Genomic DNA, 252376 nt, shown 5'->3' on the forward strand with positions numbered 1-252376 from the left:
ATCTGTAGATCACTTTTGGAAGGATGGCCATTTTGATGATACTTATTCTACCTATCCAAGAGTGTGGGATATTCTTCTGCCTTCTTACATCTTCTTAAATTTCTTTCTTTTTTTTTCAGGTCTAGGGATGGAACCCAGGGGCATTCGACCTCCGAGCTACAGCCCCTGCTTTATTTTTTATTCTTTGTTTTGAAACCAGGTCTCACTGAGTTGCAAAGGGCCTCACTAAGTAGCTGAGGCTGTCCACAAACCGCGATCCTCAGGTCTCAGCCTCCCAAATGCTGGGATTACAAGGTGTGCCATCAGAGTTCCTTTACCTGCTTGGTTACATTTATTTCCTAAGTATTTTGTTGTTTTTGAGGTTATTGTGAATAATGTTTTCTGGATTTCTTTTTCAATGGATTTATGGTTGGCATATAAAACAGCTTCTGATTTTTTTTTAGATAGATTTTATTTTCAGACACTTTGATGAACTGGCTATCCATATGCAGAAAATGTAAATAAATCCCACTTTCTCAACCTGCACAAGAGTCAAGATGGATCAAAGGCCTGAAAAATTATACCAGGGACTTTGAAGAACTAGGACCAAATCTTCAACATATAGGAATGGGTAAAAACTTTCTAAACAGGACCACAAAGGCACAAAAAATTAAAATAAGTTAAAACAAGGATTAGTATGTGGGATTTCATTAAGCTGAAGAGCTTCTGTAGAGCAAAAGAAACTATCAAAAACCTTGAAAGAGCCTACAGAATGAGATAAGATCTTTGCTAGATACTCCTCTGATAGAACTCAAGAAACTCACTGCCAGAAAAACCAAAATAACCCAATCAAAAAATGGACAAGCAAACTAAATAGACACTTCACAAAAGAAGAGATGGAGCACCGGGCTTGGTGGCGCACGCTTGTAATCCCCACGCTTGGGAGGCAGAGACATGAGGATCGTGCAGGTTCGAAGCCAGACGCGCTGGCTTAAGAGACCCTGTATCCAAATAGAAAAGAAGTATAAAATAGGTCTGGGAGTGTAGCCCAGAGGTGGAAGGACTTCCAGGAACCCCAGTACCACCAAAAGAAAAAAAAAATGAAGAGATGCAAATGGTCAATAAATACATAAAAATATTCAATATCATTAGTAATCAGAAAGATGCAAGTCAAAATTATCCTGAGATTTCACCTAACCCCAATTAGAATGGCAATCATTAAAAATACAAACATTAATAAATACTGGTGAGGATGTAGAAAAGTAGGAACTCTGATACATTGTTTATGGGATTTAATCACTTTGGAAAACAGTATAAGGATCCTCAGAAGAATAGGAATGAACTTATTATATAACCCAGCTATACGACACCTGGGTATCTACCCTAAAAAAATTGAACCAGACTACCATAAGTAAGGCATGCATATCTATGTTTATAGCCACACAATTCGTGATTGGCAAACTATGAAACCAGCCAAGATGTCCATCAACAGATGAATGAATTACAAAACTATGATATATATATATACAATGAAATTCTACTCAGCCATTAAAAAAGAACAAAATTATGTCATTTGCAGAGAAATGGATGTAACTGGAGAATATTTTGCTAAGTGAGATTAGTCATTCAAAAGAAGTGAAGGGTTGGATGTTCTCTCTTAAATGCAGAAGCTAAAGAAGAAATCAAACATAGGAGGTACTCCAAACAAAGGAGGAGAAACTTAGCGGAGTGAATGAGGGACCTGAGGGAGATGGGAAGGGAAAAGAAGACTTGAAGAAGAAAATGCTTAATGTTTGTGTATGCTGTTCATACACAGACATCAAAACTATGTGTTGAGCACAGGGACATGGGGAAGGAGAGGGAGTGGGGTAGAATCTGAAAGAGGCTCAAAAATTACTGTGTGCATATAATCTTCTTATCACCCTGAACTTCATCAAGATGTATGGTTATGGTGCACCAGTAAAAAAAGAAAAGAAATAAGTCCTACGACATATTTCATTGCCCCAAGTTATTTTATATCAAAAATTTAATCTCCCCAAGAAACATAAGCTAGAAGAAAATTTTAAAATAAAGAAAGCTGAGGGTGTAGCATAATGATAGAATGTCCCTGGACTCACATTGCCAGCACCACAAAGAAAAGAAAGAAGTGGCCAACAAATATATGGGGAATTGTTGAACATTCTTAGCAATCAGGGAAATGCAAGACAAAACTATACCAAGATTTCTTCTCTAGTTAGAATGACAATCATTGAGAATAAAAACAATAATAAATTCTGAAGAGGATGTGGGGAAAACAAAATGCGTACACATTGTTGGTGAAAATATATATAAGTACAACCACTGTGTATTCCAGTCAACTCTGAACACTACTGTACTCTGTGAACCTCCATAATGGAGGTTCTTTAAAAGATTAGGAATGGCTTACCATACAACCCAGCTCTACCATTCCTCTGTATCTTTCCAAAATAAAGTCAGAATATTATAGTGATACATGCAAGTTAAGGAAAGAAACCTAGATGTCCATCAGTAGATGAACGGATAAAGAAAATGTGCCATATACATACACATAATGGAGTTTTACTCCGCCATAAGAAAGAAAATCATCTCATTTGCAAAAAAATGAGCATCATACTAAGTGAGATCAGTCAGGTTCAGAAATACAAGAGCAGCAGGTTTTCTCTCCTATTTGGAAGCTAGAGAGAAAATAGGGGAAAAAAAAAAAAAGAACGAGGAGACCAGTAAAATAGTGAATGGGGGTTGGGGAAAGAAGGAGGGGAAGGAAAAGAGAGGTTTAGGGAAGGAAATGGACCAAATAATGTTATATAAATATAGAAATGTATCAGTACGAATGTCACAATCATGGACAGAGAAGGAAGAGATGGAGAAGAGGGAGACTGGAGAGACACACACCAAGTGATGGTGTGCACGTGTATTACTGTATCATTGTGAATCTCACTATCACGTGAGATCCATCACAATATACCAATAAAAATTAATCGAAACATCAAGGGTAAAGACATGTCCAAAGAATACTGTGGGGATCTGATCCTTTTGTAAGTCTTGTGATGGATGAATGTGTAGATGACGGCGTGCAACAGAACAGTATTGGAATGGTGTTAATATTTTAAAAGGCTGATGCCTCCTAAGATCAGACCCAAAATCCTTTGACCTACATAAAAAGTCCTTTAGCATTTGCTTCCAATCTATACTTCTAGCCACTTGTGTTGTTCCTGAGGTCCCAAGAAGCCCTTCGCTGTTTTCCTCGATACTCTTACACTTTCTCAGCTCAGTGTCTTTGTCCAGCAACACCCTGCCCTGTGAGGCCTTTCTTTTTCCTCTCCATCCAGCACATTCTTTCTTACCCTTAGAGACTTGGTTAAAAAGCCACTTGCGCTTATGAAAATTTCATTACTCACTTAACCAGAGTGACAGTTTATCTTCCATTCTGTTGTGCTTTGCCACTGCATTACATCCTAGTCATTGGTTTGTATGTCTGTTTCTGTGATGAGGCAGGGAGCTCTTTGGAAGCTACTTTTAATATTCTGGTGCTTAAAGAAGAATTGGCAAAAATACAAATCATCTCTGATGCTACGTTTAAAGCAATTCCAACAGTATTTTGACCTGCATTCTCTCTTGCCACACTAATATTTTCCTCCCCAACTTTTCCCTTCATGACTAATTTCCCTAATTTGATACTCTACAATCCAAGCACAAGAGAAAACATCTCTATGCAAGGTTGATAAGCTTATCTCTAAGAAGGGCCCCAAAATTGTATATGCAAACCCACAAAGGAACTTTAACAAACCCATTTGCATTTTCAAGTGAATATAGCCAGTATTTTGTATTAGTTAATATGCAGTTCACTTACCAGCATAATGTATATTCCATTTCACACTACAAATCTGATGAACTTTATTAAGAAACAAACCAATCGATTTTTCTCTATTAACAGAGTATTTTGACAACTGAAATTTGTCATATAATACTATTAGTTTTATCTGATTTTATTTCCTTCAAAATAAAGCTCTCAGATGAACTCAAAACTGTTCAGAATCTCTGGTTAGAGAACTCAACAGAGGACTATAAAACAATCTAAACTCCCTTCTATTTTTTATTTTTTATTTTTTATTTTTTATTTATGTGTGTGTGTGTGTGTGTGTGTGTGTGTGTGTGTTATTGTGTGTGTTACTGGGGGATTTAACCCAGGGGCATTCTACCTCTGAGCTACATCCCCAGTCCTATTCACTAAGTTGCAGAGGGCCTCACTAAGTTGCTGAGACTGCTTACAAACCTGTGATCCTACTGTCTCAGCTTCTCAAGTACTGGGATTAACAAATGTGCAACACTATGCCCAGCTTTTATTTTCTTTTCCTTTCTTTTCTATGTCATTCCTTATGACTATGAAGCAGTTTCATAGCATAATTTAAAAACATTTTTTAATTTTTTTTTCAGAAACAAAGACAGAGGTTTATTTAGGGAAATGGGGGATACACATTCAAGGGAGAATGCAGGCAGGCCATCTAAAAAAGGATAAAGCACCTTTGGGATCGCTTCATGGGAGAGCCCCTCATGTGGAGTGATAGGGGTGCACAGCAGGGATGGAGTCTGAACTTCCTCAGAGTCTTCAGCTTCCTGACATAAATCATTGGGTGGTAGCTCTCTGTGACTGGCTGGGTGGCACCTGAACTTGACCTTTCTTATGGATCCTTTGTTTACTAAGCATCTCAGGAATCTCAGATGGGGAGAGGCACCATTACGATTAAGGGTGTATGTGGTTACATGGAACACACCCAAAAGTTATTAACACCAAAATGAAATAGTTTGAACATTTCCATTAAATAAATAATCTTCTGATCTTGAACTTTTTATATTTTTATGGTACATTGTAATCTCACATCATAATAAAGTTCAGGGTGATAGGGACATACATACACACAACACTTTTCCCCCATCTCACTACTTACCCCCTCCCCTTCCCTATGATAATATTGAGATTCTATTGATAATTTTAAATAAATTAACATATATATTATATATACATTGATCATTTTATATATGTTATACATATATAACATCAATGGAAGTATTTCCTTCATAAAATCTCTCACCCACCCTAGATCCCCTTCCTCATTATCTAAAGTCCCTCTTGTATTCCAGTTTCTTTCACATATGAAAAAAATTCATGACCCTTTACTTTCTTTTTTTTTTTTGCAGGTTTGAGGATGGAACCCAGGGGCGCTCTACCTTCGAGTTATACCCCCTGCCCTATTTTTTATTCTTTATTTTGAAACTGGGTCTTACTGAGTTGCAGAGGGCCTCACTAAGTAGATGAGGCTGTCCACAAACCACAATCCTCCTGTCTCAGCCTCCCGAATGCTAGGATTACAAGTGTGAGCCAGCATGCCTGGCTTGACCCTTTACTTTCTTTGATTTACTAATCTCACATCTCAGTATACTATTGTCTAGTTTGAACTTCAACTTTGGATGCTATATTTCATGATACATTTTGAAGAAGTGGGCTCATTCTTTCCAAGTTATTTTTTACTAAAAACATTTATCAAGGTACAAGCTTTCATTTTGTGTACCAGTCTGACCTCCCCTCCATACACACAGCATAAAATAACAACTGGGATAAGCAATACAAAATTTCAAATAAAAATGCTTATTAAAAAGCTATCTTCAGAACGAGATACTAAGTTGGACATGGGCAAAAATAATGAAAAGTTGGTTTCATATATCTTAAGAATCTACCAGATGTGCCCCAGTTCACAGCAGTGGGGATGGGTGGTAGGTTCTGATCATAGGCTCATCCATGGGTTTGGGGCAGACTTTCCAGTTCTACTCAGCCACAGATTCTGGGGGAAAAAAACCAGGAGAGGGCAATACTCAGTATCTGGAATACTCTATCAAATAATAGAGAGTAGCCCAGGAAAGTCATCTCTCAGGTGCCCTTTACAAGGAAACAAGATTACAGACTATAGTCCAGTCTCCCAGGGGCTCACAGAAAAGTGAAGACACTCAATGTATCAGGTCAATAGTGCCAATTGATGCAGTCACAGTCTAGTGCTAGGAATAAGGCAATGTGTCAGATTTCTAGGAACAAATAGTCAAGTTTCATGCAGTGACTCATGTTCCAGCTATTAAAGTAAATGGCCCACTGTTAGAACTGAACCAAGAAGTCAGAAATCAACTTAGAAGTAAAACCCATGAAAATTCATCACACTTTTTTCTTGGGGTACTAGAGATTGAACCCATGGGAATTCTACCTCCAAGCTACATACCCAATCCTTTTTTTTTTTTTTTTTGAAACAGTGTCTTACCAGGTTGCTGAGAGTCTTGCTACATTGATGAGGTTTGTCTCAAACCTGCAATACTCTTGTCTCAGCCTTTCAAGTACTGAGATTACAGGTGTGCACCAACAGAATTTTTTAAATTACTCTTGTGTCTCCTCAATAATGGCCCTGAAGGCAAGGGTGAAGTTAAGAAGTTTGGAGTTCAAGAGCAAATTAGCAGTGGGAAGAAAAATACTGCAAAAGCCAATAAATGGTATTGAGAATTGGTCCCTATCTTCATGACTTACACTGCAAGACGGAGAGGGGGAAGAAGTAGGTTGTTTCCAAAAGGAAATAAGTTATTGGTTTATAAGAGGAAGATTTTTTGGGTATTGAGTTGGAAAAAACAAAAGCTATCTCCTACTGTGAGTTTCAACACATTGCTAGTATCTAATGAATGATGAGTTTTAAAATGATGGTAAGTATTTTAAGATGTAAGCAATAGATTCATTCAAAATCATTAACTTTTGTGGGATTCATATGAACTTTAATGCATTGGACATGATTAAAGCCTTCATAGTTCATTGAAGGTTCTAAGTGAACTTTAAATGAATGATTGAGTCTCATGCATAAATGCAGTAATCAGCTTTGCTATCTTTTATTTTTCCCCCTCTCTGGCTACTAAAACCTAGAATTACAAAGCTACAAGCATATGTTTATATAAATATAAAGCAAGTTCTTCAAGAACTTGTGACTATTCTTTTTAGTATTGCAAGATCAATTAAGCTAATTAGTGACAGAAGAAATAATGACATCAGAGAAAACAAATTATATGTGTAGTCAAACTCAATGATAGATAGATATGGTTATTTATACCAGGAAGAGAGAATGGATTCATTATAGGGTTGTAACCCCCTGGCCAAAATACCCTTTATCACCATTATGACTTAAGTTTTAGTCCTTGGGGAAAAAATTTTCTGAAAAAGATAAAGAATATCTTTTCCAAAATTTCTTTTCTATGAGTTTTGACCTATAAATGGACTGTAAAACTATTTCAGTGGGTTTTGGTAAAAAATTTTAAACAAAGAAAATTGAATAATACTGAAGAATAGAAAAAAGAAAACCTTTGTTTTAGTTGTGTGCATGTGTATGTGTGCTGAGTCCCAATATTAAATATAATTATTTTTGTCAATTACAACTTTATAAAATAAGTGAGACCTAAATATAGACATAAATATGTGAAGGAAATGGCTGGCCCATTTTCCTCAAAATACTATGACCAACCCCGGAGGAGACATCCTCCCTATTACATTAATGGGAAGCTACCCAAATACAACAATTAAATAAGTGATTGCCTTTAACAACAGGATAACTAAAAGTTAAAAGAGAAAATAGGTTACCTAAATTGTCATGTAAAGTTTGGAAGACAAACTTCAAACTTGAGCTAAACTACTCTACCCCCAGAAAAATTCCTAATGTTAAAAAAAAATCAAGGACAATTTTTAAAAGTGTTCAAGTTCTCAAAGTGCTTAATTCTGTTTTGGTCTATTCCATTTTCCTCTTTTGCCAATGACAAATCAAAGTAAAGTCATTCACTTTTATCTAACTCTAATATCTGTTTGTTTTCATACAGAATATTTATGATGGCTTATTATTTAATTGCGGATTAAACCCAGGGCATTCATTCTACCTCTGAAATATACCCCGGCCCAATTTTATTTTTTATTTTGAAACAGGGTCTCACTAAGCTGTGGAGAGCCTCACTAATTTGCTGAGATCCTCCAGTCTCAACCTCCCAAGTAGTGGGATTACAAATATGCATCACCATGCTTGGCTATGACAGCTTATTTTAAGTATTTTTTTTTTTTCATGATAGAATGAATTCCCATTCAAGAAAATGTAAAAGGAAGAGAAAACACTGCAAAGGTCACCATTTAAAATAGTGAATATTCTCTAAGCAGAGTAAATGATCTAGTACTTTCAGAAAAATCAATTTATAGGAACCAGTTTAGATATTACACCATACAGTGTCTTTTGTTTGACTTATTTTCTATCTTTAAGTAATCCAAAAACTTTCCGTTAAAATAAAGAGCAAATCAGAGTTAGCACTTCAGTGTCGGCCTTTGTGTCAGCAAAAACACTCCCTGATATTTTGGAGTAGGAGTGAATGCTGGAATTCCTTTTAAACAGAGTATCAGCTGCATATTTCTCTGATCTCACACCCACTGGTGTCGACCTTCCATTTTCTCTGCCCAGGCACAAAGTGGAAGGGGATCAGAAGAGAAGTCTTCTAGGGAGGCAGTTTGACCCTCCAGTTCAAAGACAGAAATGAAATGCAAGCCGGGCGTGGCTGCACTGTGGATCGTGAGTTTGGCCAGAGCCTAAGCATTGTTATCTCATCTGTGTTACCCACTCACTCCCTGAGCTCTCAAGTCCTATCTCTGATTTCATTCTTTCTCAGCCCTCTGAACCTTGAACAGAAAAAGCTGGCACTTGAGAACCAGAGCAGAATGACACCTATATCCAGCGTCCCAACAAAGAACTGTAAGGTCCTCATCTCCAGGCCTCTGGCCCTGTGACCTCCTCTCCTGCAAGCCTATTTTTGTAGCCCTCCTGTGGGCCTCAGTGCATCCAACATGCTCCTGCTGCACATGCTGTTCCCTCTGTCTGCAGAGCTTGTCCCTTAGGCTGTTACACAGCCTAATTCAGATCCTTATTCTTCTTCTGGACCTAAAACTTTCCTCTATCACATGTATCCCGCTCTATTTTTAGAGCAGGATAATACTCATAATACTTATTTCTACTCGTTTCTTTGTCATCTCCCTCTATCACAATACAAGCTCCGTGGAGACTGCAGGGTTTTGTTTTTTGTTTTGTTTCAATCTCCAGTAGGAGATTGAACCCAGGGGCATTCTACCTCCAAGCTATAACCCCAGCCTATTTATTGTTATTTTTATTTTTATTTTGGAACAGGATCTCACTAAGTTGATAAGAGTCTCACTACTTGTTGAATCTGTCCTCAAACCTGTGATCCTCCTATCTCAGCCTTCCAAGTACTGGAATTACAGGCGTGCACCGCCATACCTCGCAGGGCAGTAATTTTGTTTTGTCCACTGCTGTGTCTCCAATGCCTAACACAATGCTTAATAGGTTACCCAAAAATATTTCTTGACTAAATGGATGTATCTCACCAGGAAGGAAAACCAGGCAAAGGCTACATGGAGGTAAAACGTATCAAGCAGAGCAAATTTTAGAAGCAAATCCTAAAATCCTCAAAGTCAGAGACGAAACACCCAGGTATCAGCAATTCTGTCTCTTCTCTCATTGATTTGGTGCATACTGCTGGCGACCACAGGAATGACATAAGAAAACTCCCTGCCCTTCGTCTGTGGAGTATTTCCAAGCATCACTTACCATTACGTAATTGGAACTCTTTCTTTAGGTGCGCCTTCTCCATTTTATTTGGCTTTGAATCCAGACTCCATCTCTTTGCCTTAGTGACTCAGCTTGGACCACAACAGAATGTGGCAAATCCTACCAGGATGATCTAGGCAGTTACTTCTGCTCTAAGATCCTGTGAGCAAACAGCCTGGCCCCACCTCAACCAGTGCAGGTCTCCAGGATTCTGCTGGCCCCGTCCCCACTTCCCAAACCCAGATCCCACCTTTTCTACTTCCAGGTTCTCTAGAGAGAGCGTTTCACACTGGCTACCACCACACCTGAAAATTTACCTACTCCACCTGAGTTATATGAACCAATAATGACCTATTAAAAGTCAAACAATTTTAATTACGTCAGCTGTAACCAATGAATCCTGATTAGTATAGTCACAAACTTGGTGGTTATAGGGAATAAAGTTATAAGCAGTGCAGAGATCTAGGCGTAACTGCAAAGCTAGAATATGAACTAGGACTTGGAAGAAATACAATCTAGACCAAGTCTACTTGGTAATTAATGACTGGGACAGTATAGCTGGAGCTTCTGGGCAGACCAACAGTGATCAAGAAGTGTTAAAAGGTGTGATCCATTCCAGAACCTACCACGGGTTGTGAATTAGCACCAACAAACTTTCTCTGGTTCAAGACTAATGTTCAAGATAAATATATTGAGTTTGTGGAGCCACATTGGACTGAGAAAACTGAATAAAGGCAGTAAGTAACAATCTGACAGAATTATTTTAAGTGTAGCCATAAATCAAAAGCAGAAACCCACAGGATGGCTTCCCAAATCTTGCAAGGTATGAAAATAATTAGAAAAGATCCTGGAAAAGACAGATTGCAATATACCAACCCTAGGTTTCTTGATTCATAAATTTGAGTGAGGCATAAGAATTGCCTAGGTTTTCCAATAAGTATTCTTGGGCTTCTTGAGAAAGAAGCACTTAGTGTAATTAACTCCTTCTGGATTTTACAAAAGTAAGTTATAGGCAGCCTGTATAAATTGATTCTTTTGACTTTTTGCTTATGAGAAGACATGAACTAGTCTTCTTATAACAATTTTTTTTTTTTTTGGTGGTACTAGGGGTGGAATCCAGAGGCTTTCTACCTCCAGGCTATACTCCCAGACCTATTTTATATTTTATTTGGAAACGTTCTCGCTAAGTTGCCTCATTAAGTTGCTGAGGCTGGCTTCAAACCTGTGCCATCCACCTGTCTCAGCCTCCCAAGTGCAGGGATTACAAGCGTGTACCACCACGCCTGGCTTAGAACTGTATTTTTGATGCACGCTTGTAATCCCAGCTTTTGGGAGACTGAGGGAGGAGGATCACAGTACAAGGACAGCCACAGCTACTTAGTGAGGCCCTTTGAAACTCAATGATACCGTTTTGAAATAAAGAATAAAAAATAAAGCTGGGTGTGTAGTTCAGAGGTAGAATGCCCCTGGGTTTAATCTCCAGTATCTCAAAAAAATTTTCCCCAGAATATCATTTTGACATTAAATTAAAACTCCAAACTTTATCTCACATACAAACTGTTCTAGATTCTTTTCATGGTCTCTAGCACTCTATTCCAGAATCTATTCAACTTGTATTTAAAGTATTATCGACTAAATGTCACTCTGTGGTTCATTCTCAGTGCTACATAGCCCTAACTTAGCTTGAACTCCTCTGCTATTACAGTGGGATTTAAACTTGGACACACCTGGGTTAGGATCTTGTCTTTGCCCTTAGCCTGCTCTTGAGCAAGTTACATAAATATGCATCTTAATCTTGATCTCCCTATTGGTGTAAATGAACTATGTATTTTAAATGAAATTACATGTAAAGGTTCTGAACTCATTCCCTTGTTCAATTAGAAAACAAGTCTCATGGGGCAAGAATTTTGTAGGTTTAAAGCTGCACTTCAACCCATAAAGCAATACCAATAGTTTTTTAGTAAATATATTTTAGGTGAGGAAAGGGAGAAAGAAAAGGAGAAAGGGAAAAAGAGAGGGAAGGAAGAAGAAAAGATGATTATAAACTGGGCGTGGTGACACATGCTTAAAATCACAGTATTTGGGAGGCTGAGATAAAAGGATTTCAGGTTCAAGGATAGCCTCAGCAAGTAGTGAGAATCTCATCAATCTAGTGAGACCCTGTTTCAAAATAAAAATAAAGTCCGGGTATGGTGGCACATGTTTGTAATCCCAGTATTTAGGAGGCCAACAGTTCAGGAGGATCACAGGTTTGCAGCTACTTAGTGAGGTCCTCCACAATTTCACAATAAAGAAAAAAAAAATAGGGCTGGGGGTGTAGCTCTGAGATAGAATGCCCCTGGGTTACATCCCCAGTACCACAAAAAATAAATAAATAAAAATTAAAATGGGCTGGGGGTATAACTTAGAAGTAGAATGCCACTGGGTTCAATCCCCAGTATCACTCTGCCCCCAAAAATGATAATTATAGTCAGGACATGGTGGCATGTGCCTGTAATCAATCTCAGTACTTAGGAGGCTAGATAGGAGAATCATAGGTTAGAGGCCAGCCTCAGCAACATAGGGAGAACTTATTTCAAAGACAGATCAAAAATGGCTAGAGGAATAGCTCATAAGTAGCATGCCCCTGGGTACCAAAAAAGATGATTATGTGCTCAATATTAGTTTATTATCATTCATTCCTTTTTCATCAAACTGGATCTGAAATGCTTCTATGAGTGAATGCATGTATAATAAATGAATATCCACCTAATGTTTTTTCCTAACTTTCATCTTCTCTCTCTCTCTCTCTCTCTCTCTCTCTCTCTCTCTCTCTCTCTCACACACACACACACACACACACACACACACATACATATATACTATATATACATATGTATTACACCCAATCCTGCTCCTTATCTAATCAATCACCCAATCTCGCCTATTATATTCCCTAAATACTACCTGGCTCCATTCACTTCCCTCAAACTGTTATCCCAGCTGGGCGTGGTGGCGCACACTTGTAATCCTCGTGCTTGGGAGGCAGAGACAGGAAGATCGCGCAGGTTCAAAGCCAAGAGACACTGTTTCCATATTTAAAAAAAGAAGTATAAAATAGATCTGGGAGTGTAGCCCAGAAGTAGAAGGGTTTTCAGGAACCCCAGTACCACCAAAAACAAAAAACAAAAAACAAAACAAAACAAAAAAACTGTTATCCCAATCCAGGACCTCAACATCCTTTTTGTAGAGTACTTCAATTGCCCTCTATGAATTCCCTACTTAGAGATACACTACAAAATCCATGGTCCATACAGTCCTGTGTTCCTATAGAATTCTGTTCCTGCTTCCTAATTAAATGTGTAAGTACCATATTTCAATTATAGGTTTATATGTCTGTCCCACTAACTAAATACTGACCAAATCACTCAGTGTGTATACTTAAAAGCAAGATAGGATCAATAAATATTTTCAGTTTTCTGCTAATCATATGCCTGTACACTAAACTTCATTATTAGTGCCTTGAATTAAAACCATTATGTGAACAGATTTACCTTGGCACTTACAGTGCAATAGATCCGACGTTTTCTGAATTAAAAGTAAATTCAAAATTGAGAAAAGTACATCAATAAATTAGAATAGAGAAAATTCTACTACTTTATTGCAATCTTTTGCTGAGGTGACATGATATACTTTCATCAGCAATTTGCAGATGAATGGCCTGCAGTTCTGTAATATGCATATTATATTTGTGAAGATGAAAGAAAACATTCCAAGGTTGGGCGGTCTCTCTCAAGTATAATTATAGAGGGCCTACTTCTCACCAGCATTCTGGAGAAGATCCAGAGGATCTTTGTACTTCAATTGAAAACTCTAACATAAAAGTCTAACCTCATATAAGTAATCAATCAGAAACTCTAGGTAGACAGAGTAGCATTATTAGCATGTGCAATGAACTTGCTCCTAAATTTATGGATTAGCAGATCTAGTTATATGTAATCGGTTTAGCTCACCTACTTAAATGGTTTGATTATGTAATATAATCATGTTTCTAGGTTACTGCCTATGTTTATCATTGTTTTGATTGTGATATATGACCTGCTTTAACTATTTAGACAAGAGACATTACACAATGTGACTGTAGATATATGCTTGATAGTAAAATTGCTTATATGGATCTATTATTGGCTCTAATAAGATTTTTAAATATAATTTTGTGTGTATAGTGCTAGGGATTAAATGCAGGGTTTCGTGCACGCTAGGCAACCACTGTACCACTGAGCTATATCCTCAGCCATATGAGAGATTTATTTATTTATTTTATTTTTTTTTTTTTTTTGGTGGTGTTGGGGTTCCTGGAAGCCCTTCTACCTCCGGGCTACACTCCCAGACCTATTTTTACATTTTCATTTTTGGAAACAGGGTCTCCTAAGCCAGCGCGCGCGGCTGGCTTCGAACCTGCGCGATCCTCCTGTCTCCGCCTCCCAAGCGCGGGGATTACAAGCGTGCGCCACCACGCCCGGCCATATGAGAGATTTTGACGTGCCACCTTTTATTCTTCTCTGCAAGAAAGTTATTTTGAAATGTAGAAATGTTTTCATTTTTAAAAAGTAAAACTATCATTATTGTTTATACATTTTAGATACTTTGACTAATGTCCCCTTTTAAATAATCTTTTCATCCTTCTTTTCAAAAAGTATATTAGAAAGTATTTACCATATAATTCCAATGTATAACTTGGAAATAATAATGATAAATTTGCTCAGATACATCCTGAGTCTCATGTGATGAAAAGACTATAGGTGACAGATTATAGAAATATGATCTAAAGTTTAGCCATAGATGGGGGCAAAAAACTGAAATAAATTAAAAAAACACACAGGTTAGAGATAATATTATTTTCAGAGGTATATTCCAGAAGTCATTAAGTATGCAAATATTGAAAAACAATCAAATTGTCATTTCAGAAGACTTTAATTAAGGCTTGGCTTTTTAAAAGTAATGCACAAAACCAGGTGTGGTGGCTCATGCTTGTAAGCCCAGTACTTGGGAGCCTGAGACAGGATTGAAGGTTTGCAGCCAGCCTCAGCTACTTAGTAAGGCCCTCCACAACTTAGTGAGATCCTGTTTCAAAATAAAGAATAAAAAATAGGGCTGGAGGTGTAGCTCTGACATAGAATGCCCCTGGATTCAATCCCCAGTACTGCAAAAATAATAATAATTATGATGATGCACAGCCCTATATTTTCATAGTAAAGATTCATTAAGCTGTTCAGTAACATATGCATTTTGATGAATGTATGTTATACTTAAATTTAAAGAAAGCTTATTTTTAAAAATGCACAAACTTGCCGGGCGTGGTGGCACACTCTTGTAATCCCCGTGCTTGGGAGGTGGAGACAGGAGGATCGCGCTGGTTCGGAGCCAGCCTCGCTGGCTTAAGAGACCCTGTTTCCAAATTTAAAAAAAAAAAAATGTATATATATATATATATATATATATATATATATATATATATATATATATACTAGGTCTGGGAGTGTAGCCCGGAGGGAGAAGGGCTTCCAAGAACCCCAGTACCACAAAAATAAATAAATAAATAAATAAATATGCACAAACTCTAGCCAGGCATGGTGACTCACGCCTCTAATCCCAGTCCTTGGGAAGCTGAGACAGAAGAATTGCACGTTCAAGCAGCCTCAGCACCTCAGTGAGACCCTGTTTCAAAAAAGGTGGTGGGGCCAGGGGTATAGTTCAGAGATAGAACTATATGCCCTCGCCTCAATCCCTAGTACAAAAAAAAAAAAAAAGAAAAGTGTAACTTCTAACACAGTTAATAGGTACCTGAAATTATGTCAATTGTAAACTATCAATAGAGAAAAATAAAGCTTACTATTTTTGTTTCCCCGACATGAATCTCTTTAATTCATTAAAACAAGTTCATTTTATTCACAGCAAGGATTGCCCATTTCTACTGACAATCTATATTAATCTGCATGTGTTAGAAGTTATATGAAGATAAGTATTATACAGGTACTATCCCTGTCACATGCAAGTGGCATGTTCTAGTAAGTCTTGGAAACCATTTAGTGTTTACACATACTTTACTAGACACCTAACACTAGGTCAAAGATATATTACAGCTTAATCTGTAAAGATATGGACCCTGGACTTTCAGATATGCAATTGTATAATGACTTCTACTGACACATATGACGGTACTCAGTATGTGTGTGTGTGTGTGTGTGTGTGTGTGTGTGTGTGTGTGTGTGTTTGTGTGTGTGTGAAAGAGAGAGACAGAGATAGATATAGAGACCAGCTTTTTTTCCCCAATGAATCAATTATGTTGGGTCAATAAAATTAACATTCCTATTTCACTCATTCTGTGGAAACATGTGGTTCACATGCCTATGGGTGTGTGTGTGATATTGGTGAAGCCTCGCACACACACACACACACACACACACACACACACACACACACACTCAAATTTTAATAGTTTTCCCATTAATGGATTCACCAATTATGAAATAGTAGTGAGTCCTTTCATCTTTTTTTTTAACAATAGCATTTTTAACCTAGTATCTACGTGTTTTAAATGCCCCAGAAAGATGAAAATACTACAATGGCAGTTAAGATGAAGAGTCACAAACTGGTAGATCTTAAGACAAATCATATCCAGTGGGTACATATTATTTGATAAACACAATGTTTTTAAGAATTACTTAATTACCAGCATTAAAATGATTTAAAGATTTTGTTTTAAAAATCTAGGTTTAGAAATTATCTTGACAATCAAAAGATCTGGCAGTATTAGACTCATATAACTTTATGGCCTAGAGTCAATGCCACTTCCTTTAGGTTCGATGTGAACTCCTGGATTGTCTTCATATGATACACAATGACTTCATTTCTATCACCTGCCTGGCTCCTACACACACTTCAGGTTACAATATTTGGTTTTCACAGAATATAATTTAATTACCTGGTAAACTAGCTGAATAAAATTTTATTTTTTCTCCTTATCTTCCTATTGTAGAGGATACTGATACCTTAACTAAGATACTCTTTTGCCTTCAAGATAATTCTTTGTAAGTGCCTTATGATGCTTCAAACAAAAAGACAACAACCCCCTTTTCATTGGTTGTTTTAAAACTGAAAATGAAGTCATTCTAATTCTACTCAATAGAGTATTTAAATACATTTTTTAATTCAGATTTCCACCTAATCATTTATCCCGGTATCAGAAAAGCAATCTTAATGATAGCTGATAAATAACACTGTCCTCATATATGAAGTATTGCTTACTTCCATGAAGGCAGTCCAGGATCAAGGTAATTGGCCATAAATTTATGAAATTATTTATGTGAATATGGATTTCTTGTCTTTTATTTTTTTTATTTTTTATTGGTCCCTTATAGTCATACATCTTAATGGGATAAAAGACTTGTAGAGACAGACATTCATGCACACATCACCCAATTAGCCCTTACCGGATCCCCACCCCATTCTCTCCCACCCCTCCATCCCATGCGTCTTTTATTTTTAAAGGAATTTTTTTTTTTTTTTTTTTGCGGTACTGAGGATGGAACGCTGGGGCATTCTTACCTCTACCTCTGAGAGACACCCCCAGCCCTCTTTTTTATTCTTTATTTTGAAACAGGGTCTCACTGAGCTGCAAAGGGCCTCACCAAGTACCTAAGGCTGTCCTCAAATAGCAGTCCTCCTGTCTCAGCCTCCCAAATGCTGGGATTACAAGTGTGCACCACCATGCTCGGCTTTAAAGGGATATTTATTTATTTATGTTTATTTATTTGGTGGTACTGGGGTTCCTGGAAGCCCTTCTACCTCCGGGCTACACTCCCAGACCTATTTTACACTTTTTTTTTTATTTAGAAACAGGGTCTCTTAAGCCTGCACGGCTGGCTTCGGATCCTCCTGTCTCTGCCTTCCAAGCACGAGGATTACAAGCGTGCACCACCATGCCCGGCTTAAAGGGATATTTAAAGCAATCTTTTGGAGTTCTTTTTGAAGCATGTAGAAGGTCTTGTTAAAATATATTTTTTAAAGTTTTCCTTTTTTGGTACTGGGTATTGAACCCAGGGTCATTCTATATCTGAACTAAACCCCTAGCCTATTTTTTTTATTATTATTTTGAAATAGGGTCTCACTAAGTTGCTGAGAGGCTCACTCATTGCTGAGGCTGGCCTCAAACCTGCAATCTTCCTGCCTCAGACTCCCAGGTACTAGGAATTACAGGCTTGTGCTGCCACACCTGGCTCTTTTTTCTTGTTTGATTTTTGTTTGTTTGTTTAACAGACATTCAGTATTTATTCTGCCCATTACCTTTTCCTATTTATTCAAATATTTGATACGGAAGGAAACTGGGCACATGAGTATTTTATTAGATGTCCATCTTTTATGATAACAACACTCAGAAACTTTATAAAACTATCTTCTTAAAAACTGAATAGGTTGTTCAAGCTTTATCTTCAGGCAATTCCCCACAGCTGAGTCAGGAACATGGTTTTTATTTGGAGGCACTGAGGCACCCTTGCTAATGTTAGTGAATGCAGCCTGCTCTATTTAAAAGTGGGGGTTTAATTTGTATCTCCTTAAAACAACGCAAGAGATTAACCTCCAATTTAAAAAAATCCTTACGATCTATGTAATGTGCTTAAAAGAAGAGATATTCGCTTATGTGTTGGTATAAATATTTAAACGAATTAATTTTACTAAATGAAACATTTTACAAGTTATATACCAATATTACCATAGTTATACAAGCTATACACTTCTAAGAACCTTGTCATTAGCAGCAAAAGGTTCTTTCCACTCTTCTTTTTGGCTTAATAGTGTTCCTTGTGTATTTGTACCACATTTTCTGTATCCATTCATCTGTTGATATCAATCACTCTTACCTACAAACCTTAACCCAGTACACACAGAAGTAGGGAAAACAGATTACCAGAAGTGCCTGCTGATAGCTCTCTGTGCAAACTCTCTTCTCCCTGTGTACTGTATTGCCACCCTAAATGGCAAATATTTATTTATGAACAAACAAACAAATATATTGTACTATACTATGCTAAAATATTTCTTTATGGATCATAGTACACAAAGGTGGTTACACATGTTCACATGTTTGCTGAATTAATAAAGGAACTTAGGAAATCCTTTGGCTAAGAGTGGTTCCCAAATTTTAGTGTGTAAAAGAAACCACCTGGACAGGTTTTTGTTGTTGGTTTGTTTTGTACTGGGAGTTGACCTAAGGGTGTTCTTTCTCCAAGCTATACCCCCACCCTATTTTATATTTTTTATTTTGAAACAGGGTTTCACTAAGTTGCTGAAGCTGGCATCAAATTTGTGACCCTCCTGTCTCAGCCTCCCAGCTACTGAAATTACAGGCATGTGCCACCATACCAGCTAGCTGGACAATTTTAAGACAGGTTTATGGGTTGCATGTCCAATTTTTTTTTTTTGGTGGTGGTACTGGGGTTCCTGGAAGCCCTTCTACCTCCAGGCTACACTCCCAGACCTATTTTATACTTTTTTTATTTTTTGGAAACAGGGTCTCTTAAGCCAGCACAGCTGTCTTCGAACCTGCGTGATCCTCCTGTCTCCGCCACCCAAGCGCGGGGATTACAAGCGTGCGCCACCACGCCTGGCCATGTCCAAATTTTATTTGGAAAGTTGGTTGGCACCTGAAAATATGCATTTTTAACCAGTTTCAGGTAGTGCTGTGTTACAAACTGCTACACATTGAGAACCTACTGGCTTAGACCAAAAGGGCAAATGACTGTAAGTAAGACTGTAAAATACTCTATTTATTCATGTAAGAAACTAACCATTTTCTCCTACTTGTATACTAGTTCTTGTGTCCAGTGTCTAAGATTTAACATGAATCTAGCAAGATACAAAATAAGTGAATGTCTTCAAACTATACCGGAAAATATATTTAACTATTGCTTAACAATAATGATTGTGGCAAGCAGTAGGGGAGGAAAATGATACCGTCTGAAAGGAGGGGAAACTGGAAGGTGTTTCTGGGAGCAGCAAGGGTGGAGTTGCTAGTAGCAAAAACAGGGCAGTTCTGCTCCTAAGCAATGCTGTCTGGCAGCTCCAAAAGGGTGAGCCCAAATTTTCTGCTCTTTCAAAAACAGGACACAGCTGCTCTGCCATCTTTCTGATTCTCTCCTTTCCAAACCCAGGCATGGTATTAGCTGAAGCTCTCTCCATTCTGTAGAGAATAAATGAAGTACATGTTTCTCTGCTATTTTACCTAAACTTACCTATAATTTAAGAAAGGCGATTTTAATGCCATCTCTAAGTCCGAAATGCCATAGCAGATAGTAGCATCAACAAAGAAATAATCCAGTTAGAAGTCTAAAAAAGAACATTTTAAAAATCATAATGTTAAGCCAGGCATGGTGGCACACTATTGTAATCTCCATGCTTGGGAGGCAAAGACAGGAGGATCGCACAGGTTTGAAGCCAGACTCGCTGACTTAAGAGATCCTGTTTCCAAATAAAAATATAAAAATAGGTCTGGGAGTGTAGCCCGGAGGTAGAAGGGCTTCCAGGAACCACAGTACCACCACCAACAACAAAAAAAAATCATATGTTAGAGATTAGTTGAGTTTCACTACAAAGAAGGTAAATGCACATCTAATGAGATTTTAATGTAGAGAACATTGCAAGAGGATCTGGGGAATTAAGCAATCAAAATGTCCGTATTTAGACAAGAACAGTTTCCACTGTTGTTTAGGAAAACCGTCTCCAGTGCTAGGTAGAGCTCGATGATTCTCAAACTTCAATTGCTTTTTCAAGTTAAAATTGGAGTTGTTGTCCTTCTGTATAGCATAAGAACATTCCTTTGAAGTTGTAAATAATGCCCATACCAGCAGCATCAGTATATTATCCTGATGAAGAAAAAAAGTTATCAGTAAAAGCTGAGGGCAGCAAACCTGTCCTGCGTACCCACCTTCAAAACTGATGGCCACTCAGGCTCTTCTCATTAAATTCTTTGCGAGGTACATATAAAAACTGCCTTTGGCAATTTGACATGTTTCTTCCTGGTATCATTTAACTTGTATTCCTTTTTCCTGTAAACATGGAGTTAGGTTTGAGAGTTTAATTGGATTTAGGTTAAACATGTCACTGACCACACCAGGAGCCATGTGATTTCAACTAGTGACAGTAGGTTTGAACACTGTGTTAAGTGATAAGATACCTTCCTTGTAAAAGTAAGACTTTTTTTTCCTTTTGCAATTAACAGGTAACCTCTGGGGTGACATTGGAAATTGCTATTGAGATATACATTATTTTTGCCTGAATTAATGATTTCATTAGTGGTTCTAAAATGACTGATTTTTCTAATTTCTTTCTTTCAAGGTTGTTTGTTTGTTTGTTTGTTTGTTTGTTGTACTCAGGATGGAACCCAGAGGCATTCTATCTTCAATATATACCTTACACCTGATTTTATTTCTTATTTGGAAACAGGGTCTTATTAGGTTACTGAGAGCCTCACTAAGTTGCCAAGGCTGGCTTTGAACCTGTCCTCCTGACTCAGCCTCCCAAGTACTGGGAGTGTACACCACCATGCCTGGCTCTAATTTCTAATTTTACTACACCTTCCATATTAATTAACTGACACTAAAAAAAAAAAAAGGAATTGGGCATGGTAGTGCACAATACTAGTACTTGGGAGGCTGAGACAAGAGGATTGCAGACTCACTTCCAGCCTCAGCTACTTAGTGAAGCCCTCCACAACTTAGTGTTTTAAAATAAATAATAAAATAGGACTGGGGGCGTAGCTTGGTGGTAGAATGCCCCTGGGTTCAACCCTCTGGTACCATAAAAAATGGAGCTTTTACACATTAACTGTTTTTTAACAGTTCCTTTAAAAATGGCATAACGTTTTCTTTTCTATTTCTAGAATAAAATGCTGTTATGAAATGTCACTTTCATTGGTAGCAAATGGGTTTCTCTGTCTCCCAATCTCTCTCTTCTTTCTTCCCTCCCCTCAGGACTCATAGATTTTTTTTAATTTATTCTGTATTTTATGATTACCTATGCTTTTGAGATGCTTAATTTGTTTCAAACATTGTAGATGAAAACTGCTTGAAGCTGGCTCCTGTGTTAAAGGATTTTCTTGATTTCTGGTACAAGATATTGCTTTCTGGCACTATTTTTACCTAACTGCCTCATTCTTGGAAACAGCTATTCTTTAAGAAAACTTAGAGCCGGGCATAGTGGATCACGCTTGTAATCCCCGCACTTGGGAGGCTGAGACATGAGGATCGCGCAGGTTCGAAGCCAGCCTCAGCTACTTAGGCTCTCAGCAACTTAGTGAGACCCTGTTTCTAAAAAAAAAAAAAAAAAAAATATATATATATATATATATATATATATATATATATATATATAAATGGGCCTGGGAGTATAGCCCGGAGGTAGAAAGCCTCTGGGTTCCACCCCCAGTACCACAAAAAAAAAGAAAAGAAAACTTAGTTCCTTTAGAGAAGAGAGAGAGAGAGAGAGAGAGAGAGAGAGAGAGAGAGAGAGAGAGATTGAACCCATGGGCATTCTACCTCTGAACTATACCCTCAACGCTATTTTTATTTTTTATTTTTTGGAAACAGGGTCTCACTAAGTTACTGAGGCTGGCCAGGAACCTGCAACCCTCCTGTCTCAGCCTCCCAGGTACTGAGATTACAGACATGTGCCACCATCCTGGCTTAGAGGGAATTTTTTTTTTTTTTCCGGTACTGGGGATGAAAGCCAGGGGCATTCTACCTCCAAGCTATATCCCAGCCCTATTTTTTATTCTCTATTTTGAAACAGAGTCTCACTGAGTTAGTTGCAAAAGGCCTCACTAAGTAGCTGAGGCTGTCCACAAACTATGATCCTCCTGTCTCAGCCTCCCAAATGCTGGGATTACAAGTGTGCACCACCATGCCCAGCAGAGGAGAATATAATAATCAGGATTTTTGCCACATAGAAGTGTCTTGACTTCTTGACTGTTAGAACCTTTCAAGAAAGAAATGCATGACATTATATTTTTTATACTTATCTAATATATGAGTTCATATGGACATTTCCAATTCAAATTTAATAGTACCTGAATTTTTTTCTTTAAAAATTTTTTATGGTCCTAGGGATTGAACCCAGGGGCATTCTGCCTCTGAACTACACCCATAGCTCTATTTTATTCTCTATTTTGAAACAGTGTCTCACTAAGTTGTAGAGAGTCCCTAAGTTGCTGAGGCTGATAGTGAACCTGTGATTCTCCTGTTTCAGCCTCCCAAGTACTAGGATTATACCCACACAGCTTCTTAATTTTTTTATTCCATATTTTGAGTCCCTTTTTATTACACTGAAAATTTTTTCTCCTTAAACATTTTTCCCACAAATATGCCGTAACAGTTTAAAAATTATAACCGTAATATTATAGTAAAAATGATATTACCAAGTGATGTTTGTTTTCTTTGTAATTCTTAGGTTATATTTTACTCAGGATACACAGAGTATTATTCAAAATTCACTGGAAATAATTATTTGTCTCTGTGTAGTTATGTTTATAATTTTTATACAGCAAGGTTTTTTATTTTAAAGCTGTTAAAATTAATATTGCCAAGCATGGTGGCACATGCTTGTAATCCCAGTACTTGGGAGGCTGAGACAGGAAGATCACAGGTTTAAAGCCAGCCTCCCAACACAGCGGGGCCTCAGACACTTAGTGATAACCTGTTTCAAAATAAATAAAATCGGATGAAGGGGGAAGGGTAAAAACTTGGAGATAGAATGCCTCTACATGCAATCTCCAGGACATCATCATCATCATCATCATCATCATCATCATCATCATCATCATCTTAAATGGGTTAATATGTAAAATATTTTCGTGACTTAAATTTAAAACTATATAAAAAGACATTTGGATTTCAAAGTCACATATCACTCCAGAAAGTGCTGGAAAGAGGTCATTTGCTCCTGGATTGCCCCTGTCTCCCTGTTATATCAGCTCTAAAGCTGTGGCTTGTACTTACTGCCTTCCTCTTGGCCAATCTCCCTCATTTATTTTATCCACGTGGTGTGATAGGCGCTGAGGTTCACCATTCCTCATTTGCCTTGGGTACAAAATGAAGATAACAGCTGTATCCCGATCACTGAATTGTTGTGAGGAACCATTTCGTTCATCTAGAAGATTTAGAGTAGGCTCCCACAAATGTGATGCTCACTGGAATCAGGTTGCAGAGCCTATTGAAACCCTGAAATTGATCATTTGGAGGTCTTAGTCTGTCAATATAGCATAACGAGACCCTCAAATATAAATACAATGTTAATCTTATTATTATTATTATTATTGGTGGTACTCGGGGTGGAACCCAGAGGCTTTCTACCTCCGGACTATACTCCCAGGCCTTTTTTATATTTTGTTTGGAAACAGGGTTTCACTAAATTGCTGAGAGCCTCACTAAGTGGCTGAGGCTGCCTTTGAACCTGCGCGATCCTCCTGTCTCAGCCTCCCAAGAGCGGAGATTACAAGCATACGCCACCACGCCTGGCTCATACAATGTCAATCTTAATGCTGCATACATAAACACTTAGGAAAGCCTTTTCTAGATGAAGGCCTGAATACCACGAATACAATGACCCAGTTAATATCTATTAGTATTGATATTAATATCTACATTAATATCTACTCTCTGTATTCATAGAATGTTGCATCTGCATATGTCACACCATTTGATCCACCCACTTCTTCCCACAAAACCATGTTTGTTCAAGTCTCTGTTTGCTCGATTATCACATTCCTGCTTTCTCTTCATCTTACACAATTTCTGGACCCCTCTCTCTCATAAGCTTGAAATCATTCTCACGGAAGCTCTTCTTGACAATTCATGCATCCCTGTGTATCCACCAACCAAGGTCTCGATCTGAAGTAGGAGACACTCTATAAATGTTGTTCAAAGTGAGTTGAATTCACTTCAGCATAACCAACTAGAAATTTGGTAGCAAATTTCTTCTAGCCTCAACTTCCACAAAGTTAGAACTTCTGGTGGCATCTTTATGCAGTTTATATGAAGTTAAGTCACTATGATATGGTAGCTCAATTGCAAGATATAGCAAATAAAAGTCAAAAGACACTTAGTAGTATAAGCATATCCCATGAATTACTTAGCATAATGAGACTCTTTAGTCTACTTTTCAGTCTTTTATCTAAAGACTTTTTAGTCTAAAGACTAATGACATTTTGCTTTCGTCTACTTTTCAGTCACCATGACAAAAACATATGAAAGAGGATGAAAGGTTTATTTGGGCTCAAGGTTTCAGGGGTACAGTCCATAGTTGACCAACCCCAAGGTGAACATCCTGGTGGCATGGTGTGGCAGAGGAAAGCTGACCTCAACTCAATGGTGACCAGAAGCAGAGAGACAGGAAATGACCAGCAATATATTTTATTTTGTTTTATAGTTTATTTTATAGTTTATTTTGTTTTATTTTATTTTATAGTCCCCAAGGTCATGTTCTAGTAACTTACCTTCTCCAGCCATGTCCCATCTGCCTAAGTTATAGCCAATAAAGCCCACTCACACTATTAATCCTTCAATGAATTTATTCACTTTTGAGATTAAAGCCTCTTGACAATTATTTTACCTCTCAGCAGTTTTGCTTTGGCAATACAGGAGCTTTACCAGGGGACAACCTATATTGAAACTATAACACTTGGGAAATATTTTCACCAAAAATTTTATTTGTTTTTCATCTAAAAGTTAAGTTTAATAAAGTATCCTGTATTATATCTGACAATTCTATTCATAAGGCATTCTATCTTTGCTAAAATTATTTTTTGCTAATTTGTGTCATTAATGCATGTTCACTATTGTTTCAAGTGTCTTCAGGAATTTTCAATACATGCCTTTTTGTATATAATCATTTGGCTTTCCTCTTTATAATACATAATACTGTATAAAGGAAGATAATAAATTCTTGTAGTGTAATATTTGTACTTATAAATAGTAATATGAAATTTTAATAATAATTTTTACCTCAACATTTTTAGTAAAGATTATTAATTGGCTGTGAAGATTTTAGTTCTTAGAATATATTCTAGCCGGGCATGGTGGTGCACTCTTGTAATCCCAGCATCTGGGAGACTGAGACAGGAGGATCATAGTTTGTGGACACTCTCAGTACCACTAAAAACAAGAACAGGTTCTGTATCTCTTTAATATGAATTTTTATTTCCTGCTGATATAAAGAAGCAGGGGATTTCTGGGAAGATGGTGGCCACAGCAACAATACCTGACAGCGGCCAAATAGGACAGGTATTCCTCTGAGAAACCCCGGACATCAGATTTTGGTTTAATATCTGATTGGGACAATATAGAGAGACATTTATAGCCATGACTTCCTAACTAAAATATAAGAAAGAAGAGACGGACCAAGATGGTGGAGACGGTGGCAGCAGCGGAGGCCAGTATTCAGGAGAGGTAGATAAAACCAATCCAACCCACCTTGAACTGTTGGAGAAATTTCCCCAGAAAAAGACTGCTCCTGTCCCACATGCTCAGGAATACTGGACAACATACTATGTAAGAAAAATGCTCGGGAGGAGGGCCAAGATGGCAGCAGTGGCAATGGCCAGTATCAGGGAGAGGCAAGTAAATTTGTTTTAATCCACCCTGAATTTTTGAGAAAATCTCCCCAAAAGTAGACTATACCTGCCCCATATGCTAAGGAATTCTGGACAATATACTATGTAAGGAAAATGTTCGGGGCACGTAAGATGGAGTCCCACATAGTCGGAAGGCACCATGAGTCCCGAGAGCCAAAGGTGCTCCTGGCAGCCATGCTCCTCTGCGCAGCGCTGGGGCTGGGTGCGCTCGAAGCAGCAGAACCCGCTCTCTGTGGTGAAGCTGTGGGTCTCCGCTCTTGGCAGGGAGAGAAAACACATTGCTACTAAGTACTTGAGCCCCCAACTCCTGCATAAAACCATATACTGTTTTCTTTTATTAAAAAAATAGTCAAGAGGGAGGAAGATGGCAGTGGCTGCAGTTGCAGCTGCAGCAGCGACCATGACCACAGCGGTGATGGTTAGCAGTGGCCGAATAGGACATGCATCCACCTGAGAAACCCTGGACAACAGATTTTGATTTAATAGCTGACTGGGACAACACACAGAAACATTTCCAGTCATCACATTCTATCTGAAATATAGGAGAGAGAGTGGAAAATGGTGGAATTAGAGACAAGACTGCAGCACGGTGCCCGCCACTGCGAGAAAAGTGATTTTTGGAGGGATATCCCAGAAGAAATCAGAAAGCAGAATGCTCATGCCATCCATGCACAGGAATACTTAACAACAACATACTCTAGGAGAGACCAAGAAGGTGGCGGCAGCGCCCAGTATTCAGGAGAGGCAGACAGATCCAACCAAATCGACCTTGAATTTTTGAAGAAATCTCTCCAAAAGTAGACTGTTCCTGCCCCACATGCTCCAGAACTCTGAACGACATACTAGGTAAGAAAAAGTTTTGCAGAGATGGACCAAAATGGCGTTTGCAGTGGTGGCCAGTATTCTGGAGAGGCAGACAGATTCAATCCAATCCACCTTGAATTTTTGAAAATATCTCCCCAAAAGTAGACTGCTCTTGCCACACATGTACAGGAATTCTGGACAACATACTATGTAAGAAAAATGTCTGGGGCAATTCGGAGGGAGCCCTGCCCGTATTGCTGGGCCGATTCACTGCACTGGGGGTCCCGGGAGACCTCAGCTCATGGCTGCCATACTCCTCTGTGCTGTGCTGGGGGTCTGGGTGTGCTTGAAGCAGCGAATGCCACTCTCCATGGTGAGGCTGTGAGCCTCCACTTTCAGTGGGAAGATAAAATTGGAGCCAGTGAGGCTAGGCCCGGAGCCTGCCACGGGGTGAGGCCAGGTTTGGAGCCAGAGGGCCAGGCCCGGAGCCTGTTGTGCAGCAGGCCTGGAACTGGGGCCTGCTTCACAGAAAAGGGCCAGCAGGTTTCTTCAACTGTGTGGCCAGGAAGCAATAGAAGCTGCCTCTGTCTCATCTAATCTCTCAGCAGATTTCCAGACCCAAGTGACCCCTATTTAAAAAAGAAAATTGGCACCACTCTCATTATGTTCCACTTATAAAAATAAATAAATTTAAAAAGAAAATAAAAAAGAAAATTGGTTGTGAGTGGATCATCTTGTCAAAATTACTTACCTTTTGGCTTTCAGGTTTTCAGTAAGTGGGAGTCAGTGAGGAGAAATAGAAGCTCTAGTACATTGTTAGTGGGATTGCAACTTGGTGCAACCACTTTGGAGAACAGTATAGAAGATCCTCAGAAGAAGGAAAATGAACTTACCATATGATCCAGCAATACCACCTCCGGTTATCTACCAAAAAGAATGAAAACAAAAATACCAAACTAATGCATGAACAACCATGTTCATAGCTGCACAGTTCATCATAGCCAAACTGTGAAATCCGCCAAGATGTCCTTCAACAAATGAGTGGATTTTAAAACTATGGATTTTGTACACAGTGGAATTTTGCTCACCCATAAGGAGAACAAAATTATGGCATTTACAGTGAAATGTCACATAAAAAAGAAATCAGATGCTTTTCTTAATGTGCAAAATATTAGGGAGAAATGGGTAACAGGAGGAACTCTAGATGAAGAAGGGACCCTATAGAGAAGCAATGAAGGTGACATATCTGAGGGGATGAGAGAGAGGATAAGGGAAACATGATGTACTTAAACATATCAAAGTCAATCAGGAAGCCAAGCATGGATAGGTGGGAGGGGGAGAGAGAGAAGGGGTTGGAGATTAGGTAGGGACTGACTGGGTGATGTGTGCATGTACTTCACCACAAATTTTTTTCCCCATTGAGATGTATGACTACAATGCACCAATAAAAATTTATTTAAAAAATAGGAAAATAGAAAAAAACATTTTACTAATAAAAAATAAAATAAAATAAAGAAGCAATTCTATACTAGGATACACTGGGAGATTCAATCTCCCAGTTGTACCAGTGTGTTTCTAGAACAGAGCAGAGCAAGAGACAGTGGTAAATATGCTCCTGGATATCCTGGGAATATAGTGCCTTTTTTTTTTTTTTTTTTTTTTTTGGTGGTACTGGGTTCCTGGAAGCCCTTCTACCTCCAGGCTACACTCCCAGACCTATTTTTACATTTTTATTTGGAAACAGGGTCTCCTAAGCCAGCACGCGCAGCTGGCTTCGAACCTATGCAATTCTCCTGTCTCTGCCTCCCAAGCGTGGGGATTACAAGTGTGCGCCACCATGCCCAGCTTAGTGCCATTTCTTTCACACAAATAATTTGGCTCCTGGCTACTTCATGAACTAGCACTATGCGAATGGACACTTATTTTCAGGCTTTGAAGAAAGAGATAAATTTATGGCTGTATCTTCAGAATCCATTGAATTAGACATTTTCACATATTTTGAAAAAAAAAGAATAAAAGCATTTTATCCATAAAATATAAGGTACTATTTTACTCTTTGTCATGATTAGCATTCTCAGAATGGTAATTGTGAATTAGTGAATACCATTTAGATCATTTGGACAACAAACTCAGTCCTTTCAAGCTCAGTATCCTGATTACAAGTCAGGCCTCTACCATGTTTCACAGTTTGTTGACATTATATAGTGGATACCTCTGCCCAATCCTTTGTGTTTTTTTGTAGCACCCTGATTTTCCTTGGGGGATCATCAGTCTATGTACTCCCACCAAGCTATCAGTTCTAGGGATAGACAAGTCACTCAGAATTGGTCAAAGCCCAGAATCTTCCAGTACACTATGACCTGTGTATGGAAAAGCACATGACCCAAGTCTGCCAGTGATGTATAAAGTACTACAAAAAGACTCAATCCTTGCCGGGCGTGGTGGCGCACACTTGTAATTCCTGCGCTTGGGAGGCGAGACAGGAAGATCGCACAGGTTCGAAGCCGATAGGTATCTGGGAGTGTAGCCCGGAGGTAGAAGGGTTTCCAGAAACCCCAGTACCACCAAAAAAAAAAAAAAAGACTCAATCCAATGAACAACCACTAAGGTACAATCTCCTCAAACTTCATAACACTAAGGAAAAGATAAAGATTTTATGCAGAGGGGTGGAATCTGGTCAGAAACAAAGAATTAACAAAAAGAATGACTTTGGGTTCTCTACAGCAAATAAAAAATTAGAAGACATTGTGGTTACACCTTCACTATTCTAAAAATTATAATTTCCAACATAAAATAATGTATAATGCCAAACTAAAAATCTGTGAGGACAGAATAAAGGTATTCTACTTTTATTTTTTTCTGTAGTACTAGGGATGAAATCCAGGGTCATTATACCTCTCAGCTGCACTCCCAGCCTATTTTATTTTGAAACAGTGACCTACTAAGTTTCAGAGGGCCTCACCAAGTTGCTGAGGCTGTCTGTGAACCTGTTATCCTCCTGTCTCAGCCTCCCAAGTACTGGGATTACAAGTCTGTGCCACCTAAAGGTATTTTAAATAGACAATGTCTTATAACTGTCCCTTTTGTGTACCCTTTCTCATGAAGCTATAAGAGATGTGATCCACTAAAATAAAGGAATAAAGATAGAAATAGAACACCATAAGATACTAGAAACAGATCTTCAGGATGCTAGTGAAGAGAAATTCTAGGATGACATCTGTGCTTCTTCGTTCAGTTGGCAATCAGTCCAGAGTAGAGAAGTAGACAGACTTCTTCAAGAAAATGAAAATAAGAAGAATACTTGATTCATTAGAAGGTATAGAGAAGTTGAGAATGATTGAACATTCATCTGAAAGTAATGAGATACTTGCGTAATTAGAAGTTTTTAATCAATATAGTTAGTTTTTAATCAATATAGTTTTTTAATCAATATAAGAAACATGCTAGTCTAAGGCACATAAAGCCAATATTCAATGATTTTGTCCTATAAAAGTATCAATATAATATAGTTAAATTCTGTAGATAACTGAGAAATAAAACATTCATAAAAATTATCTTCAGGTGCCGGGCGTGGTGGCGCACGCTTGTAATCCCCGCACTTGGGAGGCAAAGACAGGAGGATCGCGCTGGTTCGGAGCCAGTCTCGCTGGCTTAAGAGACCGTTTCCAAATAAAAAAATATAAAATAGGTCTGGAAGTGTAGCCCGGAGGTAGAAGGGCTTCCAGGAACCCCAGTATCACACATATATATATATATATATATATATATATATATATATATATATATCTTCAGGGAAAAGTATCTTAGAAGATGAAAGTAAATATATTTTTTCTTGGAAAAGATAGTTCCAAGAAGAAAGAAGAATATAACCATATAGAATAATAAAGAATAAATAAGTAAGAGTAGTACTGCAAAGAAAGCATTAGGCTTGACAGGAAATCACTAGTGAAGTTTGTCAGAGAAGTTTCAGTGGACGATGGAAATCAAATAATAGCCACCATAGAAATAATAGTGGTACACATTCTTCTATCAAAGGACTTGATAGAGGGGGGAAAGGGTTTTGAAGTAAGCGATAAGTTTTTATTTTTTATTTTTTATTTTTTTATTTTTTTATTTTTTGGTGGTACTGGGGTTCCTGGAAGCCCTTCTACCTCCGGGCTACACTCCCAGACCTATTTTTACATTTTTATTTGGAAACAGGGTCTCCTAAACCAGCGCGTGCGGCTGGCTTTGAACCTGTGCGATCCTGTCTCTGCCTCCCAAGCGCTGGGATTACACGCGTGCGCCACCACGCCCGGCTGATAAGTTTTTAATTTCATTGTTAAGATGAGAGACTTTTAAGGATATCTGAGTGCAAAGAAGAGAAAGCCAAAAGGAAAGATTAGAATACAATATGGGGAAAGAAAAAAAAATCACTGCTGAAGTAAATTCCCTGAGGAAGAGAAATTGTGTAATCCAGGCCACAGGTGGATGTGTCTAAACTTTGACCCAGTGGCCAGGACCTCTTCATAGGAAATACTGGAGGTGAGAGCAGGAAGTTGAGGTAATTCATATGAGAGAAATGGCTCTCTCTCTCTGTGAAAAAGGAAAGAAGGTGATACACTGGAAGTGATAAGGGTAAAGAGCATGGGGAGAAGAAACACAGGAATACGGCTGAGTGTCAAGAAGCACCAAGGGCAGCTGAAATTGGATGCCATTTTGTATCGGCAACAATCCGAATATCTCAAGCTGTTTTTCTCCTGCTCTTTTTTCTACTGGGGATTGAACCCAGAGGCATTCTACCTCCAAGTTACACTCCCAGCCCCATTTTATTTTTTTAAGTTTTTAAACAGGGTCTTGATTAAGTTGTAGGGCTGGTATCACAGGCATGTGCCAGGCCTACTGCTGCTCTTTTGTAGAGGAAAACATACACCTCCATCTGTCTCCCTTTAGCACTATAGTCCTTTGCACTAAACTCCTATCGCTCCTATAACATTTGTCAACATGCCATTAAGTCCATCTAGTCTACCCCCTGTTGAATACTGTCAGTTACCAGATAGCAGGAAGTGTGTTTTCCATATCTTCATATTTCTAGCTCCTGCCATGGGACCTGACACACACTAAGCACACAATCAGTTTGTGTGGAAATTGAACTGAGTACCTAAATCAAATGATTAACTTTCCTGCTATTGCAATTCGGGGAAAAAAAAATCTAATTTAATACACATTTTCATGGGACAATAAAAGTGTTTCTACAAAACCATCATTTTGTGTGAGATTTGACACATAAACAATTTATGAGTACCATGTCAAATGTTAAAGAAAACAAACAACTTAAGCTGGGTGTGATGGTGCATGCTTGTAATCCCAGCATTTGGGAGGACTGAGATAGGAGGACAACCTCAGCTCTTTAATGAGGCCCTTTGTGACTCAGTGAGACCCTGTTTCAAAATAAAGAATAGCCGGGCTTGGTGGCGCATGCTTGTAATCCCAGCATTTGAGAGGCTGAGGCCGGAGGATCGCGGTTCGCAGACAGCCTCAGCTACTTAGTGAGGCTCTCTGCAACTTAGTGAGACCCTGTTTAAAATAAAGAATAAAAAAAAATAGGGCAGGGAATGTAGCTTTTAGGTCAAATGCCCCTGGGTTCCATCCCCAGTACTGCAAAAAGAAGAAGAAGAAGGAGGAGGAGGAGGAGGAGGAGGAGGAGGAGGAGGAGAAAGCAAACACCTTGTATTATAGGCTGCTCAGATTATATTTATGGAAAAATAAGATTAAACATGAAACTTATATTAAGACCAAAGTTGCCGGGCGTGGTGGCGCACGCTTGTAATCCCCGCGCTTGGGAGGCGGAGACAGGAGGATCGCGCAGGTTCGAAGCCAGCCGCGCTGGCATAAGAGACCCTGTTTCAAAAATATAAAATAGGTCTGGGAGTGTAGCCCGGAGGTAGAAGGGCTTCCAGGAACCCCAGTACCACCAAAAAAAAAAAAAAAAAAAAAAGACCAAAGTTGCCATGTTGCTGCTTTCTTTCTGTACGAAGCTATACCTTCTCATGAGATAATCATCAGATTCTGTCAGAAGGTCTATGCTTTGTGTTATACCAAGGTTGACTTGGCAAATGAGCTTAAAAATAAAAGTGGGCTCATGATGGAATTAAAGAGCTGTAATCATCTAAGATATATGTTCCATTTCTCATGGTATATTTAAACATACTCTAAGTTTTATATGGATGGATGGTACCTTTAGTGACTCAAGAAAACAAATTAAGAATAAACATTAGCCGGGCGTGGTGGCACACGCTTGTAATTCCAGCATTTGGGAGGCTGAGACCTGGAGGATGGCGGTTCGCAGATAGCTTCAGCTACTTAGTGAGGCCCTTTGCAACTCAGTGAGACCCGGTTTCAAAAATAAAATAATAAAAAAAAATAGGGCAGGGGGTGTAGCTCGGAGGTCAAATGCCCCTGGGTTCCACCCCTAGACCCGCAAAAAAAAAAAAAAAAAGAATAAACATTTCTTTATACTGCACTTCATAGTTGGCTACTTAATGCTTAAGTTGGACATAATACGTAGTAGGATTGATACTCAAAATAATGATTTACATCATTTTTGAAAAGGATTAATCCAAATCTGCTAATATTAAAAAAGAAAAATCATATAAATAGAATTACGGTGGAATTTTCAAGGATATTATCTGGCCCAAAGAAGAAAAAGAACAGTTCAAGAAGAAAATATAATGTCTAATGCAAGGGTACCAAACTGTCAAAATAGAGTGGAAGAGCTGTATAAATTTAAGGTCACTGATTAGGCCCTGTTCCGGAGGTTAGAATTTCCAAGTGTTACAAATATCAGAGAAAGAGAGGTTCTCTTTGCTTCTCTTCTTTCCAGAACCAAGACTGGAGTTGATCCGGAATTTCAGAGGCCTAATCAATTAGCCTACCCTCTCTCCCAAATGTATTTTTCTTCCACGTGACCAGATCTAAAGTTCTACGATGCGAGTTTGGTGTTAGATGGAGGTCTGGATGTGGGTCGTGTAAACCCATTTAAATAGAGACATGACTGCTCCCCTAAAACTACAGTTGAATATACCTACTCCTCTGCATTGGGGTTTGGAGTCAAAGCACCAGTGCCATCTTGCTTTGCCGTCATTTCTTTTACACATTTCTGCCACAGAGACTTCTTGGAAGAGTGTTAAAGTAGTATTTGAATGTTTATGCCCTGACCCAAACATTCTCAATCTAATAAAATTTTAACAAATAATAATTTTTTTTAAGATACAAGAAAATTAGAATGCATTTTCCCAGGCATTGGTTTGGGCTTCGTAATGTTACCGACATTCTCTCTACAGGTTCATTTTTCTCCACGGGACTGTTAGTTTCTAAAGGAGAAAGACTGTTTGGGGTCTACTTTATATTCTTAGGGTATAACACACAGCCAGGCACATAGCAAGCACTCCATGTTTGTTGAGAGGGACTTTTTGTCCAGTGCCAGTTGTATAATTAGAATTTCTTTCATTCTTCCAGAGTTAGGAACAAAGCTACAGTGACCGGCTGCTATTTTGAGATGCTGACTATCATGGAAATTTTCCCGACCTGCTTTGTTGGAGTAGCCCAGGCTCAAGAGCTCTAGCCAATGTAAAAACTGTATCTTTTGTCAAACCTTGGAGTGGTGAGTGTGAGGCTATGCAAGGAATACAAAATTGGAAATGAACTAATCTTGGCTCTCCTACTTATCTACTAACTGTGGGAAAGCCACTTCATCTCTCAGGAGTCTTAATTTCCTTTTCTGTCTACTCAGAAGCTTGTATTAAATTATCTAGCCCTGCCCCCCAGTATTAACATCACATTAAATTCATCTTTGTATTCCCAACACAATACTAGACTCATAATATGTACTTAATATTTATTGTTTGAATTAGATTGAAGTTGCCCCAGGGTCTTTAAAATATTGCTTTACAATGTTTCATCTCAACCTAACATTGCTTTCAATGTTAAGTTCAAAATTAAAATTTAAATGGCCTCCAGGAAAAGGATGTTTTTTTTCCCCTTCATCTACCCTAACGACATCCACAGAAAGAAACTCAAAATAAGTCAAACTCTACTTTTTAAATTCAGAGTTGACAAAGTTTGTCTTTGAGAGTATAAAAATAAAAAGAATGAGATAAGATACTTGGGCAGATTGCATAGGAATCTAGAGGAGTTTTAGATGCGCATAGTACTACTTACTAGCAATTGATAGGTGAAAAGGCACCAGTTTTACTTATATAATAAAAATGTATTGAAAATTCTCCTTTTAATTTACTTATAATTTTTAGATGTACTTATCATTGCAGCTATCTTTACTTTTCAAACAAAATCTAGAATTCATACTTTTCAGTGACTTGGCTTTTTTTTTTTTTTTTTTTTGGTGGTACTGGGGTTCCTGGAAACCCTTCTACCTCTGGGCTACACTCCCAGACCTACACTCCCAGACCTATTTTATAGTTTTATTTGGAAATAGGGTCTCATAAACCAGAGAGGCTGGCTTCGAACCTGATCGATCCTCCTGTCTTTGCCTCCCAAGAGCGGGGATTACAAGCGTGCGCCACCATACCTGGCGTTTTGACATGGCTTTTCTTACAACAATAAGAAAAATTAGTGTGTATGTATTTATATAACTACCTATAAAATTATACAGAACTCTATTTCACTGTGGAATAAGGTTTAGTGGTTAACAAGGTTGAACACTCCAGTATCTCCACAGCATTAATGAATACCTGTTGAGAGTAGGTGTCTTTATAGTTTCTAAGAAAGGCTTTTTTTTTGCCTGCTTACTATTGTCAGACACCCAACTTGACTTACTCAATTCTCTCAACAACTCAGATATCTCCTCCATTTTTAAAATAGGAAAACTAATATTTTAAGAAGTTATTACTTACTCCAGAGAAAACAGTGATATTCATCCAATTGTTAAATACCAAAAACCATCTTTCCTCTGAACCACCATCCATATTAAATGTATTATATTAACTTCCTCATAATAATTTCAAGAATTCATAAACTTGTCTGAACATAAGTCCACCAAAAAGCTTCTCTGAAATTCAACTAGCCAGACAGCACTTAAGGGTAAAAGATTAATACCTGCTCAAGATTCTTGAGTTACCAAAAAAAAAAAAGAGGTTTTCATTTCTAGTATGAATTTACCACTTCCTCTGATATGTGACCAAACTACAGCTATATTAATGTTCAACATTGCTGCTAATATCAACCACAAAAACAATCGTGGTTTGGTATTTCCCTGTGGCAGATATGGATATCAAAACTTTGATAATTGACAGTATCTTGAGTTTATCCAAAACTCTTTATACCAAAAGATTTTCTAGCCAGTATGGTGGTACATGCCTATAAACCTAGTAGTTAACAGGCTGAGACAGGAGCATTGATGGTTTGCAGCCAGCATCAGTAACTTAGCAAGACCCTCTACTACCTATTGAGACCCTGTTTCAAAATGGAAAACTAAAATAGAGCTGGGGATAGAACTCAAAGCAAGCTCAGTCCCAATACCACTTACACACAAAAAATATTCTCAGAAGGTTCTTTGCTGATTAACCGTTACAAAATACTCTTCAACAGAACAATCTGAAGAAAATTATGTTAAGTGAGATTAGCCAAGTACAGAGAGTGAAGGGTCATATGTTTTCTCTAACATATGTGAGCTAGGGAGTATTTGGGATACCAGAGGGACTCCAGATAATGGAAGAGAACCTCAGTGGAGCCAGGAAGGAAGGAGAGAAGAGGAGGAAGACTGAGGTTCATTAATAAAAATATTACCATCAATTATGTGTATACATGTGAATATACCATTGCCAGTCTGAGTACTTGGTACTGGGAGAGAGGGAAGTGGGGAGGTGGGGGATAGGGGACACCAAGTACTGTATGTATGTATGTCATTGTCAATATGATTTATATTATGGGTGAGATTATAATACACCAATAAAAGCAAAAAAAATACTCTTCGATGAAGCTATTTATCTTTTTATTTATTTATTTATTTATTTATTTATTTTGCAATACTGGGAATGGAACCCAGGGGCATTCTATCTCCAAGCTGCACCCCCTATGCAGCTTGGAGATAGAATGTTTTAAAACATTCTGTGTTGAAACATCCTGTTTTGAAACAGGGTCTCACTGAGTTGCAAAGGGCTTCACTAAGTAGTAGCTGAGGCTGTCCTCAAACCGCGATCCTCCTGTCTCAGGCTCCCAAATGGTGGGATTACAAGTGTGTGCCACCATGCCCGGCTCCAATGAAGCTATTTAGAAAGACTTCAGAAATATACTTTTAGGGGTGGGGACAGTCATTTCCCTAGCATGTGGAAGGCCTTGGATTCAATCAACACACACACACACACACACACACACACACACACACACACACACAATTTGGTTATAGAATTTCACCCAGAGAAGCTTATGTGTTGGTAATGCAGCAATGGTCAGAAGTGAAAATATTGAATCATGAGGGCTCTAACCTCATCAGTAGATAAATCAAATGATAGATTAACTATCTAAATATATTTATTAATTATTTGATTCATTTTATTTTAATTATATTTCTTATGGTATTCATCATAAGTAATGTATAACTTATTGATTTATAGTTATTAGTGGTATGAAAAATACATTAACTGATCAAACAAAAAGAAAATATGTTCAATTAATGCAAGAAAAGTTATTTTTAATGGGCAGTGTGATAAATGAGGATTTTTAGCAAAATGGACCCTGTCGTCTATAATCCACTCAGAAACTATTCTATATCCCTTATAACTTCTAAAGCTTTATTTATTTCTGGCCTCTCTTCTCCATCCATCCATTCTACTCTAGTGAAGGCTGTCATGAATTGATACCTAAGTACTGCCACAGTCTTACTTCCTCTTATCCATCCAGTAGTGTAGGAGGGTAAATGGTATCTTGATCAATGTGAGGTGTTTGATCTCCCCATCTAAGCACAGTCCACTCTTGCTATAGAATTCGCCAGTTCATTTCTTTATGACACCTCTTCTCTATGCCCCAGAATATGACCTTTATTTTTCTTCCAAAATAATTGTTCTGACCCAAATATCTGCTGATTATTAGTCTACTGTTAGATGTTTTTAAATGACTCCCCATAAGCTGAGGCACAAGTAACAACCGCCCAAGCCCACAGTGGCTGAACAGGTGGCATAAGTGATCCATAAATAAAGCAGATCAGATGGAGATTGTTGCAGTGGTGAAAGTAGTGAGAATAGAGCCTGCCAAGTGTGGGAAAAGGTGACCAGAATTCCAAGTTCAAGAGATGCTAGAAATTCTGACTTTTATGTAGACTCTTTCAATTCTAAATGTTGACAATGAATTCAGTAATTTATTTTTTATTTTCATTCATTTATTTTTTGTGGTACTGGGGATGGAACCCAGGGACTTTCTACTTTCAGGCTATAATCCCAGACCTATTTTATACTTTATTTGGAAACAGGGACTCACTAAGTTGCTGAGAGCCTCACTAAGTAGCTGAGGCTGGCTTCGAGCCTGCGCGATCCTCCTGTCTCATCCTCCCAAGCGCAGGGATTACAAGCGTGTGCCACCATGCTCGGCTCAGTAATTTTTTAATCATACTCTTAGCCAAACAAAATGTTCTTGTAGCCTGTGAGCAATCAATCTCTGAACTCTGATCTGAAGGGATAAATTCCAAATTCCTTAGTATGGCAAAAAAGGCTCTTCGTGTTCTGTTTCCTGCCTACCTTTCCAACCCTGTCTCTTATGAGTTCTTCCCACCCAAAAGCCTTCATGCTTTGATTCTGAATTTCTTTCACTTTCAAAAGTGTGGTTTTCCTTGCTTTTGTGCTCTTTGTTCTTCTTCATGGAGCATCTTCCCCAACTCACACTGCCTCACTCCCAAACACCTAGGCCAATCCCCATAATAGGTTACCTAGCTTAAGTATCACTTTCTTCCCAAAGCCACTCCTTTCCTTGCCATCTGGAACAGATGTATCTTCAATAGATTCCCAAAGCATTAAGAAGATCTCAGTTGGGCTGGGGATGCGGCTCAGTGTAGTGCTGGCTTAAGGAGAAAAAAAAAAAAAAAAAAGGGAAAAAGGTGGGGGGAGGGGAAAGAATATCCCAGCAATTAACTGAAATAAAGACTGAAGGAGGAGAAGCAATTATATGTAGAAAGATTTTAAGTTTCACTTCATGTGTATTAATTAGGCTTGTCAATACACACTGTATAGATAGGTATATAACTTAAATAAACCTGGCTTTGAGGTGGGTATCTGAGAAAAACTAGGTAGAGAAATGAAGGTTGGGGGAAGACTGCTGAAGATACAATCTTGTAAAATAAGATGTAGGCAAAGAAAAAGGGAGTTTATAAGAGGAGTCTGAAAAGCAATTAAAGACTTAAAAGAAAGTGGTTTCATCAAAGACAAAAAAAGATCATAGTCAAATACTGCAAAATGTTTCTTGGAGTTAGTAATAACATTGGTGCTCTTCCTGTTAAGATTAAGTCTTAAGTTTTTAAGAAATGGTGATTGTGGAATCAAACTTGAGTAGAGGAATAAATAGAAAGAATTAGAGTACTCCATTGTGTGGATTAGAGAACAGACACTAGAGTCAGATGTGGAGCCAATGGAATATTTTGGTAAGATTTATTGGCTTATGTCTAAAAATGGGAGATACTGTCATTTTGAGAAAGGTAATTCATAGTTGTTTAGTGAATTCCCACACATTGCAAGTTATTAAGCATTCCTACTACCCTTCTTCCCACTAAATCACAGTAGTGCTCCCCAATCATTCTGATACCCCAAAATACCTCTGCTCACATTTCCAAATGCCTCTAGGGTACTATTAAAAAACCAACACACAGCCTGGTGTGGTGGCACACCCTTGTAATCCCAGCACTTGGGAGGCTGAGACAGGAGGGCTGCAGTTCTCTTACAGCCTCCGCTATTTAGTGAGGCCCTTTGCAACTCAGTGAGATCCTGTTTCAAAATAACAAAAAATTGGGCTGAAGGTGTAGCTCGGAGGTAGAATGCCCCGGGGTTCCATCCCCAGTACAGGAAAGAAAGAAAGAAAGAAAGAAAGAAAGAAAGAAAGAAAGAAAGAAAGTCAATACACAGTTTCTTAATCATAGGTTCTTTTTCTCTCTTAACATTTTATTATAAAAAATTTCAAACAAAGAAGTTGAAAGAATTAGAATACTTGAATACCAATTACGTAAATTCATAAACTAAAATTTTGCTAAATTTACTTTATCTACTCATTTGTATTTATTTACCTTTAATATTTCTGAAATATTTGAAAAAAGATGTCAACATCATAACATTCCATACATGCATCTACTTAAATTCCCACACAATTACATTATTACTACATCTTAGAGCACAAATAACAAAAAATTCCTTCACATCATCTTAAAATACCATTCATATTCAAAAAATACCAACAATCTATTATAACTTTCTTCATACCATAAGCAAATAGAAATTTCAATATTTAATTTTGTTATTATTTTAATAATACTATCTCAATGTAGAATACCATCATTTTTTAAAATTTCATATTTATTTTTTGGGGGGGACACCAAGCCATTTTCCCTATAAATTTTTATATTTTTATATTGTCTGATTAAATCCTTCTGCTACTATTTAATATGTTCTTCTATCTCTCATATTTCTTATAAAGTGATATTTGGTCTGAAAGTCTAGGTTGGACTCAAGCTACTCATTTTTGGCAAATGTATATATCATAGATAATGTAGAGGCACTTAATGGAGGTTGCTCTATTATTAATGGTGCTACATTGATCACAGAAGTGCGTTGTCCACTTTATGTTGTTGATTACAAAAAAATTGTTTACATTGTTATAACTTAGCACTGACACAAGGCTATGAGAGAGCTCACAAATATTTGCTGAATGAATGAATTATACATTAATTAACAGCTAACAAAATAGAGTTGGGTTTTGAAACACAAGTTTTAAAACACTTGGTTATAGAGCTATAGAGCTAGCTAAGGATACGTTTTGTGAATTTATTATTTATAGTCTCTCTCTCTCTCTCTCTCTCTCTCTCTCTCTCTCTCTCTCTCTCTCTCTCTCTCTCTCTCTTTTGTAGGTCTAGGGATGGAACCCAGGGGCATTCGACCTCCAAGCTATACTCCCTGCCCTATTTTTTATTCTTTATTTTGAAACCGGGTCTCACTAAGTTGCGGAGGGCCTCACTAAGTAGCTGAGGCTGTCCGAGAAACGTGATCCTCTGGTCTCGGCCTCCTGAATGCTGGGATTACATGTGTGCACCACCATGCCTGGCTCTTATTATTTATAGTTTTAAGTTATATGTTTTATAAGGAGTATATGGTTTTCTGTTTATCCTTGTTATTATGCCAGGCTTCATATCCTGATGTCATCTGCTTGTGAAAAGTAAAATGTTTAATGAAATACATCCTATAAAGGAAAGCAATTTGTGAAACAAACTATTTTGGTGGAAGAAAATATCTTGGAGAAATAAAATGGCATTCTTCTCAAACAATTTTCACACAATAGCAATAATATTGTTAATGGGTAAAGTTCTTTTGCTCCATGCATTGAAACTGTCTCTGGTTATAAGCAAAAATGAATGTGTTGGAAGAATATGGAGTAGCTCCAAAAATTGAAAAAGTTAAAAAACCAAGCAATAGAGGAACCAAAGTAGGTAATGACTGGCACACTACTCTTTTTAGGTCTCTGTTAACTAGATAAATCAACTTTGTTTAAGGGGAAGGAGAGCTAATTTGACTGTTTTACGTGGAGCTATGCCCCTTTTTTCTTTGTTGTTGGTTATCTGGCATTTGAAGATCCTTTAATTTGGCAGAAATTACTACATTTTGAAATGTGGGAATGTCTTTTTGGAAGGGCCAGGCCACATATTATAGAAGCTGAACAGAGCTAGGCATTCTCTCTCCTGGACCTTCAGCATCCAGGGCTTGGGTAGTTAGGCTTGACCAACTGGGCATTATGCCAAAGGTTTTAAATTGGAGAAAATATTGGAAAGATAAAGGAAGAGTTCATGATTATTAACAGCAGTAATGATGGAAGGGTCACCAAACTTCATCTGTGAAGGAACAGGCGCTAAGTAGTTCAGATTCTACAAGCCACATCTAGTCTCTGTGCCTTGTTCATCTTTGTTTACTTAAAATATTTAAAGACATAAAAAGTATTCTTAACTGGCAGCCAGAGCAGCAGTCATTTATCTAATGACACTACTGGGGCTGGAGGATCTGCTCCCAAGAAGGCTCCCTCACTTAGCTGGACACTTCCATTCCTTACTTGTGGCCTCTCCATAGAGACTTGGTAGCACAATTCCCCTGGGGTGAGTGATTCATCAGTGACTAGAAACCAAGACTGCAGTCAGTGTCTTTTATTACCTAATCTTGGAAGTGACAGATTATGACTAGTGCTTCTGTATGTTATTGGTTTCACAGTAACACAGAGACAATTCCAGAGAGCACTACACAAGAGTGTTGAAGACCAGGAAGTAAAGACCATTTGGAGCCTTCTTGAAGGCTAGCTGCTATGTTGCTAAGAAAACTACTAATGCTGTGTGTGGTGGCCCACGCTTATAATCCCAGTATTTGGGAGTCTGAGACAGGAGGATCGCAGTTTTCAGACAGCCTTAGCTACTGAGTGTGGCCCTTTGCAACTCCGTGAGACCCTGTTTCAAAATAAAAAATAAAAAATAGGGCTGGGGATGTAGCTCAGAGGTAAAACGCCCCTAGGTTCCATCCCCAGTACCGAAAAAAAAAAAAAAAAAAAAAAAAAAAGTAAAAGAAAAAGAAAAAGAAAAAGAAAAAAGAGGGAAAAGAGAAAACTGCTACTACTTTTGGCAGTGGTGCCAACAATATCATTCTATCAGAGTTTTCATATAGTGTGATCTGTTTATTATTGTCTGCCTTACATTTTTCCCCTGGGGTTCATTCTCCAGCCTTTCCACTAATTCTGAAACCATTCATTATCATCATTTCACAAATGTCTTTTACGCTTATGATAGTATAGTAGGCAGGATTCTAAGTTGGTCTCCCAAATTCTTGTCCCTGGTATGTATATCATGTAAAATCCCTTCCTCTTGAGTGTGTGAAGAACTGTGAATATGGTAATTTTCAATCCATGATTATGCATGAGACAAAGATAAAAGAACCTTGAAGATGTTATTAATATCTCAACTCAATTTTGAATTATTCAAAAGCAGATTTTTCTGCTGGTGGTACTGTAGAATGGTGCTGACCCTGCAGAAAACAGTATGGTGTTTCCTCAAAATTTACAACGAGAATCACCATCTGCTCCAGAAATCCAAATTTTTGGATATATATCCCAAAGAAGTAAGAACAAGGACTCAGATCTGTATTTGTTTAATCATATTTATAGCAAAATTATTCACAATGGCCTAAAGGTAAAGGCAACCTAAGTGCTCATCAATGGACAAAAGAATAAACAAAATATGAGGCATACATACATGCAGGTAGGAGGAAACTCTGACCTAAGATGCTATATGATGAAACTTAAAGACATTATGCTAAGTGAAATAAGCTATTCATATAAGGATGAATACTATGTGATTCCAGTCAGAAACCTATAGTAGTAAAATTAATTAAAGAGGAAATAGAATCAATCATAGTTGCTAGGACTGGAGGGAGTGGAAATGGGGTATTACTGTTTAATGAGTTCAGCTTACATTTTGCAAAACAAAAACGTTTTATGAATGGATGTTGTCAATGATGGCACAAAAATGTGACTGTGCTTAGTGTCACTGAGTTGCACACCTAAAGATGGCTAAAATCACAGATTTGATGTCATGTATATACATTTTCCCACAATTATAAAAATAATTAATTAAAAGAAAAAAGTAGCTCTAAGGCATGGTGACACATATCTATAGTCCCAGTACTTGGGAGGGTGAGACAGGGGGATTGCAAGGTTGAGGTCAGCCCCAGTGACTTCATGCAACCTTATTTCAAAATTGAAAAAATTTAGAAAGGGTAGCAGTATAGCTCAGAGGTAGAATGTCCCTATGTTTTTTTGTTTTGTTTTGTTTTGTTTTTAAAAAGGAAGCCAGGTGTGGTGGCACACGCTTATAATCTCCACACTTGCAAGGCAGAGACAAGAGGATTGCGCAGGTTTGAAGCCAGCCGCGCTGGCTTAAGAGACCCTGCTTCCAAATAAAAATATATTAAAAAAAAAATAGGTCTGGGAGTGTAGCCTGGAAGTAGAAGGGCTTCCAGGAACCCCAGTACCACCAAAAAAAAAAAAAAAAAAAAAAAAAAAGGAAAGAAAAGAAAGCTGGAGATTATTCTTTACCCTGAATGGGCCTGAGTGAATAAGGGAAAAACTATTAAAAGAAATACTTGGGCCCTTCCTGAAGGGAGATTTTCATGCTGGACTGGAAGAACAAAGGACTCAGCTAAAGCATGCTGGATTCCTGGATCAGGAAAACTATGAGTTAAATTTTGGGGGTGTTTTAAGAACAAGTTTGTGCTTAAGTTTCTAGTATTTTTTTATATAGCAAGAGAAAACAAATATGAATAGTGAAGTGTCAATGTCTGTTATTTTCAATCAGGAACCCTGATTCGTACATGTATCTGTTGGCCAGGGAAATTAAATAGTCACAGGGTTCTGGGCAGTGAAAGGAATATTACTCCCCTCAATTCCCCAGGAAAACCTATATACTACTATTGTTCAAAAATGGAAGGGATGCCAGACAGGTGAAATCCAGTATCAGCTACCATTTACACTAACCATTTCCCAATAGAAAGAAAAGCATCATCTTTCAGGTTTATAAATATGAGAATGTTAGTGGAATATCACTGCAGGGAAGAGTTCTCAGTCCTCATAAATTTTCTTTTAAAAATGACATAGATCCTATTTTAAGCCTTATTAACTAATATCTTAATTCTCAGTTTATGACAATGATTAATTAAGTCCGCTAATAACAAGAATGAGTCATAGGATAAATGCTAGGGAAACAATTCATAGATAAATTAAGCTTTCTTTATATTTTACCCAAGGCTGTCTGAGCTACTTAAAATAATTTTGTGTGACACTTTTTAAAGTCCTTCAATCAGTTCCATCATTTTTATGATAAACATGTCACCTGGAGGCACTTTCAGGTATTAGGGAGCAAATTCCAATAGTTTGAGATATCCATAGACTTCTCTCTCACCCTTTTGTGTCTAGGCATCAATTTTTATTTTCAGCAAAATCCTTTTTAACCCATGACAGAACTCAAAGATGGCTTGGGTGGACCTCTCTACTTGGTCACCTCATTTCTACCTTAAATATCACTCCACGGTATGATGAACCAACATTTTTTTAAATTTAAATTTCTATTTCTTTTGGTGTGTGGTATGAAGGATTGAACCCAGAGCATTCTACCTCTGAGCTACACTCCCATCCGTTTTCATTTTTTTGTTGTTGTTTACAAAACAGGGCCTCATGCCAGGCTTGGTGGTGCAGGCTTGTAATCCCTGCGCTTGGGAGGCAGAGGATCCTACAGGTTCGAAGCCAGCCTTGCTGGTTTAAGAGACCCTGTTTCCAAATAAAAATATAAAAAATAGGTCTGGGAGTGTAGCCCGGAGGTAGAGGGTTTCCAAGAACCCCAGTACCACACACACATACAGACACACACACACACACACACACACAAACACACACACACACACACACAGTCTTGCTAGGTTGCTGAAAGCCTGGCTACATTGCTGAAGCTGTCCTCAAACCTACAATCTTCCTGTCTCAGCCTCCCATGCACTGGGATTCCAAGTGTGTGCCACCACACCTGGCTTAAATCATCACTTTTGTAAAAAAGTAAGAAAAGCAACTTTAGAAAATACACACTAAATAATTTATGTTAATATATGAAGGTATCAGTAACATATTCAGGGAAGAGGAGTGGGTAGCAGGATGAGGTTGGGAGAGAACCATGACAAGAGATGTTGTGGACATACATGAATGTACCACTTTGAATTTCACTCTTATATACAATTGCAGTGCAGCATCACAAAATAAAAAATATATTGCTATTCTTATTGATTTCTAATAGTGTGCAAATTAATTTCAGTAAGTTCTTTGCTGTCTCATACACTAATTCCAACCAGATTACTAGCCCTAACATTTTATTAAATGAAAATGGGGGGGGGGAGTAGTCATTTCAAGAAAGAAAGAAGAGTGTTTTGAAAGCAACTTCTGCTTTCTTTCCCCGACACAAATATGTGCTGAGGCAAGGAAATAAGAGTTGTATCAGTTTAAACGAAGGAAATAAAAGGGGCAAAGAAAATAGACACAAATTTAAATTTTTCTTTCTCATGTACATTTTCTATTTAATATTTAAGTCAATCACATGAAGCTGATATATTATCCCCACCTGCCAAAACTGAGCATAGTCCACAAAATTCCAAGTGATGTTGTATCTGTTATTAGGACACAGTTCTGTTCTGACTAGTAGCTTACTCTGTCCGTTTTTTACATTCTGGCCTACAGGGGAATTTAGAAGTTTTTCCTAAGATTTAATTTGAAGAACAATTTAATGGACCCCCCAACTAAATACTAAATACTTGTTATGAGTCTTACACAGTGGTGAGAATGACAGGTCACACCTAATGTCTTTCACGAATACTCGGTTTATTTTATAATGCTCATACCACTCCCATCCTTCTCTAACTAAGCCACTGGCTAGATAGCATTTGTTACCTGAGACAAATGGGTCTCTGCGGGGAACCTAGGTTCAGGATCACTGTCACAGCCATCGTCGATGGTCGAGGTGCAGATGCTCGATGTCCGGGGAGTCAGACGGAGATGAGCCCAACTGTCATCTAGAGGAATTGTCCAGCAGCTACCAGAGGAATGTTTCCTTCTGGCCAGGCTAACTTTCAGCCTCTCAGCGACAGTTGGGTCAGAACCGCCGATTGAGCCATTTGCTAGGTCTTATATACCCTAAGTTGATGTCACTAATTGTGTAGGCTCATTACTTCGACCATCATCTTATTTTCTCAGCAGTGTCATCTTATGGACATATGTCCGGGATGTGTGTCGTTATTACTTCGTCCTTGTCTTCCAGTCGTCTAATCCTACAGATGTGTGCCGGGGAGTGTGTCCATTAATTTGTCTTGGGCATGTCAGTTACATTCTTCTTCTGCCTCATCTTCTTTGCATATCTGGCCAGCCCACCTGTCCCTATGCTATACCTATATCCTGACATATATTTCATATACTCACAATACTTTTGACATATATTTTGTGTGCTCACAACAATACTTGTGTCCCAAGTGCAAATACTCATGCACTTACCTCTATTTCCAGATGTTGGAGATGCCTTCAATTGTACCTGTAATTTCACTCCTATGAAACATGACTCTTAGTTCTGAAGTTCCTTTTAGGTTTTCTCCCAAAGCATATACTTTCAAGTAAACTGGTCTTCCAATAGCTTGCCTTAATCCCTGAAGGAGCTGTGCCACTAAGGTCCTTCTTGTAACCTTCACTAATCATTATTATTATATACAGTAATTAAGGCCAACCAGTTTCCCAAAGTACAGGACATGTAAACTTGTGGTACATGAAGTAATTTTAGGTGGATGTATCATTAAATAATAGTGAAACCCCTAGCAAAAGGAGTTACTATCTTTTCATTATCCTTTAATCTTTCTGATTATGCTAAGTAGGAAAGTTTTAAGTTGATGCTAGTATGTCCAAATTGTACCAATCTTCCTTTTTTATGTAAATGGAGAATAGGTCTTGAACCCAGATCCTTGCTAGGCAACCTAATTAAAATAATATTGTTTTGTTTTCAGGTTTTTATGGTCTTTTTTATGTTCACTGGATGTTTTTGGTTTTCAAAAAAAAAAATGTTTCCTTTTTTTTTTTTTTTTTGAGTACTGGGGATGGAGGATGGAACCCAAGGGCATTCTAGCTCCAAGCTACACTCCCAGACCTATTTTGTAGTCTGTCTGTTTCTTTCTTTCTTTCTTTCTTTCTTTCTTTCTTTCTTTCTTTCTTTCTTTCTTTCTTTCTTTCTTTCAACAGGGTCTCACTGAGTTGCGAAGGGCCTTGTTAAGGAGCTGAGCCTCCATGAACCCAGACTCTCTGATCTCAGCATCCCAATTTGCTGGGATTACAAGCTTGGGCCGCCATGCCCGGCTACAATGTTTCCTTTAATTCTACTTAAGTCTTTAAAAGGTTAGGGGGAAAAAAGCAAATAATAATAATGGTTTTTGAATCTGGCCAAAATATGTGATAACATTTGTGAGACACTAGGTTGTATAAATGGCCATGTGTTTTTTTTGTTTTTTTTTTTTTTTTTGGCGGGTCTGGGGATGGAACCCAGGGGCATTTGACCTCCGGGCTACACCCCCTGCCCTATTTTTTATTCTTTATTTTGAAACCAGGTCTCACTGAGTTGCAGAGGGCCTAAGTAGCTGAAGCTGCCCGTGAACCGAGATCCTCTGGTCTCAGCCTCTCGAATGCTGGGATTACAAGTGTGAGCCACCACGCCCGGCTCCATGTGATGTTCTGACACTGAACATGTACAGCCTGGAGTCATGTGCAATAGAGGTAAATTACCATCTCTCAAGGTATCTGAACTTTGGGTTGTTGCCACTCATCTGATTTCTAGTTTTGGGGGAACAGTATAGTAGCTCCACCTGTACTATGCTAAGAGTAGGTTCTTGGGATGAAGCCAGATGTGGAAGAACATTTACCCTGAAGAATTAATAGAAAACTGTCAGAATTGTAAAAGAAATTACTGGAGAAGGGAGTGAGACTGGCCTTGTAACCCAGAGGCAAGGCAAAGGGTTAGATGTTGTGAGCCAGAAGTTGGAATTGATTTAGAAATGGAGTCCAAAGTGAATTGACAGTTCATTGTTGGTTCGGAAAAACTCCATGGTGGCATTGAATAGTGATGCTAGACATCTATAAACTTTTCCTCGGGTTCTTAAATAAAACATTGGAAAAAAATAATTAAATAGTGGGAGAGAGCTTTGCCTAGGTCAAGAGTACAGAAGATAAAATTGTCTTGTCATTACTTATTAGGGTTTTCATTTAGAATATCCCTCCGATGTGCATGTGTTGAGAGGGATGTCTCCAATATCAGAAAGTTCAGTGGGGCAGGGCTGGAAGGTGGTGGGGACTATGTAAGTCCCTGGATTCCCCCACCCCTCTTTCTTGCTGCCATGAGCTAATGGTGGCTTTCTCTGCCATGCAACCTGCTTCTACAGTTTCTATCTTTGAGCCCCCAGACCCTGGACTGAAACCTCTAAAATCATGAGCCAAATAAACCTTTCTTCCCCTAAGTTATACTTGTCAGATATTTTGGTCACAGCAATGGAAAACTGACTAAACCAGTATTCTAATGTCGATGTGGTGGCACATGCTTGTAATCCCAGTGTTTGGGAGGCTGAGACAGGGGGATCCCACAGCTTCAAAGCCAGCCTCAGCTACTTAGTGAGGCTCTCAGCAACTTAGTGAGACCCTGTTTCCAAATAAAGTATAAAATAGGTCTGGGAGTATAGTCCAGAGGTAGAAAAGCCCCTGGGTTCCACCCCCAGTACCACAAAAAATAAAATTAAAAAAATAAAACAGTATTCTACTCTCAGGCATATAAATATAAGTTAGAATCTTAGCTTTAAACCAGGGATAATGAAAAAAAAATACATGAATTTAAAGTACTCATTAATATCTTATTTATTTATTTTTGCGGTACCAGGGATGGAACCCAGGGGCATTCCTACCTCTGAGCTACACCCCCAGCCCCAGTTTTTTAGTCTTTTTATATTTGAAACAGGGTCTGAGTTGCGAAGGGCCTTGCTAAGTTGCTGAGGCTGTCCCCAACCACCATCCTCCCATCTCCACCTCTCAAATGCTGTGTTATGTTTGCTTTTGTATGAAAATATAGTTCTAATTGTATGGTAGATGCTAATGGCAAAAAATTTCACTAAACAGAAAGTTGACTTATAGAAAATATTAGTATGCTACATTATATTCGTGATGTATATGTTCACTGTTATTTTATAATATAGAAGTTGGCAAAGCAGTGTGCTATCAACTAAATAGCAAAGAAACAACTTAGAACCCGAGTGTTCTTAAGCTTTCTTTTTGGTGGTACTGGGGTTTCTGGAAGCCCTTCTACCTCCGGGCTACACTCCCAGACCTATTTTTTCTATTTTTTTATTTGGAAACAGGGTCTCTAAATCCAGCACGGCTGGCTTCGAACCTGTGCGATCCTCCTGTCTCCGCCTCCCAAGCGCGGGGATTACAAGCTGCCACCACGCCCGGCTTAAACTTTCTTTTTGACACTGGAGATTGAACCCAGGGGCATTCTACTTATGCCCCATACACTCACCTTATTTTATTTTGAAACAGGTCTCACTAAATTATGGAGGGCCTCGCTATAAATTGCTGAGGCTAGTCTCAGCCTCCAAAGTAGTAGAATTATAGAGGTGTGCCACCATGCCAGGCTGACTTTATACATGTAAATTTTTTATCAAATGGCAATTAATCTTAAGCTGAACAGCAAATTCTGATATTTTTATTTACTTTAGATTGACTTTAAAACCCAAATATGATTTTTTCTTTTCTTGTCCTGTGTTTGCATATTATATTGTAATCAAATATATTTTCAGATTTAGGTTTTTAATATTTTAATTTTAATTTTATAGTAATAATTCTCTACATTGCATAGATTGATACGAACCTAAGCCGCCCCCTTTGCATTTTTGTGCGTATATTATCTTGTTGGCAAGTGTAGTATATTATATTGGATTCTTTCTTATGACGATGATAAATTAGTCTTTAAGCACAGGAATTCAAGAGGTGGTTCGGATAAGTGTTATTTTTAATTGTATTTTCAATGCCTAGTAAGTCATGGCTTACTAGGTAGGTATTTAATAAATTGGTTGAATTAATTGCCTTTATTAACATCTCTTTTGATTCTAGCCGCAGCTGTGCCATTACTCCTTAGAAAGCAATGAAGCTGTAACCAGAAATCCCTTAAAAGGTCAGGACCAACTCACAAGGCTGAGTTCAGCTCACGGGTAGTGCCACACTGGCTTACAGCCTTGAAGGAAGGGGAAAAGGGATCACAATAAGCCTACGAGAACGAAAAAGACCCAAACAACAATCACAAACAAGCCTAAAAGGAAAGACGTTTCTCCAGTGGGTGTTGACAGGAAGCGACCGCAATTACCGCAGGTCAACCCCTGGTGAATAAGGTGGCCGCCACCAGAGCCGTCGGCTACACACACTCCACTTTTAAAACGCTCTCAATCAATACTGGATGCCCAAGTTCATCCTGGAAAGGGCACCCACTAGCACCTAATTCACGACCTCTGTTCCACTCCATTCAAAGACGGCAGCCAATAGGACAATCCCCCGCCCTGAGCAAACGCCTCGGCCCCGCGGGCACGACCCGGGAGGCAGGGCCGCCCTTTGGAGCCTCGCGGCCCCACACACGGCGGCTTCCGGAACCCGGGGAGCCCGCAGCCCGGCAGGACAACCTTCCTTCCCGGCCTCCTCCCTTCCAGGTTGGTCCCCGCCGGGGCCACACCCGCTTCCCTCCGGCCGCCGGCCCGCCCCGCCGCTGACCGCGGGCGCGCTCTTCCTGGGGCGGGGCCGGGGGCGGGGCCAGCGCGGCGCGCGTGCGCACAAGCCGCGGGCGCCTCCCTGCGCGGATCTCGCGAAGTTACGTTAGATTGGCCGGCGGTGACGGGCGGCCGCGCCGGGGGCGGGAGGGCTTCCGCGGTGGGAAGGGAGGTCCGCTCGGCCGGCGCCCGCCCCAGTGCTCTGTGGGATACTGGAAGTCTCGAGCGTCTCCTCCCGGTTCCCAGCCCTCCTCGGGCCCGCGCTCCTGGGCTCGGCCACACACCCCCTGCCTCCCCGCTCTTCCCTCCCCGCCTCCCCTTCCCCCCCTCGCGATAAGAAGACCCGGCGGCAGGAGAGGGGATGAAGATGGCGGACGCGAAGCAGAAGCGGAACGAGCAGCTGAAGCGCTGGATCGGCTCCGAGACGGACCTCGAGCCTCCCGTGGTCAAGCGCCAGAAGACCAAGGTGAAGTTCGACGATGGCGCCGTCTTCCTGGCTGCCTGCTCCAGCGGCGACACGGACGAGGTCCTCAAGCTGCTGCACCGCGGCGCCGACATCAATTACGCCAATGTGGACGGACTCACCGCCCTGCACCAGGTCTGTGCGCCCCGCCGCGGCTGTCCCGGCCCCGGGGTCCCCGTGGGCCCGGCCGAGGCCTCCCCGCGCCTCGGGTCCTTCCCGGGGGCCGCGGGAGCCTCCCTGCCGCCGCGGTGAGGGGGCGGCTGCCCGCGGAGGCCCCCGCAGCCCCGCCGCCGCTGGAGCGGGAGCCGGCTGGCTTCCGGGACGCGGTCGGCTCGGGGCCCCCGGCCAGCCCTGGACATAGGTCTGGTGTGCGGGGTCGAGACAGGGAGGGGTGCAGTGGGTTGTGCCGGGGCCCCGGTGTCAGTGATACATGGGCGGGGGGTGGGGGGAGCGAAGAAAATGACAACAAGGGACATTTGGGACGTTGGAGCAGATGGATGTCTTCGGCTTGTAGGTGGGCATTGGATTTGTTGTACTTTTTAGGACTTGATTACAAATGATGATGATAATAATAGTAATCAAGAGTTCTAAGCCGAGTGCCCTGAGCGAACGATTTCCTGTTTTCTCCTTTATTACTCTTGGCCACTGGGGAGGGGAAAACGGGTTGTAATTAGCTGATCTGCCCTGGCTAAAAGAGAGGGAGTGGGACTGTGGAGGGTCAGAGGAGTGTTGCCAAAGAGCTTGCCCGGTGCACCACTGGACCGAAACGTTTTGAGTCGGTACTAGAAGAGTTTGCCGCAGTATCTGAGATCCTTGAGCCCTAGGTGCTGGGGTGTGCGCTGGGGCTAGGTAGAGGAGAATAAACACCGTGCATTCTTCAGGCCCCTTACCAAGCTCTGATTTTTTTCTTTTGGGAGTGGAAAAGAAACAGAAAGCTGGTTACAAACTTTTCTCAAAATGGATCCTTTGTACATGTTAAAGTTTTATAGTAGTCTGATTGGGATCTCTCAATGTTAGCCAAATAAGGAGAAACTATTGGCAATCCAGAGATAATGTTGCTTTGCCTTTAACAGGCCAAAAGCAACACAACCCGTGGAGTTCTGGATAAAAAGCAATTTTTAAGTGATGGTAATAGGTGACAGGACATAAACTCCATTTTCTTATTGGGCAACTGGAATTACTAGAAAATCCCTTACAATGAAAAGAGTTTGGGGTTATCTCAAACTTGATTGTAACAGTGGTAGATTGTAGCTTTATTTTGAGTAATCTTGTAGTAAAAACTTGTTTGAGAGTTTGAAACTTAAGGCATTATATTTCATGAATATTAACTCGATGCCTTTTAAGAGAGGTGTGTAGTGGCATTTTTTTCCTTTTACTGCTTCCTGTTTGAGTGAATGATGACCATTTACGTTTTATTTAATCAAATTCTCATATCAGACTTGGCATGTAGCCTTTGTTTACAAAGGTGACTGCATGGATTGAAGTGACTGACAAATTGCAAGACAAATCTGGGATTTAGAACGTGGCACCCAGAGAAATGTAGCATGGTCTTTACCTCTTTCTATATTCCATCAATTTAGGTTCTGTAATGTATAGCAAACTTTTTATGACGCTGTAGTTTATTTTAGGGCACAGTGTTGCTCTAGATTCTAAAAGCAAGGTTTTGAGAAGGAAAGCAACTGTGGCTTTAAAATACTAATGTAATTAAATAAGATAGGAGAGTTTATCAGATTTCTTTCAAGTGTAATCCCCATGGTTTAGTATGAAATTCATTCTGAAAGAATTATTGTATGTTTGAGGTTAGGAAATTGTTTAAGGGTTCATGTCAGTGTATCTTATTAAAATTGTCAAGTCGAAATTTGAAGTTAACTACAGTGTGGAGGAATTCAGTTGTATTGGTGTAGAGGAAGAGACTTTCTAATACTTCAATATTTATGTGACACTGGTTGGAATAGTAAGAGAAAATACATGTAACGGGCTTCTTAACATCTTTTTTTTTATTCTTCAAATTTGTACATGTTACAAGAATTATCAGACTTTCCAGTATCTTCCTGATTAACTGGATTCAGTGGTTAGTTTGGTATTACATAGTTACTCTTGATGGGTGTTTTGTTGTAGTTGACAAGGGCTTAAGCAGAAGTTTCTAAGTTTATGTCATTCACATAAAACATATAATTTATCTTCACATTCTGTAAATCAGTGAAGCTAACATTTTTAAAAGATCAAGCATTACAAATTTTGTTATTTTTCTCTGATTTCTCATTTACTTTACATTTTTTCTCCATTATGACATGTGGGGACAAGGAGTTCACTTTATGCAAATTTAGGACACCAGATAGTGAAAGGTGATAAGACCTTTTTAAAGAACCACAAGAAGATTTTTAGCTTTTAAGAAATCTTCTGAATTTGGCTTATTTTAAATACTTAATACTAAAATAATCTATTGATCTGTTAAATAGTTCTTGAGTAGTTTATTTTAAATTAATTTCTCGAAAGATCATAGAATACCTAAAACGTTTTTACCAAATTAATTATTGGCTACTCTTTGGAAATTCACTTTTTTAGTTGTGAATGCGTATCCTACATTTTGTTGTCAGGAGAAAACTTTGGAAACTTTATAATCTCAAAATTTACTAAGATATACTTCTTGATCTCATGTTCTTGAATTTTGAAATAAAGTTTATATTTAAGAATGTATTGTTTTAATGAGCTTTCTCATTAGAAATTTAAAAGATTCTCATTTATAGTTATTCTTATAAAGAAATGTCATCTATATAGTATAAAAAGTAGTGGTTTTCTTATCAAATTTTTATCTTGGTCTTTAGAATATCCTTCCTCTGCTCTCAGCTGGAAAATGGCACCAACCAAGCATATCATATAAATTTTAGATTTTTCTAGAACAGAGGTCTAGAGTACAATTGCAGTTTTACAGTAGACAAAAGTGATTTTATAGCTCTCTGGTAGAGTTTTACTGTATATGAGTATACTTATATTTTAGCATACTTTATAAAATGTTGGGAGATTAATAGTGTACATATAGAATGCCTTTTGCTAATTAACTGGTGTATGTAAAATGCAGGACTGAGATTTCTTCTGACAGTTGAGTTTAGCTTTTTTAATTTTAACTCTAAAATCCTATCTTTCTCTGTGCTTTCAAGTCAATTTCCAGTTCCCATGTTTCTTCAAACTTCAATCCCTCATTTTAATTGTTCTTCTTTTGTATTGATTTAAAGTATTATGTCATGATTTTCTACTTAAAAATTTATCTTTAAGTAGCAGTATAGTAAATACAGATCTACCTTCTTTGCCACAGAACAAGAACTACTGTATTTACATTAATCTTTGAGATTCAGAAGATTTTTATTATTTAAATATAGATTTTTCAGTTATAATTTTGTTTTAACCTATTTTTATAAGTTAACATTAGTATAAGGATACACACCACACACGTACACATGTGAAGCTGATGTTTTTAAAAGATCAAGTATTACAAATTTTGTTATTATTCTGAAATTTCTTGTGTGTGGGTGTGGGGGAAGTGCTGGGTATGCCGGGGGCATTCTACCTCTGAGCTACACCCCAGCCCTATTTTATTTTGTATTTGAAAACAGGATCTCGCTAAGTTTCTGAGAGCTTTACTAAGTTTCTGGCTTTGAAGATGCCATCTGTCTGTCTCAGCCTCCCAAATATTGGGATTACAAGCGTGTGCTACTACTATGCCTGGCTAAAGATAGATATCTTTATAGACTTTACCAGCATTCTTTTTCCTGTCTTGAGTTTGGTTGCTAGACAGCTTTACATTGTTAGGAATTTCTTTAAATTTGTCTAAAACAAAGCATCTTTCCTCAGCAAGACTGTTCTTTTCATTAGTGCCCTGTTTCTTGTTATGATCTCATTAATCTGTAGGATAAGTTAAATATTTTAGTTATTATCACTCTTTTTCTTGTCTGTATTATATCCAATCATCTGATTCAGTCTTTTCTTCACAATTACCTTTACATTAATTCTTTTCCTTGCCATCAATATTATCAACTTACTTCGTGTGTGTGTGTGTGTGTGTGTGTGTGTGTGTGTGTGTGTGTATGTGTGTGTCTGAGCATTGAACCGAAGAGCATTCTACCTCTGAGCTACACTCTCACTTTTTAAAATTTTTTTCTTTTGAAACAGGTCTCACTAAGTTGCTGAGGTCCTCCCTAAATTGCTGAGACTGGCCTTGAACTGGCCTTTTGCAACTTAGTGAGACCTTGTGTCAAAATAAAGACATACCATGCCAGGCATGGTAGCACAGGTTTGTAATCCCAACATTTGGGAGTTTGAGACAGGAGGATTGCAGTTCATGGACAGCCTCAGCTACTTAGTGAGGCCCTTTGCAACTCAGTGAGACCCTGTTTCAAAATAAAGAATAAAAAAATAGGGTTGGAGGTGTAGCTCCGAGGTGGTATGCCCCTGGGTTCCATCCATAGTAACACACACACCAAAAAAAGTTGAATTAGGTCCGTGTTTTATTATTATTTTATAGTAAATGTTTTTCTTTTACTTTTCAATACATACTTGCAGATAAATTTTGTATTAAAAGCCTCTACTTAAAAGATAATTTTTATTAACTTCCAAATAAGCCATTTGAAACGTTTTTATAAAACATGTGACTGTCAGTAAAAGAAATACTGTACTGTAGTCTTTTCTTAAAATGTAGTGTTAAAGATGCTGGAAGCAGTTAAATTTGAGTAGCTTGTTAGAGAATAGTTTAATTGCTATAGATGAGCAATCTATTTAAAACAATATAGAGTTTGTAGTTTATAACATACCTGTCTTGGGTGGGAAACGTTATGGTCTTGGAAGAACTTATGGATCACTTATAAATAATAACAAAAATTTGTGTTTAAAAGAATGTGTGAAATTATTTTCTCTATACCATTTTCTTAGGAAAAGCTGTGACACTATGCTGATGGCTCTTAAAACTTTTTATTGAAATCATCCTAAGTCCATTTTTAAAAACCCATGTAAACAAATTTACAACCCCAAATTGGCCTCTCACTTCTGACAAATAAATGGACAGCCCTAGCCATATATGGGATGTGGGTAGAGCACCAGTGCCCACACTGCTGCTGTTATAATGCTTTCTCTGCAGTTGCTGCCTCTGTGTTTCCTGGCAACAGTTTTGTGGTCTGACTTTGAAGTGTCATAACCAAGACCATCTTTCAAGTGCTTCAGCTCCAGTGTGACTATGAGCTGTGATGGGACATTTTCTAGTATAGCTACGTAAGACTGGAAGGAACAGAGGAAATTTTTTCATCATCTGTTCTTTAGCATGTTTTACAAACTCTTCATGCGATAAGAGTTCCTGTACTTAAAATCTAATTAGATGACTTTTAATAGATTGCTCTTTAGAAACCTCAAAGGGGGGCATTTTATGTCACTGCTGTAACATGTTACTTCTTGACACTCCTGAGGTTGCTATTTTCATTACCTGCCAAAAAAAAAAAAAGCCATTCTTTTGAAAGTTGTAGGGTTCTACAGTCATGTTGAAAAGATAGAATATTAGCATTTTGGTATACCTTTGAAGAATTGAAGACCTCAACCAGTTGTTTTGAGTTTATTGTAGTTGGTGTTGAATATGTAATAGCCATTGCTTTTCAGAATTTTTACTAAGAAGAGATGCTTTTATAAACAATATCATTTAATTCTCACAGTGTCCTTTTTCTCTTGCTCAAGGTTGTCAACATAATAAATGGCAGCTGAGATTCTGTTTCAGGCGAAGTCCAGAAGCCGCATTTTGTTCTAGGTGCCTTCTTTTAAGTTTGAAGAAGAAAGCAGTCTTAAATCTTTCAATTATGGTAGTGATTTGTGGCTGAGAGTTTCCTTATAAGCAGAAATTCAGGTGAAAAACACACACAGGTATAAATTTTTTCTTCATCTACTTTTATTTTAGCTAGCTAACACTTAAAACCTTTAGATGGTAATTGAAATACAGTAGTTGGGGTCAGGTGTGGTGGCACCTGCCTATAATCCCAGTACTTGGGAGACTGAAACAGGAGGATCACAGGTTTGAGACATGCTTTAGCAACTTAGTGAAATCCTTTTTCAAAAAAAGAAAAAAAAATATGACTGGGATTGTAGCTTGGAGATAGAATACCTCTGGTTTAAATCTCCAGTACTTGAAAAAAAAAAAGAATTAAAGTAGTATCGTATTTAAAGTAATCTTAAAATTCAAAATAGCCTAATTTAGGAATTGTCAAGACTGTTTTGACTGACTATTATGTCAAGAATACTTAATAAAGTGCTTTGGGAAGTTGCAAAGGAAGTTACTACAAAAATAAAAATTCGCCTTTTTTCAGGATGTAGAGTTTAGTTTTTCAACTAGTTGGGAGTGGTGGCACAAGCTTCTAATCCTAGTACTTAGGAGGCTGAGACAAGAGGATCCAGCCTCAGCTACTTAGGCTTTCTGCAATTTAGTGAGACTTTGTTTCAAAATAAAGAATAAAAAATAGGGCTGGAGGTGCTGGGAAGTAGAATGTCCCTGGGTTCTAGCCCCAGTATCCCCTCCCTCACACAAAAAGAGTTTAGTTTTTCAATATGTTTATTTTGCTGTTTTAGGAGGTTTTTCATACTCATTACCGTGTGTGTGTGTGTGTGTGTGTGTGTGTGTGTGTGTGTGTACATATTTGACTCTTTAGAAATAAAGGCAAGTTTGTATCAGGGATATTAAAAAATCTGTCTCTAGGCTAGGCATGGTGGTGCATGCTTGTAATCCCAGTGCTTGGGAGTCTGAGACAGGAGGATCTAGGTTAATGGCCAGTCTCAGCTACTCAGTGAGGCCCTCTGCAACTTAGTGAGATCCTGTTTCATAATAAAGAATAAAAAATAGGGCTAGGAGGCCGGGCGTGGCACACGCTTGTAGTCCCCGCGCTTGGGAGGCTGAGACAGGAGGATCGCACAGGTTCGAAGCCAGCCTCAGCTACTTAGTGAGGCTCTCAGCAACTTAGTGAGACCCTGTTTCCAAATAAAATATAAAAAAGGTCTGGGAGTATAGCCTGGAGGTAGAAAGCCTCTGGGTTCCACCCCCATGTACCACCAAAAAAAAAAAAATAGGACTGGGGGTATAGCTCAGAGATAGAATGCTTCTGGGTTCCATCCCCAGTGCCTGAAAGAAAAAAAAAAAAAAAATAGGGCTAGGGATATAGCAAGGAGGTACAATTACCCTGTGTTCAATCCTCAGTACTTCAGAAAAAAAAAATCATTCTCCAACTTGTCACCACTACTTGACTTAATCTCTTTCTGTACAGTGACTACTGATATTTGTAATTAGAATTTGGCACATTGTATGAAATACCAGTAAAGTTATCTAAAGTGATTACTGAGCTAGTAAAATGAACTTTTTTTGTGTGGTACTGGGGGTGGAACCCAGGGACTTTTCTATCTCTGGGCTGTATTCCCAGACCTATTTTTATAATTTTTTTGGAAACAGGGTCTCGCTAAGTTGCTGAGAGCCTCACTAAGTAGCTGAGGCTGGCTTTGAACCTGTGTGATCCTCCTGTCTCAGCTTCCCAAGCTCTGGGATTACAAGCATGCGCCATCATGCCTGGCTTAAAATTAACTTTTAAAGTTTGATTTTAATTAGGAGGCTTTTTGTTAGTAAGGATGCCAAGTTATAAGAATAGTACATTCATAGTTTGCAGAATTTAGTGAAGTTAGATAATGGGGTCCTAATTTGGAAAAGGCAGGTAAAAAATGTGTAATATGATTTAATTATTGCCCATCAAGTCCCTGGATCTTGTGTTTCACAGACCAGTACATTTAAAAAAAAAAGTTTAGTCACTGAAAGAACAGCATTGCCTTTTCATTTTGGCAATGGCCTTTTCATTTGTTTTAAATGGACATTAAAAACAAAACGGTTTGCAAGGCATGGTGGTGCATGCCCAGTAACCCAGTACTTAGGAGGCTGAGAGAGGAGGATTGAAGACCCAGCCTTAACACTTTAGTGAGACCCTGTTTCAAAACAAAGAATTTAAAAATAGAGCCGGGCATGGTGGTAAATGTTTCCAATCCCTGTACTTGGGAGGTTGAGACAAGAGGATCGCAGGTTTGCCAGTCTCAGCTACTTAGTGAAGCCCTCCACAACTTAGTGAGACCCTATTTCAAAATAAAAAATAAAATAGGGCTGGGAATATAGCCCAGACGTAGAATGCCTCTGGGTTCAATCCCCAGGACTAGGGGAAAAAAAAGAAAACAAAAGAAAAATAAAGCAATAAAAAAAATAGTGATGAGGGTGTAGCTTGGAGATAGAATACCCCTGGGTTCAATCCTCAGTGCTGCAAAATAAATAAATAAGTTTGGTCACTGATAGTGTCATCATCATTTCATAAAAAGAATATTTTAACAACAAAAGGATGTAGTATCCAAATAGAGGTCAGTTGAGACTCATACTTTAACTTATAAAATTACTGATAGTTTAACAACAATTTTTTTATGCTCTTTCAGGAAAGTTGAGAGTACTTAAGAGTGAACGTTCAAACTATTATCTGTGTCCTGATTTTTGGTAGGGTATGATAGAGTACAGGTGGTGGCAGGCTAGATCATCAGAGTTCGTGCACTGGGGTCACTTAATGAGTAAAGAGTTTATCTGAAGGGATTCAGGAGATTAGTGAAAGCTTTCTTTGAAAACCATTGGTTTAATATTTAAAATCAGTCAGTTTGTGCATGTTACTTACCTTCCTCTGGAATTTATTCCCAGCTTATTTTTTTTAAGGACCACCTCAAAGCACTAAGTGTAAACTTGCTTGACCACTATATCACACAATGAGAATCATTGTGAATTTGGCAATTATGCACTGCCTGTAATTATTAGTATATTTTATTTCTAGACTTTCGATTCCCAGTATGAGTGATACTGCTTCCCGTGAAGGTATAGGAATGAAATATAGATACATAAAATAATGCAAATTGTTCAATGTATCTTTCAGTTTATTTGCTTAATGGAGGCAGATTTCTGGGAGCTGAGGTGCTGAGTAATTTTTCTGAAAAGGAGGTTGGCAAGCCAACTCAATTGGAACCTATGCTCTAGATAAAGTAATAATCCCTTCAAATAGGATCTTTGCTTTATTTTTGTTTAAATCCCTTTGGTATCGGCATTTGATTTTAGCAGGTGTACTGTTGATTTTTTTTTTTAATGTGATCTTTTGAAAAGTGAGTTCATAGAAAATAAAATGATGGCAATTTGTATGGGTAAATATAACAGCCTTAAAAGAATTAAAGGCATTCTCACAAAAAAGTACATACCAACAACTTAAATTTTGGGGGAAGCATTTTGCCTCTAGCCCTTTGTATTTTTTGTTTTGAAACAAGGTCTTGCTAGGTTGCTGATAGTCTTGCTAAGTTGCTGAGGTTGGTCTTGAACCTGCGTTCCTCTTGTTTCAGCCTCCAAGTACTAGGATTTCAGGCAAGCGCCACCACATTGGCTCCAACAATTTAATTTTAAGTAGCCATTGTTACGGTAAAAATTTTATCAGGATTTTAGATTTATTTTTGAAAGAGGATGTATTACTGATTACCAACCTAAGTAAAAATTTGCTTAGTATAATTTACTTTAAAAGTGAATTTAATTTTGTTTTAAATCTATCGGTACTAGGGATTGAACCTAGGTGCATTTTACCTCCAAGCTGTACCCCCAGCCTGAATTTTTTTATACTTTATTTTGAAATAGGGTCTCACTAAGTAGTCTCAACTATATAGCTGAGGCTGGCTGCAAATCTGCAACCCTCCTGTCTCAGCCTCCCAAATACTGGGATGACAAGCATGTGCCACCACTTTTGGTTAAAAGTGAATTTCTTTAGGCCGGGAGTGGTGGTGCATGCTTGTAATCCCTGCGCTTGGGAGGCGGAGACAGGAGGATCACGCAGGTTCGAAGCCAGCCACGCTGGCTTAAGAGACACTGTTTCCAAAAATAAAATAGGTCTGGGAGTGTAGCCCGGAGGTAGAAGGGCTTCCAGGAACCCCAGTACCACCAAAAAAAAAAGTGAATTTCTTTAAACAAATCCTTGGATGTTCCTTTAGAAAATAAATTCCTACTATAATAGCTTTGGAAGCATTACATAGATCAAGCTTTTTTGGCACTGAGGATTGAACCCAGGAGCATTCTTCCTTTGAGCTATACTCCAGCTCGCTTGCTCTCGCTTTCCCTTTCTCCTCCCTCCCTCCCCCCCCCCTCTCTCTCTCTCTCTCTCTCTCTCTTCCTTTTTCCTCCTCTCTCTCATCAAAGTCTTCCTCGGTTGTTGAGGGTCCTGCTAAGTTGCTGAGGCTAGCCTTGAACCTGCCTCAGCCTCTCAAGTACTGGTTTATAGGAATGTGCCAGCTCTTCTAGCAATTTTTTCCCCCTGCAGTTCTGGGGATGGAACCCAGGGGCATTCAACCTCCGAGCTACCCTCCCTGCCCTTTTTTATTCTTTATTTTGAAACCAAGTTTCACTGAGTTGCAGATGGCCTCACTAAGGAGCTGAAGCTGTCCTTGAACTGCGATCCTCTGGTCTCAGCCTCCTGAAGGCTGGAATTACAAGTGTGCACCACCACGCCCCGGCTCTTCTAGCAATTTTAATCAGAGTCTAAGTAACATTTTCACTGTGTATCCTTGTATGCCACTGTTTTCTGACTTCATTAGTATTTCTGCTGTTTATATTTTTGTTGTTGTGATGACCAACCATAAAAGATAAACGATTCTGTGTTACTTCCCTAAGTGCTTACTCAACTCAAATGCTCTTTCATGGGTGGTGACATTCCATGTTGTCATGTGTTGTATAGGCATTTCTGAAATGACAGTCACTAGAAACCATGGAAAGAAGTGAACGCATTCCTCAGCTGTCACCTTTTAGTGATCTATTTAAGTACATATGTGCATTAAGTGAGAGATTCTACAAGGAAAGCATCACTTTAAAAAATACTTGATTTTTTTTTTATCCCATACTGAGCTGAAGTTATGTGTGTGTGTGGTTTAAATGATCTCTAACAACAACAACAAAAACCGTAGGGCCATAGAAAGTGTGTGTGTGTGTGTGTGTGTGTGTGTGTGTGTGCGCGCGCGCGCGCACCCGTGCATCCCCATTCTCATGCCTGTGTGCATAGGCAAAGTTTGTTGTATTTTACTCAGAGAAGTTAGTTGGGGAAGAGAATGGTAAAAATTCTTCTTTTATTCCCTTTAAGATTTAGTTCATATGTTCTAAGATTTTGAAGTATATATGTTATTGAAACATTTATATTTAACTTTCATATACTACTGTTTTTCATTTAAATTGATTAACTGAGCCAGGCGTGGTGGCACACACTTGTAATCCCTGCACTTGGGAGGAAGAGACAGGAAGATCGCGCAGGTTCAAAGCCAGCCTCGCTGGCTTAAAAGACCCTGTTTCCAAATAAAATAGTATAAAACTAGGTCTAGGAGTGTAGCCTGGAGGTAGAAGGGTTTCCAGGAACCCCAGTATCACCAAAAAATAAAAATAAAAATAAAAATAAATTGATTAACTGAACTCATTCATGCCACAAATATATAGATCATAATTTACCACATAACCAGCCCTGTACTAAACTCTAAAAACAGTAGTTCCTCCTTGCAAATAGTGTACAGTCTAGTTGAGGTGGTCCTGTGAACAAATTATTAAAATTTTAATAAGTGCTAGCGTAAAGATAAAGGATAAGATACTTAAACCTAGAATGTTGGGAAAGGCAACCTGAGAAAAGCTGTTTTAGATCCCTTACCTACAGATGTCTTGAGCCTTTTATAAGCCTGTTTCTTCTTGGTTTATTTCTGAATGCTTCTGTTCAATTTCTTGTTCTAATCTGTTTCTTAAAGATGAATGTTTCTAAGGTTCTCATATGTCTGTTTTTTTCTTTTCTGTCATTCAGTTCTGTAGTTTCAACTGTTTTCCTTTTATACAATCTGTTCTTTTCATATTATATCTTATTTTAAACATCAGTCTTCCATTTACTAAGCTAAAATTTTAGGGTCATCTCATTTTCTCACTTTTTTATACAGTCAGTCTCCCCTATTACACTTATACCTGAAAAGCAAATAATTTCAAATCTACAATATAGTTACATGTTTATTTAACAAATACTAAAGGCTTACTCTGTGCCTGACTCTATTAAGGCCTGGGGAGAGGATACATTTTTTACTAAAGCAGATCCCAACAGTACTATTCCGGAATCTGTAGTAAAATGAAATTACTTTAGCTACAGGAAAATGCAAATCAAAACCACAATAAGATACCATTTCTATGAACACACAATTCTATGAACACACATCTACTAGGATAGCTATAATAAAACATGATAAATAACAAGTATTGGCTAGGATTTGGACAAATTGGAACCCTCATACACTGTTGGTGGTAGTGTAAAATGTGCAGCCACTTTTCAAAATAATTTCTTCAAAATATTGAATGTAAAGTTACAATGTGACTCAGTGAGACCCTGTTTCAAAAAATATAAAAAAGACTAAAAAAATAGGGCTTGGGGTGTAACTCAGAGGTACAGTGTTCCTAGGTTCCATCCTTAGTACTGCAAAAAAGAGAGAGAGAGGCCATGTTATAGTATTTAACTTACATGAAATGTCCAGAGAAGACAAATCTATGAAGATGGGTAAATGGTTGCCAGAGACTGAAGGTGTTGAGGTTGAGGGAAATTGGAAGATTACTGCTTAATAGGTGCAGTGTTTCTTTTTAGGGTGATGAAAATGTTCTGAAATTATGTTAATGATTGGACAATTCTATGAATACACCAAACTCCATTTAATTATACTTTCTTAAGTGGGTTATTCTATGGCTAATGAATTGTTTCTCAGAAGCTGTTATAGTTTCTAAAAAGTGAAATTGTTACATATTTATCAGTGTTCATTAAAAGTTGAGGCATTAGCAGACCCCTTAAGGTTGGTGTTAGTCCCTGTAGTTAAGATTGGGAACAAGATAGCCAGACATTGTCCTTCTCTTAACAAAGCTTGTATTTTACTAGAATATATAGCTAAATATACAGGCAATTATAAATTTCCATCAGTTATGTGTAATGACATGTAATGGGAGTAGTATATAGTACTTGGATGCTCCTGAAGTCATACCTCACCTAGGTTTAGGAGTGGGAGAGCCTTTCTGGATCAAGTTGATGTTTGAGCTGCTGAGTGATCTGTAGAAGTTAACCCAAGTTTGTGAGGATGGGAAGAGTATGAGAGATTATTTCAGAAACAAAATAGCATATGCAAAGATCTGGAGGTGAACAGAAGTATTGTCAATTTAAATTAGACATCGGAAGCCGGGCGTGGTGGCGCACGCTTGTAATCCCAGCATTCGGGAGGCTGAGACCTGAGGATCACGGTTCCCAGACAGCCTCAGCTACTTAGTGAGGCCCTTCGCCACTCAGTGAGACCCTATTTCAAAATAAAGAATAAAAAATTGGGCAGGGGGTGTAGCTCGGAAGTCAAATGCCTCTGGGTTCTATCTGCAGACACGAAAAAAAAAAAATGGGTATACCTGGTTTGTGGTGTGAACACTAGGTAATTGGAGGTGCTTTTCACAGCACACAGGAAGTATTTATTGTGTGCTTACTATTTTAAGTCAGGATCAGGATATATAAGAATGATATTGGGGAAGATGGACAAGTAAACAAATTAAGAGCCATGAATGAAATGTCCACTAAGAATATACAGGATATTGTACAAAAGGGAGAGTAGCCTAACTAAAAATAATATATTTAAAGCCTTGCCTGGACTTTTTGTTTTGTTTTGAACTTAGTTTGTTCTCTTAGTTCTCTTGTTCCTTGGAAATATGAAGACCAAATAAAACAATATATGAAGCTATAAAAAAAATACCCCACAGAATAAAAACCCATGATGAAGTTTTTTGGGGGTTTTAGTGAACTATTTTAAAATGCAAAGTTTTATGTTAATTTTTTTACCTTTCAGTTCAGAAGAATTAGTTTGGAACTGAGTAAAGCCATATTTATTTTTATGATATTGTATGTGTGGTGAGGAGTGTTAGGAGTATGTGGCTTAAAGGGGTATAGAGAGGAAAGGAGCACAGAATTGTTGGAGAGGAATGAAGGACGTGATAGTAGCAACAGTCTGCATGTTCCTTGTTGTATAAAACAATGTACTGCGAAGAGTAGTTTCTCAGAGCATGTTGGATTTTTCCAAGAATTGTATATTCTTTAATTCTAAAAGTAAAGAATACATTCAACAATCTCTTGACTTCCCTCAGTTTCTAAATTTACTCAGTAGAGCCAGGTGTGGTGACGCACATGCCTGTAATCTCTGTACTTGGGAGGCTAAGACAGAGGAGCACAAGTTCGAGGACAGCCTCAGCAAGTAGTGAGACTCTCATCAACCTAGTGAACCCGTTTCCAGTAAGAAATAAAATTGGGCATGGGTGTAGCTCAAGGGTAGAATGCCTCTGGGGTCAACCCCAGTACCACACACACACATAAATTTACTCAGTGAAAAATAAGTGTAAAAAATATTTGCTGTATTGCCGGGCGTGGTGGCGCACACGTGTAATCCCAGCATTTGGGAGGCTGAGACAGGAAGATCCGGGTACGAGGACAGTCTAAGCTACTTAGTGAGGCCCTTTGCAACTCAGATCCTGTTTCAAAATAGAGAATAAAAAGTAAGGCTAGGGGTGTAGCTTGGAGGTAGAATTCCCCTGGGTTCCATTCCCAGTACCACCCCCCACACACATACACAAAATTTGCTATAGCAAAGGAACTTACACCTTAATACACACTTCTTATTCCTTAGTGTATTTTTTTCTGGTTTGCTTAAAATATTAGTGGGCTTACTTTGACTATTTGTAAAGTTTCTCTTTTGGGCATATTTTAATGGTTTTTAAGTTTTACAGTTACTAAGGATACTAGCTCTTATTCAAAAGTTGTAGTTACTTTGACTTGGAGCAAGCATCTTTAGTCTTGTTTCAGCTTAAATGATTCAAGATGGTTATTATACATTAAACTCTAAATAACATGACATCTTTTTCAACCTACCCTTGACATTTAAAGATGATCTTACGTTGGAGTATGTGTGTGTGTGTGTGTTTTATGTGTGAAATGAACTGATAATATGTAAATTTTTCTCCTTCCAAAACCATTTTAATGTAAAAAAGTTAATTACAAGAAAGCATGTATGGTATTATTCCATTTTGGGGGACAATTGATTTCATAGGGCAAAAATTCTGGAAATTAGCTGTTAACATTGTTTTTTGGAGGGAAATACAGATTTTGAAATATGTCACCTTGAATTTTTTACAACAAGCAGAAAAAATGATGAGTTTTCACAGGAGAAGAATGCCTGAATGACTACTTCCAGGAATGTCTTATGAATTAAATATAGTCATGTTGACATAATTAATGAATTTTAGTCTTAGTCCAATTATGGAGGCTGGTATTGTTGTTTAGATATTTATATGTTTTATGCTTCTATTTTCTTTTAGACTTTTTTTGTGTGTGAGTAGTACTGGGGATGGAACCCAGGGGCCTTCTACCTCCAGGCTACAGCCCCGGCCTATTTTATATTTTATTTGGAAACAGGGTCTTACTAAGTTGCCGAGAGCCCACTAAGTAGCTGAGGCTGGCTTTGAACCTGCACGATCCTCCTGTCTCAGCTTCCCACTTTAATAAGAAATGCCATTGTGATAGACACCTTGGGATAGTTTTTAGAACAAGTAATTAAAATTATTCTGGGTAAGCCGGGCGTGGTGGTGCATGCTTGTAATCCCCGTGCTTAGGAGCCTGAGACAGGAGGATAGTGCAGGTTCAAAGCCAGCCTCAGCTATTTAGTGAGGCTCTTAGAAACTTGTTGAGACCCTGTTTCCAAATAAAATATAAAATAGGTCTGGGAGTGTAGCCGGGAGGTAGGAGGCCACTGGGTTCCATCCCCAGTACCACCAAAAAAACCCAAAAAACAAAAAAAAAACATTCTGGGTATAGTTGGTTATATTCTGTAGCTTTTGGCAAGTGGACTACAGAAAGTTCTGATAAAAGATAATTACCAAAGGCAAGTCATTTTTTTGAGCACAAAAGGGCCATTTTAAAAGACACAATTTAGATGTACGAATTTTAAACAATTTCACTGGGAGAGATATAGAGGAAAGATGTACAAAAGCAATTTTTGTACACTGAGCTCTTGTGTTTTATGAATAAAAAAATTTGATGATGAATATCAACTTCAAGAACAAATTGTAAAAAATGGCCACAAACTTCTTAGGATCAGGAAATGTTACAGTTTAGAATTATATATATTTTGAGAAAATATTTTTAAAAACAGTGAAAGAAGACTTTAAAAAGTTAGAATAATAGAAAGAAGGCAACTGATGGAATGATGTTTGCATATACTTTTTTGGTAGTACTGGGTTTTTTTGGGTTTTTTTGTTTTGTTTTGTTTTTTGTTTTGCAGGTCTGGGGATGGAACCCAGGTGCATTCGACCTCTGAGCTACACCCCCTGCCCAATTTTTTATTCTTTATTTTGAAACAGGGTCTCACTAAGTTGCAGAGGGCCTCACTAGTAGTAGCTAGTGAGGCTGTCAGTGAGCCGTGATCCTCTGGTCTCAGCCCCCCAATCCTGGGATTACAAGCGTGCGCCACCAGGCCTGGCTGGTACTGGTTTTGTGTATGTATGTTGGCATAAAATAATCTACCTTTGATTAACAAAATCCAATATCCATCATGTAATGTAATTTTGGAGGATATTGAGTTGATCACTAGATGCTATTTTGAATTGTTTGCAAACAGGTTATGTTGATCATTTCACTTTCTTTTTTGACAAGTTTTGTATATTTAAATAAGGAAAATGTTACAAACTTGAGTATGGCTTGAATTTTAGTAAAGCTTTTGGAATGGCTCTTTTTACTTTTCTGATTAATATAACAATATCTGGCATGTATATTAGCCAAGATAATATGGGAGATGACAGTAGAGTTTTTCAGAGCATGTTGGATTTTTCTCAGAATTGCACAGGTAAAGAATGCCTTCAACAATGCATCCAGACTAACAGTTGGATGAACCATTATACATATGCACATCAATCAGCCTGCTCTGATTGGTGATTCAGTGTCAACCCAGAGGAAAAGCAGTGGTCCTTGGTCCTTAATTTTGACCTTATCAGATTTAACATTTTAGTAGATACAGCTGTAGAAGCTAAGTAAGACTTTCAAAAAGCATAAAATAGGAGGCTTTAATAAGATGAAAAGATAATGGGTACTAATATAAAATTCTGAATTTAAAAATTGGTAAGTGTGGATTGATAAGAGATCATCTTTATCAGGCTTATGAGAAACAAGTCACTGAGTTTCAGGAGCAAACTCTGCCTGACAACAGTCTAATAATAATAATTTTTAAATATATTAATTCAATATAAAGCAAATTTAGTATTTATATATTTATTTATTTATATTTTGTGGGTCTGGGGATGGAATCCAGGGGCATTTTACCTCCGAGCTACAGCCGCTGCCCTGTTTTTTATTCTTTATTTTGAAACCGGGTCTCACTGAGTTGCAGAGGGCCTCACTAAGTAGCTGAGGCTGTACACGAACCGCGGTCCTCAGGTCTCAGCCTCCTGAATGCTGGGATTACCAGCGTGTGCCACCACACCCGGCTAGTATCTAGTATTTATTTTAGATCTAAGCAAAATGTATTTTTTTACATTGTGAGATCAAGTCTCACAATGTAATGTATCTAGTTATGTACTTTAGAGTTTATCTACTGTTAAAACAGTTTTCACCAGTTAGCCCACCAAGGGAATGGCTTTGTACAACTAAAGTCGTTCTGTAGAAAAAGCAAACCTGAACTTCAAATTCTTTTTCTAGAATTGTTAAACACATTTATGTATAAATATACATGTTCTCACACAAATGCAAGTACACATACTTGCAGCTCTTGAAATGCCCTAAGATCCCTAGAACAATTATCTCAGCTATTTTTTTCAGCCCCTCAACAAAAGTGGGAAAAAAAAGTATATTTTGAAAGACACAGTGACCCACAGTGTTAGACCAACCACTAGTAGGAAAATGGTAAAAAGATTTTATGCACACATTAGTTAGGTGTCTTTATTTTACGGAAGAAAAGTTCATTTGAATAAACCTAAATAAAGTAATTTATTTTAAGATTATAGAGGTATCTCACAGAGCCAGAGCTTCTGGAATGAATAAGAACCAGAAGCTATATGCATCCCCAGAGGTTCTCTTATGTTAGTCATCATTGTTTCTAATGATCTACTTTTGTTATTTTTTATAGCAAACTAGATTTTCTTTTTCCAGTTCAGAAGGCAAAAAAATAAGGTTACCAACAATTTCAGAACTTACATTCTTGTTTAAATATCTATAGAGAGATGGATACCCTTCTTAGTTCTAATTCTAGATTCCCAGGAAAGAGATCGTTTGATCATCTTAGATTATTCATGTATCATCTCGGGTCATGTATATCGTTATCAGTGTTGGTTGGTGGGTCTAAATCCCTCTGAACAAACTTTACTAAAATCATGAATTTTGAGGAGATGAAGGAGACACAAACTGGAAATCAAGTTCCTAAGGGTATAAATATCAGTTGTATAAATGCGCAGTGTATAAAACAAATACCCAACATATAAACATAAAAAATCACAAACGTTAAATCTTAAATCAGTAGTTCTTAGACTTTCTGGCTTCCATCTGTGTGTGTGTGTGTGTGTGTGTGTGTGTGTGTGTGTGTGTGTGTGTGTATAATTTATTTATTTATTTATTTTGCAGTACTGGGGCTAGAACCCAGGGGCATTTTACCTCCCAGCTACACCCCCAGCCCTATTTTTTGTTCTTTATTTTGAAGCAGCGTCTCACTGAGTTGCAGCAGAGCAGAACTGTATACTCTTTAAAATTGAGGACACAATATACAAATGAGTACAAGTGATATTGGGGAAGTCTGAATAAGTGGACTGTGTCAGTGTCAGTGAATGGTTGTCATATTATACCATAGTATTTTAAAATTTCATCATGAGAACCTAGACAAAGGGCTATTTCTATTATTTCTTAGAACTGCATGTGAATTTACAGTTACCTCAGTAAAATAATATTTTATTTCTATCCATTATTATTTAATGTTAAGATATTGAGGAATCCCAAGAACACTGGTTTATATTGGCTGTCTATAAGTACTTTAAAAATTAGAAAATAAAACTGAAAAGACTTTAAAATTTTATTTTATTTATTCTGTAATACTGGGGCTTGAACCCACGGGCATTCTACCTCTTAGCTGCACACTAGTTCAATTTTTTTTTTTTTCATTTTAAATTTGAAACAAGCTCGCACTAAGTTGTGGAGGGGCTAAGTTGGTAAGGCTAGTTGCAAACCTGCCATCCTCCTCTCTCAGCCCTGTAAGTACTGAGATTATATGCATGTGCCACCATGCCCACCCAGCTAAAATAATTATTTTGAATAACAGTAACCAGTTATGTTCCAATATAAATAACATGTTTGTGAAAAATACATGTATTTTGCAAAACAAAATCTTTCAGGAAAAGAGTAGCACTGTTTACATTTTTGTAGATTTCTTTAATATTTTGCTTAAGACAATGAAACTCTTGTTTCTTTTCTACATCTAACTTATTGTGATGTCACATTTGTACTACCTGGAAAACTCCACTATACACTTGTGAGAAAATGAGAGTACTAACTTTTCTGTCTGTAGACCTGTAAGATGTAAGAGAACTACTGCACTTAGAGATGTACTATGTTCATGGCATGTAAGACTGATGTTTTAAAGATGTTAGTTCTCCTCAGACTAATTAGAGATTCAACAGATATTCAGCTAAAATCCCAACTTATGTCTTTATTGTGTGTTGTATTTGTGTGTGGAAAAAACAGCAACACTGTTATATAAATGCAAAAGATCAGGCATACCTAATTCAATCTTTCAGAACAAGAATCATTGTGAGAGTACTTATTTCATGGCCATGAAGACTACCATAAAGCCAGAGTACCTAAGACAGTGTACGTTATAGTCAGCATTCTTGCAGTTGTAATATAAAGACTGAGCACATAACTTTATTTTCTTATAATTTTGAGTTCAGTCCATATGAGGCCAGTGACCATGAATCTTAGCGCATGGCAACAGGAAAAGGAGAAAGGGAAAGCACATGGACTATGCTCACATCACGGAGACCCGAAGCAAAAGAAAGCTAACAGGGAAATGAGGATTCATATATAATCTCCAAGGTGCACCTTTAGGTATTACCTCCTCCTGCTACACCCTAACAGCCTACTGGGTACCACCCAGGTAAATCTGTTATAATGAATTTATCCACTTCTGAGATTAAAATCCTCACGACTCAATTACATCAGCTCCAAACACCAATTTATGAGTTCTTCAAGGAGCCATTCTGTATCTAACCATAGCAATGTGTTACTAGTGTAAAGTTAGGCAACAAACTGATGGATCAGAGCAGAGTCCAGAAAAAGATCTGGACAGATATGAACACCTGGTTTATGATAAACGTAACGCATCAGAGGTGTAGGAGAAAAATCTTACCATTAAATGGACATCAGCCAACCTATCTATATGAGGGAAAGGTAAATCTTGACCTTTCATACACATACACCATACACCAATTAATTCCAAATGGATTATAGATCAAAATGTGGAAAATATAAATAGGTATTTTATTTTATTATTTATTTATTTATTTATTTATTTATTTATGTGGTGCTGAGGATGGAACCCAGGGGCCTATACTACCTCCGGGTTAACCCCCAGAACTATTTTATATTTTATTTGGAAACAGGATCTCACTAAGTGGCTTAGAGCCTCACTAAGTAGCTGAGGCTGGCTTCAAACCTGTGTGATACTCCTGTCCAAGCCTCCCAAGTACTGGGATTACAAGTGTGCACCACCATGCCCAGCTAAAATAGGTATTTTAGAATGTAACATATGATAATATCTTTAAAATCTTGGGGTAGGGAAAAATGCTTAAATCTGGGCACAGAAATACCCATAAAGGAAAAGATATATGTCAGTGTATTTGTACACATGTGTATATTAAACTACAAATTAATAAAAATACCCAAGCACATCTCAAAAGTATTCAAATGGTGATAAATATACAAAAAGTTATTCAATCTTATCCATTAGGAAAATGCAAATAAACCTAAGTATCAGTACACCTCCACTGGAATGGCTAAAATTACAAAGATGTAATACCAAATGCTAGAAAAGATGAGAAACTAGAGTTCTCAGACATTGCTGGTTTAAGAAGCAAGATTTTAAATGCTTATAAATATGTTAGAAATTTGTCCATTTCTTACTGGGTTGGATATATGTAGTAGAAATGGAAATATTTACCTTATGGAAAATAGGCATACATGTAATAGTGCAAATATTTATTGTATACAACACATACAGACATATGTTTATATATATGTGGGTACTGGGGATTGAATTCAGAGGCATTTTACCTCTGAATTACAGCCCCAGCCCTATTTTTTATTTGGTAACGGGGTCTCACTAAGTTGCAGAGGGCCTTGCTAAGTTGCTGAGGCTGGCCTTGAACTTGCTATCTTCCTGTCTCAGCCTCCCAAGTACTGGGATTACAGGTGTAAACTACCACACCCAACAGGATTTTATAGTAAAGCCAAAATTTCACAGTAAATGGTTATGGTTCCTTGTTAAACTGAGTCACTTCAAAATATTAAAATGTATATTTGTAGGGATTCTCTTACACTGATTAACTGGTGATTTTATTATCAGTGATTAATTTAACAAATGTTTGCTGAAATTCTTTTATGTGCTAGATATGCCAGAAGCTAGGTAATACAGAGATTAGCAAAACAAGACAATATTCTCATTAGCCAAATATATCAATGCAAGTATTGTATTCAGTATTTTGAAGGAAAGTATAAAATGTTATAAGGGAGCAAAAGGTTTTGAGACTAAGGGAATTTCTGTGGAAATGATAGTTGAAGGGAGAACAGAAAGGTAAATAGGTTTGACGTGAAGAGTTGGTGGCAGAAAGTAATGATGTAGATTCTTGACAGAAAGGAGAGAAGTAGGTTCTAGGATATATAAGATCCTTTCAGAGGAAGGAAGGAAAGGAGCAGGATTTACTGGGAAAACTAGAAGAAGGCTGGCCTGTGTGAGGAAGGATGGTGTAAAAGGAAATATGTGGAGGTGGGTTGAGGCTAGATTCAGTGGGGACACTAAGAGCTCTAGAAATGCAGTGACGTGTTTTAACTGATTTAGTGTGATCAGATTTGCACTGTTACGAGACAGCTGTTCTGCACAAAACTATGTAGAATAGATTGGGGTTTGGGGGATTTTGCCAGGAGGGCATTTGAGAGGCAGTTGGAGAATTAAGACAAGAGATCTGTTCCTCAGATGGCATTGCAGTCAAGCACTGCTCTTTTGCAATATGTTAAAGAGCAAACTAAGGATAATTTTTTTGGCTAGTAGGTTTGAGAGATCTTATATTAAACAAGGTTAAAAACATTTGGCTAACATTTTTATAGTTTTAAAAATACACTGAAGGAGAGCCGGGAGTGGTGGCTCACGCTTGTAATCCCTGCGCTTGGGAGGCTGATGCAGGAGGATCACACAGGTTCGAAGCCAGCCTCCGCTAGTTAGTGAGGCTCTCAGCAACTCAGTGAGACCCTGTCTCCAAATAAAATATAAAATAGATCTGGGAGTATAGTCCAGAGGTAGAAAGCCTCTGGGTTCCACTCCCAGTACCATCAAATAAATAAATAAATAAATAAAAATACACCGAAGTAAAGCCAGGCATGGAAGCAAACTTCTGTAATCCCAGCATTTGGGAGGCTGAGACAGTAGGATTGTGGTTCGCAGACAGCCTCAGCTACTTGGTGAGGCCCTTCACAACTCAAACCTTGATTTAAAATAAAGAATAAAACATAAGGCTGGGGGTTTAGCTTAGAGGTAGAATGCTCCTGGGTTCCATCCCTAGTACCGGAAAGAAAAAAAAAAAATACACCGAAGGAGTAAAACTGAGGAAGGAACTGAACTAAAATGATGGAAATGGAATCAGAATGTTGTGCTTGGAGGAGGTTTGGTTTTTGAAAAGATAGGATTTGAAAAAGACTGGAAGTATAAATCATAGCAAGCCCTGGTAGTATAGATTTAATTTATAAATTAATGGGTTTATTATAGATTGAGGGAACTGAAGTTTACTGCAGGAGGATTAATTTGCTGGTTGTGGAAAATAGAAAGGCACACAACAGGGAAGCCATCTCATAATTAGTTTACCTCAGAGATGAAAATACTTCATTTTATTTGATAGTATTAGTTTTCTTTTATTAAAAACGTTAGGTTTTAAATCAGTATGTTTTAATTTTAATCTGGAATTGAGACCTTTTTTTAAGAACAAAGTAATTGAAAGAGATTATTATTTTTTTTTTTTCTTTTTGCACTACTGGGGATGGAATGCAGGGGCATTCTACCTCCAAGCTGTATTCCCAGCCCTATTTTTTTTATTTTTTATTTTCATTTTATTTATTTATTTATTTATTTAGTGGTATTGAGGGTGGAACCCACGGGGTTTTCTATCCTGGGCTATACTGCCAGACCTTTTTTATACTTTATTTGGAAACAGGGTCTCACTAAGTTGCTGAGAGCCTCACTAAGTAGCTGAGGCTGGCTTTGAACCTGTGCGATCCTCCTGTCTCAGCCTCCCAAGCACAGGGATTACAAGTATGCACCACCACGCCCAACATTTTTTATTATTTTGAAATAGGATCTCACTGAGTTGCAAAGTGCCTCACTAAAGTAGTTGAGGCTGTCCTGAACTGTGATCCTCCTGTCTCAGCCTTCCAAATACTAGGATTACAAGCATGCAACACCACACCTGGCTACGGAGATTATATCTATATATTGGTGGTACTGGGATTTCTGGAAACCCTTCTACCTCCGGGCTACACTCCCAGACCTATGTTTATATTTTTATTTGGAAACAGGGTCTCTTAAGCCAGCAAGGCTGGCTTCGAACCAGCAGCGATCCTCCTGTCTTCGCCTCCCAAGTGCGGGATTACAAGCATGCGTCACCACACCTGGCCAGAGATTATATTTTAAAGTATATTTTTTAAGGTACATTTCAATAACATGTCATAGTTATCCCGTCTTATTCTGTTTCAGCAGGATATTTTAGACTAGCTTCTATAGACTCTTTCCTCATCGAATAAACTTCTTTCTCTTCATCCCCTCATGATAAAAATTATGTTTCATCTTACAAAATGATTCTTTTATTGTGAAATCAGTATGACATTAAAGATGGGCTGTGGTTGGGTGTAGAACTTTTACTTTATATCAGGTCCTTATAACAAGTGTGGGGATTAATGTATTTTTTAAAGGGTCCTATTTGATTGAAATAATAGAGAATAAGTGTTCACTATAATAGTATGTGAAACAGACACTGTTTCAGGTGTTATATTGTCTCATACAGTCATACAAGGAAAGTATTGTTTTTATTATTTCATCTTTACCAGGGAAGAAAATGAGCTAGGGAGCTGACCTTGGTGGTTTCACGGACACTCTGCTATAATACTCTTGACTACATGAATCTCTTGTTCCCATAGCGTCCTCAAGAAAACCTAGGGCTTACTAATAGGACAGTCTCTAGGCTAGATCAGGTATCTTAATTATCTCTTACAGCTGCACCAATGGATGTCCCAAGAATCTTGCTGGATGTAGCCCGGGAACTCCAAGGTTTAGCTTTTGCTTGCTAACATGTTCTACTTTTTCAGGGTTTACTGTTATGATTGCAGGTGGTATTATACAAGAAATCAAGGACCCTATTGGAGTACATCTAGTTTTTATATCATCAGCCTTTTATTCTGAATGCCTTTACTTGAAAAATGTTAACTGAACATACAGTGATTAAAGTATAATATAGGATTAGTAGGTCACAAGTCAATTACATGTTTTCATTAAGTTATTTAAAATGTCACCTTATCAGAAGATATTATATAAAAGTGTTACTTAAATGCTTGTTTCATTTTCATTTGAAGTATATGAGATCATATACTTGCTTCTCTGCTGTCTTCTAAGTCATTTTTATCCATTATTAAAACATTGTTTTAGAACTTTTGTGTTTTACAGGACTGTGGATGCCAGGGAAATTAAAAAAAAAAAAACTACAAGAAAACCACTTTTTCATTTTAGAAAAAAATTCAAAGGCATTTTTTCTGTTATTAACCACTCTATTTTAGAATAAAGCAAAGATTGAGCTTAGTTTATGTGTGGTGGTTGTCATACTTAAAATGCTATGAAATAATTATGTATATTGCTTTGAGTCATCATCCTGTTTTAAATAGAAATTAAATTTTAGGAAAGATTTACTCTTTAATCAATAAGAGTATAAACAGTTTTAATATTGTTTAAAGAAAGCTTTATATCAGAAAAATTGAATACGAGTTAGCATCCTAATGAAACATTTTCAATTCTACATAGAAACCCATTTGTATGAAGAAGAAATTTTTGTTTCAGAAATTTGCTGTAGCAAGCAGTATGATTTCTTTTCTTTCTTTTTTTTTTTACAGGTCAATAATGGAGCTCACTTCATTAAAAATACCATGCATAACTATTAATTCTTATACCCTAGAATATAGCTGTTTAATTTTTAAAGAAAGATTTATTTTCATTTACAGTAGCTAAACTAGGTTAAACCTATCATTATGAAAGTAAATGGTGGTAGAATGAATGAGCTTTCATTTCTAGGTACTTGCTCTTTTTGTCAAATTCTTATTTTAATTTTCTCTCAAGGAAATATACCACTCAGTTTTAAAATTTTTGTTCTATTTTGTTTAACTTTTTTTTTTAACCTTAATGACCTTTTTTTTAGTGTCAGCTAAATATCTGTGCACACTCAAAATTTTCCCCCTAATGTTTAAGGTAGTTTTAGAGTTGTTTTATTATGTTAGTTGTCTTTGAAGATAGAATATGTTTATTATAAATTGAAAATCACAAGCAAATCCGTTCTACCACAATTAAGAAAAATAAATGGTCTGATATTAGTTATCTAAGGATTATTGGAAAATTTATGTGGATATGTGTTAATTTTCTTCTTAATCTTTTCACAAGATTTTCTAGGTGATATCTTTGCTTCTTTCCAACCTGTCTTTGATACTAATATATCTAAAAGACCTCTGAATGAGGAGAGCCAGAGAGTTATTTTAACTTTTACTCACATATTAATGAAATAAATTTAAATTTTACTTATGCATGATTGTGAACAAACTTACTGAGATGGTTTGTGAAGTATAATCAATCGTAAATATAATCAGCAATGAAAAGCAAGCTGATTTTTTCTTTTTATCTGCTAAATATTTGAGATTTTTTAGCCTTTTTTCTTTTTGATATTAAAGGTTATACATATGTCTGGCCTACAGAAAACTTGGGGAAAAAATAAAAAAGAATGACCATGAGTCTTTTACCCTATATTAACATATTGGTATTTTTTTCTTACAGTTCCTTTTTCTGTGTGTGTATGTTATTTACTTTATGTATTATATATTTTTACTTGTGATCATAGTATGTAATTTCTTAATTCTCACCATATAGGTGGTTTTCTAATATTATTAAAATATTAATTTGAATATTTATAGCTTTATTAACCATTCCATTTCCGTTGCTAGGTTTTGTTTTGTTTTTTTTTTTGTTTTTTGTTTTGGTTGTACTGGGGTTCCTGGAAACCCTTCTACCTCCGGGCTACACTCCCAGACCTATTTTATATATTTTTTGGAAACAGGGTCTCTTTAAGCCAGCAAGGCTGGCTTCAAACCAGCAGTGATCCTCCTGTCTTCACCTCCCAAGCGTTGGGGATTGCAAGTGTGCGCCACCACGCCCAGCCCGTTGCTAGTTTTTAGTATTTCTAGCTTATTTGTTCATTCATTCATTCATTCATTCATTCAGCCAGCAAATATTTATTACATTCTTGCTTTTGGATTTTTTAATGAGTATTTTGATACATAAGATTTTTTCAGTGAAAGTAGGATAGTTTCCTTAGTTTAAATTCTCAGAACTGAATTTTCTGGGTTAAAGTGAAGGCATATTTTTAACCACTTAATATAAACATTGCCAAGTTGCTCCCAAAGAGTTGCACCAACCTAACTGCCTGCTAGGAATGGAATTTGTTTTACTCTTCTCTTAACTTGCACTGTGCACATATTATTAGCTTCAAAGTTGAGTGCGGAAATACGGATCATTTTAACATTTAATTACAGGTAGATTATATAAATTGTTGAAATTTTGTGTTTGTTCTACAGTTGATTCTAGTAATTTTTTTTCTGCAGAAAATGTTCGATCGAGAATTATACTTAAAAGACATACATGGATTAAGAGTGAAGCTAAAACTTTAGCAAATTCAAACATTTCTATTTGGTAAGATAATAGTGTTTAACAACTAATAAACCAGATCTACACCTGCAAGCAGAGAAGATAGGTGGAAAGAACACTGGTTACATGTCTAGGTTTAAATCCTTCCTGCGAGTGATGCATCATGCTGCACACCTGTAATCCCAGTACTTGGGAAGCTTCCGAGATCAGACGAGATTGGGCGCGTTCAGGGTGGTATGGCCGTAGACCCTTGGGAAGCTGAGACAGGAAGATCTCGTGTTTGAAGCCAGCCTCAGCAATTTAGACATACCGTGTTTCAAACAAAGAAATAAAATAGGGCTGAGAGTATTACTCGGAGGTAGAATGTCCCTGGGTTAAATACCCAGGATAACAAATAACTAAATTAAAATAAATTTTTCCCGTGCCACATAGCTTTTTTTTATGTAACCTCATTGAGTTTGTATTCCTTTTTGTGAAATATAGATGATATAGGCCTGTAAAATGATTGTTAGGAATAACAGCGAAGATTTGGTGGAATGCACAGGTACTATGAGAGTCTCTTTCAAAAAAAAAAAGAAAAGGAAGAAAAAAAAATTCCAGAATTTGATATTTGTACAATTTTTCTTTATGTAGCACAAGCTTTCAATTACTTTCAGAGTGTTATTAAGCTCTAGGGGGCTATCTTTAAGATTTGTGGACTGTCCAATTTTATTTTGCTAGGATGTTTATATATAATTTTGCAGAATAGCCTTTAACTGTTTGAATGCTTTCTTATAAAATATGCCAAGCAAGAAAATAATAGTTATAATAAAACATGAATAGAATTACTGAAGAAAAAATATGTTAGTGACATAGAAGTTGGAAGAAAGTTTATCCAAGTTGTGTTTGAATTGAATAATTATGTAAGATATAAAAATGGATTTTCAAACGTGTATTTCAGTATCTTTTGAAAATGTTTTTATATATAAGCTTTGTGTAGTCTTGTGTGGTATTTCCTTCAAGCACAGTGAAGAGGGTTCAGTGTGTTTTGAAGAATTGAATATCAGTTCTTTGCTCAGCTTGTTCTTTGCTTAATTTCTGTACCTCATACTTGAAGAGAATAGATCACCTTTTGGTCATTGTATACTAATAACAATACAATAACCTGGGGTTCTTGATTTTCAAAGAGTTGAATACAGAAAAATGACACCTGCAGATTCTTCTAGATTTTAAAATAGCCATTTGCTTAGTAAAACATATAAGGTGGTTTGTCTAAGAGAGCTAGCAAAATGTAGAAGGATGAAACTTCTTCTGTTAAAATGAGCTACTTCATTTTTCTGAGACATTTTCTAATCAGTTTGCTAAAGTATGGTAATATTCTGCAGCCCGGTTTGCAGGAAGATGAAATGAGATGGTATATGTCAGTTACCCAGCACAGCATTTCTCACTGGTGGAGAAAGGGAGCTAATATTTGAATAACTACTTTGTTCTAGACCTTTTATTAGATGTTGGGGCACATAACATCTTTTGAAATTTTAGTCTCTTTAGGAATGCAGAATGGATAGGTCTAAAATGACTGGTCATTTCAAATATTTTTCTGTACAATAAAGCACTGCATGCAAATTCCATTTTTTATTCTAATCCAGTAGAATTGGGAAGAAAAGAGGAGAACTTTTACACAAAAATAATTACTTTTTTGCTTGTATATGATGTGAACAGATTTTCAGGAGAAAAAATCTAATGTGTTATGGAGAAGAGGCACTGTTACTGTACAGAGTGAAAAATAGGTCAACTAGACAGTAACAGTTATGTCATGTGGTTTTACATTCATTTTCATTTTTGATGAGCAGTGAAATTATGATTGTGTTTACTTGCCTTTTATTTCTTAGAGAATTGTAATATAATAGTTAAAAAAGAGTATATAGGTAGGATATACACTTATAGACCAGTTCTAAATTAAGATATTTAGAATAATACAAAAATTTACGTTCTACTTGATTGATATTTTAGGTAGAAACTGTGAAAATGTCTTTATAAGGCAAACATCTTGAAAGCAGGACTTTTTAAATAAAGAATAAATTTGAAGCCAGGTGTGGTGGTACACACCTGTAATCCTAGTACTTAGGAAGCTGAGACAGGGGGATTGCAGGTTCCAGGCCAGTTGGTAATTTAGGGAGATCCTATTTCAAAATTTTGTAAAAAGGGCTGAGGAAGTAGCTCAGATGTAGAATTTTCCTGGGTTCAATCTCCAATACCACTAACAAAAAAAGAATAAAATTGAAAGTTCAATCTTCATTTTTTTAATTCCTCTGAAAACTGATAACTTTTGTGTTTTTGGTAAATGAGTGCTTATTAAGCTGAATTTTATTAATTTTAAAACAAAAATCTTACAGATTTTTTTAAATTTGGAGTATCAAATTTTTAAGAATCTTAACAAATTTGCTAGAAAAAGCTGACTGCTATGTTGAGGATTAGTTGAAATTTAAAATATAAAAATGTATAATGCAGTAGTTTTGATTAAAAAAAAAGTTCAAGAAGTATTGTCAACAATTTCAAGCATTGCTACTAATAAAGTTGAAGATCAGAGGAAATAGTGTTTTTGTTATAAACAACTTTTGTGTGTGTGTATGTGGGGGAGTGTTGGGGATTGAACCCAAGGGCTTTCTACCTCTGAGCTACACTCCTAGTCTTTATTAAATTAAAGCATAGTCTCACTAGATTACTGAGAGTCTCATCAAGTTGTTGAAACTGATCTCAAACCTGTGATCCTCCTGTCCTAGCCTACCAAGTACTAGTATTACAGGCTATATACCTGGCTATATAAACACTTACTATGGATTTGATAATGAAATCTGCTTTGAATTTTTATATCTCTCATAAAAGAACTTTTAAGTGTATGAAGTTCTGTCAAGTTGAACAAAGTTTTTAGGGAGTAAAATCTTGAATCTTTAACAAGATCTGTCAAGATCTTCTGACTATAGTAGTCTCTTCTTCCATAGTAAGCTCTTTTAAGTATAAATAATAAATAGTTTTATTAAAACTACTGCATTATACATTTTTATACTTTTCATACTTTTTAGCCTTTATATGTTTTCCCTGGAATGGTCTCTCCACCTCTTACCCTCATCTTGAGTTGATTAGCTCCTCTTTGTCCTCTAGGTTTTATAACTTGAAATAATCCTTGACTGGCTCATCTTACTCTCCCCAAACCTGTCTCTCCCTACTAGCACCCTGTTCTTTCATGTTTCTTCTCTTAGTATATAATTAAATATTTGTCCAGCCATGAAGCCCAAGCATATATTCTAATGGCTGGATCATAGTGAATTATTACTAAACAATTGTTAAATGGCTTTAAAAAATCAGTAGCTTTTATGATCCAATCTTTTTGGATCTCAATCTAATTTTTACTTTGCTCTTACTTCCTTTCTCATTTCCCCCTTCCTCCCTTCTTTGCTTTTTTCCACCCAACTGCCCTACCTTCTTTCCTTTTGCCTATTCAGATAATAAATAATTGTTATTAACTGCATGGTAATATTTGGTAATGTTTGCCTTTAAGAAAGCTATGCAGTTGTCCTATATACACCTCTTTCTTTGTAATCACATTGTTACAAAAGTAAGGAGCAGGTTAAGTTGAAGTAAGCTTTTTTATTCCTCTTTGAGAGAATGCTCACACAAATTTTCCTAGAGACTTATTTAGCCCTAGAACTGAATACATCTCAAATGTCTTCCAGCTGTCATGTCAGTGACCAAAATATTCATCAGCTTTTCTTCAGTAATGAGGAGCCCTCCTGAAAGGATCAGTTAAAAGCTGGATCTTTTTTTAAATTTTTTTAAAATTTTTTATGTGGAACATATTGAAAATAGCATACATTCAGACTGTGCTTGGTGCCTTCTCTCCCTTTCCCCTCCCCTGAACATATTGTGTCAAGGTTAACCATGCTACGTTCATATTTTACACATATTTGAATGTAGGTCCTCCGTTGATCAACTTCAGCCTTCTTCCTCTCCTATACTTCATTCTAGCTTTGCTGAGGTTTCCCCTCCATTTTCTGGAGTCCCTCTGGTATTCCTACTAGTCCCTAGTTTGGGCATATTAGAGAAAACATATGTCCCTTCTCTTTCTGTGCTTGGCTGATCTCACTTAACAATGTTCTCCAGGTCTTTCCATTGTATTGCAAATGACATGATTTTGTTCTTCTTTATAGCTGAGTAGAATTCCTTTGTGTGTATTTCCCATGATTTTGCAATACATTCATCAGTTGATGGAGACATAAAAGCTGGCTCTTAAGCATAATTACTACTAAATTTTTTTTCTAGCTCAGGTGATCAAATATCTTAAGCAGTTACTTTGCCAAGAAGCTTATCCTGATTTGTTGCTAGAGTTGTCTTCTGCATGTAACGCTTATATAGTCTTTTTTTAATTTACTGTCTTTTTCACTAACATGTAAGTTTTTAAATTTTGTCTTTGTAGAGTTAATACCTAGTACAGTGCCTAGACTATTGAGCACAAGAGGTTCAGGAACTGTTTAATGATATAGAGAATTTTCCTCATAATGACCTGCTTTTTCGTAATGCCGTCTTTCATCTTAGGACTTTGAGTAAAATTGGACATTTAGAAATGATGCTCCTTAATTAATTCAGTGCATAGATAGCTATATGGGTAGATTAAGATTTTTAATCAGTATTGGAACACTCATTGTTGGTAGAGATATAAATTAGTGCAATTACTTGGGGATAATGTTTGTCAGTTTCTTATAAAAATCAACATATAACTGCACAGAAATTTCTCATTATGTTTAACCAAAACAAAAGTCAAGTTCAAAAAAACAGATATATAGACCAATGGAGCAGAATAGAAGACCCAGAAACAAGTCCACACACTTTCAGCCAATTGATTTTTGACAAAGAGGCCAAAAACATACACTGGAAAAAAGATAGCCTCTTCAACAAATGGTGTTGGCAAAACTGGTTAACCATATGCAGAAAATTGGATGTTAATCCCACTTTTTCACCCTGTACAAAAGTCAACTCACGATGGATCAAAGACTTGGAAATTAAACCAGAGACTTTGAAGCTCCTTGAAGAGGGCATAGGTCCAACACTACAACATATAGGCACAGACAAACATTTCCTCAACAAGACCCCAAAGGCACAACAAATTAAAAGGAGAATCAATACATGGGATTGCATGAAACTGAAGAGCTTCTGTTCAGCAAAGGAAACTATCAAGAATCTCAATCGAGAGTCAACAGAATGGGAGAAGATTTTTGCCACCTACACCACTGATAGAGGACTAATATCTAGAATATACAGAGAACTCAAGAAACTCAACACTAAGAAAACAAAGCATCCAATAACAAAATGGGCAAATGAACTAAATAGACACTTCACAAAAGAAGAAATTCAAATGGCCAATAAATGCATGAAAAAATGCTCAACATCACTGGAAATCAGAGAGATGCAAATCAAAACTACCCTGAGATTTCACCTAACTCCAACTAGAATGGCCATCATTCAAAACACAAACAACAACAGATGCTGGCGAGGATGTGGAGAAGTGGGAACTCTAAGACATTGTTGGTGGGATTGCAAATTAGTGCAACCACTTTGGAAAACAGTATGGAGAATCCTCAGAAGAATGGGAACAAATCTACCATTTGATCCAGCAATACCACTGTTGGGTATCTACCCAAAAGAAAAGAAACCAAACTACCAAACTAATGCATGTATATCTATGTTCATAGCTGCACAATTCACCATAGCCAAACTATGGAACCAGCCAAGATGTCCATCAACAGATGAATGGATTACAAAACTATGGGATATGTACACAATGGAATTTTACTCAGCCATCAAAAAAAACTCAATTACATCATTTTCAGGGAAATGGATGGAACTGGAGGACATTATGCTAAGTGAGATTAGTCAGGCACAAAAAATAAGAAATCAGATGCTTTCCCTAATATGTGAGAGTTAGGGAGAAAAGAGGAGCAAACAAGACAACCTAAAGGAGGAGAAATGAGGGGGGAAGAGGAAAATCTCTAAAGCTCACAATGTACTTAAAACATATCGAAGTCAATCACTAAGCCAAGCAAGGGAGGGAGGGACGGGGAGGGAATGGGGTGGGATTTGGGTAGGGTTTAAATCAGTGATGAGTACATGTTTGTACACACAAGTTTTTTACCCCAATAAGTTGTATGAATATAATGCACCAATAAAAAAAAATTAAAAAAAATTACGTGTACCAGAAGGTTCATAGCAACTACTTTTTTTTTTTTTTTTTTTTTTTTGGTGGTACTGGGGTTCCTAGAAGCCCTTCTACCTCCGGGCTACACTCCCAGACCTATTTTTACATTTTTATTTGGAAACAGGATCTCCTAAGCCAGCGCGAGTGGCTGGCTTCGAACCTGCGTGATCCTCCTGTCTCTGCCTCCCAAGCTCTGGGATTAAAAGCGTGCGCCACTACGCCCGGCTGCAACTACATTTTTACTATTTGAAAACTATAAGCCTAGCATGGTGACACTACTATAGTAGTGGGAGGCTGAGACAGGGGGATCTCAGACTTGAGGCTAGCCTCAACAATGTAATGCTACAACAAAAAAGGAAAGAAGGAAGGGAAGGGAGAGAAGGAGGGAGGGAGGGAGGGGAAAGCAAAGCAAAGCTAGGACCAGTCTAGATATTTATCAGTAGGGGAATAAGTAAGCTATAGTATAGTCATATAAGGAATAAAGGAATGAACTATTGATATCCACAGCTACAAGAACAAATTTCATAAACATTTTGCTTAAGCCTTTCACAAAATAATGATAAGCTCTAAAATTATATATATGTGAAACTTAGAATGACCATGTCGGTAGTGGGGGAAAAATCAGATGAATAGTTGTGCTGTAAGTGGTAAAGATTGATTAGAGTGGGATATGGCAAAAGTTTCTGTAATGATAGTATTTTTTAGTTTTATAAATAAAGGTTTAGGGTTATACAGGGTACAGGGCTATGCATTGGTGAAACACAGTGAATGAATATTTAAGATCTCTGCATTTTATTCGATCTAAATTCACATAACATTTACATTCTTTGTATTAGGTATTATACGTAATTGAGAGATGATTTAAAGTATACTGGAGGATGTGAACATGTTCTGTGTTTAATACTATTCCATTTTATATAGGGAACTTGAGCATCCCTCAAATAGATTTGCATATCCACAGGGATCCTAGAACCAATCCTCCATAGATACTAATATCACTTTGAAATAGTGATATTACTTTTTGTGACTGACTAATCTCACTTAACATAATGTTCTCCAGTTCCATCCATTACCCTGTTAATGACTTAATTGTGTTCTTTATGGCTGAGTAAAATTCCATTGTGTACATATCCCATAGTTTTGTAATCCACTCATCTGTTGATGGGCATCTTGGCTTGTTCCATAGTTTGGCAATTGTGAATTGTGGGGCTATGAACACAGATATGCATTAGTTTGGTAGTTTGGTTTCCGTTATTTTGGGTAGTTACCCAGAAGTGGTATTGTTGGATAATGTGGTAGGTTCATTCCCATTCTTCTGAGGATCCTCCATACTGTTTTCCAAAGTGGTTGCACTAATTTGCAAGCCTGCCAACAATGTATTAGAGTTCCCACTTCTCCACATCCTTACCAGCATTTGTTGTGTTTTGAATGATTGCCATTCTAGAGGAGTTAAGTGAAATCAAGGTAGTTTCAATTTGCATCTCTCTGATTCTTAATGATGCTGAGCATTTTTTCATACATTTATTGGCCATCTAAATTTCTGCTTTTGTGAAGTGTCTATTTAGTTCATTTGCCCATTTTTTGATTGGGTTGTTTTCTTAGTGCTGAGTTTCTGGAGTTCTCTGTATATTCTAGACAATTAGTCCTCTATCGGAGGAATAGTTGGCAAAAAACTTCTCCCATTCTATTGGCTCTCTGTTGAGGTTCTTGATAGTTTCCTTTGCTGTACAGAAGCTTTTCAGTTTAATGCCATCCCATATATTGATCCACCTTTTAGTTTCTTGTGCCCTTAGGGTCTTGTTGAGAAAGTTTTTACCTGTGCCTACGTGTTGCAGTGTTGGACATATGCCCTCTTCAAGGAGCTTCAAGGTCTCTGGTCTAATTTCTAAGTTTTTGATCCGTCTTGAATTGACTTTTCTGCAGAGTGAGAAAGTGGGATTTATTCCCATTTTTCTGCATATGGTTAACCAGTTTTGTCAGCACCATTTGTTGGAGAGGCTTTTTTTCCAGAGTATGTTTTAGCCCCCCTTTTTTTAATTTTATTTTTTGGTACTGGGGATTGAACCCAGGAGTATTCTACCTCTGAGCTATACCCCTAGCCCAATTTTTTTTTTCTTTATTTTGAAGTAGGGCCTCACTGAGTTGCAAGGGACCTCCCTAAGTAGCTGAGGCTGTGTGTGAACTGCAGTCCTCCTGTCTCAGCCTTCCAAATGCTGGAATTACAAGTGTGTGCCACCATGCCGGGCTTTTCGCCCCTTCATCAAAAATCAATTGGCAGTGGGCAGATTTGTTTCTGCATTTTCTATTCTGCCCCATTGATCTATGTATCTGTCTTTGTGCCAGTACCATGCTGTTTTTATTATTATAGCTTTGTAGTTTAATTTAAAGTCAGGTGTTGTGATGCCTCCTGCATAGTTCTTGTTGCTGAGAGCTTTGGCTATTCTAGATTTTTTGATGTTCAAAATGAATTTAAGGACTGATTTTTCTGTGTCTGTAAGGAGTGACCTTGGTAATTCTGTGGAATTACCAAGATTCTGTGTTGAATCTGTAGATCACTTTTGGAAGTATGGCCATTTTGATGATATTTATTCTGCATATTCATGAATATTGGAAGATCTTTCCATATTCTAAGGTCTTCTATTTCTTTTTTTAATGTTTTATAATTTTCTTTGTGGAGGTTTTTTACCTCGTTGATTAATTTTATTCCTAAGCATTTTATTTTTTGTGGGATATCCTGAGTGGAAGTGTTTTCTGGATTTCTTTTTCAGTGGATTTATGGTTGACATACAGAAAAGCTTCTGATTTTTTAAGACTAATTTTTTACTCCAGACACCATACTGAATTGTTGATCAGTTCTTATAAGCCTTTTGGTTGAGTTTGTTGGGTCTTCTAAGTAGTATCATGTCATCTGCAAATAGTGAAAATTTTAGTTCTTATCTTCTTACTTCTACTTCTTTGATTTAGTTTTCTTGCCTTGTTGCTCTGGCTAAAGTCTTAAGTACTATATATTGAAAAAAAGTGGTGATCATGGACATCCTTGTCTTCTTTCCATTTAATATGATGTTGGCTATGGACCTATTGTATACTGCCTTTATGATGTTGGAAGTATGTTCCTTCTCTTCTGATTCTCTGCAGTGCTTTTAGCAAAAATGGATATTGGATTTTGTCAAATGCTTTTTCAGCATCTATTAAAATGATATGATTTTTTGGTTTTGGTTCTGTTTATGTGATGAATTACATGGATTGATTTTTGTACGTTGAGGCAGCCTTGCATCCCTGGGAGGAACCCTATTTGATCATGTTTTTTTTTTTACTTTCTTGATATGGAAGCTAGGGAAAAAATGGGTCATAGGAGGAATTCTAGATGTAGAAGAATAAACCAAAGATGAGCAAATAAGGAGACCCAACTGAGACGGGGATGGGAAGGGGAAAGAGGGAAATTCCCTAATGTACATGATGTACACTCATAACCATATCAAAGTCAATCTTACTAAGCCAAACGTGAGAATGAGGGAGGGAGGAGGGAATTGGGTCAGGCTAATTGAATGATGTGTGCATGTATGCCTTTATCATCTTGTACTCCATTAAGATGCAAGACTACAATGCACCAATAAAAAATTTAAAAAGAAGAAAGAAAAGAAAAAGAAATAGGTGATATTAATGGACTTGTAAAGAAACAAGGTGGTTAGATACATACTAACCCATGTAGTAACATGTTTATAGGAAAATCTAGGTGATAAGTACATAGGTTTTCACTGAAAGTTCTTTTATCTTTGCTGTATGCTTGCTATTTACATAATAAATTGTTAGGGAAATGGATGAATTTAGGAAGTAGAGTAAGAAAAATATTTTAGGTCATTACTTATAGCTTTTAGGATATAAAAGGAATAAGGAATTTTCCTTGGGATGAGGGTAGGGATTGGTCTAGGCAGACATGTAGGGAAAGCAAGAGTGAGCCACATTAGAAGAACTACTAGATGAAGAATTGCACTAGTTACATTGTTCAATATGGCTGAAGCACAGATTAAAAATTGGAACACATGAAAAAGTAGAAGGCATTTGTGAAAGAAGTAATTAGGAATTTAGTTTGTTAGAGGTAGGACATTTCTTCCTCTAAACCAGAGAGAAATAGGCGAGAGTGAAAATAAAAGAACTTTTAATGTGGAAGGAATGAGAACCTTAGAGAATTGCCATTGACGGCTTCGGTTTTCTTGATAATATAAGGATATAGCTTTTGCAATATTCTCAAAAGTGAGATTGTGCAGCAAAGGGAGATCTTGAGATTAGAAGAGATTTGGCGGGGTAAATAGAATGTGATAGGATTTCAAGCATAGATCAGTATTTTAAAAATGTATAATATTAGTACAATATTCAGCGAAGTCAGGATGAATTTAGAGTAGACCAAATTAACATAATGTTTTGATTTTCCTAGGATTCCTCCATATTGTCTGTGAAGGAGCACAAAGAGCCAGTGGATGGTATTATTCAGTCCTAGACATTGGCAAGAGTTATAAGGAATTCTGAGGTAGTGAATGTGTATTTGAAATAGGAGCAAAATAAGCCAGTTAACTGTGAAGAATTACAGTGGGCTCACTGGATATGTTGACCTGTGCTTGTAATCCTAGCATTTGGGAGGCTGAGACAGGAGGATCCGGGTTAGTGGACAGCCTGAGCTACTTAGTGAGGCCTTTTGCAAATTAGTGAGATCCTGTTTCAAAATAAAGAATAAAAAATAGGGCTGGAGGTGTAGCTTGGAGGTAGAATTCCCCTGGGTTTCATCCCTAGTACTACCCCCAAAAAAACAATCAGAAGCTCAGTGTGTGTGGGAGGAGGAAGGGAAGAATGGGAAAGAGATTTATTTAAAATAGGGTGAGAGGGATGGAGGATGGGATACATGTTATTTTCTGCAGAATTTCACAGTTTTGTCTTCTAGTTGAAACATTTGAGAGTAGAGGCAACATCCTTCACCTGGTCATAAAAACCTGAAACTTAAGAAGCATTCTTGAAGCCACTATTTCTTTAAATTTCCATTTCAGCCGGGCATGGTGGCACACGCTTGTAATCCCCGCGCTTGGGAGGCGGAGACAGGAGGATCGCGCTGGTTCGGAGCCAGCCCCGCTGGCTTAGGAGACCCTGTTTCCAAATAAAAAATATAAAATAGGTCTGGGAGTGTAGCCCGTGGGAGTGTATCCCGGAGGTAGAAGAGCTTCCAGGAACCCCAGTACCACCAAAAAAAAAAAAAAAAAAAAAATTTCCATTTCAGTGTTCAATTTTTGAGTTTTCATTGTAAAAAAATAATATAAAATAGATGAACATGACTGGCTAGATGAACAGATATGGCTATCTTATGACTCAATACTGCTTCTTAATTTTAGTTGCATGCATTTGCATTTATGTTGGAACTGGTACCAAATAGAATAGTTTTGCTTTTGCAGGCAAATGAGGAAAGACCAAGATGGATTTAGTGAAAATGTTATGCTTGCCATGAGTGGGAGCCAGTTCCAGTGAGATAACATCACCGACCAAGGTCTTAACAAATGTAAAAAAGAGAAAAGTGAGAAAAATTCATGTTTTTGCTTTGTATTTGCACTAAAGCATACCCAAAGCCCTAGGTTTGTGTTGGTTGTTAAATAACATTATAATACAGCTAATTTCAGTTAATATTAGAGAGCTCTGAGGTATATTTTTTCATGTAGAAAGATTCCCTTGTTTTCTTTCTTTATTGTGGTTTATTTTACTGGGGCCGGGGTGGGGGTGGGGGGCGTTGGAGACCTAACCCAGAGCTTCTTGCACTCTACCACTGAGTAAGTCCCCAACCCCAACACCCCCTTCTTAGATCCACTTAATTCTCCCTAATCATACATCATCTTGTCGTGCTCTTTAATGGTCTTTTCTGCCATAGTAAATGTTCTCTGCCTGATGTGCTGCTCTTTTCTTTCCCTTTTTAATTAATTTTTTTAACCTTCGCCATTTCTTTATCCTAAAAGATATAGATGAGGTGTGTTTTCTTTCTAGAACCTTTGTTCCTACTTAGACTATTGCCTATTTTTTGAGCACCCACAACAAAATACGGCACCTACCATATTGAACAAAGATCATCTTGTTTTCTTTTTGGCTTTCTGTTAAAATTGTATTTCATAAGGATCTGTATCATTATGATTTGTTTTTGTATGCCTAACACATGATACCTAACAAATGATAGATGGTTAATAATCATTGGAGAGATTCCAACAATGTAGCAATACTGGTGAAGGATAATAAAGTCAAGAAATGTTGGTCTTCTGAATGGTATTTTCTGGAATAAAAAATTTAACTTTGAGGTTACCTGCTTGTCTTATTGACACAGTTTGTTCTCTTAATAACATGGAATAGCTGTATCAGTTAAGACTGGCTTATTTGTATCAGACATGAATATTCCATTGAGCTTTACACATTAGTAAGTTTTTTATTGTTGGTGGTGGTGTTGTTTGCAGGTCTGGGGCTGGAACCCAGGGGCATTCGACTTCCAAGCTACACCCCTGCCTTATTTTTTATTCTTTATTTTGAAACAGGGTCTCACTAAGTTGCTGAGAGTCTCACTAAGTAGCTGAGGCTGGCTTACCTGTGCGATCCTCCCATCTCAGCCTCCCAAGCGCTGGGATTACAAGCGTGCACCATCACACCCAGCTATTTCCCTATTTTTTGTTTTAGAATACTTAAAAATTACTAGTGTATTTTATTAAAGTTATGCATATGTAAAGTGCTGAGCTATAAATGCAAAAGTGACCTGTTATCTCTTGGTCTTCCCACATATTCTTAATGTTTTCATAGGGTTTTTTTTCCCCCTAGAAGTTCTGAAATGATCTTCAGGAGTTGCTTCATGTGATTGTTCTTAGTCACTAGTCACCTCCATCCTAGAAGAAAATGCCAATAAGTTTTATTGGTATTCTTATTTTAAAAAAAAAATAGCACTCAAGCCGGGTGTCGTGGCGCACGCTCATAATCCCCGCACTTGGGAGGCTGAGACAGGAGGATCGTGTGGGTTTGAAGCCAGCCTTGGTTGGTTTAAGAGACCCTGTTTCCAAATAAAATATAGAATAGGTCTGAGAGTGTAGCCTGGAGGTAGAAGGCCCCTGGGTTCCATACCCAGTACCACACACACACACACACAAAAACCCCACTCAATTCAATCCTCTACATGTTATAGGGTTTAATTTCTTTAATAATTCCCTTTCATGGTTAGAAATTTTAATCTAAAAATAACTAAGAAATAAACATTACTTACAGATCTGAAACAAGTTGCAGAATCTAAGCACAAGTATTTTAACTTTACTCAGAAAACTTCACCTAATTTCTATGTATTAGTATTTTAGGCTTAATTAAAAATATATTTGGTAATATGAATGGAAAGTAGGCTGTTAGAGTTTTAAGAGGTGAGAGCTGAAAGCAGGTTAGAATACAGAAAATGTATTAAAAACAAATGTAATTCTGAAGAAGCAAGTTAGGTATCATCTTAACAGCATAATCTAATATAAATTATTGGCTACAAGGACATTATAATTTCAGAATCAATCACTGATGCCAAAATGAGTTAATAGAGAGAAGTTAATTTAAGTTTTTGTACTTGTTTAAAATGATAAATGTATAATAGACTTTAGGAAGATTCTCCTTAAAAGTTTTAAGGAAATTGCAATGAGTTTATGCTTGATCTGTTTTAAACTGAATTTGATCATAATGCGTATGGGAGCATTTTTAGAATATTTTTCTAAAGAAATCTGAACCTACACATGGTTGTTTAGTACCTGTATTCATGTATTTTTAGGTTTCACTTTTTCCCTCTGCCTTTCTATCCATGGGAATCCTAAAGCCTTATATGGTCAAGACTTAGCTTTTAGACTTTCAGTAAAATGCAAGGCACCAATCCAAAAAAAAAAAAAAAACCAACTAGCTGACTTTTAGTTTGTCTTCAGGGCTCTCTTCTTGGCTGCCTTTATTACCACAGTAGCAGAATTACTAAGAACCTTATGTGCATTGGTAATCTGTCTTACTGAGGGAAGGAATTCCTTTTTTGTGGGGGTAGCTTTCTGCTAGAATGCTAAAGTTATTTTTAATAAGTGGCACATAGTATTGGTTGTATAATTTGATTTTTTTTTTTTTTTTTTTTTTTTTTTTTTTTTTGGTGGTGGTGGTGGTGGGACTGGGGGTAGAACACAAGAGGCTTTCTACCTCCAGGCTATACTCCCAGATCTATCTTATATTTTATTTGGAAACAGGGTCTCACTAAGTTTCTGAGGCTGGCTTTGAACCTATGCGATCCTCCTGTCTCAGCCTCCCAAGCGCAGGGATTACAAGCGTGCACCACCACGCCTGGCCTAATTTGATTTTTTTAAAAATGAAACTTATAAGCAGTTCTTTGTTTTTAATCTCACTGGAAGGGAGAGACTTACAGTCTACACGTGATACAACTAAAAAGTATAGAATTCCTTGATGGTAGTAAATACTAGGGAAGGTGAAAGAAATTATTCTTATAAATCATTAATATTAATAATAATTATTTTAGCTGTAACTTGTTTGGAGCCTTTCAGCCCTAGAATTACTGCTTTCTGAATAGAGGACATAAGTGGAAAAGGTCTGAACATTAAAAAGCAGTAGTGATAGCCAACATAGAGATGCTAGGATATTAACTTCTTTTTACCTAGCATTTTCTTAGTCATCACTAATAATCTTCTTGCCTTAATGAATGCTTTTCTGAGTGATCAAAGTATTATTCAACTACACATATAACTTCAAGTTAATTTAATATTTTTCATTTAAGAAACAAGAAAGTATTATTCTCCCATTTGACATAAAAATTGCAAAGGGCTTTAGAGCTAATCCATTTTTCTGTAGCAAGTCAAATATGACAAAGAAAAATAATTTCTCTGATCATAGTGATTTATGGGTGGCTGGCAAAGAACCACTAGCATATTTCTTAGTCTGTTGATGAAGTTACGTCATACTTGTAGATTCCTTCTATTCAATACTTGATTACTACCTCGTATACTCTAGATGTATGAGTACAGTTGCTATTTAGATATAGATATGGCTTTTGCCCTTCAGAGCCCATAGCATAGTAGAGACTGAAGGGGTAGAAAAAAGTATGCAGAAATAGTACATGTGTAGCTAATTTAATCAGTGTTGTAAGTATGTTAGGACAGATATGTTCACAATGTTATAGAAAATGGAGGGAGTTACTCAAACCTAGGTACATTCATATGGGCTGGAGAAGAAGTAGTACGGGCTGTCATGTAAATAGACTAAATTGAGGAGGACTCTGTTGGGTCTAGCAGTGCCTCAGTCATCGCTTAGCAAAAAGCTGAACAATGTGTACCCTTTCTCTTCCTCCAGAAAAGTCAATCAGGTTTTATTTATTTTTATTGTTTTGCGGTACTGGGGATAGAACCCAGGGGCATTCTGCCTCCAAGCTACAACCCCAGTCCCCTCCCTCCCTCCCTCCCTCCTTTCTTTCTGCCTCTGATCTACAACTCCAGCCCTCCCCCTCCCTCCCTCCCTCCCTCCCTCCCTCCCCTCCTTCTTTCTTTCTTTCTTTCTTTCTTTCTTTCTTTCTTTCTTTCTTTCTTTCTTTCTTTCTTTCTTTCTTTCTTTCTTTCTGTGGTACTGGGGTTCCTGGAAATCATCTACCTCCAGTATACATTTCCAGACACCTATTTTTTGTATTTTTTTTTTTAATTTGGAAACAGGGTCTTTTAAGCCAGCAAGGCTGGCTTCATACCTGCGCAATCCTCCTGTGTCCACCTCCCAAGCGCAGGGATTATGAGCGTGCGCCACCACGCCAGGCTTATTTTTTACATTTGAAACAGAGTCTCACAAAGTTGCAGAGGGTCTCACTAAGTAGCTGAGGCTGTCGGCAAACCTCGATCCTCTGGTCTCAGCCTCCCGAACTCTGGGACTACAAGCGTGCCCCACCACGCCTGGCCAATCAGGTTTTAAAATTACCTTAATTAATTCTTAAAATCACAAAGATATGAAATTACATTACCGGGTTATTTTTTCCTGGCAACTAGACTCAACTACTTCCTCTCTTTAACCTGCTTTTTTATGATAGAACCTGTATTATTCCTTTTCCATTGGTATAACACAATTCCCAAAGTTGGGTGCTTTATAGAAAAAAATAAATTTATTTAGTTTACAGTTTTGAAGGCCAAAATTCCAAAATCAGACAGTCCTACCAAACTGACCTTTGAAGAGGGCCCCTTGGTAAGTAGCATGATGGTGGGGTGCATGTGTGAGGGAGCCATTACATGGCAAGACAGGAAGCCAGAGACAGCTAGAGGAGAGGCTAGTCTTTTTCTTAAAAAAAAAAAAAAAAATCCCCCCCCCCCAGGGGAACTAACCATGGTTCCATAACTACCTTAATCTCCAGAGAGGAGTACCTCCAATGACCTCTCATTAGGCTCCTCCTCTTAAAGAGGATAAATTACAATTTATCCTATGTAGTTAGTAGGTGTAAAATCTTCATGCATAGTTTTTCTTTCAAAGATTGAAAAATGGTATATTATCAATTCATTGTTAAATTTTTATATCTGGAAGGGACTTTGAATTGATAGTGCACTGTTATGCTCATTTTATATATAATAAAATTATAAGTAGGTAGATCTAGAGAATGTTTTGAAGTTTATGTTTATGAATGATAAACTAAATTTATTGCAAACAAGGCTTGACTCAGCTTTGATGTCAACATTATGCTTGATGCTAAACCAGTAATAGTCTCAGTAGTATTGGTTATCTATAATTATTATTCAATTAGGAAATAATTTTGCAATCTATAGAAATACTTTCATATACTTTTGTTTAAAAAGAATGTGTATCACATATCAAAAGTTTTTTTTTTTTTTTTTTTACTTTTTGTGGTATTGGGGATGGAACCCAGGGACCCTCTGCCTCTGGGCTACACCCCCAGACTTATACTTTATTTAGAAACAGGGTCTCACTAAGTTGCTGAGAGCCTCACTAAATAGCCGAGGCTGGCTTCGAACCTGTGCAATCCTCCTGTCTCAGCCTCCCAAGCACTGAGATTACAAGCATGCGTCACCACACCTGGTCATAACAAAAGTTTTAAATTTGCTTTAATTTGCCAAAAGAAGCTGAAGGCTGAAATGATTAAATTTGAGATTTTTTTTACATGTAAAATATTTCCAAATTCTAAGAGCACAGGCTATGAAAACATTGCGGTGGGGTAATTTTTAACCCCATTTCAATTATAGAAGCGTTCAATTGGCTGCACTCTAGTGAAGATAAGGAAAATAGCACTCATCTCATTTTTTAAATTCATGTTAGCATTTCTATCTTAAGATTTGTAATATTTACATTCTTTTTTTATTATCCTCTTGTGAAATTTTTTACTTGTTTTGAATTCTGATTTTCTTTTGTTCTTTTAAGTGGCTAGATTTTATTGTCAGGTAATGTTATAATAATGGTATCTTCGATCTCTTGTTTTATTCAATGTATGTTATTACGTAGCACCAAAATGTAGAGTATTCCCTTTGGCTTGTTTTACTTTCTTCCACTCTTCTTTTTCTGAGTTGATTTTTTATGTGTAGTCTGAATGTTCATGTACCATCTGAAGTCTCTGAATGTGAGCAATGTTCATTTGGAAGGGACCCAAGGGTGTGTGCCCTTACATACTGTAAGGGCACAGCTAGAAGACTCTATTAGCCAGGAGACAGGCCCTCAGTAGGTACTCCGCCTGTGCCTTGATCTTGGGCTTCTCAGACTCCAGAGAGTGAAATGTAAATACTTGTTTATAAGTCACCTAGCTTATGGCATATTTTATAGCAGCCCAGTTCGATTATAACACATACACTCCCCCATTCCAGTTCATTTTATTTCATTTTTTCTTCATGTAGCATGTGTTTATAATTGGTGAGTTAGGCCAAACTGCAAAGCTCTGATTCGAATATTGGCAAGAATGGCTTGATTCAGTACAGAATCATACTAAGATGGCAAGCAAATAGTTGAGAGGATATAAGTTAAAAAAAAAGTATAGATTTGGGTGTATATAGCCTCCCAGTGTCTCCCTAGTTCTTTAACATATTGGTTGGACACTTTACTCATGTTTTATACTTGTTCTTTTCACTTGGAAAAATATCAAGAAATTTATTCTATATTATTCCTTATTGGTTCACAAATTAGTTGATGGACACTTAAGTTAGTCCATTTTGTAAAATTTAAGGACATTTAAATTTTTTCCACCCTTACACCTATCAGGTTTTAGTGAGTGATTTTGTACATGTCATTTTGTATATGTTTGGGTACATCTGCAAAGTAAATTCCTAGAATTCATTCTAGGCAATTTCAAAGAGGCCCGAATTGTTTGGGGTTGTAATTTTACCATGCTCTCTAGCTGCTGTGTTTTTGTACAGCCTCTTTGTTGGGAAATATAGATGACAGGCTGCTGGATTAAAATTTCAGTCTTGTCAGTTATCACTTGTTAAGTAATAATTTTTTACTTACTGAGTTGTGAAGATTAAATGAGTTAAGATATGTATACCCCCTAGATCAGTTCTCTGGCATTCACATAAGTGCTACAGAATGATTTATTTGGGATCAAAGTTCTGTGAAGTCTGGCTTTATTCTATCATTTTTTTACTATGAAGTGCTTACATTCTTAAACTCCTATTTTCATTTTCCCTGTTGCTTCCAAAGAACTATCCTTGTTTTATTTCTTCCTCTCCTATTCCTTCAGGCTGCTGCTTCTCAATCTTTGTCATTTCCTTTTTGCAGAGACTCCTTGCTCTGTGTGTTCTAACATTGGCTTTTCTGATCACACTTTATATATGCTGCTTGTGCTTTGTCATTTATTGTTCTAGATCATGGCCATCCAGTGGTTTGTAATCTAGTGGCTTTTTTACATATTAGATGAGAAACTTCTTTAAAATGAAAATTCTTGGATACCTCTCAAATTTTTTTTCTGTTTCTTTCAAATTTAGTTTAAATATTTTAGTTAAGTTCATAGCATTTATGATAGCTTTTTATGTTATGTTTCTTCCCTGCTGGATTATAAACTGTATGGATGCAAAAATCTGATCTATATCCTTCATTATTCCTGGCAACCAACATAGTGTCCGGTTATAGTGTAGTGGGTTCTTAATATTTGTTAATTAATGGGGACTCTGTACTCTTCATTAACCACCTGTGTTTTTGTTTGTTTGTTTTGTTTTTTGCGGTAATGGGGATGGAACCCAGGGTCGTTCTACCTCCAAGCTACACCCCCAGCCCTATTTTTTATTCTTTATTTTGAAACAGGTTCTCACTGAGCTATGAAGGGCTTTACTAAGTAGATGAGGGTATCCTCCCTCCCAAATGCTGGGATTACAAGCGTGTGCTACCACACCCGGCTTCATTGACCACCTGTTTTGATGGGCACTAAAGAAATTCATCAAGAAACAATTCGTTTAAAACTAAGTGGGTGTTTTGTTTTGTTTTGTTTTGTTTTAGAAAACAGTAAAATTTTATGTCCTTGGGCTGGGCATGTGGTTCAGTGGTAGAGGGCTTGCCTAGTATGTGCAAGGAAGGCTCTGGGTTCAATCTCTAGTACTGAGGGTGGGGGGAAGGGTTCATGTCCTCACTGTAGAAAAGGTTTTGGAAAATAACTTCCTGACTTAAAGATGTCTGTTAACTTGGCATGCATACTTCTGGATTTTTCATTAGGCATATCAGTAACATGAATTATATCATATGCCTATTCTTTTATAACCTGCTTTTTAAATTTATTTTAATAGAATAGTAAGTAGAAGCTTTATTTCTTTGCCTGAAACTAAAATTGTTTTTCCCTTAGGGTATTCATTGATCAAATCCCTGTAGCTGAGCCTGTGACGAACCACAGCTGATAAAAAGATAGGATTCAGTGAGAAGACCTGCCTTCCTACCTATCTCCATCTAGTTGGGAATAAAGACTGGAAACACATGAAACAGTAATAAAGGTGTCATGACTCAGACAGTACTTAACAGTTTTATGTATACACACTGGGTCATAAATGCCCACTCATTAAAGAGAACTTAGTATTTTATTGTGATTCTCTCCATGTGTATTTATTACATACTTGCTAACTGCCAGACACTAAAAACAAGGAGAATATGCCCTCTAGTGCTGGTCTTTGTATCTGCCAACTGAATGGCTTTATGCATTGTATGTAGTAGGCATTCAGTAAAAATTATTCACCAGAGAATGATGCTGAAGTTCAATTTGTTTTATATTGTAAGCAGTTTAAATGGTAAAAAGCAGTTCTAGGTAAAATGGTGTTCCCTTACTAAGTTTCAAAAGAAAGTTCTGGGCTCTAAAAATCTAGGTTCAAATGACTACGTTGTGGATCTTTATCAATAAGAAAAAGAACTAACCAGTCATGGGTCTGCAATCCCAGTACTTGAAAGGCTGAAGCAGGAGGATCCCAGGTTTGAGGACAGCCTCAGCAACTTAGCGAGGTCCATCACAGTAGGGCTACCTGTATACTGTTGAGGTAGAATGCTCCTCAGTTCAATTCCCAGTACCACCAAAAATAAGCGAGTGTGGAGGGGGAAGGAACAGAACTGTGTAACATTAATAAAGGACATTTTTACGTCTTGTAATACATATATGGTTTTCAATTTTTTGTGTGTGTGTGGTACTGGGGGTGGAACCCAGAACTCTGGGCTGTACTCCCAGACCTATTTTATATTTTATTTGGAAACAGGGTCTCACTAACTTGCTGAGAGCCTCACTAAGTAGCTGCGGCTGGCTTCAAACCTGTGCGATCCTCCTGTCTCAGCCTCCCAAAGGCGGGGATTACAAGCGTGCGCCACCACGCCTGGCTTGGTTTTCAGCTTTTAGTTCTCATTAAAATAGTGTTTGTTGAGTAAATAAGCATGCTTACTTTTCCCTTAGAAACTTTTTTTTTTTTTTTTTGGTCTCAAAATGTTTTTGTCAGATTTGTTTTTTATAGCCTGTATTTGCCATCTCTAGTTCATTTAATCCACAAACATATATTGTGTCTTTTTTTGGTCAGGTAGTCTTGTCTCCTATAATCTCTCTAGGGCAGAAAACTTGTTCTTTTCTTTGCCTAAATTAAGACTTTCTTATGGCTTAACTATTGTGTTTAATCTGTGCTTTAATCATTTGAATATGTTACTTTTTAAGTGGAGAGATTTTAATTTTGAATGCTTATATGATGACTGAAAAGGTGGGAAAACTTAAAAGCAATGCTGAACTCTTGTTTTAACAACTAAGTATAATAGAAGAGTTGACCCCCTAAAACTTTACATGCTTATTTACCAGTCTTTTATTTTTTTTATTTCCCTGATTTGCTAACAGTGTTGGATATTTTTTCATATATTTGTTGTTCATTTGTATTTCTTCTTTTGAGAAATCTATTTAGTTTAATTGCCTATTTATTTATTGGGTTATTTGTGGAGGGGTGTGGGGTTTTGCTTTTTGAGTTTTTTAATACATTTTGGATATTACTTCTCTGCTAGAGAAGTAGCTGGCAGATTTTTTCCTATACTTTAGGCTGTCTTCTCCTCCTCCTCCTCCTCCTCCTCCTCCTCCTCCTCCTCCTCCTCCTCCTCCTCCTCCTTCTCTTTTCTCTCTTTCTTTCTTTCTTTCTTTCTTTCTTTCTTTCTTTCTTTCTTTCTTTCTTTCTTTCTTTCTTTCTTTCTTGGTACTGGGGATGAAACCCAGGGACATTCTACCTCTGTGCTACACCTCTAGCCCTACTTTTATTCTTTATTTTGAAACAGGGTCTCACTGAGTTGCAGTGGGCTTCACTAAGTGCCTGGGGCTGTCTAAAAACCGTGATCCTCCTGTCTCAGCCTCCCAAATGCTTCGATTACAAGTGTGTGCCACCAGGCCCGGCATTTTTACTAGTCTTTTAATGCAAGACTAAGTGCTTGTTTTTATTACTTAGTATTGAAGTACTGGCTGGAAGTCTTAGTTGACTTTATTGTATAAACTGCATCCATAATTCCTCCTTTGAAATCTCCAAATTAAAAAAAAAATCAAGTAAAACCATTGCTTGAATGTCCAGTTTAGTTCCTCTTAAAACATATTCACTGACATTTGTGTTGCATTGAATGTTTTAGGACATGGACTATTTCCTAGTGTACCCTCCTATTTCCATTCCTACCAATTGCTCTTTGTCTTGAGAGACATAAAATGTTTTTGTGGAGATTGACTAAGATAATTTATGTATTTGAGTTAATTTGTCTTTTACCTATCAGTAATTTTTTGTTACTAATGATAAGACACAAGCATTCCAGTTATTGACTATAATTATGTTTTTACCCTAAATTGCTATAATTACATTTATATACAAGTAAATCTTTTTACTGCTTTACTCTTTTACATTATATACATTTTGTATGAATGGTTTTGTTTGAAGGAGGTTTGATTGCCCGATGATGATGATGATGATGATGATGATGATTGATTGGTAGTACTGGAGTTCCTGGAAACCCTTCTACCTCCGGGCTACACTCCCAGACCTATTTTTATACTTTTTATTTGGAGACAGGGTCTCAAGCCAGAGCAGCTGGCTTCGAACCTGCAGGATCCCCTTGTCTCCACCTTCCAAGCGCAGGGATTACAAGCGTGCACCACCACACCCGGCTATATCCCTAAGATTATTTTAGTGCATTCTTTAATACCTAATCACAAGCTGGGTATGGTGGTATACACCTGTAAGCCAAGTACTTTGGGAAACTTAAAAGGATTGTAGGTTTTCTCAGCAATTTAGCAAGGTCCTTCAACAAGTTAGTGAGACCGTGTGTTAAAAGAAAAAAGTAGCATAGGGATAGGGGTGTGGCTTTGAGGTAGAATGCCCCTGGGTTTTATGCGCGTGCGTGCGCGCGCGCGCGCGCACACACACACACACACACCACCTTAGAAGTCATTGATGGAGGAGACTTTTACCAAACCTCTGGTACTAAAAAGAATATTTATGTGATTATAATTGGTTCTTCACCATTTAGCTTTAAAAGTTTATAAAGGGATAAAAATCCATTTTTAGATAAGAATATCAAAAAGGAAAGAATTAAGTGATATTTATGGCATGCACTATTTATAGAAGCATACACTTAACTGTTTAATAGGTACTACTCTGTGCTGTGTATTAATTCATATACTTCTCATAGTAAATTTTTGAGGTAGATATTATTAGTATCCTAATTTTTCTGAGACAGCTGTGGCACACAGGAAAAGCAGTATCTCCAAGGACACCCAACCAGTAAGTGACAGAATTGGATTAACCTCAGGTAATCTGGCTCTAAAGTCTTTATTTTTAACAAAATAATTTCATGAAAAGGAATATAATTTATAATTGATTTCAAATACTATTAGTTTTTGTTGTGATTTTACTCAATTAAATTACATTAGTTTTCAAATACATTGTTTTATTCTGTTTTAGAGCCGAGATATAAATGCCTTTGTTTTCTATTTTAGGAGTGGAATGTAGATTTTTTCAAGCTATACAGACTCCACCTAAAAATCTTATCTTTAGCCAGGAGTGGTGGCGCATGCTTGTAATCCCAGCATTCAGTAGGCTGAGATAGGAGTCTCATGGTTCACAAACAGCCTCAGCTACTTAGTGAAGTCCCTTGCAACTCAGACTGTTTCAAAATAAAGAATAAAAAATAGGGGTGGGAGTATAGCCCGGAGGTAGAATGCCCCTGGGTTCAATCCTCAGTAACACACACACACACACACACACACACACACACACACACACACACACAGTCTTTAATCCTTGGACTCAGCTGTGAGCATTGTGTACCCCTCTTTTACTCAACTCTTTGTTGTATCAGGCTTTTCAACTTATTTCTTGTAAAAGTGTATAGAACAATAAAAACAAAAATTTGTATGTACTTTTTTTTGGTACTGGTTTGTTGCTGTAAAGTTCAAGTTCACATTGCTATCTATACCTAGAATTAAAGGATGAAAATGTCTTTACCCAGCCATTTATTGTTGGTAATTGCTCTTGATATGCAATTTTGAAAGTATATTTGATTGGTTCTGCTTCTTTCCTTTTATGGCTTAATAAACTGACCAAATTTAGTCAAATATTTTAAGTCAGTCATGTGTCTCATAATGTGCTGCATGTGTTAGCTTTTGATTCTCTTAGCCACAATATTTATATGGGCATGCCTTGCCAGTTTTGTGTGTATACTTTATAAATGTTCAGGAGAACATTGTGAACAGTATACACTATGAATTTGAGATTCATATGTAAATGTATATTTGTGACAGTGTGTTTAGCACTTAACTAATGCTAAAACATTCTTAAAATATAATACATTTACAAACAAAAGAACAAGCAGTTTAACAAAACTGCTTTGTTGGCTTTTTTGCTGCTATTTTTACATTTTGAGCTAATAGTATAAAAATTTTAAATCAAAATTAGCATTCCACTTATAGGAGAATAGCCCTTTCTAATGCCAAGTTTGTAAAGCAGCCCCAGTAGTTATCTTCTCCCCAACATGGAGAAACATTATTTATTTATTTATTTATTTATTTATTTATTTATTTATTTATTTTGCAGTACTAGGGATGGAACCCAGGGGAATTCTGCCTCTGAGCTGCATCCTTAGCCCCATTTATTTAGTTACTTAGTTATTTATTTAGAGGGACTAGGGATGGAACCCAGGGGCATTCTACCCCTGATCTATACCCCTAGCCATATTGTTTATTCTTTATTTTGAAACATGGTCTCACTGAGTTGCAAAGGGCCTCACTAAGCAGTAGCTGATGCTGTCTGTAAACCGAGATCCTCCTGTCTCAGCCTACCAAATGCTAGGATTACAAGAGCCCGTGCGCCACCACACTGGACCCTATTTTGAAACCAGGTCTCACTAAATTGCAGAAGGCCTCACTAAGTAACAGAGGCTGCCTTTGAACCTGCCATTCAGCTTCACATGTACTGGAATTACAAGCATGTACCACCACACCCTGCAAAACTTTTAAAATTACTCTTTTTTCTTAAAATCCTTTACCTTCAATGCCAAATAAGTCTTTATTCTGAATCCTGTTTATATTCATCCTTATATTCTGCTTTGTGTATATATACTCAGGTGTTGAATCTCTTCTGACTGCCACCATTCCTCCTTAGTTCTCTTTTTTTGTATTCCATTTGACATAATCATCTATTTGCTTGCCTGCCTGCCTGCCTGCCTCCCTTCCTCCCTTCCTTCCTTCATACTTGGGATGCTTATAAATATTCTAATATTATTTCAAGTCACTGTGAGTCATTAGCTCATTTCAAATATACATTATAAATTTACTTCCTAATACAATATAATTTTTACTTTTTGTTGTCTTATATGGCTATAGTTCTCAAGTGTCTTATAACTTTTTAAAATTACCAGTTGAAAAGATGAATTTTTAATATTTATTTTTACATATATGTATGTATATATACATATACACACATTTATATGTTTACATAAATGTCATTTATGTATTAATTTATCATCTCCCATGTGCTGAGCATTTAGGGACCTTATCTTCAGGTTGTTTATACTTTGTTACAATAGGAAGAATCATTGGTACATAAGAATTTTAGTGCTGTAGGGAATTTAATATATGATGAGGATCTTTTCTCCACTTAAATAACAAAGACACAAAAGACCAAGATCATTAAGTTACTTGTGCACAGCCAGAAAATTTGTGGTAGACCTAAAATAAGAATTCTAATTAGAATTAGAATTTTTAGCCAGAACTAAAAACTTTGATTCTTTCTTAATTCTTTTCCATTTTTGGTTTATGGTGCTTTATATGACAAACTTTGTTATTTACTTCCTTAGGGAAATTCTATTGAAAACATTTGTTCTCCTTCTGTGGTAGGTTAAACAAAATTGGTTTTATTTAAACAATTATTAAGTTGCTAGGATTGTGATATCCTGTTATTGAGACTGCAGAGGGGTGAGAAATATGTTGATGAACTATGAATATCTGTGGGAAAGCAGTGCATTAAGTGTTAAGGAGGTGTTTTTTCTTTTTGGAATTTGAGGTATGTGTTAGACTCTCAGCTTTAGCTGGGTTTGGTGGTGCACTCTTGTAATCCCGTTACTTGGGAGGCTGAGACAGGAAGATCACGGGTTCACAAATTGAACTAGGGGAATAGCTTGGAGTCAGAATGCCCCTGAGTTCAATCCCCAGTACCACAAAGATTTAAAAAATTAAACTCTCACTTCTCTTATTTTTTAGTTATGTGACTTTTTCAAGCTTAAAAAGTATGTGACTTAATCTCTTTGAATCTTTGCATTCTCCTGCATTCATTCAAGAGTCCCCACCATTTACCAAGCAAAATTCCTGTTCTTATCAAGTCTTTATGCTAGGTATTGGGTAAGTATATGCTATGCAAGCAAACAAAAATATGTAGTATGTTGTGATAATAAATAGTGTGGAGGAAAATGAAGCAGGTACTCAGTATAAATGCAAATTAGTGGGGCAAGATTTTGTAATTTTTATATGGTAGCCAGGACCGTCCTTGCCAAAAAGCTGATGTTTAGGCAAAGACTTTATTGGCAAAGTGGAGGTGCAGAATAACCCATTTATGTATTGCTTCTAAGTAGTACTGATTCCTTTCATCTAATCAGCCAGCTTTTTCTTAAATAGAAAATGTCCCTTTAAGTTTTTTATGTGTTTTGCGCATCAGTTATGCTCTCTTTCTGCCATTTATATCTTTTACTGTTTATGTGTTTTTGTTCCTGAAAATAGTTTTCTTTCCTGACTATAAACAGAGACTTTGGTAGTTAAAACTGGCCAGGATTATAATCCAGTTTTAAACCTCTTTTAAAGGGATGGGTAGGTGAAGATAATGCTCTATGGATAGCAAAATTTTTTAGAATCATTTTATTATGATTCACACATCTTTAATATTTTCAGTAACTATATAAAATGTCAGGAATCTTAATTAACTTCATATTTTAAGGATGTCTAAATAATATTAGTAGCACATTTGTTTTCCCACAATGCTCTCAAAAGAATTTAAAGCTAGGTATGGTGGCACACACCTGTACTCCAGATACTTGGGCGACTGAGACCAGAGGATCACAAGTTTGAGTCCAGTCTCAGCAACTGAGACCCTGTTCAAAAATGAAGAGATGGGGGCTTGGATGTATTTCAGAGGTACAATACCCCTAGTTTCAATCTCTAGATTGCCCCCCCCAAAGAAAACAGTACAGTTAACTGCCCAAATTCCCTTAATTGCATGTCAGTTTTATATTTATTATAGATAAGAAACAAAATCTGATACGCTTATATATTCCATTTTGCCTAATTTAGGACAAAAGCCATTTACCACTCTGAGCAAATAGTGACTGTATCATTTAGGGGGGGAGGGAAGTCTCCTTAAGTGGACTTCATGCCACTTTTCCAGTCCCTAAAATTAAATACCTTTGTTTATGGCAGAGACCTCAGACTCTTAGGCAGAGGTCCTAGTAATACATGAAGGTTTTTTTCTGCATATATTCTGAGTAGTGCCAATTCCAGAAAACCTTCCAAGAGTATATCTATAAATATAGCCTATCCCATAAAATATGTATGAAGTACTTTTAATACACATATAATATATATAGTATATATACATGTATATGCATTATTTAAAAGTATGTTGTATTTATATATGTATTATGTGTTATATAACATATACACATGTGGTAATAGTTTGTAAAAGGTTTTGTATATCTACATATATACCATAATATATGTATATATACATATATATTAATATATGTATATCTACATGTGTGTATTGTGCATAATATATTTTCCATAAATGGTTCCATTTAGAGAACTGCTTTTAAATAAAAAGTTATGATTTAGGGCTAGAGGTATATAGCTCAGTGGTAGAATACTTGCTTAGCATGTATGAGTCCTTGAGTTTGATTCCTAGCACAGCAAAAAACTAAGAGTTAAGATGTTGTATATCAGTAACCATATATGTAAATAGCCATAATATAATGGAATATATTGGTATTAGAGATAATTCTTCCGGTTGGCTAGATAGCTTCTTAGATAAAGTAACATTTAAGGTAGGCCTTAAAAGATGGGATGAATTTGTGTAAGCTTCGTCTTGTAGGGTAGACATTTCATGAGTGAAAATAAGTAAAGGAACCAAAGCTTAAAAATCACAGAACAGCAAGGAAATTTAGTTGTGACTGGATAGAGCATGCATAAATAAGAATAGTCAAAACACATTTGAAAATAACATCATATTTATTGAGTACTTTTCTGTGTGCCAAGCCCTATTTTAAGTGTTATGTCTTACTGATGAGCTAGAATGGGTAAGGTTCCTTTTCTATGGCATTTATATTCTAGTAAAGGTAGAAAATAAATTTAATTGTGGATGTTTATGTTATTGGCAATGATACAGTAGTACAAAGTACTTTAAAAGGATGGGCTGAGAAAAACATCTACATTGAGACTTGTGTGATTAAAAAAAAATCAGCATGCTTACATTTGGAACAGTGCATTCCTGACAAAACAACAAATGTATTCATGTGTACTGATATTTATAGTATTACAGATAAAAAGCCAAGGATTTAAAATATTAATTTTCTGAAAATAAAACTTTCCATGTTACAGAGTAACACTGTAAAATTATAAGACTCAACATTGTTTCCCATTTACATTAAAACAATATACTCTCCGGGTGTGGTGGCACACGCTTGTAATCCCTGCGCTTGGGAGGCAGAGACAGGAGGATCGCACCGGTTCGAAGTCAGCTGAGTGTCCTGGCTTAGGAGACCCTGTTTCCAAAATAAAATTTAAAAAAATGTAAAAATAGGTCTGGGAGTGTAGCCCGAAGGTAGAAGGGCTTCCAGGAACCCCAGTACCACCAAAAAAAAAAAAAACCCCAAAAAAATATACTCTGGAAAAGTTGCTAGGTTAGCTTGCAGCTCTTTTGTGTAGGTGAGGTACTTTTCTTCAAGACTGCCGCTGCCTTGATTTGTGCTGAAACACATTCAGTGTTACTACTATTGCTTTTGTATGTGTCAACAAAGTGAAAAGGTGAAATAATATTTTAGAGTATTAGTTTGAAAGTTGTTTTGATCTTGTTCATTTTCTGGAAGGAACTTGCACCCCCACCCCCAATTCTCAACAGATTGTATTTTGGGAATGACTGCTATAGAGGATATTATTTTTGGTACTTAATTATATTATTTTGATTGTTTTTATATCAATATTTTATCATAATTATGTTTTCCTAGTTGGGTTTCTATAAAGAGAATAGTCACAATACTGTTGTATGTGTATCTAAGCAAAGATTCTCACAGTGTTGTTACTATCAATCTCTTTATTGCTAGCTGTAGAATCAAGATAGCTACAGAAGAATTACAATAATTATAAAATCTATAAAGTAGAAATTTTATTTGATTAATATTTTATTTGGAGTGTTGATTCAATTTTTTTTTTTTGTTTTTTTACCAGTCATCTTTTCTATTTTGTGTTTAGGCTTGCATTGATGACAATGTTGACATGGTGAAGTTTCTGGTAGAAAATGGAGCAAATATTAATCAACCTGATAATGAAGGCTGGATACCACTACATGCAGCTGCTTCCTGTGGATATCTCGATATTGCAGAGTAAGCCAGTTCTGTGTTTTAGTTCTATCCCAATATTAATTTTAAAATTTGAGATTTTATAGAAATCATTGTTAATGGTTAATGAGTAAACCCTTTTTTATCTTAATTTATGTAAATTATTTTTTCTAGGATAAAAATAGTTCTTGGGTATTCAAATGTTTAATTTCTTAGTGTCTTGTCTTGTTTTCCATTGTCTTTGCCTTTGGTATTTTGCATTAATATCAGTAATTGCACACTTTCTCCATCCCCATCTTTTCTTTCCTTTTTTTTTTTGTTTTTTTTTTGTTTTTTGTTTTTTGTTTTTTGTTTTTGTTTTTGTGGTACTGAGGGTGGAACTCAGTGGCTTTTCTACCTCTGGGCTATACTCCCAGACCTGTTTTATATTTTATTTAGAAACAGGGTCTCATTGAGTTGCTGAGATCCTCACTAATTAGCTGAGGCTGGCTCTGAACCTGTGTGATCCTCCTGTCTCAGCCTCCCAAGCGCTGGGATTACAAGCGTGCAGCACCACTCTTGGCCCCATCTTTCCTTATGAGCATATCTATATTATTGAAGAATGATTCAGGGTTAATATTTAGTCTAGTCCTTCACTATATGATCATGAATCGTTAGAAGTCAACAATAATTCTCATTTGTGTTATTCTGGTAAAGGGAGAATATGATACATAGTTCTCTAAAGCACCTTCTTGGCTTAGTTTTTCATGATTGTTTTCTAAACTATGTTTTTTAGAACATTTAGTGAGAAATAGTATATTCTAAACATGTTGGTATATTCCAAGAAAATCTAATTCTTCAAACATTTTACATGGAGAAATAGATAATGTGGGTTTTTTTATCAAATTATTTTTTTTACTATTTATACCATAAAGTTTATCTCTTTGTTTATATCAAAGCTTATCAACTAATAAATATTGAATGTGTCAGCTCTGCCCTGTACAGTAATAACTGCTTATCTTTACTAAATACCTCCCAAGACATCCAGTGGATGCCTGAAACTGCAATACCACTGTACTCTATATATACTTTGTTTTTCCTATTTATATATATCCATGATAAAGTCTTAATTTATAATATGCATACACCAAGAGATTAACAACAATAATAAAGTAGGATAATAAAAGTAATGTGAATATGGTCTCTCTTGAAAGAACCAAGCAAATATCTGCTTATTGCATTCCAGTAAATTTGTAAGTATAAGGAATGGTAAGCAGTTTAATTGTCTGTAGGGTAACTACTAATTTTCTGAAAGATGGAGTATTGGAATTTTGAGTTTTTAGCAACCTACCCACTTTTCTGTAGGCAGTTTCAGAGGTCAGTCATGGTCTGCTGGCCTGCAGTGACAGAATGGCTTGACAGTGGGGCTTTAGGGCATGGAAGAGAAGGAAAGGATATGCAGTTTGTAGCAGTGGGAGCAGAAGTGAGGATGGGATCACAGCTAGGATAGATGCAGTTCCCAGGGCTGTCAGGGATCTACCCCCTCAAGCCATGTCCCACCTGCAAACCTAGGTGCATTACCAACACGTGAGCTTTTGGGGGGCATTTTAAATCTAAACCATAACATAGAATGAGCATCCTTAATCTTAAAATCTTAGAGCTGAAATGCTGTAAAACCCCAAATTTTTTGAGCACTAACATGACACTCAAATCATTCTGATTGAGTTTGGCATATTTTAAATTTTGGATTAGAGAGGTTCAACTGGTAAAAATCTATACAAATATTCCAAAATCCAAAAAATTCTTAAATATTTTCTATCGCAGTCATTTCAGAAAGGTAAGGAATACAAAACCTATATTTTGAATAGATAAATTATTATAAAGCCCAGTAAACTATGTAAGTTATTATTCCATTCAACAGCAATTAATTATAGCTGTATATCCATAAGTTAACTGAATTATTATAATTATTATTTTTTGTGTGTGTGTGGTGGTAGTGGGGTTCCTGGAAGGCCTTCTACCTCTGGGCTACACTCCCAGACCTATGTTTACATTTTTATTTGGAAACAGGGTCTCCTAAGCCAGCACGCAGGGCTGGTTTCGAACCTGCGTGATCCTCCTGTCTCTGCCTCCCAAGCGCGGGGATTACAAGCGTGCGCCACCACGCCCGGTGGATTTTTTTTTTTTTTTTTTAATGAAAGAAACTTTATATCTACTTTTTGGTTACCTCCATCACAATTTTTATAGGAACTATAAGATATATTCTTCTTTATCTTTTTCTTTTCCTTTTTTTCTTTTTATTTTATTTATTTTTTTGATACTAGGGTTCCTGGAAACCCTTCTACCTCCGGGCTACACTCCCAGACCTATTTTATACTTTTTTTTTTATTTGGAAACAGGGTCTCTTAAGCCAGCAAGATTGGCTTCGAACCTGCACGATCCTCCTGTCTCCACCTCCCAAGCGTGGGGATTACAAGCGTGCGCCACCAGCCCGGCTATAAGATATATTTTTTATTCCTCATCTTTATGTACTGGATTTTAAAATAATAAGGTGGTTCACTAAACAAGGTACTTCAGGGAGTAATTTTTTTCAATTTAAATAACATTAGGAACACATACATTTGGACATACTTGATGTGTTTTAGTCCATTGCAGTTAATCACATTGATTGGAAAATTGTACAATCTTTAGTCATTGAGAGTCTCTTTCAGTTAGCTTCAGATTTCTTGGACTAGATAAAATGATTTTTAAAAGCTTCTTTATTATCTGTTTCAGGCTCATCTCTTATATTTTATACTAAGTGTCTAAATTCTACAGTTCTTTGTAATAGGTGCCAAGAGTGATCACTGCTGCTGGATTGGTCATTGATTTTAGTTCAAAAACAGCACCAAAGCATTTTTCTTTAACCTTTCTATCTTGTATCACTACTTCTTTCTTCCTCTCTCCATTGCCAGAAACTGTAGAATTAAAGTAATACGTAATTACTAATTTGCTTCACCATTCATTATACATAAACTAGTCTGAATATAATACTGTTACCACCACCAAAAATGTGGTTACTGAAAGCAATTTGAGTTCCCACTGGAGAAGTTGTTTTGTCTTTAGGTTGTTACACATGGACTATAATGTCTCATTATTAAGTGTTGGATTCACTGGAATAGTTATTTTCTGTTGGTTAAGCTGCCATGGAGACATGACATTAGGTTCATTGCTTTAATTTTAATTCTTTAGCTTTTACTTTAGTTTTTAAAACTTATATAAGATGCCAGGTTCCAAAAAATAACTGTTTTACCACCCTGTTTTCTCTCTAGCCCTATAGGCATCTGTTTTACTCTATCTTACCTTTCTTTTTTAATATAAATATTATTATTTAAAGTAAATAGTCCTACCCTTTGTATAGAAGCGATGATCACATGTATTTCTCCCTTTGCTGTTTTGCTTAGTCTGCTGTGGAGATCACTATATACTGGAACTTAGAGATACTCTTTATTGTTCTTTATACTCCATGTTCCTCTTAATTAACCAATGAATGTTGTTTAATTGAATCGCAGTTTTAGTCTTGAGGTTCTTTCTTTCTGTATTACAGGAATTTTTATGTCTTTTTAAAAAATATTTTGGGTTATATTTTGGTTTTGCGGGGGAGGGTACTGGGTATTGAACCCCAGGAGCATTCTACCTATGAGCCACACCACCAGCCTGTTTTATTTTTTATTTTGAAATGTCTTGTTAAATTGCTGCTTTATTATTGCCAGTATAAGAGGAAAATTATTTTGTATTAGACTTGCATTATGTGGTTTCACAAGATATGAAATAAAATATTGATTAGTTAGTACATTTAATTTTTTGTGTGTTTGGCATAATTTTGACACTGCTATTGAATGAAAATTTAATATCTCAAAATGTTTGTAGGATTTCATTCAGTGACATTTTCATGGTGTTATTTGCAGCATGGAAAAAGCTTCATTAGCTCTGTCACTTGATCATTTTAGACTCGGCTAATTAAGGATATGATGATAACTTTAATATTTTGGTGGCTTATTTATGGCTTGATCCTCTTTATAACCTTTTTTATAACCTTTTTTTCATAAACATCCAGTAGAGTTCTCAAAATTTTTAATGGTTCAGCCTTCAAAATATGCCCATTTTAGTTGGCTAAATATTTCTCTCTGTCCCTGCTTCTTCTCGTCACTGGAATTAAGTGCAAATGATTACACTTAACTGTCATCTTTCCTCTTATCTGTTTTCTTCACAGCAACTGAAATGATCCTTTCAAAACATTTCAAACTGGATAACAACACATTTTTATTTAAAGCCCCCCAATAGATGTATTCTGTATTCAGGGTAGAACCCAGAGTTCTGATGGCTTTAATGGTATGATTTTTCTCTCCCGTCATCTCTGACTTTCTCATTTCATCTCATACTCTCCTTTGGTCTTTCTATTGTAGCCACAAAGTTCTCCTTGCTGAGGCTTTAAACAACTAGGCATCTTGCTTCATGGTCTTTGTACCTACAGATTTGTCTGAAATTCAGTGCAGCTATTTTTGATGCTTGTCAAAATAGAAATTTGAAAATAGAAATTTTAAGAACTTCAGAAATCCTTTCCAATTTTAAGAAAATAAACTTCTTGTCAAAATAGAAATTTGAAAATAGAAATTTTAAGAATTTCAGAAATCCTTTCCAATATTAAGAAAATAAACTTCACCATTACACCCACATGAAGCATGGTAATATGGTGGTTAAGAGCTTAGCCTCAGGAATCACACAACTCTGTTTAAATCTTAATTCTGTTGAGGAATTGCTATTAACTTTGGGTAAATTACCAGCCTCTCTGAGCCTCTTTTCACTCATCCATAAAAAGGAAAATATTAATACTTGTTCATTTTTATTCCATAGATTATTTTCACATAGTATTGTTCTTTGTGTTGTTTAAAGTAGTATTGATGCAATATTGCTTAGCATTTTATATTTTGGCTTTGGTATTTCTTTTAAGTATTGAAATACATAAATTCTGTAAATTTTGATTTGGGTGCTTTCATAATCTTTTTTTTTTTTTTTTTTTGGTGGTACTAGAAATTTAAACCCATTTTATTCATTACTTTGAAACAAGTTCCTACAAAGTTGCTAAGGTTGGCCTCAAACCTGCAATCCCCCTGTCTCAGCCTACTGTGTACTAGGATTACAGGTGTACACTCCCAACCCTGGCTGCTTTCTTGGTCTTAATAGTATCAACAAGTGTTCAAGACAAACTTCAGAAAGACATTTTAAATAGCAGTTAAGATTAACAACTCTGATTCTAGTAATGTGCATAACTCAGCAGAAGTGAAAACAATATTGTTAGCTATGACTGATGTCACATGTGGATGATAGTGACAGGTATGTCATGTCTGCTCCTGACCAGCATTGATTGTAAGACATCATTGACTTTAGGATCCATTGGTTATAGCATATTTCAGCAATATTAAGATATGGGGATATGTGCATTTTAGATTTAATTAAGAGATGAATAGGATTTTGCCTCTGGAAATTGGAAGCTGAAATAATAAAGTAAGAATAGTAGATGTAAGTGATTTTTAAACAAATGTGCATTTTTCAAAAGTTAATACATGAAAAAAGTTTAGTGGCACTGCTATGGGGAACAATTGAGAGAAATAGAAAATAGTAAAGACAGAATCATGAGCCTTGCTTTATGAATAGAAGAATTTAAATACTTCCTAACAGTATTAATTTTTTGTTTGTTTGTTTACAAATAACAAATCGAGCCGGGTGTGGTGGCTCACACTTGTAATCCCTGCGTTTGGGAGGCGGAGACAGGAGGATCACACAGGTAACCAGCGTGCTGGGTTAAGAGACCCTGTTTCCAAATAAAAGTGTAAAAAATAGGTCTGGGAGCATACCCCAGAGGTAGAAGGGTTTCCAGGAACCCCAGTACCACCCCCCCCCAAAAAAAACCCCAACAAATCTAAATACCCAGTCTCTTTGCCATGTATTAGATTGGTGTAGTTAGCTTTTTGTTTCCATGACCTAAATACTTGATAAGAGGAACTTAGAGAAGAGAGGTTTATTTGGCTCATGTTTTCAGAGTTTTAGTCCATGGGTGGCCAGCTTCAAGACAGAAGGCATGGCAGAGGACAGCTACTCGTTTAATGACAACCAGGAAATAGAGGGAGAGACAGAAACGTGCAGGAGCAGATAGTCACATCCTTAGTAACTGTCTTCTGTGGCTGTGCTCCACCTGCCTATAGATAACACCCAGTAATTCATTCTGATTATTAATCCATCAGTGGATTTAGCCTAGCCAAATTAACTAGCCAGTGGATTAAGCTTAGAATGCTGATTCACTTATTCTACCTCTAAACATTTTTGCCTTGCCATCATGTCAGCTTTTCTGGGGGACATTCCATATCCAAACCATAATATTGGTTTTGAGTATTGCAAAATTATAGCATAAGCATAGTATCATGATTTTTTAACTATTCAGAAACTTAGCAAGATATTAGTAGATTTAACTAATAACATTATTTATATTAAGAATATTTTTTGCATTTTAATAAATAGAAAGGTTTTTTTTTTTTTTTTAAGTTAAAATGGGAGGCCGGGTGTGGTGGCACACACTTGTAGTCCTAGCATTCGGGAGGCGGAGACCAGAGGATCATGGTTCATGGACAGCCTCAGCTACTTAGCGGTCCTTCACAACTCAGTGAGACACTGTCTCAAAAAATATAAAGACTAAAAAATAGGGCTGAGGATGTAGCTTGGAAGTCCAGTGCCCCTGGCCAAAAAAAAAAATTTTTTTAATGGATATGTTATAAATGTCACAATTTCTTTACAATTAAAAGGGAAGAACAGATAGTTTCTGCTTCTAGGAAGATAGAATAGATACAGTTTTCCCCTATTCTGTTAAGTGCAACTAAAAACCCTAAACCACATATATAAACACAAGAACAATGGAGAAAAGTCAGCAAATAGAAATCTCAAGACCTACAACAACACAGTGATTTAGTCTCCTGGCTTTTCTTTTAACCTGCTGTATCCCACAGTTAGAGCTAAAGAAGCTAATAAATAACCCAGAAATGCCAGTAGGTACAGACTGAAGAAGGAGAAGGAGAAGCTTCAACAAAAGGCCAATCTCTTCAGCCAAATGCTAGAAGGACAATCTAGTAAGAAAATTTTTTGAAAATGATTATTTTATCCCATGCAGTATAGAAAAAACACCCTGCTCATACTCTCACCCCACTAGCAAATGTTAGGTAGGGACCAGGCTGTAATGAGATATACTAACACCCCTACTAGAATGGTATCAAATTAGGTCAGGTACAGAGTTAGGGCTTTTATCCCCATAAAATGGCTAGTTAGCCTTCCCTCCACCTCCAGTGTCAGTGGGAGGAAGACCATTTGGGAACCCGAGGCTTCATCCCTACCTAGGAGTAAAGCAAAGCTTCTGTCTCTTCCTCCTGGGTGATATCAAAGGAGGCCTGGTAGAGAGGGAATACACCAATAAATAAATTAAATGTTTATTCATTTGTGCTGTGATTTAAAGAGGCCTTCCTTCATAACCTCGCCCTTCTCCCCCAATATGTCAGGGAGGTCACATGGAGTGCAGTAATGAGGTGCTTGCATACCTCTCATCCAGGAAGGAATCAACAGAGGATTGATGGAGAGGCAAAACTTCCCTTTGGCTCAGATGTATAAAAGAACCCCTACCTTGCACTATTGATAGAGAATCTTACCTTTATTTGCTGGGTCAGGGTCAAAGCCAGCTAACACAGATGATTTAAGTAAGATTAGAATTTCATAGCATAGCAGCCAAAAAGTTTAATTTTAAATGATAATTGTCAAACTGTGATTGAAGATCTCAAAAGAGTAAAACCAATGCCAGATGATAGAGATATTAATATCAAGACTATAAAACAGTTATCCTCAAAAATGCTTCAATAGATGAGCATACTTGAAACAAATGAAAAAAATAGAAAATAAGCAAAAAAGTCTGCAAAGAAATGAAACCAAATGGAGATTTTAAAGCTGAAAAATTCAATTCCCCCTACCCTAGGAAAAATCCTTCATGCATGGGCTTAACAGCACAGTGAAAGATGATAGAAGAATGAATCAGTAAACTGATACAGCAGTAGAAATAGCTAGATCTTAACAGCAGAGAGAAAATGACTAAAATAAAGTGAACAGAGCTCAGGCACCTGTGGGACTATAATAGAAGAACTTTTATACCCTCAGAGTCTTCTCAGAACTGGAGAAAGAGGTCAGGACCAGAGAAGTATTCAAAGAAGTGATGGCTAAAGTCCTTCCCCAAATTTGGCAGCCACCGAGCTCCATACCAAAAGAGGTAGAGAGCCAGAACCAGAGATCTACACCAAGGCATGTCATATGTAAACTTCTGAAAACTAGAGGCAAAAAATCTTGAAAGCAGTTAGAGAACCCGGTACCATAGAAAGAGAAACAATTGAATGACAGCAGATTCTCTTTTATCAGAAATCATGGAGGAGCCTCCTTGTGCTTAACACAGACTGTGTTCTTAGAGACAGAGGAAGCAGAGTAAAATAGAAAGCCTACCCCACATATACCTCAGCCCAGTCTCTAAGCCTGATCTTTATTGAAAATGGTGAAGTATGGTGGAGGGGGAAGAAAGCATGAAGGCTAAAAGAAGTAGCATATTTATCAAGTGCTGGAAGGAAAGAACTGTTATTTTAAGGAAATTTTTCAAAAGTTTCAGGTCATAATTTTGTTTGGATTCTTTACTGTCAGTCATTTGTTATCAGATTAGTGGAACAATTTGTTTCTCAGATGTATTCAGTGGAAGAACTCTTCCCTTTATACTTATATTAAAACATACTAAACCAAAGTCAAAATACTGTGTTGCTTAATAGGAAATTTTTCTGCATAAAGTAAAGGAGAATTGATTCCGCCACTTGTGCAGTAAAGGGGAATTAATCAAGCATATTGTGCTGAACTATTCAAGACTCAATGTTCTGGGTATGCACACCAAGAAGTGACCCAGAAGCAGAAGTTGGAAACATTGTGATTTATCTGAGCATGTTTGAAACCATGGAGAGGCTAAATATTATATGTAGTCTGTTAGCTAGATAATAGAGCCAAGCTGCGCTGTGCAACAAAGTTTGGGCAGAACCATCACCAACAATTTCCAGATGGTTTGTAGCAGGTTGGTGGATCTATGATACCAGAAACTACATTTTCTTCTATAGAGGATGGTCACGATGAAATTTTCATTTGCAAGGAATGACATGGACCTCCAGGCTATATTGGATTCAGTTAAAAGTAATATTTGCAAGCTGGGCATGGTGGCGCACACTTGTAATCCCAGGACTTGGTAGGCTGAGACAGGAGGATCACAGGTTCGAAGCCAGCCTCCACAACTTAGTGAGACCCTGTTTCCAAATAAGAAAATCAGTTTGGGGGTTTAGATCAGAGGTAAAATGCCTCTGGGTTCAATCTCCAGTGCTATAAAAAAAAAGTAATGATTGCATATTTACAGACAGAAATTATAGTTATCAACCATAGTATGGATCAGATTCCAGTAATATCAGTAGCCATTTTTTCTGAGACTTTGGAGACCATATATTTTCATTGAAGTGTGGAATTTGTGGCAAAAGATTCCTTCAAAAACAGATTCATGACAATTGGCAGTTGTGGTAAACATATTTTCACATAGCCATCTTTACATAAGCATCTTACTATCATAAGGGTTGAAGACATGAATAACATTAAGGAGTCACAGATAACAAAATAATGTTTCAAGAAGTCAATGGCTGATAGTTTGAGGTATGGACCAAGTAGACTGTATTATATCTCGAAATAAAAGTCTGGCCATTGGGCAAGATGAATGGAAAATTTCCTCCAAAAAAAAATAATAATAATGTTATCTACAGGGTATGGCCACAATAGAGGAGTTTTAATTCAGGAAAAAATTGGTTAATTGGTTCTAATTTTCATTGTGGTATTGATCATCCAAAATGAATGAGAAAGTGCATTGACACTAAAGATACATAAGGTTATTCATACTTATTCTGTGGTTTTTGTTGCCCAGAGGCTTGCAAAGAAAATAGCCTATATAACCTATCTTTGAAAAGTTCATAGTGCATAGGTTTCATAATTGCTCCCTCCTAGAATGGCTTTGAGTAATTTATGTGTATTTTCAAGAAATAACTATTATAGTGCTGTATTGCTGCCCTTTTTTTATTTTATATAATGTTAAAAAATACTTAATATAGTTTTCCTACAGTAAGAAAATAAATTTCAGGTCTTGTTAATTTAATTACTTTTTCTTTGTCTCTTTCTTTACTCGCTGTGCTCTCCTTAGCTTCTCCTCCACCCTTTCTTTGGGGGCTGAGGAAGAAACTCAGGGCCTCACATTTGATAGGCAGGCACTCTACCCCCAAGGCACATCCCTAGACCTAAGCAGTATTTGTATTAAAGCATTAAAAAATGTAAATGAACATATTACCTTTTGTTTTTTTATTTTTTTTGGGGGGGGGCACTGAGGATTGAACCCAGAGGCATTCTACTTTCAAGCTATACCCCCAGCCCAGTTTTATTTATTATTTGGAAACAGGGTATTGCTAAGTTGCCTAGGCTGGCTTCGAACCTACAACTCTCCTATCTCAGCCACCCAAGTACTGGAATTACAAGCGTGTGCCACTATGCCCAGATTATACTTCCTTTTTAAAATAATTCTTTCTATGGTTTAGTTTTTTACAGAATGCAAAAGATAATAGACTATCAAACGTATTTGTCTTCTAAATTTAGTTAACATAAAATAGACTCCTCCCTGCTTAACTAGTATACCAGATCCAAGTTTCAGCCAATAACTTTGTTAACAACTTTTTATCTCCTATTACATTTTACAGTTAGCACATGCACATAGTTTTGTAGAAAATCCATTTGGCATGTATATGTATGTTCGTATGTATTTTTGGAAATGGAGATTGAACCCAGGGTATTTAATGTCCAAGCTGCACTCCATCCTTTTTATATTCTACTTTGAAACAGAGTCTCACTAGGTTGCAGAGGGCCTCACTAAGTTGCTGAGGCTGGCTGGGAACCTGTGATCTTCTTGTCTCAGATCTTTTCACAGCCTCCCAAGTACTGGGATTACAGGCATATGCCACCACACCCAGTTTATATCTTGATTTTGAGGCTTATTTTTTATACATAATTATTTACCAAATCCTAGTTGCTGTAGTATCACAAATCTCAAACTTGTCAGTATAGTATTTTTATTTTTACAATTTAAGAATTGCATCCTATATTAGTTGGCATCTCCTAGGTTGGCCAAAATAGTATTTGAAAAAGCCATTGTTAAGAAAATATAAACTGTGTGTGTGTGTGTGTGTGTGTGTGTGTGTGTGTGTGTGTGTGTGTTTTCTATGCTGGGGATTGAGCCCAGTGGCATTCTACTTTCTAGCTATATCTCAACCATTTTATTATTTTTTATTTTTGAAATAACATCTCCCTAGGATGCTCAGAGTCTCATTACATTGCTGAGGCTGTTCTTGAACCTATGATCCTCCTATTTCAGCCTCACAGTTCCTGGGATTACAGGTGTGCACCTCCATACTGGTAGCCTAATTTTCTTTATCCTAAAGTATTCAGTTGAGTTGTCTATATGAGAACAGCCCAGTCTTCTGACTTTTTAGTTTGAGTTCCTTATGCAAAGGATGTTGGTGGTACTGTTTTTGTTTTTACTTTTTCTTTCTTGTCAAAAATCTTAACTATCACATATGTTTCCTAATTAGTAGTCACATGAACTACTTGTACTATTCTAGCTTTTTATTGTCCTGATTGTAGCCATCTGTTTACCATATCTTAAGGGTTCATCAAAGTGAGCTTCTAAGATTCCAGATAATCTGTATTTTTTAAAGACCATTGATTTTCACATTATTTTAAATGTTACTTTCTAAATGTGATGGTGTTGCATGATAAAACATATTTGGATTTTAATTTTAATAACATTTAAACACAGGCTAAATTAGGCTTCAAATGTTTCAGTTAATGTCATACAGGGATCAAGATTTAGAGGTGAAGCTGAGCGTAGTGGCACATGCTTGTAATCCCAGCATTTGGGAGGCTGAGACAGGAGGATCATGCTTCATGGACAGCCTCAGCTACTTAGTGAGGCCCTTTTCAACTCAGTGAAACCCTGTTTCGAAAATAAAGAATAAAAAAATAGGTCTGGGATTGTAGCTCGAATGTAGAATGCTCCTGGGTTTCATCCCCAGTGTGGAAAAAAAAAAAAAATTCAGAGTGAAAGCTGAACCCCAAATCTGCAAAATATAAAGGCTTCTGGATTTCTTTACCCAGACAGCCTTTGAATGGCTTTTGGAGATTACTCATAGTAGATAAAAAACTAATGCCATGGATCTCATTATCTAATATGTTCTTTATTAATACTTTCATTTTTATTTGCAATATATATGTACTACATATAATATGCATATGTGGTACGTATACATTTTATATAAATATAAACTTTTTGTGATATTTGGGATTCAACCCAGAGGCATTCTACCTCTGAGCTATATCCTCAGCCTTAGGTTTTTAATCTATATTTTGAAACAAGGTCTAAGTAATTTGCAGAGGGCCTCACTAAGTGGCTGAGGCTGGCCATGAACCTGCAATCCTCCTGTCTAAATCTCCCAAGTACTGGGATTATAAGTGTGTGCCATGACACCTGGTTTACAAACTTGATACATATTATATATAAATTTTTGGACTGCTCCAGGATATGTTTTTTGCCAGTAACTTTGGAACTTTAGTTGAATTTCTCTTAATAGCTTTCCTGTTTAATATAAATATTGGATTGTCTTTTTGGCCTTGACCTGGTATTTCCTTTCATTTAGCTTCCTCTGCTGAAGCACTATAGCTACTCCGAAGTATCCTTTTTCCTTGGCTTTGTGGCTTTTGATTTCTTCCCTCCCTTTCTTCTTTCCTTCCTTTCTCTTTTCCTTCCTTTCTTCCATTCTTTTCCCTGGTTTTATTAAGTTGCTAAGGTCCTCCCTAAGTTGCCGAGGCTCTCCTTGAACCTGTAATCTTCCTGTTTGAACTTAGAAGTACTGGGACTCTAGGTATACATCACCATGCCTAGGTTTTTAAATGATTTCTAATACATAAGCAGAATAGATGTATTTTTTATAAATAACTGTAATTGAGATTTGTGTGGCAGAATTTACATATTATCTTGAAGCATAGCACAAGGTCTTATTCTACTTAGATCCTCTTGTTCTGCTTCAGACTCGTTTATTATTTGTAGCATTTAAGAAAATATTCTGGTCGGGTGTGGTGGTGCACGCTTGTAATCCCAGCTCTCGGGAGGCCGAGACAGGAGGATCACACAGGTTTGAAGCCAGCCTTAACTACTTAGTGAAGCTCTCAGCAACTTAGTGAGATCCTGTTTCAAAATAAAATATAAAGTAGGTCTGGGAGCATAGCCCGGAGATAGAAAGCCCCTGGGTTCTACCCCCACTACCACAAAAAAAAAAAGAAAGAAAATATTTTGTTTAGTTTTATGCTAACTTTTTTTTCCTTTTTGGTACTAAGGATTGAACTCGAAGGCATTCTACCTCCAAGTGTATTCTCAGCCCAATTTTATTTTTTATTTGGAAACAGGGTCTCGTTAATGTTGCAGTGGGTCTCACCAAGTTGCTGAGTCTGGCTTAGAATCCATAATACTCTTGTCTTAGCCTCCCAAGTACTGGGATTATAAGCATGCATCACTACACTCAGCCAAACATTTTTTTTAACTATACAAACAAAATTTTGCCTCAATTTAGGAGTAACCATTTCTTGGATTGAAGTCCCATGAAAATCATAAAAATGTTTACAGAATACTAAGTGTAAAAATGCCAGACTAAAAAATATTATGGTAACTAGTTCTGTGGGGTGATACACATTTATGAAATAAATTTATCATAGAAAACTTGAATAACAAAATATAATCTTTTTGCACCTCCACCCATAATAACTGATAGAAATTTTTCCTAATCTACTTCTTAGAAGTAACCACTGTTAACCATAGGGCATATTAATTTATTTCCTTCTTTACTTCCTTCCTTCAAGCATCTTCCTTCCTTTCTTTGTTATATATATGTACAAAAACACATAGAGGTTAGTTATTTCAGTTACTCTCAAGAAAATGAGCAGAGTTCCCATCTATCTTGTACACTACCTGTCACTGCTTTGAAACTTCTCTCTTATCTAGTGCATACTGTCTCTCTATTCTGTTTTTGGTAGTGCCACACGTTTATCAGATAATCTTTTCCTGACGTTATTATGTCAGTATTTCTTGTTATAAGTTGATCATCCCTAATCTGAAAATTCAGAATCCAAAAGTAATCTGAAACTTTTTCAGCCCTGACATAAAGCCAAAGGGGGAAAATTCTCTACCTTACCTCATGTGACAGGTTATAGTCAAAATGCAGACACAATAAAAAATACAAAATTGCCTTCAGGCAATGAGTATAAGGTATATATAAAATAGAAATGAACTTTTTTGTTTAGGCTTTTTTCCTATCCACATGATATCTTATTATCTATATTCAGCTATTCCAAAATTGGGGGAAAAAACCTGAAATCTGAAATACTTAAGATCCACACATTTCAGAAGGGGTGCTAAACCTATATTTACTTCTAGATGCTTCAAAAGTCTGTCATTAGATTTAACCCAACTTTACACTTATGAAATTAATCTCTTATTACACTTAAGATCTTTGAGGGGAAGGTCCATATTTGTTATTTTGCTTACTCTTATATTTCTGGCATATGATTTCTAGATACTTTATAAATATTTGTTGAATTAGTGAACACATTAGAAATATAAACAAAAGATATAAATAAAAATAAACAATTCACAAAAGAACAAATACCAATAAATATCTCCAAATAAATATATCCAAATATTGTCGTGTGTAATTGAGAATGATAAATTAAAGCAGTGACAAGGTATGTTATCTTCATAGTGTTGGGAACATTTAACAAGACTGATGCTATCAAGTCTTCATTTAAGAACATATCCATTAAGAGGATGTTATATGAAAGTATGATGCTGTAGAATATTTTTATCTGTAAAGAGGGAAGAGTTGTATTCTAGTTTATTTGGAGTGATCCAATTAGGTTTGTTTTTTTTTGTTTTTTTTTTTTACAAAAGTGGCCATGTAATATATGTTTATATACACACATGTAAATTCACAGTGAAGGTACTGGAAATATTTCTCCTGTCCTGTTGGTAGTGATTATCTCTAGGAAGTAAATATTATAGTAGGAGGAGAAATATAAAGAATTTCTTTTTCCTTCTCTGTCTTTTCTGTGAATTTATATTATTTTTAAACTGTTGAGAATATATAGATTGTTTAAAAAAATGAAGGAGTTAAATTGGTTAAGGACATAAAGAAAAGACCCCTTCTTTGTATATGGAAAAGAAAAAACCAGAATACCAAAAGAACATGGTTTGCTTTAAAATCATAAGTAGTTTCTTATTGCTGGAGCCTTAAGCATGATACAGAAAGAAGAATGAGGTTAAATGAGAAGACAGGACTAGATCATTGAGAGCCATTCATGTTTACTTTTTGCATGGTACGGACTTGGGGAGAAGTACAGTTGGCACAAGGAAAAGGATTAATAACCTTTTTATCTGGATCCCTTTGGGAAGTTTGAGGAATCCTTTCTTAAAATTGGGAATGAATCCACTATATGATTGGTTCATCTACTATTTCTGGGTATCTTTCCAAAGAGGTTGAAACCAGATAACTACAGTAATACATGCTACCTATGTTCATAACAGCACAATTCACTATAGCCAAATTATAGAACCAACCCAGTTGTCCATCAACAGATGATTAGATTACAAAATTATTGGAAATATAACAATGGAATTCTACTCAGCCATAAAAAAGAACAAAATTATGACATGTGCAAGAAAATGGAAGGACATAGAGAAAATTGAGTGAGATTAAAGGGTTATATATTTTCTCTAATATGTGCAAGCTAAGGAATAATTGAAATACAATAGGAACTCTAGATAATGGAGGAGAAACCTCAGTGGAGCCAGGGAAGGGGAGGAAGAAGACTGAGCTTCATTAACGGAATACTACCATCAACTCTGTATACATATGTGAATATACCAACATCTGTGTATTGGGATGGGGAAACTGGGAGGTTGGGAGGACAGCAAGTGCTCTGTGCATATATGTCATTGTCAACATGATTTATATTATGATGTGAGGCTATAAATTTTAATAATGTTTTAAAGTCTTCTGTGGTAATATTCTAAGATTTAGGTAATGCATATATTTATCATCCTTGATTTCTTTGGCTACTTTGACATAGAAACTTTCCATATTTTATGCACCGTTTTATTTCAATGATATTTTCTTTGCTTCCCTTTGATTTTACAGGTTTTTGATTGGTCAGGGAGCACATGTAGGTGCTGTCAACAGCGAAGGAGATACGCCTTTAGATATTGCAGAGGAGGAGGCAATGGAAGAGCTACTTCAAAATGAAGTTAATCGGCAAGGTAATATCAATAGCAGCCTAAACGGGGAAAAAACACTTAAAAACTGTTTTAAAAAGAATAGAATATTGACCTTTTTCTATAAAAATATTTATTGACATTGAATAGTCGTATTTTGAATTAAAAAACCACCAGCTTACCAAACAATATTAATAGTATGATTGTGTAAAACAAAAATGATTCTCAGCTCTGTCTTTTTAATTTTTGTTTTAATTGAAAAGACTTAACTGCTGTGTGTAGTGGCACACACTTGTAATCCCAGTACTTGGGAGACTGAGACAGGAGGATCACAGATTTCGCAGCCAACCTCAGCTCCTTAGTGAGGTCCTCTACAATTTAGTGAGAACCTGTTTCAAGCTGAAGAATAACAGAGCTGGGGCTGTAGCTTGGAGGTAGAATCCCCCTGGGCTCAATCTCCAGTACACACACATACACAAAAAGATTTAACACTAAAAAAACTAATAACACAATCAAGAAATGGGCAATTGAACTAAATTATACTGTACAAAAGAAGAAATACAAATAGCCAATACATAATGTTCACATCATTAGCAATCAAAGAGATGCAAATCAAAATCCAACTGAGATTCCATATAACCCCAATTAAAATGGCAATCATCAAGAAGTCAAACAACTTCTGGCTTCTGGGCTCAATTCCCAGTACAAAAAAAAAAAAAAAAAAATGGTTAAGATGGTAAATTTTATGTTTAAAATTAAAGTATATGTATTTATATGTGTATGTGCACATAAATTATTGTGTGATTTCCACTATATTTAGGCTATGATCAAACAAGTGTCATCAAAACTATTTTATAAATGTTAAATGATAAAGGAAAGATGTGTGAAATTGTGAAATTGATTTAAGAGTTGATCACCTAAGTCAATTAAGGATTTAATGGATTAAATTATATTAAAGTACAATCTATCAGAAAATAGAAACTGAAGATCAGAGAAGAATAGAAATTAGGGAAATCCTTTGAAAGCTGATTTTTATTCCTTGGAATTGGGAAAATTTATAAATGACTGCTGGTTTGTTGAAAATAATAATAAACTTATTGGAGCATTATAAGAAGTTCTTAAACAGAGTCCAGGAGAAACAGAGAACACATTAGAAAATTGTTAAAAATTGGAACCTAGATAAAATACAAAAGAGCTTTTAATAACCCATGTTCTTGATAAACATTTCAGAATCATAGGGATTTTCTAGAGTTGAGGAAACTGAAAGAGGAGGTAGGTGTAAAACTATGAATAAGTTCATCTTGCCCTTAGGGTGCTCAAATAGTTAATAATTATCTGTCAAACAATGGTTTTTTTTTTTTTTGCGGTACTGGGGTTCCTGGAAGCCCTTTTACCTCCGGGCTACACTCCCAGACCTATTTTATATTTTTATTTGGAAACAGGGTCTCTTAAGCCAGCACAGCTGGCTTCGAACCAGCGCAATCCTCCTGTCTCCGCCTCCCAAGCACGGGGATTATAAGCGTGTGCCACCACGCCTGGCGAAAGCCTTTAATTTTTAAACTGAGTGATTCTGATACTTGGACTTTTGATGCAATTATAAAATTAAAATGATGGAATGCACTTCCATTGTTTTGGGACATACTTCATTTGTAACTAAAGGCCAACTAGATGAAGTGTTAGTACACTGTTGGGATATAGGAGATGTCACAATGGGAAATGTAAAAATGTAATGATAAAGGGAAACTGGGTATTATTAGATGAGGTGGTGTCAGAAATGAAAAGTGAAGAGTGATATTAGTAATAGAAGAAGTGATAGTAGCTAATTTTATTAAATACTTATTGTATTCAGGCATTGAGCAAAGAGATTTACATGTATTTTCTAATTTAATCTTTGCAGCAGTTTTTTTTAAAGGTTATTATTAATGCCTATTGTACAGATGTGTAAATATTGAGGCTTAAGTGATTTTGCTAGCAGTCATATAGGTAGGAAGTGATAGTGTTGTAGTTCTGTTCTATTTAGGGGATGGATGGTAATAGTAATAATAATGATGAACCCACACTCTGTACCACTGTAACATAGTTGCATTTTATTAAGAATGTCTCCTAGAAAAGACTTCATGATATTCATCTTATATATAAAATGGGAATGTACAAATTTATTATGTAGCATAATACTCCTTAAAAAAGGGGGAATCTCTAATAGACTTCAGAGCTCCATATATAAATATATACATATCTTTAGTAGTGATAAAATTTCCCAAATTATCTTTGTGTCAAAGTTATTTACTAATTTTAAGATTTTAATCATTCTTTTGTCTTTCTTATCCTAGTATATTTGATCAGTAGCTAAGTGTTTCTGATTTATATTTTAATGGGATTTTTTATGTAGCCATGGGTAAAAATCAATTTTTGGTTTGTTGGCTGACCAAATCCCAATTTAATTTTATTTTCTCTTAACTGAAATTTGGCTAAATTTCTATCTAATACTCACTGCATCTAAATAGTAGTGGTAGTTGTTAGTCTAATCATTTTATTATATCATATCTTATTTAGTTCTACCTTCTGTTGTTTAAAAACTTTGCTGCAATTATAGTAGGTCAGTTAAGGATCAGTTAAGTGTATTATAAGGTTTTTCTCTCTGTTACCATAAAGCAAGAAAAGAAAAGCAGGATCATGGTATTAGAACTGGCAATAATAATTAGCACCTTGGTGCTCTCTCCTGATCTAAACACTTTTGCATATTAATTTTTTACATTTCTTTTGTTGTTGTTTTGCAGTACTGGGGATGGAACCCAGGGCATTGTACCACTGAGCTACACCTCCAGCTCTATTTTTTAGTCTTTTTATTTTTTGAAACAGAGTCTCACTGAGTGTGAAGGGCCTCGTTAAGTAGCTGAGGCTGTCCGTGAACTACGATCCTCTGATCTCAGCCTCTGAAATGCTAGGATTACAGGTGTACAGCACCATCCCCATCTCACCAGTTTTTCCCATTTCTATGTGTAGATACTATGAGTAACTATTATCATCATCCCCATTTTAAAGGTGAAGAAACTGAAGCATAGCATAGGTTAAGTGTCTTGCCCATATGTCTAGCACATAGTAGATCTTGGATTCAAACCCATTATATTAGTACCTAAAGAAGTAATAGCTTTCTCACTCTCACTAGTGAATTAGAGTATAAGTACTATATATAGTACAAAATGAATCCTAATATATAGTACAACGAATTGTGGATTTTGCTTTTTTAAACTTTTAATCAACTATATATTCTAATCTTGTACTTATATGTTTAAAATTTTTAAGAACAAGCCAGGCGTGGTGGTGCACACTTGTAATCCCAGTACTTGGGAGGCTGAAGCAGGAGGATCCAGGTTCATGGCCAGCCTCAGCTACTTAGTGAGGCTCTCCATAACTTAGTGAAACCCTGTTTCAAAATAGAGAACAAAAAATACCTCTAGGTTTGATCCTAGCACCACAAAAAAAGGGGGAAAAAATTAAGAACAAGAGGTTTCTTTTTTAATTTGCTTTTTAAAAATATGAAGTTTTGGATGAATTCGTTCGAACCACCCCCCATGCCACTCCTGAATGGCATGGGGCTGTAACTATCTTCTGTATTTCTATCTTTTTAATAAACTCCTTTAAATCTTTAGCAAGAGTCTGGGCTAATGTGTATTTATCCTTAGCTCAGGACAAGAAAATTGATTTTGAAAGTGGAAAAAGAAAAACATATGAAGTTTCTCTTTACATGTATTTTAACTTTAAACTTAAATTGTCTTATTTTATATGTCTGATCATGATTTGGAAGAAGAGAGAAATCATTTTGTAATTAAAGATGGCATAAAATTAAATAAATACAGAAGAAATATACAATTTTAAAATTCAAGTAGAGGAAATTTAAAATAATAAAACAATACACTAGAATAGGATGGTAATGGTAATAGAGGTAAGAGTAATAAAAAGGTATATGTTTTTAAAAACAGTAATAGAATAAAGTATAAGAAAAAACTTAGATTATTTACTAAAAGTATTGTTACTTTTGAATTACAGCTTTTTAAAATCTTTTGTGAATAACATTAGAAAGCATTCTAAAGCCTGCTGATTGTCTTTTGGTAGGTAACATTGCTGTTCTCAGTAGTGGCATGTCATAGTCTTCTGGATTAAGCCCCACTGTAAATGCATAGTGATGTGAGTCATTTGTTAAATAGCTAGTAGTTGAAGCCATGAAACAGCATGAGGTCATTCGGGAGTTTCAAGATTACCTTTATTAATTTTTTTCTCCCAAGATTTGGAGCTCTTAGTAAATACTAGAGTGTCCTATTCATTTTTATACTTTTTCTACTTTTAGCACTTAGCACAGTGCTTATAAATGTTTTTTAATGAACATTTATATAACTTGTGAAAGTCATAAAAATAATCCTAATAGTACGAAGAGGATGTATTGGAGATAGAAAGGGAGTTTGAAGAGAAAGAAAAGATGGTTTAAGTTCTGCTTAATTTTAGAAGACAGGACCTCCAAGCTGAAATATTCAGTAAACATAATACTATGCTAAAGTTTAGAGAACTAGTCAAAATAAGAAGCATAAACTTGAAAATTACCCACTTTAATTGTCAAACAACATTTTTTTCTTCTTACTCAAAGGATGCCTTAAGAAATGTACAAATTTTTTTTTTAAAGAACCAGAAAAACACCAATCAGTGGAGAAGGCTAATCTATCTGCAGTATTCCCACATTCTTTTATTTAACTAACATGTTTTAAAAAGCTCATTTTTCAAAAATATGGTTTCACTTTTAGTTTTTATTTAAGCTTAAAATGTTTTGGATAATTTTATTTCCTAGCATAGTAATAGACCACTTTTATTAAGAAAAAATAAACAATTAACTCTTTATTTTATCAGGTGTTGATATAGAAGCAGCTCGAAAGGAAGAAGAACGGATAATGCTTAGAGATGCAAGGCAGTGGTTAAATAGTGGTCATATAAATGATGTCCGGCATGCAAAATCTGGAGGCACTGCGCTTCACGTTGCAGCTGCTAAAGGCTACACGGAAGTTTTAAAGTAAGTATCTTTTTTATACAATTGTTCTCCTTAGTTTGTCTTATTTTATTATTCCTTTTCTTAAATATCTGAAAACATTTTGAAACAGCTTATAAAGCAGTTAATATCTCTTTCCAGGTAAAAAGATAGCAAAGTAGCTAACTATCTTGAAAAAGATTATTCTTGCTTCTAAAGTTTCTTCTTTTCACTCCCTAATTTTGACTAATCTACTCTTGTTTTTTGTTTGTTTTTATAGTTACCATTTTCCCATAAATTGAATTTAAGTATTGGTCAGCCTTCATATGTTACCTTCCAGACTAATAAATTATTACAAAGTCATTTTGAGTTTCTCATATTAACTGACCTGGTTTCTGAGACCAAGAACAATCTTTTATATATACATGAGATCCAGTTAAGAGCTTGATTTCTGTTGAATACTTATTTACATGTAATATTTCTAAAATACAGTTCTTTTACTTTTTTTTTTTTCTTTCAGTACTGGGGATGGACCCAGGGGTATTCTACCTCTGAGCCACACACCCCCAGTCCTATTTTTTTATTCTTTATTTTGAAACGGCCTCACTAAGTTGCGGAGGGCCTCATTAAGTAGCTGAGGCTGCCCACAAACCGCAATCCTCCAATGTCAACCTCCTGAATGCTGGGATTACAAGCGTGCCACCACCATGACTGGCTGGTTTTCTTTTTACTATAGGAATACTGAATTCAGCGTTAGTAGCATAATATTAAATACCATCCATAAGCAACTGCAACTATGTGGGGTTTTTTTCCTTGGAACAAAGTTTCTTTTTATCATAAAATATGTATATGTATATTTTACTTACACAATGTAAAAGTGTGGAAGTGTAGTGGTTTATGCTTATAATCCCAATACTGTGGAGGCTGAGAGAGAAGGATTGCGGGTTCGAGGGAAACCTCAGCAACTTAGTGAGGCCCTGTTTCAAAATTAAAAAAAAAAAAAAAAAAACAACGAAATAGGGCTGTGGTTATAGCTCAAAGGCAGAGCACCCCTAGTTTGTTTGTTTGTTTGTTTGTGGTTTTTTTTGGTGGTACTGGGGTTTCTGGAAACCCTTCTACCTCCAGGCTATACTCCCAGTCCTATTTTATTTGGAAACAGGGTCTCTTAAGCCAGCGCAGCTGGCTTCGAACCTGCATGATCCTCCTGTCTCTGCCTCCCAATCACAGGGATTACAAGCTTGCACCACCACACCCGGCAGCACCCCTGGTTTTAATCCCTAGTAAATACATACATACACACACACATTGCCAGCTACATTAAAAAAAAATTACTCAGTGCATAACTTTTGTTATATATATGAGAAAGGAATAAGACCAGCCAGCCCTCGGCAAAAGCTTCTGTATCCTTTATGTTAATTTGTTGATTCCAGTTCACTTGAGCTTTTGTGTGTGTGTGGGGGGGGGTACTGGGGATTGAACCCAGGAGCATACTATCTTCTATCTACACCCCCAATCTGATTTTTTTATTTTAAAACAATCTCACTAAGTTGCAGAGGGTCTCACTAGCTGAGGCTGACTGAGAACCCAGATCCTTCTGTCTCAGCCTCCCAAGTACTGGGATTACAAGCATGCACCACCATGACAGGGTTTCACTTGAGCTTCTAATGTCAGTATCTTTCTTATTTTTTCTCATCAATAAAAATACAAAGTGGATCACCTATCCCTTTCTCTCTGTTCAACTTCAATTAACATAGGCCACCTTCTAGAGTGGTAACATTTGCCTTTTAATTAGTTTTCTTGTCTCTCATCTGTGTCCTTCTAATCTAAAACTTTTCCAGCTCCCATTAAGAAGCCCTGAAATGAATATAGTGAGTTGCCAACAATTTTAAGAACTAGGAATAGAGCTGGGCGTGGTGGTGAAAGTTTGTAATTAGAGTACTTGGGAGGCTGAGACAGGAGAATCACAGTTTGCTGCCAGCCTCAGCTACTTAGTGAGGAAACTCTGCAATTTAATGAGACACTTTCAAAATAAAGAATAAAAATTAGGGCTGGGATGTATCTTAGAGGTAGGAGATGTAGCTTAGAAGTAGAATGCCCCTGAGTTCATTCTCCAGTACCAAAGAAAAAAAGAAATAGGAATAGAAAATATTGGAGATTATTGCATATAAAAAAATTGTACGAATTATTTCTTAAAACTCTTCTTCCTGCAAACATCTATGTGAGTTCTAGATTACATTGTTAAATGTCTAGATTGCTTCCATGTGGGGTTTGGAATTCCACTATCCAGGCTTTTAAAATCCTTTGTTAAGGTTTTCGGTGGAAAAAATATAAATATTGAACTACTTAGCTCAGTACATAAAACCCTCATCATCTAGCCACTATCTGATCTTTTATTTACTTATTTTTTTTATTTTTGCGGTACTGGGGGTGGAACCCAGGGTATTCTACCTCCAAGCTACACAGACCTATTTTTTATTCTTTCTTTTGAAACAAGGTCTCACTAAGCCTCACTAAGTAGCAATCCTCCTGTCTCAGTCTCCTAAATGCTAGGATTACAAGCGTGCGCCACCACACCCAGACTATCTGCTCTTTTAATCTGAGGTGCTACCATTGTACCTCAAGTATGCATTATGTCAGTGACATAAATAATTAAATAGATAATTAAATCATAAAATTTCTTAAAGTTCACTCATGATATTTTATTGCCTACTCTTTCTTTTTAGATGTCTTTTTCATCATCTCAACTTGAAGGCAATTTCTCTTTGATCATTTCATTAAATTCAAGGCTCTTAAGTCTTGTTATGGGACTGGGATAGAAATAGCTACTTTAGGTATTGTTAGGTAGGGAGGGTACTAGTTTAAAAAATAGAGGATTATATATTAACTATCACTACCTACCTCCATTAGATAAATAGAATCCCTTCTCATGTTCAACATCTTGGAAAGTAAAGTAAAGGTATATTAGATATCATGAATTTTAGTGTGTGTGTGTGTGTGTGTGTGTGTGTGTGTGTGTGTGTGTGTGTCTGGGGTGGAACCCAAGGGCATTTGACCTCCGAGCTACACCCCCCTGCCCAATTTTTTTATTCTTTATTTTGAAACAGGGTCTCCCTAAGTTGCAGAGGGCCTCACTAAGTAGCTGTGGCTGTTCGTGAACCCCAATCGTCCAGTCTCAGCTTACTGAATGCTGGGATTACAAGCGTGTCCTCGTGAATTATATTTAATATTTGCTTATGTGAGGGTCTGTGCTGTGTGCAATTTATAGATCCATTCTTGGTTCTCTGTGAGCTTAGTTTCACTTTTTTCCTACTACATAGATAGTCGTATTCCTTTGAAAATTAATCTTGGTGGATCATACATCATCATGAAAACTTTCATAAACCAGTTTTTAACTGGGAGGTAACAAAAAATTACAGATAAGCTTGATTGATTCCAGTATATTTTTAGAAATCATTTAGCCTGCCGTAACATATCAAATGAACACCTGACGATAGTTCCTGTAGTCAGTTTTACATACAAATTGATCTATAAGCTTTTTATCTTATTTTGAAAAATTATGGCCTTTTCTGTGAAAATTTTACTTATAAGTGATATAATAATCAGTTAAGTGCCATATCAAACCATAGACAGTAGTCCATAGAGATTAATTAAAATTGCATTATTATGACAATTACTCAAGTTCCTCTTTTTTTCTATTTGCCTTGGTTAATTCACTGGAAGAGGGAGAATTTGAACTCCGAAAAGAAATGTATTGAAATTTTGGTTAATTTTAAATGTACAAATTCTTGATCATGTTTATTAATTTCTAGATTTTGATTCTCTAACTATAATTTCTTTAGACTTTTAATACAGGCAGGCTATGATGTTAATATTAAGGATTATGATGGCTGGACACCTCTTCATGCTGCAGCTCATTGGGGTAAAGAAGAAGCATGTCGAATTTTAGTGGACAACCTGTGTGATATGGAAATGGTCAACAAAGTGGTAAGCCTTTTAAACGCATTTTAACCTTAGAAATGAAATTTTAGTCTCAAAATATTATAAGAATATAAATGACATTTACATTAATACTGTATCCTTAGGAATTTACAAATTAAGATTTTGCATTTCTATATAAGTTTTCTGCTTTCACTGATTTGGAACACATAGGTATTTCTAATTCTAACCGATGGTCTTATTAGTCTGCTTACTGTGGTTAAGTGACATGGATAATGAACTAAAGATAGTAAATATCATAAAATTTTATTCCAGGTAACATTATTAAGATGCAACATCTAGCCTTTAATTTTTGCAGATATACTTTAGTGTGAGATAAATGGTTTACTTAATACCATACAGTTAGATAAAAAGAAAAGGGAGCAAATGTCATACAAATGTCTTTCACAAAATCATTAAAAAATTCAAGTTACTAAGTTTCTTTTGGATTTATTTTTTTCTTCTTCTCTTTTTAAAATACCATCAATCAGCTTACCAATGTAACCAGTATTCTTACTAATATTTTAGTTGAACATACAATATACAATATGGAAAATATTTTCCTAGGTATAATTAATAATAGTCATGCAGTGGGAGAACTATAAAATTATTTTGCTTCATAGCCTTTTGTTTCTGTATTATTATAATAGCAGCTCTTTATATCACCTGGTATTAATATCTTTTCATTCCATCATTTCAGTATATCTCTATATGATCTTGAGACAATTGTGCCTCACATGTCCTCAGAATTTTTTGGTATTCACACTTTGCACATGTATTAATCTAATTATATTTTTAAAATTTGTGGAGAACCAGGTGTGGTGGTGTACATTTGTAATTCCAGCTTTCAGGAGGCTGAGACAGGAGGATCCAGGTTCGTGGCCAGCCTTAGTTACTTAGTGAGGCCCTCTGTGACTTAGTGAGATCCTGTTTCAAAATAAAAAACAAAAATTAGGGCCGCAGATGTAGCTCAGAGATAAAATGCCCCTGTATTCAATCCCCAGTACCAAGAAGAAAATAAAAAATTAAGAAAAATTTGAGCTGTTGGGAGCTTTGTAGATTGATGAACATGATCAGAAAAGTTGAATAATTTTCCTAAAGCCCTGATACTTTTTATTGTTGTTGTTGCTTTTAAGTTCCTCTGCAATTTTTTGTAGTTTTGGGGTGTGTGTGTGTGTGTGTGTGTGTGTGTGTGTGTGTGTGTGTTGTTTTACTGGGGATGGAACCTGGAGGCATTCTACCTCCAAACCACACCCCAGCCCTATTTTTTATTCTTTATTTTGAAACAGGGTCTCACTGAGTTGCAAAGAGCTTCACTAAGTATCTGAGGCTGTCCACTAACCTGAATTTCTCCTGTCTCCGCCTCCTGAATGCTGGGATTACAAGTGCGTGCCACCACCCCCAGCTAATTTTTGTTTTCTTATGTTTTATTTTTCCAGGTGCTACATATCATTATAAAAGTATGATTTAAAATTCAATTCATTTTAAAAATCAAAACTCTAAAGACATTTTAATAGTGAGGAGCTTCATAATGTGTATAGAGCATTCTAAAAGCCTTTGTGCCATAAATACACCCAAACAAAAGCTTATCTTTTTTTTCTGAGAACTTCTACAGGGATAGAAAATTGTTTTAAGTTTCTCTTAGTTTATAAATTTTTAATAATTAGATAACTCTGCCTTTGCTTCTTCTGTCTTTATTGGCTGTATTTTAAAATAGTATGTCATACTTTATAATAGGAAAACATGGCTTAGGGAAGTATATATAGAAAATGCAACAAATTCTATGGAAAGTCTGGGAATCTTTGTACATACAGGTGGGAAAATGTTCTAAAAATAGAGGTTTTAGTCTCATTTCTTTAACTTGGTTGCACTTTTAAAACACATTTGCTAACATTTTAGTTTATTATCATAAATTATATATTTTAAATATAAAAGTTATTTTTGATTCTTTAACTTATTAAAAGAATTGTTTTACTGGGTGTGGTGGTACATACTTTTAATCCTAGTACTTCAGAGGCTGACACAAGAGGATCAAGGGTTTAAAAAAGATATAAGCCTCTGGCCGTGTTGGAACACACTTGTAATCCCCGTGTTTGGGAGGCGGAGACAGGAGGATCGCACAGGTTCGAAGCCAGCCATGCTGTCTCCAAATAAAAAGTATAAAATAGGTCTGGGAGTGTAGCCTGGAGGTAGAAGGGCTTCCAGGAACCCCGATACCAACCACCGGGGGAAAAAAAAAAGATTTAAGCCTCAGCAGCTTAGTAAGACCCTCAGAAATTTCATGTAGATCACAGGTGAGATACCCTTGAGTTCCATCTCCAGTACTCTGGCCCCTGAGGCACGCACATGAAAACACACATAAACACATACAAAATTGTCTAACTAGAATGTACTTAATTACTGTTTTTTCATAAATATTAACTAGAATGCCTTCCTAGTTGGATTTTTTGCTTGATGTATTAATGCATTGATTAGAAGACAAGTTTTTAGCTTGATACCTGTTATTATAAAGATTTAAGTGAATAACAAAGCTTTTTCTGCACTTTATGAGCACAAGTATTTTTTAACCATAATTCTGTCAGTAATACAAAATAAATACTGAAGCAGTAAAGACCTAGATTGTGTTCTCACTTTGTCTTCATTATCTTTATGACTTTGTTACAAAAAACTTCCAAACTTTGTATTTGGAAGTTGAGCTTCCTATTCTATACAGTAAACATCATTATCCCAGCTACCTCACTCATTGTAAAGATGAAGAGAAGTTGCATCTGCAAAAGCAGTTCATTTAGAACAAGCAAAGAAAAATAAGAGTTTGTGAAATTAAGACTTCAACAATAGCTTTAGTATGTCTATGACTCTGGTAATTTAAAGTATATTGAATTGATTGATTGTGTGTGTGTGTGGGGGGGGGGTGGTACTGGGGTTGGAACCAGGGGCATTCTACCTCTGAGCTACACCTCCAGCCCTAGTTTTTATTTTTTATTTTGAAACAGAGTCTCATTGAGTTGCAAAGGGCCTCACTAAGTAGCTGAGGCTGTCCTCGAACTATGATTCTCCTGTCTCAGCCTCCCAAATACTGGGATTACAAGTGTGTACCACCATACCTGACTTAAATTGATGTTTTAAAGGCATCCTTTTTGTTTTTAAGGTAGTTCTCTTGATTTGATATGTTTTTATTTCTCATACCTCAATATTGTGTTCTCTTCAGTGTTTCCTAGTTGCTTTGAATGAATGCTTACAAACTCCATTAGTGAAGCATAGTAGAATTATGGTAGTTAAGAATCAAATACTGTTCATAATTTCACAAATGTTTTGCTTTATAACTGTCTTATAAATTATTTAAAGATCATACTTAAGTTAATGAATTAAGTTGATTGATGTGTTTTTATTAGAAAATTTTCTCTTCAGTAGCCCACATTTTACTCTGATTTTTATTCCCTGTCAGCTGTTTATTTGCAAAGTAGACTCATTTATCAAAGAGAAAATGAAAAGAAAGGTTAGTAAGGTGACTCGATTTTTTTGTCCTTGACAAGGAAATTTCCTTGGTTACCAAAACAACATTATTGCATTTAACTGCTATACCAATTAATTACAATAAAAATATTTTTGAAGTGTGGGGTATTTCATTCATGAAGACTGACAAATGCTTAAAATATTAAAAAGAAGTCAGTGAGTTATTTCCAAATATCTTGAACACAATTTGCATTAAAAGTATAGCACTTGGAAAACTATAACATGCCTTGCTAATCTATAGGGGGCCTGAAAGTTCTGAACTACTTATTTCATAGTAAATTTTTTTGAGAAATTAATTCTTGGCTATTAATACTCTATGGTGAATGGGAGGAAAGTTTATTAAAACTAAAATTTTTCCTTGTGGACTGGGTAGAGATGGTTAGATTGCTTCTTAAATTCCTACTGAAAAGTCTTTCTGACAGCCACGCTTGTAATCCCCCAACTTGGGAGGCGGAGAAAGGAGGATCGTGTTCGTTCGGAGCCAGCCTCGCTGGCTTAAGAGACCCTGTTTCCAAATAAAAAGTATAACATAGGTCTGGGAGGGTAGCCCGGGGGTAGAAGGGCTTCCAGGAACCCTAGTACCACCAAAAAAAAAAAAAAAAAAAGTCTTTCTGACAAGTAGGAAAGTCTTTCTGGTAAGGAAAGTCAACAAATCTTTGAAATGTTTAACTGGACTACTCTTTGAAACTAAAGCAGTACCTATGGCTGGCCAAATATTAAACATTTTAAATATATATAACTACTTTATCAATAATTAGGCTTCAGGAAGCTATTAAAAATGAATAAGGCCTCAAAAGGTTAAACCTAGAGTTCTCATATGACTAGTAATTCTACTTTTAGGAATACAGACAAGAAAATGAAAACATGTTCACATAAAATTATGTACATCAGTGTTATCATAAGTAAAAACAAATGTCTACTTGATTAGAGTAGCAGTGTGTGTATATCATGCTATAGAATTTTTTTGTCATTATGTCTATAAAAAAGAGTAAGATAGTGATATATACCGTAACATGCATGAACTCTGTAAATATGCAAAGTGAAAGAAGCCTGTTACAAGACCACTTGATGTATGCTTCCATTTATGTGCAATGTCCAACATTAGCAAATTAACAGAGATAAAGTATATTGGTGGTTGCCCTGGGCTGGAAGAGAAATGATTGCTGAGCTATATACTCTTACTTCGGGGGTGATGGAAAAGCCCACCAAGTGCTGTGTGCACATATGTCACTATAACAATAAACTTCATTATGGTTGAAAGGATAATGCACCCATAAAAGCATAAAAAAGAAAGTGTTCTGAAATTGATTATGGTGATGGTTGAACAGCTCTGTGAATATACTTCAACAACATTGAATCATATATCTTAAATGAGTGATATGTATGGTATGTGAATTAAATCTTAAAGCTATTAACAAAAAAATAAGGGGAGGTATTATCAGCTGCTTTTCTCTCACATGGGTTTCTCATATATTTCTCTTTGGAGAATTATATGTATCATGCCATTTATGCCTACCTAAAAGTGTTGTCTAACTATCTGTATAATTACACAGGATTACTGAAGGCATTTTATGATATATTTATCATCACTTCCCCCTTCATTTCCTGCCTAGGGCCAAACAGCCTTTGATGTAGCAGATGAAGACATTTTAGGATATTTAGAAGAGTTACAAAAAAAACAAAACCTGGTATGTTTCTATGGCTGCCTAAAAATACCTATGTTAATGAATTATTTTAACAGCTTTGAATTTCAAACCGTTAAAAAAAAAAGTATTTTGTGAGCTGGGCATGGTGGTACAACTCCTATAATCCCAGTACTTGGGATGCTGAGGAGGAGAATTGCAGGTTCCCAGCCAAAATCAGTGACTTAATGAGACTCTTAGCAACTTAGCAAAACCCTCTTTCAAAATAAAATGGAAAATAGAGCTGGAGATGTGGCTCAGAGGTCGAATGCCCCTGGTTTCAATCCCCGTTACTGCAGTGAAAAAAAGTATTTTGTGCTGTTTTCTACTTTTTTATTTTAATTTATTCCTAATATTCAAACAAAAAGAATTAAGGATGATTTTGATATTTAGAATTTTGTTATCTCTATTTCTATTTTCTCCTCCTTACAAAATGAATACTTATATAATGTATATGTTTTCAAAAATAACACTTTTGTAATTTCATTAAGAAAGTGTGATTAAAAGGTGTATAAAATCTCAGATTTCTAATAGGCCTTATATAAACAAGGAGTTATATAACCAAAAAACATAAATATCATTAGCCATCCTAAGTGGTTAATTGGCTTTGACTTTTTTTCAGTGAAATAAATTTAGAAAGATCTAAATTCATCTTGATCTCTTAGAGCTTTTTATTTCCTAGTCTTTTGCATTCTTTATTCAAGACCATTCCTTTTCAAGTAAAACTTAAAATCTCTTGTTCATTTTATTTTAGTTTGGTGTTTTAAAAATTACTGCTTTCTTAAACTACATTTTATTAAAGTTATTTAATAGTATTCTCATTTTTCTTTCTACCACTTTATATAAAGCTCCATAGTGAAAAACGGGATAAGAAATCTCCACTAATTGAATCAACAGCAAACATGGACAATAATCAGTCACAGAAGACCTTTAAAAAGTGAGTAAAAGTAGGATTTTCATTGCTGGAAATGAGTTGGCATAATGGCCACAGGCACAATTATTGTGGATATGGGGAAAACTAATGTATTTGAACCTTTTTTGTTTATAATTATTTGAAGGCTTTTTTCCTTTCACAGCAAAGAGACATTGATTATTGAGCCAGAGAAGAATGCATCCCGTATTGAATCTCTGGAACAAGAAAAGGTTGATGAAGAGGAGGAAGGAAAGAAAGATGAATCTAGCTGCTCTAGTGAAGAAGATGAAGAAGATGACTCAGAATCAGAAGCTGAAACAGGTAAACTTTGAAAGATAAATGAATTTTCACTGAATTTTGATGCAGTATAAAGTAAGATGAGAGCAGGCAATTTCTAAGCTTTTCAGATGTATTGCTACTTGTTCATTTACCTTCCATGCCAGTAAATTACTTTTCTCTGTTAGAAAGTTAGCTATAGCCGGGCGTGGTGGTGCACGCTTGTAATCCCCGCGCTTGGGAGGCGGAGAAAGGAGGATCGCGCAGGTTCAAAGCCAGAGCTGGCCTAAGAGACCCTGTTTCAAAAATATAAAAAAATAGGTCTGGGAGTGTAGCCCGGAGGTAGAAGGGCTTCCAGGAACCCCAGTACCACCAAAAAAAGAAAAAGAAAAAAGTTAGATATAGTGGTAAATTTATTATTTTCTCCGGAGCTTCTTGTTCACTTCTCAGTTTGCTGAAATATATTTTAGATTTGAACAAAGTGTAAAGGTTTATGGTACACATAAAATATGAATGTGTTCTCAGTAATTCCAGAATGTTCTTGCTGCTTTCTGAGACCTAAAAGACCAGGAAGCTAGTCCCAGCAGCATCCCAAATTCTTTCTAAGAAATGGTTAAGCAGGAACTAAATCAAGATACTTTTCTATAAGAGTGTAGGAAATTTTGTTTTGTTTTGAGAAATTTTAAAGATAAAGACAAGTATAATAATAGGCATTCATGTTGCAGTACATAGCTGTTCACATTTAATCATATTTACTTCACATTTTTTAACACAGCTTAAAGCAGGATAGTTGTCTTCTTTAGCTGCCTACCTTAATCTGCTTTTCTTCCCAGAGGCAATCATTACCACGATGATTTTTATGTAAATCTGTGTGCATTCATAAATAATATATCTCATGTATATTATTTTTTGTTTTCATACCATAGGAATTGATGTATCTTGCTTTTTGCCCTCAAAGGTTCCTTTTAGATGTTTACATAGCCTGTCTATTACTTTGTCTACGTAATTACGCCTTTAGTTGCATAATATTCCATTAAATATATCCATTTTCCTTCTGATGAGCATTTACTTTATTCTTATTTTTTGTTTTTTTTACATAATGCTGTAGTGTTCATACTTTCTCTGTAAATTTGTAAGAGATTCTCTAGTGGGCCAAAATGTTTTCTGGCTTATATGTTTTTATAGATGTTACCTTTTTTTTCGGTACTGATGATGGAAACCAGGGACATTATACTTCCAAGTATATACACCCCCATCCCTATTTTTTTTTTTTTAATTTTTGAAACAGGGTTCCACTGAGCTACAAAGGGTCTTCCTAAGTAGCTGAGGCTGTCTGTGAACTGCAATCTTCCAGTCTCCTCCTCCTGAATGCTGGTATTACAAGCATGTGCCACCATGCACAGCCTGATCTGTTGCTTTTATTAAGTAACACTTATTTTTTTAATATGTATCAGTTGCTCAAAACTTCTTTGAACTGTGTAGTGTAGCATTTTAACATATATGATTTTTTTTTTTTTTTTTTTTTTTTTTTTTTGGTGGTACTGGGGATGGAACCCTTCTACCTTCTACCTCCGGGTTACATTCCCAGACCTGGATCTCTTAAGCCAGCAAGGCTGGCTTCGAATCTGCAAGATCCTCCTGTCTGTTTCCCAAGCACAGGGATTACAAGCATGTGCCACCACATCTGTATACCATATATGAATTTATCAGAAGAAAATATTAACCTTCTGGTAATATTTTTGATCAGTGAAATTGTCATCATTATCAGGACTAGTTTGATCATCATTGGTAAATACAAATGGAACCCTACAATTATTTGAAATTCCTATATTTCTTCTAGACACAACAATAATACTTTTAAATCATTTTAATTTTACTCAACAAAATATTTTGTCTAGCCGAGCGTGGTGGCGCACGCTTGTAATCTCCAGGCTTGGGTGGCGGAGACAGGAGGATCACACAGGTTCGAAGCCAGCCGTGCTGGCGTAAGAGACCCTGTTTCCAAAAAATAAAAAATAAGTCTGGGAGTGTAGCCCGGAGGTAGAAGGGTGTGTGTATGTGTGTGTGTGTGTATATATATATATATATATATATATATATATATATATATATATATATATATATGGAAATATGAACAGCTAAAGTTTACTAAATATAACACATGTCAAAGAGCATACCAAAAACTGTTTCAAAATGAGATATTATAGCCGGGTATGGTGGCGCACTCTTGTAATCCCCACGCTTTGGAGGCGGAGACAGGAGGATCATGCAGGTTCAAAGCCAGCTGTTCTGGCTTAAAAGACCCTATTTCCAAATTTTAAAAAGTATAAAATAGGTCTGGGAGTGTAGCCCAGAGGTAGAAGAAGGGTTTCCAGGAACCCCAGTAGCACCAAAAAAAAAAAAGAGAGAGAGAGATATTATATAGCATAGATCTGTTGCCCAGGTAATGCCTTTTGGATTCCTTTTTTTCTAGAAGCTTTCTAATCCAACAAGTTAATTTTTTTTCCTGTAATACACAAAGAGCTTGTAAAAATAAGTGGCTAGGTCTAAGCACTTAGAAATTTAAAATTTTCTTCATTCCTGTCATATTGTATGTTCACCTAACTCAACATATCCTTTGCCCTTGTGAGATAATCATACTAAGAGAAATTGGATGCCAAGTATGGTGGCACACACCTGTAATCTCAGCATTTGGGAGACAGAGACCAGCGGGTCGCTGTTCGCCGACAGCCTCAGCTACTTAGTGAAGCCTCCGCAACTTAAGTGAGACCCTGTTTCAAAATAAAGAAAAAATAAGGCAGAGGGTATAGCTTGGAGGTCAAATGCCCCTGGGTTTCATCCCCAGATCCGCAAAAAAAAGAGAGAGAAATTAGAACCTAAAGCAATATTAAATGTTAATGTATTTTTATAACACATTAACTAAAATATTTCTGATTACAAAAGCAAACTACATTAAAATCAGCATACATCATGCTTAAGAGCATGAACTGGTTCATGCAAGTAATTGTATTATGGATAATTTATTTAATCTCAGATGTCTTTTTTGTAAAATCAGTATGATTACTTTTATGGTACTATATAACAATCAGTTGCATTATAGTAATTGTTAGCTTTAATATAATTATATAAATTTAAGATTTATTAAACTTAAATTTGATAAATTTACACTTATCTATCACTCGGTTTACATTTGTGCTCTTCGTTATGCATTTTGCAAAAACTGAAAAAAAAAATTATATCATTGACATTTAGATTGACCTAAGTATTTAATGTTATTTTTATGTACTTAGTTCTTTGGGGCCATGTCTTCACTTTTGGTCTATAGTAAAGTTTGTCATTACCAAGCAAATAACATGCACTGTGCATAAGGAAAGATCTCGTGACTTGTGTGTTAACAACTCTGTTACTATTTAGGTAGAATTCAAGAACTGCAAGTCCAGGCATTACTTTTGAAGATTTCTGATTTTCTCTTCTTTCTCTAATAGGATCTTATATACAATTCAATAATAAATGTTAGGCATTGAAGAGCTATTTAAAACAAAAAAGGTGGGGGAGGGGCTTTAATCTTGTGTTAGTTTTGTCATTAACTAGTAAATAACCTGATATCTTTTGCTTGAAATTTCCTTGATAATATGAGAAGAATTAGACTATATGATCTGGATTGTTCTTAATACTTCACTATTCTCTAAATATAAATATTAGTTCTATAAATATATCAGCTTGCATTATATTAGTTCCTGTTTGGGATTTAAACATACCAATCATCCTCTGTTTAATTTCTCATGGAGCTAACTTTAAATGCTCTTCTAAAAGCACATTGTACTATGATAATTTTGTTCTTCCTGTTGCTAGTACTAGGTTGTGCCAGGAAAATTTGACTCTCTCAAGAATTAATTCACATAAACTTACTGTGATTTCTTCTCTCACTCTTTTAATATCAACCAGACTTTATCATACTTTATTTGGCAAGCTTGTGAACACAACCTTTTCTCTGTAGACATGCAGTTTTATTTGACAATTTCTAAATCATTTCCTTCTTTTTCTTTTCTTTTTTTTTTTTTTTTGGTAAGGTTATTTCTTTGGGAAATTATTTGATGTAAACTGTGTTTCTGAATCTTCTTTCATAAATTGTCAAGCCAGTTTTTTCTCTTGTCCAAAGCACATGAAGATAGAAACCCAAGCAAAAGTTTCATTTGCTTTCCATATGATTTATAAATGTGAGAAATAATTGAGAGAATAAGAGAGAGGAAGTGTATTTTTGCTTTTAGGGTTTTTGTTTCCTCTTGAAAGTCATTCTTCTTTATTGACAGCAAGTTGATAGAAGGGCTTCAATAATGTTTGTCATGTTTACTTAATTAATAAGCTGGATGGTGGGTGGTATAAAGGTTTGCTTATCTTGTTCATTATTTCTGGCTGATTGTAAGTCCATTCACTTAAGTTATTTCATCTTTTTATTGACTGATATATCCTCAGTATCTAGAATAGTAATACAGAGACAATAAATACTTGTTGAATGTCATTCTCCACAGTTAGGTGGGATATTTTCTAGGAAGATGGCATTTTGCCCGCTTAAGTTTAGTTTTTTGTTTGTTTGTTTTAAGAAATGAGAACTCATGCTCTTTGGGACATTATCTTTTTATTCTTAGGAGCTTTATTGTTTTCTTTATGTTATCTTAAAATATATTTCAGCCTATATAGATAATTCTGGAATTTAACCCATACTCTTGGCAGGAATATAAGCTGATTATTGACAAAAATACTTTTAGATTTTTTGAAATAAAGATGAATCTGTTTTAGGTACTTGATAATAATTGTTTGGCTATTAAAATATTGCATAGCTATTATAATTTTTTTAGTTTAAGTTTCTTTTGTGGATTCAAATTTTATTTATTTTTTAATTTTTTTATTAGTGCCTTGTAGTCATATATCTTAATGGGGTACAAGATGGTAGAGGTGTACATGTACACATCCCTCAATTAGCCCTTACCCAATTCTTACCCCATTCCCTCATCCCTCCCTCTTTCTCATGTTTGGCTTAGTGATTAACTTTGATATCTTACTTTTTTTATTTAGTTTTAAAATTGTAGACATCAAATTCTATTTGTGCTTTTTATTCTTAGGAGCTTTGTTGTTTTCTTTATGTTATCTTAAAATATATTTATTTCAGCCTATATAGATAATTCTGGAAACGCCTTGAAGCCAAATTTCGATGGAATCTTAATCTTAATTTTTGTTTTGTTTGTTCTTAGTAGATAAGACAAAACCTATGGCTTCTGTAACAAACACCAACACTCCTAGTACACAAGCAGCTCCTGTAGCCATTACAACACCTACTCTGTCTTCAAGTCAGGCAACACCCACATCGCCTATTAAAAAGGTAAGCCAAAATTACATTTTCTAAAAGTACATGTATTCTGTTTAAGCACTGTTTGAACTAATTCATTAAAACATTTCTGGTGGGTTTTTGTTTGTTTGTTTGTTTTTGTTTTTGTTTTGCGGTACTGGGGATAGAACCCAGAGGCCTTCTACCTCCAAGCTACACCCCGAGCCCTATTTTTTATTCTTTATTTTGAAACAGGGTCTTACTGAGTTGCAAAGGACCTTACTAAATAGTAGCTGAAGCTGTCCTCGAACTGCATTCCTCCTGTCTCAATCCCTCCAAATGCTGAGATTACAAGTGTGTGCCACCACACATGGCTTGAATTTTTATTACATATTTTCTGTTTTTATTTTGATGTTTCCTCTGAACCATGTTATCTTACTAGGGGGGAATCTTTTTGCAATTGATAATCCATTTGATAGTTAACAGTTATTATAGTCAATAATTATAAGTGGCAGGAAAATAAAAGTTTCATGATATTATAACCAATGCCTGTGATACAATTTTTACTTTTATTTAATATTTCTTGAGAAGCTCAGGATTTATATGCTTTATCTCTGTTAAGTAAAGATGCATATTGATTATTTCACTCATACATCAGTAAGCTACAAAAAATACTCTAAGTCAGTAAGGAAGCTTGAATATAGACTTTCTAACTTAATGAACAAAGCACTAGGCAACTCATAATGGTATGCCAGTAAGAGCATAATCTCTGAGGTAAACAAACCAGAGATCACTTCCTGATCTCACTTCTTGTTAATTGTCAGGACAGGTGGACATTGAGCAAATTTGTTATCTTTCTTATTCATTACAAATCAAAATAAACAAAAAAATAAAGTTAATATTGTAAGGGCTCATCACTGAGAGAGAAAGTATAACTTCCTTTTAACCTACATAAAGATTAAGGGGTTTTATATTATTATTGTTTTATCTTTATTTATTTTTTGTGGAACTGGGGATGAAACCCAGGGGCTTATCTACCTCTGGGCTATACTCCCAGACCTATTTTAAATTTTATTTGGAAACAGGGTCTTACTAACTTGCTGAAAGCTTCACTAAGTAGCTGAGGCTTGGCTTCGAACCTGTGTGATCCTCCTGTCTCAGCCTCCCAAGCGCTGGGATTAACAAGCATGCACCACCATGCCCGACTATATTGTTATTGTTTTAAACTAATGATTTCTCTCTAAAGATTTTTCCTCTATAAAGGTATTTCCTTATCTTTAATGAGCATACTCCCCCCTCTGTACAGAAATATACTTTTTCCCCTCAATGTTTAAGAATTGACTACAGTCATCATAAAAATTATAAATTATAAGTAAATTATAAATATGTCCATTTGTATCTCCTAAGTATAAAAGCACTCTTTTTATTCCCACAATAAAAAAATACTTAGAAAATCCATGTTTATTATCTATATACTCAGATTTTCCCATCTGTGCTTCTAGTAATATCTTATTTGTTTCTCCAGTCAAGGATCTACTCAAAGATTGCACGTTGTATTTAGTTTCATGACCCTGCCTTTAGACTTATTTTATTGTTTGTCTGACAGTATTTGGGTTGCATGGTTTGAAAACTGATTTTAAGTCACCACTATGTTTCTGTTATGCCATCAATCTTGCTCAAGGTGGTCTAAAATTTTAAGTTAGAGGATTAAAAAAAGTATTAGTAATAACCCTCCCGTAAAACTCTTTCCAAGGAAAGCAGTATCTTAAAGTTATAGTAGTAGAAATATATTTCACTGGTACAAAGTTTGAATATTAGCAAACTGTGATTGAATTATATTTCCTTCTCTATTCTGGAGCTTCTTGATTTCAAATTAGAACTAATGTTCATATAAGTAGAATTACAGGTGCCTTAATATGTAAATGTAGTTTGCATAATTTTGAAGATTATTTTCAGCCTATAACTAACATCAACAAAATTTAATTGGACTTAAGTTTAATTTACTTCTAGAACCCCTCTCCATATATTTCTTCAGTGAATACTAAATTAGTGCCTGCATTTAGCTCTATTGATTTAATATCTGTTAGAACAGTAGGATTATCACAAGTTCCAAGAAACTCCATCCTTCAGATATATCTGTCTCTCTCTACTTTGGATATTTGGCTACGCAGTGTCTTTCCTACTGTAGTCGAATATTTATGATAGACTTCTTGTGTTCAGTTTTCTTTATCTCAAGGATAGCCCCAAATTTATGTCAGTTTTACTTCTCGATTTATACCCAAAATGAAAGTATATACTTTATAACTCTGTTAGTTTAGTGAACCAGTAATTTACTAAAAGTACTTACTCAAAAATCACTTTTGCTTTTTGTAATTTAACACACAGTGACAAACAGCTGCTTCTGTTACTTGTGTTTTATAAACTCCATTTTATTTTCAGTTTCAAATATCATAATTTACTTTAAAGGTTATATTTTTCAGTCTTTTTTCTTAAGTTTTTTATTTTTTATTTTTTTAATTTTATTTTATTGGTGCACTGTATTCATACATCATAGTGGGATACAAACTTTTGTAGACATACATGCACACATCGCCCAGTCAGCCCCCACCCGATCCCCACCCCATTCTCTCCCCATCCCTCCCTCCCATGCTTGGCTTAGTGGTTGACATCTAGTATTATAGCAATTTATCCAAAATTAAAAATGATAATCTCACATAACAGTTTCATTTGTCTGATACCAAGCTTTTGATGACTTAAAGATAACATTTCAATATTTCTTTTTGCTTTCTTTCTTACCAGAGAATATTTTTTTCTTTTTTTTTAGGTGAAACTATCATATATTTATTTTTCAGAAAAAAATCTATCCTGATATGGAATATGGACTCTAGATACCCAAAACAATCTCGAAGCAAAAACAAAGCTAGAAGATGTATATTTTCTGATTTCAAACCATATAAAGCTACAATAATTGAAACAGTGTAGTACTGTTCTAAAGGCAGATATATAGACCATTGGAGTTAAATACAAGCCTAGAGCTAACTTCTTCCCTATATTGTCAAGTTTTTTTTGACAAGGTTTCCACGAAGATTTGGTGGTGGAAATAATAATCTTTTAACTAAATATTGTTGAAAAATAATAATTACATGGAAAAGAATAAAATTGGACCCTTACCTAATCCCACATACAAGTATTAACTCAAACTAGATAAAAGACCTAAATATAAATCTTAAGACTATAAACTTTTAGGAGAAAATCTGGGTCATAAAACCTCACAACATTGAAATTGGCAGTGATTTCTTGGATATGATTTCAATGGCACAGGCAACAGAAGAATATACAAACTCCCTAAAAAATAAAAGAAAATATTGTATATCCAAAGACAATGTAAACAGAGTTAAAAGTTACTAATAGAATTGGATAAAATATTTCCAAATGCTATATCTGAAGGTATATTAATATTCCAACTAGAAATCCTAAAAATTAACAACAATAAAGGCAAACAATACAATTTAGGGATAGGTAAAAGACTAACATAAATAATGAATCTCCACAGATAACCAATCTTAGTTGTCTGTTGGATGGAAACTCTTGTTTCTCTGGTTCTGGTGAGTGTTACCTATTTCTTCTTTGTAGTTAATCTCTTTGAGTATTTTCTCTAGCGCTGGTTTTGAAGACATAAATTCCTTCAGTTTCTGTTTGTCATGGAAGCTTCTTATTTCTCCATCTAATTTGATAGAAAGTTTTGCTGGGTAGGAAATTTTTGGCTGGAAGTTGTTTTCTTTCAGAGTTTGGAATATGTTACTCCAAGCCCTTCTGGCTCTCATGACTTGGTTTGGGAAGTCTGGAGTGATTCTAATTGGTTTGCCTCTGAATGTCACTTGGCCCTTTGTTTTTGTTGCCTTTAAGATTCTCTGCTTGGCTTCCACATTGGTCATTTTGACAATTATATGGCGTGGGGATCCTCTTCTCCTATCCTGTCTAAAGGGAGTTCTATACGTTTCCTGGATCTGTGTATCAACCTCTTGCTCTATATTTGGAAAATTTTCTGCTATTACTTCCTTGAAGAGATTGTTGATCCCTTTGGTATCACTTTCTTTTCCCTCCTCTATTCCAATTATTCTTAGGTTAGCTCTCTTAAGATGGGCCCATATTTCTTCAATGTCAGATTCCTGTTGTTGGATATCTTTTTCTAGATTAGAAACTATGCATTCATTTTTGGATTGCTCATCTTCTAAGAGCGAGATTCTGTTCTCCATGTGGTCTAATCGGTTGTTTGTGCTTTGAATTGAGGCCTTTACTTCATTAATTGCATCCCTTATCTCTTTCTGGCTCTCTCTGAGTTCTTTTCGAAGCACCTCTATTATTTCTACAGTTATTTTCCTGATTTGATCTTCTAGAAATCTCTGATTTTCTGTTTTATCAGGTTCTGATGTTGTGGGGTTGTGCACATTCATTACTTCAGTGTTATTCCTCTTTCCCATGATTTCGGAGGTTTGTGCCTTCTCTGGATTCTTCCCTTGGGTCACTATGGCTTCACTTAAGGTGCTCTGGATCTCGAGTCTGTATTATCTCAGACCCTACTACTCCTTTACTGGGTTGTATCACAGAGTCTCCGACCCAGGGAGTCGATAGAGGCTGCTTTAAACTATGGGGGGTGCCAGGTTGCACGCTCTCCTATGGTGTGATATCTCTGCCACCACCACTCCCTCACTGGGTCAAGTCCCAGGAGGCACAATACTGGGATTTCTCCTCTGTGGCCCGCAATTTGACTCACTGTTCTTGAGTACGTAGATGCAGCTGTACTGGACTCGGTGAATTCACTGCTGCTGCCGCCGCCGCCAGTGGCAATATGGCGCCTCTGCCACGCCCTCGGCCATGAGGCTGGCGTATTTTTTCTTCTCTGGTTTTGATTTCCACTCTGAATCCCTGCAGCGTGTGCTGAGCTCAGCCACTGGGAGCTTTAAATGCTGTCTGCGCCGAAAGATCCCGCCTGGCTGTTCCGCATCGGCTCACCTCGGCTTGCTGTAGCCGTCCGCTGAGTTCGCCGCTGCCGCCGGCAGTATGGCGCTGCTGCCGCGTCCTCGGGCGCGTGTGTCTCCTCTGTGGCCCTGAGCTCTGTTCTCAGTCCGCTTTCTCTCTGGAGCCTGGTGGTTTTTTTGTTTTTCTGGTGATGGTGTTTTCTGGCTATGAAAGGCGCTCTTTTTGTGGTAATGGAGATTGGTTGTTAGCGGGACTCTTAAGCCCCGCTTTTCTCCTTTCTTAAGTTTTTTAATCAAATAATTCAAAGCAATGAAGTCACAATGTACTAAAAATTTTAATTATATTAACTGAGCGAGGGAGGGAGTTTTCTCATCAGTGTTCTTGCTTTTCAAACCTCTTATATCCAGCAGTACTTAAAATTCTTTAGCATTTCATTTTTTTAAGTTTTTTTCAAGATTTTATTTTGTTAGAGACCTAATAGATACAAATTCCTTAGATCACCACTTAAATCATCCTTTGTTAGTCACCACTCTACTTTTAATATTTACACAAAGTTATCATAAGTTGCCCAACTCTACTAACACATAAACTATATATTTGTACATCTGTGCTCACAGAAAGGAATAATCACAAAATATGGAAGCACACAAAACACTGAATGTCACTAATTTTCTATTAATAAGGTAGTAAATACAGCAAAAAGTAGATGTTTTCACTTTAAATGACCTTTACTTAAGTTCTTGAGCTAAAATTAAAGATTAATTATTTCTGTACCAACCAATAATATCAGGGTGATAATTGGTAAGAAAAATTAAGTATAAAACCATCAGTTTGATATTATGCTTTAAGTTGTTAACTAACAGTAAGTAAATAACTCTAGTCAAAATTTCTTAAATGAGTTGTTAATTTGTAAATACACCCTTAAAAGATGTTGCAATTAATGGTCCTACCTAGTTTTATATTCCCAGTGACCACTCTGCTGATGAAATCTGTGCTAGGATCTCTAAAACAGATTACTTACTCTGTTGTATGAATATACATTCCAAGGAAGTGTAAATAAATTATATTTTCTTTACTGAATGGTAAAAGTTTAGAATTCTCTCAGATAAGTGTTCTAGTTAACTAGGTCTAGTTTAAGAGCATAATAATTTGATAAAAGGCTGCTATACAAATAAGAAGTCTGCCAATAAAAACATATAGATGTAACATGATGGTCTAACAATGGAAAAAAAGCTTGAGTAAACATATCAAAGTCATCATATGAGAAAGAGGGAGGGAAGAGGGAATGGCATAGAAATTGGGGAAGGGCTAATGAGTGATGTGTGCATGCCTGCCTCTACCATCTTGTACTCCATTAGGATGTTGACTACAGTGCACCAGTAAAAGGATTTAAAAATGGGATCAGAATATTTGAGATAGATCCAAAAAAAAGAAAAAACATTGCTTTAGAAGTGAATTTTAGACATTGAGTTTCAAGTTCCGATTATAGTTGTAGTCAATTCTACAGATAAACAAATTTAGGATTGGGAATTTAACAATCAGACTGTACTGGAGAATAATAACACATTTGAGAGTAAACAGAATAGTAGTCCAACAGCCTGAGAAAGTAGAGAATAGCATACTCCCACCCCTCAGCAGAAGAAAATGGAATGAGATTATGAGAGATCTGAGAGCTCTTGGAGTGCTTTTGTTTTAGGATTAGAAAAGAAAAAATGGGGGGGCAAGAAAGGAGTGGTTAGCTGGGTACACATCTCTAATCCCAGTACTTGGGAGGCTAAGACAGGAAGCTTACAGGTTTGAGGCCAACCTGGGCAACTTAGCAAGACCCTGAAGGGCTGGGGGGTATTACTCAGTGATATAGCACCTGAGGGTTTACTAGGAAGGGAAGGAGTCAGAAGAGTAGGAAGTTGAAGATGTATAGGAAAGTGAAGATAGGGGAAAAGATGGGAGGAGAATACGGGGAGGAAAGTGAAGATCTCTGGTGCCTATTATAAGAGCAAAAGAAAGCTTCAGGGAGGATATATAGTTAACTGTTTCAAAGAGGTTTATTCTACACCAAGTAAAATTGTGAAAGGTCCTTTTAAACATATAAGCCAGTACTTAAATCCAAATTTGTTAGGCAAAGTGGAGGTGTGTCAGCCACTACACTGCAACAAATGCCCATTTCAAACAATATTACTGTTTCAGCTGTCTCTGAAGTAACAGTAGTAAAAGTATTTTGTTGGGTGGTTATAGGGTTTAAATGAGGCTTAGGGCCAGATACTAGTGAACATTTGTTAAGTGTTAACTTTTGTTGTAATAGTAAGTAAATATTATCTGTTATCTATTTTATCATAGAAAAAGAACACATTTTGAGGGGGGGGCAGCTGGTAGTGTCTGGAGTAGGAGTTGACAAATGACTGGTGAGCCAGTCTGGTTCACTGCCTGTGTCTGTGTAGCCCACAGGCTAAGAATGGTTTTAAAGTTTTGAAATGATTGAGGCAAATGCCAAAGAAGACTATTTTGTGACACAAATTCACATTTGTCACTAAATAAAATTTTGTTGAAACACAGCTACGCTCATTTATTTTTGTATGATCTCTGTTCTCTAAAGTCTAAAATGCACAATCTAGCCCTTTAAATCCAGAAGTCAGTAAGCAGTTGTCTCACACCAATCGTATAAAATATTGCAGTGGTCTCGGATTTCTTAGTGGAACCTCAGATGTCTTGGTTTTTTTTTTTTTTTTTAAGGTTATTACTTGGCAAAGAGAAATACGTGTTTCATTTACTAAGTATTTAGGTGTGAATAAGTTAATAGTGGCAGGTTGTGTGTTGTCCAAGAGATGTCACTGATTCTCTGAAAACTTTAAAACATTCCACACTGTAGAGCCCTTGTGATTTTGTCATGACACTCTGGAGTGCTTTAGTGTATGTTTGGGGAATTGAAGAATGTGTAGACCCTCTTGATACAAATTCATTACTGAAGGTACCAGAAGTATCTTAAGATAATTTTGTCTATGAATTGGTCATCAAGCAAAATAGGAGCTTTAATGTGCTCTTTTAACCTGCTAGTTATAGCAAACTTTGACATATAAAAGAAAGGATTTTTTTAAAATAATGTTAATACCCTCTTGTGGCAGCTAAATAGTTGTTATATTATTCACTTACCTTTATTCATTTATTTATTTTTATTTAATGTTGTCAACTTAACTATATTTAGTTGTGACTGAGCATTTAAATTCCGGAAGTAAAGTTGATGAAGTGAGCTATTTAAAGATAATAAACAGATGCTGCATTTTTAGGAAAACAGTGTATATACTGGCAGGCCCTTTTAAAAGTGGAATGATTACATATGAAAATAGTTGAAATGTTTAAATTAATGTTTGGTGAGAAAATCAAACAATAAATTTAAAGGTGTGATATTTAAAACATTATTGAATTAACTATTCTGCTTATAAAACATGGATTATTAGATTTTTATTGCATTACATTTAAAAATTTTTAACCAGAGGATATAAATGGATAAAATCAGAATTCATATGCAGTAGTTTGTTCACTCATATGATGCTATATTATATATTCTATGTGCCTTTGACTGCTTTTAAAGTATCTTTATTCATTCTCAGATTATTTCATGCTAAAACTAGAACTTGTTTTCAATGACTTTCAAAGATTTAGACAATACCCAGTTTATTGGGCTTTAATTCATTATAAAACCTTTTACAAAGGAAAAAAAAAGTGTGTTTTGCTCTTCCCTTTCTTGTTTTCATGCTTTCAGTCTTTATCTCTTTACCTGTCTTATTTTAATTGGCTCTAGTATGATTTCATTGCTCCTATCGTGCCTGTGGTGGAATCAGTAGACCCTGCATCATGGAGGCAGGGCTTGCGCAAAACTGGCATTGTTCTTGTGCCCAATAAGGGAGAAAAATCTATGGTGAGGCATTTCAGTGTGCAAAAATTTATATTAGGTTACAACATAACAAGTTTAATATAAGTATTGGTTCCAGAGATGCATGACTTTAAGTCCTTATTGTGTGCTCATTTCTATTCTGTATGTGCATCATAATTTTTCTGTGTGATATAAAGTGTGTAGTGTGTTTTCTTAAATCTAACCTCTGAAAAGGTAGTCTATTCCTCTTTCAGTTTTAGATTTTTACATATTTGACTAAGACATTAACCTCCATAGTAAAAGTGTTTTCTACTGGAACTATTAACTGTAATTTTAGATATTATCTGTAAACTTGTTTTCAAATTAAGGACTAATCAATTTTGGTTATTTTCTTCTCTTAAAAAATAAAACAAAAATAGTTTCCAACCTCAACTACGAAAATTTCTCCCAAAGAAGAAGAGAGAAAAGATGAATCCCCTGCATCTTGGAGATTAGGACTTAGAAAGACTGGCAGTTACGGTGCACTTGCTGAAATCACAGCATCTAAAGAGGCTCAGAAAGAAAAGGATACTGCAGGCGTTATACGGTCGGCTTCAAGTCCAAGACTTTCCTCCTCTTTGGATAATAAAGAAAAGGTAATCTATTTTACCATTTTGATTTCTATAAAACCTAATAATTTGTTTTCCAGGAGCATCAAATTTGGAAGATTTTCTATTATATATTTTTGAATACTATGTATCAACTTAATTCATCTGACTTAAATGCATTTGGTAATATAAAATGTCCCTGTAAGAAATATTTATATGGTAGTATAAGTACTAGGAAGGTCAGATATATTTGTCAAAAAATATAAATTTTAGGATTATACTAAGTTAAAAAATTTAATAAATTTTTACAGTAGAATGTATTAAAGAGTATTCTATTTATCATAATTTCATAAGTTTTCCAAAGTTTAGGAACACATATTTCCTAGAATGTGAATGTACCCCTAAGTTACATTTATCTAGATTCATAAAGATTTATATCTGTAATTTCTTTACCAGGTGTGTGTGTGTGTGTGTGTGTGTGTGTGTGTGTGTGTGTGTGTGTTTTATTGAAAATTGAACCTAGGGGCATTCTAAAACTGAGCTATACCCCAACCCTATTTTTTATTTTGAAACAGGGTCTCAATAAGTTGTGGAGGGCCTCGGTTAAGTAGCTGAGACTGGCCTGAAACCTGCAAACCTCCTGTCTCAGTACTCCCAGTACTTAGCATCCCAAGTACTGGGATTACAAGTTTGTGCCACCGTGCCCAGATTTACCAGCTTTTTGACCTGATACATTATAAGCAACTATGTCTTGATGGGTATTTTTGGTTATATTTAGAGGGCAGTATTTACATAACATCAAGTTAGATCTACCATCCTCAATTTATATATACAGTTAATAGTTCCAGGAGAGGCCGGGCTTGGTGGCACACGCTTGTAATCCCCGCACTTGGGAGACGGATACAGGAGGATCGTGCAGGACCCTGTTTCCAAAAATAAAATAAGTCTGGGAGTGTAGCCTGGAGGTAGAAGGGCTTCCAGGAACCACAGTATCACCAAAAAAAAAAAAAAAAGAAGAAGAAGAAGAAATAAAATAATACTTTTACTATTTAGGATAATGTCTTACTCAATATGTAAAAATCTATAATTGAAAAGAGAAACAGACTACCTTTTCATGGGTTAGATTTAAAAAAATTCTACACACTTTAAATCACGCATATACAGAACAGAAATGAGTACACAATAAGGACTTAAAACCATGCATCTTTGGAACCAATATTTGTATTAAACTTCGGTTGTAACCTAATATAAATTTTTGCACATAGAATGCTTCACCATAGATTTTATTCAGTACTGTTTTATATAATTGCATTATTTATTTTGTGCATTTTCTGTGCCTGGGCTTTCTTTTTTTGTTTGTTTCTGTATGGTTTTCATTCTCTAAAAGTGATTCCTTGTATTGGAAATTCAGGGATGAAATTTATTGTCTGTTAATTTTAATATTATGTTTTCTTATAAATTTATTATCCAGTTGTCTCAAGTATTTTGTCTGCATACTAGTAATATATTAATGTCATATCCACTATACTATACACTCAACCATATATGGATAAATATAGTTTAGATAATGTTTATTTTGAATATTCTAAAATATTTTAAAGCGTAGACAGTCAAGGTTGTGAATAGTTTTTATAAGTGACTAGGAGTTCCCATTGAACCATATTTGAAACTTATTTCTATGAGAGAAATAGAGTATTTCTGCTTATAATACAACATTATTTTATGTGTTATAGATGTTTTAGAAAAAATAAGGTGTAAATGAAATTTTTCCTGTTATTTTCTAATTTCTAGACTTAAGAAGTATGAAAATTAGAATAGGCTATCTTTTACTACATAGTAAAAAGTATTTTCTCCTGAAACAGTTAATTATAATTTTAGACATTATCTGTAAATGTATTGTTTCCAAATTAAGGTTTGTTTTTTTTTTTTTTTTCCTTGAAAAATAAAAGGTCTCCAAACTCAACTAAAACTTTTTCCAAAGAGGAAGAAAGGAAACATGAGTCTTCTGTATCTGGGTGTTTAGGACTTAGAAAGACTGGCAGTAACCGTGAACTTGATGTGTTGCCTGATTATTGACAATACAGCAGTCCTAAATTTAGCTTGGAGCTATGAAAATGCTATAAGTTGTGATGGCCATATAATATATTTTGTTAACCTGTTGTTGAAATTTTCAGCACTGCCTTTAATAAGCATACAATATTATTTTCATTCATTTTTTTTTCCTTTTGTGTAGGAGAAAGATAGTAAAGGAACAAGGCTTGCATATGTTGCACCTACTATACCAAGAAGATTAGCCAGTACATCTGACATTGAAGAGAAAGAAAACAGGTGAATTTATTATGATTTGCTTTATGCATTCACTTTAAAACCTTTATTACCTAGCACCAAAGATAATACATGAGCACTGTAATTATATGGGCTATGGATTTTGGAAGAAATAGAGTGTTACTGATAGAACACCAGTGTATGACTGCAAAGCTATAGGCTTACTACATTCATAAAATAGCAAAGAAGGTCTTGTGGCTGGGACAGAGTATGGGAAAGTAGTAGTCCAAGTTCTCTAAACATTTTGAATGTTTAGAAAAAGGGAAAGAAGAAAATAGAAAAGCCTTTACTGAATCAGCTTAAACATGTTCATTGGTTTCTTCATATTTCTCAGCACATAGAATTTGAAAAATTTTTAATATGGTTGTAATTAAAGGACCATATCCAATTGTGTGACCTTTTTTCACCTAGCATCTCATAAGTAATGTTGCTAATATGTATTTTCAATACACATTACTTTTTTTTTTTTTTTTTTTTTTTTGGGTGGTACTGGGGTTCCTGGAAGCCCTTCTACCTCCAGGCTACATTCCCAGACCTATTTTATATTTTTGGAAACAGGGTCTCAACAGGGTCTCTTAAGCCAGAGCAGCTGGCTTCGAACCTGCGCGATCCTCCTGTCTCCGCCTCCCAAGTGCAGGGATTACAGGCGTGCACCAGCACGCCTGGCTCAATACACATTACTTTTAATGACTAAGTATATCATAGAGTGCTTCTCCTGAGATTAAAGTAACCATCTCTTCCCCTCCAGAACCCATTCTATGGACATAGTGTAATATTTTGTGATGATAAATATTTCTGTAAATATCTGTTTTCCCCCTATATTTAGGATTATGCTTTAGGAATAGATCTAGAACTGAAATTACTTTCTCTTATTCATAAGTATTTCAAAGTATTATTCCAAGGATTTTATTTGTTTCTACTTCTGCTGTTACTTTCTTAATCATATTTTCAAATTATCTATCAGAATCTGAAAAGTGTTCTTTTTTACAGGGACTTGCGAACAAGTAGTTCTTACACAAGAAGAAAATGGGAAGATGATCTTAAAAAAAATAGCTCAATTAACGAAGGATCATCTTACCATAGAAGGTAATGATATAATTCCTAGGTGGTTTTGGTGTATTCTTTTATAAAAATTAAAAGGCAGCTTGTTTGGAGCCCTCAATTTAGCTTTCAATTAATCAAATAAGTACTTTGATTAAAATAAATATTATATATTTTTTGTTTAGGTAAAAACTTTATAAAGATACAGAATATATTTAAAGATGGGTGGTGATTTGCTTTTATTAATGCCTATTGTATATTTAAACTTGATATGTTATGAAGCATCTTTTAGATTATATCGTATTTGTGTTTTATATAAATGACTAGAGCAACTAAAATAGGTCAGTTTCTTACTTGATTTAGGCATCATTTGTGATCTGGAAAGTCTCTGCTTATCTTAGCACTTAGAGCTAATGAATATGCCTTCAACAGGAATATTGATATTCTCATATTGGAGAGTGGGGATGGGTGGGAGAGATCTTATAAATTAGTTCTCTACTGAAACAACTGAAGACAGTAAGATACGGCTGGGCATGGTGGTGCACACTTGTAATCCCCGCGCGTCAGGAGGATCCATAGGTTCGAAGCCAACCTCACTGGCTTAAGAGACCCTGTTTCCATATATATATTTTAGGTGTATGGGAGTGTAACCCGGAGGTAGAAGGGTTTTCAGGAACCCCAGTACCACCAAAAAAGAGAGAGAGAGATAGAGAGAAAGATAAGAACAAATATAATGTAGACATGGGTCATTCCTAGGAATCTGACCCATGACTAAAGAACCTTCCTTGCCTGGTACACACCTGTAATCCCAGCTACTTAGGAGGCTGAGGCAGGGGAACTCCCAAGTTTGAAGCCAGCCTGGGCAACTTAATGAAATTGTCTCAAAATAAAATCTTTAAAATTGGCTGGGGCAGTTGCTCAGTATTAGAGTGCTTGGTCTAGTATACATGAGGCCCTGGATTCAATCCCCAAGTATTACCAAAATAAAATTTTTCCCCTCAAAACTGTCCAGTGTCTATATTTCCAGAATCAAGATATAGTTTTAGGACCAGTCTCACATGACCATATGATTTGGAATGTTCCAGAAATGCAAAATACCAAATCAGTGCATATTTGAGCTTTGTTGAAAGGTTTGGGAGGTGACAGTAAAATGATACACTACCAAATTAGTGAAGTCAGCTAACTCTAGCAAGTTGTAGATGCAACTCTTGGTGCTGGAGCTGGTGGTATTTCTAGGAACACAGTTTCTTAGATTTTTTTCCTAGTCTTGTGAATGTGTATAATGTATAAGACAGTAACTATAGAATACACATACAAACACATCCTATAGAGATATGACTCTTTCCTTTAGTTGCTCCTTTGGTAGAAGACAAGATGATTTGATTAGTTCTAGTGTTCCAAGCACCACATCAACACCAACAGTTACCTCTGCAGCTGGGCTTCAGAAAAGCCTGCTTTCCAGCACAAGCACTACTACAAAGATTACAGCGGGTTCTTCCTCAGCAGGCACACAAAGCAGGTAAGTCATAGATAACATTTTGTGTTGAGGTCTATTGTGTGCTTATGTATGTGCATGCATCTTTGTTTAGAAGATCATGGGGCTCTGGATTTTTTTCATTTACCTTTTAAAATTATTTCCAAACAAAAATTGGTTCCAAAAAGAAGCAATTATGCATGTCTGGGGGAAAAAATTAAGATCCTGCATTAGAATGCTTAAAATGTAAATTTTTTTCTGACAGCTCTGGCTGAGCTTTTCAGTTCATAGTTGAAAGGTGCCTCATCTTGTGTTTTTAAAAAATCCATCCCTGTAGTCACATGTTTTCAGCTGCTAGAAAGTGCTTTCATTGTTTAGCTGTTTTCCTTTTCTCTTTTTGTGTTGCTGCTTATGATGCTATAGTACCTCAAATCGTTTGTGGGCTGAGGATAGTACTGAAAAAGAAAAGGACAGTGTTCCTACGGCAGTGACCATTCCTGTTGCTCCAACTGTTGTAAATGCTGCAGCTTCTACCACAACCCTGACTACAACTACTGCTGGCACTGTCTCCTCCACATCAGAGGTCAGGGAGAGACGCAGGTGTGTAAAGGTCCTAACAATGCAATACTCCTCTCATGTTTGCCCCGTGGTGAAGGTTGGGTTTTTGTTTTCTATTTTTCAATATTGAGAAGTCGATGACCATCTCTCCAGCAAGTAAAAAATGAAATACCCTCTGTCAGCTTAGAACTACTTAAATTGTTGTAACTAGGAATTATTGGTATTTAGGGTCAGTCAACTACCTCTGAGGGAATTGATGTTTTTGTTTAATGGCAACAAGCACAACAATTATCCTCTTATTTTTTATTTTTTAGTAGTTTTATTTCAGGACCTTTTTAGGTTATAAAGACCAAACACGTGGTACCTTGACAAAAACAGTTTCTTTTCATTGTTTCCTCCCCATCATAGAAAATTTGATGGATTTTTATTGAACTGTTTTTGTTGGTTTTAAAATTTTTATCTGAAAATTCTTGCACTGGGTGTGGAGCTCAGTTGTAAACTTCTTGCCTGGCATGCAAGAGCCCCTGGATTTGATCCCCAGCACTGTTTTTGCTGAAGAAAGGCTCCTGTTTATATGTATAAGCCAAATAATTTCATGTATGCTGAATACATTTACTGTATTTAGTTTTGGTACATAGAAAGCACTCACTAATAATGAATTTATTTTGTGTGCTGAAATGTATTTACGAACTTTGCTCACATCTATGTCTCCCTGCTGTTGCCCATTAACCTGGAATCATAGATGTAGAAAGGAGCTGTGTATTATCCTTTGTATTATACTTATTAGATAGTGGAGTTGATGGAGATATAGAAGAGTCAGAATGCTTGAGTTCAAACCCAGGGCCACTACCACTGAGCTTTGCCACAGCTTCTTGCTGTGTCTCAGTCCTTAAGATTAGAAGAATTTCTTCTTCTGTAATAAAAAGTATTTGTTTGATTTACATAACTTTTAAGTTCTAGATGTCTTTCCATTTTAGTATTACATGCTTTTTAAAAATGTTGCCATTGACAAAGTCTAATGAGTAGCTTCTTCAAATTGTCAGTTCTTTGAGAACAAATTATGGTACTTTTTATTGTATTTATTTGTGAATCCCACCCTCACCCCCTACCCAGGCCCCTGTACTGGGCCTTGTACATACAAGACAGGCCCTCTGCCACTGAGCTTTATCTCCAGTTCCCATACCATTTCCAAAATTACAATTTTTGGTTTCAGAGGGTTTTTTTTTTATTATTATTATTCTGTTAGAATTGAGTTTTGACTTTTAGAAGTAATACTAAGTTAATTTTAACAGAAGACATTAAAGATTTAAAATTCAATTTTGAAAATATTTGTTAGGACAAAGTAGAGTCTAGTAACATAACAAAATTTGTTAATATTTCTGGTGTATATTATAGAAATTTTGTTTGTCTTAACTTGTTTCAGTGATGTTTGCAATAATATTAATGTTTGTGTTTTCTTCTGTGTGAAAACAGTTGTTCGCAATTTTTAATACATTGTTGGCTTCTGTTCATCTTTTGATTAGACTTCATCTGTGGTTTTAAAAGTATTTATGGTTGGAAATGTGCATTGGACTGTATATATGATGATTTAAGACTATATAGTGGCTGAAAATAACATTTATAGCATTAGTTAGGTACCTTAAATATACACTTTATTACAAGAAGTTATTATGCACACTACTAAATTCCACGCTATTCTGGAAATTTTTTTACTTCTGTTGATGAGGTTTGTATTGGGATTTCGTATTCTAAGAATTCCATTGTATTTTTATTTGGAATTAAGCTAGGTTTAAATTAAGAGGTGGAGCATGATCGCATATTCTCTCACTGTTTACTTGTATTCTCCACAGTCCTTTTATTTTTTTACTTTTTTAACTTTTATTGGTGCATTGTAGTCATACATCTTAATGGAATACAAAATGGTGGAGGCATACATGCACACATCACCCAATTAGCCCTTCCCCAATCTCTGTCCCAGTTCCCTCCCCTCTCTCTCCTTCTCATGTTTAGCTTATAAATAACTTCATACCTACATGGAACTGTTACTTTAGTATGACTACTCCTTTCCACCATTTTCCCTTTGTTCCGACAGCTCCTGTTTTCCCATTTATATTTTCTTTGGAAGGAAAAAAGTTGAGTGTAAATTAATAGTATTTGGTGTTCAGTTTATTAAAGATACAATTTGGCTAGCCAAATATAACTACTATAAGCAAATGGAAGTATTTGGGCCAGTAAATGACAGTGCAATTTTTAAGTGTAGAATAATAGGATTAATTAGGAAAATTTCTTTAATTAAAAAATGACCTTTGGATTACACACAAGATAATAAGCCATCTAAAACAGATGAATACAGTTATATACCCTGTTTAGTTAAAGAAATACAGTAGAACAGTATCATGCAGCACTGGCTAAGGGAGCAAGGGAGTTTGGCTGATAAATTCTCCCATATTCTTAATGATCAGCTTTTTGGAATTAAAAACATAAAATACATAAATTATTTTTCTTCTCTCAATCCTGTTCTTAGAAGTCTGCTGTATATACGCACTACAAGACAGGAGACAGGAATCGATATCAGATGGTAACTGTCAACTGTAGGAAACATGATGTATATTACCAATTAATAGACTATAAAATAAATTTTTTGAAATAGCCATTGTACCACATTTTTCAGTCAGAAGTTCCAAGGAACACTTTTCCACATTTAATGAATGTGTCTCACACACACACAGACACACACAAAGTCTCTACCTCAACAATTTTGGAAAGTACTATTAGGGCTAATTTCCTTAGTACATCTTAGACTTTTTAATATGCTCTTGTGATTTTTTTTTTGATAGAGAAGTTTTAAATATGTACCATTTTCCAAATTTACATAACCATTTTGTGTTCTTTTTTGTTTTCTTTTGTTGTTTTTTCTGTGGTGCTGGGGATTGAACCCAGAGGCATTCTACCTGTGAGCTATACCCCCAGCCCTATTTTTCTTTTTAAATAAGATCTCACTAAGTTGCTGAGGCTGGCCATGAACCTGCAATCCTCCTGTCTCAGCCTCCGAAGTATTGGTATGCCACCCTGTCTTTATCAACCCAGGTGTAGTGGCGCAGACTTGTAATACCAATACTTGGGATGTTAAGACAGGAGGAGTAAAGGTTTGCGGCCAACCTAAGCTAATTAGTGAGGCCCTCCTCAATTTAGTGAGACCCTGTTTCAAAATTAAGATTAAAAAATAGGGCAAATGCCCTATTTTGGACGTCAAATACCCCTGGGTTCCATCCCCAGACCCACAAATAAATAACAAATAAATAAATAAATAGTATTGTGTGAATAAGGAAAATTCATTAGACCATTTCTTCGGGTTTTGAAAGAAAAGTAGGTAGAATAAATTAAACTTCATTAACTTCACATAGAAAATAGTTTTCTGTAAGTGTTCTCAGAAATGTGAACTAGGTGGTAATATAATTAAAGTATATTAACAATTAAATTTGCCAAATAGTATTATTGGGAGGGAAGTTTTCCTGTTTATTGCAGGCTCTATCTTAACATTTGCTCAGCCCTTTAATTCCCTTTGGGTATATATTACCTCCTTTTTTGCAGAAGTTCAGTTTCTTGTTCAAATTATGAGCAAAAATATATTATCTGCCAAAACATCATTAATAAAAGCACCCTGACAGGAATGCAAGGAGTGCTGCTTACTCACTTAACACTTCATAGTTTAAATTTTGCATTCAGTCTAACCATTTTTTTTATTGAAAGAAGGTGTTGACAGTCTAGAGTTCAGTCAGATAACTTGTCATGTCATTTAAGATTGTTTTAGAAGAGTCTAAAAAGGGGATGAGGTGAGGATTGATTTAATAAATTAGGACTCTGTACCCTAGAAAATAAAAGATTTAGAAAGAAATTTGGTACCTGTCTTCCAGAATTTAAAAGTACTTTAAATAGAAGCTAACTGCACACCTGTAATCCTGTGAGTACCTGTGAGGCTGAGACAAGAGGATTGCAGGCTCACAGCCAACACATTATAACTTAGCAAGCTTTGTTTCAAAAGAAAATAGGGCAGAAGGGGGCTATGGCTCACAGATAGAAATGACCCTGTATTCAATCCCCAGTACCCCCAAAGAAAAATATTCTATAGAGCACAACTTTTAAGGCCCCCCTTTTTTGGGGGGGTGTTACTGGGATTCCTGGAAGCCCTTCTACTTCCAGGCTACACTTCCAGACCTATTTTATACTTTTGAAACAGGGTCTCTTATGCCAGCGTGGCTGGCTTCGAACCTGTGCGATCCTCCTGCCAAGCCTCCCAAGTGCGGGGATTACAAGCGTGAGCCACCACGCCCGGCTAAGGCCCCTTTTTTTAAGTAAAAGAAGTTGGTCGTTAAAGGGATAGGGCTTAAAGGGAAATTTCAATTGAAGTTTAAGAAGAGGTAGAGAATTAACATTGAATGGATTGTTTCCTAGCAGATGTTAAATAATCACTTTTTTAAAATAGCAAGAGAAGGGGGGGGGCTTTCTCAGTTAAGAATAATAAATGACAACAACAACAAAAAATTTAAATTCTATCTGTTCTGAGAACTTAGTTTTTCACTAAATTAAATATCTCAGCCTCTTTTGATATAACTACATTTCTTTTAACCCATGGGCATTCTACCTTTGAGCTACATCCCTAGCTTTTTTTTTATCTTTTATTTAGAAACAGTTGATAAGGCTGTCCTCAAATCTGTGATCCTCCTGTCTCAGCCTCTTAAGAACTAGGATTCCACGTGTGTTCCATTACGCCCAGTAGAGCTAAAATTTTTTATTCTTTAGTTCTCTAAATACTCCTTTTGGTTGAGACAGGAGGATCACAGATTCAAAGTAAGCCTCTGCAACTTAGACCCTATTTCCATAAAAATGTAAAACAGGACTAGGGCTAATGCTCAAGAGTCAGAATGCCCCTAGGTTCAGTCCTCAGCGCCACAAGATAATAATAAGACATAAATCTTTTTTTTATGGTACTGGGGATGGAACCCTGGTTACATTTTCAGACCTATTTTATATTTTATTTGGAAACAGGATCTCTTAAGCCAGCGAGACTGGCTTCAAACCTTCGCAATCTTCCTGTCACTGCCTCCCAAGCGCAGGGATTACAAGTGTGCGCCACCACGCTCAGCAAAAATAAATATTTTTTTAAGAATGGTCTTTCTAAGCTGGGCGTGGTGGTGCACGCTTGTAATACCAGCACTTGGGAGGCTGAGACAAGAGGATCTCACAGCTTTGAAGCTAGCCTCAGCTACTTAGTAAGGCTCTCAGCAACTTAGTGAGAACCTATTTCCAAATAAAGTATAACATAGGTCTGGGAATATAGCCTGGAGGTAGAAAAGCCCCAGGGTTCCAAACCAGTACCTTAAAAAAAAAAAAAAGAATGGTTCTTTCTTAAAATTTAGTTATGGTTAAAATGGTGTAGTTAGGTAGTTAGGAAGAAATTAAAATATAATATGTTGAGATGTAATTAGTTTCAATCTAAAAAGATATTAGATTACATTTTTAATTTCAGAATGGGTACAACCATTTTCTAAAGATTCTTTTTCTTTAAATCCATTAAATGCTAAATTTTTAAGTCATTCAAATATTGTATCTCCAAACTTAACAATTTTAATTTATTACTGTAGATCATACCTCACTCCTGTTAGAGATGAAGAGTCTGAATCCCAAAGAAAAGCAAGATCTAGACAAGCAAGACAGTCTAGAAGATCAACACAGGTATAATTAATATGATGTGTATAGTGTATAAGATTTATATGAAATGCATATGCTTAATAAGTAAAAGCAAATTACCGTTTTCACTTTGCTGTGAAAATATCAATCTCAATATGCTAGTATGAGTAACTCTTAAAAGGTAAAAGTTGAGTATTTTTTGAATATCGTGCACGCACGTGTGAATGTGTGTGTGTGTGAGAGAGAGAGAGAGAGAGAGAGAGAGAGAGAGAGAGAGTGTGTGTGTGTGTGTGTGTGTGTGTGTGTGTGTGTGTGTGTTGCAGTAAGTTAAACCCAGGGATACTCTTTACTTCCCAGCTTTATTCCAGTCCTATTTAATTTTTTATTTTGAAAAATTGTGACCCAACTTGTGATCCTCCACTTTCAGCTTACTGGGATTATAGGCATACGCTGCTGCTTCCAGCCTCTCCTTCTTAATTTGATATCTTGTATGGAGTACTTGGTAAATGTTAGAGTAAACATAAAAATGATGTATAGCCGGGCGTGGTGGCGCACGCTTGTAATCCCCATGCTTGGGAGGCTGAGACAGGAGGAGCGCACAGGTTGGAAGCCAGCCTCAGCTCCTTAATGAGTCTCTCAGCACGTTAGTGAGACCCTGTTCCCAAATAAAATATAAAATAGGTCTGGGAGTATAGCCCAGAGGTAGAAGGCCTCTGGGTTCCACCTCCAGTACCAATAAATTAAATAAATAAATAAATAAATAAATAAATAAATAAATAAAGTTATGTATAATAATTCAAAGAGTTTGGTGAATATTTGGAGATAGAAGTGTGTAGAAAATAGGCCATCTTTTAGGTAAATCCAACATCTAATGTGCAAGTGTGAGAAAAATGTCTCTCAGGCTAATTACCTTCCTTCTTCCTCCTTGTCATGATAATCATGACATATATGGTGTATCTCTGTGTTTTTTCTTTCCTGCAATTGAGGAGCTGCATGGTACAGATGCAACTGCTTCATCCTTACCACTACTTAGCTTGTAAGCTGACCTATTTTTAGAGTTTTCACATACTTTTCCCATTTTTGTACCTTTAACTTCTTGAAATCTAGTAAGTTTTTGGTTGAACCTTAAAAATATATTTCTTTTTTGAAATCCTAACCTCAGCCTATAGTAAACCATAATAATTATTATATGTGCACATGTGCACACAGCATTCTATAAAAAATGTGTATATTGGCTCTTCTTCCCACCTCTGAATTTGGAAACATATTTGTAAATGGTGGTTCTATCTCTCTTCATATTATGTTAACTTTTTTTGTGTGTGTGTGTGGTGGTGGTGGTATTGGAGATGGAACCCAGAGGCGTTCTACCTCCGAGAGGTACCCCCCGCCCTATTTTTTCCTTCTTTTGGTCTCACTGAGTTGCGGAGGGCCTCACTAAGTAGCTGAGGCTGTCCTTGAACCATGATCCTCCTCTCTCAGCCTCCCAAATGCTGGGATTACAAGCATGCGCTACCATGTCTAGATAACTTCTGAATATTGAGATAGTTTCTATCCCACATTTGTAACTCTCTCAGACTCTTAACATGATGCCTACTCTTGATGATTCTTCATAGAGTAAATATAATTTCTTGTATAAAAATTATATTTGGAGCCAAGCATGGTGGCACATTCTTATAATCCCAGTACTTGGAAGGCTGAGACAGGAGGATTACAGGTTGGTGACCAGCCTCAACTACTTAGTGAGAACTTCAGCAACTTAGTGAGACTCTGTTCCAAATTAAAAGATAAAAAATAGGGCTGAAGTATAACTTGGAGGTAGAATGCCCCTGGGTTCAATCCCATTACCACCCCCCAAAAAAAGTGTGTGTGTGTGTGTGTGTGTGTGTGTGTGTGTGTGTGTGTGTACACATACACGTACGTACTTTGGTTTAGAGGTCAATTCCAAACGTGTATTTGACTTGTAATGCATTCATACTTAATATACTTATTTCTAAAATAATTTGTTTGAGCCGGGTGTGGTGGCGCACTTGTAATCCCAGTACTTGGGAGCCTGAGATAGAAGGATCATAGATTCTCAGCCAGCCTCAGCTACTTAGTGAGGCCCTCCGCAACTTAGTGAGAGCCTGTTTCAAAATAAAGAATAGAAATTAGGGCTGTGGGTATAGCTTGGAGGTAGAATCCCCCTGGGTTCAATCCCCAGTTTCAAATATATAATATATGTTATTTTGAAATTATCTTTAATGCTTCTCATAATTAACTTTTTCTCTTTTCTATACAGGGTGTGACATTAACAGATCTTCAAGAAGCTGAGAAAACTATTGGAAGAAGTCGTTCTACCAGAACCAGAGAACAAGAAAATGAAGAAAAAGAAAAAGAAGAAAAAGAAAAACAAGATAAGGAGAAACAAGAAGAAAAGAAGGAGTCAGAAACATCCAGAGAAGATGAATATAAACAGAAGTACTCCAGAACATATGATGAGGTAGTAGTCTTATCAGTAGTACAGCTGCGTCAGTAGGATGAATAATTGTGATTCTAAATATATAGCAGAGATTTGTATACCATGAAACCATATGCCACATATGTGAAGAGATTTTAGCTGGCGTCCTAAATTACTTTGTCACCTTTGGAATGAATTGTTAAATATTCCATATATTTTTGTTTTTAATATTTCAAGTTGGTTTTAATTTTAATGTTTACAGACTTACCCACGTTACAGACCAGTGTCAACTTCGAGTTCAACCACTCCATCATCTTCAGTTTCTACGGTGAGCAGTTCACTCTACACTTCAAGTCAACTAAACAGACCAAATAGTCTTGTAGGTATAACTTCTGCCTACTCCAGAGGATTAACAAAAGAAAATGAAAGAGGTAAGGAGACCAAATTTTGAAAACTACTTTCTTCAAAAAATTCTTTGAATTGTTTTTTTCCTAGATAATAATGGAACTAAAAAGGAACATCATAAGTGGAACAAATTCAAACTAAACAGAAAAATATGTGATGTTGAGAATAACAAAAGTAGAAGACAAATACAAAAAGCATATGGCGTAGAGTTGATATAAATATCTTATGAACTATTAGTTCACAAAAATCTTCATGCCCACCTGCCAAAAAAAGTCAGTATAGAAAACCTGGTGGGTCACCTCAGCATGGTGGCACATGCCTGAATTCCTAGTAGCTGAGAGGCTGAAACAAGAGGATCATAGGTTTGAAGACAGTCTCAGCAACCTGAGGAGACACTGTTTCAAAACAAGGGCTGGGTGTGGAGCTCTGAGATAGAATGCTCCTGGGTTCATTCTTTAAGCTACTTCTTAGTTCTACATATCATATTTTTCAAATGTTTTCTGTGAAATTGTTTTAAACTGAAATCACTTAAAACATATAGCACCCCTGCTAAAAACTTTTATGCTGCTTTCTTGAAAAATAAATTTATTTCTCAGCTATGTATTGGTGCAATAATGCTCACTATTGCCATTTCCTGTTTGATGTAAACTTCTTACTAAAATTCTTACTAATTCCTGTGTTACTTCATAGATGAGTGCTAGATAAAATGATTTCTAGTAAAGGGCATTTACATATCACGGTATTATATCAGTAATCATTTAGGATAAATACCAGAAAAGTAAATTTTTCTCAGTTTCTCACTAGACTTTATTTTGTTGGTCATTAAGATATTTCAGTTCTTTAAACTACTATGTATGAGGCCCATATATTATTAGCCAACACTTAAATTTAGAGACATTCAAATAAAATCTTAGATGTTTGGCTTTTCTTAAAAAGTTGGGAAATTTGCCAACAGTGCTTGTGAATCCTTACAAAGCAGCAGTTGGCTGGAGCTAAGTAGTAGCAGCTCAGCATCCTCTCAAATAGCACCCTTCTTGGCCCGTTTATATTACCTTGGTAGATGGTCACTAGAAGGCATTTAATTCTAAAAACAGCTTTAAGAGCCTCTCTTAATCCTTTAATTTTGGAATCTCTTTTGCTGTGATTCTTCGCTAATGATACAATGGTCTTTTTAATTTTTAAAATCATTTTTCTCCCAAATGTGTACTTTTAAAATATATTCAGAGATCCTAATGTTCTGTATCACGTAATCCTGATGCTATTTTAACTGTTCAGGGTTGAAAAGGAAATCTTAGTCTTAAGATTCTAAAGGAAATGTTAGTTTTAATCTTAAGACTAACATTTTTTTATGTTGACTTGTTTTTAATAAGAGAGAATACATTTTTAGAGGAAAAGGGTTTACTCTAGCTATTATGTAAGAAAAATTAAATGATATTGTATTACTACTAAATAAGGATTGGCAATAAAGAAATAGAAACTACAAAATTCGTAAGATTCCTATTTGCTGTTATATCACTAAGAAGAATTTAGATTGTTTTTTTTTTTTTCTTTTCTCTTAGAATGTTAGTTTTAGGTATAGCAACTAACCCCTATCACACAATAACAACTGGAGCCCCATCCTTCATGTAGAATTTCAATATTCTTTCTAGCAAATATCACTGTCTTGAGGAAATTTTTAATTTTAGACACAGAAAAAATAGAGATAATTATTCTTGAATTGTGACTGGAGAGAGGCTACACAAATTGTTTTGTGAATTGTTTTGACATACGTTTTAAAATATTGTCAAGGTAGCCGGGCGTGGTGGCACACGCTTGTAATCTCTGCACTTGGGAGGCGAAGACAGGAGGATCGCACAGGTTCAAAGCCAGCCATGCGGGCTGGCTTAGGAGACCCTGTTTCCAAATAAAAAAGTATAAAAAAAGGTCTGGGAGCATAGCCCAGAGGTATAAGGGTTTCAAGGAACCCCAGTACCACCAAAAAAAAAAAATATATATATATATATATCGTCAAGGTACATAGGTATCATGTGGTTTACTGTAATCCTTAACAGAGGGAGAAAAAAAAGAAGAGGAGAAAGAAGGTGAAGATAAATCACAACCTAAATCAATCAGAGAACGGCGGCGACCAAGAGAGAAAAGAAGATCTACAGGAGTATCCTTTTGGACACAAGATGTGAGAACCTATTCAGCTTACTTGCTTGTATACTAATGTTTCCAAAAGTTTATACTAACAACCGCCTATACTGCTCAGATTATATATTCTTAAAATTATTACTGTTTACTTGAATCAAGAAAAGTAATGCCAAAGGTAGTTGTTATCTAGCTTTGTAAAGATTATTGCTTAAATTTTTGGCATTGCTGGGTGTGGTGGCACATGCTTATAATCCCAGCATTTCGGAGGCAGTTTGCGGACAGCCTCAAGCTACTTAGTGAGGCCCTCTGCAACTTAGACCCTGTTTCAAAATAAAGAATAATAATAAAAAAAATAGGGCAGGGGATGTAGCTCGGAGGTCAAATGCCCCTAGGTTCCATCCCCAGACCCGCAAAAATTAATTAATTAATTAATTAATTCATTCATTCATTATTCATTTTTGGTATTACTGAAAAGCAGTTCTGTCCAGATTTTGGAATGAAAGTTATAATGGCTGTTTCTCAGAATAGATATATTATTTTATAATGGCTAAGCTATTTTTTTATCTTAGAGATTCTTGAAAGGTGTTTTACATTTAATCTCATTTTTACAAATATCATTATTAGATCTAAACAGAATTGTTTCTGTCTCAAGCATGGGGATTACAAGCATGCACCACCACACCCAGCAGTATTCTGGTTTCTAACACCATAATTGACTTTGTCTATTTATGAAGAGCATATGAACAGTACTCTAGGTTTTGTAATTTAATATTAGGCTTATGAAATACATCCATGCCATTATGTGTAGTAAGACATTTACTTTATTGCTATAAATCTTTCTATACTTTTATAGTCACCCCATCTGTGTTTTTCTTATAAACAATGCATCAGGTCAGCTTCTTTCTGAATATTTTTATTTTTAATTGAAGTTTTAATACATTTTATTGTATTTAATATTACACATACTACAAGCAACACTGTCATATAGTTAAAAATGTACAAAGAGGTAATATATATGAAAGTAATAGCACAAAACATGGGACAATATTAATGGAGTTTTAAAGTCTCTTTTAATCAGTAAGGGTCTCCCTCCATCTCTCTTTCTACAATTACCTTTTAAGGAACTGGATTATCATATTCCTAAAGTGTAGTTTAACATTCTTTGTTGTCCTGATTGTTGTTTTTCCTACAAATTGGTAGTTGGAGCTGGAGGTTTGATCAGATTCTACTTTAATATTCTTTGGGTAAGGTGTTTTTTTCCTCCATCAGAAAGTATGTAATGTCTGGCTGATTTTAATAGATAACAGTTAATCAGTAATATTTTAATGACTATATAAAATAAGACAATGTAATCTTCACATCCTAACGTTTATACTGCCTTTTTATTTTAAAATATCTTATATTCTAGTAACTTGTGTTAGAAACTTTATAGGCAAAGTTTTTTTATTATTTAGTATTTATTTTTTACCAATGTTAAGCCAGCATTCATTAAATTCTAATTTGCCATCAAGGCACACAGAGCTCTTTTCCTTTTTATTGCTCCATATTTAGACCTATACCAAACAACATGCAAAAGGAACCATGGGCTGAGTGGAAGGGTGTTGTGCAGTTAGCAGCTCTTTCTTCTATTGTAGTATTAGATTCCTTTTCTTAGTTATTACCTTTTAGGAACTTTTAGCCTTTTTACTTTTTTCTTTCCATTTTCTGTGTTCGCCCATGAAACTTCATTGCATAAACACAATCAGTTCATGACATTAAATTAATTTAAAAAACTAACAACAGCATCATTGATTTTTTTTTTTTCTGTTCACTCATTAACCTCACATATCTACCATTTTTGCTAGCTACCAAAGTGGCAGCTTACACATAGTTTCTATCTAATTCTTGGAATAAGTATGAACAGGTTATATCCTCACTTTATGGATAAGGGCAAGAGTGGCTTAAAAAATTTAAAATAACTAGCCACATAGCTGAAAATAACAATACTAGTTTAAAGTCTGTCGTATTTCCATAGTGAGCCATTTTTAAGAACTTCCAGTAGAATATTCTAATGGTCTGGGGTTCTAGACTTTTATCCTACTATTATTTTGATTTTCTATTTCATATACTTAAGTTCCCACAAAATTTCTATAAGGAAACCTACCTAAACATAGTAGGTCTATTGTGAAAATATTACTAAACTTACCAGATCTAACTTTGTGTAAAACAATGAATTTATTTTTGCTGCTTCATTATATTTGAGTAGTTATATAGTACTTACATTAAATATTGAATTATATGCAGTTTCATAAATTGGAATATCTTCTCTTTTTTTCATGTTAAACTCCAGTTTCTTCATCCTCAATATGAATGTGTTTCCTAAACCACATGTAAGACATATGTTCTTTGCCATTTACAACTAGCCTCTTAGACTGTGCCATGCCAACAAAATAGGCTTCTTCTAAAAAACTCCTGCATAAGAATCAGTTATTCTTTTTATCCAGTTCATAGAATATTTTTCTGAAGAGTCCGTTTCAATTAGAAATGTTCTAATGTTCTTAAATATTAACTGTTTGAAATCTGTCTTCTTTTCTAAAATAAATTTTTAATTTATTTTAGAGTGATGAAAATGAACAAGAACAACAGTCAGACACAGAAGAGGGGTCCAATAAAAAAGAAACTCAGGTAAATAGCATCACTTTTTATTGACTAATCATATTTTAAGGATTTACTAACTTTTAATTACATTTTATTATATTTATTCATGCAAAACAGTTCTTGCACACTCCACATACTTACTGGGGGAATACAATATTAGTGGTTGTCTGGGAAACAGGGGTGTAAAGATCGAATAGGGACAAATAGTATATTGGAAATGATAGAAATATTCTGCATCTTGATTGTAGCTGTATTGTTTTGACAGTAGCAACTGTCAAAACTCACCAGACTGTATACTCTTAAGTGGATGTAGTTTATTGTAATATAACCTTCAGAGTTGAAAAAACAAAATACGGATGATACCTAAAGGATACTCAAAAGTAGTATAAATCGAGAAGTAATAGGCTCAGATTTTGTTTTCTGTAAATGACAAAGTTATGTTCTGAAGAAAATAAATTTCTGACTTTAAAGTCTTCAGAGAATTTTTGTATTCAGTCACTAGTGGTATTATCAACAGCTTCTAAAAAGACAATTTTTTCCCTCACTAGTGATGAAAGGTTTAAGACGATTTTGAATCAGACCTAAGGTTGTACTGTTAACAGGCAGTGAAGGATTCTTCCCCTTGTGTTTTCTACCCTTCTGTATTTCCTATGATTGTTGCAGTAAAAAGAAATACTTTAAAAAGCTCTGTTCACATTGATTGAGCTATGCAGCATGAGTTGGCACTTTTTAGCCTGAAATACCATTCTAGTTCTGATAATGTTATCTTCATGACATTACTTGGGATTCCGTAATAAAGCGAGTACATATGCTTTTAGTCAGCAGGGAAGGATGTGAAGTGACCAGTGCTCACTGTTTATGCCACATGACCCTAGTCATTGCTGTTAGGGTCAAGTGTGCCTGTTTTGGTCCCGACAATAACATTATTTTATTTTTAGATGGCTGGATAGACAAATAGAGGAGTGAATTAGCACTGAGAGTAAATTATTGCAGAGCTAAAGCTTTGTCACCTAAACCGTTTTAGCTATCAGTTGTTAATACTCCTCCAATTTATCTGTGGTTTTTTCCTTCTATCAACTAATTCATCCATTGTCTTCCTTTCCCAGGGGTACCTTATGAATTCCCATCTTTCAAAGAAAACAAATAAGCCAGATGTGATGGCATGTGCCTGTAATCCCCAGGGACTTGGGAGGTTGAAACAGGAGAATCACAGGTTCATGGCCAGCTTCGGCAACTTAGTGACACTCTCTACAACTTAATGAGACCCTGTTTCAAAAATAGAGCTGGGGCTGTAGCTCAAAGACATCTTCAGTACCAACACACACACATACACACATGGAAATTAGTAAAATATCCCCAGCTGACACTCCTTATTGATAAAAGAAAGGTAAATCTTCAGGGTTTTTATAGTAACACTCTATAAAGCAAAAACTGAAGACACTTTAAATGTCTACTGTTAGAGAGTACAGTAAATAAAATGTATATGAATAGATCAGTATTTTGTGTATTCACATAAATATTATGGGTGCAAAAATTAATAGTGATTGAGGGGCTTGAGAAATTATAGAAGACATATATGCTTTTATTTGAGCTTATGATATAGTAATCAGAAAAAAAGGATATTTTCACTTTGGAAAAAGAACTTTAAAATGTAGGGAGCAATGACTTGCTAGGTGAAATAAGCAAGACAAAAAATGTTCAGGGAGCTGGGCGTGACGACAAACGCTTGTAATTCCAATACTTGAGAGGCTGAGATAGTAGGATCCCAGGTTCGAGGCCAGTCTCACCTACTTAGTGAGGCCCTCTGCAACTTAGTGAGACCCTGTTTCAAAATAAAGAATAAAAATAAGGCTGGGGATGTAGTTAGGAGGTAGAATGCCCATGAGTTCAATCCCCAGTAACACAAAGAAAAATATTTTTTGTTCAGGAATATTGAGTTTTAGTGTTGCAGGTGAAAAAAGTTTTATAGATTTATCACATAACACTGTGAATACATTAGTTAACACTACTGATCTGTACTGTTAAAATTTAGATAGTAAATTTTATATTACATCTTTGCCATGGTTTAAACTTTTTGAACAAGTGAACAAAAGTATAAACGTGTAAAATGGGGTATTTTCCTTTATATGCACATGTTTTAATTTGTGCCTTGACTTACTTTACGCACATGCTTGGAATAAATTTCTAGACGTGGAAGAACTAAGTTGAAAGGCCCTTTTTACGTTTGTGTAGTACTGGAGATTGAATCCAGGGGCATTCTACCTCCAAGTTACACCCCCAGCCTTATTTTTTATTGTTTTATTTTGAGACAGGGTCTCTCTAAGTAGCTGAAGCTGGCCGCAAACCTGTGATCCTCCTGTTTTAGCCTCCCAAGTACTGGGATTAAAGCATGAGCTACCACTCCTGGCATAAGAAAGGCCCATTTTGTTAAGGCTACTAACTTATATTATTAAATTGATCTCTAAAAAACCTGAACTTCTTACAGTTTCAAAATTTTATATGAGCATATGAATTTCACAGTAATCATACCAAATACAGATAGGAGTTTATATTAAATTTAACTGACACCTTGAAACTTTAAATTTGTCTTTTAAAACTATTAATTGGTATACAGGGAACAAGGGCAAAATTGATTTGCAAAGGAAATCTATACAGACTTTGGTAAAACATTTTTAGTCTGAAATAGACCTAAAACATTACTAAAGGAACTCAGTAATTTTAAAATGCATTTGACAATTAATATAATGGGAAATTCTAACTATCTGAATTTAGGAATGTAGCAAACCATACCTATATAAATACATTATAGAAAGTTGTAGATTCTGTGAGTTTTTTAGTAAAAAGAGAAAAACTAAAGACCATGAGAGAACCTACTTTGTTTCCCTTTATGACCGCCTTACACTTTTTTTTATACTTTCATTGATAACATTTATTCTCACATAATGTAGTTCATAGTGAGAGCATTTTAATTATATCACCTTTCTTTGTGTATATGGTTCCTGGGATTACAAGTATACACCTATACACCACCACACCTAATATATTTCACCTTTTTTTGGGGGGTGGTACTGGGGTTCCTGGAAGCCCTTCTACCTTTGGGCTACACTCCCAGACCTATTTTATATTTTTATTTGGAAACAGGGTCTCTTAAGCAAGTGCATGTGGTTTCGAACCTGTGCGATCCTCCTGTCTCCGCCTCCCAAGCATGGGGAATACAAGCATGCGCTACCACGCCCAACTTATTTCACCATTTTGATAAGAAAAGTTGCAGAAACTTCAGTGTAACATACCACTTGTTTAAGAACATGAACTTAAACCTAATTTCCTCTCTCTCTAATTTTCTTAAACCTTAAAAGAATATGTAGCTATATTTCCAGAAATTAATTCTAAAACAGTGTGTTATACATAAAATACTTTAGGTATGCATTTGTTTGCCTGTTGCTTTGACATATCACATAGTAAACTTTATATCTCTTACTGTAAATATGTCACTTTCTCCTGCTGAATGAGTGTAAAAAATGAATATGTTTCTTAGTCTCTGGTTCCTTTTTCTTCTAGTTGAAAAATAACATATGGAGGTTTTTTTAGGAAGTCACAAAATATACATTTCCAAATATAATGTATGGTATTATGCATGTAAGCATACAGTGATTGTATATTCTATAATTTATTTTAAAAACTACCACATTAAAGTTAAAGCATATTTAGTGAGTAGGTAAGTTAAATAGTATCAGACATTATTAATGTTACATAAGTTTACTTAATCATTAATCAGTTAAAATCTAACAAAATGAAAACATAAAACTTAGTATGTCTCTTTTTCTTTCTAGACGGATTCAATTTCTAGGTATGTTTTACTTTTTTTACTGATTTGTTTCCTCATTTTTATCTCTGCTAAGAATGCATTGTTAGATATTTATGGATTTTGTAAGTTTATAGCATTTGCTGGGTAATAAAAAGCTATAGAAATTTAAATGACATCAGTTTTGTTAAAGGCTTTGCTTTTAGTTCACTGGTCATAGTAAATGACCATGAAAGATTTTCCCAAAATCTCAACAAAAAGTGATGCTTTTTCCAAAGTTTACAAAGTTACATCACCATTGGCTATTCTTATTAACATCAGGGACTGATGAAATCCACATCTAAAAATTTATTTGATCAGATATTTACTATCTTCTCCCTTATTCCTGCTTCAGATAAAGAAATGTATGATACATATTTTGGGGATTTGGTTGGTTGGTTGGTTGGTTCTGTGGTATGAAAGATTGAACCTAAAGGCATTTTACCTTCAAGACACATTCCCAAGCCCTATTTTATTTTTTTACTTTGAAATAGTGTCTTCCTGAAGGTCTCATTAAATTGCTGAGGCTGGCTTCAAAACTGTGATCCTCCTTTCTCAGCCTCCCAAGCACTAGGATTACAAGATTACACTTTGCCCAGCTAGGTGTTTTTTAAGTATCATCTCAGCCAGTCCTCACACCTGTAATCTCAGAGGATCACAGGTTAGAGGCCAGTGTGCAATGATACAGTGAGACCCTGTTTCTAAAAAATAGGTATGGGACAAGACAGACTACTCCCTGGGTTCAATTTTTTTTATAAACATACACACACACACACACACACACACACACACACACACACACACACAGTATCATCTGTCTTAAAAGTATTATATTCTTGGATCTAATCCCAGTTCATTTCTCTAACTCATAATTGTTAACCAAATCCCTGTAAAACCAAGAGTATATTTTCTATTCTGATTTTATTGAATCAAAATGTAGAGCATTTATCAAAAGAAAAGATAACCTGAATTCAGAACCATATAAAAAAAGATATGTTTTTCCTGATTAAGGCAAACTCACTGTCACTTTGGATATATTGTATTTTATTAAATATATTATTTTACTAATTTTGAAACACTTTTTTTTTTTTTTTGAGGGTCTGGGGATGGAACCTGGGCTGGGGCATTTGACCTCTGAGCTATACCCCCTGCCCTATTTTTTTATTCTTTATTTTGAAACAGGGTCTCACTAAGTTGTGGAGGCGCCTCACTAAGTAGCTGAGGCTGTCCATGAACCACGATCCTCCAGTCTCAGCTTCCCAAATGCTGGGATTACAAGTGTGTGCCATCCCACCTGACTTGAAACATCATTTTACACCACTAAAATAGAAAAGACTATACCAGTTAAACTTTTATGTATCATCAATTATAAGCCCTGTTTTGATATTAGAGGGGAAAATGTGTACTTAAAAATGTTAAAATCACTGGGCATAGTGGCACACTCTTGTAATCCCAGCGCTTAGGAGGGTGAGACAGGAGGATCTCACGGGTTCGAAGCCAGCCTCAGCTACTTAGTGAGGCTGTCAGCAACTTAGTGAGACCCTGTTTCCAAATAAAATATAAAATAGGAGTATAGCCCGGAAGTATAAAAGACCCTGGGTTCCACCCCCAGTACCACCAAAAAAAAAAAAAAAAAAAAAAAAGTTAAAATAGTTTATCAATTGACATTTAGATAAAAAATTTTGGATCTTTCCTTCAAATAATGGAACTTAGTAATACAAAAAAAATTAATAATAGGGAAGAGTATTGCCTACTGTGTGGAAATATCAAGTTAATATATGCCAGGCTGTCTGCTGACATAATGTGTGAAAGTCCATAATAAATATTTTTATTTAAATTTATCTTTTAAAGATATGAAACCACTTCCACATCAGCTAGTGATCGGTATGATTCCTTGTTGGGTCGCTCTGGATCATACAGTTACTTAGAAGAAAGAAAACCTTACAGTAGCAGGATCGAAAAGGATGATTCAACTGACTTTAAAAAGGTACTTGGTTTATTTAATTTAAAATGTTATATTTATGTCAAGATATCGTATCCTAAAAACTCATAATGACATCAGTATTTTGAAATAGCTTACTTTCATTTTTAGTGTTTTTGTAATTAATGGTAATTAGAATATAATCAGCTACTTCTTTTTTAAAAGAAAGCGAAAATATACTTTATATCACATTTAAATATCTCAAGTTAAAGAGTATAGTTTTTCCTAGGTAACAGAAAACTTGTAATCAGATGCTATTAGGGATTAAAGATAGAAATAAAAGGAAATCTTAGAAATTACAAAATTTAGCATTCTGAGTGTTATTATTCTTCACAAATGAACTTAGAGTAAACCTGATGCAATTTGTAGAGAAGACTTGTGATGTTTATGCATTTCCCAGGAATCTGGCAGCTATTTGGATTCTGTTCTTCTTTGTATGCCAGATCAGCAGGAGTAGGACAGGAAAGTATCATTTTACATTATGAGTGATGCTCAGGCATGTATTCGGAAAGGCACTGAATACTGAATTATGCTAACTAGTGAGATTTTTACTCAAGAACAAGTGAAGATGGAGGTATTCTACTGCGGTAGGGCCATCTTTCATGTAGAATGAGAGGTTAACATTATAATACTAATGGATGTTAACATAAAATTGAAACGATTACCATGAAGGAGAGAAAATAAATGTATTTAACAAAAGAAAGTGAAGGAACCTATGAATGGATTTCGTAAAGGAGTAAGACTTTAGCCAAAAACAGGAAGTTGATTGGTTGATAACCTGGCAAAACTGGAAAAGAAAGATGTTCCAACTGAACTGAACTGAACTGAAGCACTTAGACTCAGTGGTGCCAGATGCATGGTACACAGAAATGACCAGATAGTGCCATTCCCTGTAGAGCACTTAAGATTTTTGTACGCTAAAAACATTAGGAAGCCATTAAAAGGCTTTTAATTTGTGGGGGATTGGCATATGAAATCAGAAATTTTAGCATATGAAAGTTAACGAAATTTTCATTTTGAAAAGCTAATTTTTGCTCTTATAACAAAGCAGATTAAAGGAAGAACAGAGAATACAATTCTGTTATTAGGATAGTCTAGATAAGAGATAATGATAGAGCCAGGCATGGTGGTACATGCTTGATACCCGTGCTTGGGAGGCTGAGACAGGAGGATCGCACGGGTTCGAAGCCAGCCTCAGCTACTTAGTGAGGTTCTCAGCAACGTAGTGAGACCTTGTTTCCAAATAAAATATAAAATAGGTCTGGGAGTATAGCCCAAAGGTAGAAAGCCTCTGTTCCACCCCCAGTACCACCAAAAAAAAAAAAATTTTTTTAATTAAAAAAAGAGAGATAATGATAAGCAGAATTACCATGGAAATATTAGAGATGGGGAAGGAGTAGATTCAAATGTTAAGAAAGGACAAGATTGAGCTGGGCGTGGTGGCGCACGCTTGTAATCCCCGCGCTTGGGAGGCTGAGACAGGAGGATTGCACAAGTTCGACGCCAACCTCAGCTACTTAGTGAGGCTCTTAGCAACTCAGTGAGACCCTGTTTTCAAATAAAATTTTAAAAAATAGGTCTGGGACTATAGCCCAGAAGTAGAAAGCCCCTGGATTCCACTCCCAGTACCACCAAAAAAAGAAAAAGAAAGGACAAGATCACCAGAAAGGGGGGGAATGCCTCGGATTTCATCTTGAATTTGAAATATTTTAAGAAATACTTTGCTTGCCTTTTAACGTTATTAGAAGTAGTAGAAGTGAAATGATAAATGCAACATGATAAATGTAACTGATATATCTCATTTTTAGAAATTCAAGAGGGAATAATATGCAGAAAAGCTGATCGAATCCAGTCGAGATCACTGACGAAGCTAGAGTTGCTGTAGAGATACTGGCTCTTTATCAGAGAGCTGATTTTTTTTAGGAGAACTTGGAAAGCCAGATTTTTCTTTCAAGTTTTATATTTTTAAGTATAAAAACTAATTTGTAAAACTTTATGTGGAACTAAACTCTTGGTATTAACAACAGTCTCTACCTTATCGACCACAAAGCATAAAAATATATTTTTAATATAGCCTTGATAGTGCATAAGCTACATTATTAGTCTTTCTGATTTAATTCTGTAAATAGTCATTGAAATATATTCTTAAAATATTAAGAAAGCAGAAAACTAATTTGTTTCTCTCCCCTAATTCTTACAGCTTTATGAACAGATTTTAGCTGAAAATGAAAAGCTCAAAGCACAGCTACATGATACAAACATGGAGTTGACAGATCTTAAATTGCAGTTGGAAAAGGCGACCCAGGTTTGTACCCTTTTCTCTTAATTACTCTGAAGATAATGGCTGTGATTTATTCTGTCTAAAAACATTACATTGAAACCAGGCACTGTGGTACAAGCCTATAATCCCAGTTCTTGGGAGTCTAAAATTGGATTGTAGGTTTGAGGCCAACCTCAGCAACTTAGCAAGACCCTCTTTAAAAAAAAAAAAAAAAAATTAAAAGCCAGGCATGGTGGCATATGCTTGTAATCCCAGTACTTGGGAGGCTGAAATAGGAGGACCAAAGGTTCCCGACCAGCCTCAGTTACTTAGGCCCTATGCAATTTAGTGAGACATTATTTCAAAATAAAAAAAATAGGGCTATAGGTATAACTCGGAGATAGAATACCTTTGGGTTCAACTCTAGTACCACAAAATAATAATAATAATAATAATAATAATAATAATAATAACCACAAACTAATAATAATAATAATAACAACAACAACAACAGTGGGCTTGTAGCTTGGAGATAGAATGCCCTTGGGTTCAATACTCAGTACTGTAAAAAAATTTTTTTTCACATTGAAATATTCTCTTGTATTAGGTCTAAATGAAGTTTGATTATTGATAATAGCTTATTCATTAGTAAAAATAAGCAAGCTAATACAGTCTACTGATAACTATTTACTTTCTTCTGTAGTAGGCTAAAATATGAAAGTATGGTCGTAAAGTCAAAAGTCAAGATATTTTTAAGACTTTTATTGCCTTTGTGGTGGTACCTGAAGAATCTGAATGTTTATTTCTATTATTCCAAGTGTAACAAGGCATTAAAAAGCATCCCTACAAAATCATCTTATACCTAGAAAAATTAACTTTTTTCTTCCTTCCTTTCTTTTTCTAACTGTGCTGGGAGTCAAACACTAGACTTGAACATGCTAGGCAAATGCGCTACTTTTGAGCTATCCATCCAGCTCCCAAAATTTCTTTTTAATAATTTTTATGTATTATGATTATATGGTTTTGTATAATTTTTATTGATGTATTGTAGTCATACATCTTAATGGTATAAAAGACTTGTGGAGACATACATGCACACATCACCCAATTAGTCCTTACCCGATCCTCACCCCCATTTCCTCCCCACCCCTCCTACCCATGCTTGGCTTAGTGACTGACTCTGATATGTTTAAGTATATCATAAGCTTTAGAGTTCCCTCTTCCCCCCTCCCATCCCCTCGTTAGGTCACCTTATTTGCTTCTCTATAGGATCTCCTCCTTCATCTAGAGTTCCTCCTGCTACCCATTTCTCCCTAGCTTTCACATATTAGGGAAAACATCTGATTTCTTATTTTTTGTGACTGACTAATCTCACTTAGCATAATGTCCTCCAGTTCTATTCATTTCCTTGTATATGTTAATGTATTTTATTTGTTGTTTTTGTGTATGTTTCCTGTTTGTTCAATGACAGTGATTTGAGTGCCGTGTGTGGTGGTGCAGGCTTGTAATCCCAGCATTTGGGAGGCTGAGACAGCAGGATCATGGTTTGCAGATAGCCTCAGCTACTTAGTGAGACCCTTTGCAACTCAGTGAGACCTTCTTTCAAATGCCCCTGTGTTCCATCCCCAGCACAGCAACAAAAAAAAAAGTGATTTGATACAGTAGTGATAGAAAAAAATTTTTAACTCCTTTTATAACTTCCTTCTATACAACAGCTTAGTGAAGACAATTTTAGACAATAAAATTGAGATAGCTAAGCAAAACTCAGCCTTGTATGTACAATCTAGGTTTTATTTACCAAACTTCTTTCTTATGGAACACTAGTTCTTTGTAAATAGTAATAGGTATAGCTCCTCCTTGGCTTCTCTCTTTATTTAAAAAAAGAAAAGAAAAAAACTTTGTGATCTAGGAGTTTTAGGAAATGCTATTTTATATATTGGAGATTATACAGGATGTATTTATGTGTGAAAGACTCTTAAGAGTCCTACCAATATTTATATATTTGTGTGGAACGGGGTCTGGGGATGGAACCCAGGGACATTCGACCTCCAAGATACACCCCCTGTCCTATTTTTTATTCTTTATTTTGAAACAGAGTCTCACTAAGTAGGTGAGGCTATCCGCGAACCACAATCCTCCCGTATCAGCCTCCCGAATGCTGGGATTACAAGTGTGCACCACCATGCCTGGCTAGTTATATATTTTTAAGAAAACAAAGTTCCTTAATTTTAACATGAGACTTTCTAGTGTAAACACATTTCTGCAGCCCAGCTCTTAGAGTTCAGGTTGAAAGTGCTTATCTAAAATGGCATATTCAGTTATATGAATGGGACTGCATGTGTCTTTTTTATTAATCTCATTGACCTTTTTCTTAATTCTAAAAACTCATTTTCTATGTTGAAGTTACACTTCTTACCAGATCCTTTTTTTTTTCTTCTTTTTTTTCTTTTTACAGTACTGGAGATTAAACCCAGGGACATTCTACCTACGAGCTATCCCCCACCCCGAGCCCTATTTTTTATTCTTTATTTTGAAACGGGGTCTCACTAAATTGTGGAGGGCCTCACTAAGTAGCTGAGGCTGACTGCAAACCTTCTCAGCCTCCCAAGTATTGGGATTCCTTTTTTTTTTTTTTTAAATAACCATTATTGTTTTGAAAACCAGTTGTCTACGCAGAAGGAGTAGTATACTAAAATTTCAAGGGCCAAGTTATTTATTTTTCTGAAGTTGAGAACACTTTATTTGATGGGGTTTACTGTAAAGATGCACAAAAAAGTAAAGACAGAATGAGAATATATTTTATAGTAAAATGTCCTAATAATTTGAAACGCCATACAAGTTAAAACAACTGAACTGATTTACACATAAGTATTTGTGGTGAACTGGAATGTCTTCATCCTAATGGTTGCATAAGCAGTTTAGTGAGCTTCCATACATGAAAATACAGAACAGGTTCTCTGCAGATAGCCTCAGCTCTTGGAACTTGGTCATGACATTTTCTGAGAAAGATTGACATTGATCCCTGTCCTGATGCTGTATTAAGGTGACTCAGCTAATCTGTCACTATTGCTACTTCCTTCTGTGTTTCTCTGCTTTTCTGCCTATCTTGTCATCTAATTCTTCTTATGTGTCTTTTATCTAAATTCTGCAAGAAAGAATTGATAGAATTAGTATCAATTGCTCTCTAGTATGGTGCAGCCTGTTGGTGTTCATGATACTACTAGCCAAACAATAAATGAATCCCCATGTTTATAGCAATACAGTTCACAGTTGTCAAGTTACAGAACCAACTTAGGTATGTCACCAGATGAGTAGTTGACAACATAATGGAGTTTTATTCAGCTATAAAGGACAAAATTATGTCATTTGTAAGAAAATGGAACTGGAGTGCATCATGTTAGGAGAAATAAGCCAGACTCCGTCTTTTTTAAGCCGCTTTCTTTTATATGTGAAAACTAAAGAGAAAAAAAAGAAAGATCTCATGAAAATAGAAAGGAGACCATTAGCGAATAGGTAAGACGGGGATAAGGGGGTGAGGGAAAAGGAAAAGGAAAGGGTAGCTACTGGGGATTAAACTTGGTCAAGTTATGTGTGTGTATAAATATGCCACAGTAAAAGCCTCTATTCTGTATAATTTTGTGCCAGTAAAAAAAAAAACTTAAAAAAAAAAATCCTTATTCATGATTGAGGCCCTGGCCTTAACCTCTAGCACCACCAAAAAAAAAACAAAACCAATTATATTGAAATATAGGTCTGTTTGATAGTATTTAACCAAGAAACGAAAAAACAGATCCCTAAATCCGTGTGTGTGTGTGTGTGTGTGTGTGTGTGTGTGCGTGCGCGCGCGCGCGCGCGCGCGCGCGCGCACGCGATTACTAGGGATTGAACCCAGGGGCATTCAAGCTACACCCCAGCCCTATTTTTTATTCTTTTTTTTTTTTTTTTTTTTTTTTGGTGGTGTTGGGGTTCCTGGAAGCCCTTCTACCTCCGGGCCACACTCCCAGACCTATTTTTACATTTTTATTTGGAAACAGGGTCTCCTAAACCAGTGCGCGCGGCTGGCTTCAAACCTGCGCAATCCTCCTGTCTCTGCCTCCCAAGCGCGGGGATTACAAGCGTGCGCCACCTCGCCCGGCTATTTTTTTTTATTCTTTATTTGGAAACAGTCTCACTAAGTTGTGGAGGGCCTCACTAAGTAATTTAGGCCACGAACCTGTGATCCTCCTATCTCAGCCTTCCAAGAACTGAGATTACAATTAAAAACCATAATAAAGAACTCAGAATTAGCTTAAAACAGTCCAGTTCATATTTGAAATTTTGAACTAAATTTTTTAAAAGAAGCAATTGAAATACATCAACTTTTTTTTTCAGAAAGAGTAAGCAAAAAAATATAAAGGTGTTTAAAACAAAAAAAGTAAAGATATCTGGCCATGATTAGTTCTTAATATTTTTCATTAGCCATAAGAAAGAAGAAATTCTGAAAGATCAAAAAGTAAGTAATGCAGAGAAGTATGGCAGAAGAAAACATTATATAAAGAAGTATTTTTTTTAATTACCAAAACAAAAACACATAAAATTACCACCGTGAAGGTATATTTTATAATTAGTAGCCATCAAAGACCATTCTCATTAAACATGTCAAAAACCATTTTTGATAAATCAATAAAACTGGATATTTAGTAAATTTGCTTTTGAGGGATAAGCCAAGTAAGAAATTCATATTCAACAAATTGACCAGGAATCCCAAGGAAAATGTTTATAAGATCTAACATTATCTAACATAAGATACCATTTTGGTAGGGGGGCATTTTACCTCTGAGCTACACCTCCAGCTCTATTTTTATTTTAAAACAGGTTCTTACTATGTTGTGGAGGACCTCACTAGCTGAAACTGGCAGAGAACCTAAGATCCTCCTGTCTCAGTCTCCCAAGTACTGGGTTTACAAGCATGCAGCCCCACGCCTGGTTTAAAATGCCACTTTCTTAACTGGGCCTATGCCCATTATCCAGATATATATGGCTTGAAACCCAGGGGTGCTTTCCCTATCCACACAGCCAGATTCAACCTCAGAATTTCTGTCAACATTGAGTTCGTCACATAGTACACTGAGTTGAAAAAATAAGACCTGAGTTCACCAGGAGAAGAAAGGTGTATAACTAGAGTTTTTTGTTTATTTTGGGGTGTGTGTATATATGTGTTTAGTGGGGAATGAACCCAGGGGTATTCTGCCTCTGAGATATACTATCATCCCTATTTTTTTTTTAACTTTAAAACAAAGTCCTACTAAGGTGGGCACTGGCCTCCAGCCTACAATCCTCTTATCTCAGCCTCTCAAATACCAAGATTACAAGCATGTGCCACCATGCCTAATGCTGAGGGATTTCTTTGTTATTGTTTCTGTTTACTTTTAGCAAGTGAAAAGTATATATAACATAGATCCTCAAACTCATTACATATTGACTTGCTAACCCCTACTAGAAAAATAAAAGTATTTAGTGCTTCCCTGGGTGCTTCCACTTGCCCTCTATTTTTATTCAACAGTCCAGCTGCACCCAAGTCTGCTTCTACCCCCCTGGATTATTCCATTGTCTCCAGTGGGGTGGGAATCTGCATTAACCCTCTTACCTCTGGAGTTCAATGACTATATATCTATAAGAAGTGAAGAAGACTAAGACAGGTGTAGGAAAGCCACTGCACTCATACAAAGTCACTCAGTCTGGTAATAATGTATTTCATTCAAGGTTCTGGATTCAGATTAGTCACTCCTGCTGGTGCAAGAAAGAAAAGACAGCTTGTGCATCTGAGCTAAAACTAAGATGGTTTTGTTTTTATTCCACAGTACTCATCTTTAACCCCAAGTAAACTCTGAAAAATTGCTAAGGAAAAGTGATAACAGACCATAAAATTAGAGCTGGGGAGCCCATTTCATTTCTAAACATTGATTTATTATTCACAATACATGTTTTGTTTTCTCATTATTCACACCTGTGTATTGCACCATCAAAATATTGTGATTTTTTCACATCCACATTATAAGTTACTTTTTGCCCTATATCTTTATAGCATTTACATCCTTTTTAATAATTTCATTGTTTCAGAGACAAGAAAGATTTGCTGATAGGTCACTATTGGAAATGGAAAAAAGGGTAAGTGTCTAAGTAATTAAGAAATCATTGACTTTCATTGTTTTATATAAGTAGTGTTAAGTGGTTTTTTGTTTTTATAGATAATAATTTTGATTAGCTTAAGATAATATTAATCTAATGAGCATATTTGATAACTTAGCTTAAGTTCTTTGGGGTCTCTCTTGGGATAAATTGGCATTAAATGAAATTTAATTTACTACTTTTTTTTTTTTTTGAGATGGTCTCGCTAAGTTTCAGAGGCTGGCCTCCTGCTATCCCCTGCCTCAGCCTTCCAAGTCACTGGGATATACAGGCATGTGCCATCATGCCCAGACACACATTCTTTCAGTAATTCCTTTTAAATCTTTCCTTGATAATGTATTGTATCCATTGTGATAGTGAATCTGATATTTTCAAAATGCCATTTATCTCTTGATTTTATATATATTTATAAATATTTTTTGTTTGTTTGTTTTGGTGGTACTGGGGTTCCTGGAAGCCCTTCTACCTCAGGGCTACACTCCCAGACCTATTTTATATTTTTGAAACAGGGTCTCTTAACGCCAGGCGGCTGGCTTGGAACCTGCGCGATCCTCCTGTCTCCACCTCCCAAGCGTGGGGATTACAAGCGTGCACCACCATGCCCTGCCAATATAAATATTTTAATCATATATTTTTATCTTTTATTTTAATCATTTCAATTCTTTTTAAAAATTAAAATTCTTTCTTCTTTTTTTTTTTTTTTTTTTTTTTTTTTTTTGCGGGTCTAGGGATGGAACCCAGGGGCATTCGACCTCCGAGCTACACTCCCTGCCCTATTTTTTATTCTTTATTTTTGAAACCAGGTCTCACTGAGTTGCAAAGGGCCTCACTAAGTAGCTGAGGCTGTCCACGAACAGCGATCCTCTGGGTTTCAGCCTCCCAAATGCTGGGATTGCAAGCGTGCGCCACCACGCCCGGCTTTTCATTCTTGAAATAATGTTTTTAAGTCTGTGGACATCAAATTTTGAAATTTTTCTTAAACTTAATATTCTGATTTTGAGTTTGAGTGTTTAGCTTTAGTTTAAACATAGGATATTTTAAACCAAAGAAAAGTTTGTTACAGAAAAAAACTTTACGCCATTTTATGCCTTTCTATAATTTTTTACTGGCTGAAATATATTCACTTTTATTTCTCTCCACTTACTATTACTGCTTGGGTGTCTGGAAGTGGTCAGAGGAATAAATCTAAAAGTTTAGTCTAAGCAGCTGAGAATGTATGAAATGATTCAAAAGTTAAGGGGAAATGCTTAAAGTGTGTCTGTAGCATAACTGAGCCATTGCCTACATTTGGCCAGAGTAGAAATTATCTTCATACCTAGTGATCTCAAGGTCAAAGAGTAAATAATCAGATGCAGTTAATACAAAAACATTTTCTTCCATTTCATATTTTTAAATAACTAATTGCCTTTTCACCCCCAACAAACAAATGATAAAAATATAGATAATAAGAATGAGCAAATATATATATATAGTCTAGTAATGCCTGTGTCATATACTGAATTGTACCTTGTAATAGATAAATTGATATAATAGTTGCTAAAAGTATAAAATCACTTAATAAATTTAATGTTTTATGTTGTACATTTTATTTTATAATACATAACTTAGTGAATTTTGTCCCAAAGATTTGCAGAAAAATAGTCAGTGCTCTTATTATCCATACTAATAGTTAACATAGAAAAAGATAATAAAATATACATAATCAAGATATTATTTATTTTTGAGGCATAGTCACACTTTTAATAACCTTTAAGTTTGTATAAGTGATATGTTTATTATGAAATTTTAATATAAGAAGAAAACATAAAATCATAATTTTGTCCCACAAAAACTTTTTTTTGCGGGGGAGGTACTGAGGTTCCTGGAAACCCTTCTACCACCAGGCTACACTCCCAGACCTATTTTATATTTTTATTTGGGAACAGGGTCTCTTAAGCCAACACAGCTGGCTTCAAACCTACACAATTCTGTCTCCGCCTCCCAAGTACAGGGATTACAAGCATGTACCACCACACCCAGCCAAAAACATAATATTTTTGTATATTCTTATGATTCACACATGTTTATATTCTGACATTCTCACCTGACTTTCTTTTTTCTGCTTATCAAAATGCAGATAAATTACAAAGGAGCTAATCCACTCTGCTTAATAGCCATTTGAAAGTCATAGTATTAATTAATAACTGCTATCATTAATTTGACATTCTCTAAAGAGGCACTAGACTAAGCAATTTGCATGTATTTTCTCCATAAATTTAATGCAGTTTATTTATCCGGTGAAAGAAATTGCCAGCATTTAGATAGTTGTCAATTTTACTGAGCCAGTCGACAGTTGGATATAGTGTTCTTTTCTTGCTCTACCCCTGAGTTAAAATCTTGAAGATACAAAATTGAGGCTTATAGGGAGATTCCCTATCACTTGAAAGAAATATTCTGATATTTCACAAAATTTCAAGAATCAAATATATGATACCATATATGCTAGTATTTTGAGAAGTACATGGCTTATGTGAAATTTTTATGGCTGTATTAACTAGGAGAAAAATATAAAAAGTAACATTTTTGTCTATATAGTGTTTGAGCATGTGAATGTTAGTAGAATAACAGTATTTATAAGACTATGAGTAGGATTCCATCTTTTTGAATCACGTACTCTATAAACATTGACATTTATGTTAAATGTATTGCATTACTAAATATCATCATTAATTATTAATCTGGGAAATAGTTTCAGTGTAATTAAACTAAATGTAAATGGTTTGTATCTGAAAGGTGACCGGCAAGAGTCATTATCTTCTGGGCGGTATGACCTAACCAGTTTTACAGCTCATCAATTACTGCTGCTTGCTTTTTGCATAACACCCTTAGAATGCTTATCAGATAAGGGAGAATAAAACAGTACACTGCAATAATACATTGTATGTTGGCTTTGCCTGTCACTCTTTGAAACTAGTTGAAAACAAATGCTGCAGTTGCTTCTCCGTTATTCACTGCATTAATGCTACACAGTATCAATAAACAAAGCTGCAGAGTCATTTAGATTAATAATGGATAGAAAACATTGTGGGTGGAGGAAATGAACTTCTCTTAAATCCTTTTGAAATGGCAAAGTACACATGAACTTAGGCATGTCTGCTTCTGCTCTTCTGCTTCAGTCACTGTAGTATAATTGCATCTTTGTGTGTGGTTTTTGGTTGTTCTTGTTTTTTTTTTTTAATTTTCCCTATACAATCCTCAGTCTTAAGTATTAGTTTACTATATCCCTAAGTTTTACATGAACTAAAAAAATATTTTGAACCTGTTATGTAACATCTTACCAGAAAGTCATTGAGTTTATAAAAGTAAAAAAACCCAAAATCTTCATATTCATTTCTTTCAAATTTTAGAAAGCTCTTTACACATCACTGGCATCACATCTCTTTCTACACTTGCTCCTGATTTTATCTTTGATTCCAAAGTATCACTATTTCACATTGTAGAAGAAAGTGCAAGAATATGATAATTATATAATTAATGTTGATAACTTGAATTGATCTAGGAACGAAGAGCACTAGAAAGAAGAATATCTGAAATGGAAGAAGAGCTTAAAGTAAGTGAACATTTGATATTTATTGGAGATAGTGCTGTTTTTAATTTAAATTTTATACTATTATTGTTGGTGTTAATCCTATTGTTTATTGTTTATATTAATTGTTCTCAAAGCTGACTACCGAGTTTCTATATCTTGTGCTTCTCTTTCTTTCTAAATCCAGGTTTTAGTGAGCTAGAAGAGGATTTAAAACCCAAATCATTTTGATAATCAATTTGTGTAGTCCTTTTGATATTCAGGTATAAAAATTGGATAATAATAACTATAAGATATGGGATTTATTCTTCACTTTTCTATATACATCTATGTTTGTTGGAGAGTAAATTCTAAAGGGGGACAAAAAAAGATAAAATAATCTCTTTTAAAATAAGTGATAATAAATAAGGAACAGGTAGAGGCTTATTTTATCAAATTCTGTTACCTGTGGAAATAATTGTCTTTGGTGTCAAACCCTGCAAGAAAAAAAACAAGATAGCTAATTGATGATCAACTTGTCTTATTTAAATAAAATATATTTATCACATTGTGAAATAATGATTATCTCAGCATAGAAAATTGTATCCATAGAATTAGAATTTTAAAATTTAAATGTTTCATTGGATTATTTAGTTTGTTTTGGACTTTTTATGTAATAATAGATTGAAGATTGGAGACAGATATTTTTGGATTTGGAGTTGAGTTGCTTATGTGTTAAGTGAGAAATGGAAATTTACAAATACATTGTTTACCTTTCTAAATCTTTTGGAATATTCTTTTAAAATTCTTAATATTTTTATATTTGTAACCTGTGATTCTTTATGTTCTTATTGTACTCTTCTATTTTCTTTGTTTGTTTGTTTGTTTCTATTTTCTTTATGTTCTGATTCCTACAGAACCTGCACCAAATAAAGCAAATTCAAACTCTGAGAGAGTTAAATGAGCGGCTGCTGACTGAGAATAGGGCCTTGACAAGAGTGGTAGCCAAACGCTCAGGGTTCTGTAGGCAACTTCAGTCTGTGCACCTGTAATTTATAGGTTCATCATTTCTTCTTGGTAGAGCCAGGCAGGTGTTTTTATATTAGTAAGCGTGTTTTTGTAAGAGCTCACTTTTACAAATTAATTCCCTTTTGTCTGGAGCTTATCATTATAACTTTTTAATTATGCATGGCTTCTCAGAATGTTCAGAAAGCATCACTAATTATGTATTGCAACTGATAAACTACTGTGGAGTTAGAGAATGATTTAGGAACTTGTCTGCAAGTTTTGTAAAGCTTTTACACATTTTGGGGTCTAAAATATCTTAGAGCCTAAAATATGGCTAATAGTAATAGTCCTCTATCAGAAGGAAAATGGAACATAAGCAGTATACGATGTGACATTTTTGATATGATTATTTTGGAAAGCTGAAGATTAAGACTACATTTTGGGGCTGTTTTGTTGTTGTTTTGGTTTGGTTTTCTTTTTTTAGTTTTATTTTTATTTATTCTGTGTGTGTCTGTGTGTGTTACCAGGGATGAAACCCAGGGGGCAATCTACCTCTGAGCTACAACCCTGCCCTATTTATTTTTAATTTTGAAACAGGGTCTCACTGGGTTTTGGAGGACGTCACTAAGTTACTGAAGCTGACCAAGAACCTGTGATCCTTCCTGTCTCAGCCTCCCAAGTACTATGATTACAAGGGAACACTACCATGCCTGGCTCTTATTTTATCTGTTTTTGAAAAATGTCCTTTTCAGTCAAAACTGAGAAGTTCATATTCATGTAGTTCTGTTATACCGACCTTAATATGTAAACTTCAAGCTGGCCGTGGTGGCACACACTTACAATCCCAGCATTTGGGAGGCTGAGACAAGAGGATCATGGTTTACAGACAGCCTCAGCTACCTAGTCAGGCCCTTTGCAACTAAGTTAGATCCTGTTTCAAAAGAAAGAATAAAAAAATAGGGCAGAGGATGAGCTCGGATGTAGAATGCCCCTGGGTTCATTCCCCAGTACCACACACACACAAAAAAATGTAAACTTCAGATTACTGTAATTTATAACTAAATATTTATAAACACAAGTAAAAATAAATTGATTCCATATAAAATTAAACCTTCTCTAACTAAGCAGTCTAAATATGTTTTGAAAACTGAGGAAAGAGGACTACATCTTTTTGAAAGTATCCTAAATGTGTATATTAATATCCTAGTTACCCTTGCAAAGCACATATAATTTTAGTCATTCTTATAATAGGAAACTCTTTGATAACATTTCCACCACCTGCTTTAATTTGTGTTTAAAAGAACAATAACTTGATTCACTTTGTCTTAAAGATGTAAGAGTATGTTTTGCTCTTTGCTTCAAATACTTTGTTTCAAACACATTTTTATGCATGAATGTTTTCAAAGATAAACATTTATACTGTAACATAATTTTGCTTTGATATTCTAATAATGTAATGCCATTTAGTGAGTAAGTGTTTTGGATTAGGCATTGTAGGAGACACTTAAACTTAGGTCTTACTGGTAAATTTTATAAGGAATTTTTAATAATTTAAAACAAGTCTTATTCCCTTAAAACTTCTCCTAGATAGGCTAGTTTTCTTTAGTAACAATAGTATTATGGTTTTAGGTCTGGTATAAAGTAAAAGACTTGGGTTTATGTGTTGACAAGAATTAAAGGAACTACCTTAAAGAGCCTATTCTAACAAAAACAGGCTTCAATTTCTTGGCTGCTCTAATATAATGTGCTTGTGAATCATAAAATTGAGAGATTTAGCAAATTTCCTTGGATAATGTTGAGAAAATACACATTTCATTTCATCCTTTATTAAACTAGCTTCACAAATCAGGATCTTTTCTTTTTACTCTGTGATATATGTTTCAGAAATTAGAAATATGTATAACTGGCAAAGCTTACTTATGTGTTTAACATTCATTAAGAATAACATTTTATCTTTTATTGAAGTAAAACCTCCTATTTTTTCTCTCATAGATGTTACCAGACCTAAAGGCAGACAACCAGAGGCTAAAGGATGAAAATGGGGCCTTGATCAGAGTTATAAGCAAACTTTCCAAATAGACAAAAAAAAAAAAAAAGAAAGAAAGAAAGAGCAGCAGGAATTGCACATAATAGTGACCCAGTGGACCATAATTGGCAGTCACTGTGGAGGTCTAAGAAGAATCTTTGGAGACTGTCATTTTCGGATATCCTGCCAAATGCCCTCTTACCTAGGATTTTTGTTTTAATTTTTTTTTTTTTTATCAAGACCATTGTTTCATGTTAATGCAGCTGCTGAGAAGTTTCTTTGTTGTTGTTGTCATTGTTTTTAATGACTGAGAAAACTTGTTTACAGCTCCAGCATATAAGGAAAGTGTTCAAGGCCAGATATGCCTCAGATATTTAACCAGTAAGCCTTAGTTGTACATAAATACTTTTGTGTCAACAAAAACGTTCAGCTCTCACAGAAGACAGTTATTCAACATTTTTTGATGTGCCACAGTTTCCAGTTTTTCAATATTTAATTTTTTTGCTTTACATCTAAGTTTGGGTTTGTGTTTTTTCCTTCTAACTCTTCATGTGGCCGAGTCTTGTATGTTTTCACAGCTTTCTCATTTACAGAACAGAAAACTTGCCCTTTTGAGATTATTGTCATGTATTAGGCTAATGTGCTGTCTCCCACCTGGAACTGAATTGCTTGGTGGAACATTCGCTTTCACTGTTTGTGCAATATGCATTTATTTTTTATATGAATGCTTTAAAGTCAGTTGAGATTAGATCTTTTAGTCCCATTTTCTACCTTCAGTGGTCACTTTTTGTTTTTGTTTTTGTTTTTATTGTAGTATAAGATGTTAGATTCTGTAATCTTCACGTTTATTTTAGCAGGTACTGAGTGATGCTGTATATATAAATAAGTGTATTGTTTTGATTTTTAGACCACCACATGGCATGCTTGACTATTATTTCGAATGTCTGTTGATGCAAAGTAGGCTCCTCCATGATAGTGTTACAAGCAAAATTTGCTAACAATGTGATATACAGACTAGAAGTTACACATTATGTGGAGCCCTATCTTTACAAATTTTTCTACTGTAAAGTACTTTCACTTTTATTTTCAGTTTTTATTTGATAGTATTCAACCATAATTAAAGTTGCATAAGATGATTGCTTCACATTTCACATACCTATATTTATCTGAGTGCTGTCCAAAACTGTTGTGCTAGCCAAAGTAATGCTATGAAATCATTTGCAGACTTAGCCGTGAGTTAATGTTAAATGCACTGTTATTGCCATGTGAAGAGGCATCAACTTTGATACCACCATCATATTCAGACCATTTTATACATTTCAGTGGCCTTTTTTTAAGGGGAAAAAATTGCAAAACCAAGTACATAGTAAAAATGGCTTTTATTTGGACAAAGTAGCTTTTATACTTTCATTAAATCATGCAAAAAAATTATTACATCTTTCTGGCACATAACTGTCTCCTTAACCACTGAACAGTTCAGCCATTTGAATAAATTGTACATTGTAAAGCTTATAGTAGCTGATTGTATTACTGAGTGTATTGTATACTATATTAAATGTGAATTTGTACCCCTTCATTTTAAAAGGTCATTGTGTTCTACTGCCTATTTTAGATTACTTTGGGGTTGGGGAAGGGTGTTTTGGTAAGCAGGATTTTAAGTCCTTTCTTGATTGGTTTTATGAAGATATAAGGTTATGCTCTTACTACCAAGCTCAGGATTCTTGATTTTAAAGGTACAAGGATAGTTGTGGGAGTTTTATTTTTGGTTATATTTGAACTGTATGAATGGTGGGTCTGAATATAAAGAATTTCCATGGTCTAATGTGGAGGTAAACTATACAGATATTTGATCAGTTTGAATGAATGCAACATGTTCTGGTTGCACAACAGTTAGGCATGCTATGGTTTATATTTGTGAAGTTTGGATGCCTGTGAAGAATGATTAAATACATGTTTCTAATATTTTAGTGTTTTGTATTTAGGTTATTTATTCTTTGTATCTAAAACTGAACAGCTACTGTTGCTATATTGATTTTATTGGTAGTATTGAGCAGACCTTGTTTCTGCATGAAACTAGTTGCAAAACCCACTATTTTGGAAACAAAAATGTATTTTGACATATACAAATAAAATGAATAAAACTATTTTAATGTGTGAACTTTTAATGAAGACGTTTAAATTTTCTTCTGAGATATTTAAATCCTGCATGGGTATTTTTTCACTAATTGCTTTACTGGATACCAGTTTGAATAATTATTGAAATTGTAATATTGTGATAATTTGCACAACATTGTACATGCACATCTGTAAATGCAATCTTAATTGCCATATTTATGCAATTTGTGTACCAATTTGGACAAATGTTTATTTTACATAAAGCTATCTGTATGCAGAATCTTGAGAACTAGTTTTTTTATGAAATAAGTGGGTAAAAATGATAACAGTGAGTTTCAAGATAGTTGCTCTGTAGCACAAAATTTCATTCCCATAAACATTTTGTAGTTTTTAAAAATTAAAACCTGTGCTTTTTTCTTAGCTGCAAACATTGGTTTAGGACTACATATGAAGATTGTGTTCTATTAAAGTAAAAATTATACTTTAATATTAGATTGTTCTCCAACTTAGATCTGTTCAGGGTTCAATCTGCTAACATACCTGTAAGTAGTTAAGAGGCACTTTTGAGTTTTTATTTTGGCACAAGACTTACACTAAGCCTGTACTGAACTAAATTATTGAGTTCTGTACTTCAATACTTTGCCTACCCATAATGACAAAATTATTTAAATTAGTTATTTGTCCAACATTTTAACAAAAAAAAAACCTTTGTTGTGCAAAAGCTTGAAAAGCAGCTACAGAAGTATCTGAGAGAGTATCTGAAAAAGCAAAGTAGGTATTTGTTATTCCATTAGACTACTTTATTCTTTTGTCTATGTTTATTACAGCTTAGTCTGCCCTGCCTTATTATGACTCCATGCCAGCACTCACTCTCACAAGAAAATATTCAGAGGGCCAAATTCTTCTATAAACTAGGAGCATAGTCAAAACATAGCAAACTGCATTAACAGTAACTATCCTTTAGCCCTATCTTACTAAGGATCTTGCAAAGATGAATGCTGGATACACATCGGATACACATCTTTTCTGTGATGTTCTGTTCTTGTACTATATTTTTGTGGTCTATGTATGTCTGTGTACACATACTTAATATAAGTACTGCTCTAAGAAATACTGGATTTAGAATGAATTATTTATTTTCTTATGTTTTTCAATACTAACCCCATTTCTTGACTTTGTTTTTGAAAACTTCTCTCGTTAATTCCATATTAACAACAGAATGGTCTGTCTCTTACATAAGTGACAAAGTCTCATAATCACAGTTGTGGCCATATTACAAATACAGACCTAAAATAGAAGCTAGACATGTAAGATTATATTCCTTATAACAATTCTGATTACTATAACATTTTTGTAATAAAAGTTTTCTAAAGTTTATTAGAAATAAGCTGTCTTGACTCTGGCCATCTTGAAATTGTCACTAGTTAAAATGCCAGCAAATATCTGGGTTACTAGAATTAACTGCACTTTAATTGTTCAAAAGCTAAAACTAGAGGAAAGATTTGAAGAAATTAGCAATATTCGTATATTCTGTGCTCTGTAACGTATCTGGCAGGGCATATATTCGGTGCTAATAGATATAGGGTAATAATAATGGAAAAGATGAGATTTACTTTATCTTTTCTTCCTCACAGTGTTTTTCTCACATTTTTTTATAAGAGTCTTATTTGAATAGCTTATCTCACTTAATACTTAACAGACTAAGTAAATAGAGTATATTTCTATGTTACATATGAGAAAATTTAGAGATTATAAATTAGTATAGCATTCAAAGCCTGGCACCATGCAGAGCTTTTACTAAAACATAAAGGTATTTGTCATTGTTTTTCCCAGCTCTAAATTCAAGGCTTTTTGTATATGTCTTTGAAGATGGTTTCTTTTACTTTTTTTAACCTCCTTATTTCTAATTCCGTACCCTGTATCCTTCATACGCTAAATTTTTTTTCTTCCCTCCTTAGAAATTATTGCTAAATACTATTTTGGCCAATAGTTGTTTATTAATTGATGAGTGCTCTAAATGCTCAAGCAGCTAGTTGGTTTCCTGGTACGAATTCTGATTGGCCAGTAGTCTATCATGTTTGTAAGAAAATTTTGTATACAGATGACATGATTCTATACTTTAAATTTTTTTTAAAAAAGCTGTGTGTGGTGGTGCACGCTTGTAATCCCAGCATGTGGGAGGCTGAGCCCGGAGGATCGCGGTTCGCGCACAGCCTCGGCTACTTGGTGAGGCCCTTGGCAACTCAGACCCAGTTTCAAAATAAAGAATAAAAAATAGGGCAGGGGATGTAGCTCGGAGGTCAAATGCCCCATGTTCCATCCCCAGACCCACAAAAAAAATAAATAAATAAAAATAAAAAATAAATCATCCAGAAGACTTCTGGAGCTGATACACAAATTCAGCAAAGTAGTTGAGTACAAAATCAACCTTAAAAATCAATAGCTTTTCTTTTTATCAACTTACAAATCCACTGAAAAATCTGGAAAACAATTCCTCAAAAACTTAGGAATAAGTCTAACCAAGGAGGTGAAAAAACTTCAACAGTGAAAATTACAAAAAACTGAAGACATAAATTGAAGACCTTTCTTTAGAAAATGGGAAGACCCATGTACATGGATAGGCAGAATAAATAGTCAAAATGGACACACCGCCGAAAACAATATACAGATTCAATGCAATTCCTATTAAAATACCAATGTCATTCTTCACAGAACTAAAAACTCAGTCCTAAAATTAGTAAGAACAAAAGACCCAGAATAGCCAAAGCAATCCTGAGCAATAAGAACTATGCAGGAGGCATCACAATACTTGATCTCAAATTATATCACAGAACTATAATAAGAAAAACCACATATTGAGCAGCCGGGCGTGGTGGCACACGCTTGTAATCTCCACGCTTGGGAGGCAGAGACAGGAGGATCGCATAGGTTAGAAGCCAGCCGCGCCCGCTGGCTTAAGAAACCCTGTTTCTAAATTTAAAAAATGTTAAAATAGGTCTGGGAGTGTAGCCCGGAGGTAGAAGGGCTTCCAGGAACCCCAGTACCACCAAAAAAAGAAAGAAAGAAAGAAAGAAAGAAAGAAAGAAAGAAAGAAAGAAAGAAAGAAAGAAAGAAAGAAAGAAAGAAAGAAAGAAAGAAAGAAAGAAAGAGAAAGAAAGAAAGAAAGAAAGAAAAAGAAAAACCACATATTGACACAAAAACACAGAATGGGATTGAATAGAAGATACAGAGAAATCTTCACACATACAACCAGTCAGTTTTTGGCACAGGAGCCACAAACAGGCTGAAGAAAAGAGCCTTTTCAACAAACGGTGTTGGGAAAATGAAATCCATAGGCAGAAGAATGAAAGGAGACCCCCCATCTTTTGCCCTGCACAAAATTAACTCAAGATAGATCAAAGATCTAGAAATGAAGCTAGAATTTTTTTTTTTTTTTTTTTTGTGTGTGTGTGTGTGTGTGTGTGTGGTACTGGGGTTTCTGGAAGCCCTTCTACCTCCGGGCTACACTCCCAGACCTATTTTATATTTTTTATTTGGAAACAGGGGCTCCTAAGCCAGCACTGGCTTTGATCCTGTGCGATCCTCCTGTCTCTGCCTCCCAAGCGCGGGGATTACAAGTGTGCACCACCATGCCCGGCTTAGAAATTTTTTAAATTAGGAGAATAGATCCAACTCCAACATATAGGCACTGGTAAAGACTCAACATGACTCCTAAAACTCAAGAAATAAAATGAGAATAAATGGGATGCCGTGAAATTAAGACTTCAGGGTACAATCAAGAGTCTGAAGAGGTACCCTACAGATTGGGAGAAAATCTTTGCCACCTACTCTGATAAAGCATTAATATTTAATGTAAAGAACTCAAGAAACAACACCATAAAAAAACAATTTTAAAATGGACTACTGAAATTAATAGATTTTTTCAGAAGAAGAAACACAGATGGCTAACAATGATGAAAGATGTTCATCTTTATCAATCAAGAAAATGCAAATTAAAACTACCCTGAAAATTCCATTTAATTCCACTTAGAATAACAATCACTAAAAATACAGTAAGTACTAGTCAAGACGTGGGGAAATAGGGACTCATACACTGTTGGTGGGATTTTAAATTAGCACCACCACTTTAAAGATGAATATGAAGGCAAAGTACAGGAATGGAACCATCGTAGGACCCAGCCATACCACTCCTTGGTATCTTTTCAAAGGAATTGAATTTAAAATGCTATGGTAATACACATACCCATGTTTTTTTTTTTTTTATTTATATGTGGAACATATTGAAAGTGGTATACATTTAGACTGTGCTTGGTGCCCTCTCCCCCACCCCGGTTTCAAACCCTTCCCAACAATGAGTGTCCAGGTTAACCATGCTATATTCATACCTTTACACATATTTGAATGTAGCTCCTCCATTAATCAACATCAGCCTTCTTTCTCTCCTACCCTTCTAGCTTTGCTGAGATTTCCCCTCCATTATCTGGAGTCCCTCTGGTATCCCCAATACTCCCTAGTTTGGGCATATTAGAGAAAACATATGTCCCTTCTTTTTCTGTGCTTGACTAATCTCACTTAACATAATGTTCTCCAGGTCTTTCCATCTTCTTGTGAATGACATGATTTTGTTCTTTATAGCTGAATAGAATTCCATTGTGTGTATTTCCCATAATTTTGCAATCCATTCATCTGTTGATGGAGACCTAGGTTGGTTTCATATTTTGGCTATTACAAATTATGCTGCTGTGAACATGAAACATACTCATGTTCATAGCAGCATAATTTACAACAGCCAAATTAGAAACCCAACCTAGATGTCCATCAACAGACAAAGGGATAACCAAAATGTGCTACATATACACAACGGAATTTTACTGAGCCGTAAAGAACGAAAGTATGTCATTTGCAAAAAACAGATGGAACTAAAGAATATTATGCTAAGTGTGACCAGCCAGTGTCAGTCAAGGGTCATGTGTTTTCTCTAATATATGGAAGTTAGAACCAAAATAAGGAAGCAAAAAGGACTTTAGTCAAGTGAGAAAAGAATATAGGAAAATAATAGAAGGGGATTGGGGAAGGGGGGTATGAAGACTTAGGAAGAGGAAAGTTCAAATAAGGTTATGTCCATATAAGATTTTACTATAAATCTCACTGACGTGTATCGGGAGGGAGGGAGGAGGACAGACATATATGGAGAGAAATCACAAAGTAATGTATGCATATATGTTTGTCACTCAGATTCTCACTATGAGCTAGGCGTGGTGGCGCATGCTTGTAATCCCAGCATTCGGAGGCTGAGACCAGAGGATCGCATTTCACAGCCAGCCTCAGCTGCTTAGTGAGGCCCTTTGCAACTCAGTGAGACCCGGTTTCAAAATAAAGAATTAGGGCTAGGGGTGTAGCTCAGAGGCAGATTGTCCCTAAGTTCTATCCCCAGTACCTAAAAAAACAAAAACAAAAAAAAGAATCTCACTATGATATATAATTACATGCTACCAATTATTTTTAAAAGATTTTTCATATACTAATGAAAATATCCCTTTTGCATTATTCAAAATTCATTGGTTTAGTTATTTTTGTGTGTGTGTGGTACTGGGAATGGAACCCAGGGACCTTCTACCTCCAAGCTACACTTCCAGAGCTATTTTTATATTTTATTTGGAAACAATAAAATATTTGCCAATAGCCTCACTAAGCTGCTGAGGCTGGCTTTGAACCTGCAATCCTCCTGTCTCAGCTTTCTAAATATTGGGCTTATAAGCATGTACCACCATGCCCGGAAAAAATTCATTTTTTTTTATATGTGATGGAGCCTGATTCCCCAAAACTTTATATTTTATTCCCTAATAAGATAGACAATACTAGCCAGGCATGGTGGCACATGCTTGTAATCCCAGCATTTGAGAGGCTGAGACAAGAGGATCGTGGTTCTTGCACAGCCTCAGCTACTTAGTGAGGCCCTTTGCAACTCAGTGAGACCCTGTTTCAAAATAAAGAATAAAAAAAAATAGGGCTGGGGGTGTAGCTCGGAGGTAGAATGCCTGTGGGTCCCAACTCCAGTACCACACACACACACACAAAAAGATAGTGCTATGGATTCTAGCAGCAAATTTTTCTCTCTCAGTGAACAGTATATGTGGAATACTAAATGTATAAAACAGATGAAATTTTTATTTTGCATAAACTCATAGGTTTGAATCCTTCCCCTACAAAAAAAGTACTTGGAATCAGTATCATGACAGGAGCATCATGCACAACTGTCACATTGTAATCTGATCTTCTTGAACAGATGTACCTGGTATGCTTTCTTATAACAAATGTGCTTTAGTATACTATTTCATATTAATGAACACATGCTGGCCTGATTCTATGTCTATTATCTTTCTAAGTGAAAAAACTCACAAGTGCAGTGTTTCACACAAAAATGAGATAACTTCTCAGTAAATGTTCCTCAGTATTCTGCAATATTAGAATTTTGCCTTATATGTATTTTATAATTTCTAAAAAAAAATCTGAGCTGACAAAATTTTGAACTAAAATAGGAGATTAAAAAAAACACCTTTAAAAATCTACAGGGTAGCCGGGCGTGGTGGCACACGCTTGTAATCCCAGCATTTGGGAGGCTGGGACTGGAGGATCGTAGTTCGCAGACAGCCTCAGCTACTACTTAGTGAGGCCCTCTGCAACTCAGTGAGACCCTGTTTCAAAATAAAGAATAAAAAATAGGGCAGGGGATGTAACTCGGAGGTCGAATGCCCCTGGGTTCCATTCCCAGACCTCAAAAAAAAAAAAAAAAAAAATCTACAGGGTATTGATTTGTTAACCTCCAACATGATGGACCTTTGAATTCAGTCTGATCTAGATAAAAATTTATTTCATTTGATAAATGTCAGTAATATTAAGAATCTTGTATTAAATATTTAATAGTATTTTTTCTACTTGGGGTATATTAAAGAAAAAATCCTTAATTTACTTAGTTACCATAAACTTCTAATTTCTTATCTCATGAGATCCATGAGAGGAAAAGTACAACAGGTTGATTTTGGAGGACTTCCTTGAACCATTGGAAAGGAGAAAGTACACCTCTATAAGCTGTAACATCTGTGCCAAACGACCCCGTGGACACTGACCTGGTACTCAGGTGAGGTAAGCCTGTTTATGAACCTCATTTGGTATTACCAGAGAGAGAAAAGTGGCAGGGCATTTGTGTGTGACACATATAAAATGCTTGTCGTGGTAGAAACAAGAGGTATGAGCTAGTGTTAAAATTAATACTTAAAAATCACTAGTAATTTGCTACTCCATATTTCCTATCTTAATTAAAATTTATAGTTGTAGGAATGACCAGATATCTCTATTTTGGCTGCTTTTATAGTTTCCATGTCGCTTCTACAATATTCTGAGGTCATCTGGGCTATTGTCAGCCACCAGGTCAGACTAACCATGTCACAGAGTGGTTTTTTTACATAAAAACTTCATAATGTGATTTGTTGTTTTTTATTTATTCGTTTGTCTAAAACTTAAGTCCTGCCTATCTCATTCTTTTTTTTCTCAGGTGAACTGGCCTGTTCACCTGAGAACTTAGGCAAGAAATTGTGCAAACTGACCAAATCAAGAATAAAACATGCTACAAGGTTTATAATAACTGACAAGAGAAACCAAACCAGATATTATCAGTGTCATATAAAACAGTTACCTCCTTACCTGAAACATCTGAAACGTGTGCACAGTTTTGTGTTGGGATTCTTACTACGTTGCTCACACTGGGCTCAAATCCTGGGCTCAAGCAATCTTCCTTCAGCTTCCCGAGTAGCTGAGAGTACAAGCACATACCACTATACCTAGCTTGATACCAATTTACATAAACTTTACCAGACAGATCGTCCCCCTTGTCTAGTTATTTTACATGACACAACTGGTATTCCCTACTTTCCTGCCTTTTCTGAAACTCTGCACCTTTCTGATTACTATAGCCATAGCAGCTTATTTATTATCCAACATGCTTAGTTTTTCTTTTGTCTTCAAACATGCGTGGGGACTATTAGAACAGGTAAAGTGGTTAAGGGTGAGTTTGAATGTCTCGTGGTTGCCCTTGTTTATCTTCAACTTCCAATATTCAATGGAAAAACATAATCTTTAATTAGAAGATGAAAACTAATAATTCAAACAGTATAGTCAAGCTATTCAAGTACCTATTGCTTCATTATTAAATGCATATGTAAAATCACTAGTAACCACATAACACTGAAAAATTTGAATCATGCATTAGAACATTCACATTCTAAAACCAGTTATGGACCTGCCACCATTGTTTGCACTTTCAGTCAGACCCAGCTTTAATAAACATGCTGAGTAAAACCCCTAGATTCAGAGGAATTATAGAAAGTAACAGGAGACATATAACTTCAACTGAAAATTTGAGCTAATAAATTATTTAGAAGTGCAGGCAGATGCTCCATATCTATTACAATGCTGCTTCAGAACACAGGTACAAATCACACTCAAAAATAACTTTCAAAAGGTTAAAATTAGGACCACTATTTAGTTATAAAAGGCTTATATGCAAATCCTGGCCCTTTGGGTAAAGAATGCTGTAAAATCCTCGGGTAACTAAAGAAAATTGAGAGATGCAGTCTTACTGAACTAAGTTTTCTTAGCCATTTACAAACAGCTATATCATAGCAGAGTGTAGGTGGTGTAGGAATGGTGATGATGCTCTTAGGCATAGCAGTTTCTTTTCTGATTCACATTAATGAGTATTACCTGTACAGCTCCCTGGGGAAAAGGAGTTCGAGCAGATCTTAAACAATGTAAACTGAAGCATCAATGCCCTGAAATTTAGCATAGCCCTCTGCTTTTTAAAACTGTTGGCCAAGGGATCCTTCCAAATTGGTATAGTTAATAGCCAAGCAATGTTCTGAATAAACTAGAAGCGATTTGCTTGCATCAACAGCACCATGAGAATGTAAACTCCTGGAGGCCAATGGTCTCTTCATTTTTTGCATATCGCAGGTAAAGAGTAAACATGAGACCACAATAACTTCAAAAATCAACCACATAATGGAGACCACAAAAACTTGTAGCATATTTTATTCTTTAGAACTATTAACATGGCTATTCAGAATAATTGATTCTTTGTTTGAACTATTAACATTACAGTAATAAGTAGCCATGTCTTCACGATCATGCGGATGTCTGAATATTGCTTGACTGTTCCATGTCTGACATGGACTGATATCATAGAACAGTTAAAGAGAAGCTATAGTCAATTTAAAATAGGCTTTCCTCTGTCCACTGGAGTTGCCATAAGAATTAAATATTCAAGAGTAGATCGACAACTCTGTTTAGGATTTTTTTCCCCCCTGGGAAAACAAAGGTACACAGACACAATCTCTTCAGGGATCTTCAAGGTGATAAATGGCCACAATGGACATGAGGTATAAGGGAGTAAGAAATCAGCTTAGTTCTACTATATCCTGATACAATCTGTGTGATTCTTCAAGAAACTAGTTTGCTGCACTCTCCTTGTTAAGAAAAAAAGTAGCCACAGTTCTTAGACATTGTCACATCGACATTAGACAGGGTTTTAAAACACACACACACACACACAATCTTTGGCTCTTCCCCAGTCCTTTTGTTGTGTCCTTTTTGTGTGTGGGTGTGTGGTGCTGGGAACTGAACCCAGGGGCTCTACCTCCAAGCGCCCGATTTTGTATCCTTTATTTTGAAATAGGGTCTAAGTTACAGAGGGCCTAAGTAGTTGAGGCTGGCCACAAACCCAGATCCTCCTGTCTCAGCCTCACAAGTATTGAGATTACAAGCCTGCAGCCACCACGCCCAGCTTGTTTCTTATCTTTAAATCCTAAATTCATTAATCATAAATATGAGGAAAAGCCAGCTCACAAGTTCTTGGTTTTCATTAAAACCATAGTCAAACAAATTACAAACTTTTCCTTTAAAAAAATGTATCTAGGAAGCCAAGAGATAAAGGTGACAAAGCAGAAAAATATGCCCTTCTACGTAGTAAATACCTGTGGCTAAAAGGAATAAACAAAGATCACGGTGGCCTCATCGGGCTGCAGGAACACGTTTGTTTGCAGATTAAGCACTAAATTAATTTCAACAGCACTAAACCTCTGTTATGGGAAACAAATAGGGTCTTTAGCTTTTAACATACACAAGTTATTTCTCACACAAATATATGCATATACATTCATACTGTTTTAAAGAAAGTACCTTTTATATGCTCTTTACCTAGATCATCTTTCCTTTTGTGTTCTCTGCTGACCGCAGAGCCCCACAAACTCTAGTCATCACTTATTCTACTATACAACTTTGCAGATGCAATTTACATGAACTTATTGCTACGAAAATTCTACCTCTTGAAAATTATTAGTTCATTTTATGGCTTTTTTTTTCAACAGGAAATTTCCTTTCCTATATACTGTGCTATTCTGCATTCATTGCCTCTTTTTAAAAAGTTAAATGCTTTTCAGAAACAGATCCTCCCAGGCACTAAGCCTTGAGCCAAGAGTACAACTACTTTAAGCAAATACGGGGGTCTAAACCTGGGTCCCTGGAAATCTACCAGAAGCTAGCTATTCTAGCATGCTTGCGCACAACATGTGCCACATTAGAGCACTTTGCATTTCCTATCATACCAACATGAATTTGCATCAGTAAATCTTAGACTCTTAGTACTGAGATTTAAACAATCACTCCACAAAACTGCCACTTCCAAGTTTGCAAGGCAGCTCTTAGAGGTAGGAATTCCTTTTTTACAGAAAACTCTTGCTTTCAGAACAAAATGATTGTTTTATTTCCTTAGGAAAAGTAGAAAATAAAGTGAAAGCTGAAACTTACTATAACCGAGGGAGAGTCCACTTACTATGTAGCAACCTAGGCAGGCTCCGCTTCTCCAATTCTCATGAAAAGATCTAGAATCCTATCAGTATACAATTCAGCAGATTTGGAAAGAGGGAGAGCCTGTAACAATCTAGGATATTTCAGACTGATGGTGTTCTTGCATTAACACACATGCTGCAGACAGGAAACGTAAGTGGTAGATTAAATACGCACTCATTGAAGCAATTAACAGCATCTCAAGATATGCAAAGCATAGAAAATTTCAGGATGCCAAAGGGGCAGGAAAATGAACCAACACACAAAATGTGAAGACAGCGTAAGAACAAGCTTGCTTCAAACTAGGAAATCCTGAATGAGGCCTTATTTTGAGGTTCATAAATATAAAGGCAGCTATTTCTAATTAGTTCACAGAAAGCGTTTTATGTCCTCAAACACACCGTTTCTGACAGTGAACCCACATTTCTACTTGTAAACGAGTCTTTTTGGCCTTAATCTCCTTTCCCCAGGGAGAATATAACAGATTCAGATATTTATGAAAACAGAAAAGGTCTAGATTCTCCACTCTTTTTTTACACTATTGTTTAGTATCAATAACTCATCCTTAAGTTTAAAATTACTAGGCTCATGCACTATCCCTAACATGGCACTACATTATGCTACCAAGCACTAACGCTTACAAAACTATACACATCTCAAAATGGAAGACATTGGTGATTTTGTTGTTCTTAAACAACTTGTAACATTTGTCCACAAGTATTAAAATATATATATATATATATATATATATATATATATGTTTCTATTGCACATATCCCGTTTTTGTTTTAACTTTTCAAAGGAAAAACTGTCAACTAGCAAGGATGAGCAAAGGAAAGGAAGGAGACAGTTACAGATCAAGGCATAGTTGTAAAATTATAGTTTTTGCTAGCAAGAAGACCAATGTAGATCAGAAAAATGCAAACGTATTAAGTACTAGGCAAGTACAATTGGAATCTACTCGTGTTGTTAAATGGCATATGCTGTCAATGATGGGAGATTAAATACTGGTTCTTTGAGCTGTGAATTGAAAAATGTAAAGATGGATAACAGGAAATTGGAAGGTACAAATTCTCTATAGTATGACATTCTCAACTAACAGTGGGACACCTGTATGTAGACTCTTTTTTCTCTAACAATTCCAAAACACTAAAGGAGAATATCAGAAAGTGGTTTGGGGGGGGCGGTGGTAAGAAAAAAATTTATTACCTTTTTCTATTTTTGTTATCTTGTTCAATTATGCTTTGCCATACCGTAATTATCCTCGATTAAAAGAAATTATTTTATCTACACTATGTATTTATCAAAGGGCTTTACAGTACCAATTCAAACTGGTTGGCCAATCTGATTAGTCATTAGAATGACCCAAATTTCCATTCTGAACCATTTCTATCACTCTCAAATTTTGGTAAATCTGTCCTGTTCCCTACATCATATTATCCATGGCCCTGGGTAATCAATCCAGAAAAGAGAGAGATGATTAACAAATTTAAAAATTCTTTCTCTACTCAAATCATTCAAGTTTCCACTCTTATGAAGGGTCTGACATACAGTAGTCCTCTGGTGACATGGAAGTAAAAACTGATTTCCACTATAGTCTGTTTGTCATGATATAATGCTACGGGAACAAAAAGATCTTTCCCCCTCTTCGGTACTGGGGTGAAAGCCAGTAGTATTCTACCTACAAGCCACACCCTACAGCCTTATTTTTTATTCTTATTTTGAAACAAGGCCTCACTAAGTTGCAGAAGGCCTCTCTAAGTAGCTGAGGTTGGCCTCAAACCGCAACTTCCTGTCTCAGCCTCCCAGGTACTGGGGATTACAAGCATGTGCCATCATGCCCGGCCGGGAAGATCTGCATTTCTTAACTGGAACTATTTTCCTTGAAGTTTTTTTAAACCTTGAATTTTTTCTAAACGTATACTGACACAAACATGAAACCCACACTTTTTATCGGAACTATTTTTTAGATTTTTTTCAGACCCTCAATTTCTTCTAAGTCTACAAACACAAAATTCCCACTTTTTTCTGTTGGTATTAAGGATTGAACTCAGAGGGCATTGTACCTCCCAGCTATTCCTAAATCCAGCCCTATTATTTTTTTTTATTTTGAGACAGGGTCTCATTAGGTTGATGATTCTCACTACTTGCTTAGGCTGTCTTCAAACTTGCAATCTTCCGTGTCAGCCTCCCAAGTACTGGGAATATAAACATGTGCTCCCGTACCCAGCTCCAAAATTCCCCACCTCTTATCAGAACTGTTTTTCTCATTTGAAGTTTTGTCAGATTCTGAATTTCATCTAAACCACCAGTCAACCAATCATACGATTGGGAAGATTGCTTTTGAGGCCCATTCGCTAGCGTAGAATGTTCAGTTCCAATTGGGGAGTTACCTGAGTCAAAGCCTTTTCAGTGAAACACTATGCCCATCACCTAGAAAAATAAATCACATGTCCAAGCACCCGTCTTGGGTGGAAGGAAGTCATTTATGCTTATTAAAAACAAGTAATTATGTAATATAAAATGTCAAAAAGTCATATGGTGCTACATAGGATATTTTTGCTTCTTCTTAGGAGAAAGGAGTTATGTGGAAACTTTCCTCCATCCCTGTGTGTCCAATGTTGAAGGCAGGATATTTTAAAGGTCTATCACATCTTCTTAACCGAAAAAACACTTTTGCCATTTTTCCTCCAGCCTCGTCACATGGAAAATAAAGTCTCATGTGCTATATAGGACTCCTCAGAAAGGAGAAAGAACTGTGCACTACAGCAGTCCCTCGGCTCAGGGAGGTCAACAGGGTTTCATCACTGGACTCAAAACTGTGTTTTCTTTTACCACTCTTTCAACTAAATACAAACACGCACTCACAGGGTTAGCTGCTGCACAATCTATCTGGTACTTCTAGAAGAATGAAAAAAACTTAAGAGCAAACGTCCCCAAGACTTCTGAAAAAGAAATTAACAAAAGCTTCCTTCTCCAAGAGAAAAATTCCTCCTTTGATCCAAAAATGTAGTTATCCATGTAAAAATGTGAATCAGTATAGCCACTGTGATGGTTCATTCAGATATGAAATCAATCTTGGCATCTCGTCTTTAGGCTTCGGTCCAGTAAACCTTTGTCACAGGATGAGCCAGGATTTAGAGATCCAGGTAACTTGTTAACATCTCTTTCAAATTATAATCAATATTTGTGCTCATGATAAAAATCGCCAAAACTGGAAGACATTTTCTAAAAACCTCGAAGCCATCCATACTTGCCATTTATTAAATCTTCTTGTTTGGAAAAAGACAAGGAATTCACAAATACCACAATCCCAGCACCTATCTCACATTTTAATTATTGGTCTTCAGCTTGCAATATAATTTTCTTAGTTACGCGAACTGCAGCAGAAGACCCCAGTGAGTCGCTCTTTTCTCCGTGGAGATTCCAGCAGGATGAATGCATCTTAAGGGCTTCTCTGTGTTGACTCTGAGAGGTGGAAAAAAAGAAAAGCAGTCTTTTCTCTTCTAAATCATGGAGGTAATGTGTAGAAAGAGAACCACATTTCAGCAGGGAAAGTGGCTGAATACAAGAAGCAGATCCATCCGCTCTAGAAGACAACAGAAATACCTGCCAAATCCTGAGTTCATAATTTTGCTTTGAGATGACTCTAAGAGCACCTGAAGGTGAGGGAAATGTTTTTCCTATGTGTTAAGGATCCTCGCAGGTCCCAGAAGACGAACTGGGCCTCCCCGGGGCGGCCCGCCCCGGGCGGAGAGGCCCGCCGGCCCGCCGGCGCCTCACTCCGCCATCTTCGCTCCTCCCTATCTCATTCTTACTCCATGCTATGCTGCACTACTGAAATCTAGTGCTTGCTGTGCTGAGATTAGCAGTAGGAAAGCAAAAGAGAGAGAAAATCTAAGTTTTAGTGCATTCTGTGAACCAAACCTTACACAAATCCTACAATTCTACATTTTTATTATGTATGTATGTATGTATGTATGTATGTATGTATGTATGTATTTGGTCTCCGCCTCCCAAGCGTGGGGATTACAAGCGTGCACCACCACGCCGGGCTCTACTTTTTTTTTTTTTTTTTAATGGTGTTTCTTTTAACATGAGCTCCTGGAGAGAAGAAGGTTTTGCTTGTCTTTGTTTTGAACACTTAGCACAGTGCCTGGCATAATTAATTAATAAAATATAAAATAGGGCTGGGAATATAGCCCAGAGGTAGAAAGCCTCTGGGTTCCACCCCCAGTACCACAAAAAATAAAAATAAAAACAATAAAAAATAAACCCCAGAGAACCAAGGTCACAGGACACCAAAATGGCCTGAAATCTAAGGAAAAATAAACACCTTTAAGTAGAGAGATGATAGCCCTGACTTCCCTGTGGCAGAACACAGGAGAAAGGCAAGGCTATCAAACAAGTAGGCAAGAAGAACCCAGTTAAAATGCTTTTAACATTTGCTAAAGGTTGGCTTGTTGTATCATGAGAGCCCAGGACCCCTGAGTGGACCAGACTTAAGGGTAGTTAGCATCAGACTGGGGTCAGGATTGGAGATCATAGAGTCTCCTTCAATGGTGCGGGCCTGGAGGAGTGTGGCCATTTCTGTGAGAACCACACAAAGACCCATCCAGTCCCTTCTCTCCTAAAATACAAAATACTTATGTCACTGGAGTAAGAGCAGAAAATCCTTTCTCCTCAGGCACAAGTGACATACCACTGCAATTAGGAGAATGGAAAAGAAAACCCTCTAACTCCAGTTGGAGGGGCAAAAAACTGTCCTGGGCCAACTCCATTAGAAGTCCCCATCATCTTTGAAAAAACTACCCAAGAAGCCAAGAGAAACAAGATCTAACTAAATGTGAGGCTACAGCAAGACCACAGGACGCTCCCCTGTGCTTTCTTTTACCCACCCCTCTAGCAAGCACCAAAGACAAGCAATGAAAGCTTACTGTTGGGGAAGGGACAAGAACATGGAAAGATGCTCCTGGGGCACAAATTCATAGAGAATGCACAAAGCTAAAGTAGAAGCACAGCATTGAAGGGAAGCATCTAGGAACCAACTCCCCCCAGACACAAGGTAAGTTCAGTGAACTTAAAACTCACGATATATGGAACATAAATAGAGTGACACAACGCAAAATACAACCCAGATTCATTCCTATTTTGACTTAACCCTCTATAGGCCTAGCAGAAGAGATGTTACTTCTAATTTAAAAAGTACTCGTTACTATTTATTTGAGTTTCTAGTGTTCTACATGCTGTGTTTTTTAAGCAATTAAAAGGTACAAGATAGACAAAAGGACTTAAAACCCATTTTCAAAAGAAATCAATGGACTCTAATTTAGAAATGATAGGATGCTAGAACTATCTGATAGGAAATTTAAAATAAGTATGATTACTCTGTTAGCACTTAGTGTAAAATTTGGGGAACATGCATGAACAGATAAGGAAAATCAGCAGAAATAAACCCTATAAGGAAGTCAACTGGAAATGATAGATAACAAAATATGGCAACAGATTAAAAAAAAACTGCTATAGACACATCCACATATTTGACATAAATCAGAAAAAGAAAGATTGAAGTTGATCATAGATCAATGAAATGATCAAAACTGAAGGTCAGCTGGGCGTGGTAATCCCCGCCGTGTTTGGGAGATGGAAACAGGAGGATCACGCAAGTTCGTAGTCAGCCTCGCTGGTTTAAGAGACCCTGTTTCCAAATAAATAAAAAATATAAAATAGGTCTGGGAGTGTAGCCCAGAGGTAGAAGGGCTTCCAGGAACCCCAGTACCACCAAAACAAACAAACAAACAAACACAAAAAACTGAAGATCAAAATAAAAAACAGAAAAAGCATTTAAAAACTGTGATATAGGCTGGGCATGGCGCACGCTTGCATCCCAGCACTGGGGAGGCTGAGACCAGAGGATAGCGGTTCAAGGACAGCCTCAGCTACTTAGTGAGGCCCTCCACAACTTAGTGAGACCCTGTTTAAAAATAAAGAATAAAAAATAGGGCAGGGGGTGTATCTTGGAGGTCGAATGTCCCTGGGTTCCTTCCCCAGACCTGCAAAAAAGTAAAAAAGAAAAACTGATATAATATCATATGGTCTATCATAAGTAATTTGAATCCCAAAAGAGATAAAATGGAGAAAATAGAAATATTTGAATAGATCATTGTAATTTTTTTCCAAAAATAATGAAGCATATTAAACTATAATTGGAAAAATCTCAGAAAATACCAAGAAATATTAAAAAAAATAAGACAGGGGGAAGTTGAAGCAGGACTGCAGGCTCAAGACCAGTATAGTAACTTAGTAAGATCCTGTCTCAAAATAAAAAAATAAAATAGGGCTAGGAGTATAGCTCATTGGTAGAATGCCCCTGGGTTCAATCCCTAGCACCACAAAAGTAAATAAACAAAAACTAAATATACTATATTCAAACTGTTAAAAACCAAACATTAAGAGAAACTCTTGTAGGCAATCAGAGGAGAGGAAAAAAGCCATCATATACACAAGAAAGATGATAATAGCAGACAGTATTTATAACCACTTTGAGTCCATGTCTGCTAATTCCAACATATGGATTATCTCAGGGTTTGATTCTGTTGACCGTTTTGATGTTGGGTCACATGTTCCTGTTTCCCTGCATGTTTAATATTTTTATACAAGCTATTATATATAGTATTTTAATTTATCTTCCTCTGAAGAGTGCTTTTATTCTAGTAGGCAGCCAAATTACTAGCTGATGACTTTGTAAGCTTGATATTTATTTGTTTAGAATATATCTATTTCAATTTTACCTTCAGTCTTAGTCCTAGGAAATAGTCTTTTATCCAAAGTTGTGGTATCTCTCATTGAAACTCTGCCCACCATTTTCTAGTTGTTGCTTCCCACTGGTTTTTTGTTTGTTTGTTTGTTTTTAGTTTATGCATGTGCAATTCAGAGATCACCTGAGGATTTGGAGGAAGTTGCTAAGCATATTTAGGACTCCCATCTCTTTTTAGAAATGTCCTCTTCTACTTTCAGCTCTTCTGGCAGTTCCAATGTCTCGCATGCCTTAAGCAGTTAGACTTCAGCTTCAGGGCTATCGACCCTCTGTTGCACTGACTGAGAAATATCCTCAGGGATAAGTTTGTTTAAACGTGGATCTCATCAAGTGTGGCTTGCTTTCTTTCAACATTGAATCTCTGTCAGACTCTGCTTGCTCTTCATCACTACCCAGTCCATTTTTAATATTTTCGTCCAGAGTCCATAATTGTTATTGGTGGAAGGCTTAGTCCAATATATATCTCTCTGCCATTACTAGAAATGAAATCTCTGTATTACCTTTATTATTTAATTTTTTTTAAAGGCTAGAACGCTGGGCGTGGTGGTGCACACTTGTAATCCCCGCACTTGGGAGGCGGAGACAGGAGGATCACGCAGGTTTGAAGCCAGCCTTGCTGGCTTAAGAGACCCTGTTTCCAAATAATAAATAAAATAGGTCTGGGAGTGTAGCCCGGAGGTAGGAGGGTTCCATCCCCAGTACCACAAAAAAAAAAAAAAAATGCTATAATGCTAGAACACAGTTGGGGTTATAACTCAGTGGTAGAGTGTCTGGCTAGCATGTACAGGCCCTTAGTTCTATCCCCAGCACCACAAAAATAAAAAATAAATTAATTAACTAATTTAATTAAAATTACAAAGGCTGGAACAGAGAGTATAATAGTGGTTACCAGTCTGGAGAGAGTGGGGGGTGGAAAGTGATGGAGAAAAATTGGTAATCGGGTACTGGTATAGTTAGACAAGTGAAATTAGTTCTGGTATGCTATTGCATAGTAGCGTGACTACAGATAATGATAATGATTAATAATAATAATAATAGTAATAATAATAATAATATACTGTGTATTTTTTGTGGTACTGAGGATTGAACCCAGGGGCCTTCTACCTCCGGGCTACACTCCCAGACCTATGTTATATTTTATTTGGAAACAGGGTCTCACTAAGTTGCTGAGAGCCTCACTAAGTAGCTGAGGCTGGCTTCGAACCTGTGTGATCCTCCTGTCTCAGCCTCCCAAGCATGGGGATTACAAGCATGCGCCACCACGCCTGGAGACTGTGTATTTTTTTTAATCCTGGAAGAAAGGATTCTGAATGTTTTAACCATAAAGAAATTGCTTTTAAATAAATTTATTTATTTTGCAATACTGGGGATTAAATCCAGGGGTGATCTACTATTGAGCCACATTCTAATCCTTTTTATTTTGAGACAGGGTCTTGCTAAGTTTCCCACTCTAGTCTTGAACTTGGGATCCTCATGCCACAGCCTCACAAATTGCTGAGCTTACAGGTTTCTACTGCTACACTCAGCTGACATGATAGATGTTTGAGGAATATGTTTTCCCTGATTTGAACATTATGCAATGTATACATATAGCAAAACAGTATCACATGGTACTCTATAAAAGTAGATAATTTTTTATGTGTCAATTAAAAAAAGAAAAGAAAAAGGCTGGAACAAATGTGAGCCCCTTTAAAGAGGGTTTTTATTTTTCATTTATTTTCTAGATGTTCTGTCATGTGATATTTATTTTTTAAATTAAATTTTATTTTTGGTGTATAGCATTTTCATGGACTAAATTCATTCCAGATAGCATGAGGTGTGTAAATTAGAGTGAAAGATGTGTCGTGTGGAGATCATGAGTCATCTTTGGCTCAGCTGTTGGATGAGAGCAGATTGGTCTTGCAAGGGTGGAGAAGTATTGGAGAATTAAAAAGAATCAAGGAACTCCATAGACAAAGACAAAGAGTCTCAACTAATTGCTAAATTCCTGAGTTATAGCTATCTGGGTTGACTTTTATAATAAAATAATCTTCCATAGATAACCTTGCACATTATATTTAAAATTTTAAATGTAATATTACATTAAAATAAGTGCATTACTAATATGTATACATTTATATGGAAATCAGAAAAACATAAAATAAAAACTTGTAGTGATGAGATTCAAGGATGATTTTTAAGGCAGTAGATCTGCCTACAGAACACCCAAAATGGGCGACTTTCATATCCCAATGTTTCTTAAATGGTTATCTCTGGAATAGGTAAGATAAACTGAAGATTATGAGAGATTACCTTTCTATCTATAATAAGATATTCCCTTTCTCTCTTCTCTACCTGCTCAGGAAAGTAAAAAAAAATTCAAGTAAATGAGAAGAACATTGCCTTGATTCTGCTCTTGTTGAAGTAAATAATTAGAAACTTAATTCGCTTAACAGATATTTACTGAATGTCTACTATGTGCAATGTGCTGGTTCTATTTTACTATTATTATAATTTATTTATTACACAGTTCTTAGGAGGTACTCAGTAAGCATTTGTCGTCTAGAGCCAGGCATGGTGGCACACACTTGTAATACCAGCATTTGAGAGGCTGAGACAGGAGGATCACAATTCATGGACACCCTCAGCTACTTAGTGAGGCTCTTTGTAAATCAGTAAGACTCTATTTCCAAATAAAGAAGAAAAAATAGGGCTGGGGTGTAGCTTGGAGGTAGAATGCCCCTTGGTTCCATCTCCAGTACCGCAAAAAAAAAAAAAAAAAAAAAAAAAAAAGTTATTCAATCACTTATGTCCTGACATTTTACTTTCACCATCTCCTAATCATCCTCAAGATAAAGTCCACAGTCTTGAGATTTGCTTCAAGGGCCTCCTCATGTGAGCTGGCTACTTAACCACACTCTTCTCTCCACCTTTAACACTCCAAGCACTTTCATTCCTTGGTTACCTGTCTTCAAGTCCCAGCTGCCTTTTTTCATGTTCTTCTGTGCAATCTGCTCACTGAAGACTTGCAACCTTTTAGCCCATTCTCTTTTCTCTCCTCTTCTATGGGACTGACTGTTTTATTCTTTACTATAACCTCTGGTCTTTTTCCCTGAGGGTATTTACATTTTTTTAACTGCCTTAAAAGTCCACATCTTAGATTGTAAGTACCCAGAAGTCTGAGAAGTTGAGGTTCTCACCATCTAAAGCTTATCGTACTGCTTCACACTCCCTTTTGCACATACATTTCCGTGTTACGCTTTTTCTCTCCCCTTTTATTTAACTGACCCACCTCTCAGGTATCAGCGTCAACATCTCCATCCTCTAATAAATTTTCATCTGCTGGAACATTTATCTAGTTTTTCCTATTATAGAATATGCTCATCATGGTTTACTGTGCCTCCCTGTTCGGCTGGGAGCTCCGTGAGCATAGATCTGTCTTGTTCGTTGCCATATTCCCAGAACCAAGACCAGCACCTGGCAATATGTACTCAGCACACATTTGCTGACTTAAAGAACATCTATTGATTTTCTTTGTTTCTCCATCATGCATAGTAATACATTGACTACATGCTAAGTGTTAATATATTCCTATTTAATGAAGAAAAAGATGGGAAGGATTTTTGAAAAGTGTAATTGTAAGCTCAGAGAGGAGTACAAGAATGACTGGTGAGACACAGTTTTGCAGATTTGAGCATTGTATTCCAAGTCCTCTACCAGCTGGCCCTATGCTATCTTCTTTTCTTAACTCAAATACTTTAGTGAGACCTACTATGTATGGGCTACTGGTGATAATAGTGGTAAGCAAATTAAAGTCTCTACTGTAGGTGGCTTAATTTTATCCTAGTGGAAGAAATTGAATGCTAAATAGGAAATGTAATATTGGCTGTGGTTAAGTGCTACCAAAAAAAAAAGGTCAAAATAGAAGAAGTAGCCTGGGTGGGTATGGTGGTAGACACCTGTAATCCTAGTACTTGGAAAGCTAAGAGAGGGAAATCACTGGTTTGAGGTCAGCCTCAGCAACTTAGTGAGACCCTGTTTAAAAAAAAAAACTGGGCCGGGCGTGGTGGCGCACGCTTGTAATCCCCACTCTTGGGAGGCAGAGACAAGAGGATCGCACAGGTTCAAAGCCAGCCGAGCTGGCTTAAGAGACCCTGTTTCCAAAAATAAAAAAGTATAAAAAAAGGTCTGGGAGTGTAGCCCGGAAGTAGAGGGCTTCCAGGAACCCCAGTACCACCAATAAATAAATAAATAAATAAATAAATAAATAAATAAATACAAAAAATAAATTAATTAAAAATTAAAATAATAAAAAACTGGGCATGTTGATGCACGCTTATAATCCCAGTTTTCAGGAGGCTGAGACAGGAGGATGGTGGTTAGCGACCAGCCTCAGCTACTTAGTGAGGGTCTTTGCAACTCCATGAGACCCTGTTTCAAAATAAAGAATAAAAAAAATAGGGCTGGGGGTATTGCTCAGAGGTAGAATGCCCCTGGGTTCCATCTCTGGTACTGCAAAAATAAATAAATAAATAAATAAATAAATAAATAAATAAAGGATTGAGATTGTAGCTTGGAGGTAGAATGCTCCTGGGCTCAATCCCCAGTATTGCACACACACACACACAAACAAACAAAAAATTAATTCTAACAAATGAAGAAAAGAAGTAGATAGTAGTTAGATATTGGGATGTCTTGTGTTTATGGTGATAAAAACAATTACCACTTACTGGGTGGCTTACCAGTTCTGGAGGCTGAGAAGTCAAAGATCTGGCAGAGTCAGTTTCTGCTGAGAGCCTGCTTTCTGGTTCATAGACAAGTATAGATAAGGGCTTTTATAAAAAGTTTTCTTTTATAAGGCATCCATTCTTGAGGGCTATGTCATCACGAAATAATCACCTTCCAAGGGCCCCTCCCCTAATACTATCACATAGGGTGTGAGGAGTTCAACAAATGAGTTTTGGAGGGATGTAAATAGTCCAGATAGGGAATGAGTATTCCAGAAAGGGTGGACAAGAAAAAGACATCTCTGGGGAGGAAACGCTTCACCAAAGACCTGAGAGCTAGGGAGAAGGAGATAGTGGGCTAGAGCAGAAATAACCGGGGTGAAGAGTAGTAAGAAATGAATGAGAGAGGTAGGAGGGCAGAAATGTGGGGCCTCACGAACCACAGCCGAGTCCTAGGGTTTTATTTGGAGTGAAATGAGAAGATGCTGAGCTGCAGGGTGATCTAATCTACTTTCTTTCAGCATTCACACTGAGCATCTGTCATGTGCCAGGCATTGTTCTGAGCCCACTGCTTCAATCCCACTTCCTCTAAGCATCCACATTAGCACTTTCGCACTTTTAGGGCAGGCCGCAGCTTTCTATTTCCTTGCTCGTGGTCTGCCCTGTGTACTCTGGAGCTCTAAATAAGCCTGGCTTGGTAGTGCAAACCTGTAATCACAGAACGTGAGAGGCTGAGACAGGAGGATCACAGGTTCCAGGACAGCCTCAGCAACATGGCCAGACTCTCAGCAACCTAGCAAGACCTTGTTTTAGAATAAAAAATAAAGGGGTGTTGGTGCTGCTGCTGGGGTATAGTTCGGTGGTAGAATGCCTTGTTGCAGAATAAAAAATAAAAGGAGGAGTGCTGAGAGTGTAGCTCAGGTTGAATCTCTGGACACACACACACACACACACACACACACACACACACAGTCTAAATATCACTGTCTCTGTGAAGTCTGGCTTTCTCTGGGTTCCCATGACACCACTTTTGCTTCAGCTGTAATAGTTAAAAGTGGCTTTGAGTACGTCAATTCCTCCCACTAGACCATAGGTCGGCAGCATGTCTTATTTTTGTCTAAGGCCCCAAAATGAGTCATTTCTTCCCATTACACTTGTACAAATTGAAGCCAGCTTAGGGATTATTTTAAGCATAAATGAATAATATTGTATAATGTTAAAGAAGGTGAAACTAGTTTAGTGATAGAGAAGAAAGGATACTGGTTGAATCTTTAAAAAATTACAGTATTCGTTGAGTTGGATGAAGCATTTCATGACTCACCAAATTTAATACAAAGGTTCAATGAACATTACAGAGTCACAATTAAGTTGATCTTATAACCTTTTAGTCTGCATCCCACACTGCCCAGCGGGATCGGTGGGTAATATGTCAGTATGTCAAACAGTTAACAGCAACTAAGTCCTATGCCAATCATCTAAGATGACAGAGGCAAAAATGGGGAAATGGGGAGCAAGAGTGGAGGAGAAATGGGTGCGAGTAACTTAAAATCACAAAAGCACGAAAAGCGCTTTCATTTTCACATAGTGAAGGACTCGTGTACACGCCAGTGGCTGTAACTGTGGGGCTCGCCCCTTACGGGTCCTTTCTCCTTTACATCTGGATCCGGAGGATGGGAAGCACCTCTGCTCACTTCCGTATATGTTCTTCTGATCTGGGAAAAGAGGAGAATATTAGAGAGGGACGGCTAGGCTGAAGGTGAGTTTGGATGGCTGCCCGGAAAGAAATGCACCTCTCCTGCTGCCTTGACTAGATTATGCAAACCAGCAACTCCAACACGTCCAAACTTCCCCATATCGTGAGACATGCTCAAATTTGAACAAATAATTGAATCACTAAATAGAGTAATGTAGATTATATATATATTTCACAGGGCAATCATATATAACTTCATACAAAGCAAAAAACAATATTGAAGGGCCTAATTTTTTGAAGACTCTACTTGGAAAAATAAGGACACATAAATTCCATTTAGTGGCCTAATAAGAGAAATAGCAAGATTTCAAATAGCACAGCTTTACATTTATTAGGCTCAATTAAGTACTATTTCTTATATATTACTAGTATTCAACTTTTTAAAGGTTTTTAAAATTATATTGTATTTTTACTTTATTTATTATTATTATTATTATTATTATTATTATTATTATTTTTTTTTTTTTTTTTTTTTTTGGTGGTACTGGGGTTCCTGGAAGCCCTTCTACCTCCGGGATATACTCCCATGGGCTACACTCACAGACCCTTTTAAGCCAGCGCGGCTGGCTCCGAACCAGCGCAATCCTCCTGTCTCCGCCTCCCAAGCGCGGGGATTACAAGAGTGCGCCACCATGCCCGGCTGTATTTTTACTTTAAATATTTATTTAAACATATCGAAGTCAACCACTAAGCCAAGCAAGGGAAGGAGGGTTGGGGAGGGAATGGGGTGGGAATTGGGTAGGGGCTAAATGGACGATGTGTACATATATGTCCACACAAGTTTTTTTTTTTACCCCATATTATGTATGAATATAATGCACCAATAAAAAATTTTTTAAATAAATATTTATTTAACTTTTCAGATTTTTAAAAAAATTCTGAGCTTGCCCCTTTTTCTTTTTAATAAGTTTATCAGTAAGCAACTAAATAGATGTCTTTACACACAATTCACTAATCAGATGATGTGTTTTAGCATAGTTGTTGAGGATCCTTAATGTATACACTGTATCTCAGTAATGATATTTTGCCAGTGATAATGTGTTTATGTTTCTGGATTTTGGACATTACTAACACTAGAAGGGATATTGAACCTTGAGTAAAATCCTTAAAAATTATCATGTATAATAATTTATACATTTTTGCAAATGTCATCAGCAGCAAGAATGTTTTCTCAATCTTGGTATGAAAAATCTCCTTAGAAACCACCCACCTTTTCCATTTAGTTGATACTGATCCTAAAATTAGAAGTTTTATTTTTGTATCTTCCATACTTACTATTTTCTTATTCTTTAGAAAGTTCCATGTTGACTCCAAACTAAGAAATTTGCCACTTCAAGTTAAAATGGAACAAGTGAGTTTCCCTATCTTGAAAGTATTAGAAGATTTAAAAATATGTATCCATAGGCACAAAATCTACTTGTTATAATTATAATTACAACAATGGATTCTTTGGGCATTAAACTTTTTTATATGAAACTTGTTAAACACAACTTGTAACTTTTTTGCCAGTGCAGGTCTGTGAAACCAATGAAACCAAAAGTCCATGGGAAAAAACCCTGAGGGCTTTTCTGGTTGTTTTATTAAGTATAATCTGGTAGGTTGAGTCACCAAGAAAAAAAGAAACCACGTCTTGAAACAAGCATTGATTAGCACTTATGCACAGTAGATGGTTCAATTCTCACAACAACCATCAAGGTGGTAGTAGTATCAATTTACAGAGAAATAAACCAAATTCATGATTTTAGGGCATAAACAATGAAGCTGGGATCTGAACAATATCTGATTAAATGCCATTTTATTTCATGTAACTAAAGAAATAAATATAAAAGCCCTCATATACTTTTTCTTTAAAGCCCACTATTTTACTCCATCTTCAACATTTAACTTGAACTTTCAAACTAAAAAAAAAAATTAAGGGTGTTCAATGTTCAGATTTTTAAGGGAAAATAGTACAATTTTTCAGTGAGTGACTTAGATGAAGAACTTAAAATTTTCTGACATGATTGGTGAGTGCTACCCATTAACTTCATCTCCATCCTAGCCTTTAAAAACAGGTTGCATTTGCATGATGTTTTCTTAATAAATCTTTTTCAAATTGGCAGTCTGAAAATATACTATTAGTTAGTTTTTAAAACTAAATTGAAGTAAGGCCGGGCGTGGTGGCACACGCTTGTAATCCCAGCATTTGGGAGGCGGAGACCAGAGGATCGTGGTTCATGGACAGCCTCAGCTACTTAGTGAGGCCCTTCGCAACTCAGTGAGACCCTGTTTCAAAAATAAAAAGAAGCCGGGCGTGGTGGTGCACACTTGTAATCCCAGGATTCAGGAGGCTGAGACTGGAGGATCGGGCTTCGCAGCCAGCCTCAGCTACTTAGTGAGGCTCTCTGCAACTTAGTGAGACCCTGTTTCAAAATAAAGAATAAAAAATAGGGCAGGGGGTATAGCTCAGAGGTGGAATGCCCCTGGGTTCCATCCCCAGACCCGCTAAAATAAATAAATAAATAAATAAATAAATAAATAAATAGACTAAAAAATAGGGCTGGGTATAACTTGGAGGTACAATGCCCCTGGGTTCCAACCCTGGTCCTACAAAAACAACAACAAAAATAGATTAAAATAAATATGAAACAACCAAAAACATAATTTTTGTACATTGAAATTTTTAATGGGCACTTAAATTTATTTTTCAAATTTCTTCTATTAAAGTGTATGTGTGTGTGTGTGCATGTGTAGTGATGGAGATTGAGTCAGGGATTCTACCTCCAAGTATACACCCCCAGTCTTTTTTTATTTTACTTTTTCATTTTGAAATAGGGTCTCACTAGCTTTCTGAGAGCCTCACTACATTGTTAAATTGCTGAGCCTGGCTTTGAACCAGGGATCCTCCCATCTCAGCCTCTCAGTTACTGGGATTATCGGTTTATGCCACCACACCGGGCTCTGTTAAACTTTTCAGTCCTCTCAACCATCGTCTCACATCCTTTCCCCTTTTGCAATGGTGGTATTTCACTTCCAAACCTTTTAAAGCCTTTTTCTTTCTCTTCTGTTAGTGGGCCTATTCCTTTTAACAGCCTTTTTTTTTTTTTTTTTTTTTTTTGGTACTGGGGGTGGAACCCAGGGGTTTTCTTCCTCCGGGCTATACTCCCAGACCTATTTTACATTTTATTTGAAAACAGGGTCTCACCAAGTTGCTGAGAGCCTCACTAAGTAGCTGAGGCTGGCTTCCAAACTGTGCGATCCTCCTGTCTCAGCCTCCCAAGCATGGGGATTACAAGTGTGCGCCACCACGCCCGGCGAATAATGGCCATTTTGTACCCTGTTGCTCTGAGGTTTGTTCAGATTCCTTTTGTGGACCTGTTAACAACTTCCCAGTTCCTTGTCTATCAAGTATCTTTCATGTACTTGAGTCACTATTGTCATAATTGTTCTGAAAATAGTTCTGATAAGGGAGCCAGCTCAGAAGACCAGAAAGTGTTATAGCTAATAGCACCGTGAGAAAACAAATTATTTTGTGATTCACTCCTTTCATGACATCTCATAAGATAAAAAAAAATTGTTATATGTTGTGAGTATAGATGTAATCAAGTGTTTTAAGTACTCAATAGTTGTAGTGATGGGTTTGATCTCAAATAATTGCTCAAATAATTGTTTTGCTGTCAGGACAAGGATCATATCTGTTCAGTGTAACTTTCGTTGAAAGAAATGAATGTTCACTAGAAACTTCAAATGATTAAAACCTTCTAATGACTAAATTACACACTTAATTCCAATTGTAACCCTTATGTTATTAGTCTTTAAAATGCCATACGATTATTTTACAAAAAGTAATAACAGATTTAGTAAAAAAAAAATCTGGGTCACAGAATTGTTTTAAAAGAATATGTTAGTACTTTTAGTCACGTATTGAAAGCAACTGTCAATTTTATGGAAAGTCTATGGATATTTACTAAAAGAGTTTACTATTCTGATTTAATAGTTGTAATTAGCAAATCATTTGGGTTTGAATATAATTTGTCAGAGTTATTTATTCTATCAAGAAGAAATTTTTAACTAGCAAAGATACACTTATAGCTAAATGAAAATTCAGCCTCTTTCTTTGTATTCCAAAAATCATTTTCACCTAAAACATTATAGAAATAAAGTGGCTGAGGGAGTTGAAGATGACATTTAATATATCAATTGAAATAGCATTACCAAAGGAGGGATTTAAAGCATATTACACTCTGTGCATGTATGTCACTATCACTATGAATTACATGATGGTGTGAGACTATAATACATCAATAAAAGTTAAAAAAGAAAAAATACAGTAAGTTTTAAAATGTCTTCTGAATTCCTGTTTGTCATAGCTGTCATTCAGACCACTAGGTGGCACCAACAAGCTTTTCCCAGTTTGTAAACTAAGCAAGGCATGTCTAAGACACTCCATAAATTCCATCCACCTAAAAACAACATCCGATACCACCATTATCAACATGTTCACAAATCCTACTCTTAAACATTCCTACTTAAGTAATAATGTATATAGTTATGCCTTTAAGCAATAATATAGAGTATTGTTTTGGCAAATTACTTAGCTGTTTTAAGAGATGACTTGATCACTGACAAAAATGTTGAGAAATCAAAGTACAAGACACTGTGATTTAATGGGAGGGGGAGACCCAAAGGACTGAGGGCCAGGCATCTGTCTGTTCTCAGTTCCACCAACAATTATCTCAGTGTCTTGAGTAGGTCACTGAACTTCTGGTTCTTAGTTTCTTAATCAAAAAATGAAAGAATGGGGGCTAGAAGAGTTGATTTGAAAATCCCTTAGGTAAAAGAGACTTTTTCCCCCTACAAAATCCCTCAGAATTTTAATATGGAAAACAAATGAAAGTGAAGAGGGGAGAGGGAAAAGGGGTTGGATGTTGGAAGGAGGAGTCAATTTCTGCCCTGCTCTCCACCATCCTTTCAGTGTGTTAACTTGTGGACCAGAAAAAATAATAGAGAAACCAATGACATAGAAAATACCCTTCTGTGTTAAGGCATGGCGGTACTCACTTGTAATCCAAGTACTTGGGATGTTGAGACAGTAAAATCACAGGCTCAAGGGCAGCCTCGGCAAGTAGTGAGACTCTCATTAACCTAGCAAGACCCTGTTTCAAAATTAACTGAAAAAATAGGGCTGGGGGTATAGTTCAGTGGTAGAATGCCTCCATTTTCAATTCTCAGTACAGGAAGAAAGAAAGAAAGAAAGAAAGAAAGAAAGAAAGAAAGAAAGAAAGAAAGAAAGAAAGAAAGAGAGAGAGAAAGGAAGGAAGGAAGGAAGGAAGGAAGGAAGGAAGGAAGGAAGGAAGGAAGGAAAAGAAAATGTCCTTTTGTTCCAGAAGCCTATGGTTCCAAACATGTAGCACCATGTCTAAGTTCTCAGCATTTTCCAACTTTAGTTACCTAATTCCAAGATACAGTGGAGTTATTATTTTATAGATGAATAGTAAATTGCTACTGAGTAATTTAATGTCTTTATACAAATCATCCTAGATATAGCATCAGAGTCTGGGACCTTTAATCTTTTTTTTACACTAAACTTTTTATTTCAAGAAAATTCTAGATTAATATGCAATTGTTTAAAAAAAAAAAAAGGTAAGAGAAGTCTGGCATATAGCACATGCCTGTAATGCCATCACAGGTTCAAGGACAGCCTCAACAATATAGTAAGACTCTCAGCAATTTAGTGAGACCCTCCCTGTTTCAGAACAAAAAATAAAAAGGGTTGGGGATGTAGTTTGAAGATGGACTGTCCCTGTCCCTGGGTTTAATCCCCAGTAACACACACACACACACACACACACACACACACACACACACACACACACATCTCCTGTACCATTTACCAGTTTTGCAAAATTATAGTACAATATCACAACCAGGATATTAATACAGTCAAGATACAGAATAATTCTAACACCACTGGAGCCCCTATGTTTCCCTTTTATAGCTACACACACTCCACTTCTACACCTCCTCCCCACTTTAGCTCCTGGGAATCACTAATTTGTGACATTTCCATAATTGTGACATTTAAAAAATGTTATATAAATGGAATCATATAGCGTGTAATCCTTTAGGATTTTTTTCTAACTCAACACACTTCCCAGGAGAATCACCCAAGTTCTCCATATATTAAGATTTCTTTTTTTATTCCTTTTGATTTAAGAGTATTTCATACTATGGATATACCACAGATTTTTAACTGTTTACTCATTGAAGGGCATCAGAATTATTTCCAGTTTGGAACTTTAACAAAAAAAGCTGCTATAAACATTTTGTATAGGTTTTTATGTGGACATTTTTTTTATTTCCCCTGGGATAAATACCCAGGAGTGCAACTGTTATATTGTTATATAATTGCATATTTAATTAAAAATAAAAAAGAGACCAAACTAATTTCCAGAGCAGTTATCTGATCTTCCATTCCCACCAGCGATACAACAGTGATCTAGTTTCTTCCCATCGTCACCAGCGTTTGGCTTTTTCAGTGTGTGTGTGTGTGTGTGTGTGTGTGTGTGTGTGTGCCACTTGAATGTGCAGTGTTATGTTGTTGTGGTTTTAATTTTTATCTCTCTAGTGACTTAATGAGGTTAAATATCTTTCCATCAGCTTATTTGACATCCATATATTTTCACTGGTAAAATATCTTTTACCCACTTTACAAACAGATTTTGTTCATAATTTATTGGTACATTGCAATTATATATCATTGTGAGGTTCCAGGTGTTAAAATACTACACACATGCCACTTTTTTTCCTCTCTCTCTCCACATCCCACCCTACTCCTCTCTCTTTTATCCCCCACAAGTTAGTGAGATTCTAATACACTTGCATGTTGCTCTAGCATTATTTAAACTCTTTCCTTCCCTGGCCCTTCCTCTTCCCCTCCCTAACCCTAACCTTTAACCTTACCTCTAACCTCTAACCCCTTCAACTACTCTTCTACTCATTTACTTTTACATAAAGTCTCTTATGTTTCCTATTTTCTTTTTATCTTCCACAAATGAAAGAAAGGATACCATTCTCCCTCTTCTGAGACTAACTAATCTCACTTAGCATATTGTCCAGTTCCATCCATTTTTCTGCAAACAGTATAGTTTTGTTCTTCTGCAGATGACATAATTTTGGTCTTCTTTATGACTGAGTAAAATTCCATCTGTGTAAGTTCCACCTTTAAACTGTTGAGTTTTCTCTCAGTTTTGTCGTTGTTTTTGTTGTTGGTTTGTTAGTTTTATAGTACTGGGGATTAAACCTGGAAGTGTTACACCACTGAGCTACATCCCAGCCCTTTTTTATTATTTATTTGACAGTGTATTTCTAAGTTGCCCAGGTTGGCCTGGAACTTGTGATCCTCCTGCTTCAGCTTCCTAAATAGCTGGAATTACAGGTATGCGGTACCATGCCCAGCAAAAGTTCTTTATATAGTCTAAACATCAGTCCTTGTCTTTTTGTCTAGGATCTCACTAAGTTGTGGAGGGCCTCACTAAGTAACTGAGGCTGACTGTGAACCTGCAATCCTTCTATCTCAGCCTCCCAAATGCTGGGATTACAAGCATTCACCCCCGCACCCGGCTGTACATTATATTTTTGTTGTCAAGTCTTAATTTTTGTCTGTTTCTAGACTGCAAGGATTTTTCTCTTATTTTTTTTTTCTGAAAGTTTTATATTATACGTTTATGTCCATGTTCCATTTTGAGTTAATTTTTGGTTAAGGTCTGATTTAGGTTGAAATGCACTTTTTTTTTTTTTTTCAAAAAGATGTCTAATTGCTTCAGTAGTAAATTTGTGTGTGTGTGTGTGTTACTGAAGATTAAACTCAGGAGTATTTTATTAACAAACTACACCCTCAGCCCCATTTTATTTTTTGTTTTGAAACAGTTTCACTAGTTTGCTGAGAGTCTTGCTATTTTCCTTAGGCTGACCTCAAACCTGTGATCTTCCTATCTCATCATTCCAAGTCCTGGGATTACTGGTGTGCACCATCACACCCGGCTATTTGTTTATTTATTTTTGTGGTGCTGGGGATTGAACCCAAGGACATTCTACCTCTGAGCTATATCCCCAGTCTGATTTTTTATTCTTTATTTTGAAACAGTGCCTTACTAAGTTGTGGAGTGCCTCACTAAGTAGCTGAGGCTGGTCGTGAACCCGGAATCATCCTGTCTCAGCCTCCCAAGTACTGGGATTACAAGCAAGTGCCACCACACCCGGCTCCAACAACATTTTAAAAAATGTTTTCTTTCATTGTTCCCTCTCATTATGTTTGTCTTCAAATGTGTGTGTATGGGGGAGGCTACTGGGGATTGACCTCAGAGGCATTCTACCTCTAAGGTATACCCTAGACCTATTTTTTTTTTTTCTTTTGAATCAGAGCCTTACTAAGTTGCTGTAGCTATCCATGAACCTGTGATCATCCTATCTCAGCCTCCCAAGTACTGGGATTACAAACATACACCACCACACCCAGCTTCAAATTAGTTTTAACTTAGTCTACTTCTTTTCTCTTTCCACATGAATTTTAGAATAATTTTTCTATATCTACAAAAGTTTTGCTGGGATTATGATAGCAATTATTAAACTTGTATATAAAATAAGGGAAAATGACATTTTTCTGTATTGTCCCCTAATCCATGAACATAGTTTGTCTTCCCACTTACTTAGAGCTTTGGTTTCTTCACTGTGTTATATAGTTTTTAGCAGAGAACATGTATATGATATATATGGCTAAATATTTTAGTTTTTAAGCAATTGTAAACAGCATCATATTTTTATGTTGATTATCCTCATTATGATTGCCAGTATTTAGAAATGTAATTGATTTTTTTAAGTTTATTCTGTTTTGTAACATCTAAATTGTAAACTATTCTTTATATTTCTTTATTTTTACATCTTTAAAGCCTATAATGAAAGCCCCACTTCATTAATGAAGTTATCTTAATAACTTACTTATTTTTAAATAAAAATGAAGTATTTATTTTTGTATTCTGTGACCTTGATGAACTCAGTTGTAGAAGTGCTATATGTGGCATTTTGTATGTAGACAATTATGTCATCTGCAAATTGAGACAGTATTTTTTTCTTCCTTCCCCACCCATATGCCTTTTATTTCTTTTTCTTGCCTCATTGCACTGGCTAGGATTTCTTGCAACATGTTGTATAAAAGTATCAAGAGCAGAGCCAGGCATGGTGGTGCAAGCTTGCAATCCCAACATTTGGGAGGCTGAGACAGGAAGTTTACTAACCAGATAGGATTATTTTAGTCAGCGGATTAATTCTTTTAAGGAACTAGATATTTGTTTCATTGATTTTCTCTACTATCTTTCTGCTTTTTATCTCACTGACTATTATTTTTTTTACTTCCATTGTATTGATTTTTGCTCTTTTTCTTCATTATTTTTTCTCTTTTGTTTGCTTGAACTTATTTTGCTCCTTTTCTAGCTTCTTGAGGCAAGAGATGTTAGATTTTTTGTCTCTTGTAATGTATGCAGATTGTGCTTAAATTTTTCTTTTTTTTTTCTTCTTTTTCTTTTCTTTTCTTTTTTTCTTTTCTTTTCTTTTCTTTCTTTTCTTTTCTTTTTTTTTTTTTTTTTTGGCAGTACTGGGAATTGAACCCAGGGGCATTCTACCTCTGAGCTATAACCCCAGTCTTATTTTTCATTCTTTATTTTGAAACAGGGTTTCACTAAGTTGCAGCAAGCAGGCCTTACTAAGTAGCTGAGGCTGTCCTCAAACCCGAATCTTCCCCTCTCAGCTTCCCAAGTACTGGTCCTATAGACATATGCCACAGCATGGCTGGCTTGTGGATTTCTTTAAGTTTATTCTTATTGTGATTCTCTCAGTTCCTAGAATCATTTGGTTTATGTCGTTTGTCAAATTTGAGATGTCGTTTGTCAAATTTGAGATATTTTTAGTTATTATTTATGTTTTCTTTCCAGAACCTGGAAGACACAAATGTTAGATTTTTGTTTTAGTCTCATAGGTTCCAGAAGCTTTATTCATTTCTTTCCATTCTATTTTTTCCTCTGTTGTTCAGATTTGATCATTTCTATTGTTAACTTTGAGTACCTTGATTCTCTCTTTTGTCTTCTCCATTCTGCTGTTAGAGAATGAATATATTCAGTTATAATATGTGTTCTAAAATTTCCCTTTGATTTTTATTCTTCTCTTCCACATCTTTGCTGAAACTTTCTTTTTAAATTTTGTTTCAAGCATATTTGTGATTGCTCCATGAAACATTTGCCACTACCCATATTTCCCTGCTACAGTGATGTTAGAGCAAGCTAGCCAAAACACAGAGTTCAATGAGAATCAGAGTCCCAAAAACTTATACTCAAAAATGTCCCCACTTCAGTTTTTTTTTAAATCACTTCTCATACCAAGAACCAGGAAGATTTCAAATTAAATGAAAACACACACACACACACACACTATCAATCCATAGGTGCCAACTCTAAAATGACAGAGTATATATAGAATGATCTGGCAAAGATGTTAAAACAGCCACCACTTGTAGGCCTCATTACTTCTGAGCATGTTGAAAGTCTTGTCTCTCCTTTTTTTTCAGTATATTTTAATTTTTATAAAAAGAAAGGTTATACACTGTATACAAAAACCTACATATAGAGATAGGAGATTATATGCATAAAATGCTGGGTAAATGTTTATAAAGGTAATTTTTTTACTGTTTTGTTCTTTGAATTTTTAAAATTTTATACATGTATTTCTTTTTTTAATTAATTAATTTATTATTTTCCTTTTAACAATTTTTTTATTGAACATCAATAGTATACATTTAAAATATATTTGGTGCCCTCTCTCCCCTGCCCCCATTTTCCCTTCCCCCCTCCCACCAGTGGTTGTCCAGGTTAACCATGTCATATTCATAATTTTACACATATTCAGATGTAGACCCTCATTAATCAAGATCAGCCTTCATCCTCTCCTATCTTTCCATTCAAACTTTGCTGATATTTCCCCTCTATTATCTGGAGTCCCACTGGTATCCTCTGTGTTTCCTAGTTTGGGCATATTAGAGGAAACATATGTACCTTCTCCTTCGGTGCTTGGCTGATCTCACTTAACATAATGTTCTCCAGGGCTTTCCATCTTCTTACAAATGATATAATTTTGTTCTTCTTTATGGCGGAATAGAATTCCATTGTGTGTATTTCCCAAAGTTTTGCTATCCATTCATCTGTTGCTGGAGATCTGGGTTGGTTCCATATTTTGGCTATTACAAATTGTGCTGCTATGAACATAGGTATGCATATGTTGCTGTATTTCTCTGAATTCAACCCCTTTGGAAAGATACCCAGGAGTGGTATAGCTGGATCATATGGTGGATCTATTCCCACCTTTCTCCTTTAAGCTTCCCTTTATACTGCCACAGTGGGGAGGCAAAGCAGAACCTCAGTACCTAGGAAGGGGAGGAAGTCTAGGCTCCACACATAGCTTACACTGTCATTGCAGAGCAGGGGCTGGGAGATCTTTGCTGCCTGCTGGGGATAAAGGCCCCAGCTCCCTACTGAGCCTTTTCTGACACCATGCCGGGGAGGGAGTTGGGGTGCTTCGTTTCAGCCTGGAATGGTTGAAATTCTAGGCTCCCCACCTGGGTTTTCCTCGTATAAGTAGGTCCACTTTATTTCCCTCGTGTTTGATTGGAGTAGATTGGTTATTACTGACATTTTCTTTCTTTCTAGCTCTCCCCTTTCCTAGTTCTTTGATTAGATAAAGCATTCTTTTGGAGGGGCCTTTACTTCTTAGTCTGTGACTTCTGTGTTGCAATGGCACACATCTGTAATTCTAGTTCTTGGGAGACCAAGATAGGAGAATCATAGGTTTGAGGATGGTGCAGAGTAATTTAGTGAGACCCTGCTTAAAAAAAAAAAAAAAAAAAAAAAAAAAGAATACAGCATTCAGAAGGTGGAGACCAAAGGATCGTGATTTGGGGACAGCTTCAGCTACTTAGCAAGGCCCTTCGCAACTCAGTGAGACCCTATTTCAAAAGTAAAGAATAAAAAATTAGGGCTCAGGGTGTCTCTCTAAGGTAAAATTCCCTGGGTTCCATCTCCAGTACCGCGGGGGAATAAATAAATAAATAAATAAATAAATAAATAAGGCTTGAGGTATAGGTCAGAGGTAAAATGCCCCTGAGTTTATTCCTCAGTATCAAAAAAAGAAAAAAACCCACATTATTAAATTGTATAATTAAGATCAAATGCAGAAAAAGTTGTTATTGCATAAGGATTCTTTATGAAGGAAGAAAGACTTGAGACCCCATCCTAATAAGTAAATGTCATCCTGTAAGTTCTATAATGCTCCAAATATTATCTAATAAAAGACTCAGAAAAAAAATTTACCTGCTTTTAGCTTTTGCTATACGCCAGACACTATGTTGAGTGGCTTGCATGCAACTAATGCTCTCAACAATCAAATGCAGTAAGCATTGTTACTATACCTATTTTGCACATCAAGAAACTGAGGCTTAAAGACGTGAAGTAAGTAAATCCCATCTTGGATTTATGCTAGCTCTGTCTGAAACCAGATAATGAACTTTCATCACTCTACTCTACCCATTTATTCCTTTTGCAGTCATAACCAATGTCTGTAGAAGGAACCTTCAGGCACACTCTACCTAATGCAAACCCAAACTAAACGTTGCAAACTCGTAGACATGAAGACATGAGTACCCAGCAATATTGGAAACAGAAACTTCAAAGTCAAATACAGACGTATCAAACGAGAAATGAACAGAAGTGCTTGATTTAGGAAAAAAGGCTTTACTTCTGACAATGTCACTTGCCTTCGTGTTCCTCAGTGTCTCCGTGGGAGGAGGATGTGTAGAGACAGGCACTGTTCTTTAATTGAGTGTGATGTAAGATGCGCCAGTATTATGAATCACAAGACAATGAAATATTTCATGTGGCTTTAAAGCTCTCGAGCCTCAGGGGAAAATACATTCCTGGTCAATGAAGTGTGAGGAGGTTATGTATCAATTTCTACCTTTTCAAGTTATATGAAAGCACTTTTCCTATAGCTATTACTGTTGTCCTTTTCATTAATCAAATGCATAGCAATGATAGCATCTTTGAAGTCATTCTTTTTTTTCTTAATGAGCATATACATCCCTAAGAATGTCTTTCTAGACAAATACCTCTCACAGTTATTTAAAAAATTGAATCTGAGCTGATCTTTTCTTGTTTGCATTCTAGCTATGTCTCTACCTCATTCTCCAAGTAGATTTTTTTTTTTACCAAATATCCTTGGTCTTTCATACTTGCCATTTAAATTACTTCATATCGGAAAACTTTCTGGCTGAAAAAAATATCTCCTTAGAGTTGAATCAGAACACCTATTTCAGAACTGTATGGAAGTACAAAAAGGGGAATAGATCATGTGCTCTCTCTTCAGATACCTGTCACCCTGAGTCCTGGGCTTCTCTTAGTGCTCATGCTACCCTTTTTTGCTTTACTGAGCATCAGAATATGCCTTTATTTGCCAGAAGACCAAACTATTTTTGAACTTTTTGATTACTTTATTGGCGCAACATAATTACACATCATAGTGAGATTCCAAATGATACAAACTTACATGCACACAGTACTTAGTGTATTTCCTTCAATGCATACCCCCTCTTTTTTTCCCTCTTTTTTTTTTTGTGGTAGTGGGGATTGAATCCAGAGTTATTCTACCTCTGAGATTTACTCAAATCCATTTTTCTTTTTCTTTTTTGAAACAGGTTTTAAGTTACTAGGTGCTGGCCTTAAAACTGTGATTTTCCTGTTTCAGGCCCCCAAGTACTGGGATTACAGGCATGTACCACCATGCTAGGCTCATCTTTTTCACATTTTCTCGTCACATAGAATTTTATAATTGACTTTATATAATAAGTACAATTTTTTTTTTCTTTTGGTGGTACTGGGTTTCCTGGAAACCCTTCTACCTCCAGGCTACACTCCCAGACCTATTTTATACTTTTTATTTGGAAACAGGGTTTCTTAAGCCAGCACGGCTGGCTTCGATCTCCACCTCCCAAGCATGGGGATTACAAGTGTGAGCTTAAGAATAATTTTTTAATGTTTTAACATTCCTATATGACCTTCATTTGCAAATTAGAACATTGTTTATACATTTGAATTATATAAAATGGAGTATATCACCAGAACTTATATGTATATGTACATATTTAAATTAAAATTAGCTTTTTAAAAATTAGGCAATGAAGCCGAGTGTGGTGGCACACGCTTGTAATCCCCACACTTGGGAGGCAGAGACAGGAGGATTGCGCAGGTTCGAAGCCAGCCGCGCTGGCTTAAGAGACCCTGTTTCCAAATAAAAAAGTATGAAATGGGTCTGGGAGTGTAGACCGGAGGTAGAAGGGTTTCCAGAAACCTCAGTACCACCAAAAAAAAAAAAAAAATAGGCAATAAAGTGAATTGAAATTCAAGGACAGGTTTGTGAAGTAATTACAAAGTATTTATCTATATGCTTCTAGGAATTTAATAAGAAAAATAATACATTCAAAGAACATATCATTAATATGCATTTAGTTAATAACAAAGAAGAGAAAGAATGGTTATAGGAAAAGTGTTTTGCTTGAAAAAAAAAGTTGAACTCACAGAAGTAGAGAATAGAATGGTGATTTCCAGGAGCTTTTGGAGAAGGGAGTTGGGGAAATGTTGGTCAAAGAATATAATATTCTAATTAAAACCAAGCACAGTGGCTCATACCTGCAATCCCAGTATTTGAGAGGCTGAGACAGGAGGATCACAGGTTCAAGACTAGCCTTAGAAACCGAGCAAGACCCTCGGCAGCTTGGCAAGACGCTGTTTCAAAATAAAAAAATAAAAATAGGTCTGCAGGTGTAGGTCAGAGGTAGAATGCCCAATACCAAAACAAGAAAAAACTTTAGTTGGATAAGAAGAATAAGGTCAAGAGATCTTCTGTACAACAATAACAATTTATTATTGAAAATGCTTAGAGTATAGACTTTAAGTGTTTTCACCACAAAGAAAGATATGTGAGATGATGCATATGTTCATGGGCTTGATATAGCCATTATACCATGTATACAAATTTCAAAATATGCTATGCTGGAGACTGAACCTTCAAGCTACACCTTCAGCTTTATTTATTTAGTTAGTTAGTTTTGAAACAGAGTCTTACTAAGTTGCTGAGGCTCCTGCTAAGTTGTGAAGGCTCATCTTGAACCTGTGATCTTCCTGTCTCAGCCTCTAGCATACTGGAATTATGGGTATGTGCCACCATGCCCAGCTGATAAATACATATATTTTTGTCAACTTTAAAAACAACAATAAAAAACAATTTTTCTTTTAACCAATATGCTACATAGTCTCTAGTTGATATCAATACTGAAGGGCTATTTTCATTTCTGTGGAGTACTTCAGAACACACACCTTTACCTTTTGGAAATATTTTCCTTCCATTTCACTTTCCTTTTGCGCTGTAAGGCTGAACCTCATGACATGGCTGACACTCAACAATGTTCATAATAGTCTGATGTAACACACTGTCTTTTCTTTCCCCTCCCCGTCTTATTGAATAGCACGGATACTCTCTCTCATTTTTTACAAGTCTTTAGACATAAGACACAAGAATCTACACAAGAATAAGAAGTTTAGGCTCTGCCTCCCTTCTAACATAGGTTCCTTGAGATCTTTTGAGCATCACTTTGTACATTTATTGTGATAGTTATATTGTGATAGCCTAGGGCCACAGGGAAGTTGGTGATCATTTTGGTAACTTAAGAAACTGGCATGTTTTCCCCTGTTATTTGCCTACATCTGAAAGAACCAAGCCCAAGGCAGAAATACAGCTAAGCAGTTTTTCAAAGTTTCTCCTTTCCACATTTTTCAATCAACATATGTCAAATAGCCACAAGGTACTGGCACTCCTGAGGTGCTGGGTTTTAGGGTATAGAGAGGCATAAAGAAATTACCACCTTGGCCTTAGAACTTCAAGAACCATCTGCATACCGAACAGTTAAGCTTTCCTTGGAATTTTCTGGTTTCTGAGCATCTGCCCTTAAGGGAGATTATACAGAGAAAAATCTGACAGGGCCTTTTTCTCTCTCACTGTATTGTTGAATAACTTTGCAAATGACTAGTTATGATTTCTTGAAATTCTGGTTGATAGTTCACAAAATAATATCTAATGATAAAATCCACATGGATCAACTAATTATAAATCAAGGTGTGTGTGTGTGTGTGTGTGTGTGTGTGTGTGTGTGTGTGTGTGTTGCTGAGGATTGAACCCTGGAGCATTCTACCTCAGAGGTATACCCCATCCCAATTTTTTTTTTAATTTGGAAACAGGGTCTTGTTAAGTTGCTGAGGGCCTTGCTAAGTTGCTGAGGCTTCCTACGAATCTGCAATCCTCCTTTCTCAGCCTCCCAAGTTCTGGGTTCATAGGTATGTGCCACAACGCCTGGCTCTAAAATTCTTTTGTTGAATGTAGTGGTGACGTGCAAAAAGTCACCCCAATTCACTAGTCACTCAGGTTGTTTTGTCTCACAAACCTTGGTTCAGGGAACCCTGAAGGCACAGAGGGTCCCTGATCAGAGTGCCAGCATGTGCAGGGCCCGCACCACACCAGTGGACTTTCCCCCGGGGGCTGAGGAAAGTGGGAGGGACCGAGCCTTCTGTCTGGCCCTGACCTGCTCTTCCAACTTGGAGTGGTGTACTGTATGTTTCATAACGTTGACATCTCATGGTATTTGCTAAGGGTGGTTCTTTTTCCACATTCACATCGTTTACTTATTCATTTGGCAAACATTAGAGCTTACTTCTGGGCCAAGCCCAGTGCACCATGCTGAGGATCTAACAGTGTACAGATCATACTCGTTGACCTTGAGGGGCTCACAGTGCAGGAGCGTGAGCAAGTCTAAAACATGGTAAGAGCTAAGTTTGCAGAGGAAGAAGCACTGAGATCATTAGAGAGAGGACATGGAGAGCATCAGAGAGAGAGCTTACTGAGGAGGGAATGGCTGAGCTGATTCTAGACGATATGGAGGCATTTTCAAAAGGAGAAGGGGAAGCCACTATGGGAGGAAAGAATATAATTTTTACCTGCATGTCTGTTTGTTTGTACCCATATGTACTTGAAAAGCAAGTAAAGACAAGATTTAGAAATATATTTAGGTTATGAAAAGGAGATTAGACTTTACACTGGAACAAACTAGAGAAAAAATATTTTAATCCAGGGACATTCTACCAATGCTCCAACTCCAGCCTATTTTATTTTATTTTGGAAGAGAGTCTTGCTAAGTTACCACACACTAGCCGAAAACTTGGGATCCTCCTGTCTCAGCCTCAGTACTAGGATTATAGGCATGTGCAACTGTGCCCGGCTTCCAGTTTATATTTTGTAATATCATTCTGCTTTTAATGTGGAAAGTCACTTACTGTCTAGAGCAGAGAAGAGTTTTCCAAAATAGAAGATCAGGCAGAAATTTGTGAGATTTGGGACAGGGAAATTCCAGTTATAGATATATGAGGGTTCAGAGAAGGTAGCTTATGAAATCATTAGGATTATGACTAAATGGATAGTAATAATACATGTTTTGTCTTTTTTTTTTCATAGTGAAGGTTGAAACCAGGGGCATTCTACCTCCAAACTACACCCCCAGCCCTATTTTTTTTCTTTTTTTGGTGGTACTGGGGGTGGAACCCATAGGCTTTCTACCATTGGGTTACACTCCCAAACTTATAAACTGCTGAGAGCCTCATTAAGTAGCTGAGGCTGGCTTCCAACCTGTGTGATCCTCCTGTCTCAGCCTCCCAAATGTAGGGATTACAAGAGTGCACCACCACACCCGGCTCCCAGCCTTATTTTATTCTTCATTTTGAAATAGCCTTACTAAGTTATGGAGGGCCTCACAAGTTGTGAGGATGACCACGAAGCTGAGATCTTCTTGTCCTCTTGTCTCAACCTCTCAAGTACTGTGATTACAATCATGGGCCACCACGCTCAGGTCTCTTGTTAATTTTAAGAAGCACATTTTTTCACATGTTAATATCTGAAATGGGGACCTAACTTGTATTTGATGGGTTGTCTACATAATTGGCAGTGTTGTTTTTTTTTTTCTTTGTGATATAATAAATAATGATACAATATCCAGATGATTCCCTAGATTTAATATATGGAAAAAAGATCAGCAACTTTTAAAGAGGATGATCATATTGGAACATGAGGTAGGAGGTCATCACCGATCAGAGATGAGAGGGTGTTGTTGTGACTGTTATTACTTTAGTGCTGGGGATTGAACCTGGGGCCAGTCTCCCTCTGAGCTATGTCCCTAGCCCCAGGATTATGCTTTTAACCATTCTGCACTGCCTCACTAATTAAAACAAAAACACATTCCATTTCTGCTACTCGAAATGACCTCAGGACTTAGAATACTTGGAATATTCTAGGTGGATGCAATTCTCTAGTTGTATATCTGGACATTGGAGGATGGAGGTCATGTTGACACTACGAGCTGGGAGCTCACCTAGAACTCAGGGTTTACAGAAGGATGGGGCAGTTGTCCACTGACTGATCTATGCTTGAATTTGAAATCCTACATTGTTAAATGTCAGTTATTGACAAAAAGCTCTTAACATCAATGAACATCTTCAATCTCACAGTACCTCAGCCATGTATAACACTGTGATTTATCTCTCATCCTAAAAAGTGAATGGGCACAGTCCTATCAGTGGACACCATGAGTCAGAACAGGCTCCTGCTAGAATGCCCTAAGCAGTGCCCACACTTGTCCTCTCATCTTTCTGCAGTGTATCCATCACAGAGGCACCAGAATGGTCATTTCAAACTACAATTTCTCTGCCCAAAACCTTTCAGTGTTTCCAATCACCTTTAGAACAAAGTCCAGATGTATCTTGGCCTGTAAGTCCTAGGTAATGAGGACCACTTGCCTGCAGACCTGACCTGTCTCCTCTCACTTCTCTCTGTCAAACCTGACTTCCTACTGAACGTCCAGTGTCACCATTGTGATCTCACCACAGACAGGAGCTCCTGCTCTTCTCTGTGTCAGAGCTGTTCTTTCTCCAGATCTTCCCAACATTTGTCTCCCTTCACTCAGTATCCATCAAATGTCACTGGTGCAGTTTTGCCTAACACATAACCTCACCTCCAGCGCCCCACACTGCTATTATTTTCAGTCAGCTGCCTTGTTTCTACTCATTGCATTTAACACAACTGGAAATGGTAGATTTAATTATTCTCTCTGGGAAGATGTAAAATGCAGAGGACTTTAACTTATCTTCAAACTCGGATTGGCACAGTTTTAAACAAATAAATATTCATTAAATGAATACCCTTGTGTTCAAGAGCTGAACTAAATGTTGCTGTACTGAGTAGAAGTCTACAAAATTCTAAATCTCACCATGGCCACAGATCTTTCTCAATAAAGTGCAAAGATCCTTGTGCATAGATCACAATGTTTTATACTAAGATTACAAGACCTTTTTGTCTTGTCTGATTAAGTTAGGGATTGGGCCACAAGAACCAAGACTGATAACAGAAGGCTTCCATCTCAAAATGTGGTCTAGCTTCAGCATCTCCTGTCATTTTCTTAGAAACACAGTATCTCAAGGCTATTGAGTCAGAATCGGCTCTGTGTATGTGTGTGTGTGTGTGTGTATACATACACACATGTGCAGTGTTGGGAATCACTCAGGACCTGTGCATGCCAAGCACACACTCTACCACTCTACCACAGAGCTCCACCCTAGCTGTGGGAAGCCATTAAGGTTTTCCCCTAAAAGAATATTTCTGCCTCAGCTGACTGTTCTTCGCCCAGAGTCAACAAGGTTTGGGGTCATAGAAGGTTCAAAGTAAAAGGTCTGAGAAGATCAGGTGGTGATGGCACGAGGGTATTGATTGACCTACCTGTAATGTATGTGCTTTGGATTGGTCTTTTATTGTATTCTGGTGGTGATAGCATGAGGATATTGATTGACCTGTAACTGTATAAATACCTCAAGAGAAATAAATCCATTGTCGGCCAGTAGGAAATATTGACCCAGGAGCAGGGGTGGGCCAGTAGAGATATCGACTCAGGAGTAGGCTGGCACACCACACCCCCCACGTTAGAATTAAAAATTCTTGGAATCAAATTCTTAAGAGTTAAATTCTTTCATCTTCACACCTCTCTTCAGAACCCGTACTTTTGCTGGCTGGCTCTGGCACCCAGCCCAGACTATATTGATGCCTAGGTGACTTGCATGTGCATAAAGAAACACTGATCTATTACAGTGTTTTACAACTTGCAGAGTTATGAAATCATTTTAGCATCTACATAACAACTATTTTTTTTTTTTTTTGTACTGGAGATTTGAAACAGGGTTTCACTAAGTTGCTATGACTGTCCTTCAACTTCCTGTCTCAGCCTCTCAAGTCCTGGGATTACAGGCATGCACCACCATACCTAGCTACATCTATCCATTTTTAAACATATAGAGTATAATGGGATTAGGATAGGATTAATTAAGAATGCAAAATATTAGAGTATAAAACATACAGTTTAGTTAAGTATTGTTTTAAGAAAGTATAGGCTGAACTAGGAGGGTCGCAGAACTGAGGTCAGCCTCAGTCTTAGTGAGACCCTCAGAAGCCTAGTGAGTCCTAATTTCAAAACTGAACATAAAAAAAGCCTGGATGTAGCTCCAGGACAAAATGCCTTGGGTTCAGCTGGGTGTGGTGTCGCACACTTGTAATCCCAGCATTTGGGAGACCGAGACAGGAGAATCGCAGTTCGAAGACAGCCTCAGCTACTTAGTGAGGACCTTTGCAACTCAGTGAGACCCTGTTTCAAAAAATAAAGAATGAAAAATAGGGCTGAGGGTGTAGCTCAGAGGTAGAATGCCCCAGGATCCATCCCCAGTACCGCAAAAATGCCCTGGGTTCAATTCATAGTACCAAAACAATTTTTTTTTTTTTTTTTTAGTTTTGTCCTATCACATGTAGAGTATGCAATATCTCCTGTATTCAGTCTACATTCCAACCACTGACAGTTGAAGAAAAATTTAAAAAACAAAGACTAAAACATTGTGTGTGTGTGTGTGTGTGTGTGTGTGTATGTGTGTATGTGTGTATGTGTGTGTGTGTGTGTGTTACTGGGGGAGGAACCCAGGGGCTTTTCTGCCTTCAGGCTTACTCCCAGGCCTATTTTTTATACTTTATTTGGAAACAGGGTCTCACTAAATTGCTGAGAGCCTAAGTATTTGAGGCTGGCTTCAAACCTGTGCAATCCTCCTGTATCGGTCTCACAAGCGCTGGGATTACATGCCCGGCTTTGACTAAAACATCTTAAAGTCAGCAATTTGGGGCATTAGAAATGCCCTTACTTTACAACATATGTGTTGTTAATAAATAACAGATTTAGAGGGTTACAATGCCTTGGGTTTGTTTTAAAAGGAAGATAAAAATGAAATAGCAGAGGATACATTAAATTTTAACTCTAAGAGTTGATAGGGTTTCAGAATAAATTTAACTGCTGGCAATCCATAAACAATATTTTTGTAGTAATATGACATTTTGAAACTATCTACATTTATGATATTCTTAAAAGCTGATGTATATGGCAGAATAACAAAAGCCTTTCATTGTTCAAAAGATATTGCAACAGAACACTAATATAAAACCACACAGGGTGCAGTAATTACCTAACGTTCATTCATTCAGTGGATCTTTCTAAACATCTGTTATATTTAAGGCATTGTGGAGAATGCAAATGAAAGCCTTTGCACAATCGCAAAGCAATTTTTCTAGACAGGAAATGTTGGGTATTGATAGATTAGACACGTAGGGGCCAGATTTTATGTTAAAAGAAAAATGATCCCTAAATCAAGGCCAAGTTTTAGTTAATTAAGGACTGATGAGTTTGTGGACTACTTAGGTAAGTCGGATCTTGTAACCTTTTTCTGTTCTTGTTGTTTGGCAATTTCATTGTTTATGAGTACACCAATAAGCAATGAGCAATTTCAGAGCAAGAACATGAACTTTTTATCAAGTAACTTTCCTCTTGGAAAATTTTGCTTCTATATATAGCCAATAGCTTTTGAGGAGAGAATTTCAGACAAGCCCTTATTGTGTCCCCAGAGTCATGCTTCCCCAGCCACACCATACCTGCCTATACCTACCACCCATTAAGTCTATTCAAATTATTGATCCATTAATGGATGTGCCAACTGATGAAGTTAGAGCCCTGCTCAAATTATTTTGCTTCTGAACATTTCTGCTTCGCTAAGACATAGCTTTTCTGGGGGACATTCCAGAACCAAACCATAGCAGATGAACAGATGAACACTATCTCAACCTTCAAGGAGCTTGAGAGTGTGTGAAAATTAGTGAGGAAAAACAAATGTGATAAAAATATCTAAATAAAGTGACTTGTAAAAATATTATGGCCTTATGAACAAATTACTGTAGGAAGCACAAAAAGAGGTGGCTTCATCAAGGATAAAGAGAGTTTTCAAGTAGATACAGTAGGAAAGTGCATTCCAACAGATGAAAAAACTCACGGAAAAGCACAGAGATGCAGTGCAGCATGCCTACAAAGAAGGGGGAAGGCTGCGCCCCAGGAGTGGGATGGAGGTGGGCTGGAAGACACAGGCATGGTGGGATGAGGCAACTTGAGTTTAGGGCAGGGCACAGGAGGCCCTCCCCACCTCCCTGGGATGCTCAGCTCTGGCTATTCATTCTGTCTCTTTCAGAAGCTTCTGTTTTTCTCAGTTCATTATTTTTCCTGTGTGTGTGTGTGTGTGTGTGTGTGTGTACATGCAGAGATGAGTATTAAAAATTTTTGGTGCACCATTTTTACACAGAGAACAGAATACTGTATCTTGGCTTTGCTCTAAAATGAGGTTTGTACCTCTTTCTATATGGATTCTTTCATTCATTTGACATGTTTTTATTCAGTTCCTACTATGCGCCAGGCATTCTAAGGTGGTGAGGACACAGCAGTAAACAAAACGCACAGATATGTGCCTTCTTGGAGCTCAGCCTATAGTATAGGTCGAGCAGGAAAGATGGGTGAAAGTCAGTGCACCTGATGGTGATAAATGCTGTGGAGAAAAACCTGGGAGAGTAAAAGCTGAAGAGCAGCTGTGGGGATTGAAATGATGAGGAGGCAAGAGAGAGGGGGGAGAAAGAGAAGTATTGCACTGAAGTTATGGTAGAATGGCCACAAAAAATTTGCCCTGGGAGAATTAAAATGTATAAAGTTCAAAAGAATTGTTTTTGCAAATGAGCATGTGCAAATTCACCTGAAAGAGATCTGACCAGTGAAACATAACCATAAATGAGGCTGGGGATGTAGCTTGGAGGTAGAATGCCCCTATTTACCTAAGCAGAAGTAACATTGAAAAAAAATTCAGTGGTGCTTTTTAGGTGTTGATGACTTCTGTTTGCAGAGAGACTAGCAAGACCCTCCATGGGCTTCAGACCAGAGAGTCCTTGCTCCATGCTGGAAACTCTCCATCCTACTTCCACTGTTTAAAATGGGGGTCGAGCTGTGCATGGTGGCGCATGCTTGTAATCCCCGCACTTGGGAGGCTGAGACAGGAGGATCGCACAGGTTCGAAGCCAGCCTCAGCTATTTAGTGAGGCTCTCAGCAACTTAATGAGACCCTGTTTCCAAATAAAATATAAAATAGGTCTGGGAGTATAGCCCGGAGGTAGAAAGCCTCTGGGTTCCACCCCCAGTACCACCAAAAAAGGGGGGGGGGCTGAGCTATGAGAGTTGATAAAAGACCCCAGATCTTTTTTTTTTTTTAAACAGGGTATTGCTAAGTTTCTGAGAGCCTCGCTAAATTGCTGAAGCAGTCTTCAAACCTGTGATCCTCCTATCTCAGTCTCCCACGTACTAGGATTACAGGTGTGTGCTGCCATACCCGGCATGGTGTGGTTTCTTATAGCAGCATCCATAATGCTTTTGATAGAATTCTTTTTTTTTTTTAACTTGACAAAAAAGATTTACCTTAGTCTCATAATAAAAAAAATAACTGCGATGTTAACAAAACTATGAGTAAACTCCTACAGTGTTCTGAGTTCTTCTCCCCTCTCCCACCCACTGATTAAGTTCAATCACAAACTTTACAGTCTCTTCCTTGGAAAATCAGAGTACTGTGTGTCATAGAGAAAACTTTCTGTTCTGGTCTTTTTTCCCAGACAAAATTTCTTGAAAAAGCTGCAGTCAGGAACAGGCTCTGATAAAGCTGATTACTTCTGCAGCAGCAGACAGAATCTTTTTGGGGATTGCTGGCTCAACTCAAACCCTGTTGATGGAGGGAGCCCTGAGTCACGGAAGCCTGTGGGGCGTCTGCAGCGAAGCAGCCAAGCCAGGTGTGCTCCTGAGCTACCTCGGTGCTCCATTTGTCTCGACCTCCTGTCCTCACAGAGTCTTCCTCGACAAAGATGCATTTGCACCATTTGGAAGGAGTATGAAAATGGGATGTTCCGTTTCCAAAAGGGATCCTGAAAAATTGGAATTCTTCAGTGTCATCAATGTATGCATAAAGGATGATGATGGAAAGCTGGTTCAAAGGAGGGGCACAGGCAGTAGGTCTATCTGTTTGCATGTGGAAGTCAAGAATGATGAATACTAGAAGACAGAGCAGTAAAATAGTCACTGAGGCTTGGGATGGAGAGTTCAATGTTTTCAGACTGAATGACTAGAGAAAGCCTTTTGTGGGAGGTGACCGCAGAGTAGAGATCTCAATGATAGGTATGTCTAGGTCAGGGGGCAGAAGGTTCTAGGTAGTATAGAAGCACTGAAACAGAAAAGGCTTGGAATATCTTGGAACAGTTAAAATACTGAACTTAATGAAAAAGGGAAAGACTCATCTGAACCAAAGTCCATGATGAATAGTGGAAACTAAATCATTTAGGGTGTATATTAGTCATTTTTGTTACTGTAATAAAATGCATGAGATATAGGATAACTTTATAAAGAGGTTTATTTAGCTCACAATTCTGGAGATTTAAGGAAATGGCACTGACATCAATTTGGCTCTGATGAGGCCCTTGGCTGATGGCAGAAGCTGGTGTAAGAGCATGAGGGAGCTATCACATCACCACACAGGAAGCCAGGGAAGCTGGAGGATCCCATGGTCACTTGGAAAGCATGTTCCCAATGTGTTAAGGATTTCCTGGTAGGCTTCATTTTTTTAGGTCCCACTTCTTAAAAGTTCCATCACCTTGCATAGTACCACACCAGGACCAAGACTCCAACACAGGAATCTCTGGGAGACAAACCAAGTCCAAATCATACCGTTCTGCTCCTGGCCCCCAAAGTTCATGTCCATTGCACAATGCAAAGCACATTTTATCAGCTGTTCTAGTCTTAACTGCTGCGGCATCATTCAAAAGTCCAAGTTCAAAGTGTCATCTGATGCTCACGGCTCTTTCAGCTGTGAGCCTGTGTAAAAGATGAATAAATAAAAGAATAAGGCTGGGGGCATTGTGGCACATGCCTGTAATCCCAGTACTTGGGAGGCTGAGAGAGGAGAATCCCAGGTTTGAGGCCAGCATCAGCAACATAGTGACACTGTTTTATTTATTTGTTTATTCTTTTTTAAATTGTATTTATATGTGGAACATATTGAAAATGGTATACATTTAGACTGTGCTTGGTGCCCCCCCCGGTCCCACATCCCCCCTCTTAACAATGAGTGTCCAGGTTAACCATGCTACATTCATACTTCTACACATATTTGAATGTAGCACCTCCATTAATCAACCTCAGCTTTCTTCCTCTCCTATCCTTCCATTCTAGCTTCGCTGAGATTTCCCCTCCATTATCTGGAGTCCCTCTGGTATCCCCAGTGCTCCCTAGTTTGGGCATATTAGAGAAAACATATGTCCCTTCTCTTTCTGTGCTTGGCTGATCTCACTTAACATAATGCTCTCCAGATCTTTCCATCTTCTTTTTAAATAATAGAATAGGTGAGGTAGTTCACAGATGGAATGTCCCTGAGTTCAAGCCCCAGGTGAGGGTGGGGCTAATGTTGGCAGCTTTTCAAGACCAGCATGTAACAATGTAGGTCCTTTTACATTTCTAGGCCCCCCACTGTAGCTCAACTCCCCCTTCACAAGGCATGTTCCATCAAGTTCTCTCTGCAGGGACTCCACCTTGGGCGTACAACCTAATCTCCTTCTTTGAAGTCTCAGTTGAATCTGCCAGAACCTCATAATGCTTGCATTCTGTATACCCGCAAAACAAGTACCACATGGATGCCCAAAAGGCTTGCTGCTGGCACAAGCTACACTGGGCCTGCCTGAGCCTCAGCCAAAGCCATGGAGCGCTTCTGGGGTTGGATGCAGGGAAACCGGTCCTGAGGCAGTCCTGGGTCTGATTATGTATTGAGAAGATCATTCTGGTTGTGGTGGGGAATGAATACATTTTGAAATTTCTGCTGACAGGCTGATGGACTGGATTTATGGGAAAGGGAAAGAGGTGAATCAAGGAAGCCTTCCAGGTTTTTGCTTGAACTGGATGGATGGTGAGGCCATTTGTCAAGATGAAGAGGAAATGTGAGAGGAGTGGGTTAAATGAAAAGTTTCATTTAGCTATATTCCTTTTGAGAGGATTATTAGACATCCATGTGAAGATAGCGAGTGGGCAAATGGGAAATGAGACTCTGGAATTTAGTGAAGAAAAGGTTACTTGGAGACATAATTTTGGCAATAGTTTCTAAATTGATGGAATTCCATGGAATCATCTAGGGAGAGAGTATTGCCTAAGAAAAAAAAGAGGGCCAAAGGGTATGTCCTGGGAAGACCTGAGCTCTCAGAGGTTAAGCAGAAGAGGAGGGGTGGGTAAGGAGACTGGGAAGGAGCATCCAGTGAGGCCAGAGGGAAAAAAGAAAACAGTGTTGGTGATTGAAATAAAATCATTAAAAAGGATATTGAAAGGACAAGGGACTCATTATTTGTGTCAAATAGTACAGACAGGCTAAACAGGATAAAACCAAACCAATACAACCAACCAATCAACCAACCAAACAAAAATCCATGAAGGTAGTTATAAGAACTGTTTTTGTCCACATGTAGCTTGCTGATACTTTTGACAAGAGTGTTGAGTGATAAGAGGAGTAGTGAGGACTGAAGACCATTTGGAAATTATTAGAGAAAGAATGGTTAGAGTAGATACTGTGAGAGTGACTAAAGATAACTCTTCCAAGAATTTTGACAGTGAATATGAACTGAGAAGCAGAGTATTAACTAGTTCTGAAGTCAAAGAAAATTTATTCCTTTTTCTTTTGGTATTGTGGATTGGACCCAAGAGCCTTCTACCACTGAGCTATACTCTCAGCCTTTTTTATTTTGAAACAGGGTCTTGCTAGGTTGCTGAGAGGCTTGCTAAGTTGCTGAGGCTAGTCTCGAATTTGTAATTCTCCTGTCTCAGCTTCCCAAATACTGGGATTACAGGCCTGTCCTACCATGCTTGGCTGGAAAGTTTACTTCTTTAAGAGAGTATGATAGAGCCTGTAATCCCAGTTCTTATCTGGAAGTTTATTTCTTCTAGAGTCTGTAATCCCAGTACCTGGGAGGCTAAGACAGGGGGATCACAAGTTCCAGGCTGACCTCAGTAAACTAGTGAGGCCTTCAGCATATAATGAGATCTTGTTTCAAAATCTAAAATAAAATAGGGCTGGAGGTGTAGCTCAGAGGTAGAATGGTTCCATCCCCTGTAAAATACACACACACACACACACACACACACACACACACACACACACACACCAGAGGTATGTAGGCAGCTAAAGGTCTCCAAAAACTTCCAGGCCCTAGTCCCTGAAATTTGTAAATATATTAAGTTACATGACAAAGAAAAATTAAGATTGCTAATCAGCTGGCCTTAAAATACTGATATCATGGACTTCCGGGAAGATGGCGACCGAGAAGAGCAGTGTTTACAAGTCCTTCTAACACTCGATCTCTATTGTCACAAAATCAGTGCTTTTCATATCCAGAAAACACTATGAGCAGAGAAATAAAAAATTTAAACACAAGGGACAGAGAAAAAGACTAGAAGAACAACCAGAGACCAGAAAAGAAACCAGTTCACATTGTGGAGCCGCATTGGCACCACCATGCCTCACAGCACCAGGCTCCAGAGAGGAAAGGTAATCAAGGAGATGATGTGAGCAGCTGTGAATCATTCAGGTGTAATTCAGCAGTTTTTTCAGCACAAAGAACGTCCAAAACTCCCAGTGGCCAAGCTCATCATGCCTTCCAGGGACTCAGAACAGAGCTCAAAACCAGAAAAGAAATACGCCAGCCTCACGGCTGAGGGCATGGCAATGGTGCCATATTGCCAGCAGTGGTGGTGAGTTCACCATGCCTGCGACAGCTCCAGATCAGGGCATAATAACTGTAAGTGAAATTGCGGCCCCTACAGGAGAAATCTCAGCACTGCATCCCCAGGGACTTGCACAGCTTTGATAATCTCTCTGGGTTTGAGATTTTGCAGTCCAACCCAGTGAAGGAGTAGTAGTGGCAAAGATACCACACCCTATTCACAGCTCCCCATGGGAAAACTCCCAGCTCGGCACCCTCACGGTCTCGTGCAGCCTCGATTAACTTCCTGCGTCTGAGACTTTACGATACAACCCAGTAAAGGAGTAGTGGCATCTAAGATTACCACAAACTTGAGATCCAGAGCACCCTAAGTGAAGTTGTGGTGATCCGGGGAAGAACCCAGAGAAGGCACAAACTTCTGAAATCATGGGAAAGAGGAACAACAATAGAGCAATGAATGCCTACAGCCCCATAATATCAGAACCTGATAACAAAGAAATTCAGAGATCTCCAGAAGATCAAATCAGGAATATAACTGTAGAAATAATACAGGACTTTTGAAAAGAAGTTAGAGAGAGTCTAAAAGAAATAAAGGATGCAATCATTGAAGTAAAGGCATCAATTTCAAACTATAAACAATCAATTAGACCACATGGAGAATAGAATCTCGCTCCTAGAAAATGATCACTCCAAAAATGAATGCATAATTTATTACTTAGAAAAAAAATCAGACAGCAGGAGTCTGACATTGAAGAAATATGGGCCCATTTTAAGAGAGCTAACCTAAGAATAATTGGAATAGAGGAGGAAAAAGAAGGTGAAACCAAAGGGATCAATAATCTCTTCAAAGAAATAATAGCAGAAAATTTTCCAAACATACAGCAAGAGGTCGATAAACAGGTCCAGGAAACTAACAGAACTCCATTTAGACAGGATCAGAGGAAAGGTTCTCCATGCCACATAATTGTCAAAATGACCAATATAGAAGCCAAGTAGAGAATCTTAAAGGCAACAAAAACAAAAGGCCAAGTGACATTCAGAGGCAAACGAATTAGAATCACTCCAGACTTCCCAAACCAAGTCATGAAAGCCAGAGGGCTTGGAGCAACATATTCCAAACTCTGAAAGAAAACAACTTCCAGCCAAAAATCTCCTACCCAGCAAAACTATCAAATTAGATGGGGAAATAAGAAGCTTCCATGACAAACAGAAACTCAAGGAATTTATGTCTTCAAAACCAGTGCTAGAGGAAATACTCAAAGAGATTAACTACAAAGAAGAAATAGGTAATACACATCAGAACCAGAGAAACAAGATTTTCTATCCAGCAGACAACTAAGCAAAGAAGAATAAACAGTATTTTAAGCAGAAATAAAATCTTAACATGTTAGGAATTAAAAGTTCTCTTTCAATAATCACACTGAATGTAAATGGCCTCTATTCCCCAATAAAAAGATATAAAGTGGCAAAATGGATTAAAAACCAGAATCCATCCATCTGCTGCTTACAAGAAACACACTTTACAAGTAAGGATAGTAACAAACGCAAGGTAAAGGGCTGGAGCAAGGTAAGTCATGTTAAGTAGCCATCCAAATGAATGTGAAGTAGTATTTCATTATAGTTTTTATTTGTATTTCCTTAATGATTAGTTATATTATGTTAATGATGAGTGATATTCATGTGTTTATTGGTCATATAAATATCTTTGGAGATTTTATCTATTTCTAAATTGTATTGTTTGCTTTTATTGTTGCTAATTTTTAGGATTTTTTTTTTTTTTTTTTTTTTTTTTGGTGGTACTGGGGTTCCTGGAATCCCTTCTACCTCCAGGCTACACTCCCAGACCTTTTTTAAATTTATTTGGAAACAGGGTCTCTTAAGCCAGCGAGGCTGACTACAAACCTGCGTGATCCTCCTGTCTCCGCCTCCCAATTGCAGGGATTACAAGAGTGCGCCACCACACCTGGCTAATTTTTAGGATTTATATTTGGAATATTAATATATCTTCAGACATAGCATTTGGAAATATTTTAGCCCATTCTATCAGTAACTTTTAATTCTGTTTACATTGTCTTTGGATGTACAATATTTTTCTATTTTTTATGAAGTTTGTTTGTTTATTCTTTTGTTGCCTGTGCCTTTGGAATCATATCCAAGAAATCACTGCCAATTTCAATGTTGTGAAGTTTTATGACCTACATTTTCTTCTAAAAGTTTATAGTCTTAAGATTTATATTTAGGTATTTTATCTGAGTTAATATTTGTATATGGTGTTAGGTAAGGGCCCAATTTTATTCTTTTTCATGTAGTTATTATTTTTCAACAATATTTAGTGAAA

At 36.4% G+C, this 252376-nt stretch overlaps 1 protein-coding gene across 4 annotated transcripts; it reads left to right on the plus strand.

The window, feature by feature from the left end:
- Positions 1-52071: 52071 nt before the first annotated feature.
- Positions 52072-195445, plus strand: PPP1R12A (protein phosphatase 1 regulatory subunit 12A; the record flags this gene model as incomplete). Of its 4 annotated transcripts, none has more annotated exons than XM_080706416.1 (25): positions 52072-52308; positions 109185-109315; positions 125665-125783; positions 130635-130794; positions 134589-134733; positions 139851-139925; positions 140768-140856; positions 140996-141153; positions 146361-146485; positions 155699-155914; positions 158100-158194; positions 159182-159277; positions 160584-160751; positions 161130-161306; positions 166907-166997; positions 169231-169431; positions 169652-169820; positions 171846-171967; positions 174526-174591; positions 178395-178411; positions 180257-180392; positions 182587-182691; positions 188746-188793; positions 192353-192403; positions 195359-195445. In XM_080706416.1, 25 exons carry the CDS (start codon positions 52072-52074, stop codon positions 195443-195445), a joined length of 3084 nt encoding a protein of 1027 aa, XP_080562542.1. The 4 variants fall into 4 exon arrangements, with proteins under 4 accessions (XP_080562542.1, XP_080562543.1, XP_080562544.1 ...); XM_080706417.1 differs by lacking the exon at positions 195359-195445 and adding an exon at positions 191587-191617 and having other exon boundaries at positions 192353-192384; XM_080706418.1 differs by lacking the exon at positions 182587-182691.
- Positions 195446-252376: the final 56931 nt, after the last annotated feature.

Source organism: Muscardinus avellanarius, assembly GCF_963383645.1.
Source record: "Muscardinus avellanarius genome assembly, chromosome: 11".
In the NCBI taxonomy this organism is placed as follows: domain Eukaryota; kingdom Metazoa; phylum Chordata; class Mammalia; order Rodentia; family Gliridae; genus Muscardinus; species Muscardinus avellanarius.